The following is a 288,358-nucleotide window of genomic DNA, read 5'->3' as shown; positions in this document are numbered from 1 at the left end:
AGAAGGGGCATTTTGACCAAAGAAAGGCATATTGGATGGACAAAGCAGGGGTCCACTAGAGATAGCCTCACCAGCCCAATCTACACATAGTCACATTCCCTAACATCTAGTTGCTCCAGATTTCATATGAGTGTGGCTTCCTGTGCCAAGGGTTTGCCCCTGCCTACTCTCCCCTAAGAGGCTGTGGTAGGCAGAATGCACCCCCTCCACACTCTAATCCCCAGAGTCTGTGGATGGGGAACTTTGCAGATGTGATTAAGGTAACAGACTGTAAAATACAGAGATTAGCCTGAATTATCCAGGTGGGTCTAATGTCATCAAATGAATCAGAGAGATGCGGCAGAAGAAGTTGGAGAAATTCTAAGCATAATTGGGACTTGATCCCCTGTGGTTGGAAGGGGGACCACATGGAAGATATGAGAAAGAATTCAAGCAGCCTCTAGCAAGGATCTCTTGTAAAGATCGGCCTCTGGCTGACAGCCAACAAGGACACAGGGACCTCAGTCCTACAACCACAGGGAACTTAATTTACCAACAACCTGGATGAGCCTAGAAGTGTGTTCATACCCAGAGCTTCCAAAGGAGCTTGCTGATCCCATGTTTCATCATTATGAAGCCCTAAGCAGAGGACCTAGTCGAGCCACACTGTACCCACATTTCTGACCTATAGAACTGTGTGATAATAAATTTGTGTTTTAAGCCACTAAATTTCTGGTGATTTATTCTGGCAGCAATAGAAAAACAACACAGAGGTCCTGCAGATGTCTCACCTAGCAGAGCTTTCGTACCCGCATCTCATGATTTTCTTGCTGACTATCTGGGGGTTTAGGCTCTCTGGGTTTATCAACATGCATCTTCTTCTTCTGCATCTTTGACAATAACAATAACAAAAACAAACAAGCAATGAAAAAAGTATTTATTGAGTACCTCTCATGTGTTAGGTATCGATAGTTTATAGCCATTACAGCACTTAAAACTCACCCCAAAAATATTTTTTTACAGATTAAAAGGCTCTGCATATCACTGTATCCTGGAACATGGGGAGAGTAAAGATGCCTATTTCACCAGACTTTTCTAAGGATTGAGTAAGATACACATTCACACAAACAGTAAGAGATAGAGCTGGGATTAGAGCCCTATTCTGTCTTTCTATCGCACCTGCACAGCACCACTATTAATGCACTCAAGACAACAGGTAGCTAAACTGACAGCCAGCATCACTTCACGGCCTCGAGATTCTTCAGTGTCTCAGATCCACGGGGCAGTGGGATGAGTGCTGGACCGGAAGTCACCTGGCCAAGTCTCCATCCTTCTACCGACAGATCTGTGTGGCGCTGAGAAACACATTGAAAGTCACAGTAAGGTGTCAATTCTCCTTGGTTTTCAGTGTTCCCTCTCCCGGGTCTCCCCCATGCATGCATTATTTCCCAGTCCAGGAACACGTGGAGAATTCTCTCAGCTTCTCTGTAGCACTCTTTCATTTCTAGGACTTTCCCCATTAAATTTCTGGCAGGGCCACCACTCACTCCAACCAAGAACAAAATCTTGGGCTAGCAAAATTGCAGGTTTTCCTCATTCGTTCCCAACAGAGTCCTCCACTTTTAGCCAGCAAAAACACAGGTTCACACACACACACACACACACACACACACACACACACACACACAACCCAAATGGACTCTGTCATTTCTGGAAGCAAAATTGTCCACTTCATGTGCCTTTAAAAGCACAGTTCTGGCCAGTCTAGCTGGTGGAAGGGCATGGAAGCAGCTCCAAGCCAGGAGACCAGACGCTCCTGCTGTGCTTCCCTGAAACTCCAGCAGTTTTTTAAGAATAAAAGCTTTTCAATTTGTCGTGTGCTTTTGGTCATTTTACAGTGCTTTGAAATGGTTGTTCTGGACAGTTTTTCTAGTTTTATGTTTGTTTCATGGAAAGGAACCACCGGCACCCATGCTGCCATCCCCAGAAGTCCCTCCTGACGGCTATTCTCACGATGCTGCCACGGAGACCCCAGGTGAGACCAGTAGTGAGGGCTCCACATCTACCGGTGCGTCCTTCTGCACCGACGCAGAGCAGCCCCACAGCTGCTCCAGAGAGGCAGAGGTGTCTGCCCTTCAGAACCACTTCCCAGGAACTCTTCCTCTCTCCACATTTCCCAGCTCTGCCCTGGGATAGGCAGGATTTTGCAGCTTGAATCTCTGTCATATGCATATTACCTAATCTCAGAAAATGTACAGGTCTGGCTGCCAAAGCTTCAGCTCTGACTGTCACTCTGTGTTTTTCACCACAGTTAATGAACCCTAACTGCCCCCAAATACTTTGGCGCTCAGACTATTGGGGCCAACATTCCCCATTGGGTATCAATTTACCATTGCATTTATATGAAAGAACAAGAAAGAGCTTTGTGTGTGTGTGTGTTTTCCTACTCAAGCCTCACTCCTTGTAGCTGAGAGCCTAGCCTTGGACCATTTTAGAGAGAGGACCAGAATGTTTTAGCCTGCTGCTCCTTTTTGTTTTTGTTACATTATCCCTATATTAGTTCCCTCCTTTTGGAGCTCAGAAAATAAAGGAAAACAGCTACAACCTGCCCAACCCCCCACCCACGACAATGGATGTGAAAGTCATCCAGGGAGGTTGTGGAGTTATTGCAGAGTGTTCATGACGCTAAATGCCATCCGATCATTATCTGGAGTTTGAATAAATAATGTAGATACAACTGCTTTTTGAATGCTTCTCCTTTGTAAAGTGCTGGTCTGTTTACAGTAGCTAGTATTATTGTACACTTTCTCTAACATTGGATATCTATATATAGTCTATATCATACTAGAAGTGGGGGGCTTCTATGAAATTTATTGATGTTAGAAAGTATTCCTTACTCTCAAAAAGATTGGGAATGACTGCTCCTTAAAAACTAAAAATAGGGAATTCCCTGGCGGTCCAGTGGTTAGGACTCCCCACTTCCACTGCTGAGGGCACGGGTTCAATCCCTGGTCAGGGAACTAAGATCCCACAAGCCGCGTGGTGTGGCAAAAAAAATAAAAATAGAGTTACTGTATGATCCAGTAATCCCAGTCTTGGGCATATATCCAAAAAAGATAAAACTCTAATTCGAAAAGATACATGCACCCTCAATGTTCATAGCAACACTATTTACAATAGCCAAGGCATGGAAGCAACCTAAATGTCCATCAACAGATGAATGGTAAAAGAAGATGTGGTACATATATACAATGGAATATTACTCAGCCATTAAAAAAGTGAAATAATTCCATCTGCAGCAACATGGATGGACCTAGAGATTATCATACTAAGTGAAGTAAGTCATAGAAAGACAAATATCATATGATATCACTTATATGTGGAATCTAAAATGTGATACAAATGGACTTATTTACAAAACAAAAATATACTTGCAGAAATAGGAAGCAAACTTATGATTACCAAAGGGGAAGGGTGGGAAGGGGAATAAATTAGGAATTTGGCATTAACAGATACACACTAGTATATATAAAATAGATAAACAACAAGCACCTACTGTATAGCACAGGGAACTATATTCAATATCTTGTAATAACCTATAATGGAAAAGCATCTGAAAAAGAATATATATATATATATATATATATATATATATATATATATATATATATGTATAACTGAATCACTTTGCTGTACACCTGAAACGTTGTAAATCAACTATGCTTCAATAAATCTTTTTTAAAAAAACTGGGAATCACTGCTCCAAGAAAACTGGATCTCTAGCAAAACAGCATCTCTTCCCTTTTTTGACCTAGGGAAGGCAATGTTCCTCTACCACCCCAGATGGTTCATGCTCATGACGTTGGCCTGCTGTTGAGTGTGGTGCCCTTGTGGAACAGGCAAGATACTGTCTGTGAGTCTGAAGATGCAACTTGTACTCTGAGATCTGCCATTGACTGGCTAAAATATCTTGCGTCTTTCACTTCATTTTCATGGGCCTCCATTTCTTCATCTATAATATGATCTCAAAAAATATGTCAAAAACCCCTGCCAGCTCAGCCATTCTTTGATTCAACACATTGTAATTCTAGGCACCTTGCACACATCTTCCTGCTCATAAACCCTAAAATGGCCACAGGACTTTTACAGATAATTGTATTTCCCAGCTAAGTGCCAACAGCCTCTTCACTTGGCTACTGATCATTTAAAAAAAAAAGAAAGAAAGCAAAAAGGTAAAGTGACTGAAAACATCAGGGCTCAGGTTCAGGAACACACATCACCTCACCTGTTCCAGAAACAGCCACCATCCCAGCACTTGCTGTACGTCAGGCACACTGAAAAGCACTTTCTGTGTATTAAATTATTTGATCCACAAGACAACCCTATGAGGTATCCTGTTACTTATCCCCTTTTACAGGTTAGGAAACACAAACCCTTCTCTGGTCCAATTCCGCATTGTCTTTGTATCCTTTAAAGCCTCCCTTGCAGAGAAAAAAGGAATGCATTTGTTCTTAGAATATAATTCATAAACACATAAGCCATCACTATGCGGGTCTCCATCATGAAACGCAGCAAGACACCGGGAAGAAAATAAAAGGCTCATTTAGCTGGTACCATTTAATATTTCCTTCTCTGAGACAAATGTTAAATGTCTGTGTAATTATCCTTAACTCTCACTGGGAGAAGGGAAGAATTCAATGATTCAAAGTTTGCCACTCCTAGTTAATCTTAAAGGGAGGACACATAAAACAGCGGGAAAGGCTTAAACTGGACCAAGTTCTTGGGCAGCTAGAGGCCTTCAAAGATGAAAGAAATCGTGATCTGCCCAAGTTAATCAGCCCCATCCGTAACCCTTTTGCTAACTGTCTCACCAGTATCCAAGCCAAAGAAAACTGGGATCGCCCCATACATCCTAAATTAGAGCAAATATAAGCAAACAACATTAACACACAAGGTTGGTGACATCGACATAAAAGGCCGTCCTCCGTATAGAATTCTTGTATATATAATACGTGTATGACTATAGATTGGTACAACTTTTGGAAAGCAACATGACAAAACTAAACAATTCTCAGCAAGACCACTCCTGAATGCCTATCCCTAGAAAATATATCAATAAAAACAGGAAGAGTCATACATGCAACTGTCCAATTGCAGCATTATCTACAATACAAAATGCTGGAGCCAACATAAATATACACGCACAAGAATAGTTTTTTCAATGTTTATTTAACACCTGTGTGTGCTGCTGGACCCCGAGGTGAATATGAGTCTACTCCAGGATTGTGCTGAATATGAGACTATCCTGTTTTGTTTTGTTTTTTGTCTATTTGGAACAAATAGCATACACCTCCTCCTGGTTCCCCTGTATATCACAGGGTTGGAAGGTTGGGATCGATGGCATTCAGGATCCTGAATATGATCTGCATTCTGCCAACGAGGTGTGTTTGCATGAGATTTGGAAGGCAGAAGGGAGGTGAGAGGGGACCAATTATTCTTCCTCCAGCACCGGTAGTGGACACATGGGCTTTGTCAGGTGTGAGTTTTTGCAGAAATCAGCGAAACTCTTACCAACTATCTACCTAAGTGTTGTGCAGCAGTTGGGACCAGCAACAGCCTTTTCTTGCACTTTTCTGACCTCTGCCCTAAGCAGTACCTCCTGATTCTCTGAAAGCCAGCAGTGGATCTGAAAGTCAGGAAAACTCCTCCCCCACACCCACACCCCTGCTGGTGATTTTCATTCCTCCAGTCTTAGTTTTGTAAGCCCCCAATTCCCTGTGTTAAATCCCTCTCTGATTCAAATACCTAGAGTCACATATATTTTCCTTGATCCTTAACTTATTGCAGAGAAACTACAATCTAGAACAGCTCTGCCCAGCAGGAAAATAATGTAAGTCACACACACGGGATACGTGTAATTTGAATTTTCCTAGTAGCCATATTAAAAAGTAAAAATAAGCAGGTGAAGCTAATTTAATAATATATTTTATTTAACCCAATATATCCAAAATGTTATCATCTCAACATGTAATCAATGTAAAAATATGAATCCGATCATTTACTTTTTGTACTAAGTCTTCAGGAGACAGTGTGTATTTTACACGTAAAGCACTTTTCAATTCAGACCAGCACATTTCAAGCACTTAATAGCTACACGTGACTCTCCTACTTCATAACATAGATCTAGATAAGATACTAGGGTAGACATGATAGTAGATTATTTGTGCTGCTATTTGCATGAACTTTGGGGCTTGGCAGGGGACTGTGTTTCTGCTACTAGGATTGGCTCATCTCCCCACCTGGTCCAGCAGGTGTCTGTCAGATGAGATTTGGTTCTCACCCGGATTGAATCCAAGGCAGCCTTTTGGATAGGGAAGAATAGGATCTCTGTAAGCGCCGCCAAAGCTTCATGGGAAATTTTATCAGACAAGAAGGAGCCAAGACCAGGGTACTAGGAGGGGTCTGCCTTGGTCTGGGGTGAACTCAGTGGCAGGGTAGGAATGGGGCAGTTCCTGAGCAGTGTGGCTCTGTGCTGAGACAGTGGATGCACTGGCATGAGCGCCTGCATCACACCCACTGGGAACGGGTTGTGTGACAAGAGAGAGTCAGCAAGACTCGTCTGGAGAGGTGCTGAGCTGACCACATCAGCCCAGAACAAGAGCCTTATTTATAGTCATGCGTGTCCAACAGCATGAGCAATAGAAACTCAGCTGTGGAGGCTTGTCTTGCCAGCAGTGAATCTGAATCAGGAAAAAAAAAAAGGATGTAAGGATGGATTCTGGAAAGAGCTGCAGTTACCAAAGTAAGGTCAAGCCAGGATGGGGGCATGTGCACTCCAAGAACATGAGAACTGAAATACTGCCTGCCACATGAGTAAACAAAGTGTGCTGCAGCCTTCCAGCCACCACATTACAGCCTCCCGGATGGTGAACCCTGAAGGAACTCAGGATGGAGATAAATGGGCTGCCCACTGCCAAGCCCATCTAGCAGTCAGCCACTACCGTCACCCACAGTGGTGCACCCTGAGGAAACTCAGGATGAGAAAACACAGGATGCTGGGCCCAGAGAGCCGAGGTGCGTATCAAAGGAATGATTTCAGTGAGCCCACACTCTTGCATCTTCCCATACATAGAAAAACGTTAATTCCTTAACTTGAGATATCTGGTTTTCCTTTATTAACAGTAACCTTTTGATGTTCCGACCACCTGGTTTTGTTGCAAAAACTCCTCTATATCCTGGCTCCCCCACCTCCCTCTTTGGAACAGTTTCTCAGCTTTACCTGAGATGCTGTGTCCCAGGTTTAAGTCCTCAGATTTGGCCACTGAATAAAACATCAATCTCAACTTTTAGGTTGTGCTTTTTTTTTTTCAGTCGACAAACAGATGGAGAGCAACTGATGATCCAGCTACCAGAAACAGGTTAGAAACCAGGGCGAGTATGGATGAAGCTGGGTATGTATGCCCGCCCTAAGGCTAGATTGGGCTATGGTGTGTGGCTGCAGGTATCTGTCTTTGTGTTGTTTCAGCCTAAAATTCCCTTGCACAGCTTCTGACACATCATAATAACAGCAAACACCTTATTTGTGAGTTCCTACTACGTGCCAGCCACCGCGCCAAGAACTTTGCACACATAATCCTGATTTATCTTCACTGAAATCCTGTGAGGAAAGTACAATTATTATTCCCATTTTAGAGGTAAGAAAACTGCGGGACTCAGAACCTTACTTGAGGGGATAGACTTAGTCAATGTCAAAGCTGCAGTTCAAGCTCAAAACCTTGAAGCTGGAGCCTTGAGCCTAATCACTAGGCCATGCTGTTTCAAAGTTTACTGACTTGACCTTAACTGGAAAAGGAAAGATGTAAAAGCAGGGAGGTAAACTGTCAGAGCCCCATTTTGCAAAATTCACACTTATTGTGTTCAGGTTGGACTTGGGCAGTGGACAGAGGGAAGCAACAGGAGTGACACTGTCAATCAGGACCATGGTATACCCCACCCCCAGCGTTCCAGAAATGACCGTCTGTAACCACAGCGACCTGGGCTGGGGGTGGGGATGGCAGGCCTTGCATGCCTCCTGAGAAAAAGGAATTCTTTACAGGTAGGAGAAGGTGCCGTTGCCATGGCAACCACAGAATCTTGGTCCAATCCTACAGCAGTAGCTGGAGTTTTCAGAAAAAATTAAATTAAATTAAAAAGAATGAGAGTCTCTCTCGGCCACAGAAGTCACCCACAAAGGGACAGTGTCTCTGTCAGGCTCGAAGTCTAAACAGATGAACCGCAGATGCCAGGAAGCCAATGAGGGGCCCCGCAGGGGTGAAGCGCCCTTTCATACCCGAGGGTCCCGCGGCGGGGCCTCAGCTTGGATTTGCCGGGGAGCAGCCAGGATAAACACAGCACATCTCTCCGACGAGGAGCACATTGCAGCCGTGGGCCTCCCGCAGCAGCCGGCAGTCGGCTTCTCACAATGCTGGCTTTTTCCCTGCCGGTCAACCCTCATTTCCCCAACCCAGCGAAGCCCTGGCAGCCCTGGCAGCCCTGGCAGCCCTGGGTGCTTCCCTCCTCAGCCTCCCTCAGTTCTTCCTTGCAGCTCAGAATCGTTCCTAAAAGCCTCCAGTTGAAACAGAAGCCAGTTGTAATTCCTCTCAAACGATGGTTCCCTCCTTAAGGCCCAACATGGGGAGTCCGGATGCCACTACCCTGTCCCCCAGTGGTACCTGTTCATCACCCCCACTCCCACTGTCAGGCACATACAGCACGGTATACACACGGGGAAGGGGACCCTCAAGTCCTACGATCAGGACACCCACTGCAGGAACTTGACCCACCGCTGCTACCATGCTACTCCAGGACATAGCAACCACCCAGAAATTGTATAAACCAGGTCCTGCTTTAACATCCTTTACCCCTGCAGTGCAAAAGTACTCAATGACTAGACTGCAAAAAAACAACAGCAACAAACGGAAACCTACCCAAATCCTAAAACTTCCTGTACTTCAGAAGGGGTCCAAAAGAGTGATGCCATCTACTTAGAACCTGTTGACAATAGATTACATCATCCTTTATTTTTATATTTCTATTTCAGCTCGTGCAGAAATTGTTGAAGCATTAAACAGAATTTTAAATAGGTGAAAGAAAACTGTGTATTCCATTTTTGGATCCCAATGGGGTAAATTATTTTCATTTGTCTCCACTCAACTGCTGTTGCCTTTTTATCTTTCCAGAGAACTTTGACTATTGTATCTCGTCTGAAGTTTAACTAAGCACATAAGAAGAGTAGAATCGGCATTATTACCCCCATTCCATAAAAGAAGCCCAAATGATATAACCAAGGTCAGGGGCTCAGCTGTTCTCTCAAGGTCAGGACCAGAGCACAATCTTAGTGAGTCTAGGGCTCTATCCAACTTTCCATAATATCCTTTGTATCAGCAAGGTTCACGTCCTGAGTTGAACCGAAGCCTGAGTGAATTAGGGAGATAGGTTTCCTTTCAAAACCGGTAACAAAGATTGCCTCGTGGAAGGGGAACTGGGTGGCTGGACCCTGGGGGGAAGGGTAGACTTTCTTTTCACTGCCTCTGAATTGCGTACCATATGCAGGAACCAACTCTTCAGAAAATAACTAATATTCAATTTTAAATGTTAGCTTAAATGTAATTTAAAGTTTAAATGTAATTTTAAAACTTCCTTTTATAAATCAATTTTATCCTGCCCGTAAAGTAATGGAGTTGAAACACACATTGTGAACATCGGGATGCTTAAGTCTGCTTAGAGCCTGCCTGGAAGGGCCCACAGCCAAGTTCAAAGGAAATAGACTGGGACTGGAGAGCCGGGACCCAGAGTGACCCCTCTGCATCCTAAAAGGTGCATAATTCAGTGGAAAAAGAATAGCCAGCTCTCGATTATCTGTGTCAGTGCAGGAAAGTCCTGGGGTAGGTAGTTTAAATGCAAATGCAGATTAAAAGTTATATTTAATTTATATTCAGCATTGGGATGTCTCTGTACGCGTTGGAATATGGATCTGTTTCATGCCATGAACTTACAACACTGCAAACTAAAAAAAAAGCAAAACACTGAAATATTGGGACACTGTCCATATTTTCCCTTTGAATTCATCAGAATGCTTTGGCTTCAAGAAACAAAAATCCTGACAGAAGCTGACTTAAACAATGAGGAAATTTACTGTCTCACAAAACAGAGAGACCACAGGTCAGAGTCTCAGTGTGCGGTACACGGGCCTCTCACTGTTGTGGCCTCTCCCGTTGCGGAGCACAGGCTCCGGACGCGCAGGCTCAGTGGCCATGGCTCACGGGCCCAGCCGCTCCGCGGCATGTGGGATCCTCCCGGACCGGGGCACGAACCCGTGTCCCCTGCATCGGCAGGCGGACTCTCAACCACTGCGCCACCAGGGACGCCCGAGGGTCTCAGGTTTTGTTGAAGTAGAAGCTCGGCGGGGTCATCAAGGTCCAACCTTTGCTCTGCTGTTCTCAGTGCCAGCTTCCTCCTCAAGCTCATAGCAACAAGGTGTCAGGACTTCCAGGTGTCTTCTCCAGACATGACAAGGTCAAGGGGAAAAAGTGGAAGCATTTTTCTGTAGAAAAAGGAAACCTCTCCCAGAATGTCCCCACCCCTACACCACCCCCAGACATCACTGCCGGCCTCGTTTCATCATGTACCATTCCAGAGCCGGTCACTAGCGGGGAATAGGGTCACTGTGATGGGCTTAGACTAATCAAAGGGAGAAGAACCGATGCTGGTTTGTCAAATACAACATCCACCGCATATACCATCGTTCCCCCAAGAAGCCCCTTCCTTTGTGAGAGACATCACAGGGGCAGAGGCTGAGGTTTTTGAGTAACACTGAGTATCAGTTCACATAGAGATGCCTCCCTCCTACTTCCTTCTGAGATAGGCTGGGACCTGGGAACTGGCACCTTTTGCTGCAGTGTTTGCATTTGGACAAACGTATCCTTGAGCAACAAAATACAAAGAAACTATAAGGGACTAAAAATGCACAGTTGGGGCAAATTATGGACAAAAAGATACAAAAAGACCAAAAGACACAACTGCCACTTCTGAAGAGCAGGGAGCAAAAGCAGGGTGCTGTGCGTGCCCCACGCGCACACCACCACCAAAGGGTGGGCAAAACACTTACGCCACCCCTCTCATGCGACCCCTGGACCTGCCCCTATCCTCACCCAATATAAGGGGCCAGCTTGCCACTCCCCGCCCCCCCCCCAAGTGAGCGAGGGAGCAGGGAACTTGTTACTTGTTCTCATTCCCTCCTGCTGCAGCAGGGGCCCCAATAAAGCCTTGCCTGAATTTCTTGTCTGGCCTCTGATCAATTTCTATTGATTAGGGAGGCCAAGAACTTCCTTAATTGGCAACACTTCCTTTTGGATTTACTCCTGCTGAGGAATGGTGAGAAGCTAACTGTATATTTTAGTTTCAAGTTCCTTCTACCTGTGTGCTCTATGTGATAGAAATCAGTACAAACAAGGATAATGCTCACATCACTAAAAGACAATTTAGACTGAGTAAGTGGGAATTCAGTAAGCCATTAAAAGCGAGATTCACCATGAGGGCACACAGAAAGCAGCTGGCCAGTGTTCAAGATGAATGTGTCTATTAAGATGGGTATCGTGTCCATTATTGTCATTTCCAGAAATCTACCTGAGCCAAAGGTATTTTTCAAGGCTAATGCAATATGTCAGATGAGTGTGCAGCATACAGGTGTCAGGGAAGAGTCTCATTGACTCGAAGGTTTATTGTACAGAGGTCTCACCCTTGGCCACCGCACCCTCCCCAGCAGCTCAGAAGTGGACACTTGGGGAGTGCTCTCATTAAAGGCAAATGATCCCATGGGAGAAGGGACGGCTTGATGGCACTAGCTTGCTGAGATAATAACCACCTCTGCTGCACAAAGCCCCAGTTGGAGGTTGAAGAGAATTGCCTACAAGCAATTTACAAGGAGCAGCTAAGAAATAAAACACAGTGTCAGATGGGCCTTTGAAAACCAGTGTGGGAATCTGTTCCTTTTTTTTTTTTTTTTTCTGGAAAGAAACAGAAGGTACAGCCACTGGCTACATTTATTTTTGGAGCAGGGAGAAGGGGAAAAAAGAGGATTATATAGAAAAAAGATGTAGACATACGGATTGATCTGATTCAACCCTGGAGAAACATATCCATCTCAGCGTGTCAGGGTTAAGAAGGGCCACATACTCGTGACTTTGCCATCAGAACTACATAGCTTGGTCTTGCTTTTTTTTTCTTTTTTTTTCTTGCGGTACGCGGGCCTCTCACTGTTGTGACCTCTCCCATTGCAGAGCACAGGCTCCGGACGCGCAGGCTCAGCGGCCATGGCTCACGGGCCCAGCCGCTCAGCGGCATGTGGGATCTTCCCAGACCGGGGCACGAACCCGTGTCCCCTGCATCGGCAGGTGGACTCTCAACCACTGCGCCACCAGGGAAGCCCGGTCTTGCTTTTTAATAGCAGAAAAGAGCAGGAATGCTGGGATGGGACAATTCTGGAATCAAAAACTGAAAAATACAAATGCCCGATTCACCTTACCTCTTACACAGCCGCACTGTGTACCGGAGCGGCACTTGTCAAGATTTAATGTTGCGTGAATCACCCGGGGACCTTGTTCACATGCAGATTCTGACTCAGAAGATGTGGGGTGAGACCCAGGATTCTGCATTTTTAACAAGTTCCCAGGTGATGCTGATGCTGCCAGTCCGGGACCACATTTTGGGTAGCCAGGTTCTAAGGTATCTATGATAGAGTGTAAGGTTTACTGAGTTAACAGTAGGTGTGGTTTTAATGTGGTTTTAAGATATATAAATGTTAAGACAGGAAGGAAGCTTTAAAGAAGGCAGATGAGATGGCTAAATATCCAGTCTATAAGTAACTCCTACAGCACAACAACAAAAGTAAACAATTTTAAAATGGGCGGGGGGGCTTCCCTGGTGGCGCAGTGGTTGAGAGTCCGCCTGCCGATGCAGGGGACACGGGTTCGTGCGCCGGTCCGGGAAGATCCCACATGCCGCTGAGCGGCTGGGCCCGTGAGCCATGGCCGCTGAGCCTGCGCGTCCGGAGCCTGTGCTCCGCAACGGGAGAGGCCGTAACAGTGAGAGGTCCACGTACCGCAAAAAAAAAAAAAAAAAAAAAAAGGGCGAAATTTGAACAGACATTTCTCCAAAAAAGATAGATGGCCAGTAAGCTCATGAAAACATGTTGAACATCACTAATCATTAGAAAAATGCAAATCAAAACCACAGTGAGACACCACTTCACAGGTGTTAGGATGGATGTTATCAAAAAAACAGAAAATACTGACAAGGATGTGGAGAAATTGGAACTCTTGGCACTTTGCTGTCAGGAATGTAAAATGGTGCAGCCTCTATGGAAAACATATGGCAATTCCTCAAAAAATTAAACACAAGGAGAGGATTCTGGGAAGATGGAGAGTTAAGATGTAGATAGATAGATGGCTATCTGAATCATTTTGCTGTACACTTGAAACTAACACAGCATTATAAATTAACTATACTTCGATAAAGATAAATAAAAAGCACCAGGAATTTGTCTCTTCAGCTAGACAGCAATTGCACTGGCAGAAGCTACCTGATGTAACTATTTTGGAAGTCTGGTGTCTATTGAAGGCTTGCAACTTCCAGGGGCAGACTTGGATGGTAAATTGCAGTTAATTTCAGTCAATTTCAGCCTTTAGCAGTAGTAGCAGCTACCTATCCTCCAACCCCACCCATGCGCAGTCAGCTGTGCATGTGTTCCTGAAGTAGCTTAAACACAGCTTTCTGGAGCCAGAGTGGGCAAAAAGGAACCTGTCCTCCAAATATCAGGGATCTGTGCTCTGATCAGGAATTGCTGCTTCTGATCACAGAGGTGCACGTAAGGAGACAGGCAGCCATTGTTGTTGTACCTCCCCTGCACCATTGTTGCAAGCCCCTCCCCCCCATTAAAGTGAACAGGGAATTCAAAAGGCAAGGCTCTTTCCCCCACCTTCTTCGTTTTTCTCTGTTTGGGAGCCAGCCATTAAAGACTAGGATGTTCAAAAACAACTGCATACGTGGGGAAAATTAGAAAGTAACTACACATGCCCAGGGAAAGGCTCTGAAAAGACCTAAGAAGGCCTTTAGTTTACACCTCAGGCTAATTCGCCCCACAGAGGCAACCTGCAATAATAAAAAGGAATTAAAAAAAAAAAAAAAAAAGAAACCCTGGAAAATGGGGAGAATCTGATTTGTAGAGTTACCACATTATTAGATTCAAACGTCCAGTTTTCAAAAGAAATCACAATGCATGCCATATATTTGTTTCTACACAAATATATGGCCCATTCAGAGGGGAAAAAAATCAACAAAAATTGTTTTTCAAACAGACCTGATGACAAATCTACTAAACAAAGATGTTAAAAGAATGTCTTAAAAATGCTCAAAGGGGGCTTCCCTGGTGGCGCAGTGGTTGAGAGTCCGCCAGCCGATGCAGCGGACATGGGTTTGTGCCCCGGTCTGGGAAGATCCCACATGCCGCAGAGTGGCTGTGCCCGTGAGCCATGGCCTCTGAGCCTGCGTGTACGGAGCCTGTTGCTCCGCAACGGGAGAAGCCACAACAGTGAAAGGCCCGTGTACCGCAAAAAAAAAACTCAAAGAACGAAAGGAGGATATTAAGAAAGTCAAGAAAATGATGTCCAAATAAAATGGAAATATCAAAAAATAAATAGAAAACCTAAAAAGAAACCAAAAGGAAATTCTGAAGCTGAATAATACGGTTACTGAAATGAAAATTTCACTAGAGGTATTCAAAGGCAGATTTAAGCAGGGAGAAGAAAGAATCAGCAAACTTAAGACAGGACATGAGGCTGAGAAGCATAAAGAAAAACGACTAAAGAAAAGTGAACAGAGCCTAAGGGACCTGTGGAACGTCAGCAAGCAGATCAATATACACGTTGTAGGAGCTCCAGAAGGAAGAAGAGAAAGAGGCAGAGAAAATACATCAAGAAATAATGACTGATAACTTCCCAAATTTGACGAAAGACAGATAAGCAAAATGTGGTACCTACTTACAGTGGAATATTGTTCAGCCTTAAAAAAGAAGGAAAGTCTGCAATATGTTACAACATGGATGAAGCTTGAGGACATTATGCTAAGTGAAATAAGCCAGTCCCAAAAAGACAAATACAGCATGATTCCAATTACATGAGGTACATAGAGTAGCCAAATGCATAGGGAGAGAAAGTAACATGGTAGTTGCCAGGGGCTAGAGGGGTGGGGGAATGGGGAGCTCATGTTTAATGGGTACAGAGTTTCAGTTGGGGAAGATGGAGAAGGTCTGCAGATGGATGATAATGATAGTTGCAAAACAGTGTGAATATACTTAACGCCACTGCAACTAAAAGTGGTTAAAATGGTAAGTTTTATGCTGTATATATTTTACCACAGGAAAAAAGAGTCAGCCACCTTAACTCCCTGGTTTCACATATGAAGAAGGTAAGACAAAAGATTATTGTAAATGACGAAGCAGAGAAGCGCAGGTGGCTGGCGATGGAACCAGATGGAACCCTGAGACCTAACTCCCAACTCCACGGTCTGACCTCAGAACTCTGACACTGTGCTGACCTGATATGATGCACAGATGCAAAATTGTGTAGTGAGGAGAGAAGAGGAAACCTAGATTCTAACCATAGTTCTCCCACTGTTGTCTGCGATGCTTTAGACAGATGAATCCTTGACTTTCCTGGGAAAGTCCTCTTCTCAGTAAAATGTAGAGACTGATGACATTCTCATCAGTAAAATGAAGAGAATGTCTCCCAAAATATTTTGCTTGGGATACTAGTTTCAAGAGATATCTGTAGGGGAAAAAAAATACGGTTTTGTAGTCAAATATTTGGGAAATTCTGCAGACTGAATCTCTCTCAGATAGTCACAAAGTATATTAGCATGTTAAAGGCTCTGGAAAGTTCTGTAGTAAAGAAATCTGTTCATTTTTTCTTGCCTTGAAGGATGCATTATTAAGCCAGCTACCACTGAGGGCAACTGGACCTCGGTCCCACTGGGGAAACTGAAGGAGTCAGTGTAGAGCATATGCCTCAGTTATCCCACCTGAGGGGCAAAATTGCTGGGGTGTTTATACACCAACTCTCTCCAGTTATAATTTAAGGATTGCTTGGGGTCAGTGTCAAGTTCTTGGTACCCCTGGCCGATTATGTAAGAACAGACCAGCCCTCCATGTAAGGACAGACCAGCCCTCCATGACTTCAGGAAGGGCCTTAGACAATGAGATACAAACAGAGGCTGCTGGAAGTCAGTCTCTTGTGCTGAAGCGGGGCACCAGCAGCTTCTACTGCATCCAGCATTTCCCAAATGTACTTGACCATAGAACGCTTCCTCCCTTATATTTCTGAGCACCTAAAATTATCCTGCAGAACTTTGGGAAACTAGATAACCTCTACGGTCCCATCTGGTTCTAATGTTCTAACACACTCTGATTTTAAGTTACTTAAAAATAATTATGGGACGTCCCTGGCCGTCCAATGGTTAGGACTCTGCTCTTCCACGGCAGGGGGCTGAGGTTCAGTCCCTGGTCAGGAAATTAAGATCCCGCAAGCCGTGCTGTGTGGCCAAAACAAAAACAAAAACACGATGCCTGTTCATCGCTGCAGTACCATCTAGTCCTAAGCCTTGACCCTCCTCTCACGTGCTAGGCAAGTTTGGCCCCCTGCAAGGGTGCGATGGACTCCATTCAGGCTTGGCAGGTGAGAAATCTCAGGACAGGCTCTGAGCTCCCATCCCTGGGATGCATGGGTGTCTGTTTCTCAGGCTTTCCTCCCAGAGGTAACTCAAGAAAGCAGGCGATCTCATTTTTCATCACACCCATCCTTTGAAATGGAGAGATTTCATCTAGGTTCCCAAGTTTGTATATTTGAATTTTTTTTTTTCCAGTAGCAAACCGACCACCTGAACTATTTGCTTGTGTTCACAAAGAGAACCTTATCTGAGCCTGTGGAAAATCTGACGTCAGAGATCAGTCATTGAAGACTAATAACATAACTGTTTGTGTCAAAGAAAAGAAAGAAGGGCAAATACTTAATGAAGAAATGTGACCGACCCCTCCAGACAAACAGACTGTCTCTGAAGAAGCACCCTGATGAACCATCGGCCCAACCAACACCGCTGTCAGTGTTCAGCCTCACAGCCAGGCAGCTTGAAGCCTTGCTTTGGGTGGAAAACAATTACGCTGGCCTCGGTTCAAGCCTCCTAACTCCCTTTAGCTGACAAGTCTTAAAAAGAAATCAAGAACCAGAAAGAGTTAGAGGTTTGCCGATTTTTTCTTCACATTCAGAGGCTTTCCTGCTCCTAGGATTCATCCTGAAGTTCTGTTTTCTCCCTGCACGAACATATCAATAATTGTCCAATGATCCACACACCTGAAATGTGTGTATACTCATTACAAAATGTGAGTATAAATTATCCGGCAAATCCTGTTAACACTGTGGATACATTTAAGGATGTTCGCATGAGACAATTAACAGGCATATTTCTAAATACCAAGTGCCAAGGTGCAATTAATTCAGTCGGTTCAGGCAAGAGCCTGGTGCTATGCTGAGGGGTTGAAGGGAGAGTAGATCAGATGCTTTGGAACTGCTGTGTCTGTAGCAAAATCGGGTCAGATATCGGCCATTTAATGTGTGTCAAATTCATACAAAAAATGAATGAGGAGTAACCAGGAAGATGTCCTAAGGAAGTAGAGTTTTTGCCTTTTGTAAAAAAAAAAAAAAAAAATCAAATATTACACAAATATTGAAGAAAGAAAAAGTCCTCCAGTCTTATCCTCCAAAGGTAATTCATGTTGCCAGTAGTTTAGGATCAATACATTCTAGACTTTGCCTATGCTCTTATCTCTCTTTTTATTCTCTAAGAAAATTTGTTTTTATAACTCATCTTGTTTTGCAACGTGTTTTTCTTTCACTTAACCATACATCTTAAACATGTTTCTGTTCTATATCTATCTCATTTTTTTTCAAACTGCGCGTAGTATTCCGTTGTGAGGAGGTGTCAATTTATTTCACTCTCCCCTACAAACGGCGATTTAGCTTGTTTCCCCTTCTTGACAGTTGCTGTGAACATCCTTGAACTTAGATCTTTGAATCCTAATATGTCTTTTTCTAGTTTAAAATCCTAAAAGTGGAATTGCTAGATCAAAAGATGCATTTTATGTCTAACAAACATTGTCAGATTCGAGGAAATCAATCTTAAGTGGACCTTGAGGAACTGGAGGAAAAGGGTAATGGGATTTTCAGACTGAGGTCAGCGCAGAGGAAAGAGGTATAGCTGTAAGCGGGAAGAGCAAGCTGACTCCTGTGACCTACAATTTAGGGCAGAGGCTGATACGGCCAAAAATGTAGTTTGGGGGCTGATTGTATATGGAAGGACTGGGCAGTGACAGCTCCTACTGCACTGCATTTCCATTCCCGCCTTGTTTCCTCAAACTCACACCCACCACCACAGCTCACACCCACTGAGCTGAGATCACACGGAGGACAGTGGACGTGGAGAGGTGTGATGGTTAATTTTATGTGCAAGCTTGCTGGCTAAGGGATGTCCAGAGGGCTGGTAAAAACATTACTTCTGGGTGTGTCTGTGTGGGTGTCTCCAGAAGGGATTTGCATTTGAATTGGTAGATGGATCACCATCCCCAGTGCAGGTGGGCATCGCGTCGTCCAATCTGCTGACGGCTTCAGTAGAACAAAAAAAAAACAACAACAATGGAGGAAGGGAGAATTTGCTCTCCATGCTTGAGCTGAGATATCCATCTTCTCCTGCCTTTGGATGTCAGACATTATTAGCTCTCCTGGTTCACTGGGTATTCAAACTCAGGCTGGAATTCTCAAGCTTGCGGACTCGAACTTAAACCATTGACTTTCTTGGTGCTCCAGCTTGCAGAAAGCAGACTGTAGGAATTCTCAGCCTTTATAATCCCATGAGCCAATTCCTATAATAAGTCTCCTCTTACCTCTACCTGTATCTCTAGCTCTACCTCTATCATATTGGTTGTGTTCCTCTGGAGAACCCTGACTAGCACAGGGGGTGTAGGCAATGGTGAAGGGTTAACAGAGATGGATGGAAGCTTACCTAGCCCCCTCCTTTTGCTTGGGGGCCATGTGAAGGGTCTTCCCTTAAACGTGAAGGTAGAGAAGGTATTGAGAGGAAAGGAAATGCCCTCAGATGCAGAGAATTTGAGAGACAAAGAGTAAGTGATGATACGGATTCTTTGGGGACACATGGTCTCTGAGCAGAGGGACATTGAAGAGAGGGTGTGTGCAGAGCAGCCATCTTTACTATGGAACCTGAGCCCTGGGTACACAAGGCTTCCAAAGGGCATGTGGGCACAGGCGGTTCAGAGGGAATTAAGTTCCATGTCTTCCATTTCCATGCAAACTCTTTCCTAGAACTAGTCTGCCTGAGGTTGTATCTGTGGCCAAATGTCCTGGAGGTTTTCCTTCCCCACCTCTCCTTTCCTAAGCGCCCATCTCCCATTTTTAGCTATTATTTTGTTGTTGTTAACCACTCCCTAAGTGCATGTATTTTCTACGTTGGGGCATGATTTTGCGCAGAGGGGAGTCTTGCAAGATTGCCATAGGGAGAACGAGAAAAGGATATGCTTTTAAATGTCAAGAAACCAGGAAGAGGTTTTCTGACATCCTGGGCGTGGTGAAAAATAAGCCAGATCAAGATTTTACTCCACTCCGTCTGATCAGTGTATCAGAAGGGATTCCAGCACACAATGGGCTGTATTCTGTGATCCACGGGAAGTTGTCAAAAATGATTTTTGAAAGGAATTGCTTAGGCTACCTTGTGCCCTGAGAAAAATGGCCCTGTATTCAGAAAAACCTCATTTTTTAAAGAGGCAATTTCAGTGCCTAACTATCTGAACGTAGTTAAATATTTATAGATTCACAACGTTAAATATTCACGTTCCCTCTGGTAAGCAAATGACTCCTATCCTCCGTCATAGCCTCACGGATTCATGTATCTCTCATTACCTGCTTCTTTAGCTATTCTCTTTAGCCCTTTCAAGTCATCTAATTGCTCCAGCAACCAGGACATTTTTCTCACTCCTGTTCATTAAAAGGCTTGACTTGGACTTCCCTGGTGGCGCAGTGGTTGAGAGTCCGCCTGCCGATGCAGGGGACACGGGTTTGTGCCCCGGTCCGGGGAGATCCCACATGCCGCTGAGCGGCTGGGCCCGTGAGCCATGGCCACTGAGCCTGCGCGTCCGGAGCCTGTGCTCCGCAGCGGGAGAGGTCACAGCAGTGAGAAGCCCGTGTACCGCAAAAACAAACAAAAAACAAAAACAAAAACAAAAGGCTTGGCTTCCAGTGCTCTGTGCTTAGAGCCAGAATCAAAGCTACAATGAGGTATCACCTCACACCAGTCAGAATGGCCATCATCAAAAAGTCTACAAACAATAAATGCTGGAGAGGGTGTGGAGAAAAGGGAACCCTCCTGCACTGTTGGTGGGAATGTAAATTGGTGCAGACACTATGGAAAACAGTATGGAGGTTTTTTAAAAAAAACTAAAAATAGAGTTACCATGTGATCCAGAAATCCCACTCCTGGGCATGTACCCAGAGAAAACCATAATTCAAAAAGGTACATGCACCCCCATGTTCATTGCAGCACTGTTTACAATAGCCAGGGCATGGAAGCAACCTAAACATCCATAGACAGAGGAATGGATAAAGAAAATGTGGTACATATATACACTGGAATATTACTCAGCCATAAAAAAGAATGAAATAATGCCATTTGCAGCAACATGGATGGACCTAGAGATTATAATACTCAGTGAAGTAAGTCGGACACAGAAAGATTAATATCATATGATACCACTCACATGTGGAATCTAATTTTAAACAATAATATAAATGAACTTATTTACAAAACAGAAACAGACTCACAGATTTTGAAAACAAGCTTATGTTTACCAAAGGCGAAAGGTGTGGAGGGGAGGGATAAATCAGGAGCTTGGGATTACCATACACACACTACTATATAGAAAATCAATAACTAACAAGGACCTACTGTATAGCACAGGGAACTCTACTCAATATTCTGTCATAACCTATATGGGAAAAGTATCTGAAAAACAATGAATATATGTGTATGTATAACTGAATCACTTTGCTGTACAGCTGAAACTAATACAACATTGTAAATCAACTATACTCCAATAAATTTAAAAAAAAAGCTTCCAATACTCCATGCCTAGGGCCAGAATTAATCCAGAACTAGAGCCTTCTCTTTAGCTTGGTCCTTTGTCCATGCTACTCCCTGATTTCACCATTGCCATCACCACCAGCCAGCTCTAGCTTCGTCTCCCACCTCAGCTCTCTGCTACCCGTTCCTTCTGAAGCTCCTACACGCCTCTCCATCTGAAACAGGAAGGGACAGGCTGCCCTGTGCGTTTGCTTCTGCCACAGAAGCCAGAGGACACAATTAGGGACTCTGAGGATTGTCCTATAAGTCTTGCACTTTGGGTCAAAAGTAATAGGATTGAGATTTGACATCCACTTAATCACCTTCGATGATCATGTATGACCCCAATGAGTCCCCTCCGCACTCCTTCATCCTTCTCGTTACTCATTCTCCCATCCTTTTTTTAAAGTTATCTCCCAGAGAGAACCAAGATGAGAGGCAACAAGGGTCTGCCCAACACACAGAGGTGTTGAGTCCAAGCCCTGAAGTCCCTGAAACTACTGTAGTTCCTTCAACTTCTTCCATTCTGCAAACCCATGTCCTTCCCATAGGTCCCTTTTTTTTGACTAAGCTGGGTTGAGCTGGATTTCTGTTCATACATGGCATGCTGTAATAATCAATGAACATGTGTGCAGTGTAGAAACTTCTATTCTTGGGAACTATATTCAATAAACCATAGTGGAAACCATAATGGAAAAGAATGTAAATATATGTATAACTGAATCACTTTGCTGTACGGCAAAAATTAACACAACATTGTAAATCAACTATACTTCAATAAAAAAAGAAATTTCTATTCCTTTATAATTGCACTGTAGAAGAGCTAAGGGGTCTCAGTTTTGTTTTCCCACAAAACAATAAGATGCCTCTGAGATGCACTACATGCCGGGAATGCACAGATGGATAAGATGCTCACACACCAGAATCTGCAGACATTTTTTTTTTTTTTTTTTTTTTTTGCGGTACGCGGGCCTCTCACTGTTGTGGCCTCTCCCGTTGCGGAGCACAGGCTCCGGACGCGCAGACTCAGCGGCCATGGTTCACGGGCCAAGCCGCTCCGCGGCATGCGGGATCCTCCCGGACCGGGGCACGAACCTGCGTCCCCTGCATCGGCAGGCGGACTCTCAACCACTGCGCCACCAGGGAAGCCCTGCAGACATTTTTTGAGGGCCTGGTGGAAGTCACTGCCCTCAGGAGTTTGCTCTCCAAAGAGGGCACTCACCGTAAATTATGACATGTGTAATAAAAGAGGAACAAAAGACTTGCCATGCTGATTCAAAATGGGAAAAATGACATCCCACTGTGGGGACAGGAAAGGCTTGGAGAAGGAGAAGCCAGTTTAGCCGGACCCTCAAGCATAGCTAGGAGGTTCCAGCAGGTGAAGACCGTGAGAAAAAGCATTCCAGCCGGAGGATTCGGAGAAGCAACTAAGTGTAGGGCAAGCTTCCGGAACAGCGAGTACCCAGTCTGGCTGAAATGTTGGGAGTGTGAATGTGAGCTGTGAAATATCAATAAAATGCAGGAAGGGGAAGATATGGTATGGGGGCCTGCCTCTCATCAGACCAAGAGTGTTCTCTTCATTTACAAGACAATTTAATAGATGTCACAAAATGTTTCTGAGCCAAGGAATAACGTGGTCGGAGCCACACTTTAATAAGATTAATCGGGCAGCATTATGGGGGATGATTTCAAAGGCAGAGAGAATGGGGGCAGGGAAACTAGTAAGAAAGCAGATGCAATCATCTCAGGCAGGAGATAATGAGGAACTGAGCTGGGGCGGTAGAGATGGGAAGGGAGGAATTGATGGATGGGAGAGGAACCGTAGAGGGAGAAAACTGACAGCATTTGACAACTCTGAGTAGGAAATCCTTCACAAATGTGTGCATCATTTTTATTTGGTGTTACTTAGGGTAGTCAAGATTTGCAGACCATCTGTCATTGATGCTAAGAAGAAAGTCAGATTTTTTTTTGCGGTACACGGGCCTCTCACTGCTGTGACCTCTCCCGTTGCGGAGCACAGGCTCCGGACGCGCAGGCTCAGCGGCCATGGCTCACGGGCCCAGCCGCTCCGCGGCATGTGGGATCTTCCGGGACCGGGGCACGAACCCGTGTCCCCTGCATCGGCAGGCAGACTCTCAACCACTGCGCCACGAGGGAAGCCCGAAAGTCGGATTTTATCCCCACTTAAAGCTAGTGTTGGAAATCAGGAGACCGCAAGCTCAAAGGATTGTGCAGAAGGAGAATGTGGCAGAGGACCAGTCGCCTACTTAGTGCAATGCCTGGACAACATCGGGCTCCTCTACCCACAATGCTCTCTAAATGGAACACCTCACTAGGTACCAGAGCCATCACAGCAGTCATGAGCTGTCCAGGGGTCCACTAGGGCTGCGTTGCACTCGGGCACAAACCAGCTTCAGAGCCCCACCTGGGAGCAGACCCAGGGCTCTGTACAGGGACAACGTATAAGCCCTAGGGGACAGGAAGCAGGGCTGCCTGTTTGTCACCCGCATCCCCCTCACCCAGCACAGAGCCTGGCACGTAGCAGATGCGTAGTCAACAGATAAAGGAATGATCCAGTAACTGAATGAATGAAGGACTTCTAGAGTGTCCAAACATCCTATGGAGGCCTTAGCAGCTGCCACCCCTCTCCCTCCACCAGCATGGTAGCAGCCCCCTGCTTCTCTCTGAAGCTCCCCAGAAAAGCTGAGCTCTCCGTGGCTTCAGCCACAGCCTGAGAGGTGGCAGAGCGTGACCCCCAGCTCCAGGGGACAGGAGAGGCAGGAGGCAGGTGAGTGGCCAGGAGACGAGGACCTGATAGGGACCCATCCAACACTCCACTAATTGGGAAGGTCATAACGCTGGTTCTCTCAAGAGTAGACAGAGGAAGAGAACACATTAAATCATCATTTTTTAATTTCAGTCGGTAAAGCATTGAGGAATAGCAACAGCGTGAACCACTCTCACAAGCAAATAATATCCGAGGCGCCTACCACGGTGACTGCCAGTGTCTCAACACTTGTTTCCTTCCTTGTCATCTCTCTGTTGCTTCAAGCCACGATCTGATGAATCTCTGTGCCAGGAAAAAACAAAATTTATTAAAATTATGCTGCCAAACTGTTGTAATTTTACTTGGTCTTGCTTTCATCTGTTTCAAAGAAAAATGTTCCCTCCCCAACCCGAGAGCTTTAAGCTTAGAAACAACACCTGCCCCGGGTCCTTCTGCTTCTTTCTTGCACAAACAGAAGGGCCTCCTATATATTGTCATCTACAAAGGTCCAGAGAGAGAAATCTCTTGTCATTCCCCCATCCTCTGACTACATGAGGGTTGTCATTACCATACGTATGAGGCATTTTGAGATTGAGAAATTCCAGTGATCAAAATTTTGCCGCATATATCCCAGGAGAGTGTGTGTGTGTGTGTGTGTGTGTGTGTGTGTATAAATATAAATATATAAATTTTTATGTGTGCATAGGCACAAGCAAAAAGCCAAAAAGCCTTGACCTCCATTGGGTTGTGGCCATATCAATGATCTTGGTCCTGCAGATGAGCTGAATGGAAGAAATGGTTGTTCCTGAATGGAAAAACCAAGGTGATCCCACTCGATCCTGGACAGTGGAAGGTATGGGGCCTGCCAGTCCCCTTCAGGTGAGAGGGGGCCATTATCAAGGGGTGATGGGTGTCCTCCTTGGGGATTATGTGGCCACTGGTGAGCCTCTGACTTCATGACCAATGAAACTAAAACTCCCGAAAGGTAGGATCAGCCTCAAGAATGAGCTGGTGTGGGGGGGGGGGGGTGGCTTCCCTGGTGGCACAGTGGTTAAGAATCCGCCTGCCAATGCAGGGGACACGGGTTCGAGCCCTGGTCCGGGAAGATCCCACATGACGCAGAGCAGCTAAGCCCGTGCGTCACAACTACTGAGCCTGCACTTTAGAGCCTGCAAGCCACAACTACTGAGCCCACGTGCCACAACTACTGAAGCCCACACACCTAGAGCCCGTGCTCCATAACAAGAGAAGCCGACGCAGTGAGAAGCCCGTGCACCGCAACGAAGAGTAGCCCCCCACCCCAGCCCGGCTCGCCTCAACAATAGAAAGCCCGCGTGCAGCAATGAAGAGCCAACGCAGCCATAAATAAATAAATAAATAAATCTATAGAACAGAATGAGCTGGTGAAAGCACCTCTGGAAAATCACGGCAGCTGATGCTGGGGGAAGAAGCAAAAAGTTTGGGGGTCTGGCAAAAGCAGCGCCAGCCAAGCTAGCTGGTGGCAGAACTTCAGTGGAGTTAAGAAATCCGCAGTCTGTGATCACATTCATCTCCTCAACCCATGTGTTTCTGTGTTGTTTGGCTGGGATGTGTTTCTCCATGCATTTCCTAATAAGATTCCTTTGGGGAAAGTCCAGCTTCACTTCAGTTGAATGAAGCGATGAGAGGAGGCAGACAGCTGGACCAAGTCACCAGTAGACATCAGGCTGCTCCCCAGCCACTCGGAGGAGCGGTGGCCCTGGCAGCAGCTCAGCTGGAAGCAGTGCGGTGGGTAGGAGAGAAAAGTGAACCACAGGAGCTGGAGGTTAGAGCCCTGTGCCCCTGGGGTACTCCCTCTCACCCCCTTAGCTCCTTGAGTCTCTAACCTTCGTTGTCTGCCCTGAAGAATGTGGGCTGGGGACTGAGGAGGGAGAATAGTGTTCTGAGCACAGCTGCGCATGCAGACAGATGGAGATCAAGGACTCAGCTCTGTCACACTAGGCTGAGTCACCTTGGAAATGATACTGAATATCTCCAAGCCTCAATTTTTTCATTTGCTAAAAAGGAATAACAGTAGTTATTTAATCATTGCTGGAATTAAATGAGATAAAAATATACATAAAAGTTGTTATTGCTCAGTCAGCCCATCACCTCCCACCTCCTCTGGGAAAAGCCCTCCTCCTTCCGGAACTACCCTTCCCCCACACCTCTACTTCAGCATCCACATGGCAGTCATTACCTTTTTACATGACCTTAACCACAGTGCCTGACCAAGAGGTAATTCCCCTTCTAAGTTATGCCAGGAACAGTAGACACCCCATAACTACAATCATCGGTCCAGGGATGGGCATGTATCTTAAGCAAGTCCCCGGGACTCTTCAAAAGGAAGAGAGGTGGCAGATGTTGAAGTCCCCGGCTCCAGTCACCCCACCCTTCAGTGGTCTGGCTACACGCTAATCTGAATTATGTTCGTGTCACATGCAACCAAAAGAATCCTGTATAGGCCAGGAGTGGAGTGTTCAAAGTGAAAAATCCTAAAATGTGAAGAGGTTGAGGTGAGGGCAGTACAGTTGTTTTAACACGTTTGCAAGTTCTTTTTTTTTTTAATTTAACATCTTTATTGGAATAGAATTGCTTTACAATGGTGTGTTAGTTTCTGCATTATAACAAAGTGAATCAGTTATACATATACATATATCCCCATATCTCTTCCCTCTTGCGTCTGCCTCCCTCCCACCCTCCCTATCCCACCCCTCTAGGTGGTCACAAAGCACCGAGCTGATCTCCCTGTGCTATGCAGCTGCTTCCCACTAGCTATCTATTTTACGTTTGGTAGTGTATATATGTCCATGCCACTCTCTCACTTTGTCACGGCTTACCCTTCCCCCTCCCCATATCCTCAAGTCCATTCTCCAGTAGGTCTGTGTCTTTATTCCTGTCTTACCCCTAGGTTCTTCATGACATTTTTTTTTCCTTAGATTCCATATATATGTGTTAGCATGGAGAACAGTATGGAGGTTCCTTAAAAAACTAAAAATAGAACTACCACACAACCCAGCAATCCCACTACTGGGCATACACCCTGAGAAAACCATAATTCCAAAAGAGTCATGTACCAAAATGTTCATTGCAGCTCTGTTTACAATAGCCAGGACATGGAAGCAACCTAAGTGTCCATCATCAGATGAATGGATAAGGAAGATGTGGCACATATATATACAATGGAATATTACTCAGCCATAAAAAAAAACGAAATTGAGCTATTTGTAGTGAGGTGGGTGGACCTAGAGCCTGTCATACAGAGTGAAGTAAGTCAGAAAAACAAATACCGTTTGCAAATTCTTGACACGCCTTCCATCAAGAGGAGAAATCTGTCCCCTCCCCCTGACACTGGGCAAGACTTAGTGACTGCCTCAATGAACAGAATGTGGTGGGAATGACAGTGTAGGATTTCTGAGCTTAGGAGGAAAAGAGCCACAGGGCTTCTGCCAGTTTCTCTTGGGACACTCGCCCTGGGAGCCTTCAGTTGCCATAGAAGAGATTTAGATCCCTGAGACCGCCGTACGGAGAGACCACGTGGAGGGAGAGTTGCGCAGGGAGCCCATTAGGGGATAAAGACGACTTTGCGAGGACCCCAGCCCCAGCCACTATCTGAGACCACGAGCCAGAACTGCCTCACTGAGCCCAGTCAACCCCCAGAATCATGAGCAAAAAAAAAAAAAAAAGGGATTGTTATTGTTTTAACCACTGTTTGGGGGTGGTTTGTTGCCCAGCAACAGGCAACCAGAGCAGCAAAGGGAAGGCGGTCAGGATCCCTTCATTCTCTCTTTGGTAAGAATCAGTTAAGCTGTTTGTTCATCTGTTACCTGCCATGTCTGGGGACTCAGCCCACGGGGACTAGAGCCTTGGGAACTTGGGTAAGTCGAGAAACATTAAATGTTCATGTTGCCTGTAAATTACAGGACCATAAGAAGCTATATCCGGAGCTGATGAAAAGGAATGGACATCACAAAAGATGTGGAATTGTGGAATTTGGAAATGACTTTCGAACATTTCTAAAGGCTGAGGAGGTAGGCCTGTTTGCGGTTTTGCACAAGATAATTGCATCTTTGGAAAGATCTCAGACGGGGAGAGAGAGAGAGAGAGTGTGTGTGTGTGTATGTGTACATGCACACGTGTACACACATACCCAGGTACTGAATAGCCAACGGTATGGACTGTAATGGATCTATTTTTCCCTTTACCCAGAACTCCTCCCTTCTTTTGAGAACAACCCTCTCTCCCTCTTCCATTAGAAGGACCATCCCTCCCCCTCCTCCTTCACTACAAGGTCTGAAGCCGCCATTGCCATCTTCTTACAATACCCACTATCACCATTGATCAGGAGGTAAAAACCTGACCCAAGCCAGCCATCCCAGTCCCTTCCCCAGCATTGTTCACACTTGAACTGGGATGGGAATAGTAGGGTTGGAGGGAGAGACCCCTCCTTTCTAAACTTGGATCTGTTGAGACGTAAGACCAAGTCTGATAGTCGACATGGTTCTAGCCTCGTGAAGAATCACATCAACCCAGAAAAAATACTTAATGAGAGACCAGGGAAGTCTGTACACTGCCTCAGTCCCTACCTTTTCCACCATTTATTGGTATCAGCTAAAAATTCTTGGCCAAATTGCTTGATTCTATCATCCTCAACCGAGAGAATCTTTAACGCAGTACTAGGTACCTAGAAAGGGGCCAATTAGCTGTTTCCTACTGCTGTGCTTCTAGCAAGAAGGAGAGAAGTCAAGTGCGCATGAGAAAATCGCCGAAAGCCACACTCCACTGGGGCTCAGTGAGCCACCAAGTTGGCTCACTTCATCACCCTACTGGGAACCCTTAAAATGTAGGAACGCCCAGATCCCACCCCAGGCCTCCACATGGGAATCTTGAGATGGGACCTGGGTGCTGAGATATTGTTAAAATTCCCTCGGTGGACTTCTGATGACATAAACACAGGTGTTTATCTCCACTTCCTCCTAAAGCCTGATAAAATGACAGCAAAAGAGTTAAAGAGGGACTTCCCTGGTGGTGCAGTGTTTAAGAATCTGCCTGCCAATGCAGGGAACACAGGTTCGATCCCTGATCTGGAAGATCCCACATGTCGCGGAGCAACTAAGCCCGTGCACCACAACTACTGAGTCTGCACCCTAGAGCCCGCGAGCCACAACTACCGAGCCCGCGTGCCTAGAGCCCGTGCTCCACAAGAGAAGCTTCTTCAGTGAGAAGCTGCGCACCTCAAAGAAGAGTAGCCCCGCTCGCCACAACTAGAGAAAGCCCGTGCGCAGCAACAAAGACCCAATGCAGTCAAAAATAAATAAATAAAATTACACTAAAAAAAAAAAAAGAATTAAACAGCTAAAAATATACCAAAAAAAAACCCAGCAGACGAGAAATGTCAATAACATTCTGTAACATGGAAACTACATGGAGAGTCAAAAAAGATAGCTGAGTCCTAAGTGCCTTCAGGGAAGGCAATCAGAGGCGAGCCTATTGTACCCCAGGACCGCAGAAAGACTCAGGAGTTGGTAATATTATGTACCCCTGAAGGCAGAGGTACAAAGCAGGGTTGCAAAGAAGAGGATGACTGATGGGAAGTCTATGTAAGAAGCAGTTCATGCCCCAGATACCTGCCCCATCCATGCAGCCAGGCAACAGTCCTTCCCCCGCCAGGCAGAAAACTAGGTTCATTCTGGGAGGATAACCAAGACAGCGGTGGGAGTCTGCACTTAGGCACAGGTGAGGGCAAGATGAGATGCATCTAAAAGAGGAAAAATTGAAGAAGATACTGCAAGCTGTATAGACAGAACCTCCTGCCTCTTCCCTTCTTGCTCCCCAAATGCTGGAACTAAATTGAAATTCTCAAGACAAGAGTATACAGAGGATTCCTCTCCAGGAAAACTGATGGGCCCAAGGGAAAGACTCCCTCCCAGATAAAAACATGTGGGTGTCCCCACCAAAAAGCCAAGTGTCCCCGTCCATCTTCCGCACCAGCCCATAGTCCTGCTCATGCACACGGAGCTCCCATTCAGCTTCTCAAGACCTCACACTTAAGTGGCAATGACAGCCAAGGATCCCAGACAAGTGAGGAAAACCACTGCAGGAAAAGAGAGTCCAAAACCAATACACAGGACAAAGAAACCAAGAGGAAATAAGGACGATGCAGGGAATAGAAGAAAAATTCCTTAAAAACTGTAATTCAAACATTCAAATAAATAATTTTTTAAAACTGTAATTCATATCCTCTTAGATATAAAGGAAGGTATTACATCAATGAAACTAGACTAAAATGCTACTTTTAAGCATCATTTGAGAAGAAGACATATGACAGCAGAATAAAAGAAGTGGAAGATAAAGATGTGAAAAATTCACAGAAATTAGAATTTTTTAATGGGAAATTTTTTAAAAATGATCATTCTAAAGATATTCAAAAATGTGAAGACATAGGGAAAGAAATTGACTTCCAAAAAGGACAAGAAAAATTGTTAGAACTAAAGGATACACATTTCCCTTTTATGATGCTGTAAGTGACAGAAAGTCCAATCTCAAAACCCAAAAAACACTGGGTGACTGTTCATCATATCTTTACACTGCTTACATTCACAGGGAATACATGGGAATAATAAAATAACAGCACTTACCCAGGGCTTGCTTTATGCCAGGTACTTGTTGTGTTTCCTATTCCCTGTATCTCATTTAATCTTCATGGCAATCCTATGAAGTAGGCACTGTTATCTTTCCCACTCGCAGATGAAAAAATTAAGACTCAAAGAAGTAACTTTGGGACCTGTGACTCAACCCAAGACGGTCTGTCCTACTAACTGTTACGTTCTTCTGCATCTTGTCTGTTAACAACTGTGTATGTGTGCGCGCGCGCGCACACACACACACACACACACACACACACACACACACATACACAGATCTTTTTTTCCCCAACTTTTAGTGGGTTTTATTATCGTGTTTAAAATCTCCATTTCCCCCAACTCCATGCCACTGTTCCCAGATTCTTTTTTTTTAATTGAAGTATAGTTAATTTGCAATGTTGTGTTAGTTTCAAGTGTACAGAAAAGTGATCCAGTTACACATATCTATCTATCTTTCTTTCTATCTATCTATTCTTTTTCAGATTCTTTTCCATTATAGGTTTTTACAAGACATTGAGTATAGTTCCCTGTGCCATATAGTAGGTCCCTGTTGTTTACCTATTTTATATACAGTAGTGTGTATCTGTTAATCCCAGCACACACACAGATCTTTACCTGTGCCACCCCTTGCTCTCACTACTTGGGTAGTTGCTAACAAGTCTTATTATTTGTTTTTATGGTGGTTATTTTATTTTTCAGAAAGACTTTTAGTCCTTTGTACTACTTCACATTCTCAAGTTTTAACTAAATTGGTCATTTTCTGCTTTTCATTTAGGAGAAAGGTGAAAAATCGATCAGTCCTTGGGTCTGTTACATCAGCTCATATGGCCTTTTAACCTCCCAGTCGGTCCTTGGAAGTCAAAATCCCCTAGAAAAGAAAAATCTTTTTTGTCCTGTTTGATGAAGTGGGGACCTGCTAAGGAAGGACTTTGCAGGGACGGAGAAAAGTACAAATGCTTGTCCCTCGCATTCTCTGTGAAATGCAAAGACCAGCTTGGAAGCCAGTATTGATAGATCTTGGGAGAGGAGCAAGACCGCCTTTCACCAAGGAACGTTTTATTTGAAATCGCAAAGATAATGTCAACTGTGTCTGTCTTTGGACTTTATTCTAAAGGAAGAGTATATCTTCAGCTGGGCCAAGCCAACCCTCTCCGGATAAAGGCAATGACAGAAACTTTCAAGATATGTCGGCTACTATGAACACTATTATACATCAGCACTGAAAAGCACGGAAAAAGCTCATGAAACCCCTCAAAGGCTACATTGTTACTGCACAGCAAGAAGAGGACTTTCTTCAAAAAGGCACATTTATGCAATTGCTTAAGTTCTGCCTGTCTTTCGAGGTGGTCTGAATGTGTCTGTTTCCATAGTGTCTCTAATATTCCCCTCCTGCTCCGTAAAGATTCTGCAGAAGCAGTGCCCAACGGCTAGCAGAGATCATCTCTTCCAACTCTCAAAGGGTGAAAAGAACAATGAGGACATTAGCGTTGGCTGCAGGCCAATATGCGCTAGCTGTGTATTGCTGAAGCAGACAATAGAGAGATAAGAAAACAGGGGTTATATCTACCAAAAGGAGAAAAGGCGGGTACAATGATGGGCCAGCTTGCAAGAGGAGGCTGTCCTGTGAAGTACTGGAAACAACTTTTTGGTCACATGAGAACATATTTTCTTAAGCCCCCAAGTTACAATTATGCTGTTGACTACTTAAGGGATTATTAGAATCTTGGAAATCACCTGTATATCAAAGGAAACAAATGGCAACATTCAACACGGAACAGCAATCATTCAATCACCCCCAAATGGACAACACTCAAGGCATTTCACTTGAATATTTTTAAATTAATTTTTCTAAATTGCTAAAAAAGTATTTTGCCATTTACCCAGGTTTTCACGTTATCTCATTTTGAACTTTAAGAAAACTTTATGGAGTGGACAGGACTGCTATTACTCTCCCCATTTTACAAAGAAGGAAACCAAGGCTCAGGAAAGTTAAGAGATTGGCTCAAGGTTCCACAATTAGTAAGAATAATGGCTAAATCAGTACAGTACTTTAGAAGACACAAAGCACTTTCAAGTACATCATATTCCATGGAACGCGCCTAACAGTCCTGTGAGAATAATGTTACTGATAGGTTCATTTCTCAGAGATAAACTGAGGCTCTGAGGGGTGAGAAGGTTTTCACAGTTGCTAACATTGGTCCATATAAGACCCACATCTCAAATTCCAAATCTCACCCTCTTTCCACTTGAGTTCAAACCCAGCTCTATCAAGTACAAATCCACTGCACTTTCTTCTAAGCCATCTGCCCTTGAAGAAGATGGAGAAATAAATCTGCTTCCTCTTTAACAGGCAGTTGTTGAGCCAGATGTTTTGAGAGGTTTAGCATCCTTGGGTTCTATGTTGACTGTTTCAGCTCAGCTCATGGGATATTGGAGCAATAGTCTACCCAGCAGTCAATTTAAACTGATTTACAAATGGAAGATGCCTGGGAAACTGTAGAAGTCTTAACATGCCCTTATAGAGCACAATATTTGGCATTTTAGATCCAGCTAAGAACATCCATGACTTAAGAACAGCTAAGTGTGTCTTGGAATGCCACCACTAAGACCTGAACCAAACCAACATACTCGAAATGAAGAGGACTACATAAGGTAGTTTCAAACAACACGATACTCAGGCAGCCATCTACAAAATGCCCAGCTGTCCTGTGTACCCAAGACACTCCTTCTTTAGAGTAATCTAAATTGGGGTCCAGTAATCTAAATTGGGAGACAGTGTATCTACAAACAAAGCCCAAAAGTTATTAGCCTTAACTTGGCATTCTGTCACTTTCCTTATTTTCTCATTCAAAGTTAACCTTATTTTGGCATTGATTTTGGTGTCTAATTTCATTTTTCAAGCAAAATTTAAAGACTGTCATTTCCACACACATGCACCCCATGAGAAACAGCTCTGGTGACAACTTTTTTAATTAAAGTTCCTCATGACCAAACAATAGAGTTTCATTCATCTGAACTGAAAGACCAGGTTGTCAGAAAATCTGTAAGCTGTTTCCACAAAGATCCCCAAGTGCTATGAATAGCGCCTCTGTCCAGCTCCCTTCATAGATCTGGCTGGCTTCAGCACAAAACTTGGCTCAGTGGGTTTCATAAAACCAGTCTTGAGCTGCCATACATACCCAGGGGGTTTTGTGTTGACTCTGAAAATACCGTGTACTTGCCGTGTATTTAATCCTTTCATGCAACATGCTCATTCGCTCAGTTTCCACATTCCTGAAATACTAGAAGTTTCTCGGGTGTTCAAGCTCCGCTTTGAGACATCAAATTAGCTGATTGCTTTTTAAGTTTTGTACAAAACATTAAGAACTACTCTCCTTTCCGCATTCTTACTTTCCTAAACAACGTGAAGGCTGGGTGAGAAGAGAAAAACTTAATATTGGGATGAAAAAGTCCCAAGTGTTTCTGTTTTCGTTTATGGAATTCTTGTGTAACTATGTAAAGAATCTTTGAATTCAATGCCGAATCTCAATGTCAAAGGAAATCTTGGTCCCAAGAGAATTGCTAGGGATTTAAAACAGAAAATAGCTCACAAGACATGTGTAGCTGGCATAAGTCTGAGAAGCCAGCTTATTAGGGAAGCTACTCTTTGAATTGCAGCATGAAAGGATGATCTCGTGGCTGCAGACAGTATCTTGACTCAGGGAAGATAGAGCAGGTGCCTATGGTGATTCTCAGGTTTTTGCATTTGATTTTTTTTTTTTTTTTTTTTTGCAATTAAATGAGAAGTTAGGAGCCTCTTGATTGCTCACGTTTGTTTTTGGTACAGCTGCTCCCAGGAGAAGCGGGATCTTCACCATCTGTGAATCGGCAGTGACTCCCAACTTTACGTCGTAGCATATGTTAGCAGCAGTTTTCTGTTGCTCATGCACTTGATATGCTCCTTGAAATCCCTACTTAAAACTCACTTCTCCTGTGCTTCCATGTCTGTAAGCCCACCAGCTTGCTCCTGGGTCACTATCGTGTGTCTCCATTTAATTTAGCACCTACTACACGCCTGTTCCTCTCTATGCTCTCAACAACCTTCAGGGATAGGTCGTTTTTTTAAATTTATGTTGTTGAAGTATAGTTATTTACAATGTTGTGTTAATTTCTGCTGCACAGCAAAGTGATTCAGTTTTACATATATATACATTCCTTTTCATATTCTCTTCCATTATGGTTTATCACAGGATTTTTTTTTCTTTCTTTTAAATTTATTTATTTATTTTTGGCTGCGTTGCTGCATGCGGGCTTTCTCTAGTTGTGGCGAGTGGGGGCTACTCTTTGTTGCACTGCGTGGTCTTCTTATTGCGGTGGCTTCTCCTGCTGCAGAGCATGGGCTCTAGGCACGCGGGCTTCAGTATTTGTGGCTCACAGGCTCTAGAGCGCAGGCTCAGTGGTTGCGGTGCACGGGTTTGGTTGCTCCGTGGCATGTGGGATCTTCCCAGACCAGGGCTCGAACCCATGTCCCCTGCATTGGCAGGCAGATTCTTAACCACTGCACCACCGGGGAAGCCCCTATCACAGGATATTGAACATAGTTCCCTGTGCTATCCAGTAGGACCTTGTTGTTTATACATCCTATATAGAACAGTTTGCATCTGCTAACCCCAAACTCCCAATGCATCCTTCCCCCACCTCTCCTCACCCTTGGCAACCACAAGTCTTTTCTCTGTGAGTCTGTTTCTGTTTCATAGATAGGTTCATTTGTGTCATATTTTAGATTCCACATATAAGTGATATCATATGGCATTTGTCTTTCTCTGTCTGATTTACTTCACTTAGCATGATAATCTCTAGGTCCAACCTTGTTGCTGCAAATGGCATTATTTCATTCCTTTCTATGGCTTAGTAGTATTCCATTGTATATATATATACCACATCTTCTTTATCTATTCATCTTTTGATGGATATTTACGTTGTTTCCATGTTTTAGTTATTGTGAATAGTGCTGCTGTGAACATAGGGGTGCATGTATCTTTTTTTTTTTTTTTTTTTTGCGGTACACGGGCCTCTCACTGTTGTGGCCTCTCCCGTTGCGGAGCACAGGCTCCGGACGCACAGGCTCAGCGGCCATGGCTCACGGGCCCAGCCGCTCCGCAGCATGTGGGATCTTCCCGGACCGGGGCACGAACCCGTGTCCCCTGCATCGGCAGGCGGACTCTCAACCACTGCGCCACCAGGGAAGCCCACACGTATCTTTTTGAGTTATAGTTTTGTCAGTGTATATGCCCAGGAGTGGGATCGCTGGATCGTATGGCAACTCTATTTTTAGTTTTTTGAGGAACCTCCGTATTGTTCTCCATAGTGACTGCACCAATTTACACTCCTTCGGGGATAAGTTTTGATGTCCCAGTTGTACAGATGAGCAAAGGGAGGTTCAGAGAGATCAAAGTAATTCAGACACAGTCACAAAGCTTGTCACTGGGAGAACTGGGATTTGCTCCCAGGGCTACCTGACCGCAGAGCCTGGCCTAGCCATTCCCAGTGTCCTGCTCGTTAGTGATGCACCATGTCTGCCTGGAGGAGGAGAAGGCCTATGAACAGCGAAGAGCCTTGGCCACATGTGTATAAACGTCACACGGATGATGGGTGAGGCTCGTAGATTCAGCGAGACTTCAGATCATCTAGTTCAAACTTCTACCCCAATCAACAGTCCCTCCACAGCAGTCCAGTTTCCCAGCCTGTACTTGAGTTGTTTTTAAATGAAAAAAAAAAAAAAGATGGTAAATGGCCATGGCTATGATCACATTTACGTGTAAATATTCTTCCAGTGTTTGCGTTTCTGCAGCAACGTTCTATTTGGGAACGATTGTGCAAACAACCACAATCAGGTTGGATCAGTGTATTCCCACCAGCAGAGCCAGGCCCACAGGAGAGACTCCGTAGTAAGGTATATTCAGGAATTGCAGCTCTTGTTGCTGTTTATATGCCTTCCTGGGACTGACAGTCTCGCAAGTGGTTCCCCAAAGGGCGGAACAGCATCCTTTTGAAACTGCACAAACAACATGAAAAACAGCACACAAATGCCAAAAGCAGAGGAATCTCTTACAATTCCACTGGCTGAATTACTCATCTGTTTTCATTCTCCCTGCTTCCTGCTAGTCCTTGCCACATGTAAACATGATTTTTAGGGTTGTAATGAGGTATACATGCAATTTGCTATTCCACTTTGTGTGCTTAACATTACAACATAAGCATTTTCTGTTGCTACACAGTCTGCCTGATTCTAAGTTTTAGTGACTGCATGATAACCCATCAAACTGACACAACGTAATTTACTTAACATCTCTTCGGTTGTTTCTAGTTGTTCATTATAAATTACTCCACAATGATCATCTTCATTTTTATTGACTTGTTATTGACTTTTATTGACTTTTCCTTCTTTTGGATTCGTTCCTTGGTGTCAAAAATCGGTATACTCTTTAAAAAATAAAGTTGATGTAAGTGGATTCTGTGTTGAATTTTTTGTTGTTGTTTTTTTTTTTTTTTTGGTACGTGGGCCTCTCACTGTTGTGGCCTCTCCCATTGCAGAGCGCAGGCTCAGCGGCCATGGCTCACGGGCTCAGCCGTTGCATGGCATGTGGGATCTTCCCGGACCGGGGCACGAACCCGTGTCCCCTGCATCGGCAGGCGGACTCTCAACCACTGCGCCACCAGGGAACTTTATGACATACAACAGATCCAAGTCCTTAGTAGAATTCACATCAGGTGTGGTTGTTCATCCACATATTACTTAGTATTTAGGTGTTTAATCACTTCGTGTCATAAATTAATAAAATTCTGCTCTCAATGAGCTTACTTTCCACAAGAAAGTAACAAGGCAGGTTTTTAAAAAAGAGTTAAGCAATTTTCAACTCTTCCCCCCAAAGAAAGTTTTTTTAATTTTTGTTATCTTTCCTTTTTTAAGTCAGCCACATCTACGTTTTATAGTCTTCAAGCACAGGTTTTTAAGCAGGAGGATGAGGTCACTGGATTTGTTATTCAGGCAGATCACTTTGTCCCCAACATGGGAGGTGGCCTGGACAGGGCAGAGGAGTAGCAGGGGTCCAGTTAGGAGACCCTAGCAATAGTCCCAGCAGGACAGGGTGAGGCTCTGAGGTATGTAGGGCAGATGTGATGGGGATGGTCAGAAGGGGCCAACGCAGGTGACAGAATGGCCAGAGCTTGGGCTTCCCTGGAGGCGCAGTGGTTAATAATCCGCCTGCCAGGGCAGGGGACATGGGTTTGAGCCCTGGTCCAGGATGATCCCACATGCCGCAGAGCAGCTAAGCCCATGCGCCACAACTACTGAGCCTGCACTCTAGAGCCCATGAGTCACAGCTACTGAGCCCACATGCTGCAACTACTAAAGCCCATGTGCCTAGAGCCCGTGCTCCACAACCAGAGATGCCACAGCAATGAGAAGCCCATGCACCACAACAAAGAGTAGCCCCCGCTCACTACAAATATAGAAAGCCTGCTCGCAACAACGAAGACCCTATGCAGCCAAAAATAAAAATAAATAAATAAATAAAATTATTAAAAAAAAAAAAGAATGGTCAGAGCTTGAAGGTCCATCGGATATGCAGGTTAGGCAAGTGAACTTGTTTGCCAGGTTTTGGGAGATTTTCAGAATGATCCTGCCTCAGGCTTAGATGTAGGAAAGAGAGACACCTGCTAATTCAGAGTCCTTCGAGGTACCCCAAATCTGAGCTCACCTGCCCAAAATGCAGCCATAGGAGGGTCATTCATTTAAGTTGACATCCTCTCCATCAGCCTCCAGTTATGAGGTGACCTGCTCTTGAATGAATGACACATTATGACATCATCCACAGTGTGGTACTGGGGAAGGGACACTGGGCTAGGGAGTCAGAGAACTGAGTCCTAGTCTTTGCTGCATGGCCACAGGGAGTCACTTGATCCTGCTAAGCCTCAGTTTATTTATCTTTAAAATGGGGATAATAATGACTGTGCTGCCTCTTTCACAAGTTGTGTTTGTATCATGTGAGCTCACATATGTGAACTGTCTGTAAACTCTGTTGTACAACACAGATGTTGGAAGGGTGAGAGAGCAGGAAGGGGAGGCAGGAAGCTGATCATGTCACCAGCTGTTGCTGAATGGCGGAGAACAGAGCCTTAAATGAGTGGGACACAGGACAGGGAAATGTTGATGAGTGTACCTGAAGGGTTGTCTTAATCTGTTCAAGCTGTCATAACAAAATACCACAGACTGGGTGGCTTAAACAACAGACACTTATTTCTCATACTTCTGGAGGCTGGGAAGTCCTAGATCAAGTTGTTGGCAGATTCTGTTCCTGGTTGAGGACCCTCTTACTGCCTTGCAGATGACTGCCCTCTCACTGTGTCCTCACAAGGTGGAGAGAGTGAGCTCTGATGTCTCCTCCTCTTCTTATAAAGGCACTAATCCCATCACAGGACCCCACCCTCATGACCTCATCCAAACCAAATTACCTCCCAAAGGCCCTGCTTCCACATACCATCCATGGGGGCCAGAGTTTCAACATATGAATGGCAGAGCACTGGAGAACAGAGCACTAAGAGAAATAGACCTAAATGGGAGGCTGATGGGACTCTGAGCACCCGGAATACGGGGATGCTTGAGGACGGTGAGTAAGATGTGAATCCTGGCTCTGTCACTTTCTAGAGCTGGACAACTTGGATGGGTTACTAACTTTGCCACACCTCAACCACCTCCTTTAAAATGAAGACTTAACTGTTCATCCACCAAATATTTTATTGAGTTGCTACTGTATGCCAGGAATGGTTGTAGGTGCTGAGGATAAAAAGGTACACAAGACAGGCCACGTCCCTGCCATTGTGAAGCATATATCCCCAAGGGATGGTAACAGTGTCCCACGGGGTTGCTCTGAAGAGTCCGTGGTATAAGCTGCATGGCACGGTGATTGTGCAGAACATGTGCTCTAGAATTGTTAGCTGCTATTATCATCTGTTTCACCATTTCTCGTCAGGTTGGTCCTGTTAAGATGCTGTACGAATAGAACAAATGAATAGAAATCAGGGGCATCAACCCAGAGGTCCATTCATACGTCGCATCTGTTTGTATTTGCTGCCGTGGATAGAACTTCCAGGGTCACCTCCACACTGCTCATTTCACTGAGTAGCCAATATCTGTGTCATTTAACCATTCTCTGGGCTCCCTTCTCCAATGAGTCCAGAAGGGCATTGCTTATTTAGGAAATGACATGTTCCGAGTTATTAATACATTCCAAATATTAAAATTTCAGTCGAAGCACTGGGAAAATCATGGCAGGCTCATAATTTAGGGAGGCCAGGTGGCTAATGAATGCTTGGTGCCCAGGAATATCTCGATTCCTCTAACCCTCTCTCCCAATTAACAAAATCGCTGATGATCTCAGGGCTGTTTCTGGCCAGCTGGGATAAATTAGCCCACTGGCAGCTGCCCAAATGATGTATTTTAAGGGCACAGGCCATGTGGCTCTCTATTGCAAAGCAATTGGGGTCACCGTGTTTGCATATGGATTAACTTGCTGTGCAGGGATCCTACCCACTTACTGCGCCCGCTGTGGGTTGACACGCAGTAGCTATTCAGCAAGGATGCAGAAGAGGCAGACCTAATGATCCTTCAGGAGGCCCCCATCTTCATTTCTCTCTATTCCCATGTTTATTACTTTCAGCAAAGAGAATTCAACTGGCTTTCCCTATCTATTTTCACAGTCCTTTTTCTTAGAAGGAATTTCCCACAATTGATGGAAAAACATATCTGGATGAGTATGGCTGGAGGACCATAAAGATTCATATGAATGGACTTGAAAGTTACCAGCTTGGCCCATTTTCCTTAGTGATTCCAAGGCAAGGTGTGTTGAAGTCATAGTCATGTTAAATAAACTGTTGGGCTTCCCTGGTGGCAAAGTGGTTAGGAGTCACGGGTTTGAGCCCTGGTCTGGGAAGATCCCACATGCCGCGGAGCAACTAAACCTGTGCACCACAACTACTGAGCCTGCGTGCTACAACTACTGAAGCCCGCACCTAGAGCCCGTGCTCCACAACTAGAGAAGCCACTGCAATGAGAGGACCACACACCTCAACGAAGAGTGACCCCCACTCGCTGCAACTGGAGAGGGCCCACCCACAGCAACGAGGACCCAATACAGCCAAAAATCAATCAATCAATCATCAATTTTTAAATAAATAAATAAACTGTTAATTGGATGAGCTGTTCTCTGAGGGAAACCCAGGGCAAATCACAGTGAACGGGCTCAGGTGGTAATTGCTCTGTTGTGAAGAGTGTCTAGATGTTCCTGAGTATTCTGTCTCCGTTCCCCTGAGCAATTATGTGCAACACAGAGGAGATGACTGACTTACTCCCTCTTCAACATCAACAAACATCTACCAACGACCTACCATGTTCGACACACACCACTAAACATTGGAAGGGTCCAAAGTTGTACAAGACAGTCCCCGGCAACACAAGGTCGTACAGTTTAGATGCCAATTGCTCTGCTATCCTTATGATCCGTGATCATAGGTCCTGGATTTACTAGGCTAGTTATATTTTTCTTGCCCCCCCCAAAACAGGCTAGTATTAATACTTCATTTTCTATGTCATTATCCTCATAACTCATTGAAGTACTCCAAGAATCAGCATGCAAACTGCATTTCTCAGACCACCTCTCCTATCTGGAAGGAAGGAAAAATCCTGTCAAACCATGAGTTCTGGTTTTTAGCTAAAAATGATGGTCACTGAACACACGAGTAGCTCCTACCATAAGGTGAGTGACCATTCCTAATTCTACAAAGGCAATTAACAAGGAACATGAGCCTTTCCAGCAACGTTTCCTAAACTATGAGTTGTTTTCGATGGCCCTTGCGCTGCTTCTCTTTTCATTAATTAATTAACTATGTATCTATCCAATGAATGACAGTGAATAAGACACAGTCCTGACCTCCCAGAAACTTACACCACAGTCTGGCGGGGAAAACAGACAAACCACTAGGCAAATGGGCAACTGGAGCAATGGCTGGAGCCTCGTATGTTCTTTGAAGGAAGATGGACTTGACTCTGGGCACTGAGAGCCACTGTGGGGTCTTAAGCAGAGGTGGGAGGGGATGGGAGTTGCACTTTAGAGAAGTGGATCTCACTACAGTGCAAAGGGGTTGAAGGGGGCAAGCCTGAAGGGAGGCAGGCAGACACAGAGGACGTTCTCATGATATCCCAGGGATTACTGCCACATAAACCTCCATCGAGGGGGATTTCAGTTCCTGAGAGTGGAAAGGTGAGATGGAGCCAATGAGCCGAGAAATAGCCGCCTAGAGGGGTGCAGTGGCCGGCTACGGCTCCCATTACGTATACAGGCTCTGCACCACTACGTTCTACACGCTTTCTATACACTCTGGCATTTAGATGAAGAGAAGGAGGCAGCTCAGGGATGAGTAGTGAAAAATCATCTGGAAATTAACCTATCTATGTGGACTGACAAAAATTTTAAAGGCTCCAAATTGGCTAAGCTAAGAGGAAGAAGTCCTGCTTTGATGACCCCAAAAGGCAGATAATAAACTAACCCCTGGTATGTAGCATTGGAATGTACCTTTTTTTTTTTTTTCTGGAGTGTATCTGCCATCAGTGAAATGACTTTTTATTTTGTCAGTATAAAAATGTTCCCTGCACTAACTCCAAACTGGCTGCACAGCAGGAAGTGGGAAAGGAAAAGCAAACAGAACCCATGAGCTAGCTCATGAGCACAGGGATACAGGCACTGGAACGATACACCGAGATTTAACTGCCTACGATGGCTGTACATCAACGCCCTCTCAGTCCCCCTAGTCGTGGACATCGATGTTGCCACGGGAAAGTCATAGAGCGGTGCCAGCTGCCTGAGTAGAGTAAGTGTGTGTTAGTGACACCATGGAATCCCTTTTTTCCCAGTTTTATTGAGAAATAATTTATACATATCAATGTGTAAGTTTAAGGCGAACAGAAAGGTGGTTCGATTTACATATATTGTGAAATGATTACCACAATAGGTTCAACCAACATCCATCTTCTGATATGGTTGCAATAAAAGGAAAAGAAAAGTAGGAAAAGAGTTTTCTCCTTGTGATGAGAATTCTTAGGCTACACTCTCTTAACAACTTTCCTATATATATACATATATATCACATAGCAGTGTTAACTATAGCCATCATATTGTAAATACATTACCTCCCTAGTATTTATTTGTCTTCTAACTGGACGTTTGTACTTTTTGACCACCTTCCTCCAATTGCCCGTCCTCCCACACCCCGCCTCTAGTAACCACAGATCTGATTTCTTTTTCTGTGAGTTTTCTGATTTCGTTTTGTTTTTCTTTTAGATTCCACATGTAAGTGAGATCATACAGTATTTGTCTTTCTCTCTTGTTTCACTTAGCATGATGCCTTCAAGATTTATTCACATTGCCAAAAATAGAATTTCCCCATTTTTATGGCTGAATAGTATTCCGTCCGTTGTATATACATATCTCATCTTCTTTATCAATTCACCCATTGATGGACACTTAGTATGTTTCCGTATCTTGGTTGTAAATAGTGCTAGAGTGAACATGGGAGTGCGGATATCTTTTTGAGTTAATGTTTTTGTTTTCTTTTGAAATCCCCTCTTTTAACCACTTGTCCACCATTTCCTCACCTAAATGCCAGTGTATACAGGAAGCGGTAGTGATAGAAAACCCGTATAAAAGCAGCTACAACAATAGTGCTAATATTGGAGCTCTATGCTGCTCCTCTATCCCTCTCCTGGAAAGGAGAGGTACTCCATGCATTCTCTGGAGACCAAAAGCTGTTTCTGGTTCTCCACAGTCCATTCCAGGACTGGGTCTCACCACCCTCTTGGAACAGAGTTCTTCTTCTGACGTTCATGCATCCATTCACGCCATCTTTTTCTTTTTTTCACACCATATTATTCACTCCCTCATCTCTGGCCAAGGAGTTCCATGCAGAACATTCTCCCTCTTTCCTTAACAATTTCTGCAACTCTCTTATAGTTTTTTTTTTCCGTCACATCCTTATAACCCCTACTTCAACTTCAAAATCACCCTGACCTCAATATCCTCGACTCCCAGAAGCATCATCTCCAATCCCCGCTGTCCCTAAGTCCACACTTTAGACCACATTTCTATGCAGAACCAAACCACCTCTAAGATCTCAAATTCTGTGTTCTCCCCCTCTGATTACAACCTACATAGCTTTTTCCTCTCCCACCCATCAGGCCACCACCATCACACCAATCCTTCTCCAAGTTCATCAGCACCTCCCAACTTCAAGGACCTCCCTTTGCAGCCCATACCCTAGAATCACTAGACCCTGACCTTCTGCCCTTCCCAAGACCATCTTCAATACCCAATTGTGATGGTTAATTTTTTCAGCTTTATTGAGGTATAATTGACATATAAAATTGTAAGATATTTAAAGTGTTACGTTGTGGTGATTTGATAACATATACATTGTGAAAGAATTCCTCCCCATCTAGTTTATTAACATGTTGTGATGGTTATGTGTCAATTTCACCGGACTAAAGGATGCTCAGATGGCTGGTAAAACATTTCTAGGTATCTATGAGGCATTTCCGGAAAAGACTGGCATTTGAATCAGTAGTCTCAGTAAAGAAAATCTGCCCTTACCAATACAGGTGGGCATCTTCCAGTCTGTTGAGGGTCTGAATAGAACAAAAGGGTGAATTCACTCTCTCTGCTTGAGCTGGGGCACCCATCTCCTGCCCTCAGACATCTGTATTCATTCTCTGGTCTTCAGGACTCTAACTGGGAATTAACAGCACCTGCTTTCCAGAGCCTCCAGTTTTTAGGTGGAAGATCATGGGACTTCCCAGACTCCATAATCGTGTGAACAAATCCCCTGTAATAAATACCTTTCTATTTACCTATATACACCCTATTGGTTCTGTGTCTCTGGAGAACCCTGACCAATATACCCATCACCCCCAACGTCATCCAGCGCCCTCTACCCTGCTCCTAGTTTGTTCTGAGCTGATGGGATCCTGGCACCTTTCTGTTCTCCAGCTCCAAATGGTCACAACTTCTATAAACTCCATATTGTGTTTCTCATACAACTGCTATCAACTTCTCCCACACTTCAGAAGCCCTGCTCGGTCTCCCAGCCTCTCTGTCTCAGCAGATGGCCCCCTCTGCCTCTTCCCTGACACTATCAAGTACAAGCTCTCCACCTGAATTTTTATAGTGCTTACATTTAATGTGTCCAAAATTCAGCCAGCGCTCCCTCCATCTATCCAGTTATTTGTGCTCCAAATGTAGGGGTCATCTTGACATCTGCCTCTGCCCCATACCTCACACTCAATCAACCTTCAGAGCTTGTTGATTCTTCCTCCAAAAGAAATCTCCAATCCATTCCTTCCTTCCCATATTCATCATTTGTGATTCTCCTGGTCCTAACCACCATCATCTCTCTCACTTGGACTGCTAAGGAACCTCCTAAAACATCTACCCCTTTCAATCTTGCCCCCTGCCAATTTAGTCAGTCTAGCCCACGGAGGTCAAAATGATGTTTCTATTATTTTATTTTATTTTATTTCATTTCATTTTTTGCAAGTAGTAATGTTTTATTTCTATGACTATCTGTAAGGAAAAACATAGACTTATAGAAGGTCACAAACTGAGATGCCTTTTAGACTTTTCTTTCATCTTAAAGATGAGAAAAAAGAGCACCAAAGAAGTGAAAAACCTTACCCAGGGTCACACAGTAAGTATATGACAAGTTTAGGAAAGAAAAGAGGGTTTTCAACTCCAAGTGTAGCACTGTTCTATAGTCTGGTAAAGTATTTCCTTATATATAGCCAAAGATCTAGGCTACCGGGAAAAGGTGTCTGAAAAAATATAAAATCATTATAATAGAAAATATTCGGGTAAAAAATTTATCATGAGTTTGTGTGGGTTGTAATAAAAATGATGTCTTTAAAATGCAAACCTGATTGTGCCATTCCACTGTTTCAAACCCCTTATGACCTCCCAATCCCGAGAGAAAAAAATTCAAAACTCTTAACATGGCTTTGTCTGATGAGATAACTGCCTCTCTCTGTAGCCTCATCTCCTTTCTCTCATTCTCTACAATCCAGCCTCTCTTTTTTTCAAATGCCAAATTCTTTACCACCTCAAGGCCTTTGAACCCACTGTCTCTCCACACTTCCCACGCCCCTATGCCCATCTCCACCTGGAAAATTCTTACTCTTCTTTCAGTCCTCAGCTTAAATGTCACTTCCTCAGGGGCTCCTTCCTCCCCTGCCCAATGTAGAGTAGATGTTATGTTATCTTGGGGTACCTGTACTTTTCCCTCTTATTGTTTATCACAAAGGCAAGGACACCATTATTTTGCAATTACCTGGCCAATGACTGTCTTTCCCACTCCACTATAGGCAACTCAAGAGCAGGGACCATGTCTCATTTGCTCATTGCTGTGTCCCCAGACCTGGCACAGTGCCTGGCACAAGGGCAGAGTCGGGTCCCGACCCCCAGGAAATGAGCCCATGGATTAGGTACAGCAGGGGGATGAGCAGAGGGGAGCAAGCCTGTGAAGTGGGGATCCCTTCATCCCCTTCACCCCGGACCTCCCGCCGTGCTCTTGCCTCTACTATCTTTTCATTACTCTTAACGATCATTGTATAAACGTATAACCTTAAAATTGTTGAAAATATACCACCTGGGGAGAATGTGCTCAGAGGATGTAAGTGGTCTCCCTGCCCAACCCTCACCGCCATCCCTCGAGCCCCAGTCAGCTACTTTCTGTGTCGTACCTGAAACAGGCATCATTGGCTGTATGAATGCGGCAGAGTCCTGCATCCCCAGCCCCACTCCTCACCCTCTTCTCAGCAACCATAACCCCAAAGCATCCCTATCGTCACTTACTCCCCCAGACCCTCTCTCCTTCTCAGAGTTAATCTTCTCGCTTGCTTTGGCTCCACCCCCTTCAGCCTTCAAACATCTTTCCAGCCTGGGTGGGTTGGGGAGAACTTCCTTGATCCTCCAACTCCCTTGATCTGTCCTCCTTACTTTCTTCTCCCCTGAAAGCCAAAGTTCTCGAAAGAATCGCCTCCATTTGCAGCATTCACTTCCTCCCCACCCACTGACTGCTATTTATTGTTTTTTTGTTTTGGGGGGTTTTTTTGCGGTACGCGGGCCTCTCACTGTTGCGGAGCACAGGCTCCGAACGCGCAGGCTCAGTGGCCATGGCTTACGGGCCCAGCCGCTCTGCGGCATGTGGGATCTTCCCGGACCGGGGCACAAACCCATGTCCCCTGCATCGGCAGGCGGATTCTCAACCACTGCGCCACCAGGGAAGCCCTATTTATTGTTTTATTCACTCATTTTTTGAATAGTTGATACATGTGCACAGAATTCAGAACGTTCCAAAAGGTACACAGAGAAGCACCTTCCTCCCATTGGTGTCCCCAAGCCCCACGGTTCTCCTCAGAGGCAAACCCTGCTGTCAACATGCTGTGTGTCTTTCCAGAGAGCATATGCATATACATATTCTTGTTTGTTTTTTTTTTTTTTTTTTTTTTTGGTCGCGCTGCACAGCATGTGGGATCTTAGTTCCCTGACCGGGGATCGAACCCTGGCCCTCGGCAGTGAAAGCGCAGAGTCCTAACCACTGGACCGCCAGGGAATTCCCTTGTTTGTATCTTTTATACAAATGGAGGCATCTATGAACATTTTCTACCCTTTCCTTTTTCCACTTAAAGTATCTTAGGTGATGTTCTTAGATCAGTATAGTCAAAGCTTCTTCATACTTTTAAATGCTTGCCAAGATCTCTCTGTGAGGCCGTACCATAAATTCTCTGCTGTGGACACTGAAAACGTTTCTAGTCCTTTGTTCTAACAAACATGCTACAAGGAGTATCTTTGCATGTAGAGGACTTTTCCAGCCTTGTGAGCGCATCTGTGGGATAAATCCACAGAAATGAAATTATGCTTTGCATTTTGGAATTAAATTTTCTCCATAAAAGTTGTACCAATTCACCCACCCACAGCAACAAGACCTCGTTTCCCCTCATACTCTCTAACAGATTGTTTTAACAAGGGTTTTTATTTTTGCCAGTCTGATAGGTGAAAAAGAATCCTTTTCATTTGCATGCCTTTTTATAAATGCAGTCAAGCATTTTTCTTTTGTTGAAGAGCCATTTGAATTTCCCCTTCTGTGGAGTCTCTGTTCCTATCCTTTTATCTCTTGGCGGTCTTTTTATGATTCCGAGGACTTCTCTATTTAAGAAAATGAGCTCCTTGTCTGTGGTATGAGTTGCAAATATCTTTAGTCACTCTATGATGCTTTGAGGCATGTCTTCTGCCCAATAAATAAGACAACTGGAACTGCTGTCTCTTTGGTTCCCGCGCCCTCCTAACTGGGAAATCCAATGGCCTTTCCGTGTATTCCTTCATGCTTCCGTGATTTCAGCATCCGACTCTGCGGACCCATCCTTCCCGAACTCTCCTTTTCTTCCTGCATCACTACTTTATCCTGGATCTTCTTCCAATTTTCTGACTGTGACTACTCTTAATGCTTCTGAAATTCCCATTACAAGTGCCCTTGGGAGAGGAGGTCTTGAACTCTGCAGCAGTGCCCTGGGGCTGAGCCTCTGCAGAGTGTAAGGGGGTTTTTCAGCCCCTTACAACTAGTGGGAGGTGCAGCCAGTGGTGCCTTGTCTGAATCCAAGGCAGGTTTGGGACGTTCCCGGGCTCTTCTTTTCCATTCCCCACAGCAAGCTCAACAAGTCTGAAATTAGTCTTACCATATCCGCTCTCTCCCAACTGCTCCTCGCCACCTCCTCATTTCCCTTGGGCTCCCACCACTCTCCCAGCCTCCCTCGGCCTGAAGCCTCAGTCTCCCCAGCCCAGCACCGGCAGAGACCTACAGACTCTTCTGTGCAAGTCTCTTCCATTCCTTTGCTCCTTCCCAGCTCCGCTGTCATCATACTTGTCACCACGTGCCCCCTCTCATCAGCATCCCCTCAAAATCCAACACTTTCTCCTACCAAAGTACTGTCCACCCAACCTCCCGCTGCTCAGGAAGCCGCAGGTCCTCCCCTGCACCGTCCCGTAGCCAGCTTACTCCCCAGCAAAGGACTCTGCACCAAGCTAGAACCCAATTAATGAAACCTGGATCCAAACGAGGTACCACGTAGTCCTAGTACTGGCAGATGGCATTTCCCAAAGTAAAAAAACTCTCTCCTGTTCTGCTTTAAAAATACATACTATATACTATAGCGATCTATCTCTCTGTATATATAGTATAAAATACATACTATATATGTACATATATACTTAGCTATTCCTTTGGACATATCGGTGTTTTTGGTGTATGCGTGTTGCCATTGTTGTTTTTGTCTCTGTTTAACTTAGTCAATGAACCAGAATGTACTCTTAGTCTGGTCTCGCCAGCTCTTTCCCTCCAGCCCCTTTGCTTGGCTTTCAGTTTTGCTGCAGCTGTACCCTCCCGCTAAGGCTCCTAGAGAAACCAGTGACAAGGGCCCATCTCTAAGACCCTGATCCACGCTTCCGTCCCAGGGCCATCCAGCAGTGCCAGGCCAGCATAAACCCTGGCAAACGTTGGCCAGTGTCCCCGGTTCCACCTTCACGGCCCTGCTCTCCTCTGCGTCCTGTTCCACCAGCACCACCGCCCAACACACACATCCAAGGACACTGCAGGAAATGGGCCTCCAGCCAGGCGTCACGGCAGAGCCCTCTGACATCCTAAGAGATCCTTGGATGGTGGAAGGAGTGCCGGCGATTTAGCATTTCTTGGGGTCAGCATCCCTAGTCTACTCACTCAGCACCACCCACCATGACACACTCAGGTTTACCAGGATGTTTGGGGCAGGGGGTGCGGGGATGGACTGGTGGGGGCAGTAGACGGGAGAGAGCGAGAAGAGGGGCATCTGGAAGGCAGGATGAGCTCACTGCTGCTCCAGGCGGGAGAAGGAAGGGAGGAGAAAGGTGAGGCGCCGGGAGGGGTGGGGAGCGCTGGGCTGGCCCAGGAGGGACGGGGCACGGTGCAAGCGCGCGCGCGTGCGCCGCGTTGAAGTGCCAGGCACGTCGGGGCAGCAGGACAGAGCCCAGGGCGCGCGCGGAGCCGTCCAGTGTCCCGTTCCTGTGACCGCAGCCATGACGGAGAACTCGGACAAAGTGCCCATCGCCCTGGTGGGACCCGACGAGGTTGAGTTTTGTAGCCCCCCGGTGAGTACCGCCTGGGAGCCCCAGACACGCGGGGCCCGTATCCCCTGTCCCGGGTCAGCGATTTGTGTCACCGAATTGGGGAGCTGGGAACAAATGTGGGCGCCCAAATGTGGGCTTGGGGTGGCGCCCCACGCGTGTGCGTGTGCAAGGGGCCTGGCATCCCTAGTCTGGTGTGAAGGGGAGGGTGGATAGGGAGGAAAGAGGGGGCGTTGGGTAGCAGGCGGAGAGAGACCCGCGGGGCAATGGCCCTGCACCGCGAAGTTTGTTCAGCGCACATCCACTCCCGAGCACCAGGGACCCATGGACGCAAGCGCGGCGAAAAGGGCCGCCCGGAGGAGCCCCGGGCGAGCTGTCCGACACCCCCAATGCGCCGGGTCGCCGCGCGCGGACATGACAGTCCCTCTCCCGCCGGCCCGCAGGCGTACGCCACGGTGACCGTGAAGCCCACCAGCCCCGCGCGGTTGCTCCAGGTCGGAGCCGTGGTCCTCATTTCGGGGGCGGCGCTGCTGCTCTTCGGGGCCATCGGGGCCTTCTACTTCTGGAAGGGGAGCGACAATCACGTAAGTCCGGAGGGCGGCTGCCGGCTTGCGGGCACGAGTCAGGGTGCGCGAGGCCGGGAGGGGCGCGGGGCCTGGGGGCGCGCGGGACAGCGGGGTCCTCTCTGTCACTCGCGTGTCCCCTCCTAGGTGGCGCCAGAGCGGCCCCTCGCCCCAGCTGATGCTTTCCCCTCGGGGCCTCCCGGGTACCTTCCCCCTTCTTCCAACCAACTCCACGATGCGGCTTCCCACTCACGGGCAACTTTGCAGAAAAGCCAGTCAGGGCTTTATGGGAAGATGTTAAAGACAGAGTAGCGGGGAAAAGCAGGGGACGGTTCCAAGAAAGTTCTTTTTGGCCCATCCCAGCCTGGCGTCTCCGCTAAGCAGTTGAGTGACCATGGGTAAGGCACATCCCCTCTGGCCTCGCTTTACTCATCCTTAGGAAAGAAGTGGAACTAAGCCCTCTCCCAGCTGAGAAAGGCTGTGAATTTGAGACAAAGACAGTGGAGGGACATTCAGACCCAATAAGGGGACGAATTTGACCTCTCAGTAGCGCTGTCTCTCTCCCTCCCTCCCTCCCTTCCTCCCTCTCCCTTCTGTCTTCTCTCTCTCTCTCTCTCTCTCTCTCTCTCTCTCTCTCTCTCTCTCCCTCTCTCTCCCTCCCTCTCTCTCTCCCCATCTTTTAATGCCCCCTTCTCTCATGCAGTAAGGGGAAAAAAAAAAAAAGATCTAACTTCCTTAAAGATGGCAAATGTCTTTAAAAATCACTTCTGGCTTGGTCACATGTGATTTAATGGTAAATGTTTTACTAACTGCTGTCCTACTTTCTTTGTATGCAACTATTTATTTTAGAGCTCAGTTGGCTCTCAAGGAATCTAAAAAGTGTTTCTGACCCAACTAAGCAAAATACCCGTGTTTTTGTTAAATACTCTGAATTTTGTTCACCTACGTAAAGGGAGGCATTTTATCTTGATGACCATTGCCAGGCTTGGTATAAGTATTTCAATTAATGGAAAAGAATTCCATCTCCAGGGTGCACACAAAGGGCTGTTTCTTAATCACTACCCTCAGAGGATCTGTGACTGCTGTTTCCCGTTTCTCTCCCACCATGAAATTCAAAGCATGAATGAATCCCAGTACTTAGAGAAAATGGTGCTGAAAGCAATTCAGCCATTTTACACATCACATCTTCTGCAGTCACGGCATAATTTGTATTTTTAACTCAAATGCCTAACGTAGATAAGCACGCCATTTAGCAGAGTCTGTTTTAGAGACTATATCAAATTTACAAGCATCGATTTGGAAGATCAGAATTGCACAGTATTTTGTGTATATTTGAAAAGTGCCGTAATCTATTTGTATATTTTAAATATAGAAGCTGGGCCAGATGCTCACATTTGAAAGCGGCATATCTGAACATGAGAACGATGTCAGTATCTCCACCTCCATTAACAGCAGGGTTTAGATTGTCATCCCTTGGGAAACTGTACCATCTTCGAATGTAAATGCTATCTTTTAGATGACAAAACTTCAATGGTATAGGTCCTTTGGGTACAAAAATAGCTTTGCTTTTTAGGAGGGAGCGGGTAAAGATTTTGGTCCTGGTATGTATGAAAATGAATACCATTTGGCATTTAATTATTCAAGGCAAACACAGCTAACTGACAAGCTTCTAGAAAGAGAGATTGAAAGATCGCCCTGAAAGAGCAGGGCCTCCTTTTATCATAACTTGTACTTTACTGCAAGATGGTTGGTTGTCTGGTTCAAGAGAGCAGTATTAAATTCTAAAAATACAGAGGAATAGTTTATCACATTTTATTGCCAACAATCAAAGTTATCCCTGTCTCTTATAGAGGCAGGAAAATGAAGAAAATCGTGGTAGGTTTGTTTTTTTTTTTAACTCCCAAAATATTCCATGCTGATCCATTACTTAAGTCTGAAAAACAAATCACAAAATACTAAATAGAGTAAATTTGGCACCGTCTATGCATAGCACAGGCACAGGTCTGCTTTCCCTGAATACAAATGTAAATGGCCCAAACAAAGCATAATCAAGTCTCTGTCAAACAGAAAGACATCCCCAACCAAATGAACTACCCACTCTTTGGGGATTATCTATGCCTCTGCTGCTCTATATTGGTTTATAGAGGAGAGCCAGCAGTAATTTACCTCCTATGCCTTTCATATGGGTAAATCCCCTTAGGACAGGTTTACTGGAAAGCAGCTAGAGAATTCTGAAGCATTGGAGTGCTAATAATCAGGGGACAAGCGACTGGGCTCAAATATTGAGGCCATGCTTCATCCACGTTATTGTAAATGGAACAAGGCATTGAAATATGGGAAACGCCCACCAATATGACATAACTGACAACCCTACCCCTTGGGATGAGGCGAAGACATCGTTGCTCGGGGACTTTATTCTCAGCCTGATTTTTCAAGACATTGTCCCAAACATGATGTAATTATCTTATGAACCCAGGCTTTATTAGAAACTCATTAGCAAACCTCCTTGGCTGTAAAAGGTACCATATTGAGCAGACTATTGGCACATAATAAACTTTCTTTGTGCTTGGACAGAAATAGCCTTAGGTGCTAACAGTTCCATCAGTTTGGAGCAGATAATGTGATTACTGCTCCACCAACCGAGCCACTTTCTGAGCTCAGGGCCCAGTACTTCGGAAATAACTTCCGACTTTTTACCACCCCCCAACCCAAGGCACTTCAGGAGGGCACAAACCTCCATTGCTGCCCCATGCAGACAGTGTACTGCTTATGAAAGCGGGGCTGCAGCTACATTACAAAGGACGCCTCGTTAGGGACCTTTTGCTGGCGGGGAGGTGGCGGAAGGGTGGTAGAGGAAAGTGAAATTAGGATAAAAGCCACAGTTCTAGTGTTGCGATCTTGTCTCCTTAAGACCCGCTCAGAATTTGCAAACAGTTACTTAAATTTAGGATTACTTGAGTAGTAAAAAGCTTATGTGCAATGCTTAAAAAAAAAAAAAAAAAAGAGCCTCTTGTCTCATGAGTGAAGGAAGGACACTCGTGCCAGCAGAAACTCACATGCGCGTTGTCTGCCATGTGCCCTTGGACAGCCAAAATTAGTTCAAGTGAATAGTGGCTGCTCAGAGAGCACAGGGGCAGAACAGAGCCTGCTTTCTGAGCTTTACCTGCAGAAAGCCCTGGCTCAGCCAAAGAAAACAGGTTTCCCCAAACTGGCCGATGGTGAGGACGCCTGAGGTGCAAAGTGAAAACAGATTGCTGGGCTCTGCTCCCGCTTCCCCTAAAGCAGAACCCCTAGAAGTGGTTCTTTTTTAATTTTTTTTTGCGGTACGCGGACCTCTCACTGTTGTGGCCTCTCCTGTTGCGGAGCACAGGCTCCAGACACGCAGGCTCAGCGGCCATGGCTCACGGGCCCAGCCGCTCCGTGGCATGTGGGATCTTCCCGGACCGGGACACGAACCCGTAATCCCTGCATCGGCAGGCGGACCCTCAACCACTGCGCCACCAGGGAAGCCCCTAGACGTGGTTCTTATGATCGGGTGAGCTGTGAAGACAGTGTCCTGCAGGAATCGGAGTTCATCAGAACGAGGGAAGGAGGGTCACTGAGAATGAGGCTGAACTGCACGCCGGCATTTTCTCTTCAACTGACAGAGGGCTGTTACCTAAAAGGGTACATGCTAGCAAAGCCGTTTCTACGTCTCTGCTGATAAACTAAAATAGCACCCTGTGGGTCTTGCAATAATGAGTTTTCTACAAGTAATGATCCAATAACAACAGATACTTTTCCCAGGGTTTGTCCATGCTGCGGTCAGCCATTCGTCATAATGAGGGAGAAAATCAGACTTGAATTGAATCTGAGGTCTTTGCAGTTCTGACCTACTGACCTGACACTAAGTAGCAAGTGTCTTTCATCAGTTCCCATCCCTTCCCCTTTAAAGATTTTATAGCTTATATATCACATAAGAGATATATTATATATCATATATAAGATATAGATATATACATATATATACCTTGAAGAAAAAGGAAGAAAAGATAAGAAAAGGAACCCACCTACTACCCCATGACACAGAGAATGTTCTAGAGCAGCGGCATACTGAACAGGAGCAGTGTGTGAATTACTTTTTAAACTATTGTCCTTACCAGATGTCTAAACTAAGAGAGCCCTTTGGATCATCTAATTTAGTGGTACACTGTAAAAAAAATTTCTAATGGTGGAATTTTAAACAAGATATTACTCAGAAATCCAACACATAAAAGAGATCAGAAGCAGAGCTGCTCTGGTTAAACTGCACGGGGCTGGGGCTGGGGTGGATAAAGGAACCTCACAGTCCCACCTGCTCTGCTCCCCTCACCTCTGGACCACCTCCATGAAGCCCCAGGACTCTAAGGACATAAATGAAAATCACCTCTGAGGGGGCTTACCTGGTGGTGCAGTGGATGAGAGTCTGCCTGCTAATGCAGGGGACGCGGGTTCGAGCCCTGGTCTGGGAGGATCCCACATGCCACGGAGCAACCAGGCCCGTGAGCCACAACTACTGAGCCTGCGCGTCTGGAGTCTGCGCTCCGCAACAAGAGAGGCCGCGATAGTGAGAGGCCCATGCACTGCGATGAAGAGTGGCCCCCACTTGCCACAACTAGAGAAAGCCCTCGCACAGAAACGAAGACCCAACACAGCAAAAATAAATAAATGAAGTAATAAACTCCTACCCCCAACATAAAAAAAAAAAAATCACTTCTGAGGTCCCACTTCATTGTTTTACACTCAAGGCAACTCCCAAGACCCAGGGATAAGGGGTGTGGCCACCTGTTTTTCTGATTCCTGGGCCAGTGCTCTTGGACAATGCCAAGGCTCCCTCCCTTCTCCCCACAAGTCTCATAACATAATGCCTTATGACGCCATGTCTGTCCCATAGAGTCATTAAAATGAGAACCTCTTATTTTGAGCTGAAACAGATGTGCACATTGATCTTGCTCTCTGTAAACGCTACTCTATCTCAGGCATATCCTAGTCCTGCCTGCAGTTCTTACTGTATACCACACTCCACGCCAAATCTTGACTGAAGGACTTAAAAAAAATACCTTCAAAGTGACGTGCTACTGCATATTTGTTCAGATAACAGCCCAGTTAACCCTCTGCCTCCTCAATTTCCATTTATCCATCAACAGGTCTTAACTCTGGCTGCATAGTAGAATTGACCTTCAGAAAAAGAAAGATCTGTGCTCACACCCCATCCCCACAGGCTCTGATTTGATCAGTCCAGTGGGGGGAACCTAAGCATGGTAGCTGGAGATTCCACTAAGATGCTTCTACATGTAGCCAGGATTGCAAATCACTGAGCTATTTGATTTAGTATCAGAGACTATCAAAAGCTTTACTTTTAAGATATTTTTTAAGAAATCATGTATTAAGTGATTGGTCTATGAATAAAGTCCTCACAGATAACTAAGATAATCATCCTTACTATTAAGAATGATTCAGTGTATCTCTGAGAAATAGGAAGGCTACTTTATATACTGCAGATCTAAAGATAAGCCCTGAATTACTCTAAAAGGGAGGCATCACTAACTCTGATGTTCTCTTCCAGATTTACAATGTCCATTATACCATGAGTATCAATGGGAAATTACAAGATGGGTCAATGGAAATAGATGCTGGGAACAACTTGGAGACCTTTAAAATGGGAAGTGGAGCTGAAGAAGCGATTGAAGTTAATGATTTCCAGAATGTAAGTATATTTCATGCATTTAGGAGTTTAACCAGGGAAGCCTGGGAGACTTCTCATTCAGGGAGAAGGAGCGCCCCTCACACACATCCAAATGGGAAGGAACTGTTCTTTTTGGCAGCCATGGTACCACTAACCCACCTGCACCGTGCAGCGTATCCTCTCTGAGAGAGGACCACTCTGTGTCCTTTACATTTTCAAAATGAAAAAGCAACACCTTAGCATTGAAAAAAAACAAGTTCTTAGAACTATACAAAGTCTCGGCAGAGGGACTTCCCTGGTGGCGCAGTGGTTAAGAATCCACCTGCCAATGCAGGGGACACGGGTTCGAGCCCTGGTCTGGGAAGATCCCACATGCCACGGAGCAACTAAGCCTGTGCGCCACAACTACTGAGCCTGCGCTCTAGAGCCCGCGAGCCATAGCTACTGAGCCTGCACACCTAGAGCCCATGCTCCGCAACAAGAGAAGCCACCGCAATGAGAAGCCCACGCACCACAACAAAAAGTAGCCCCTGCTCGCCGCAACTAGAGAAAGCCCACGAGCAGCAGCGAAGTCCCAACACGGCCAAAAATTAATTAATTAATTAATTTTTTAAAAAACTTAAAAAAAAAGTTTTGGCAGAAAGACTTGCGAGAGCTATTTCTTTCCAAGCAGCTTTCTTAACACAGTGAATAAAATGCTCAAGCTCCTCTAGAACATTGCAAGGTCTGAAAGTGGCACTTGTCAAGAGGAGGGAAACTTTAATGACCTAATAATCTCATCAACAACAGGTGGGATCTATTTATACATGTTTCTCAATTCTTCAGATTTCCCGTTTAATCCAGGAAGTGAGCGTGGAGAAATTCCCCTGGTGTATCATCTGTTTTCTGACTATGGCCTATTACAGATGAAACCTTCGAGTCTCCTTTGAAAAGGGCACACATGTTTGCTTTCAAAAATTCAATTTACAGGCAGTTGGAGACATTAAGCCACGCATTGATGCTTCAGTGGACATGTGTGAACCGAAGTGTCACTGCAGGCCTCCTCTCTGGATGGCCACCATAAATATCTTCCTCTCTTTCATGTTCTGAGATGAGAAAGAGGCATCACTGTTTGTGCTCTCCTGTTAAATCTGTAGATGGAGTCGGTGAGACTTCATGAAAAAAGGCTCTTGAAAATAATGTCTCTCCTGATAGTTTATTGGCCTGCAAACATCTCATCGACCTGTCTTCCTCTGACTGATGAGAAAAACTAGAGATGCTTTTCATTCGAATGAAAGAACTCCCCTTGTTGAGACCCAAACACACTTCACAAGCCCTTTTGAATAACAAACAGATGCTAACCTCAGAGCCCGGCTGATGTTACACATTATTTGATGATGACAAGGGCTGGCTGTGTTCAGCGTGGGCTCTGCCCCGGGACCAAGCTCTGCAGCCCCATGTGTGCGTGGCTGCATTTCGCTTAGTCATAGTTTTGCAGATGGTTCTGGTCAAGGCACAGGGATAATTTCTCTGGACCTATTAAAGGCTTTTACTGCAAGACCGAGGACAAGGTAAAAGGCATGTTTTTCTTTGCACTGCTCAATATAAAATTATAAAATGTGACTCCCACACATGCTTTATTCATCCAACCCAGAACAAAATTGAATACCCAGGATGTGCCACAATATCAAGATATGCAAAGGTGGCTATGCAGTTAAATAAGAAAAGATCCATCTCTCTCAAGATGTGATGTATCAGGAATATCCTTTTAAAATAGTTAATCCTGGGCTTTCCTGGTGACGCAGTGGTTAAGAATCTGCCTGCCAATGCAGGGGACATGGGTTCGAGCCCTGGTCTGAGAAGATCCCACATGCCACGGAGCGGCTAAGCCTGAGAGCCACAACTACTGAGCCCACGTGCCACAACTACTGAAGCCCGCACACATGGAGCCCATGCTCCGCATCAAGTCGCCGCAATGAGAAGCCTGCGCACCGCAACGAAGAGTAGCCCCTGATTGCCGCAACTAGAGAAAGCCCACGCGCAGGGAGGAAGACACAATGCAGCCAAAAATAAATTTACTAAAAAAAAAATTTAATCCCAAACCTATATTTCTGTTTTATAATCCTTTGGTTCTAATAATGGTATTGATTGTGTTTTGTTCTCAGAGGCCAATGGGGCCACACATATTTTATAAACTGATCAATCCTCTTTGAAAGCTTCCACATTTCTCTAAGTCAGAACTGGTGAGTAGAACATTTTTTTGATGGATAGAACATGTTATGGGTTTAAATAAACCCGGACTTTTGAAAACCCATGAATCAGCCACTATGGTACCTGCAGTATTACTTTCTCCTGTATTCCAAACTGTCAGTCAAATTCAGGAAGTGCTATTGGAGCCCACTGTGTGCAAGGCATGGTGTGAAGCATGGAGGATGCAAAGATGACTGACACTTGTTCCCTCCCTCAAGGACCTTACAGTCCGTGTCCAGGAGGCGGACATCCACACAGAAGTGGCTTCAGGTCAGGCCGGGAAACACGCTGCCATGGAGCTATGAACAGAAACGTGGAGCCATCGAGAGGAGGAGGCCATCGCTGTCAGTTGGGGGAGGGAGCAGGTTTTACAGAGGTGGCGAGGAAGCTGAATCCAGTCTCTGAAAATCCCAACCCTGAATTAATTTTTGGAGACAGAGTTTTGGGTGAAGTAGAAAAGAATAGCTTTATTGCTTTGCCAGGCAAAGGGAGCCACAGCGGGCTAATGCCCTCACAACTGTGTGTCCCGACCTGGAGGGGGGAGTGAGGAGTTTACAGTAATGGTTCAAAAAGGGTGTGATCAGCTCGTGGACATTCTTCTGATGGGTTGGTGGTGAGGAGTCAGCATCATCAACCTTCCTTTTCCAACTGGTCTGAGGCTTGTGGGCAGCACACAGTTAACTTCTCCCACCTGGAGGGGGTTTCAGTATCTGCAAAACAGATCAAAGATATTGTTGTTTTGTATCCCTTGATGGGGAACCAGGACCCTGCCCCAAGGCTGCGCTATTGTTTCTTGACTGTGCCTCCCTGGTCTCTGCATCCCTTCCCTTCCTTAATTAGCAACTGTTTGAACCTGCCCGTTGGAGCTCAGGGAAGATCCTGAAGGCTGAATGATGCCTATTTCCTGTAACCAAAGAAACAGGGGACACAGAAAGGCTTTTGTGCCCAGGAGCCCCACAGAGACCTGCTCATTATCAGCAACAGTTGAATCAGGTCTGGAAGAATGGAAGAAGAATTTTGACCGGCAGAGAAGCTGGGGCAGGGCTTTCCACGCCCAGGGAAGACTATGCAATACCCGTGCTCAGGTCTGCTCCCAAGTTCTAAGTAGCCCAGGAGGTGGCAAAGATGAGAAAATGGAGTTGCAGGTGGGGCCAGAGTAGGAAAGTTTCTGAATTGTAAGTGAACAGCCTTCCCCGCTAACCCCACCAAGACTGTAGTAGAGCCAATGGATAAAAAAAGCCCCCTGAGAGGGAATTAGCACTGAACAAAGGGCTCCAGGCTCTACACTGTTAGAGAAAAGGTTGTTCAGGACACTTGTTAAAGAAGGTGAGGCGGACTTCATTCAAGGCAGGCTACTACCGTGGGGTTTTGTAGTAGGAGAGAGAGAGTGGGCTCAGCCCCGAATACAATAAGGAAAAGTGGGGATTTATAGCCAAAGAACAGGGTGGAGGTGTTGGTGGATGGAAAATTACTAAGAGGTTCTTTGCTAAACTGACCTAACAGGATTTTTGCTGCAGGCAGGTCAAGGAGATCAAATATCCAGGTTGATCAGACCAAGGCTGACTCAGCAGGATGCTTGCTAAAACTGGAATAAACGGGCCAAGACAGAGCCCAAGGTTGGGGCCTAGTAAACAGAGGACCCAGAGGAGCCTGACTAGAGTTAGGTCAGGAGAGTCTTTGTCAATACCCTGTGGAACACAGAAGCTAAGTTTGTTGATAATATATGAGTTACTTTCTAGAAAGTTACACCCTCAATAGCATGAGTGATGTTGGTCTAAGCCAACCCTCTCAGACCTAATGACCCATTTATATAACAAAAATCCTGGTTAGAAATTAAGATAGAATAAACTGATATATACAGATTTTCACTATACAATGCTTTTGACTTTGTGTATATTTGAAATTTTTAATTTAAAAAGCTGGGAAAAGGGAAAAGGGAAAAAGGGAAAAAAGGAAAAAAAGTGGGGGGGTGGGAAAGGATAGCACAACCAACCTTGTAGGTAAGTAGGTTATTGGTTTCAAGAATCAGTATGGCCCCCAACTATAACATAAAGAAAAAATAAATTGAAAGTAATTTATAATAAAATTTGGACTTGAGCCTGATGTACTAGAAAACATCATAAAAGTCATATGCTTGGGTCACTGTCTGTGCCACAGCCTAAAATGCAGATTGACCTAAGTGTGTGTTGACAAATTAAATACCAGGTAATTTTCTCAAACAGTAAACGAAAGTACCATTTTTTCTCCATTTGCACAGTAATTCCAGTCCTAGGAAACTGGTTGTACATTAAGACTATACCAAACATCACTCTTTTATATGTAAAACGGTGTTATGTTCTAGGCACAGATGCTTACCATCAGGTTTTTCACCCAGGGCTCTAGGTGGTTGGTTCTTCAGGGCCCCCCTGAGCTGGTTGGGATCTGACACCCCTGGGCCCCACCCAACAAAAGCCCAGAGAGACCCCAGTTTTTGTGACAATAAAAAACTCCCTCAAAAGTTTCTAAATGGCCCCCTGGGGAAAGGACCCCTTGCCCTCCTTGGAAACTTCTGGTTTAAGCCACAGAAATAAATGAGATCCCCTAGAAAGAAAAAAATTGTGCAGCTAACATGAGATTAGCCGACTCGATAAAAGGATGTTAGATCACTGGGATCCTCACTCATTACCTTTTTAGCAAATTTCTTCATTATCACCAGCTTCTAAGGTTTTGTTTGTTTGCAAAAACAGGATATTTTCTTGACTTTCCCTTCCCTCTGTTTAATCTCTTAACATGTCTGGCTGTTTGATATGGATTTGTAGCTAGACAGGGTGGTTAATAAGTGTGAACTCCTTCCCACAGGGCCCATCCCTATGGGGTTTCGGTTTTCTATGCAGCCTGTAGACTGTCAGAACTAACTCAATACATACTACACTCACATTCAGGGCTGTGAATCCTTCCAGAGCGTCAGTTCTCTCCCTGGGGATATGGTAATAGCTCTATGGTGTTTCCTCCCTGACATCTCAGATTCAGAGGCTATGAGAGTTTGAAGTTAAAAGAACATATCACATAGAGGGGCAGTAATCCCCCTCCCCTGCCTTCTGTTTTTCAAACTATGCGCCCTAGATTTACAAGTAGAATAAGAACAGCAGACCTTCCAGAGATAGCATGGTAGAGGGCAGTGGTTCACCAAGTGTGTTCATTAGGCCACCAGCAGCAGCAGCACCTGAGTGCTTGTTAGAAGTATACAGTTTAGCCCCCACTCCAGACCTCCTGAATCAGAAACTCTCGGGGAGGGGACCAACACAGTATTTTATTTAACAAGTCCTCCAGGTGATTGGAATACAAGGGAAAGTTTGTGAGCCACTAGTACAGAAGAAACTTGGGTCCAGAGGCTGTGTCTTAGTCCCTTGAGGCTGCTATAACAAATTGCCATAGACTGAGTGACTCTTAAACAACAGAAATTTGTTTCTCATAGTTCTGGAGGCTGGAAAGTCCAAGCTTAAGGTGCCAGCAGGTTGTGTGTCTAGTGAGGGTCTTGCTTTCTGGCTCACAGACAGCTGTCTTCTCACTGTGTCCTCACATGGCAGAAGGGGGAAGGAGCTCTCTGGGAAAAGGGCACTAATCCCATTCATGAGGGCTCCACCCTCATGACCTCATCACTTCCCAAAGGCCCACTTCTGGGTACCATCACATGGGGGGTTAGGTTTCAACGTAGGAATGTGGGGGGACACAGACATTCAGTGCATAGCAGGCTGTTTCAGTTCTTTTAAAACTTTGTTACCCTGAACAAGTTTCTTTCTCCCTAAACTGGTGGTCCTCAGCTCCAGCTGTACGTTATAAACACATGGGGAGCTTTTAAGCATGCCAGTGTCTGGGCACGGCCCCAGGCCAATTAAATGGGAATCTCTGAGGAGAGGCCCAGGCCTCTGTGTTTTTAAAATCTTTCCAGGTGATTTTGGTGCAGAGTCGAGACCCTCTGCAATAAGCCTGGAGTCCATCCTCTGTAAAGGGGGGTCGGGGGGGGGTCATGCCGCCACCTCTCTCTGGGTGAGAGGTGACACTGGGAGGAATAAGTGAAACGTGTTACATGTGTATGTGGCCAATCAGGCTGCAAGGCGGATAACGAGAAGCTTCAGGAAGAAGGAGCCTTTCCTTCTCCTCTCCAGTCTGTCACCCAACCGTTTTGCAGGGCTCCTGGCTCTGAGATTCCATATGGTGTAACCGTCCATGAATATCCTCAAGCAGGAATGACGTTTGACTTCGTTCTTCATTTAAGAGGGCTGACTCCTGAGCCAGGCCCCTAGGTTGATAAAGGCTTTTCTTCTTCCCGCTCCTTGGTGTTGACGTTAGAACAAGTTCTGTATCTTCCTGACATTTGTCTAATTTCAACAGAAGATTGATCAGTTGAGATGTTCAGATTTGTGTTGGTATCTACATTATGATGGCATAAAATTTGTAGGTCTTTAAATCGCTTTTGGCCACTCACTAGTCATGAAATTAACCAGCAGAGGGAAAGTAAACACTCTTGGATCAGAACATACCGTTATGCCTGATGCGCTCCGCAGGCAGAGTCAGTGCCCAGCTGTCAGCCAAGACTGGAGCCTTGCGGCTGAGGTTTCCCTTGAGGCTGTTCCCTAGGCAGAGGAGGAGACACTGTTTATATCTCACAGGGGACGAAAACAAAACGTCCAAGTCCTTGGATAAGGTCTAGGAGCAAAATTCAGTTCCCAGTGTTATAGAAAGCTACTATTTACTCTGGGCTCAGCGACTTAGGAAAAATCCGAACTGATGGAATTAATAAATTGGACCAACATCTTTTGAGAACCTTTGTGGGAGCACCAAACAAACAAAAACAAAAAAGAAAACATTCAGATCGATCTCAAGCTTAGAGCTGAGTAGGGAGGTGACATTCACAAGGAGCAAGGGCCCTGAGACCTCAGTGCCAAATGAGAGATGAAGATGGGAGGGCTTTCAGGGAGTTAGAGAGCGGGAAGCCCACTTAGCCTGGGATGGCCAGAGAAAGCTGCACAGGAAAGATGGCATTTCATCTGAGCTTGGCGGGATGGATGGAGCAATGAACAGCTCTGTCAGCTTGGAGGCAGCCCCTGGCAGGGGCCTCCCCATCACACGGTCTAAAGCACCATCCCCTGTCACTCCTATCTCTGCACTCTGCTTTATTTTTCTCCATAGCACTTAACGCCACCTGACTTTATCTCTGTTGTTTTATTTTTGGTAAATAACACTAAAAGATAAGCTCCATGGGGGCAGAGACTCCATCTGTTTTGTTCATCCCTGTACCCAGGACCTGGAATGGTGCCTAGCTCACAGTAGACACTCAATACACTGAATAAATGAATGGATGGACAGACGGATGGATAAACTTTTGTTTCCTAGGGCATCACAGGAATCCGTTTTGCTGGAGGGGAGAAGTGCTACATCAAAGCACAGGTGAAGGCTCGAGTTCCTGAGGTGGGCACCGTGACCAAGCAGAGCATCTCCTCTGAACTGGTGGGTACCAGCCTGCACCACACAGCAAGGGCTTTGGGCAGACATTGAAGGTACAACCCTTTCTGTCTCTAGTTCCTGGATAGGTTCATGACCAGAACATAAGTTCTCTTTCTTCTCTGCCAAAGGAACTTAATTATTTTGGTCCTACTCATTGGTTCCAAGTGATCATTCTTACATGATGTAGTATAATTGGAGGTTTTGGAAAACCAGATTTTAAAGTACATAAAGGGGATTGGTCATGACATGGCCCTTATTTGCCTGATGTTAGGGAACTATCTGATCAGTGATTACGACAACCTAAAGGGGACTTCCCTGGTGGTGCGGTGGTTTAGAATCTGCCTTCCAATGCAGAGGACGCAGGTTTGATCCCTGGTCAGGGAACTAGATCACGCATGCCGCAACTAAGAGTTGGCATGCCACAACTAAGCAGCCCACCTGCTGCAACTAAGACCCAGTGCAACCAAAAGAATTTTTTAAAAAAATGACAACTTAAAGGACTTCATGGGCTTCCCCGGTGGTTCAGTGGTTGGGAATCCGACTGCCAATGCAGGGGACACAGGTTCGAGCCCGGGTCAGGGAGGATCCCACATGCCGCGGAGCAACTAAGTCCGTGAGCCACAGCTGCTGAGCCTGCGCTCTGGAGCCCGCGAGCCACAACTACCGAGCCCGCGTGCTGCAACTGCTGAGGCCCTCGCGCCAAGAGCCCGTGCTCCCCAACAAGAGAAGCCACTGCAATGAGAAGCCCCCACACTGCAACAAAGAGTAGCCCCCGCTTGCCACAACTAGAGAAAGCCCATGCGCAGCAACGAAAACCCAACGCAGGCAAAAATAAATACATTTAAAAATAATAATAATAAAGGACTTCACGTGTTAGGATCTTTTCATTAAAGGGGCCTCAGGAGCCTCAAGCCTCACTCCAGCCTCAGCGCCGCTCAGCAGGGGGATTTCCTCCTGAAAATTCACCATAGCTGATCCCTTAGCCTCCGCTGGAAAGCAGCAACAGGGCGCTCCTTCCCTGTGCATCAGGCACCTTCATGGGAGGTAGTTCTAATTGTTTTGCCCTACGTTGAGCTGAGTGACTCCCTCTGCAATTTCTTCCCACTGGTTCAAGTTCAGCCCAAGGAGGCTACTCAACATATATCGAATTCCTTTCCTACGTGTCAGGCTTGTGAGGTGCTTTAAACGTTGTTCATCCATTTATTATTAATAGCTTGCCTTTGAGCTTGGCTTTATAAAAATTTATGTTAAGAATTGCACACAGAGTTATAAAGGCACATGTAACAATAATACCTTACACTTATTTGGTGCTTTAGGGCTTACAGAGTAGCCGCATTCGTTCTCATCTTCCACCTGAGCTGCGGCAGGGTAGGGTGGGAAAAAAATGGACTTTGGAAAAAGTGGGTTCAAATCCCAGCTCTGACCCTTGCTATGATGTGACTTCAACTCTTTGAGCCTCAGATTTGCCACCTACAAACTACAGTGTGCGCCCTGTCCCCACGGCCCTGAACTCGATAGATAATGAATAGACGGCTGCTGCTTTCATTCTTAATTTTATTATGATCACTTTGATCTTTCCAGTATCCCCGAGAGGGAGATATATCAGGCATCAGCTCCCTCAGGGCAGCTGAGGAAAAACAAGAATAAGCAAAAGTGCCTGGAAACTGTCCAATTGTTTGCTCTCCTAGGAGCAGCCCCAGGTGTCTCAAAACAAGAGCTAAAACCAACCCGTGAGTTTTAAAAGTTGGCTCTCATGTCCTCAATATCTCCTCTACTCCCAGTTTCCCCACCATTCATCCTGTGAGATGGGTTCCAGCCCTTCATCCCTCTCGTGATTCTCCTCTGATCATGATCTGGTTTGTTCCCCATGAGCTGCGCCCTTCAGAACACAAGTGTGGACCCACTGGTACAGAGTCTAAAAATGAGACGGAGACCGCCTGTGTTCTGACCTTGAACATCCCTTATTGCATTACCTTTTTTTTTTAATGGTCCTATCACTCAGTTTCTGTTATGAAGCCTTTAGTGAACTAATAACTCTTGACATTTCCCCCATGAGTGGATATAAAGAACCAACTCCTCAACCATAGCCGACCGAGATCTTATCATAAGTTTGCAGTTCATTTTCTGATTTTTTTAAAAACAAGGTGGGGGTTTTTTTCTGATTTTTTTTTTTTTTTTTTTTGGCTGCGTTGGGTCTTCGTTGCTGCGTGCGGGCTTTCTCTACTTGCGGCGAGCAGGGGCTACTCTTCGTTGCGGTGCACGGGCTTCCCATTGCGGTGGCTTCTCTTGTTGCGGAGCATGGGTTGTAGGAGTGCAGGCTTCAGCAGTTGTGCTCATGTGCTCGGTAGTTGTGGCGCACGGGCTTAGTTGCTCCATGGCACGTGGGATCTTTCCAGACCAGGGACCGAACCCTTGTCCCCTGCATTGGCAGGCAGATTCTTAACCATTTTGCCACCAGGGAAGTCCCTTTTCCTGATTTTTAAAAACAATACTTTGTCATTGTAGAAATTTGGGGAATACATAAAAGAATAGAGAAGAAAATCACCCACAATTGCATAATCCACAGATAGCTAATGTTAATGTTTTGGTGGATTTTCTCCATGTGCAAATGTATGTGATATTCTTTTCATAATTGAAGTTATACTGGTGTACATTCTTATTATTTTCACTTAACTTTAGGTCTTCTAAAATGTAGATTATAATGGATATATTGTATGTCATCATATGATTATAATTTCAAAAGTCTTTTGTTCTTGAATACAGGTATCTTCAATTTTCCATTTTTCAAATAATAATAATAATTCAAAATAATTTTTTGAATACAGATATAATTCACTGTGGTGAATAGTTTTGTATTTAAATCTTTGCCTCTGAGTCTTTTCTTAGGCCATAGAGGTGAATGCTTTTGCTCGTGTTTTGGTTGTTTATAGGGTGTGTGGTGGCTTCTCTGGTGGACAAAACCAAATTCAGGCAACGTGTTTGTGGGAATCAGGAATGTGTTTGGCTGTCAGTAGCAGCACATTACACTTAGAGTGACTTAGACAAATAAGGATTTTTCTCCACAGTAAGTAATGTGGAGGTAGGCAGCCCCAGACACTGGCACCGTGGCCAGCATCTCTGATTTTTTCGTCCTTTCCTTCCAGCTCTAAACATCAACCACACAGTCAAGTAAGGAAGGCAGGAAGACGCTGAGTAGTGTCAACCGTGGTTTCTCTTAACTCGGGAAAAGCTGGATGCCTTCTCAGCCCCGCAACACACTTTAGCGTGGATCACATTGTCTAGAGCTGGTCACACGGGCACCCCTAGCTGCCGGGGAGTCTGAGAATGCAGGTGTCTCCCCTGGGGCCAGCAGATTGCTGCCACCAACAAAAGCAGGATTGTGTTGCAAGGAAAGGGAGGGAGGGAGGAAGGAGATGGGTCGGCAGCTGAAAGTATGTGCCGTACGCTTTTTATTTAACATCATACACTTTTTTGTGTGTGTGTGTGTGGTACGCGGGCCTCTCACTGTTGCGGCCTCTCCCGCTATGGAGCACAGGCTCTGGACGCGCAGGCTCAGCGGCCATGGCTCACGGGCCCAGCCACTCCGCGGCATGTGGGATCCTCCCGGACCGGGGCACGAACCCGTGTCCCCTGCATCGGCAGGCGGACTCCCAACCACTGCGCCACCAGGGAAGCCCAACATCATACCCTTTTTATTTAACACCCCTAGCTTGTAGGTTGCGCACACGTGCATTCTTCCTATCGCCCCATTCTGTGCCCACACACTTTAGGTTGTGATGGGGTGGATTTATGCACCACTAGCTCTCATACATTTTTCATCAGTTTTGTATAACTTTTATTTTATTTATTTTAAAAAAAAATTATTTTAGGCTACGTTTATTTGGGTCTTCATTGCTGCGCTCGGGCTTTCTCTAGTTGCGGCGAGCAGGGGCTACTATTCATGGCGGTGCACGGGCTTCTCATTGCGGTGGCTTCTCTTGTTGCGGAGAACAGGCTCTAGGCGCGTGGGCTCAGGAGCTGTGGCTCACGGGCTGTAGAGAGCAGGCTCAGTAGTTGTGGCACACGGGCTTAGCTGCTCTGCGGCATGTGGGATCTTCCCAGACCAGGGCTCGAACCCGCGTCCCCTGCAGTGGCAGGCGGATTCTTAACGACTGCGCCACCAGGGAAGCCCAGGTTTGCGTAACTTTTAAAAGCTCCTATACCCAAAGAACATTCATTTCCTGGATGGAGCCATTTAACTTAAGGTAAATAACTGGATTACCTGAGTGTTAGCTACCTCCAATAACTTTAACTTGTTTTAAGGCAGCCAGAAGCCTGAGAGAGAAAGCATAAATGAAGTGCTGCTTTTAGCTAAAAAATAAGAAAACATTTTAATTTCTCCAACCTACAACCTATTGCAAACTAATAAATGCATGAAAGGAGCAACCTGGCAAAATAAATTTGTCTCCTAGGTTATCACACTATTCTCAGCATCTCGCTGTAGGAGAAAACTCAGCATTTAGCTTTGAAATCTCAGTGGTGTGCTTGATGCAGAGAACATCTGAAATACGTTTTGTTATAGCTGGGAAATGTAGAAATGGTTTATGTTAAATACGACTTTGAACTGAAGACATTAAAGAACCAATTGCCGGCTTTTTCCATCGTGGTTTGGCAGTGGCAGAACAAGCCCCCAAAGGACTTTCACTTCACACGAAGGGCTCCTCTATCCTTTATCAGATTCCAGAGTCCGTTCAGTTGCTTTTCCTCTAAAACATCTTTGATCAAAAACATCAGGTTAACCTAAATCTCAAAGTTGACATCAAGTAATTTTCACTTCCCCTCAGGACGCTCATGTTCACACATTCGAGTTATCCAAAGGCAGGATGGCATGAGGGGTGTGGAATGTTGTGAGAAAAGCTACAGAGAGAAGAGATTAGAACTTCAGAGTGTGTGTGTGTGTGGGTGCGTGCGCACGTGTGCGAACGTGAACGCGCACACATATACACAGAGAATTCTCATTACGTTTTCTTTTAAATTTTATTGAAGTATAGTTGATTTACAATGTTTTGTTAACTTCTGCTTACAGCAAAGTGACTTAGTTGAACAGATATATATTCTTTTTCATATTCTTTTCCATTCTGGTTTATCACAGTGTATTGAATATAGTTCCCTGTGCTATACAGTAGGACCCTGTTGTTTATCCATCCTGTGTATACTAGTTTGCACCTGCTAATCCCAAACTCATTAAGTTTTTATAGGGCGAGATAATCTTTTACCAACACATGAATCTTAATAGGTAGCATGTTCCATGCCCACTTTGTTCAGTGCATTTCATTTTCACTTACTTACAGGAAGGCAAGATCATGCCTGTTAAATATGAAGAAAATTCTCTCATCTGGGTGGCTGTAGACCAGCCCGTGAAGGACGACAGCTTCTTGAGTTCTAAAATCTTAGAACTCTGTGGCGACCTTCCTATTTTCTGGCTTAAACCAACCTACCCCAAAGGTAACATTTTTAATTCTTAAGACGCTGCTTGGAATTCTCCCTGCCCTGGTGAGGTTCCTGTGAGCCCCTGCACAGGCCCAAGCATGTGACAAGGAAGATGAATCTGGGTGCACATCACAGTGTCACAGTAATTGGCATGAGACATCAAAGGGAAGGGAAAGGACAGCCGTGGATGTCGCAGGGCAGGGCCAGAGCAGCGGGGTGACAGGAAGCAGGTGGGCCCGGAACACCTCTGCCTTACCTGCGGATTTTATTTATGACACTCCCACTGCTTCCGCTCTGCCCCTAATCTCTGTTGTTTGCACTTTGCAATTTTACATTTTTTTGTTCCTAAAGCAGAGAATCAGGGGTCTAAGAAGCTGTTACACCGCCGAATCCTTATTATGGTCAAACCTTGAATTCTGGGGCAGCCAAAAGCAGCTGTGGGCGTAGGCTGAGATTCCTTAAGTTCAAGGTCCACTTCCAAGTCCGGGGAAAATAAGTGAAGGGCCCCTGGGGTTCAGAGCTAGGTTGGAGCACCCTGTGGGCTGTTTCCGGGTGGAGAAGGGCAGCTGATGAGCTCTGCAGGCCAGGCTCTTTTCCTGGATTTTGTCTGTCTCCAGGGCTGCTCTCTTGGTTCCCATCCCAGTCACCCCACTGGCCTCCCAAAGTCCTACTTTGTAGCTCTGGCTCAAGCGGGGGGAAAAGGCCCCTCTCCTAGCACAGCCTAGATAGGCTATGTTCTCAGAAAGATTATGTTGAACTCAGAGAGAGAGCAGCATGGAAATAAAGAAAACACAGGAATTAAAACCACCAGACTTAGGAGAGGGGAACGAGCAGTTACTATTTAACAGGTGCAGGTTTCAGTTTTGTAAGATGAAAACTGTTCGGGAGATAGATGGTGATGACGTTTGCAGAGCCATATGCCTGTACTTAATGCCACTTAACTGTACACCTAAAAATGGTTAGAATGGTAAGTTTTATATATATTTTACCACAATTGGAATAAACAAGGACTTCCCTAGCCGTCCAGTGTTTAAGACTCTGCGTTTCCAATTCAGGGAGCATGGGTTTGATCCCTGGTCGGGGAACTGAGATCCCACATGCCACGCACGGTGCGGCCAAAAATTTAAAACACACACACACACACACACACACACACACACACACACACACACTCTCCAGGCTTCTGATTCTGCCATGGCTAACTTATTCCTACAGTTCACAAGTCTTATTCAGTTCCAAAGCTTGGATAAGACGGTTACTTTTTAGCCCAGGCAAAGCAAATAGGATGCAATTTATAAGCTGCTGGAAGTGGCTGACTGGAGGAGTGGGCTGAGAATTCCAAAGCTACACGCATGCTCAGTGAGAAGGAATGCTCTGAGCGGTGTCTGCCACAACTCTAGGGGCTGCCAAATGGACCATCGCTTTTGCCATCCTAGGTCTTGCCCCAGCGGGTGGTCGCAACTCAATTCTCTGGCCATTTACAAGTTCTGGCTTTCAGTTCCCCACTTGCCTCCACGTGGAATGGGCCTTCTTGCCTTCCACTACCCAGGAACTCCTTCTCCAATACCTTGTCACCTTTTCCAGTCAAGGACAAAGGTTTCCAACTCTGCTACATGTAGCCCTCTCTCTGATCACTTTCTGTTTGAGGACATGCTTCTTACCCAGAGAGTTCACTCATGGATTCATTCATTCATTCAACAAACATTTATTGACACGTTTATTATGTGCCATTTATTTGTTCTAGGCACCTGGAGTGCCCTGATGAACAGAAGAGACAAGAATCCATGCCCCCCAGGAGTTTTACGTTGTAGCTAAAGGGAGACAGTACATAAACACTAAACTAAAACAAGGAAATCGTATGGGATGATCCAAGGTTCTATGGAAAAAGAGCAGGGCAAGGGGTCTGGGGGTGGGGTTGGGAAGGCAGCGCTCTTGGCAGTGCTGGGATGACTGATAAAATGAGAACCGTCACCCTCTGGGAAAGAGCTTGTTTCCTACATCCAAGATGTGACTTGGCCCCTCACAGCTAACAGCATGACCGAATCTTTTTTTTTTGTGCAGCATGCGGGATCTTAGTTCTCCAACCAGGGATCGAACCTGTGCCCCCTGCATTGGGAGCACAGACTCTTAACTACTTGGACTGCCAGGGAAATCCCATGAGCACATCTTAAGTATTCAATTATGTATCATTAAGTATTAATTACACATCGTAAGTATTCAGTCATCACACCATCCATCCAAGAATTACACGCATTACATACAACACCAGAAAAGTAGAAGCCACCTAAATGGCCCCAGATTTGAAAAGGATTAAATACGTGTTGGTGTCGTCATAGGATGGAATATCATAGACATTAAAAGTGAGGGAATTTTTTTCCAGTCTCATAAATGCAGTCATATTTTACAATAAAGTCAACAAAATGAACCCTCCCTGAGGATGCCTGGTTCCCCACCACCTAATTCTAATAAAAGCCTCCCAGCTCCAGGGTCCAGCAACCCCTGCCCTTGGATCTTTATGCTGGCAGGTTATCAGTGTCATGTAGCCATATCATCAGAGACCCTGGGAATGACGCTGTACAAGGTCAGAGGAAAGCAGGGAGGGGGGTGGGAGCTGAAGTCTGCTGAGCTCGGGCTGTGTACCAGGCACCGTACTGTGCTAGCGCTTTACATCTTGTCCTCATTTAATCTTTGCCAACAACTGTCCAGCTAACTAGTAATATTCCCACTTTATAGATGAATAAACTAAGGTTCAGAGATTGAATCACTCTCCTGAGGTCATTGTTAGTTAAAACAAGTGGAGTTGCTAAAAAAAAAAAAAAAAAAAAAAAAGGAGTGAAGTTGAGGTTTGAATCCAGGTTTCCCTGATGCCTCTCCAGCCCTGCCACAGAAACCAAGAAGCTATCTGGGGAAGCTATGCACGGCTGGACGCACATGCATGCCCTTACAGATAACATAGCATCATATCATCATCATCACCTGATGTTTGAGGGCTTATGATATGCCAAACACTATGCTAGAACCCTTAGAAACAAATTCTCCTGAACTCTATTACTATCCTCTGAATTAGATACTATTATTATCCCCGTTTTACTGAAGAAGAAACTGAGACTCAGATGCCAAAGCCACCCTGTGTGGTCCTCTCTCCATTCTTGTTACTCGGCAGCCATCAGTCCTGCTGCAGGACCCATGAGGCATTGTGGAGGATGAGGGCAGTGGGCTGGAAGCCAGAGAAGTTCATGTTCGACCCTCTTCTCTGCCACCTTCTGTGATCTCGGCCAAGTCACTTGGTCTTTCCGAGCCTTGTTGCCCTTTTGTATAAAAGTATCTGCTTATTCTATCCCAAATGATTTTTAAAAGAATCAACCAAGATAATAGTAAATCCTCTGAAAACTGTAAAGCTTTATACCTATATAGTAAACTCATGAGGAATGTGTAGGGCGGCAAGTAACAGAATAGCAGACCAACAGTGGTTTCAACAAATACAGGTTGACTTTTTTCATACAGCCAGAAGTCTGGAGGTAGGTTTTTTGCACTATCGTCAACTCTCTTTCTAGCTCACCATCTGCTATCTGTGGCATGCTGGCTTGTCATCCTTGTGCCTATCACTTCTGGTCACATAACCCAGATGTCACATCTGCATTCGAGGAAGACGGACGAGATGGAGGAAGCTGTATCTGTCCCCTTTTAGAAAGCAAAAGCTTTCCCAGAAACTGCACTAGCATAGTCTGCTTACGTGTCATCTGGCCATTCCTAATTGCAAGGGAGTCTAGCGAAATAAGTGCTGTTTTACTTTCTCAGCCCCTAAGTAGAGGCAGGCAAAGAAAAAGGGAACTGAGAATGGATTCTGTCAGTTATCTTACAACACCTGCCTCAGTTAGTATGATAAACCAAATTCTGATTATCTGATGTTTAACTACTAACCCAAGACTGTGAAACATGCTTTATTCTTATGAAAATCATTAATACAAATTTAAATAGGATCTGGTCGTATGTGTTTTAATATCCTTTTCTTATGTTTTTCACCCTGATAAACACAGAATTTCCTTAATTATTCAAATAAAGGAATTAACTTACAGCAAGTTTTGGGTTTTTTTGGGCAGAAATCCAGAGAGAAAGAAGAGAATTGGTAAGAAAAGTTGTTACAACAATGACCACAAGAAGATTACGCAGTGGCCCATGGGGCAACCCAGGGCCTGGAAGACCAAATAACGAAACCAGACCCAGTGTTCAAGAGGATTCAGAGCCCTTCAATCCAGACAACCCTTACCACGTGTGTACTGGTGTTTGTATGACAGGTTCAGATGACTGCACTAAACCCAGCACCGAAGCAGTGATGTTTCTGCTTGAGATTTCAAATAAGCATCTAGTATTCAACTGAGACTTTTACCCAATTATTTAAAAAAATACATCTTTCGTTTGTTGCAGGGTTTATAAATGAGGGTAACAACTCCAGCATTGCTTCTGTAGTGTAAAATCCTGATTGGTTGTACTCCTTGTTCAAAGTTGTTTTCTGTGCTCTCCTTTTTTGAGTCACAGGCGAATTTATACAGACAAATTCATATCAGGAATTTGATGATTTAAAAATATTTCCGAGAGTGTGCCCTGCAGGCAACACACAGGATGAAAGTATTCTCTTTCCTCCTTTATATCCACTTTATTCGCCCATTCAACAGACATTCGTTGAGAACCTGCTCTTTTCCAGGCCCTGTGCACACAGACAGGAGTAACTTCTGCCCTTGAGATCACTCAGTCCATTCGGGAGACAGACTCACATATGGGGATCAAACACTTTAGACAGAAACCTCGAGAACTGGTGTTTGTAAGGATGACACCAACATGCCAAAAACTTCTCAAATCTTCAATGAAATGTAGTTTTACCATTACTATACTTTGCAGGGAGTGAAAATAGAAAAATAAGTACTTATGTGTAACTAGTGTTTTAATTGAAAAAATAATACATGCATGTATTTTTTTAAAACAGTATAAAAATGTATACAATGAAAAGTGAGTTTCCCTTCTACCACAGACACCCTCCCCTGAGCAACCTGTTAACAATGGCTATTTGCCCAGTTCCTTTGTATAAGTGTACACACACACACACACATTTTTAACACAAAAAGCATACACAACTTCCACTTTGCTGGCTTTTCAGTTCCAACACAGTATTTTGGAAGCTTTTTTGTATCTCTTATATGGATCCACCTCATTCATTTTAATGGCACCATTATATTCCATTGTGTGGATAAATGTACAGAAATTGAACGAGTTCTGCTTTGGTGGACATGTATTTTCCTCGAATACCGTTTTTGTTTTAAACTTTTAATTTTATTTATTTATTTATTTCTCTGCGTTGGGTCTTCATTGCTGCATGGGGGCTTTCTCTAGTTGTGGTGAGCGGTGGCGACTCTTTGTTGGGGTGCACGGGCTTCTCACTGCGGTGGCTTCTCTTGTTGCGGAGCATGGGCTCTAGGTGTGCAGGCTTCAGTAGCTGTGGCACGCAGGCTCAGTAGTTGTGGCGCACGGGCTTAGCGGCTCCGTGGCATGTGGGATCTTCCCGCACCAGGGCTCGAACCCATGTCCCCTGCATTGGCAGGCGGATTCTTAACCAATGCGCCACCAGAGGAGTCCCTCCTCAAATAGTGTTAATAAGATACACCTTGTACATGCTTCATAGGGTATGGGAAGGAGTAAATGAGGTAATGCAGGTGAAGCTCTTAGCACAGTGCTGGGCGCATAGGAAGCACTACCTTACGCCATGCTAGCTATTAGTCTATACCTCTTGTACACTGTAGGAGTATATCTTTAGCACTAATACTGAAACATGGGTCTGCTGGGTCAAAGAATTTTACATTTTAATGGAGGACACTAAATTGTCTTCCGGGGAATTACAGCAGCTACATGTCTTCAAATGGTAATGAAAGGCCTAATTTATTATCAAACTTTTAAAAAGTCTTGGGTGTAAAACTGTATCTCCTGGTTATCTTTATCTTGCCAGTCTTTAGTTATGTGTAAGATTGAGCATCTTTTCATACACAGAGAAGTCACTTGTACATTTTCTTTCCTCTTGTTTCATGTGTTGCAAATATATTTTCTAGTTTACCATTTTAGACTAATATATTTTAGAAAGATTTAGAGCAAAAAAGTATTTGTTTTTAAGTAACCCAAGGCTTACCAGAAAACTCAGGACACCACAGTACTTCATTCCCTAAAGCTCAAAGAATAATAAAGAAATAAAATCTGGGACTTCCCTGGTGGCGCAGTGGTTAAGAATCCCGCTGCCAATGCAGGGGGCACGGGTAATCCATCCCTGGTCCAGGAAAATCCCACATGCCGTGCAGCAATTAAGCCTGTGCGCCACAATTACTGAGCCTGCACTCTAGAGCCCTCAAGCCACAACTACTGAGGCCATGTGCTGCAACTACTGAGGCCCGTGTGCCTAGAGCCCGTGCTCCGCAACAAGAGAAACCACTGCAATGAGAAGCCCGCGCACCGCAACGAAGAGGGGCCCCCGCCCACCCCAACTAGAGAAAGCCCGTGTGCAACAACAGAGACCCAACGCAGACAAAAAACAAAAACAAAAACTGAATAGGCAAACAGAAAATTTAATATAGTTTATTCTCTAGGTAGCTGGCCTAGCTGCATCTGGTTCTAGGGATGAGGGCATCAGCCCCTCCACAGAAGGGCAGGATGTGACTGCCCTGCTTTCAGGCTTAAGTGATCCATATTCTTGAAAAAATTTCACTGATAACAGTTTTTTCCTTTATTACATGTTGAGCTTTAAGCAGGAACACCTTCCCCGTGATCTCCGTCCTTCACATATCCCTTTAAGGAAGTATCTCAGGGCAAGAACCTGAGATTTCTGCCAACTTTTTAATCCTAACAAACTTTTGTTGAACCCTCAGGTGAGGAAATGCCTCAACCAACAGGCTTTTTGACTACTGCCCTGGAAGAGTCAGCGACAATTAATGAATGAGGCAGTTTTTAATTTTGCTGTCCCAGATGAACCTATTTCAAGAGATAAGGGGGAAAAAATGTCTAAAGGGGAGAGTCTAAAGAATTTTTTAAAAAATGGTGTTAAGAGAGTAAGACAAATACTTTGATGACAAAATCTGAACATAGGCTGTGTCAGATGGTGTTAATGAATTGTTAGTTTTGTGAGGTGTGATAATGGCAGTGTGGTGCAGGAAAATGCTATCTTATTTTGGCAAGACATTCTAATGTATTTATGGGTGAAATGTCACAAGGCCCTCAAGTCTCTTTAAATTTACTTCAGAATTTAAAATACTTTTTAAAAAATCAAATTTGACAAAAGGTTGGCAATTGTCAAATCTAGATGTTTGGCACACAATTTTCTCCACTTTCCAATACGTTGGAAATTTCTCATAATAGAAAGCACCCCCTCACACACACACAGCAAAAAAAGTTGAATAAAGACTTTTTAAAAAGTATACCAGAAAGGTGATAGGGTTGCTTAAGTTCACTTAGCTCAAGCCTAACCTATGTTGGTGCTGCATCTCCCCGAGTTATTCTTCCAGGAAAGAGGCTTAAATTGAACAAAGAATTTACATGAATGATAAGGGCTTTTTGCCAGTGTAATTCAATGCCATATTAAAGAGGATATAGACTCTTTACCCCTAGAAATCCATGAAAAGGAAAACCAGATATTACATAACTTGGCAGGGGCACGTTTCTTCCAGTTCTGTGATCTCTCCGGCAGTGAAAATAGGGTTCTGTAGGTGACTTTTACTTCGATACGAGTTTGTATTTATGTAACTATAATGATGGCACATAGAAACTAGAAGATAAAGTTTAAGGTCTTGAAGTTTTACACAGTATGGTGTCTTCTTCTGAGTGTTACAGACCCTTATGTTGACACGAAGGCAGAAGCTAAGTGACCTGGCAGTGTTCTCAGCCAGTTCAAGTGGAATAGCAATCTGCTGTTAGCCTGGATCAATGAGTTTTAAAATGTGCTCCCCAGAGCCCTGGAAGCCATTACTACAAGAAGGCACCAGGGTGCCGCAGCAGTGGCAGAAACGCCACTTTTGAATCACGCTCCCTGTTTTCCTATTTAAAACAAATTGAGTCACTAGTGAGTGGTAACCATGGCTCATTTAAGGCATGGAGAAACTTCACCATAACATTCAAAAAACAAAAAAAAACAAACCTTCCTGCCAGTGACAGATTTAGCTAGGATGGAAGTTCCCTGATGTTAGAAGGATTTCTGAATTATAAGGTTTAAAGATTGAAAACTCCTTACAGAAAATAATGCCGATTTCTGGTAGCAGTGAGACATTCAGGACCTTATTTTAAAATAACGTGGATGCTATAAACTTCTCATTATGAAGGAGACACAAATAATTCTCTTTTATTTCACAGCAGCAGGAAGGAGAAGGCATGACATTCGACCCTAGATTGGATCATGAAGGAATCTGCTGTATAGAATGCAGGCGGAGCTACACCCACTGCCAGAAGATCTGTGAACCACTGGGGGGCTATTATCCATGGCCTTATAATTACCAGGGTTGCCGTTCAGTCTGTAGAGTTGTCATGCCATGTAGCTGGTGGGTGGCCCGCATCTTGGGCATTGTGTGAAATCACTTCATATACCAGGTGCTGTAAAGAATTAACTCCAGAAACAACCAAAGTTTGAGGCATCTTGATGCTGAAGGGACCACAAAGTATTTTATATTCCATCTGAGCAATGTTATTCGAGACACTTAACAGAATATTTTTGAACTGCTTTACAGAACTTTATCCAGAATTGCAAATGTACCGAAAGGGTAGTTTAAGTCTAAAATATCATCATAATCCTTTTATTACTTGCTCTTTTTTGCTTTTCTTTGCCAGTAAGGCCTGCTTTTAAGACTTCCTTACCAAGCTATTTTGAAATAATCATGAAAAATTATTTACAATTTGTCAAAGATCTCAACTGTACACTTGAGTTCCTTTTAAATCGTCACTAGAACAATTGTCTTCTGTTGTTATTTGTACATAATTCCTCAGTTGTTCTTAACCTTTATTGTTCTTTCCCAGTCTTGCAAATGTGCCCCCAGAGTTCCTAGATGAAAACACAGACAGAAAAGGGAAAACAAGACATATAATGGCATCTGAGATTGAACATAGCATGAAGCAGCATAATGATTTCTACCTTTGCAGTACAGATCAGGCTGCTGATGTAGTCCAGTTACCAATAAGTTACTCTCCTACTAACAGGGCTGGCAGCGTGGCTTGACAGACACGGCTGAGGAGGAATGGCTTATGTATCTATAATGACATAAAGAATCTCAGGAACAAGGACTGTCTTTAAAAACTGAAATATTAGATCAGGAAGATGAGCAGGTATTTCATGTTTTTGACATTTTAGTTTTGACTCTCATAGTTTAAGAGATTAAGAACTTTCTTAAGGAAAATAAAAGTTTTCCAAAACAACACAAAGATTCAGAGATGAAAGGTCTTGATACCATGACAGTCCCATAGTCTATATACACCATACTACTGTATATCTAGTGTTGCCAATTTACATCTGTAAAGTCATACGGAATTTTTAAAACTTGGTTATGAGATGAACGCTCATATACCTGCATTTAATGGAGTGTACAGCAAGCTAGTCTTTGGAGAAAAAAGGGATGAAGGAAAGATACACATTGAATTATATGTAATGATCACACTGTTCAGGCAGCAGCAACTTCCTACAGCTACAAATTTTACACGTTGAGTTTTCAAAATGGTTGTCACTCTACTAACTAAGCAAATAAGTGCCAATGGTTCTGCACACCATCTCCCACCTCACCACCCAGCAAACTGTATGTACTTGGTTCTGGAAATAAAAGGAAAAAAAAAAAGATTGAGCCAGTGATCCCACCCCACAAGAGCCTGTGGTCTAATGAGAGAACAGATGATTGGGATTCGGTACACCAAAGGCCTTGATGAAGATGGGATCATTGGGCTTCTTGGAGAAAGAATGCCTTCAATGGGTACTCAAGGATGAGCAGGAGAGCGCCGGGTGGTGAAAGGAAGGGCATTCCAGGCAGAGGGAATAGGTCAGGTAGAGGTGAGGTTGTATGGTTCGAGCAGGGAAACAGAGCATTCAGGCTGAGGTAGGCAATATCAAGATGGAAATGTAGGACTTCCCTGGTGGTCCAGTGGCTAAGAATCCTCGCTTCCACTGCAGGGGGCATAGGTTCGATTCCTGGTTGGAAAGATCCCACATGCCACAAGGTGTGGCCCAAAAAAAAAAAAAAAAAAGGAAATGTAGGCAGGAGCTGTATCTTACTCATATTGCATGTTAATTGAACTTATTTGGGGATAAGGAATAGGAAACCAATGAAAGGTTTCCAGCAAGGAGGAGGCTGGTTTCCATTTTAGCTGGATCCCCTTGGTAGCTTTCCATGTGAGACTGAAGAGATGCCAGACTTAGCGAGGAGGAGAGCATGTCATAGGGAAGGAAGGCTGCCTCTTGAAAAGGTGTTTCCTTTTCAAAGCACCACAATTAAATGAAATACAGGAGGTGTATTTACTTAATTTACTTAACAGAGAATGGAATTATGCTGTGTTATGAAAAGTCACTCAATACCCAAGGAAGTCAACTTAACATGAAAGGAAATGGATTTTTAAGGGCAGAGGGGAAACTCAAGGTTGGATTAATCATAGGAATGACAAAAGAGACTCAAATTGTGTTCAATGAAGAAAACTGAAGGTCTACTTTGAAAGAGAAGAATCAAGTGTACAAAGGAAGAAATGTACTTTACGGAAGAGAGGACACTGCTGAATACAAACTTTTTGCAAACTGGTGCCAATCCCTAAATAACCTCTAACCAGGCCAGTCCAAAAGCTGCAAATGCTGCCCAGTTTGCTGTGCTGAATCTTGACTTGTCGTTTAATTAATTCTCAGTGGTGACATAAACCAATCCTAATGGACATCACAGGTTCGTTTTCAAGGTCCTAAGGTCCTAGTTTGACTCAGTAGTCTTGAATGTGACAGATGTTGCTGTGTCAGCACAGAGAGAAAATGAAGAAATGGTACTGCTGGGCTTCAGTAAGTGTTCTATGTTACATGAACATATCCCATGGAACAAACTTCCACTGCAATGTTAAAAACTTGTTTAACTTCATCCTCATACCTCCTTCCCACCACCACCTCAAATAACTGTTGACACTAAAAAAGTAAATATATTCAGAATAATCACTTAACCCACTCAACAGTTGTTCTTACACCAGATTTTATTACACTCCAAAATACAAGCTACATTTTTACAAAGTAGAAATTCCTTGTGTGAGTGGAATAATTTGTATTTCTGTATAAGCTGAATATGCTAATTTGCTTTATGAACATTTATTCTATAGAAGTGTCACATTTTTTTTAAGTTAACGGATTTACTGAGGGGAAAGGAGGGAGCTGACAAAAATCTACATGCACAGGATAGTCCTAGTAGCGTATGCAGACAGAAAGGTGCAAATTTGAGAGTCAGTGATGCAAACTTTAGCAAAAACAGTTTACAGGCAGAGTGAGTTTTGGTGTTTATAAAAGAAAGCTGAATTCCTTTTAAGGGCTTTGGTACATATATGCATGATCATATTTTATATGCATATACAGGTTTTACTTTGAAAAGCCCAGTATGTTAGAATCAAATTTACAAGACTAAGTTAGTGTTGACTGACCTTTAACAATAAAGGGACTCAACCACAGGTTTTATTTAAACTGCCTACACTCAAAAGTAATCAATTTACATACAATTTTTGGGTACTTACTGTGTAAAAGGTAAGTACATCTATATATACATTTATGCGTGTATAACCTGACCTAGCAAATACTTGCTAAGGTGTTTGGTTTACTGAACCTTTACCATGTCTTAATATTTTTTAAATCAAATACACAGGCGTCAGTCTTTATTAGGGTCTATGTTATCACCATAGAGTGATAAAGATAAGTAATGGTACTGGAAACAGTATACCTACAAAGCTATAAATAAATCACTAGGTTAAAACACCAAATTATTAAAAACCATTTTAAGTTCCTTTAAACAAATGAGCTTACTAATAACTTTACAGATATGTCATATTCCTGTTCTCTTTGTGCCTCTTCCTTTACAAATATTCTCTTCATATCAAATTTCTGTAATTGAATCAATCTTTTTCTCATCTGTAACATGGCTACAAAAATTTTAATAGCAATGAGATAGTTTGGAAGAAATAACCTCTATACACTTTTTCTTAAAACTAGCATTGTATTTGCAAATTTACTTGCAATACATTTTTTTTCAAAACATGATTTCTTTAGCTTCCTGTTCTTCAGCCTTTCAAAGGTGTGGATTACTTAATTACTAAAAATTTTCAACTACCTATATTCCATTAACCTAGACTATTATCCGTCTTTCTATAATGAATTTACTTCATACTGACATAGTCAAAGACCTGGAATAAACTTACCAAGCATAAATCTTCTCTTAGCAGGACACTAGCTGTCTATTTTACATTTGGTAGTGTTTATATGTCCACGCCACTCTCCCATTTCATCCCAGCTTACCCTTCCCCCTCCCCACGTCCTCAAGTCCATTTTCTATGTCTGCATCTTTATTCCTGTCCTGCCCCCTAGGTTTTTCAGAACCTTTTGTTTTTTTAGATTCCATATATATGTGTTAGCATACAGTATTTTTCTCTTTCTGACTTACTTCACTCTGTAAGACAGACTCTCGGTCCATCCACCTCACTACAAATAACTCAATTTCGTTTCTTTTTATGGCTGGGTAATATTCCATTGTATATATGTGCCACATCTTCTTTATCCATTCATCTAGGACATTATGCTTTTAAAGGCAAGTGGTTTCTTTTCAACTAAAACCATATTCCTGCCTATTAGTTACTAAGGTAACTATACAACTACATAGTGAAAAAGATCTCCACTCCAGAAAGATCTCCCTAACATATTCTACTCGACTTAATCCACCAGCACCACCATAATTTTTAATTCACTTAGCACCTAGGTGTAATCAGGCAACATCTGAGAATATTCCAGTCACTAAAGAAATAGTGCCTTATCATCAATCAGTACTATCATATTCCATATATACTCCATGAATATTAACTCTTCTAATATTCTCTGCTCAGTTTTAGTAATATCTCAGCAATGATAAACTAGCATCTTGTCCAAATAGTCTCAATTTGTTTCACTTTCATTGAAAAAGATTTCCCTTCATCATGTGGTGTACCATTGTGGTTATATGGATTCAGTGACTTGTATCATAATGACCCTAAGGTTCTGATGACAGAGGAACAAAAATAATCATTAAGCATCTCTCCTCTGCCTTTACCTCTATGTGAGAGGGAAACAAATTCTTCAAAAGAACAAGATCTCAAGTAGCTTTTTACTTTTTTCTAAAATTTTTCAGAAATAAGACATCAGAGATGATTAGTGCTAATAACCTCACTTTTTCTCTCACCTTTACTCTGCGAAATCATTTTTTTAAGGGCAAGGTCCCAGGTCACATACTTCAAAGTCACCAGGTCATGATAAACACAGATTTACTGGGCCCTATCACAAACCTACTGATTCAAAATCTCAGGAAGGAAACAGAGAAAGCCTACATTTTAAAAAAAACAAGCTTCCCAGGTGAGGGTCACTCACCCTCAAGCTTGAGAACCACTATCTTATACAGAATATCTTCCCAATGCTGCAACTTTTAGTTGCCTGATATTTGAGACAACTGTCAGAAGATCAGTACAAGACTGGGGTAAATAAGTTTTATCCAAGTTAAATTCTGATTCTATCACCAACTAACTATTTGTGTGAGTTGAAGAACTCTTATGAAGAAAAAAGTGTATGAGAATGCTCTGGAAAAAAATGCATCTGTAAAACCAGACAGTACTTAAGATTCATTCCAGCTCTAAAATTCTGATTTTATTTTTCTTTGTTTTGTCTCACGTTGACAAGGAATGGAATGCAAACACATGTTTAAGGGAGTACAGGTACCAAAGCGACTTCTAGCCTTGGCAGACGGCCCATAAAAACATGCCTGCTGATCTGATTTTGACAATTCTATTAAACATAAAATCCTATGCCACACTCATTAAGTCCCTGTCCACAACCAATCATTCTAATTAATCCAATTTTGTCTCAGCATCTAGTATGCTATAACCATACTTATATTCCAGAACAGGAAACAGCTTTGCTAAACACAGATTACACTAAAATGTGACATTATCTGTAATTTAATGTGTTAAAAGAACAGAAATAAATATTTCAATGAAGTACTGAACCTGAGGCCTTCGCCTATACCCACTAATCATATACCACGACTCAAATTCATTCACATCGATACCATCAGGTGTTCAGAGCAAAACTCCACTGCAATCCCTGCTAGATCTATAAACTAAATTTGATTCGACCGTATATACACTTGATAAAAATCAGAACATTTTTAAAAAGGACGATAACCAGTAAAATTTTGACAGCACTGAGGACAACAGGACTCCACATTAAGCTGGGGCGAGCCCTGGCACTGGCTACCACCACGTCATCTCTACCACCTGCAAGGCCCCACGTGACTGAGGCCCCCACTGCCTCCACTCACTCAATCCCGACCCTCACCAAGTCGGCCCCAGCCCCACGGCCTTCCTAGCGCCCACGCACACCGAGGCCTGCACGTCTGCTGCTCCTCCTGCTGGCGGTGCTCGGTCTCAGGAATCTCCACCGCTCCCTCTGCTTCCTTCGAGTCTGTACTGAGTTCCAGTCGGCTCCCTGAGTTCTCAATTGGTCTCCTATCTCAAATTTCAACCACCTACGGGCCTCTTCGCACGTGCAGTTTCCTCCCTTAGCACTTAACATCATCTAACATACATTCTGCTCATCTCCCCCGTAAGTTAGGCTTCATAAACGCAGGGCATCTGTTCACCAGTGTATCCCTAGTGTCCAGAGCAGTGTCTGGCACATACCTTGCACTCAACGCTGATGAATGAATGAATGGGTATCATACCATGAACATGTATTTGTCACTTATCTATATTATTCTATATATTATTCTATTACCAATATTAAAGTGAAAACCCAATCCAAAAAAAAAAGTATATGGCTTTTGAAAGACGGCAAAGGTATTGTTAAAAAAATAAAGTACGTAACCCTCACCGAAGAGGTTCGTGTAGTATTCAGTAGCTCAAAATCTCTCTGGGGGTTTTCCAGAAAAAAAAATATGTACTAGTAAGCAGTCCAAATTTTTGCCTCCAGAAGTTGGTATGCTTATAAATGAAACTGCTCGACTCACTCTTAGTTTCCAGGCCTGTGCATATGCCCAAACCAATTCCGGGGTTTGTAAAACTCTGGCCTCCTTTACCCAAGTTCCTTGGGCTCAAAATTTCTTCTCAAAGGATGACTAACCTAATTAGAAAGTAAATTTCAGTCCTTTCTTTAAGGAAACACATATATTTTGGTTTTAAAACAATCAGCAGGGAATAAAAGCAATCTGAAAATTAAATGGCAACACAAAAAAATATGTTTTACATGGCTTTTGATTAGTTATATAATTGCTATTCCCTCTAGTGATGTAGATAACTGAATAACAAATTAGATTTAGCTCTCATGACCAGGGTTAAATATCTATTTTTAAATTACTATTCTATCTATATTGATGAATAAATAATTTCAAGGGCACATATTATAAACGAAGTACAGTTTTTAAAACTAATTCTTTAGTGTGCAACAAGAGTTTCAATACTTGAATGTCTACCATGTGAAAGGCACTGTGCTCGGCATCAAAGATCCAAAAATAAGTAAATAACAATGTAATGAAGTAGGACACACAGGGTAAAACAGACACCATGCAACTAACCCTAAAATTGGTTGAAACTCTGAGCGGTGCCTTAACAGATGCATCAACAAGGCACCTCCACCACAACACAGCTGGAGTGGCAGTGAATTCCTGCGGAGGGGATGGAAGGGGGGATTTAACAAGAGTATTCTAACTGAGGACACTTAAAAGAATGAAGAGAAGAAAATAAGGGCATTCCTCTGTGCAGCGTTAAGACCACCTACCAAATTCTGAAAGCTTCTCTATGCACCAGGTACTGCAGGTACAAAGTTCAAAGCCAGCCCCCTCGACCCTCCCCAAAGCAGCTCAGTCACGGGGGAAGAAATGAGTCAACTGCAGTGACTTGATAATGAACAAACTCTCAAACACGCTCACAGGACACTGTGGTTTTGGTTTGATTCTATCAAAGGATCTAATGGGTGCCTCAACCATAAGCAAATAACCCAATCCAACTGCTACAAAGCCAGTCATTGACAGAGTAGCACAAGATTAAACAGCTTTCCTGGAGGTGGCATATGAACTTAGTTTTGACACATCAATAGGAAACTGAAGCTTTCCAGGTCGGATGGAAGAAGGAATAAAAATACATGGGATGTTCAGACAGAGCAGAGGCCTGCAAACTAAAAAGAAGAACATGCGATAGAGTCTTTACGTGCCACACAAAGCCTAAAATATTCACTATATGGCCCTTTCCATGGAAAGTATGCAAACCCCTAAACAGACTATTCCTGTGTGCCTGGAGCTTAGGTAACAGTGAAACAGTGACAGATACAGCTAAAAACACGGCTGAGGCTGCCCTTGAAGAGCAGCTAAGTCAGATTTGTTACCTTCCTTTTAGGAATTCTACTACTCAACAGCACTGAGAAAAAAAATCAAGGACTTATACTAAGTGACAATTATTGGTCACATACTTTTGAGTCAGGACTTAGTTAAGTCCTCACAGTCCTGACAGGTAATTATCATCTAGTGTTAGAGATGAGAAAAATAATTCAGAAGGGTTAAGTCACTTGTCCTCAAAACACACCATTATTAACATATCAAAACTGGGATTTTAAGATTCCAAATTCACGTGTTAGTGTCCTTTCTGCTATGAGACCATTACCTCTGTGGTAGTCGAAATAAATGGATCATTTTGCAACTAATAAGTAGCAAAATAGTAGTAATTCCAAGGAAATACTCAATTTCTTAGCATATTTCACAGGCACTAAGTTAAGCTAGCTAACTTAGGAAAGTGTTCATTTGTAGTCAATTAGGTCACAGAAAAGGTCAATGTTCGAGTACAAATGAGTGACAAAAAGCGGTAGTTGGGAGAGAAGACCCCCAAACTTGAATGTATAGTACTAGTGTCTATATACAAAGGACTGCACATATTTTTTGCTCCCCACTGATTGTTTGAGGGGCAGGAAGCAGGGTAGAGAGGGAATAGACTGATGAACTCTTGTAAATAAACAACTATCAGTTTCTCTACACTGATGGAAGTAACAGGACAGAATCTGTGGTTTACAAGTAGCATGATTTTGCGACTTGTTTTTATAAGCCCTAATAGTTTTACTGTCTTGAATTTAAGTTAAAATGGAATTAAAATCAAAGAACTTCTGAAAGGAAGTCCCTTAACATTCTACATATAGTTTGTGTGTTCTGGCACCACTATACTTTATGATTCCTTTTTTAAAAATTAATTAACTTATTTTATGCCTGCGTTAGGCCTTTGTTGCTGCTTGCGGGCTTTTTCTAGCTGCAGCGAGTGGGGGCTACTCTTCGATGCTGTGCACGGGCTTCAGTAGTTGTGGCACACAGGCTCTAGAGCACAGGCTCGGTAGTTGTGGCGCACGGGCTCAGTTGCTCCGTGGCATGTGGGATCTTCCCAGACCAGGGCTCGAACCCGTGTCCCCTGCATGGGCAGGTGGATTCTCAACCACAGTGCCACCACGGAAGTTCCTACTTTATGATTCTTTTTAAAGTACTGCTGACAATACTTGCATATTTAAGCTCTGCTTAGGTAAATTAAAATACTCATTCAAAATAAAAGCTTTTCTGCGAACTTTTATGCTCTCACTATAATTTTTTAAATTATACTAATGATTTTTAAGCAGCTGATATACTTTCCTCAGACAGAATCCTGAATCTTGAAGGACTGAACTTCGAACAAAAAGGCTTTCTACAGTATTTAAAACTCGCAGCCTAAATGCATATACATTAAGCACTGCTCTCGGCACTTTACATATACAGGTACATGTAACTCTATTCAAAAACTTTGGAGCCAGATGTGTTTCTGAATTCAGGATTTTGAATTTTAGAATTTAGTATAGATATACTATTGATTTTTTAATAACCTCAGCAGGATCTGTGGTAGCACTGTTATTAAACAAATTAATACTTCTGCAGGAAAATATGACTATTCAAACTGCAAGTTTAGGACAGGTTTTTGTTTTTTTTAACCACTGAGTCACACACACACAAATCTAGTTTTTAGAGCCCTCTGGATGAGGATAAATAATTGTAGAACTGTATTAACACATTCAACTCACATACGTCCATGAGGTGGGTATATTAGCCCAATTTAGATAGGAAAACTGAGGCACAGAGACATTAACTACCTGCCCACTGTCACACAGCTAGTAAGCGGTGTAGCCAGGATTGATCTCAAGCAGGCTGTCTTCTGAGTCCAGCATTTAACTACTATGCAATATTGCCTTTTAATGCACTTAACAGAGCATCAAGCACACAGTATGTATAACAGTTTACTATTACTTAGAGCTTTTGCAGTTGCACTGTAGAGCATGGTTTTTAAAAGCCCATACACAAGCACTGAAGATTATCTTCCTTACTCCTTTTTGATATGTAAAAATTGCTTTTGGGCCAAGAGTACTGTTTTTGAAACATCTTTTGTATAACTGAATCCTGTAAGAGAAAATAAAGTCAACGAGCTATGTATGAGAAGTCTCAATGCAAAAATAAGAATTAAAAAATCAAATTTGAAGGCACAGCAAAGGTAACATTTAGAAGACTCCAGACAAGGCAAAATTCAGAATATATATAAAATGTTCACATGATTGGAACAAAGGGACTAAACCTGAATCGTTCCAATTTTATTGAAGAAATCAGTGATACACTGATCCTAATACATGTATCTAGATAGGAAAAAAAAAAACAACCTTGAAACAATTTTAGTATTTGAACAAGGAAAACTAGTGTGAGAGCTCCCAAGTTTAAAGAACAAGAATTTGACCAGGATGATGTGCCAGTCTTCTTTCACCTGTAACAGTTCTAAGCGTATCTTGTTTCTCTGTAATTATCTGCATTTGAGAAAAACAAAACCTTCAATGCAAGTCAAGACTACTTGCTTGTATTACCTTTACAAGAGGCCAGAGATCTGGACTCCTAATAAGCTTTCCTACTTATGAAACTGATGATAACATTCTGATCTTTAAGAAATGTACTTCCCAGCTCATGTACAAGAATTAAAAAATTCAACTTGCACATCCTCTGCTTCATTGTGAGACAGCTGATTAATTAATAAAAATCACTCGTCCACCCAATTCATTCAGTTGTTAAAAGCATGGGAACTGAATTCTGACAGGCCTCGGTTCAAATCCCAGGTCCATCACTTATCAGTGGACTGAACTAGGCAAAGAACTTAACTTGGGCCTCATTTTTTATCTGAAATGACAGGATGCTATCATCACCTCACAAGGCTGTTATAAACGAGGTAGTACATATAAAGCACACCTGGCCCATAAAAAGCACTAGTACAGAATAGCTATCACTGTTATTGCCTGCATGGGCTAGCAATGTGTATGATTTTAGCTGATTTGGGGGATAAGTTTACTGAGGTAGGAAGAGAGGCTAAGAGTTAAATTAATTTCAGAAGTAAATCACAAATGTGGCACCAAATAGTAACACTTTTGAGTAAAGCAGTATCTCCAACTTACCCACCAGTACCCAATGTTTCCAAAATAAAATCTCTTGATACGTGTAAAATGGTCTTACAAGAGAATATGCGTAGTTGGAGACAAAATAAACCAGATCAGTGTTGAAGATCCCCCTTATTTAAAACTATACATGACTCTTCCTGGCACAGAAACCATTACTTTGTCCTTTTAGCTTTTATTATTTCCTCTCCCTGGTTCCTCCAAGGCAGAGATAACAGATATCCATATGCTGTTATGGATGCTAAAATATGGGGCTAAAATAGCAGGTAAGAGTGTCAAGGTAAACTTCTTTACAGCTAGCTGGTTACAAAAAAAAAAAAAAAAGTGGCTCTAGTAACAAACACCACGTAACACCCAGAAAAGTTCTACCTATTTTTGGAAATATCAGTAATAGCTACAAGTCAGAGACATGCACACTAACCTGGACAAGGAAGATCCCAATAAAATTAAAGTGCACTAAGCAGATCAGATGGTCAATTAATAGGCAATACTGCTCTGGGTCAGTGATGTATTTCTCAGATCAACGACCTAATCTGATATGTAGATAATTGGGGAAGGAGAAAAGGTAAAATGGGAAAGGATAGCCAAAACACATTTCAGTAGTGAACTAAATTAAAATGTCTATCTAAACTATTCATAATAGCATAGTGACATAGCTTCATTTTATTTTTATTTATTTATTTATTTTATTTATTTATTTATGGCTGTGCTGGGTCTTTGTTGCTGCGTGCAGGCTTTCTCTATTTGTGGTGAGCAGGGGCTACTCTTCATTGGAGTGCGCAGGCTTCTCATTGTGGTGGCTTCTCTTGTTGCAGAGCATGGGCTCTAGGTGTGCGCGCCTCAGCAGTTGTGGCTCGCGGGCTCTAGAGCACAGGCTCAGTAGTTGTGGTGCAAGGGCTTAGTTGCTCTGCGGCATGTGGGATATTCCCGGACCAGGGCTCGAACCCGTGTCCGCTGCAATGGCAGGTGGATTCTTAACCACTGTGCCACGAGGGAAGCCCATAGCTTCATTTTAAATATTTGAAATTTATCTAAAAAATTTATCTAGGACAGGTCAATTATTTTCTCCCTGTCCTATATAGTTAGCCTGCTAAGAAAATAAAAGTTTTTCCAGACTCAAGGAGACAATAACAATTCAATGTTCTGCAGTTAGTGAATATCTCAAATCAAAGGAATGGAAATTTTGGGGCTGGGGACGGAGTGCGGGAGAACTGTAGTTATTAGTGCAAACCATCCTTTTCTTCCATTCCATATAAAGATAGAAAAAAATGTATTCCAAGACTGAACCTCAAAAAGGAAAATAAATACTAAGAGAAAAATGTACATTCTAAAGAAACAAAAGGGTAACTAGAGCACAAAGAGAACCAAGATTTGAGAACTGAAAATGGGAATCTAGGGAGTTCCCTGGTAGCCTAGTGGTTAGGATTCTGGGCTTTCACTGCCATGACCCGGGTTCAATCCCTGGTGGGGGAACTGAGATCCTGAAAGCCATGTGGGAGAAGGGGGGAAGGGGGGAGGGAAGGAGGGAGGAAGGAAATGGGAGTCTAGAAAGAAAGTGGAACCAATTAATATAGCCAAGCTGAGATAGCAGAGAATAAAGATAAAGGCTCAAAATGAAGTTTTTTAACTTTCTGGACTCACAATTTTTCATTGTCTAGAATGGTGAAAGAGAAGCAGTACTTTAGAGTGGTGCTTTAGGGCAAGCAGTCTAACCTACTTCTCAAAATTCCCTTCTTTACCCATAAACCTATTGTATTTAGACAAGGTAACATTGTAATATAACATAGTCATGTATATTAGGAACTCCATTTGGCTCAGCAAAATCCTGAATCAGACATCCTTAAGCAAATCTAGACAACAGATAAACACACTTTAGACAGTTCCCTAAATAAAAGCAAAACTAGTACTAGACCTTTTAAAAAAACCCAACTTCTATTATAATAGTGTCATTCCTAAGAAAGAAAAAAGTTGCTTTTAAGAGGCAGAAATGCTTCCTTATTTAGAATCATCGACTTTTAATTAAACTTTAAGACCCTATGGATTTGCAGATAAAGGAACTAATAAAACATAGGAAGGCTGTAAACCTGTTAAAGATTTTAAAGCTAGTGGGTGGCAGAGACTTGCTAGAGCCAGGAGTCTCATCTCTGGGGTATGCCCCTGACTTACCATCTCTGTAGAAGAGCCTCCCTACCCCTGGGGACTAACGGTACTGAGAAAACTTAACATAATCACTATCTTGTTTCCTAAGGAGAAAATTTTAGAAATTCATACATGCAAGAACTTAATTTTGCCTTTTCCTTCAGTGTTCAAGATCAAAAAAAGTAGCCTGTAACTCTAAGTGGGCAGAAGGACAAGTGAAAACCCCTACATGCATAAACAAGCAGTAACAGCAGGTCTGGGCATGACCTGGTATCACCCCACCACTTTTTCCTTATGAACTCCCCTACACATGTCAAATGACTAGAAGGAAGAGGCTGAATTCCCAGTCTTTTTGGAGATGGCGGCTAATTTGCTCCCCATTTACCCTATCCTCAGCTATGAGGGTATAGAGTACTTCCTTGCCACAAAATGTTAGTGAGACCTAATAGACACCACCCTCTATGGTTCCGAAATTACAATAAGGAATCACACCTACAGGTCATCCATGACCTTTGCTTTATAACAGCTTAGACTGTCAATAGTTTTAATCACAGAACATTTAATCACAGATAGATATTTTTTCTATCTAAAAACTGTATTTGTAGTAAGTTCACCATTCAACCATTCATAAGTCCTTCCTGAATGTTAATTTTCTCTCTCTGCTAGATTATAAAGTCTTTGAAGCCAACGATCATGTCTTTTAGTTTTTGTATTCCCATGGTTATCTATTTACTCTATAAACAGAATAGATACTAAATGTATACATATTACTCTCTCAGTAGCTGCCCTAAACCACCAAAAGCATGGGGCTATAAGAAGAGAGATTTTCTAATAAAGAAAAAAAGAAGAAGAAAAAAAAACAAACCAAACCACCAGTCTTGTAATTTCAGGAATCCTGCTGTGGCAAAAGCAGCAAGAAGTGGAGTTGGGCTCTCCTAAATTACTGTTGGACCCCGCTTCACAGATTAGCCTTCAGTACAGTTAAATTTGCAGCATGATAAACACAGGTGTCAATGTTTTATACAGGAATTTGAAGGGTAAGGACCAAAATTCTCAGTGCAATTACAAATACTTCCCATAAAAATAATCAAATGGGAATCCCCTGTGATAAATAATTTCTCAAAGTTTTCATTAAAAACTTAAGAAAAAGGTAAATAAACCAAACTTCTTCATAGAAAAATTGTATTTACAACTCCATTCAAAAGCAGTTTTTAAAAGCAAACAATTTAACACTGAAATTCAGAAATCTATGCTCACCCAAAGTTGCCACGTCTAATAAATTATTAACAGAATACTGCATCAAAAATAAGGCAATAACCCAAGATATCCCATTAACAATTTCTCCACTCCCACAACTAGGAAGAATTAATCTATCTAGTAGCAAATGATATTTCATTCCGTTTCAGCATATCTGAAGTCCTTAAGGGCAAAAGTGATAAAACATGATCTTCATTCTTCATTAGACTCTTAAAACACTTGAAGGAAAATAATTTCTAAAGCACAAAGAGGTAAAGAGGTATAATCCTTTAAAAAGATGTACTCAGTGTTCAAAATTCAAGAATGCAGTATTAATACACAATGGGCGTTAGCTGAACATACGCAATACAGTGACAGCAAATTAATTTATTTAGTACTTTTTCCATTCCATATCATCAGGAGGATTGATTTCAACTTTCCTTTTACCTACATCAGACCAGTTGGTACTCAAAACTGTACCACCAGACTCCATCTGCAATAAAAAATAAAAATAGATTAATTATTGGTCCATGTAATCAAAACAGAATATTTTTCTAAAAACATTCCAAGCACAGAGTCCCCAATATAAGCTATGTTTGGCTCAATATACACAAGACAATATTCTGTTTTAACCTCAGGCTTTCCAGATAAGTTACCGTATCGTGTGAAAACCTGAAAAGGAAACTCTAGTTAGGTAGGAGGACCATGTCCACACACACTGCCATATAAAGCACATGTCTCCCTGCTCATCAGCACAGAGGTGTATGTGAAAAACCACCTTCAGATGAAAATATTGGGTTGGCCAAAAAGTCCCTTCAGCTTTAAAGTAAAAATAAAAGACACATTTTTCATTTTCACCAAGAACTTTATTGAACAATGTATTCACCATTTTGTTCCCCTACCTTCTGCCATTTTTCAGGCAACATCTTCCCAAAACTTATCTTTTTGAGCAAAGAATTGTTCCAGGTGCCTTTTGCAGTCTTCCAGGGAATTGAAATTTTTCCATTAAGAGAATTTTGTAAAGACCGAAATACATGGAAATCCAAGGGTACAATAATCTGGTGAATACAGTGGATGAATGGGAACTTCTCAGCCAAGCTGTAACAGTTTTTGCCTGGTCATCAAAGAAACAGGTGGTCTCGTGTTATCCTGATGGAAGATTATGCATTTTCTGTTGACTAATTCTGAACGCTTTTCATTAAGTGCTGCTTTCAGATCATCTAACTGGGAGCAGTACTTGTTGGAATCAATTGTTTGCTTTTCCAAAAGTAGCTCATAATAGAGGACTCCCTTCCAATCTCACCATATACACAACATCACCTTCTCTGGATGAAGACTGGCCTTTGGTGTGCTTGGTGGTGGTTCATTTTGCTTGCCCCACAAGCGAAATATTGTTCCACAATATTGTACAGCATCCACTTTTCATTGCCCATCACAATTTGTTTTAAAAATGGAACGTTTTCATTACGTTTAAGTAGAGAATCACATGCGGAAATACAGTCAAGGTTTTTTTCACTTAACTTATGTGGAACCCAAACATCAAAGCGATTAACATAACCAAGCTGGTGCAAATGATTTTCAACGCTTGATTTAGATATTTTGAGTATGTCAGCTATCTCCCGCATGGTATAACATTGATTGTTCTCAATTAATGTCTCGATTTGACCGCTATCAACTTCAACTGATCTACCCAACCATGGAGCATCATCCAGTGAGAAATCTCCAGTACGAAACTTCACAAACCACTTTTGATCAGTCACAGCACCTTCTCCATACACTGCACAAATCTGTTTTTGTGTTTCAGTTGCGTTTTTACCTTTCTTGAAATAATAAAGCATAATATGCAGAAAATGTTGCTTTTTTCCTTCCATCTTCAATATTAAAATAGCTACACAAAAATTCACTAATTTTGATAAGTTTTAAAAAAATGCACCCTGATATGACAGCTGTCACAATACAATCTAACAAAATTGTTTCGAATGAAGCTAAAGACAACTAAGCACTACTAGAGCCATCTTACTGGGGAAACCTAACGGACTTTTTGGCCAACCCAATGAAATTGGCTCCCAAAGAAAACGATAATGTCATCTCTTTTGCTGAGCACAGTGAAGACTTTGCGAAGTAAACTCTTTCTAGTTGGAGAGAACTTTAAGAGACCCTTCTTAATGTTCTCTCTCTGTCAAATGTACACAAGTGTATGCTGGAATTATTTTTAAATCAAGGTACATACATACACAGACACATAAAGTTAGTGTCTCAGTAAAGCACTGGTCATCTATTTACTACCCACTGAATATAACACCTACTAACAAACCTAGCATATTCATAAATATATTTTAAAAATAAAGCTGTAACTGTTAATGCAATAAAAATTCATTGATTTGGATCACAGCAAAGAACAGAAAATTGTTAAAATCTAAACATTTGAAAATAATCAGCTATGTTACTGGTGAATGTATAAAGTTACATATGCTACCATTACACTGGAGCCTCAAAATAATCCCAATGCCCCACACTCTCTACCAAGCTCCTTTCCATGGGTTCCTTTGCACGGGATGCTCTCCTCTGTCCTGGTTCTTTTTATGTCTTTAGTTATCCTCCAAACATGACATGTCACCATCTCTCTGTGGCCTTCCTTGACCCTAGTCAGGACTCTAGCTACTCCTGTAGGACTTGTCTATGACACTGCACTAATAAAATTTTACGAATCTGCCTTCTCATACCTGCTTCCCACCCGTGGCTCCAAACTAAAGCTGAGAGTTTCTAAAAGGAAAGAAACATATTTTACCAATACTTATATCCTAGATCTAAGTGCAGTAGCCTGGCACACAGTAGGCTGCAAATAAAATACTGAATAAAATGGGACAAGTTTATATAATAACTACTCCTAAGAGAACTAAATGAAGCAGATTTAATTTATAATCTGATCATATTTGCTGATGACATTTATTTTCCCCTTTCTTCTTATGGACTGCAGTGCAACTGAGCACTTCCATGATTATTCTGTATATGTTGATCTTTTTGCCCAATTAGACAGAGAGTTCAGAGATAAGATAGAGTCTGTTTCTTTGTACAGGCAGACCTCGTTTTATTGTGCTTCACTTTACTGCACTTTGCAGATACTGCATTTTTTACAAACTGAAGATTTGTGGCAACCCTGCATAAAGTGAATCTATTGACATCATTCTTCCAACAGCATGTGCTCACTTCATGTCTGTCACATTTTGATAACTCTCTTATATTTCAAACTTTTTCACTGTTATTATCTTTGTTATGGGGATGTGTGATCAGTGATCTTTGATGTTACTACTGCAAAAAACTATGACTTGCTGAAGACTGAGATGATAAAGCTAGCATATTTTAGCAATAAAGAATTTTTAAATTAAGGTACATGCATTATTTTTTAGACATAATGTTATTACACACTCAGTAGACTACAGCATAGTGTAAACATAACTTTCATAGGTACTGAGAAACCAAAAAAGTGTGACTCACTTTATTGCAAAATTTGCTTTATGATGGTGGTCTAGAACTGAACCCACAGTTCTCCAAGGTATGCCTGTATTCCCCCACAAAGACAGAAGCAAGCCCTTGGTATGTTCCAGGTCAATGCTGCCAAACAGATGGCTTACTTTATGCATACGTATGGTTCAGTTACACTTAGCAAAGTTTCTGTATGAAAATGGGCACAGATTCTCTAATATAACTTTGAAATCTCACACACTATTTTGTCCAGAAGTTCTTAAAAGTCAACACTGAAACTATTTCAGGGAATTCCCTGGCGGTCCAGTGCTTAGGACTCCACGTATCCACTGCAGGGGGCACACATTCAATCCCTGGTGGGGGAACTAAGAGCCTGCAAGCTGCACAGCGTGGCAAAACAAACTAACAAAACCCTGATTTCTCCTTTTGGAGGCATTAAGTGAGTGTACTTTTTCCTAGTCTTCCCACTAAGTACAACTAAAAACCTTGTATGTTATATAAATAACAAATATAAGACAACTCTAAAAGGTGAAAAGAAGACAAATCAGCTAGGGACCTTGGGACCCAAGGAACAACACGGTGGTGAGTTCTTTGGGTTTTCTTTTTGCCTTATGTTTTCCAAGAGCTGGAACTGAAGAGGCTGGAAATGCCAAAGGGTGCAAACAAAAAAAGCCCCAACAAAAGCCTTATTTCTCTAGCCAATGGACAAAGACAAACAGAAAGAGAGAAAACTTTTAGACAATAATCACTCTAGCTAAACACCACAGTAAAAAACTGGTCCCATCCCCACCCAGGCCAGTGAAGGCTGAATGAAGAGCCTAAACTTCCACCCATGCTATGCTATCACAAACCGGCCTCCTCTGTTGCCTGTGGTGTCAGTGGAAACCTCGTGGGGAGCTAGAATTCCTACCTATTCCCAGCAGTAACAAGGAGATGTCCTGGGGTGTCAACGGAGGTAGAGTGGGGTACCTGGATTTCTACCTCCACCTGGCAATAGTGAGGTAGTGACTTCCCTTCCTTTGCCAGAGGGGTTGTCAGAGAAAGCCATCTAAGACAGATGGTTTAAATAAGATCCAGAGTCTTGTAACATGAAAATGTCCAGACTTCAACTGAATATCACTTGGCACTGGTGAAAAACACCAAGAACCAGGAAGATTTCAGATTATATGTTTAAAAAGAGAAGACAATCAATAGATGCTAACACAGAGATGAAAGAGATGTTAAAATTATCTGACACATTTTTAAAGCAGTCAGGGTAAAAATGCTTCAACAAGAATTATGAACTAGCTTGAAACAAATGAAAAAAAATAGAAAACCTCAGTAAAGAAACAGAAGACGTAAAGAAGAACCAAATGAAAGTTTTATAATTGAAAAATACACTTGAAATAAAAACGTCAGTGAATGGGCTCAAGAGCAGAATAGAGAGAATAGAGCAAAGAATTAGTGAACTGGAAAACAGAACAATATAAATCACCCAATCTGAATGACAGAGACAAAACAGAGATAAAATGAATGGTTCTCAGGAATGTATAGTACTGTAACAAAATATCCAATACCTGTGTCATTGGGTTCCAGGAAGAAGAAAACAAAGAAGGAAGGTCTGAAAAAGTACTCAATGGTATAATGAATGAAAAGATCCCAAATTTGGCAAAAGACATAAACCTATAGATACAAGAAACTGAGTAAATCCCAACCAGTATAAACCCAAAGAAATCCTTGTCAATAGAAAGAATCTGTTATGGACAGATCTACTCTGAAAGAATGCCCAAAGGAAGTTCTCCAAACAGAAGGAGGGACTTCCCTGGTGGTCCAGTGGTTAAGAATCGCCTTCCAGCGCGGGGAACACGGGTTCAATCCCTGGTCAGGGAACTAAGCCTGTGTGCGGCCAACTACTGAGCATGTGGGGCACAACTAGAGAGCCAGCGTGCCTCAACTACAGAGCCCACGTGCCACAACTACTGAGCCTGAGCACCACAACTAGAGAGAAGCCCACATGCCGCAATGAGGAGCTCAGAAGCCACAGTGGAGGATCCTGCATGCTGCAACTAAGACCTGATGCAGCCAAAAATAAAATGAATAAATAAATATTTTTTTAAAAAATGAGAGGAGACAATGTGTTCAGGAGTTTAAAAAGAAAAAAAAAGAAACAAACAATGGAAACCTGAAAGTCAGAAAGGAAGAAAGAAAAAGGTCACAATATAGATAAATGCAATAGAGTTTGCTTTTCCTCTATGTTTTCTAAATTATTACACTGTATGATGTGGTTTCTAAACATATATAGAAGAATTATTTAAGAAAATTATAAATGAGAAAAAGTAAAAGGACAAGGACATAAAGGGAGGTAAGGTTTCTATACGTCATTCAGTGTCAAAAAAAATAACACCAGTAGACTATGATAAACTAAGTATAATATAGCTAATATAAAATTTAGAGCAACCAAAGATACACTACAAAACACTATAGATAAATCAAGATGAAATTCTAAAAACTGTTCAAGTACCCATAGGAAGGCAGGAAAAACAAATACAGAACAAACAGAAAACTTACATGGTAGACATAAGTAAGTCCTAACGTACCAATAATTACATTAAAAGTTAAGTGGTCCAAATGCATCAATTAAAAGAGACTGGCAGAATAAATTAAAAAAAACATGACCCAACATGCTGTCTAAAAGAAATTCACTTTAAATATGACTTAGAAATCTGAAAAAGAATGAATATATATAAGTGAATCACTTTGCTGTACACCTGAAACTAACACAACACTGTAAATCAACTATACTCCAATAAAATTGTTAAAATAAAATTAAAAATGTTTAAAAAACGACTTAGGCAGGTTGAAAGTAAAAGGACGGAACAAGATATATCATGCAAAAATTAACCAAAAGACATAAGAATCAGCTATATTAACATCAAAGCAAAGAAAATTACCAGAGCTAGAGAATGACATTATATAATGATAAAAAGGTCAATCCACCATGAAAATACAGCAATCCTAAATGCGTATGAACCAAACAACAGAGCTGCAAAATATGTGAAGCAAAAATTGACAGAACTTAAAGGTGAAATCAATAAATCCACAATTATAGCTGAAGACCCTCTCTCAATCAGTAGAACAGTAAGACAGAAAATCAACAAGAGTATCAATCAACAGGATCTAAGTGACATTTATGGAACACTCCATTCAACAAGAGCAGAATATACATGCTTTTCAAGTGGAATATATACTTAGGATAAGAAGTCTCAAGTGAAATCAAAATATATACTGAACTGAATAAAAATGAAAAAGTAACATCAAAATTTGTGGAAGACAGCTGAATTCTTCTGAGAGGGAAATTTATAGCATAAACACATACAACAGAAAAAAGAAAAAGGGTCAAATCAATAATCTAAGTTCATATCCACAGAACCTATTAAAAAAGAATAACAAAATAAACCCAAAGTAAGCATAAGGAAGAAAATAATTAAAAGCAGAAATAAATGAAATTTAGAACAAAAAAAATAGGAGGAAAAATTTAAGATCAACAAAAAGCTGATTCTTTGGGGGAAAAAAAGTAAATAAAATTGACAAACCCTAGCAAGACAAAGGAAAAAAAAAAAGACACAAATTACCATTATAGGAATGAAATGGGTTATCACTACAGACCCTGCAGTCATCAAAAGACCCTGCAGTTCCCTTCAAAGTTGAAGGGAACCCTACCAACACTAACAACTTAAACGGACCAATTCCTCAAAAACAAACTACCACAAGTCACTCAATATGAAATAGACAACCTGAAGAGTCCTATAAGCTACTGGGATAATGAAATTCATAATTTAAAATCTCCCAAAAAAAGAAGTATCAAGGCCTAGATGGCTTCATTGGTTTAAATAATCTTTAAAGACAACACTAATTCTACAAATACCCTCCCCCCAAAAAAGAAGAGGATGGAGCACTTCCCAATCCATTCTATGACATATTACCCTGATACCAAAACCAGAAAAAGCACCAAAAAAGAATACTGTAGACCAACATGCCTCATAAATATAGACACAAAAATGCTTAAAGTATTTAAAAATAGAATTGAGTAATATATAAAAAGAATTATACACTATGACCAACTGGGGTTTATCCCAGGGATGCAAAGCTGGTTCAACAGTAGAACAGCAGAAATCAATCATATTAATCACATAAAATCACCACTTTGACAAATTAAAGAAAAAAAATCACCTAATCATATTGACCACATGCAGAAATATTGCAGAAAAAGTATTTGACAAGTCAACAGCCATTCATGATAAAAATCTCAGAAAAAAAGAAATAGAGCAAAACTTTCTTAATTTGATAAGCATCTACAAAAACCTACAGCTAACATTATACTTAATGGTGAAAGACTGAATAGTTTTTCTCTTAAGATGGAGAACAAGGCATCGGTGTCTACTCTCACCAATCTTATTCAACATAGTGCTGGAAGTTCTAGCCAATAAAAGGAAATAAAGGGCACACATATTGGAAAGGAAGAAATTAAACTGTCCCTATCTGAAATACCTCCTTAGGTAGGTTTATTCCTAGGTATTTTATTCTTTTTGTTGCAATGGTGAATGGAATTGTTTCTGTAATTTCTCTTTCTGATCTTTTGTTGTTAGTGTATAGGAATTGCAAGAGATTAAACTGTCCCTATTTGAAGATACGATTGTCTACATAGAAAATCACAAGGAATCACAAAGAATCTACCAAAAAAAATCTCCTAGAACCAGTAAGTGAGTTCAACAAGGTAAATACAAGATAAACATTAAAAACAAAACAAAAAAACCCCTGTATTTCTAGATACTAACAACAAACACATGGATGCCAAAATTAAACATATAATACCATTTATAATCACTCAAAAAAAAGAACCCAATACTTAGGTATATCTAGTAAAACACACAACTACTGAAGCCCACGCACCTAGAGCCCATGCTCCACAACAAGAGAAGCCACTGCAATGAGAAGCCTGCGCACCTCAACGAAGAGAAACCCCCGCTAGCCGCAACTAGAGAAAACCCACGCGCAGCAACGAAGAGCCAATGCAGCCAAAATAAATAAATAAACAAATAAATAGAAATGTTCTCTATCTTAACTGTCAATATCATGGTTGTAATATTATAATTCTGCAAGACGTTTCTACTGGGGAAAACTGTAAAGGATATAAGGGATCTCTATTACTTCTTCCAACTGCATGTGAGTCTACAATTATCTCCAAATAAAAAGTTTAATTAAAAACAATTTTTTAAGGCAATAGTGAAAAGCATAATCATGATCAGTTACCACTTGGTAACTTACATGGAATATCTGAGCCACAAACACACTTATTACCTATATGTTAATTTTAATTATTAAATATTAACTTTAACTTTCTACTGTAAATATCAACACCTTAAAAGAAGACAGTGACATTTCCAGAGCTACGGGTAAAAGTCAAATGATTACAGCTTCAAGCAAAATCTACATGGTTCTATAGTGATGACTAGTCATTAAAATCTCAGAATTTGATGCCTAATTCAGGTGGTATTCATGCCCTGGCAAAAAGCCCGAATTTTCTTAATCAATACAGAAATTATTAACAAACCAATGAATAATTAATGTGCACCTTCTACTTGGCAAACACTGTTCTGGAAGTTTCCCTTCTATATTCTTCATCTGACACTGAGATTATACATGATACCAGAAGGTAAACACCAGAAGCTCACTCAGCTATTGTGATAAATCCAACTGGAATAACTCTATATCATCCACTCACTATAACCTTGGTATTTCTTAAGACTTCCAAGTTCTAACTCCCTGATGAAAAAATTTATTTGGAATATACCATTTGTTTCTCACCTCCTCCACAAGTTCCCAACTTCCTCAGTAATTACTCTAAGTTTAGAGCAAGAACAAATGTTCAGACAAAGTCCATTCAAAATGGTCTCCCAACTACAGTACATGCAATCTGATCTCAAATTACATACTTATTTTTTTTTAATTTGTGAAATTTATTACTACAATAGATTTTCTTAAAGTTTATATTCTTACAAATGATTTGTTCATGGCACGTTTCACTTCATCAGAACCATCTGAATAGATCTGCTGAAATAATTTGTTTAAAGCTGCATCTCCCTCCAACTTCTCATTCTTTTCTTCTTCTTTGATCTCACCAACTAATTTATCCCAATTTCTTGTATAATGAGATGATGATGGATACAGGTTCTTTATATCTATGGAGTAAAAAAAGACAAAAGTGATTAATCAACATGTGATTATGTCAAGCATATGTAACTTTCTGACCATGATGTATACAACATCTTAGCAAATAGTTTTAAGTCACTGAATTTCATGTTTGTAATAAATGTCTTTCTGATATATAAATCAATAATTAACATTTACACTTCTAAAAACTGAATCAGTTAGCATAATGTAAAATCTGGGAATTTCTTTTGAGCAAAATAACTCAAAGTGTAAACTTTTGGTACATTATGCAAAATTAGATTAAAAAACAGATCCTTCATGTTAATAATACGAGAAACTGGGTGAGAAGCATACAGGAACTTTTATGTTTACAAAACAGGTGCAAAGATAGTACAAACAATTCTAAAAATAGTAATTTTTTAAAAAGATGCTTCATTAACAAATTTCTCTAAACAGTTTTAATAAATGTTAAAAATGTGGCTTTTCCTGAGGTACTTATATCTTTCAGAGTAGAAATAAGCTGAAAGTACTGAACTGCCAGGCCATCTGCCAGTGAGTTAAGACTCGATCCTCTCCCCACATTAAAAATATTAGATTACTTCAGCAGGAGAAAACAATAAAGAATTCCTGAATGTTGAAAAATACTACACGTGATGATCTAGAGTTCAGTCCCACATCATGCACACATAGAAAATGACAATATTTGTAGGGCACATTGGGATAAACAGAGGCTGCTTGCAGCCTGAGAGGCAACGAACCCAGGGACTCAGGCACTGCCAACACTGCCCCAAAGACCAAGGGAATCAAGATCTTCACACACAAATAATTAAAAAGTAACTAAACAGTTACCTAAGAGCTGTAAGAGCAGTTCTGTCCACTATTCAATGGAAATATAATGTAAGCCACAAATGCGACTCACATACATAATTTAAAAATTTCTAGTAGCCACATTACTAAAAAGAGTCAGGTGAAATGTATCCTAATTATATGTTTTATTTAGCCTAATACATGCAAAATAATATCAGGTCAACATGAAATCAATATAAAAATATTAAGATATTTTATATTCTTTTTTTCATACTAAGTCTTCAAAATCTGGTAGGTATTTTACATTTAGAGCACATCTCAATCCAGACTAGTCATATTCCAAGTAGTCAACAGGTACAGTAGCCACAGCTACTACCCTGGACAGTACAGCTATAGAGCTTTAAAACAAGACGGATTCAAAACTTCCCTATGAGTATATTAGGACACATGAATGCTAGTCTAAACGTCCCTCTTGCACTGCTGCCTAGATCTCTATATATGCCCTTTCTCAAAATAGTTGAGAAACTACTAATTGTTCATTCTGCTTTTCCATCCTTTCTCTTCACCTGTAAACCAACTCCCTCCCTGCTCATCTCACCCCCACCCCACAACAAAACAAAACCACAGCACACCACAGTTTTATTCAGGGCAAGCATACTGTTTTCCAAATTTTATCTATCCTTCCTCTACAAGTAATCTCCTCTATCTTCTGTACATTTTCACTACTAGCCAGGAAAACAAAAACATGCGTGCCATGGTAAATTAAGAACCTAGGAAACATGGGTTTAATTAATCCTAACGCTGATTCGCCAGATGGGAGCACAGTTCTAATCTCCATTTCACAGATAAGAAAGCTGACCCAGATAGGTTAATCAACTTGCCTTTATCTGCAGTCTCCAGCTTGTCAAAACTCTGACAAGCATATTAACTCCTTACAAAAATATAACAGGTCAGGAGGAATAGCATCTTGAATCTCCAAGGCACTGAGTTTAGAGAGTTTGTAACTATAACACCAAAAAATCTTTACTCTCAGAAAAACGTTAACACCTGTAGAGATGGTAGATGAACTACTGAGAGACAGGTAACCTAACTTCCTTGCTTATTCACTATAATATTGATATCAAATAACTGCAAAGATACTCATGTCAGCAGAGACTTCCCATTGTTAAAAATGCAGCAACAAGCAGTATTACACATGGGGTAGAAGAACCAGGGCCAGACTCTAAATGGCTGGATTTAGTCCCAGACAATGAAAACTGCTAGGTAATCTTAGGCAAGTTGCTTAACCTTTCTGAGCCTGTAAAATAGGAAGAACAATACTAGGCTACCTAATATCAGGGCTGCTGTTAGACTTAGGTGAGATACTATATTAAAAGTGTTGATATTTCTTTTAAAAAATGCTTTAAGCTATATATAAACCTCAATCCAAAAGTATCTGGGAGTCAGCTCCAAGAAGAGTGCATAATATCTTTACTATACCTTTCACATAAAGTGGGAAGCAGAAGCTTAATAAACAGCTTATATACCAACTTGAAGTATTTCAATTCTTAAAAATTATCTATTGGTGTCAATTCCCTGGCTTTGTTAATCATGCTATAGGTTAGTTACGATATTATCATGCAGGAAAACTGGGTGAAGGGTACATGGGAACTCTATTATTTCTGCAACTTCTATTAGAATCTAAAATCATTTCAAAATAAAATTTAAAAATGATCTGTTGGCTAACTTAGTGTTTTCTACAAAGTGCCACAAGGAAATTATATTTTCTGTTATAGAAGAAAGCAGTGAAAAATCTAAAAGTAGCTGAAACTTAGAGTTACCTCTTTTCAGTCATCAAATCAGAACATTATCTCTAATCAAAGGAAATTTCTCTCCATTCATTAATGAGGCCATTGCTATAAAATAGTCTTAGACTGTAGTTCTAAGTGTGTCCTACAGATTAATCATTCCATTAGAAAAATACCTATGTGCCTATTGCCTATGCTCAGAACTGACCACAACATAGTCTGTCCCTTAAAGGGTTAAGCAATCAACCTTATTCTACCCCTAAGCCTGCCTTAGGCCTTCATTAGCTGTTTGCCTCCACCTCTTAGAAATATACTGAGGGACTTCCCTGGTGGTGCAATGGTTAAGAATCTGCCTGCCAATGCAGGGGACACGGGTTCGATCTCCAGTCTGGGAAGATCCCAAATGCTGCGGAGCAACTAAGCCCGTGAGCCACAACTACTGAGCCTGCGCTCTAGAGCCCATGAGCCACAACTACTGAAGCCTGTGCTCCACAACAAGAGAAGACCCCCCCAACGAGAAGCCCGTGCACCACAATGAAGAGTGCCCCTGCTCGCCACAACTGGAGAAAGTCTGCGTGTAGCAATGAAGACCCAACGCAGCCAAAAATAAATAAATAAATTTATTAAAAAAAAAGAAAAAAGAGAAATATACTGAAATGGGGAACTTCTTTGACGGTCCAGCAGTTAAGATTCGGCGCTCCCAATGCTGGGGGCCTGTTTGATCCCTGGTCGGGGAACCAAGATCCCACGTGGCACAACTAAGTCTGTGTGCTAAAACTACTGAACCACACAACTAGAGAAGCCCGCACACCACAACGAAGACCCAGCACAGCCAAAACATGAGAGAGAGACAGACAGAGAGACACAGACATACAGACATAGACAGAGAGAGAGAGGGAGAAATGGGCTAGATACTTTTCACTGTGAAGCCTTGAAATTCCAGGAAATTAGAGTTGACATAATTAGAAGAAACAGAAAGGAATAAATAAGAGGGGAGAAGGGAAGAGGAGGAAATACATCAGCAGAGTAAACTACTAATTCACGTAAAACACAGAAAGAAAAAATAGGAAAGGCCAACACACAAAAGCAAACAACCCCCAACTGACATCACAAACTGACCTGATAAACAATAAATCCCAATTCCCTCTGGGCTTTTGCTGCCATTTATCTGTATTCTTATGGAGTTTAAGAAGTTAGAACCATCATAAGAAATACTCTGTTTTCATTACAGAGCAACCTCCTTATATTCAATGTATCTTATCTTGGGAACATAAATAATGAAAATAGAATACTCGTTAGTATTTAATTTCAACTATATAACACAATATGAATTTAAAGCTCATCAAGGCCAGAAAACAAACCTGTTATGAACCGTCTGGGGTTAGGCACCTCTCCTTGCCCCTCTAGCTTTTCCCATCTCACAGCCTCTGGCTTTTTCATTTTAATTTCAATCTAGAGGAAACACCAAATAAAATCTATTATTCAATGTAAAATACACAGAACAGTGAAAAAAATGCAATTTCTTTAACTTATCAATGTTTTATAAGAACAGTGTCCTCAAAACAGTTTCCTTAAACTATACCAAGTTAAATTCGAAAAACTTGAAACATTTATTTTGTTTCTACTTAAAAGCCACCCTTCAAAAACAATATACATACACACTATAAACTACAATTAAGAGTCTTGAAATCCACATGCTTTTCTTCTAAAGCAGTGTTGTCAACCAGGGGTAATTTTGTCCCCCGGGGAAATCTGGCAATGTCTGGATACACTGTTGGGTCATCACAACTGAGGTGGGAGTGAGGAGTGACTAGGGGTACTACTAAACATCCTACAACATGCAGGGCAATTCCCATGACAAAGAATTATCCAGCCCCAAATGTTAACAGTGCCCACCACTGAGAAACCATGTTCTAAAGGAATTACTATATTTCCATGTACATTAACCTGTTTTAGAGTAGAGAAATTCATTCCATTGTATAAAAATGATACAAGTGAAACTGAGGGCAGTCACCAGGTGGATCCCTTAAACTGTAACTTGCTTGATAAATAACATCCTGTAACCTGCCTTCACTGATTAAGCTCACTTTAATTGTTCTTGCAAACTGCATACCCTCCAAGTTTCATGTAACCTGAACAACATATCACAAGACTCCTTTAACTATCCCCTATATAAAACACCTCTGATATATGGGGCATTATAGTAATGGTAACTGTTTTCCAGGAACATGGAGCTACTCTTGCCCAGTTCAAACCAGTCAAGACCACTGACCACTCAACTGGGCCGTCTCGAGTATCTCATGGATGACCTTTTGACATCAGAGGGCAAAAATCTTCACCCCCCAAATCATGCTAATGCCATTTTCTGAACATGCATCCCATGAAGAAGCATGTAACTCAGATATGCCTACACAGAACACCAATGACCTCACTTCATCATCGTTTCCCACACCTCAGACCACCTTGCTTCTTTATCCCATAAATATCCCAAGCCCCTCACCTCTGGTGAGGCAGATACAAGATTTGTTCTCCCATCTCCTCATTCGGCTGCCTCACGAACAAACCCTTTCCCTTTTGCAAACCCCGGTGTCCCAGTGTTTGGCTTGCTGTGCACTGGGTAAATGGACCTGGTTTGGTAACACAAGTTACGCTAACAGTTTTACATATTTTTTACAGACCATGAGGAGCTTCGGAAGGCTTAAACTAAGGCCATTTACTACAATGAAATGTTAAAAGCATCTTTAACTCTCTAATCAAGGCTGCTCCCTTAGAATCTACCCTTAACCGTAACATACACTGGTATAGCACTTACCTTATGCTTTCCTTATTCAAATAATGCTCTCGCCCTCATTTTTAGCCTAGCAAAAATAAGCATTTACAGTGATGGTAAACACAGTTATAATTATTATGCAAATGGTTACGAATCAAATTAGAATTTTATATTCTAATGCTTTTTCTAAGAAAAGAATTACTACTTTTGTAAGTAGAAAAACACCCAGAAGACAGACTTTACAAAAAGAAAAGCCTACTGTGTCACACTTTGGTTCTTTGACCCCTTTGGGGAAGATGAATCATTTAAATTAACAATTACTGGTAATCTTTCTACCAACAGCATTTAGGGGGAGAATCCTTAAAATGTGCATTTTAAAATACTTTAACAAAACACTAAAAGAAATCTGCCAATATTTTCAGTCAGATATGAAGTGACGGAATGGAAGGGTATCTTCTTAAGGCGCATAGAAATGTAACAAAAAATGTTTTCATGAGAAAAGCAGGAAACAAATCTCACTAGAAAAGGGGCAAAACAATTAGCATTTTTAATGTAATTTACATGTTTAAATTCTACATAAATAAAATCAAACATTTAAAAGGATCTCCAGAATTCCCTAAAATGAACTATGATTAACTTTTATAAAGTAAAATACTATCAATATTTTCTCACACACAGTGTTAAGTGAAAGTACTCTGATTATTTTAAGCTGTCACTGCTGGGATTTTATCAAAAAGGGTCAGAAATCCAACAGCTGCAATGACACAGAAATAGTTACTGAAAAGGACTATTAATATTATACTAAAATTTAAAACTGCATCTTGCTCCTTTAATTTTCAACTCATCCAGAAATGAAGACCTCACAAACAGTGTGTACATCAAAACTATCCTTAACTAACCTCAGCCACGGGGCACCCTATATTCACACGTGTTCCTGAGCTAAGCACCATCTATAAAAAGTCCCTTGTTTCACATGAAGAGCACTCACATCTCTGAAAGCCTCTATAACCTAAATAATTGTGCACTATGAACAAAGAGGCCTTTATAAAGCCAAAGCCCTAAGTCACAACCTGTTTCAACTGAGACATGCTGACCTGAACTTGAAATTATACTTAATCCATTCATTAAAAGAGGTGCACATAATAAACCATTTAAAACAGCTTTTTTAAAAGGTAAAAGGGGGGAGAGACTAATATTCTATGAATTCCTTTTTACACCTACTTCAATGCTTATATATGCTTTTATATGCTTTTATATGCTTTTATATGCTTTTAAATGCTTATATATGCTTTTAATGCTTATATATGCTTTTAAATGCTTATATATGCTTTTAAAAATGCTTATATATGCTTTTAAAAATGATTCTGACAGATACTTCTCAAATCACCACCAGTACAATTTCAGATATTTTTATTGGGACCATTAATCAGCCATTCTATTTTTATTTAAGTCAAAAATAATTTAAAAGTTAACTTAAAACTTTGGTAGTTTATAACCTACTGTATAGCACAGAGAACTCTACTCAGTGCTCTGTGGTGACCTAAATGGGAAGGAAATCCAAAAACGAAGGGATATATGAATATGTATAGCTGATTCACTTTGCTGTACAGTAGAAACGAACACAGCTTTGTAAAGCAACTGTACTCCAATTAAAAACCAAACAAACAAACAAACCTTTGGTAGTTTGCTTGAATGTTGCTCTCATATGCACAGGGAAGGCTTTCAATGTGCCGTGATATCCCAAAGCAGCATTCACAAACTACTAATAAGAATCCCTCCTCTGTTGGGTTGTCAGTTTTCAATATTATGTGTACTACCACCCACTTCTAAGGTCTCCTTTGCACAGCAGAGAGTTTAATTTTTTCCAATGAATGGAACTTCAGGTTTAAAGAAAAGTCATACTTCTAAAGGGTCAAGGCTCTTCCAGACACTACCTTCTTAAAAAGGGGTAAGTGACCTCCCACTTACTACTACAAATTGATGGTGAAGGAATCTTTCCCAGAGACTAGAGGGCTGTGCAGTTTACTGGTAAACATTTTTTTCTGGCAAACTTTTGAGAACCATCTGTTTCAAGTCTGCAGTCAATAAATGTTTCCTGATCTCTAGAATGCAGCTTTTCCAGTATTCTCTCAGTCAGCTCTTTGCACATTTAATTGCTGTACCAAAACCCTCTGTCCAATATTAGAATAGCTCGGTCTTCCCTGAGGCCAGACTGCACATCTACTGTCTTTATTTTTACACTCAAATCATTTTATAATTGTTTTTTTTTTTTTTTTTTGGTGGTACGCGGGCCTCTCACTGCTGTGGCCTCTCCCGTTGCGGAGCACAGGCTCCAGACGCGCAGGCTCAGTGGCCATGGCTCACGGGTCCAGCCGCTCCGCGGCATGTGGGATCCTCCCAGACCGGGGCACGAACCCGTGTCCCCTGCATCGGCAGGCAGACTCTCAACCACTGCGCCACCAGGGAAGCCCTATAATTGTTTTTAATGCAAAAGATGGTAATGAATGAAGAGGAACTGAATAAACTTCTCCGAAGTTCTAGAAGCTCAGTTCAAGTATTTATTGAGTACCTACTGTGAGCCAGGCACTATGCTGGTGCATAAGACCACCACCTCTATTTTTTTGAAGAAATCAATCAGAAGACACATTCCCATAAACAAAAAATTCCAGCATCCATCATCTGTAGTGACAGACCTAAGTTTTGGGAAATATCTAATTATCTGGAAGGAAGTATGCCAAAATGTCATCAGTAATGAGACTGATTACATTCTCAGCTCACTTATATTTTTCCAAATTTTCTATGATATGCATTTATTGCTTTTACAACCTGAATAAAAACCTGAATAAAAACTAAATCATCAGTATTAAATAATAATAGCAGTAATATTTATTGAGCACTTATTACATACCCCATGTACTAAGTGCTTCATATATATCATCTCACTTAACAGAAAGTGAGAAGAGAAAACCACCTATATTTTAGAGATGAGAGAGCCAATAAATAGAGTAACCTGCTGGAAGTGTCTTTTTCTGCTAGAAGTTTTACTTATTTTATTTCCTCAGAAATAAGCAGAGGTTGAGGACAAGTCAAAAACAGTCAGTTGTGTAATTCCAAAAGAGTCACAAATAGGTGCCACTTGCTGGATGTATGACTAATCACACTGAGCCTCAGTTTCGCTTGTAAAATGGGATTAATAGGGTCTACCTCACTTAGGATTCTTTTGAGGCTTAAATAAAACCACGTATAAAAACAATATAGCATTGTGTCTGGCAAGTAACAACTGAATGCTATTATGAATATCTTCATCATTGTTACAATTAGCTGAAAATCTGGGCAAATTATTTTACATCTCTAGGTTCAGTTTCCATACCTGTAAAAAGGTAATAACAATACCTACACCATTCAGTAACTGTGAGGATTACATGGGATAATACACAGCAATAAAAACAGTTACCTACTGTAATTCTCCAAAGGTCAAACAACATGGCATTGGCTAAATAAGCTACAGTAAATACCTATCATGAAACACTTTGCTGTAAAACATCTAAGGGCATAAAAAAAATACCCATAATGAATAAGTTTAACAAGACAGCTACAGACAGTATGGACAGTAAAATCCTTTTCTTTTGAAAATAAATGTATACACATTAATAGAAAAGGCAGCTCTACAATTTGTGGATATCAGCAACTAAAGTTATTTAAAAAAACAAACAACCACAACAACAAAAAACCCTATTACCATGACCATATCAAAAAGGCATAACAAAACAATAATCCAAAACCCCACACACATCTGTGTGTTTCAAAAAGCAGTAGTACCCTGCCGGGACACCTCCAACCCCATTATATCATAATTAAGATTCTTCTATGAATATCAAGTAAAGGAATTTTAAAACTTCTCAAATGTCAGTGGGTTAAGAAGGCAGAAGGGGGCTCTTTGTCTCTAAGACACACATTTTTATTTCCCACAATTTCAGTTAAAAGCCTTCATATTTTATATTGATATAATACAAAAAATTACTTTGACTAAAAATAGGAACACAAGAACATTTCCACAAGGGCAAATTTACTCCAAAGGATTCTGAGAATTCTAATTTTTTCTTACAGGGAGTGAATATTAATCTTTAAAATGAATATTTCACAGCATAGCTGTTACTGAAGTTATAATCCTGTGATTGTGATAAGAGAATATTGTCACGATATTAACAAAATGAAATAAAAGAACCATTACAGCTTCTTAATAAAAAAATGGATTAATAGGCAGATATGTAAGCTGGTATTCAGTAGAATGTAAAAATAACTACCAAAGGTACTAAAAAATATGAATTCTAAGAAAAACATATTACATATTACACTGTAAAACATTTAATTGAGCGAATTCCCCAGCAGTCCAGTGGTTAGGACTCAGCACTTTCACTGCCAGGGCCCAGGTTCAATCCCTGTCAGGGAATTAAGATCCTGCAAGCTGAGCAGTGCGGCACCACCCCCCACCCCGAAAAAAGAAAAAATTTAGTTAAGAAATGCTATTTCAGTATTTTAAGGATACTACCTCTTCCTCTTTTCATTGCAAATTAGATTTAGTTTGAATTAATAACACTTAACCAATGGTTATACATAAATATACAACATGCATTTTTTTTTTTCTTTTTTTTTGCTGTACGCAGGTCTCTCACTGTTGTGGCCTCTCCCGTTGCGGAGCAAGGCTCCGGACGTGCAGGCCCAGCAGCCATGGCTCACGGGCCCAGCCACTCAGCGGCATGTGGGATCCTCCCGGACCGGGGCACGAACCTGCGTCCCCTGCATCGGCAGGCGGACTCTCAACCACTGCACCACCAGGGAAGCCCGCAACATGAATATTTGAAGGTGAGAAAGAAAACAGGATTCTCAAAAGGCAAAGAAATAGCCCTTTTAAACCACAGATTTTACAGAATCTCTAATTTCAGGAATATTTTCCCAAGCAAAATGCACCCTTTTATCCAACCACATAAATGATTCAAGACGCCTGCAAACATATGAAAAGCAAATTACTATTTTTCCCTTTTAGTGTCATCACTAAACAAGACTCAGTAACCCAGAGAAAGATTTTCAGTATTTTAACATTGTCTCCCTCTGCTGTATAAAAAAGATTCCAAAATTTCATCATTTACATTAAGATATAATTAAATACAATTCTTTCCATTTGTTTCCCATAAAACACAGCTTAAAAACTGGAAGTTTAACAAAGTAATATATATTACTTCGGGTTAGGACAATAAAAATAATCATCCTCCCGAATATATCCTACAAATATAAATTCTTTAGTCCAGACAGAAAAACCTATGAAAAGAAGCAACTGCTTTACAGAAGGATAAGTATTTTTCCTGGGCCACACTGAACAATTTAGTAACTTGTGAACTTGGGGAAGGCATTTTAAGTCCATGAACCTCAATTTCTTTTCACCTGTAAAACTAAGAAGGAAAATACTTACTACACCCTGCCAACTTCATAAGGCCAACATCAGAATCCAATATAAATTCATTCTCTGAACAATTACTGACCACTCACTCACTACACACAGTGCATACGGCTAAGGATGCCAAATTTAGCAAATGAAACATACTTATATTTAAAAATTATTCACTGTTTGCCAGCCCGCCAAGCTGAGATGTCAGATCAGCCATTTCTCAATAGTCACTGATGTGAAGTGCCAGGTGTGAGGCCTGTGCATGAAGCACCCTGTGAACAAGTGAAACTAGAGGAAGCACAAAGGAAAAGGAAAAAAAAAGGCAAGAACTGTGTCTTGCAAGAACACCATAATCACAACTAACTGCTGAACAATCATCGACAGGAAGACACTGGAACTAACCAAAAAAGATAGCCCACATCCAAGGACAAAGGAGAAGCCACAATGAGATGGTAGCAGGGGCACAATCATAATAAAATCAAATCCCATAACCACTGGGTGGGTGACTCACAAACTGGAGAACACTTATACCACAGAAGTCCACCCACTGGAGTGAAGGTTCTGAGCCCCATGTCAGGCTTCCCAACCTGGAGGTCCAGCAACAGGAGGAGGAATTCCTAGAGAATCAGACTTTGAAGGTTAGTGGGAATTGATTGCAGGACTTTGACAGGACTGGGGGAAACACAGACTCCACTCTTGGAGGGCACACACAAAGTAGTGTGCCCACCAAGACCCAGGTGGAAGGAGCAGTGACCCCATAGGAGACTGAACCAGACATACCTGCTAGTATTGCAGGGACTCCGGCAGAAGCAGGGGGCAGACGTGGCTACCACAGGGACAAGGACACTCGCAGCAGAAGTTCTGGGAAGTACTCCTTGGTGAACCCTCCTGGAGTCTGCCATTAGCCCCACCAAAGAGCCAGGTATGCTCCAGTGCTGGGTCACCTCAGGTCAAACAACCAACAGGGAGGAACCCAGCTCCACCCATCAGCAGACAAGTGGATTAAAGTTTTACTGAGCTCTGCCCACCAAAGTAACACCCAGCTCTACCCACCACCAGTCCCTCCCATCAGGAAGCTTGCACAAGCCTCTTAGATAGCCTCATCCACCACAGGGCAGACAGCAGAAGCAAAAAGAACTACAATCCTGCAGCCTGTGGAATGAAAACCATAATCACAGAAAGACAGACAAAATAAAAAGGCAGAGGACTATGTACCAAATGAAGGAACAAAATAAAACCCCAGAAAAACAAATGAAGTGGAGATAGGCAACCTTCCAGAAAAAGAATTCAGAATAATGATAGTGAAGATGATCCAGGACCTCAGAAAAAGAATGGAGCCAAAAATTGAGAAGATGCAAGAAATGTTTAACGAAGACCCCAAAGAGTTAAAGAACAAACACCTAGAAGAATTAAAGAACACACAAACAGAGACGAACAATACAATAACTGAAATGAAAAATACACTAGAAGGAACCAATAGCAGAATAACTGAGGCAGAAGAACGGATAAGTGACCTGGAAGACAGAATGGTGGAATTCATTGCCACTGAACAGAATAAAGAAAAAAGAATGAAAAGAAATGAAGACAGCCTAAGAGACCTCTGGGACAACATTAAATGCACCAACATTGACATTATAGGGGTCTCAGAAGGAGAAGAGAGAGAGAAAGGACCCAAGAAAATATTTGAAGAGATTATAGTTGAAAACTTCCCTAACATAGGAAAGGAAATAGCCACCCAAGTCCAGGAAGCTCAGAGAGTCCCAGGCAGGATAAACCCAAGGAGAAACAGGCTGAGACATATAGTAGTCAAAATGACAAAAATTAAAGACAAAGAAAAATTATTAAAAGCAACAAGGGAAAAACGACCAATACAAGGGAGCTCCCATAACGTTAACACCTGATTTCTCAGCAGAAAATCTACAAGCCAGAAGGAAGTGGAACAATATATTTAAAGTGATGAAAGGGAAGAACCTACAACCAAGATTACTCTACCCAGAAAGGATCTCATTCAGATTTGACAGAGAAATCAAAAGCTTTACAGACAAGAAGCTAAGAGAATCCAGCACCACCAAACCAGCTCTACAACAAATGCTAAAGGAACTTCTCAAAAACAAACTGAAAACAATTAAAAACATGGTAACAGGAACATACATATCAATAATTACCTTCAACATGAATGGATTAAATTCTCCAACCAAAAGACACAGGCTTGCTGAAAGGATACAAACACAAGACCCACATACATGCCGTCTAAAAGAGATCCACTTCAGACCTAGGGACACATACAGACTGAAAGTGAAAGGATGGAAATAGATATTCCATGCAAATGGAAATCAAAAGAAAGCTGGAGCAGCAATACTCATATCAGATAAAATAGACTTTAAAATAATGTTACAAGAGACAAGAAAGGACACTACCTAATGATTAAGGGATTAATCCAAAAAGAAGATATAACAATTACAAATATATATGTACCCAACAAAGGAGCAACTCAATACATAAGACAAATGCTAACAGTTATAAAACAGAAAATTGACAGTAAGACAATAATAGTGGGGGAACTTAACACCTCACTTACACCAATGGACAGATAATCCACACAGAAAATTAATAAGGAAACAAAAGCTTTAAGTGACACAACAGACCAGACAGATTTAAATGATGTTTATAGGACACTGTATCCGAGAACAGAAGATTACACTTTCTTCTCAAGTGTGCATGGAACATTCTCCAGGATAGACCACATCCTGGGTCACAAATCAAGCCTCAGTAAATTTAAGAAAACTGAAATCATATCAAGCATCTTTTCTGACCACAATGCTATGAGATTAGAAATCAATTACAGGGAAAAAAAGGTAAAAAACACAAACACATGGGATGTGGCAAAAGCAATTCTAAGAGGGACGTTTATAGCAGTACAATCCTACCTCCAGAAACAAGAAAAATCTCAAATAAACAATCTAAACTTACACCTAAAGGAACTAGAGAAAGAAGAACAAACAAAACCCAAAGTTAGTAGAAGCAAAAAATCATAAAGATCAGAGCAGAAATAAATGAAATAGAAACAAAGAAAACAACAGTAAAGATCAATAATACTAAAAGCTGGTTCTTTGAGGAGATAAACAAAATTGAGAAACCTTTAGCCAGACTCATCAAGAAAAAGAGGAAGAGGACTCAAATCAATAAAAATTAGAATTGAAAAAGAAGTTACAATGGACACCACAGAAATACAAAGCATCATAAGAGACTACTACAAGCAACTCTATGTCAATAAAGTAGACAACTTGGAAGAAATGGACAAATTCTTAGAAAGGTATAACTTTCCAAGACTGAACCAGGAAGAAATAGAAAATATGAACAGACCAATCACAAGTAATGAAATTGAAACTGTGATTAAAAATCTTCCAATAAACAGAAGTCCAGGACCAAATGGCTTCACAGGTGAATTCCATCAAACATTTAGAGAAGAGCTAACACCCATCCTCACATTCTTCCAAAAAGTTGCAGAGGAAGGAACACTCCCAAACTCATTCTTTGAGGCCACCATCACCCTGATACCAAAACCAGACAGAGATACTACAAAACAAGAAAATTTCAGACCAGTACCAGTGATAAATATAGATGCAAAAATCCTCAACAAAATACTAGCAAACAGAATCTAACAACACATTCAAAGGATCATAGACCATGATCAAGTGGGACTTATCCCACGGATGCAAGGGTTCTTCAGTATAGGCAAATTAATACACCATACTAACAAACTGAAGAATGAAAACCACACGATCATCTCAATAAAAAGGAACGAAATTGGGTCATTTGTAGAGATGTGGATGGACCTAGAAACTGTCATACAGAGTGAAGTCAGAAAGAGAAAAACAAATATTGTATATTAACGCATATGTGTGGAATCTAGAAAAATGGTACAGATGAACTGGTTTGCAAGGCAGAAATTGAGACAGATGTAGAGAGCAAACGTATAGACACCAAGGGGGGAAAGCGGACACCAAGGGGGGAAAGCGGACACCAAGGGGGGAAGCGGGGGTGGAGTGGTGGTGGGATGAACTGGGAGATTGGGATTGACACATACACAGTGATGTGTATAAAACAGATAATAAGAACCTGCTGTATAAATAATAAATAAATAAAATAAAATTCAGAAAAATAAAAACAGAAAGTTAACTGGGCATCCTATACTGTATCTGGTAACCCTACATGAAGCACATACATAGACACAAATATGACACCTTCTTATCTTCAGAAGACTTACTAAGAGTAAGGGAAATAGGGCTTCCCTGGTGGCGCAGTGGTTGAGAGTCCGCCTGCCAATGCAGGGGACACGGGTTCGTGCCCCGGTCCGGGAAGATCCCACATGCCACGCAACGGCTGGGCCCGTGAGCCATGGCCGCTGAGCCTGCGCTCCGCAACAGGAGGGGCCACAACAGTGGGGGGCTCACGTATCGCAAAAAAAAAAAGAATAAGGGAAATAAATGTATACATATAAACAAACTAGTACACAGGAAAGGAAAGTAGTTATGTAGCATTTAAAGAAAGGAGCAAGGGGCAAAAAAAGTAAACTGGGAACACAGTAAGAGGGGCTGGGGAATGGTTAGAATCAATAAGTATTCTTTTTCAAAAAGAAGATTCAAAGGAAAATAAAGAATAAGACAGGACACTGCTTAGTTAAATCCTCAATTGTAGCCACACATACTTGTGTATTCACCAACCACACTATTCCATTATACAAGGTGGCTCAGTAACACAGGTTTTTAAGTTATTTGCCATCTATGGCACAAATCAATTTACATTTAAATTACTTCAAAAAAACATGCATTAACAACCTCTCAATAGAAAGATGTACAAAAATGCCAAACTCCTAATTTTCTGACCTATCTCCCTCTCAAATCTAGTTATAGTTTTGTGCTTATTGTACCCAACATATCTTATTAAATTCTACCCAATGTGGATGGGGCCAGTAAGATGAAAATCTTCACAGTATGTCACCCTTTTTCTCACTTTCTATTGTCCAAGCAACTGTTTCCTATCTCTGCCTCTTAAGTAAACAGCTTTGTACTTTGTACATTTCAAATAGATAAGTGAGCAGATCATTTTTAACTAGATGCAAAAACTACTGCTTCTTTACTTCTTTACTTCCTGCTCCAACCCTCTTCAGGTGTCCCCTTCTTCCTGCAGGCCCAGTTACCATTCTTCATGACACAGGCCAACCCTGATTCTATTCTATGATAGGAAAATTCACACAACTAAACTCAAAAGTTAAATAACACACTGTGTTGCAGGACATATGCATAAAAAAGGTGTAGTAATGGAATTTGTATCATTCTTACTCATTAACTCATCATATACCTTCATACAATCTTGCAGATGAAAGGATTTCAGAGTTCACAGTCCATATCCCTCTCATTTTTATAGATGCTGAAAATCTTGTCCTATGTGTGACTACTCTAAATTAACAGGGCAAGCAAAGAACCAGTCAGATGTTTTGATTTTCAGCTTAGTATTAGTATTTTTCCTGCTAAATTATACTTCTACGTACTCGTACTACATCTTTTGACTGGTAGCTGATATATACCATGAATTTTAATTCTACTGCATATTTTTACTTCTTTTTGAAAATATAAAGGAATCTAAAAATTATGGTTACTCAAACAGCAATTTAAATTATTCATTAATCCTTCATAACAAAGTAACCTAAAAGTCAGCTTAACTAAAAAACAAGAAAGCAGATTCATCTTTATAGTAGGCTGTATTTTTAACTGCATAAGAAAGTGTGAGAGAAGTATTTGTATATCACAACAGACCAAAACGACAAGTTCAAGACATGAGACACTGTCAGTATCAAATCTTAAAAAAATGCTGATCACTGTATCTTTTATGAAAACCTCTTTACTGAGAAGTATTCTACCTATCTTAATAAGCATATAAACACTTTTGAGGTTAGATTTTTACAATCCATTTTCCTAGAATTTGGAAAGGTGGAAAAACTATTCAAAAATTATTGTTTGTATTTAATTTAAAGATATGTGGCTGGAAGGATCTATAAGCTCACAATCACAGATTACCACTGACAACCCTTTTCAATTATCTTACCTTTGTTGAAAGTACTTTAAATGTGCTCTGTTCTGGTATTATAGGATGAAGAAGTCTCAGCTTCAAATTATAATCCTCTCCAGAAGGAAGTTTCACCAATGCGGACAACTAATGATCACAAAATTAGTAGCACATTTTATAAATTTATTTAAAGAAGGGTAAAGTACTTAAACTGACTACAATTACAGAACTTCAGTACTGCTGCAGATTATTTTCAAAACTTTCTATGGAATATCAGACTTAAGAATCTCAAAATAATCTTTTAAAAATCTGGTATCCTTCGCATGAATTCTCATATACATAATTAAGTAGCAGAACAGAGTATGTTTCATAACACATACTGAACATTTAAATCTCAAGGAAACTCAATCTACAAGAACAAAATAATACAGTACGTAACAAAGAAATATTCATGTGCAAAACATCTAGTTCTACCATGAACTCTCTTAAATATCTATCACAAGGTTTTCTACTAAATGCTAAGAAACCAAGTTATTGAAAGTTATACTCATTTAATATGGTTAGTAAATTCTAAGATATATAAGTCACAAAAATTAAGTGGATCTTTTTCATGAAGTATCCACACATATGTGTAACCAAAGCACGTATCTTACTAATGTCTTTTATATTTGTCAACCAAATTCTGCTTTGAATTCCAAATCTAAAGAAAGAGAAAACAATGCACACCTAGCTATAACCTACAGTATACATACTCATCTCAAAACTTAAAATGATTCAAATGGAAAAGCAATGCTTCAGATTTTCATCAGCATTTTCCACATTATCTCAGGAAAAAATGATATATATCTAATAGACTACTATAGATTACTCTGCAATATATATTTATATTTACAAATAAACGTATTTAACCTCAACCAAAGATAATTCAAAAACTATAATAACCTCTTTTTCTGAAAATTCCACATTTACATCATTCTTCTGAACATTCTTGATCATAAGTGTAATGATTACTTGAGATTCTGTTTGATACCAGTCATACCTATAAAAAAGAAAAAGGAAACTTAAAACAGAACTTAAATTTTCTTAAAGTTGTTGCTTGTTTTGTCAAGATAAAAACTGTATATAATCTGATGAACAACAAGAGCTCCACCTTGAGGAACAAAATAGCAAAGCAGCTGTTGATTCACAGAAACAATTTTATGTAACTAATTTCATATGACCTGTACTAAGGGAAGAGAAAAGTAAGGTTGATGATGTCCAAAACCCCTCCAGTGGATTTAATAAATACTTACATAATTTTCTAGGTTCTAACATATCTCTAATACTGTTGTGCTTAAGCTAATTGCTTTTTTTTGGCCACACCACACAGCATGAGGCCACATGCACAGCTAGTTTTAAAGATAAAATTTATTCTAACAGGTAACAATTCTAATACACCAACAGTTTTATCCTCTCATTTCAACCTAATACTAAGAAGTAAACACTTCCATCCCTATTTTACAAATGAAAAAAAAAGTAAGCTCAGAAGGGTGAGGCAACTGGCACATCAGTAGCAGGTGTTACACTGGACCCATGTCAACCTGACCCCGCACTCCAGGATCTCTTTACTGAAGCTGAGGGCAAACAGCCCTGAGCACAGGGAACAGAAGCAAATGAGCTAAAATTAAAATAATTTAACTCATTCTGCCAGGCACAATATTAAACATAGTACCTTCCTTCAATCTCAAAGTATGTGGAAAGATTAGTGTGCCTAGAGATTCTAATTATGTGTATCTTTCCCACTGAAAGCTCTAAAAATATATCATCACTTTCAAATTAGAGTGGATTATAAACTCCATGAGAGCAGAGCTATTTATCTATCCTGCCACTATCACATTCCCAGGACTAAGCACAGTACCCTGATACATGGTATATTTATTACATCAATGTGGGATTATTTTATACTCCAAACGCTCCAATTATTAAGTTTATGTACCCTACCCCTGCTCCTGTCACTAAAGTTCCTTGTTTACTAGGTACTTGGAGAGTCATCCTGTATCTCCCCAGAAAGAACACGAGTAAATTGTTTTAAGATTTTCAAGCCACTTTACGTCAAAAGCACTGGATCTTTAAAAGACTCACAGTTTTCCTTTGAAATTCAGTTAGGATGCAAAGCTCGAGATTAATGCCTTGTGTTTCTTTCTGTTACACTAAGAATACAAGCTGTACACACAGCTAATGACCAACTAAAAATAACTCAAATCCTTGCTAAATACTTATTCATGATTGTAACTGCTGCCCTCAGCAAGTGACTTTCAACTCATGCAGAATTATTCTATGAAAAATTTACTCCACATATAAAAGGCAGGTAGAGTTACAATTCTATCAAGTCTACTAACTTATTTACCTAGGTAACAGCAATAACTTAAATGGAAGAGACTCTCTTTAATACATGGAAAGGTGACATAATGTGGAATCAGGTGAAGTAAGTTTTAATTGGCAATTGATCTGATTTTAACCTTAATATAAACACTAATTCAAATCAGTTAACAGTTTTACAATTAGTTTTTCAAGGCTTTAATATGATTTCTTTTATAAACTAAGAAATACTTAAATCACAGGTAAGGACTTGCTTACTATTAAACAACAGGGTTTTTTCCCTTTAGGCATATTTATCACGCATTATGAAAAACAAACACTTACTTGATTTTTGACTGATAAGTCCTCTGGGATGCAGACTGATTTTGACAAGTTCAAAGAGAAAGATTTTTACAAGTTAGTTTAGTAACTGCATATTAAAAATGTATGTATTATTAATTTACCCAGTGTTATAGTTTGATATGGAATACTTTGATATGGAATAACTACATGAAAACTTCTTACAGAGCATGGTATCCATAACTGTTAAATAATACTCATCTTCACAGGAATTAGAATACTCAGTTGTTGTTTTTTAATTTTATTTTTTTTAACATCTTTATTGGAGTATAATTGGTTTACAATGATGTTAGCTTCTGCTTTATAACAAAGTGAATCAGTTATACATATGTCCTCATATCTCTTCCCTCTTGCGTCTCCCTCCCTCCCACCCTCCCTATCCCACCACTCTAGGTGGTCACAAAGCACCGAGCTGATCTCCCTGTTACTCAGCATTTTTAAAATTTTACGAGTTTCAATTTCAAAAAACCGTTTTTCTTCTAAATTAAAAGAAGGATAAAAAACAGAAAAATTTCTGAAGATATGTTTGGAAAAGGTTACATATAAAATGTCCAATTTCAAGATTCAGTAACTCTCTAAGCTGAAAATAACAATAACATTTAAAAAAACATTTTTAAGACTATAGTATAACCTTCAGGCTTAACAATGGCATCAAACTGCTCTGGAAAAACATGTGAAGCACTATTTCCATGGTGCCTTCCTGATATTGTCTTACACCATTTATGGCTGGCCTCTCTGCAACAAACATCACTGACCACTGAGAAACAAAGTGACTCTTAACCAATCCAAACTTTTCTAAACTACGTGTGCCAGTTCAGACTGTAAATCTAAAGAACTTGTCCTGGGTCAATGGTGGCCTCCAAGTTGTCCCTAAGTAAGAAGGGAAGGGACAGCGTTTGGAGGAAGAAAATTAGTAAAACTGCCCTAGAGAGATATGTAACTGACAGAAAGCTTATTCCGAGTCCAGCCTCAAATATACTTAGTAATAATATAATTAAGTAAAAACACAAAGGATAGGGGCTTCCCTGGTGGCGCAGTGGTTGAGAGTCCGCCTGCAAATGCAGGGGACACGGGTTCGTGCCCCGGTCCAGGAAGATCCCACATGCCGTGGAGCGGCTGGGCCCGTGAGCCACAACTACTCAGCCTGCGCGTCTGAAGCCTGTGCTCCACAATGGGAGAGGCCGCGACAGTGAGAGGCCTGTGCACCGCGATGAAGTGGCCCCCGCTCGCCGCAACTGGAGAAAGCCCTCGCACAGAAACGAAGACCCAACACAGCCAAAAATTAAAAAAAAATTTAAAACACACACACACACACACACACACACACAAAGGATAAAACCTTTGGACTTACCACCTCAGGCTGTGATCCTATTAAAAACATAAAAAGGAAACATTTTCAGGTAACAGTACGTGTATAGGCAAAATTACATACATGATTTCTATGGCACAAACATAGTGATTAAGCAAATCAATTCTCCATGCATACCTAATAAGGGAAAGGGGTTTAACTGCATCCTGGAGTCACTTGAGACTCCTCAGTAGTTTCTTACCAGTAATACCACTGCAAAACAAATCCATCCAAATTTCCCTTTCAACATATCGAATGAGGTAAAAAATCAAAATACCTTGGGAAAGCCCAACCTAAGAGAACAGCCACTACTTAAATTATAAGTTATAAAGTTCAAAACAAACAAACGTCAAACATTTACTTCTTTTTAAACGGAAAGACCACGGGAAACCTGCATACTTACCATTCTGAGCTTCTTGACACCTTTTAATCCAGACAATGAAATCAGCATCTGTACCTAGAAAGAACAAACTGACTGTAACATCACTCATCCGCACAACCTCACATATTCATTCAACAAATAATTACTGAATACCTATGTTCCAAACACTATTCTAGGCACTGTGGATGCAACAGTGAATTAGACAAAAATATCTGTCCTAACAGAGTTTATAGCTATCGTAATATTAAACCTGTTAGTTACTTGTTCATCCTGAAGAATTCTGATGTTTAAAAAATCAATTTTATCTGCCTGCCAATGCAGGGGACACGGGTTCGATCCCTGGTCCAGGAAGATCCCACATGCCACGGAGCAACTAAGCCCATGCACCACAACTACTGAGCCTGTGCTCTAGAGCCCGCGAGCCACAACTACTGAAGCATGCTCCATGTCCCCTATGGGGCAAAACCATTCCCAGTTAGGAGCTACTGCTTTGGAGAATTGTGATAACACTCTATCATAAGATGAAGATAAAATGATAGTACACAATTAGGATTATGTACTGTAACTATGAGATTACTTACAACCTTTTTGTACTCTGCAGAGTTTTTGATACTTGGCTTTTACAATTTCTATATATTATGCACAGATATCTATACTGCTGTGATAATTTTCATCTATTTCTCTCAAAAAGGTGATATCAGAAACTCACAATACTCTCAAACCTCCATGTTTCTTCAATACCCTATCATACTTTACCCCAAACTTAACACTTCATTTCTCAATAAAAATTTTCATTTTAAGATTTCATTATCTCAGCCATCTGGATAATCACTTAAATAGACTTCTGAATGTGAGAGCAAATTATACTTTCACTTATCCATTAGAAAAAAAATAAAGCCAGACTAAGTACTTGGGAGCACACTAAGTGTTTATGTAGTTTTCTGCTTCTGATGATAGTTTATCTGTGATTTAAGTGCTAAAGAAAGGCCAGTTTAATCAATTTTTAAGTAAATTCAAATTCGGCAATCAACACGAAATGTCATCAAGAAGAGAAAAAAGCTGGGTTTCTATAATTAACTTGAGATTACACTAACAAAATTCAGCTATGGTATTTAAGACACATAGGTATAATGGATTAGTGTACTAACATATAATTCTAATACTTACTATCTAATTTCTGTCCTTCTGTAAAAGCTTCTAGAGCAGCAGCATAGTTTTTTTCATGGTATTCACATATCCTGCATGAGAATATTAAAAACAAATACACACACATGAGATCATGAAAAACAGCCTTCTTTCTAAATAATAAAAAAAAGAAACTATTTTCCCTACTATTAAAAGAAAGAATTTAAGTATATGTTAATAAGCCAGCCAAGAGATTTCCTAAAATACTCTACTATAATATCTAGTATAATTCCCATTAGAATCCAATTTTGGAACTCATTTCAGAAGGAATTTCTTGATTTTAATTGTATATACTTGCTTATTCCAAAATATAGTTATATTAAGGAATTAAAGACGTTTCTGATTCTTAAAGAATAAAGTCACACTTATCAACAGAAACAAACTGGGATATAAAGTACACAGATAACAGAGTCTTCATTAAATGTAGCCTGTCCAGCTTGGGTGAGGAACAGATGTTCTCTAGTCAATTAAATACAGTAAATTCCAAATGATGAAGCAAAAAAGGGATGTGAAATCCAAGAGTTTCATCTAGACTTTGCCTTCAACCATCACTATTTTAAACTATATATATATATACTAACTATACTACAATAAAAGTATAAAATATACCTAAAATTGAATCCTATCTCAGCTATAAAATGTATAAATACAGAATTTACTATTTATATAAAGTTTACAATTAATTCATTCAAGAAACTATAGTCCAGACCCAGCAAGAAGAGTAGTTACTGCATACCCCTTTCTCAGCAGAGCAATGGAACTATTTGGATTAAGTTCAAGAGATTTCTTTGCATCAGCAACAGCGTCTGCATATGAAAAAAAATGGGTTTTTTAGTCAGTTACTTATGGATCCTAACAAATACTACACACAAAATTTGAATTAGCCTCTGATTTTTAAGTTTTCAAGCTGGTGGAATGGACAAATGATTTTAAATTAGGAAAAGTTAATCCAAAATAAAATTACCCTCATACCTTCCTAATGACCTAATATTGAACTTCCTTCTTAAAGCGCTTCAGGCAATGAATAAAGCTCTGTATCACAAAGTTCATCTAATTTTCTCATTAACATCATTTATGTAATCTGACTCAAGGTATTTAATTTCTCCCTACTCAGATTATCTATCCAGATAATTAAAATTACAGAATATAGAAATACATTCTTTTTATAAAAAATAAAACAAGGGAATTCATTTAAATACTTTGTAAAATAGTAAATTTGATGTTATTCTTTGTTAGCATATCCAGTAACCATGAATGAAATCTGTACAAATTCTACACCCACTGAAGAAAGAACGGACAACCATAAAATTTAAATGGGTGATGCTTAACATGTTTGTCACATTTCGGCTACTTTACCTTGTATGAAAGACCAAGTTAAAAATCCTGGAAGATAACCTTTATTTTATTTGATTCATTGTATCTTGGGCAAAATTTGTAAGTAACTTATAGAGTCAATATACTTTGTAAGAAAAGTTACCACGGTAATTCCCAAGAAGAATGTGACAATAAGCTCTTTGACAGTAATACTGTGCATCATCTGGTTTCTGCTCCAGAGCCTTAGTCAGCTCCTACAAATACAAACACGTTGAGTGTCAGTAAATGTTTTTTAAAAGCCATCGAATTCTAATTAAACATGATTTTTAATCAAATAACCTATTATCATAAAGTATTTGGAGAAAAGATAACAGGGAAACAAGTTTGGAGCTTTTCTTTCCAAGAGGATCAATATCCCCCTTTCTCCTCCCTTCTCCCCTCAAAAGACCACAACTGAATGTAACATCTACCTAAAGCACTTAGCAGTTCCTGGCCTACAGCAGAACTCAATAAATGGTCATTATTTTCACCTCATTTATTCTGGAGAGTTTAGTTCATATACATTGACCACCACTGATTTTCTCCTTCTAATTTGGAGAAGATTCAAAGATCATGTAGAGTTTGAGATGCCTAGAAAATGTGAAGCTGTCCAATAAAAACAAAAAAAATAAAAATTTAAAAAATGGAAGTTAAACCTAGAGCTCAGAGAGGTTAATGGAACCAATAAATACATAATCAAGTTTACGTGGTCCTCTCCTATCCTCTTATCAATGGCCTAAGAAATTACAGCATTCTGTCAAAAGCCCAGATACAATATCTCATAGATAGCTACTATCAGTTGATCAAGAATTAACAGAGCGATTAAAACTCTGCCAGTCTGGGCAGTCACAGTTCATAAGTGGTAGCTGGAACAATACTGATGCAAGAAGAGAGAGCACGATCAGTGAAGCCAAGGACAAATGCAGGCAAACAGGAAGGCTTTGATTCTCTACCCATTGCCCACACACCCTAGGGACTTGGTAGTTTTCTTAACAGGCAAAATTACTTCAATAGCCACACATGTGGCTTTGCTTGAACCTCGCAGTGTGATTCTCACAAAGCAATGTATACTATACTTGGTAATCGTAAACCTAAAACCCAACATACCTAAGATCTAAACCACTTTTTACTATCTTAACCCCTATCACCCTGATCCAAGCAGTAATGAAAATCAGATCTTGTTACTATGTCTCTGCTCAAAACTTTCCAACATCTTTCCAGCTGACTCATAGCAAAAGCCCAAGTCCTTCCGATGATCTGCAAGGCCCTCCTCGATATAACCTTCTGCTCTCCCTCTCATCTCACCTCTTAAAACTCTTCTCCTTGCGCCACCATTCTAGCCACAATGGCCTCCTTGCTGTTCTTCGAACATCTCAGGACCCTGCACCTGCTGCTCCCTCTCACTAGAATGCTCTTCCCCCAGATGTGCGCAGAAAATCCATTCCCTCACTTCCTAGTCAGTGACTGCGCCAGAGATAGGATTCAAATCCAGGTCTGTCTGACTCCAAATCAAATTTTAACCACTAAACATTGCCTCATGGTAAAATTTTACTCCAAGTTTCTTTCACACACCATCTAACATTTGTACTAATACAAGATTTTCTAATACTTTGAAATTCTTAAGCTAAAAACACCATCTTCCACTAAGCTTTCAAACAATTTTGAAAACAGCTGATGGCTTCCTACATATCTACTCAAATATATCATAAAACCACATTTCCAGCCTCTCCTCACCCAGAAAATGTATATTATAGGTCAAAAAGGCTGTTACAGATTATAATAATATCTGGATCATCAATTCAAAAAGTATTTTTATTTTTTTCAGTAGTCAGGTTTTTCTGTTTGTTTTTCAAAAAGTATTTTTAAACACATATTATGGAATAAACATAGGCCAGACACTGGAGGTTCAAAGATGAATAAAATATTCCTTTTCTTTAGGAGTCAGGTATAAACTTCTGAATTTTGAACCAACTTGCAAGTGACCTTTAAAAACACAAACCAATTGTTGGTTAAGGAGAACCAGTTATGGTCATTCAGTTAAATAAACTAAGCAACTGACTTATTAAGCTATCAATAAAAAAAGTTACCAAAAAACCACTCAACACAAACTGAACATTATAACACACCAACTTGTAAGTCATGAATAAAACACAACAATAAATTTATTTTGAATAAGGAATATACCAGAAAAAGTGACGTTAAAATAATTACTTGTGGTTGTCTTAACTACATCTGACTTGTGGCAGTGTTTTCAGTGTTCTACTGTTTCTGTGACAACAGCTGCTGGCTGCTAGAATACAAAGGGACTAAAGAGAGGTATCTCAAAAGGCAAGAACTTCAGGGCCAACATTTGAATCACAGCAGCAAAGGGCTATTTAATCAGACTTACACAAAACGTATCCAAAGATATAGTACTTCTCACAGAAAATGGGTTGTGTTATAGTTCACAAAAGTAAAGAAACCCATGAAGTGTAAAATATAATTACACTGAAATCTTTAACAAGATAATGATAAAGGAAGTACCCTGATAACACAGAACGAGAGGGGGAAAATTCCTTTTTAAGGCATTAAAATTGTTTAAGACTTGGATCTTAGAAAATTAATTTCCAAATCTTTGGCTCTCTTAAAATGCTATCCAAAAAGGTTACTTGTTAAGATTAAAAGCAAAAGCAGACTGCTCAGACTGACCTAACATTTAAAGGCCTTTAGCTCTGAATATCTCAGCCTGACTCCACTTGCCATTTTCTTCTAGTCACAGCTAAACCCCAATCATGGATAAACAAGAGTATCAAGCCTTCTCCATTCCTAAACTAGCAAGCACCCCTAGAGAAAAATCACATAACCATGTAGAACTGGTATACTTTATGCTAACCAGCTATGCCCTCAACAAAGCTATCTGTGGTCAACTACTTCAAAGTCAGCTCCCAAACAATTATATCATACACCCCAATCCTACCCACTCCTCCAGAAGATGACCCTGATGCCTTGAACCTGCGACTTGTCACTTCTAAACTCGATAACCTTGAGCAAGTTAATCTCTTTAGCCTCAGCGTCCTTGTAAATGCACCTCACAGTTGTTCCAAGAATTGTGGTAGGAGTCATTTAACACACCTGAGGGCCTACTACATCCCGGGCACTACGCTGAGAACACAGTGGTAAACAGATACACAAAACCCCTGCACTCTTGAAGCTTACATTGGGGCCCAATTCAGATAAGGTCGTCAGAGAAAACAGCTTCCTTGAGAAGGTGACATTTCAGAGAAATCTAGAGTGATGAGCATTTCCAAGCAAAACAAGAGGTAGTCAATAGAGAGTACGTTCTAGGCAAAAGAACTGCCAAGTCCAAAGGCCCTGCACCAGGACTGAGCTCGACACATTTGAGTAGCAGAAAGCAAGCCAGCGTGGCTAGAACCTAGAGAAGAATCTGTAAGATGTCTACCTCAAGGGCCTCACCCTTGTACCTTACATTACTTATCCTCATAATCACCCTTTCGAGTGGTCCTAGTTAATCCCATTTTACAGACAGGAAACCTGATCCAGAAAAGTGATAGCAGGAACTTTCTTGAAACCAGGCTATGGACCCAAGCAGTCTGATTCCAGAGCCCATGCTCTTAAGCACTACTCACACTGGGCCTCAAAAGATTCTCATAATCCACATATATGTTTCCTCCCTCTACTGAATTAAGACTTCCTCTGCAAAGTTTTTTTTACTTCCCCAGTTAGCCTCTGCTACGCTCTTTACTGTACCTGATACACCACTCCACTGGAGTACTTATATTTTAATGATCTGTTGACTTGCCTGTCTCTCTCCACTAGACTACAAACTCCCTCACTACAGTAGTTTCATCTTTAGCTCTCTGGCTCCCAGTACAGCATTTGCCACTAACGTTGTTTGTTTAATGAATGAAAAATGTAATCAGCTTGATACACTTTCTCTTTATTCTTAATTGATGGTCTTATATAAAAATGTGACATTTTAACTGATGTAATATCAAGCGACCTTAATTTTAAAATAGCTACTGTTAAACCAACCCTTGGGAAAATCTAGAGGGAAACAGACTCTCACTTCTCATCAAGGTTCTGGCCCTACTCATTATTACCAATTACTTAGTAATTAACATTTGCCTGTTTATCTCTGTGAGAAGGTCATCTTAAGTTTTAAGAAGAACATTTCCTCTTAACACAAGCTGGTTCTTATCATGATCATTCTCTCCACTCCCAGTTTTTGATTCAGGTGGTAGGTCCTGTGGTAGGTCCTGAGAATCTGCATTTCTAACAAATTCCCAGGTGATTCTTCTGCAGAAGGTCTGGGGATCATGCTTTTGAAAGCCGCTATTCTACAGCACTAGACTAAGAATCAGGAAACATGTGTCCTGAGGCCCCTATTCTGCCTCTAACTGGCCACATACATCTCTATGACAGATCACTTGGATTTCTTTGGGTCTGTTTTCTTCTGTAAAATGGACGGGTAAGGAGTACTGGCCTACCAGATTCATAAGTACTTTCAGAAAATCTGGGGTGGAGAATTCCCTGGCAGTCCATGCTTCCACTGCAGGGGACACGGGTTTGATCCCTGTTTGGGGAACTAAGATCCCACATGCCTGCAGCGCAGCCAAAAAAAATAAAAAACAAAATCTGGGGTGGGGTCCAAGAATTTGCATTTCTCTGAGTTCCTAAGTGATGCTGATGCTACTGGTCCAAGAGCCACACTTTACGGACAAATGTACTAAAGCTAATCACACACCCACACTATCCAATTTCACTCCTAGAAACAAAAAAACAAATGCACTCCCAAAAGAAAGGACTGCATGTGTTCACCAAAATACATGTACAAGAAAATTCACAGTGGTTTTATTCATACTAGCTAACAACTGGAAATACCCCAAATGTTCACTGTTAGAATAAACTGTGCTATATTAATACAGTGGAATACTACACAGCAGTGAAAAGCAAATAACTTATGGATGTATCTCCCATAATGTTTAAAGCAAGACAGAGTATCTACACTCAACTGAATACCTAGTGTATGATACTTTTTATATGAAGTCCAAGAAAGACTAACTGATGGTGACAGAGTACAGAACAGGTGGGTAAGAGGAATTATTGGCTGGGGAAAAACATGAGAAAGCCTTGAGAATGGAAGTATTCTATATCTTGATCTGGGTGGTATACATACATGTAAAACTTCAAGTTCATTAGTACAGACTTAAGATTTGTGTTAGATATCCCACTTCAATAAATAATTTTAAAAGTAACTGAGATGTAACGTGACAAAGAATTCATTACATTAATATGCTTTAATAGCAACTATTATATAAACTAGATTTCCAAAGGAGGCATGGGGCCTAAGAGGACCATAACAAAGGTAGATTCTGAAAATTAACAGCTATTTAGCTGACATAAGGAATTATGGAGAAAAACTCTCAGTGCCTCTGGTAACATTACTCTAATAGTCATCCCAAAAGCATCACTAGGAAACATCACAACACTACCGAGTAATCAACCACTTTATTTGAAGGTGTTCGTATCCCAGCCCCAAAAGCATAATCCAACCTAAAAGGCCCCAAAGGACCCACGCCCTGGTTTCCTCCCCACCTCATTTCTTACTCCACTTTCATCCCACTCTAACCAAATGGGCCTTCTTGCTGCTCCTTGCACAGCTGACTTCATTCCTACCTCAGCATCCTGACACTGACTCCTCTTCCTGCCTGAAATAATCTTTCCCCAGAGCTTCCAAGCTCACTCCCTCATGCCTCTTCTCAAATGTCACCTCCTCCACTAACCACGGAACAAATTTCTTTTAGAAGTCATAGCTAGGAAAAAGGTTCTCTTGCCTCAAACTCCTAACCTTACATATGTTAAGCCATAAGAGCAAAACAAAGTTTCCTCTTTTTTATGCTTCAAAGCAAGAAACCCCTGGCTAAATTTTGTGACCCACTACATCATGTATTCTTAGTCTGGGCTCTCTTTATTACTTCAAATTATTATTTAACTCTTGCTCTTTTGCTTTCCTTCACAGCGTTATAGTTTTTCACTTAACACAAACACAAAGTGCCTTCCAAGTCAGTTAAATACATAAATAAGACTTTAATCCAGAGCAGACAGTGCCTTCCACAGTTGCCCCCAAGAAATTGTTTTGAGAAATAAACAAATGAGTGGGTAATGAACAGTGACTGGACATCTGGAAATTTTCGGGCACACACGGGAAAAGGTTTCTGTTCCAATAGTGTGAGTTCATACACGCACTCAGCACAAACCTGGTACACAGAAATGGCAAGGATGATTGTCAAACGAAAAACCGAATGAATAAACATCAAGCCTTAGATTTCACTTTTTGCTCTCAGTCACAAATGCCATTTAAAAAACAAACAAGCCCTTTCAGACCAACTATGAATGTTACCTCTACCCCCAAAATGGAGAGCAGGTTTTACTAAGCAGCTCCAAGGATACAGGAACGGACTAGGGATGGGAAGCGTAACCGGGCCGCTGCGGGACACAGAAGGGAGAGGCGGAGTCTGTCAACATCGGGGCTGAGACAGGAAAAGCAGCAGCCCCGACCCCAGGAAGACAGTGCTGGGAAGAGGCGGGGTGGGCCGGAACCCAACGCGGCTGCGTTCCCCAGAGCACAGTGAACCGGCTCTCTCACCTCCAACGCCGCCTGGGGGTCCTCGTCGATCAGAGCATCAGAGAAGCTTCGGAAAAACCTGCCAGGAAAACAACGACTTCAGCAGGGCTAACTAAAGAAAGACGAAGGGGGATACAAATAATAGCAAAGAGAAGGAAAAACACGCACCTCTGGGCTGCTGCAGGTGCCGCAGCAGCCGCCGCCATCTCTAACAGTTACTGTTACCGCTGCTGGTGCTGCTCCTACCGAGGTTACCAGCTCCGCCGCCGCCCAAGGGGGAACTTCTGGAGAAACACCAACCGAGCTTCCGTCCTACGTAGCCAATGAGCAGCCACGTAGCGTGCCGCGAGGGGAGGGGAGGTGAAGCGCGGGCGCGTGTTGGGCTGGGACCTTGGAGGACCGACTCTCCTGGCCCACCCCCGCCCCCACCCCCGGCCGGCGAGCAGCCTGTCAGGCCCCGCCCCCTGCAGCCATGGTTACGCAGGGCGCGGCGTAAACCAGTCCCTGCGCGCACCCACACAGCCGCAGAGCCTCAGTGGGTGGTAGGTCGAAAGGACTTTTGTGTCGTACTGTTATCGCTCAGGAACGTGTGGCGTTTGGGGTCGTTTGTATGTCTGTTAATAATAATAACACAAGGCACATCGAGCTCCCTTTTCTCTGCAGCTCTCATCATGGCTCCCGGAGGCAGCCAAGCTTTTCGTGACCCGTGACGTTCTCGGCTACGTGTTCTTTTCCGGGAGCGAGTTCCGGATGGCGCGTCGATGCCGGGATCTTGGCGCTGGGAACCCTAAAGGCCTCGGACTCGCCGGAAGTCGCTCCGCCCTTGCAGAGGCTGGACTGGAGGAAACCTTTTGGTTCCGGTGCGGGTGAACTGTTCCTTTCCCCAGAACGACACAGGCCCAGGCTTTCTTCCTACTTGGCTTCCCAGACAGAAGAAAAACGTGTACCATCCGAAGGCACTGAAGGGAGAAAGGTGGCCTGAATTTGTCTCAGTGCTGCTTTACTTTCCACCTCTTTGGTCAGGCCTTCCGTCACCGCCCTTTGACCCGTGCAATTCAGATAGAAGAAGCTTCCAGCAAGTTCCACGGGACGGGGATGGGGGCGGGGGGGGGAGCAGGAAGGAGTGGGAGTGAGCGGCTCTCAGTAGAGGTAAACAAGTAACTGAACTGGAGTGTCTGCCACATCCAGAATCTAAACTGAGTCCTGGGATTCAATGATGTTAACGCCTTCCAGAAACTTAAGCCAGTTTTGTTCAAAGTGCTAAAACCAAAGAAGGGCAATAGTCAGTGATGTGATAGCAACAAGGGACGCAGCCGAATATAAGGTATACGGATGGAATCCTCAAATATGTTGTACCGGAACCTCAGTCTGGAAAGATGAATTCGAATTAGTGAAGGAAATGGAAAAGGCAATTCAGGCAGAATAGGCCGAATGTTAGAAAGTGATAATGTGAACTCTGAAATTGGTAGAGCCAAAATTCAAGCTAGAAGCAGACTGACTGGGTGGTGGAGAGGCAGGTAACTGCCAGATCATAAAGGGCTAGTTGTAATCTGCTGAGAAGTTTGGATGTAATTCTCTTAAAGATGTTAACCCGTTATAGGATTTTTACTCAAAAAAAGGCAGTAACAGTTAAATTTGCATTTTTATGTTATTCTGTCTGTACTATGGAAGAATGATTAAAGGGAAAAGAACAGTTGTTGGGAGACAACTGCTGTATTACAGGCCAAGTGACTCTTAAATAGGTTAGTGATTGTAGGGGATCGTAAGAATTACAGAAATAATTGAGGTAAAACTGTCTGGGTTTGCTGATCTCTCCTTTTGTGATCAATGCTTTTTGTATCATATGTAAGGCCTTGTCTGCTCCAAAGCCATGAGGATAGTCACCTGTGTTTTCTTCTTGTTGCTTGAGTATTTTACCTTTCACAGACAGGTTTATTCATTTTTATGAAAGGTAGGAGGTTGGGATCAAGTTTCCTTTTCCCCCCTTATGGATAGCCGATTGACCCAGCCCTACTTGCTGAAAAGGCTGTCATTTGCCATTTCCCCCACTAAATGATTATGGCACCTTTGCTGTAAAGTAGATGACCACATATATGAGGGTCTGTTTCCAGGTTCTTATTACGTTGGTCTGTCTAACCTTGTCCCACACTATCTTAATGTAGCTTTATAAGTCTTGAAGCCCTATAACTTTCTCTTAAAGATTGCCTTGGCTAGTCAAAGGCCTCTGTATTTACATTTTATACATTTTTTAGAACTTATTTCCATTTATTTATAAATTTTAGAACGAACCTGTTAATTTCAAAAAAAAAAAAAAAGAAAACCCCCCCCCGGCCCCAAGACAAAAAATCCTGCTAGGATTTTAACTGGGCTTGCATTGAATCTATAGATCAATCTGTTTGGGGAAAACTGATCCTAATTTTTTTTTAATTGAAGTACAGTTAATTTACAACGTTGTGTTACTTTTTGGTGTACACAGACTGATTCAGATACAGATAGATGGATATTCTTTTTCATTTCCATTGTAGTTTATTACAAGATATTGAATATAGTTCCCTATCCTATGCAGTAGTTTATCTGTTTTATATATACTAGCTTGTATCTGCTAACCCCAACTCCTAATTTTTCCCTCCCCGCATCTTCCCCCTTTGGTAACCATAAGTTTGTTTTCTATGTCTGTGAGTCAGTTTCTGTTTTGTAAATAAGTTCATTTGTATCATATTTTAGATTCCACATATTAAGTGATATCATATGATATTTGCCTTTGTCTGACTTACCTCAGTATGGTAATCTCTGTACCAATCCATGTTGCTCCAAATGGCATTATTTCATTCTTTTTTATGGCTGAGTAGTATTCCATCGTATATCTGTATACCACATCTTTTTTTTTTTTTTTTTGTATACCACATCTTTATCCATTCATCTGTTGATGGACATTTAGGTTGCCTCCATTTCTTTTTTTTCTGACATCTTTATGTTGATTCCTCCAATCCATGAATATAATACACCCTTCCATTTATTTAAGTGGTCTTTAATTTTTCTCAGCAGTGTTTTGTAGGTTACAGTGTAGAAGTCTTACATATCTTTCATTAAATTTATTCTTGGGTATTTGAAGGTTTTTATGCTTTTTAAATGGCATTCTAAATTTTTAATATTTGTTGCTAGTGTATAGAAACACTGCTGGTTTTTACATATTGACCTTATATTCAACCATCTTGCTAAGTTCCCTTACTATTTCTAATACTTTGTAGACTCTTAGAATTTTAGTCATCACAGTGTCTTGTGATCTGTGATAGATGGTTTGACATCTTCCTGTGCAATCATTATACCTTTTATTTTTCTTGCTGGTTGTCACTGGCTAGGATGTCTACTATAGTGTTGAGTAAAAGTAGTGATGATGGACTTCCTATCTTGATTGTAACATTAGGGAGAAAGCATTCAATATGAAATGCTTTTTCTGCCTTTATTGAAATGTCCATGTTTATTTTTTCTTTAATAAGTTAATGTTAATTACTTTGGTTGATTTTCAGATGTTCTCTAAATGGCCAATATGCATATGAAAAGAAGTTCTACATCAATAGCTATATCAGGGACAGTAAAATCATAATTTGGTACTAAACACTCCCACCAAAATGGCTAAAATTAAAAAGAATTCCAGTGCCAAGTATTGACAAGGATATGGAACACCTGTAACTTTCACGTATTGCTAGGGAGAGTATAAATTGGTATAGCTACTTTAGAAAACTTTGACACTATCTACTAAAGCTAGTCATACATGAACCCTATTGCCCAGAAATTCTACCACTAGGCATATGCCCAAGAGAAAAGAATACTTAAGTTTGTGTATAAGAATATTGATTGCAACATTAGTCACAGTAGCAAAAACTGGAAATAACCTAAATGTCCTTTCACAGAAGAAAAATACTAGAGATCAAAGACTAAGAATGAACTACCAGTACACACAACAATATGGATGAACCTCACATACATCATGTTGAGCTAAAGAAGCCAGACAGAGTACATCCTGGTTGATTCCATTTATATGAAAATAAAAAACATTGTGAGGGACGTCAGAGAGTGATCTCCTGGCTGGGAAGGGCCATGAGGAAGACTTCCTGATGTGGGAAATGTTATATATCTTGACTAGGTGACAATTACAGTAATGTAGTCACATATCAAATTTTTTCAACTTATACACTTAAGATTTGTGCACTTTATGCTTCAGTAGGGGGAAAGATTAAAACAGTCAGCAATGAAAAACAATCTGAAATTTTTTTAAATGATATTTACAATAGCAGTAAATATTAAATACTGAAAATTAAATCTGACGAAAGATGTGCAAAACATATACATTGAGAATTACAAAATATTGCTGAGAGAAATTAAAGACACTTAAACAAATGGAGATACTCTATGCTCATGATTCAGACTTAAGATGTCAGTTCTTCCCAAACTGATCTATTGATTCAACCCAATCCCAATCAAAGTCCCAAAGACTTTTTCCATTTTATAAGTTGACAAACTGATTCTGAAATTTAAATAGAAATGCAAAAGACTCAGAATAGCCAAATCAACTTTGAAAAATAACAGAGTTGGAGAACTAACACTACCTGATTTCAACACATCAATCTTGTGTATTGGTACAAAGATAGACAAATCAATAGCACAGAAAAGAGAGTCCAGAGATTCGTATGTGTATGAACAACTGATTTTAAGCAAAGGTCCAAAGGTAATTCAGGGCAGAAAGGACAGTTGAAAAAGATAGTCCTTTCAGACTTTTCAATTGAAAAGGATAGTCTTTTCAACAAATTGGATATACAAAAGCAAAAAAGTGAACTTCAATATATACCTTGCACCATCTACAAAATCTAGCTCAAAATGGATCATGGACCTAAATGTTAAAACTATAAAACTTCTAGAAAAAAGATCGTTGTGTCCTTGGGTTAGACAAAGATTTCTTAGATATGACACCAAAAGCATGATCCATAAAAGAAGTTGATAAACTTTATGAAAATTTAGAAGTTTCTGCACTTTGAAATTATTTGTGAATCATATATCTGATGAAGAGCTAGTATTCAGAATATATAGAGTTCTCAAAACTCAGTAATAAGAAAACAAGGGAATTTTTAAAAAATTCTGAACAATCACTTCATCAAAGAAGATACATGGATGTCAAGTAAGCTCATGAAAATTGCTCAAAATCATTAGTCGTTAGGGAAATTAAAACCACAATGCGATACTACTACACACCCATTAAAATGGCAAAAATATTGAATATAAAAGAGCATGTTGAAGAGGATGTAGAGCAACTGAAAGCCTCATACACTGCTGGTGGGAACGTAAGATGGTACAACCATCGTATGACCTAGCCAGACCACTCCTAGGTATTTGTTCAACAGATATGAAAATACATGTCCAATATAAAGATTTGTACAGGAATATTCCTAACAGCTTTAATGATAATAGCTGAAGACTAGAAACAACCCAAATGTCCATTAACAGGTGGATGGATAAACTAGTATATCCATGTAATAGAATATTATAAGAAAACAAGGGAATTTTTTCAGTAATAAAAGGAAAAATATGCTGATACAGACTACAACATGGATGAATCTCAAAAAAGTTAACGCTACGTGCAAGGAGCCAGACCAAAAAAAATAGTGCATGTTATATGACTCCATTTACATAAAATACTAGAAAATGCAAACTAATATAATCTATGTAGACAGAAAGCAGATCAGCAGGAAGGGAGTGGTTACAAAGGGGCACAAGGAAACTTTTAGGCTAATGTTCACCAAACATGAGTAGGTTCACTACTTGATTATGGCGATGATTTCATTTTATACTCTATTTAAATATGTGCCACTTATTGTATGTCAAGTATAGCTCTATAAAGCTATCTGTAAAACAAGCTTGGAGCTGTAGGTAAGAATTGATAGTCATTGGCACACAGATGGTGGTTAGCAACATGAGAACACGAACATAAAAACAGGTAAGGAGAACATGTATGTAGCTTAGTCACATATTTAATAACTATGGAGTACTGTACCTACTATGTGGAGATATTACAGTAGGGACTGAGGGTACTAAAATGACTACAGTCTTGGCTCTTTATAATGTAGTGTTGGAATCACACATACCAGCAGTCAATTATTATAGTGTCATCTGTGCCCAAATGAGAAACTAAAAGGCTCTATGACAGTAGTGGGGAACTTTTAAGAACTCAGAGAAAGCTCTCAGAGGAAGTAATGTCTAAGCTGAGGCCTGAAGGTAGAAGATAGAATTTAGCCAAATAGAATGAGAGCAACTGTGCCAAGCAGAGTGACAGCAAGTGCAGAGGTCTGGAAAGTAAAGGGAGCTCAAAGAGTTGGCAAGTACAGCGTTTAGGGCTGTTCATTTGCATAAGCCCCTTCAAACCCTCTAAGTTGGTATTCTACTTTTCTGTTTTTCCTAAGTAAGTTCCCCTCACCCATCCAACCACCAAACTGTGTACCCCATAAAAATCTAGATTTGCCCCGATAGAGGACATCGGTCATTCTTTTGGGCAGCCAGTCACATAAATTGGTAGCTAGTTAACGTAAGGAGTCAAGGAAGGACCTTGGTTATTCTCTCTAGATGCAAATTCTATTCTCTCAAATTTCGGAAGCAGTAGAGACAGTGGTACAAAGCTCGGTGTTTAGGTGCTTGGCAACAGTGGCTCCAAGTGGACCAGTTGTGCAATATGGTTTTGCGATTTGTTTAACTGTGTGACACAGACTGACTCTGATTCTCTAGTCTTTTTGTCTGTTCTGTAAACTGCATGATATTCTTCGAATAAAATTTCTTTTATGCTGAAAACCAGAATCCATCTCTGTTGCTAACGACCAAGAACCCAAACTGACAGTTTGGTATTTGGAAGTGGAATGCTACAAAACAGACTCTAGTATGTATCACCCGCCAGATGGAAAAGAAAGGATGCAAGGCACTGAAGACAACTACTCCAGACTGGGAAAATGGTGACCCTGAGACAGGACATCAAACTGACACCATCAAGAAATGTATTCTAAAGCTGAGAAGCCTTGGAAAGAGATTTATTCCCAGTGCTCATGCTGGTGTGGCAGTGGAGGACAAGAAAGCAGGGGCCACAGGTGATCTGAAACAGAGGACTGCGAATCACCTTGAAGACCCTAGTCATGAAACTGGATCAAGTAGCTGGATGACACTTCAGCTGATCTCTCTTTAGGAGAGAAATCATGCTTTCTGTAGGTGTGAGCATTTTTGGAAGTATATGTGTGGGAAGAAGGCTGTGTATAGATGACAGTAGACTACATCATTCCTCCCTTCTTCCTTGCTATGGAGTCCAATTTTGTTTGACTGTCCATCTCCCCAACACATGACTAAGTCATCTACGGTAATCCTGCTTCCTTGGCCAGCACTTGGTTTAGGAAGGGGTATATATGACCAGTCTAGCCAATGAGCTCTGAAGAGATGGCTGCTCAGGGTGCTCTGGGAAAGGTCTCCTTACTGATAAACAGAAACATAGAAGAACTGCTGCAGCTATCTTGCACCACAGCAGAAGCCATCCTGGAAACTAAACCAAAATACTGAGAAAAGCAGAAAGATGGAAGAAATCCGGTTGCTCAACATCACTACTGTGCTCCTGAATTAACAAACCTGGAAACCTCCGAACTTTAGACTTCTAATTTTGTACTATTGAATAATTTTGAATAGGGTTTTTTGGTTCCTTGCAATTGAAAGCATCCAAATCCTATCTGACGGTATGATTTGGAGAGTAAAATTTGAAGATAAGGCTGGTGGGATCAAGGAGTTTTGTGAAACCATGCAGGGCCTCAAATCCAGCTGAGGATAGTAAGAAACCACTGAATGGCTTGGTACAATTAAGTGCACCCCTGTTGCACTGGGCAAGAACACATTGAAGGGGGACAAGGTGAAGACAACAGAGAACAGTGATCTTTAGATAAAACTTGGGAGAACTCTAACCTTTGAAAAAGTCTCTGGAGCAACCCAAGAGGAACATTAAGAAATTATTATAAAGGCAGGAAGAGGACGGAGAGAGTTGGGCACAAAAGTAAAGGCAATAGAGAGTTTAAAAGAACAGTGAGTTATAAAAGGTTATCAAATATTGGAGAGGTCAAGAAAGAGAAGAAGGGGGGAATCTGGCAATATGGAAATTGATTCCTTTTTAGTGACTTTTGCAACAGTAATTTCAGGGTAATAGGGCAAATGTACTACTACAGTGGGTTAAAGAACCACTGACAGATGAATGGATAAAGAAGATGTGGTACATATATACAATGGAATATTACTCAGCCATCAAAAAGAATGAGATAATGTCATTTGCAGCAACATGGATGGACCTATAGATTATCATACTAAGCAAAGTAAATCAGAAAGAGAAATACCATATGATATCACTTATATGTGGCATCTAAAATATGGTACAAATCAACATATCTATGAAATAAAAACAGACTCAGATACAGAGAACAGACTTGTGGTTGCCAAGGAGCGGGGTGGGTGGGGGGGCTAGGGGAGGGAAGCAATGGGAGTTTGGGATTAGCAGAGGCAAACTATTACATATAGCATGTTTAAACAACAAGGTCATACTGTATAGCACAGGGAACTATTTTCAATACTCTGCGGCACACCACAGTGGAAAAGAATATGAAAAAGATATAGGGACTTCCTTGGTGGTCCAGTGGTTAAGACTCCACACTTCCACTGCAGGGGGCGCGGGTCTGGCTCCTGGTCAGGGAACCATGATCCCACATGCCGAGTGGCCAAAAAAAGAAGGAATATATAAATGTATAACTGAGTCACTTTGCGGTATAAAAGAAATTAACACTGTAAATCAACTATACTTCAATGAAATTTTTAAGAAAAAGAATGAATGGAAAGTGAGGAAAGCAGCAGGTTTATAAGTTAAGGACAGTGACAGTAACATTGCAGGTACTTCCTTAATACATGTTGAATCAATGACTTGATGTAGAAAGGCCACGTACTGAGTAAGAGTTATGTCCCTATTCAGGAGTTCAGTACTGGGAGATTATATTAGGGGATGCATGGCTAGAGTTCTAAGGGAGGAAAACTCTTCCTTGATCCTCTTAGGGTCCCTGCCTGGGCCTAAAGCTCAAACTGACAAAGACATTAAAGAAGAAAAGCATATTAAGTTTTCTGTAACGTGGGAGCTTCCATAAGGAAATGAAGACTCAAAGAAATGGTTAAGCCTGAACATTTTTATACTAGGTTTGATGAAGAATGGAAAGTCATAGAAAAACAATGGAACAGAAGGGTATAAGCTAAGGGTAGTAAACTGGAGAAAACTAGCAAGGTCTGTTCCTTCAGATTCTTCTCTGTTTCCCTCCATCTTCAGAGATAAGAATGCTCCTTTAAAAATCATATTTGGGGGGCTTCCCTGGTGGCGCAGTGGTTGAGAGTCCGCCTGCCGATGCAGGGGACGCGGGTTCGTGCCCCCGTCCGGGAAGATCCCACATGCCGCGGAGCGGCTGGGCCCGTGAGCCATGGCCGCTGAGCCTACATGTCTGGAGCCCGTGCTCCGCAACAGGAGAGGCCACAATGGTAAGAGGCCCGCGTATTGCAAAAAAAAAAAAAAAAATCATATTTGGGAAGAATATTAACTGACATGAGGAAATGAATAAGTGGAAGTTACTACTGGGTATAGGCGTATTGGATTGAGATTTTAATTTTGTTACATTTTTCTGTTTCTGTGTTTTCCAAGTTTAACAATTAACTGATCTAATTTCTAATTAGAAAACTTGTTTTTTAGAGTGTGTTTAATATTATCGCTGGGAACATTTTATTTTCTAATTTTTGGAGCTTTGTAATCCATTGTGTCGTGTCCGGAAACTGCCATTTGGCATGGTAGAAAGGAAAACTGAGAGGATGACATTCTGCAATTCTAATCTGACTAATGGAGGCTGTTATATAAACGTTTAATAACACTGTAATACTAGCAACATTGTCTGTATACTTGTTCTTAAGGAAAATTTTCTTGAAAACAAAAACACAGGATTTTTACATGATTTATTTAATAATAAACCAATTAAAGATACAAAAACGTTTAGAGGATTCCAAAATTTAAATTTTTGTTTAAATACAAATTCACTCTGTAACATGAAAACATATAACATTAGACCTCTAAACATAATGATTCTTTCAACTACAAAAATTTCTTTTTGCTATACTAGAAAATTTGCAGAAAACAATTTTTCTTGTGAAATTAAATGTACATTATTTACAGTTGAAAAAGTAATCTAAAAACTATTGCATTTCAGAAACTGGGATATATAATGTATATCTTTGTATGCAATTCCCCCTCCCCCCACTCTCAATAAAAAAAATGATCCAAAATATAAAGCAATTATGCTTTTATAGCAACTGACTACTCAGCCAGATTAGCCCAAGGCTTGGCTGCTTTCTGGGGCCTTAAAGAGCCCTGACTCTTTCAGAAAAGCAGTATATCATTTAGCACTCAGCAACATAAGTTTTTTACTAGTGGACCACAATGCACAGTGGCCTAAAGAGTTAATGAACAAAGTATTTAGGAGGAATTCAGGTTCAGAGCAAATCTTAACAGGTAACAGCAAAATGAATTTTGTAGGGTCATTAATTTTTCTGCAGTATTTTAGCTATATTTACAGTAGGAGATAAGCTTAAAACATAGGGCTTAGAATCATAAAATTTAGAACTAGATAGGAAATTGGACTTCATCTAATCTAATCCAATACATCCCTCCTCTTATGATGCCCAGAAAGGTCAAGTGGCTTGCCCAAGGTTATACAACTAGTTAGTAGGAGAGCCACTCTTAGGCTGATACTTTTATATTATCCTGCTTCTGAAACAGGTTCAGCCATATCATGGGCACATTTCGATTTTTAATGTTATAATTTACATAGTCATAGTTCAATATACAGTGCAACAAACTAAAGTCGATGTAAGTGAAATCATAATTTTAACAAGGCATAAAATAGGTGTCTTGCATTTGAAAGAGTCAAGACTTAACCTATACAAGTGGAATGAAAATAGCTCCTATATAAATTTCCTGATGTCATATTTAAGTACTGTATTTACAGAAGAATCAGAAAAGCTAATACAATGTAAAATTTAAAAAGAAACTTTAAAAATGCTTATGATATAGCCACTGGAAAAAATCTCAAAAGAATGTCTTCATAGTATAAAACGCCTGTTCCTTCACAATTGAATTCTGAAACATTTGAAGAACAAAAGGAAACACTTGGGTTTTCCTCCCCTCATCTAACAAAGTCAAAATTAACTCTAAGTTATTATTTTTAACAAGTAACTATAAAATTAGGAACATTTGGAGAATTTACCTTAGAATCAATCAATAGTTTGCATACAACTGAAAATGTTCAATTAAAAAACCACCATCTGTAATTCCTTTGGTATATTACTTAGAAAGAGTTGGGTTCCAGCAGTTCGTTTTTTATAGCTACCTGAGAGGTAAATCCATTGGATACCACCATCACATAAGGCTGTGACTGCTGCTCAGTTTCCCCAGTGCCTTCTTTCAAGTTATCTTCAACCTCCTTTTTCTCTACTTCCTGTATATGAGTTTTTGTTTCTTGAGCTTTGATAACTGAAGTGATTACAGTGCCAGGTGGGTGAGTAACCAGTTGTGAATTGCGAGGAGAAAAGGTCACCACAGGTGTGGTAGCACTGAAGGACGGAGATGAAGCCACGCTGACGGTTCCATTGCAAATGGACTGAACATTGCTGGTAAGAACCTGCTGTACGTGGGCAGGACTCAGGACAATGGAAGGAGGAGAGCCCGGCTTCTGCGACTGGAGCACAACATTTTCTTTCAGTACTGTCATGGGCTGTGATGATGGAATGGCTTGTAAGATAAATTTCTGAGATCCAGCACCTGATGATGGATCTGTGCTGGCTATAACTGTTGTGATTGGCACTGTCTGAAGTGTTACTGTGTGCAAATGCTGATTCCCAGGAGATACGACCACAGGAACTTGGGCTGGAGCCTGTATAGTCCTATTGAGATTATGAAATAAAAGTGAGGAAATTAGCATATTCTACATTGTTTAAAACTTAACATTTGACAACTCACTTTGACAAAACATGAGTTATTCATTTCAAATGCTCCTTCCCATATTTTCAACACAACATAAACATTGCGCCAGACCCTGCATTAAACACTCTACATAAAGAAATGCCCAACACAAAACTCTCAGTCCATTAACTACGATACCATCTGGTGGGGAAAAAAGAAAGTCTATACTAAGTGCTATATTAACACAAATGGGGAAGCAATTTTGTTGGGGGAGGAGGATATCAAAATGTTTCCCAAGGAAGTTATGTATAAGCTGCCTGAAAGAAAATTAGGGACTTTTAAATAAACATATTGGACTCACTATCATTTTAATATTTGAGGGGTAATGTCATCAATATACCCAACCAAATTACCAAACTTCACATGATTATAATTGTTTTCAACCTGTTTTTCTATATATAGAGAAAACGCTCAATTAACTAAAATAAAAAACAATCTTAAATGTATGAGACAGAATTATTAGAAGAATTTTAATAGTTCACGGTTCATATTACATAAAACAAGTCATGAATATAATTAACTCATGAGGGTTCTTTAGGCTGGCAGATAGAACAAAAAATAAGGCCAACCCTTGGCAAAAATAGAGGCGTGTTTTAGCAGTTTTCTCAGCTCAAGTAATTTTCACATATTTTAGTCATAAAGATACAATTTTAACATAAAATCTTTTAACGTGGGCTTCCCTGGTGCCGCAGTGGTTGAGAGTCTGCCTGCCGATGCAGGGGACGCAGGTTCGTGCCCCGGTCCGGGAAGATCCCACATGCCGCGGGGCGGCTGGGCCTGTGAGCCACGGCCGCTGGGCCTGCGCGTCCGGAGCCTGTGCTCCGCAACGGGAGAGGCCGCAACAGTGAGAGGCCCGCGTACCGCAAAAAAAATTTTAAAAATTTAAAAAATCCTTTAACGTAAAATCCAGTTTATGTAAGGTTTTAATTCCATTTATTGAAGAAAAGTGGTACATAAATGATATTATAAGTCAATCTAATTTTAAAAGTTCACAGCTGTGAAGTTTACAGTTATGGCCATTGTTAATATAAAACAAATGCTGTTGAAAAAACTCAGCATCTGGATCTCAACTGTGTTTCCTCTGAATTCTATAAAGCTATTTTACAAAAGAGAGATGATTGCTACTCCAAATGACTAGGAACTGGATTAGTCCCCGTAAACCAAATGTTAATTATTGCCAGGAGACTATCACAGGTAAATTTTAGCAAGTTACAATTATGTGGCCTGTCACATGTGAGAAATGAAATTCTGGAGGAGAAGACAAATGGGCTAGATGGAAAGATGACTCAGCACAACTCAGAAGAAGTTCAAAGGAAGCAGAAAGACACACGATAACTGCAGCCCACCCATACATGTAGGATACTGATTCCCAAGTTCAGTTTGCCACCATAGTCACCACTGTGAGGAGTAGTCTACAGCAGGAGATCGGCAGCTCTCTTGAAGGACACTGCTAGAAGAGAATATGAGTCAGGTAATGAAGATTTAATAGGCTGGCAGGGTATGGCCAGATGTACTAATACTATTGGGCAGGAAGGGATGAGTAGGAAGGATACAGAATAACTTCGGGAACTAGGGCACTTTTCCAAAATACACTGTACCTCCCTTCTTCCCTGCCCGCCTGAATCAGGATATCTTGGGTGGAATCTAAGCCTGCAAATGGTAGCTGACAGATACCATTTTTTAAATAAAAAAGACCCAAGGGCTTCCCATGCCAAGAGTTCATGTACATGTATGTATAGATAAAATAGAACTTGGCATATAGGAAGCACACAGATTGTATCTATAAATATGTATAGCCTTGCCACCCTGTAAGTATTATCCCAATTTTCCATATGAAAAAGTTAATGCACAAAGTAGCTGAACAGCTTGCATAAGGTGAGCAGTTAGATAAGAAAAGGGGTCATTCAACTGCAGAGCCTATGTGCTTAACCATTACAACATACTGTCACTTCTTAAGTCCTGAATAACTTCAGCCAAAGATGAATACTTTCTATTAGATCTTTACACTGTGGGGAGTTAACAACCTTTAATACATACCCCTCCCCCTTCCCCTTTCCTTCTCTCAGATGTGGCATGAGCAATAATGTACTTGGAAAATTTCCCTATTGCTCATCAGGGCTACCACTAGACTTTCAATGCTTTTATTCAAGTCAGAAAAAGATGTCCCTTTCCTGAACACCTGCCTGCCATCTGCCAGAAAATATATATACTGAGACATATATATATATATATATATCTCTGCAATGTAAATATATTAGCTTATTTGAACAAATTCTAAAACAATAAATTTTCACTAATAAAAAATTCAGAGATTAAAGGATTAAATACTACACAGCCTTTTCCTAAACACAGGAATTTTAAATTATTTTTTTCTTAGTTAATGATTAAACTGTCAGTTGTGTCTCATTATATTATATAACAAAGGTTATATTACAGTTAACTACTTTTAAAAAACGTAAGCTGCTTGTAACCAACTGGTACAATATTGGTAATTTAAAATTCCTCAAACTTTCTGAAGCTAAGAAACATATACAATATAATATTTGGCTTTTGTTGAATATCAGATGTCAGAAAGTGTCATTTAATTGTTACAACCACCTGTAAGCTTAAATAATATCATCTTCATTTTATAGAGGAGGAAACAGACTCAGAATAGTTAGTTAATGTGATCCAGCATCACATCTAATAATTGACAAGGCTGGAGGGTGAGAAGGTTATGCCCACATTCTTCCTATTCCATTACACTGCTTTAAAATATATAATGTATACATTATACATTTTTAGAGGCTAATTATTTAAAAGACCCTAAGACAAACTATTAGTACTTGGATAAACATAGAGAAATAAGTTATACTGGGTTGGTATATGGACTTGCAGATTTACCAAGGAACAATTTTAGGAAAATATTTTACCAGAGGTTTATTTTTGTGAAGCCAAAGTTAAAATTTGTAAAACTGAGCATATATACCCTAAATCAATTAAGGAAATTTAATCAATTTCAATATAGATACAGCTGGCCTTCCATATCCACGGTCTCCACATCCACAGATTCTGCCAACCTCTCTGGTGGAAAATATCCACGCCCCCCCAAAAAAAATTTCCAGAAAGTTCCAAACCACAAAACTTGAATTTGCCACATGCTGGCAACTATTTACATAGCACTTACACTGTTTTAGGTATTATAAGTAATCTAGAGATGATTTAAAGTATATGGGAGGGTGTATGGAGCTTATACGCATATACTATGCCATTTTACATAAGGGGCTTGAGCATCCTCAGGTTTTGGACTCCAAAGGGGGTTCTGGAACCAATCCCCTGAGGATACTGAGGGATAACTCTATGTGCAATTATGTGAGATACAAAGAAAAGAGTAAAGGAAAAACTTGAGAAAAAATATGTTGCTACTTCATTGTAGGTAAGTGATAATTCATGTGATTGTGTGAATTAACTGACAGTATGGCAACTCATTAAGTTCACTGCTTTAGACTAAACTACTTGCATTAAAACACTATCTCCACCACTTACTAAAGGTGACCAGGCTCCGTGGCCTCTCCTTGACTGTTTCCTCAACTGTAAAACAGGAATATTACCTACACCTCACTGAGCAATAAGGATTTTCTATACATTAATATATGTAAAGTGTATGAATATAGAGTTCTTTGAAAGTATCATCTCTTGCTGTATATTAATTTAATAATCTAAATTTAAGTCATAATCATTTGACCTTCCCTCAACTATAGAAAAAATATTTCAAAGGTCTTTGATTTTATTAAAAAGTAGTCAAGAAAGATACAGCCAAATTTCTGTTACTTTTCTTAGGAGTGATAATATGATTATTTAGGATGTCTCTACTCTTAAAGAGTGTACACTGAAGTATTTAGGGGTGAAATGTCATGGTGATGTCAACTGACTTGACAAATAGCCAAACAGGAAAAAAAGGGTATAAATAAATATAGAGAGGAAACAAATAAGGCAAAATGCTATCAACTGTGAATCCAGGTGGATGGTATAGTTGTTCAGTGTACTATTTCAGCCTTCCCATATTTTGAAATTTCTCATAGTTAAAAGTTGGGATACTTACAGTGAAAATAAGTAGGATTTGGGGGAGGAAAATAAAATATAACCAAATGAGAAAATAATTTTTTTTAAAGTCAAATGAATGATTAAGAATGTATGTGGGGCTTCCACAATGGCATAGTGGTTAGGAATCCTCCTGTCAATGCAGGGGACACAGGTTTCGAGCCCTGGTCCGGGAGGATCCCACATGCTGTGGAGCAACTGGGCCTGTGCGCCACAGCTACTGAGCCTGCATTCACTCTAGAGCCTGCGAGCCACAACTACTGAGGCCCGTGCACCTGGAGCCCGTGCTCTGCAATGGGGGGTGCCACTGCGACAAGAGGCCCATGCACCACAAGGAAGAGTAGCCCCCGCTTGCTGCAACTGGAGAAGGCCCATGTGCAACAGCGAAGACCCAACGCAGCCAAAAATAAATAAATAAAATAAATTTATATTAAAAAAAAGAATGTATGTGGATACATACATACATTCATATAAATACATAATAATTTCTACAAGAAGAAATTGTGGGCTTCCCTGGTGGCGCAATGGTTGAGAGTCCGCCTGCCGATGCAGGGGACGCGGGTTCGTGCCCCGGTCCGGGAGGATCCCACGTGCCGCGGAGCGGCTGGGCCCGTGAGCCATGGCCGCTGAGCCTGCGCGTCCGGAGCCTGTGCTCCGCAGAGGGAGAGGCCACAACAGTGAGAGGCCCGCGGACCGCAAAAAAAAAAAAAAAAGAAGAAATTGTGTTTTGGGAATTCCCCACCGGTCCAGTGGTTAGTTCTCAGCGCTTTCACTGCCATGGGCCCGGGTTCAATCCCTGGTCAGGGAACTAAGATCCCTCCCACAAGCCGCACAGCATGGTCAAAAAAAGAAAAGAAAAGAAAAGAAAAAAACTGTCTTTAAGTTTGAAAAGTTAAATTTTATATTTCTTCATTTTATAAGTAGTCCACTTAGAGAACTCATTATTCTAAAAGGAGATAAAGAATGGTCATATACACTACTTCAAAATAAATTCTATAAATATGAAGGGGTGTTATATGTCAGACTATGTTAGGTGTTAGGAAAAGGACAATGAATAGAATCTAGCTCCTACAGATTTAAATGTATAGCAGGAGACAGGCATTAAAGTCACCTGAAACACCTGGTTTATGTACCAGAATGTGGTACAGGCAAGAAGTAAGCTTTAGCTGGAGAGCAAGGAAGGAATTATGAGTAGAGTGAGAGCTGGCAGTGGAGGCTACAGAAATTGGACTGCACTCTGTGTGCAAATTAGATGTAACAAAAGCTGCAAGAAGGCACTATCACGAATGCTGACTCTTGAGCCATTAAACAAAGAATGGCTCTGGTCAGAAACATCACATAATGATATGCATCGGTAACATGTAGGTTGCCAGAGAAAAAAATAGGAGAAACAGGAAGCAGGCAGAGAGTCCACAGAACTCTGAGACTGTGGAAATGAAGATTCTGAAAGGTACACCAAAGACAGTTTGAAAATCAGAGGTAGGGAGTGTAATTACAATGTTTTAATATCTGGCAGTGAGTCTTACTCAGAAATTGACATTCAGAGTAATAAACTATCCAATATAATACACAATTTACTATCTTTCAGAGCTAAAGGTATGTGTTTTTGTTGCTCTTGTTGTTTTTCTTCTGGTTTGTTTTTATTCTCTAGGTCTAAAAAGGAAACTTTGATTAGAGATGCTAAAAAACAACTGAATCAGTCCAAGAAGGGAGTCCCAGTGATCAGCTGTGGCCATTGTATGTTTCATATCAACACAAATACATACAATGATAAGATGACAAAGAGCATAGAAATCAACGCGAGGAACCACATAATTTCCATCAGATATTCAGTCATCGTAAGTAACCAACAGAACTTAGAGGAAAATAAAACATTAAAGGGAAAATACAGAGTTAAATAAGTACTTCTTTAATTAAGATGGAAAAAATGTGATCTTTATACTCCTTACAAGTCAACGATTTAAGAGAATTCAATTCTCTTAAATCAAACTTGTCGAAAGTTTAAATGGACCATACAAGGAAGACTGAATCGTCTATAAGTCTGTTTTGATTCTAGGTAATGTATACTTCAAGATCAATTGAACAAAAACCCAGCATTTATATTCTAGAATATACAACTGTAAGATTGAAGTCAGCTAATGAAAATAGTCAAAGAATCATTTTTACTGGATTTGGAGGGGCTCCTATATTTTATTATAATTCATGTTCTGGAAATTCATGGCAGTAGAAATGGAAAAACAGAACCTGAAAATGTCCATCTAATTTTCTGCCTTCCTCCCTTTTCCCCATTCTAAATCAGTCAAGACCAGTCCCAAGTGTCTGCAATAGAGCAGTCTAATCTGTTGTTTCATGTCTTTTCTGGGGTTATGAGGCAGATTTGATTAAACCACAAAACTATTCTTCCAACTCTGCCACTTAAAAGCCCAAAAAAGAGGACCTTCGATTCTTGGCCTCCAACCTGTTTGAACTTTAGAACTATTCTGGATACTATCTGAGAAGATAGTATCTTCCCAAAGACTAATGTGGATTTCTTAGAACTCAATGCATTCCAAATGTGGATTTCTTAGAACTCAATGCATTCCATGATATGTAAATTTATGTTAAATTTTTACAGCTTCTAACTTTGTTTGAAAAAAGATCTGAAACTATTCTCTGGATTTTCTTATATGTGGATCCCTTCTTATATGGATTAATTCAGTTACACAAAGCTATAGAGAACTGATTCAAATTGATTGAATAACATCAAGTAATGTCACAGCTTAAAAGTAAGGTATAGGGTCTTCCCTGGTGATGCAGTGGTTAAGAATCCGCCTGCCAATGCAGGGAACATGGGTTCGAACCCTGGTCCGGGAAGATCCCACATGCCACAGAGCAACTAAGCCCATGCGCCACAACTACTGAGGCCACACACCCAGAGCCCATGCTCGGCAACAAGAGAAGCCACCGCAGTGAGAAGCCCGCGCACCACAACGAGGAGTAGCCCCCGCTCACCGCAACTAGAGAAAGCCCACGCACAGCAACGAAGACCCAACGCGGCCAAAGAGAAATAAAGTAAATAAATTTATAAAAAAAAAAAAGAGTGCTTTAAAAAAATAATAAATAAATAAAAATAAGGAATCATTGATACAATCACAGGACTGATGCAACGCTGCTGAAACAATCTGTTGACCAAGAGTTCTAGCTTGACATGTATATAAGTTTTATTTTCACTTCTGAATCCTGACACGTTTAACGACGACTCTGGTCAGAAACATCGTACAATGATCTGCACCAGTAAGTTTAATTTTCTCACCTAATACTCTGAACGGAAGAATTTAATGTTTCGTCCTGCATGCTACTGGTTGCTTCTCCTTCGGGAACAGCTTGTACTGGCTGTACTACATGAATAGTCCGGAAGAGCTGGGTAGGATATGGAGTCTGTGTGGACTGCATTGTCCTAAGAACCTCTGATGGCTGTGCAGGTTCCACAGGATCTTTGGGTTTTGCAGCTTTAGAATTCCCTGGTTTTAGAACTGTAGTGGCTCCTCCTTTTATCCCTGGACCTGAAGATACTCTCGATCGACTTGCCTGGTTCCTACTCGAAGTGGTTGTTGAAGACAGTGATGGATCTGAAGACTCTATGCTGGAACTTGGATCCTCATCATCTATATAAATAAGGTCTTTCGGCATATCCTTAAACTGATACACCAAGCGCTGACCTTCTACTTTTGCCAGAATACCCCTTTGGTAATAGTACCTATTCAAAGCAGACAATTCCATCAATATTGTATTCAGTTATACATAAACTAAAATAATCTTCAACACAATAAAAATTTCCTAATCATAAACAAAAGTTTAAAGCTAGAAACAAACAGGTGAGAAAAGACTTTCTAAATGAAGGGTAGTTATTTTATTTCTCTTCCATAGCTTACTATAATTATAATGTCCCTAACCTGTTTAAATTTGCTTCAGTTAATCTGAAACAATTTTCTGTATAAAACTTAATGATGTACAAATAGAAGTGATTCAAATTCTGTCATTTATTTTAATTAAATCAAGAACTTAAAAAGTGTGAGTTAAAAAATAAAATGCCAACTGTAACTAAATAGTTCTGGTTTCAAAAGTTTACCGAGTTCTCAGATCACTGATATTTCTAATAAATCTTTCTCAAATATACCCAGATCCTGAAGACTAAATGACATGATCACAAGAAAAACAAACTAAAAGTGGGTTTAAGTGATACTTTTGTTCAACATTTTCACAATGGCTAATATTATGATCGAAGCATTAATTTATTCCAACACAATATATTACACATCATACCTGAGATTCATGTTTAAAAATGCACCCTCTTATTCATTGCCTGCATTACCACTAGTTGTTACTTTGTGCTGAACTTAAGTTTAATGACTCAAAACGTGAGCCTTGTGGTCAATTTACAATTTCTGATGACAGCTTAACATTTTCTGATCCCTTCATAAATAAAATATCTCGTTTGCATGAAGATTTAGGGGGAGGAAGGAGAACGTTTTCCCAGACTGAAATAAGATTTCAACTTAAATAACACTCATTTCTACAAGCAGTGAGGTTTTAGCCCTTCAACAATAAAATTCACCATTTCTTTAACCAACGCACTTTTTTGAAGTCACCTACTTTTCAGTATTTAGGAACCGCTACTGGTCACACAGTGAACTACAGAAGCCTCACGTACCTGAGGGCTCTTCCCATGGTCTCATAATTCATGTCAGGCTTGTTTTTGTGCTTCCCCCACAACCGGGACACTGCTTTAGAATCTACCAATTTAAAAATGCCTTTTTCTCGCTGGGTCCACTTGATATATTTAGGACAAGTAGCTTTGTCCTGGAGCAGTGCCAGTAAAAACTCCCAAAGATAAATTGTGTTTCCTGAAACAAAAGCAATTTCTTTTTAACTGCCCAAAATTTCATTTGAAAGAACGCAATAAAACACAACTAAAGGTCTTCTTAAGTTCTATCTATAATTATACAAACATACTACACAGTTCAGTTAGTACTGGTGATATAATGGTCATAAATTTTAGGGTCTAACATAGATCTTTTTATTAGTCCCGTATAAGATGTCTGAACAGAGCAATCCTGCCAATTAGATGTGTAATGACTTAGGGAGAAAGCACTTTGAGACAAATTTTTTTTTCAGCCTCTTTAAGAACCATTATTACGCCTAAGAAACTGAGAAAGAGTTGTACAAAACCTTTCAATAGTTGTTCTTTTTATATAAAGAGCCAGCAGATTAGCCTTAATAATTTTCTTCAAATTTAGGCAGCAGTTACGAAAATACTAAAACTCCAAGACAATATAATAAAGTGTCTATGAACTGAAAACCTAACGTGGCTGAATTCTTCCAAGAGGCTCTTTATTAAATGAAACGATGGGCTTCCCTGGTGGTGCAGTGGTTGAGAGTCCGCCTGCCGATGCAGGGGACGTGGGTTCGTGCCCCCGTCCGGGAAGATCCCACATGCCGCGGAGCGGCTGGGCCCGTGAGCCATGGCCGCTGAGCCTGCGTGTCTGGAGCCTGTGCTCCGCAACGGGAGAGGCCACAACAGTGAGAGGCCCGCGTACCGAAAAAAAAAAAAAAAAAATGAAAGGATGGATTATTTTGACAGGTAAGTGAAAATCTCCTAGATGGATTTCTTGGACTACATTATTACCAGTCTTTTACAGAAGGTGGTAACCATACCTTATAAGCATGTGGCAGCAATAAGATCCATTTCAATAAAAGCTGGTGGTTTCTACTTAAAATATGCAGATATTTTAAAGCAATCTGAATGTTACTTGACCCATAAGTATTATAGGGAAGTTACAGTAGTAGTACTTACCCTTCCCATCTTTGTTTTTCTTCCTCACAGATATGTTTGGTGTAGTGGCTGGGGAATCTGGTCGTGGTGGTTTAGTTTTTCTGCCTGAAATCACAATGGCTCTACATAAATATTTGCCCTCAAAAGAGAGAGGGAATGGACAATTTAGCTGTTTATAAATGCTGTTTTGTCATTTATCCTAAATTTCAAGTGCCAAGTATTTTATACATGGAACACATATATTGGTCTCCTAAGTGCTATTTATTAAAAGGAAAATAACTTTAGTAAAAATTTGACATTAACTTAGGTTAGATCACAAACACTTTTATGTAGAAAACGATACTTTGGCTCATTTGTAAAAATGAGGTTAAGTTTAAACTTTACATTTTGTCTTTGAGGTGACAATACTGACAGTGCTTTCTTAAAATCTGGGGGAATATTCTTGATGCTGATAAAACTTGGGCTCAGAAAATAAGCCACACAGTTTGTCTGCCTCTTGGTTAGTTCTCAAATACTGGCAACTACCCAAAACTTCTAGAGATATAAAAAATAAGTGAGGCTAAATTTTTGTGAACCACATAGTCCATTTTTATTGTGTATTTTTAAACATATCATTCTTCTATATTTCTTTCAATTTACAGCAAACAAATTTACTTTATGATTATCCATCATCCAGTCCTAAACAAGTCCAATGCAACAGAGTTAAACTATATTTTGTGCAGCCTTAGTCTGGGTCAACCAACTATTCTAAAACTGCGTTTGTGATCTGTTTTTGCCACTTATCTAGAACCACAACTCGGCAGCAATGCTGCCTATGATTTAGGCTAAGCTGATGATGCTGTCTGAACAGACTACCACCCTGTATATGAGAGACAATGAAGATTAAGCATAAATAGATACTTTAGTTAGTACCATTTACCCCTACATTCTTGAAGCTGACTCTCTGATCTTAGATCATAAGGGTGAATGCTGGGGTAATATAATATAGGCAGTAATTTAGAAAAGTAGAATCCTAGCTAAAGTCACAAGGTTAGTGACAACACATCCCAAGACAAACTGAATAGGAAAACGGTTTTTTTTTTTTTTTTTTTTTTTTTTTTGCCCATGCCGCGTGGCTTGCGGGATTGTAGTTCCCCAACCAGGGGTTGAACCCAGGCCCTGGGCAGTGAAAGCATGGAGTCCTAACCACTGGACTGCTGGGGAATTCCCAGGAAAACATTTCTGAAGTTAAGGTAAGAGTCAAGGAAAAGAGGGTCAAAAAAGTCACTCTTAAGGCCAGGTTCCTCTTGAGACTACCAGATGTACAAACGTAGACTGTAGGAGCCTGGTGTCTCAACTTCCATCACTGCAGACATCTGCAGAGAACCTCTGCATGACATAGAGACTTCTAGCTAACTGTGTTCATGACAGTAAGGACTGAGAGAAGCCAGACTTCAGTTAGCTCCTATCATTCCTCCCATCTTACTTTATGCTATTTATTGACTTGCTCTGATAATATTTTCTTTATTCCCCAGTTTTCCTCCACTCGTTTTAGTCATGGCAGATACTGTCAGTAGCCTACCCAATATCCATCCTCTCCATCATCTTCCTTACTGTTCACGGTGGCAATGTACACAGCTCCACATGAATTACAGATTAGTTGGGTATAGAAATTCTGGTAACAGTTATTTCTTCTCAGTGCTTTGAACATATCCAGCCCTTCCAGCCTTTACTGGGAGCTTGTAAGCTGTCAATCCAATAATCAATCCTCTTCAGGTAATGCAGATCCTCCCTGGTTGGTTTGCTTCTTCTTCCTTTTTTTTTTTTTTCTTTTCTTTTTTTTGACGGGGTGCGGAGGGGAGTCTTTGATGTTCCACATTTTTACCATAATATATTTAGGCTTGGATCTATTTTAGTTATGCTACTCAGGATCCACCATGCTGGGATTAACATCATTCTTGAAAATTCCTCAGTCATTATCTTTGAATACTGCCTCTTCCTCACTCTACACATGCTCTCCTCCTAGAGCTTTGATTAAACATGTAGACCTTTTCACGCAATCCTCACATCTCTAACTTTCATATTTTTTATTCTACATCAGATCTGTACTGGAGCTCACTAAATTCTCCCTTAAGCAGTGACTCATTTGCTGTTTAACCCATATATTATGTGTTCTATTTGGTTCCTTATCATATCAGCCTTTCACCATTAAATAGCATGTTAGTCTTTCACTTTCTAAAAACAGCTTTATTGAGGTATAACTGATATACAATAAACTGCTTATGTTTAAATTTACAATTTGATAAGTTTTGACATATGTATACACCTGTGAAACCATCACTACACTCAAAGATAATAAACATATTCTTCGCCCCCAAAAGTGCTTTGTGCCCTTTTGTAATCCTCACATCTCACCTTTCCCCACCCTGCCCAATCCACTCATATATTTTCTGTCATTATAGATTAATTTACAGTTTGTACAATTTTATATAAACAGAACCATACTCTTCTTGTTTTTGGCAGAGGGGGAGGGAGTCTGCCTTCTTTCCCTTAGCATAATTATGTTGAAATTCATCCGTTTTTGTTTTATGTATCAATGGTACATTTCATTTCATTGCCGAGTGGTCTTTCATTGTATGGATATACCACAAATTTGTTTATCCAATCAGCAGGTGATGGACGTTTGGGTCGTTTCCAGTTTGGGGCTACTGCAAATATAGCTGCGAAGAACCTTCATTCACGCATAAGTTTTTCTGTTAAATGTATGGCTTCATGTCTTTTGGGTAAATACTGAGTAGTAGAATGGCTGGGTCACATGTTAAGTATACATTAAGTTCTTTAAGGAATTTTCAAACTGTTTTCCAAAAATATTTCCTCCATGCAGGAAGGTGGGGTAATCATAGGGCTCACCTCATTGGTTTCCTGTTTCCCAGGAATCACTCACTTTTGTTGACAGATGTCCACCACTTTCTTTAGTACCATTGCTTCATATATTTTATCTGTGGTTTTAGCTGTTTCAAACAGGAGGGTAAATCCAGGTTCTGTTTTTGTTGGGTTTTTTTTTCCAGCTTTATTGATATATAATTGACATATTGTGTAAGTTTAAAGGGTACAACATGATGATTTGATATATTTATATATTGCAAAATGATTACCACAGTAGGGTTAGTTAACATACCCATCATTTCACATAATAATCACTTCCTTTCTGAGAACACTTAAGATCTATTCTCTTAGAAATTTCCATAGTCACCATGCTTGTACATTAGTCCCCAGAACTTACTCATCATATAAATGGAAGTTTGTACCCTTTGACTGACATCTCCCCATTTCCTCCACCCCGCAACAAACATCATTCTTCTCTCTGTTTCCATGAGTGCGGCTCTTTCAGACTCCACATAAAATGATAGCATAGGGCTTCCCTCGTGGCACAGTGGTTGAGAGTCCACCTGCCGATGCAGGGAACACGGGTTCGTGCCCCGGTCCAGGAAGATCCCACATGCCGCGGAATGGCTGGGCCCGTGAGCCATGGCCGCTGGGCCTGCGCGTCTGGAGCCTGTGCTCCACAATGGGAAAGGCCACAACAGTGAGAGGCCCTAGTACCGCAAAAAAAAAAAAAAAAAAAAAAAAAAAAGATAGCATACAGTATTTGTCTTTCTGACTTATTTCACTTAGCAGAAAGTCCTCAAGGTCTGTCCATGCTGTCACAAATGGCAGGATTTCCCTCTTTCTCAGAGCTGAATTATATTCCATTCTGTGTATTTATATATCACATCTTCTTTATCCATTCATCTGTGGATGAAGACTTAGTTGTTTCCAAATCTTGGCTACTGTGAATAATGCCGCAGAGAATATGGGAGTGCAAGTATCTCTTTAACATCCTGTTTTCACTTCCTTTGGATATACACCTAAGAAGTGGGATTGCTGAATCATACGGTATTTCTAGTTTTAACTCTTTGTGGAACCTCCATACCGTTTTCTACAGTGGCTGTACCAATTTAAATTTCTACCAACAGTGCAGAAAGATTCCCTTTTCTCCATATCTTTACCAACACTCTATCTCTTGTCTTTTCTATCACTTTTTCTAGCCATTCTATAGGTGTGAGGTGGTATCTTACTGTGGTTTTGATTACACTGCCCTGATGATTAGTGATACTGAGCATCTTTTCATGTACCTGCTAGCTGTTTGTATGTCTCCTTTAGAAAAACGTCTATTCAGGTCCTCTGCACATTCTTTAATTGGATTTTTTTTCGCTATTGAGTTATACGAATTGTTTATGTATTTTGGATATTAACCCCTCATCCGATATATGATTTACAAATATTTTCTCCCATTCTGTAAGTTGCATTTTCATGTTGTTGATTGTTTCTTTTGCTGTGCAGAGTCTTTTCGTTTATTGTAGTCCCACTTATTAATTTTTGCTTCTGTTGCTTGTGCTTTTGGTGACATATCCAATAAATTGTTGCCAAGTCAGGTTCTGTTACTCCATCTGGACTAGAAGAGGAAGTTTCACCTGGTATTTTTTAATAGTCTCATTCTTTGACAATGCTTTTTATTCCCTTGCATTAATAATTACAATCATATTCATTGAAAGTTTCTATTTGATAATCCTATTATCTGAGGTTCTTAGCAAACTAACCTTAGGGTTTTCTATGTCTGCTGCTTCTCATTCAGGAAGTATCTTTCTTATGCATTCTGTGATACTGAAATGTGAGTTCACCTTCAACAGGGTTTTATTTGAAGAAATACTGTGCAGCCTGGATTAAACATACGACGTGCCAAAGCAATTTTACAAGAGCTTCGCCTGGTGCCCAAAGTTACTGCCAGCCTGGGGCCATTGTTATGTTAATTACTTGGCTGGAAATTCCTAACGTCAGTAACAGTTTAAAATCTAATCATAAACCTAAGTTAAGACAAACCTAGGATTATGAATTCTCAAAGGAAAAATTTTTTCCACCCAGCTAAGAAATACAAGCTTCTTAACATCTGTCTGTGCCAAAGGGTGGACTGTTTTTCCCCTTAGGGTACAGCTAAGGGATCCCAATTATATGCTGAGGTCTCTGTCTAATAGCCCATCTTGCACTGGACCAAGACTTAAGCATCTGCCTCTATGTGGGCAATAAAACCAAGCCCCTTGGACATCCAGACTGACATGTCCTTCTCAGCCCTCAGAGCTGTTGCAGTGTCAGGTCACTCTTATTTTCCTCTGCATTTTTGGCTCTTGGAATTTCCCTTACTTTCATGTGAAGTTAGGTTATGTGGTGGCTGGTGATGCCATCAACCAAGATATTAAACTCAAAATATCAAACAAGCTGGGGTAGAATCAAAAGGCAATGAAGTGGGAAGAGTGTCAGTGTTAGAATGTAAGTATGGTCCTAATTTGTGAAAACTTTAAAATTCCCTCTAACACATTCTAACATTTCCCTCTTCAATTACTTACCTGCTGATTCCCAACTTGTATTCTTCCCACTGGAATCTTATACTGGAATCTATGCTGGTGGTTTTCAAACTATGTTCTGCGGAAGGAAACTGACCTCAGCCCTTACCCCTGAGCTCTTTCTGAGCTTGGATAAAAGAGTTTAGATAAAAGATTGAGGCTTTAGAAAGTTGGAAAATCCCTTCTCTGTGAGGTAGACCAAGTATTTTAAATGTATAAAAAAGTATAAAATAATTCTTTAAATTCATCTAATACGAAGAAATAACTCTGTTTTGTACATTCAATTTTTTCTCACGTAAGTTTTAATTCAGGTAGAAATATCCTTGAATAAAAGTTATATTTAGATTCCACATCAAGAGTTGACTGTTTTCCCTTAACAAATTAACCACCCACCTTTCTTTCTCTTAGGTTGTTCTGGTGATGAGCGTCCTGGTGAGTGTGCATATGTCTCTTGAACGTGCTGAGTTTCCATCACTTCAGGAATCCCATCTAATGTGACGGATACATGGGTGATTGGGGCAACAACAATGTCATCTTCAGATGAACTAAATATATTATTATCTAATGGAAATAAAATCAACTAATTGTAATCAACTTTGTATTATAAATCAAAATAATTTCATAAAATATTTCCTGTTTCTTTGAAGATTAAAATAGAAGTAAGATTTTGAAATCTAGTCCCTGCTTTTTATTTCCTCTGCCCTAAGTCAAGTACCCTGAGGCAGTCCAGGCTTGATGGGACTATTCAACGCCTCCCTTACCTGACTTCCTATCCCCAGTCTATCTTGTCTGTCTTCTCCATTCTTCACATTGCCGCTAAAGTTTTTCTTTAAAACCTAAGTCTGGCCTGACCATATTATTCTTCTCTATAAAAACTTTACACCCTGAAGATTAGAAAGAAAAATAAAATTAACATATCTTCCCATAGTTTACAGGGGAAAAAAGATAGGAACAACTCAAACTCCATAGCATGCCATTCTGAGCTTCCACAATCTACAAACCATTATGAAGCTTATACTTCAGCTATACCAAAGCATTTTGAATCTCAAACATTTTATTGTTTTTTTTTACAGGTCTGTGTCTGCCTCTGCCTATGTTGAATGCCCCTTCCTGTCTCCTCCACCCATGAAAAGCTTATTTGTTACTAATCGCCCAGGTCAAAACACTGCCTCCATAAAGCCTGTCTCAGGTGTTTTCAGCTAGAGAAATCTCTCCTTCCAGAACACTCTGCTATCCCTCTCATGGCCTTTATTTTTGGCTTTTACAGTTATTTACATAAACAACTATCTTCAAAAGAAAACTGTCAGCTTGAGGAAAGAAACAAGATCTGTTCATTTCCATAACATGTTATTGCCTGATACATTGCTGTGCATATAGAAAATATTCAATAAACATCTTAAATTGATTTAATAATAATTAAGTTTATGAGTTTGACTACATCCAAAGGAGAACATGGATTTAAAAGCAGATCAATAAATGTGGCAGTGAATTTTATGCCATCAAGTCTAAGAAAACATTGCAATGGATTTTTGCCTATTCACTGATGAATACTGACTAAAGATCAATTTTTATTGATCAATACAGATCAATATTGACTAAAGATAACTACATTATAATAGTTTGGGCCCTAAATACTTCACCAATGAGGTTAAGAAGAAATTCTGCATAATCTGCTATTTGACAACTAAATTACTTTTTTATCTTTAATGTCCTCACTCCCCAAATTAAAAAAAAAAATCTTGTTTAACTGAACACTTTAGCAAAGGTGCCTCAACTAGTACTGTACCTTAAGATGCACTTGGGACCAAAAAAAGATAAAACATGGTCTCTGGTCTCTTGATATTTATCATCTGAGAGAGAGATGGAAGAAGAGCTTTTCAAAGCATATAAACATGGTCCTACTATAGCACAGGGAGCTATATTCAATATCTTATGATAAACCATAATGGAAAAGAATACAAAAAAGAATGTATACATATGTATTACGGAATCACTTTGCTGTACAGCAGAAATTAACACAATATTGTAAATCAACTATACTTCAAAAAAAAAGCATATAAACATGAACAGTCATAACACAACACTCACTGATGCGCTTTTCATCCAGCATAGGGCCAGGAGAATCCATATTGAGGAGTGCTTCAGCTGCCTCGATAGTTTCAATTGTTTCATCCCCATTATGACAGGAAGCTTCAACTACAATACATTTAAAGAGAAAACAGAATTAGCTACAAGACATTTGTTCTTCTAAAAAGCACAGATTCGGGAATTCCCTGGTGGTCCAGTGGCTGGGACTCAGCACTTTCACCGCCAGGGGCCCAGGTTCAATATCTGGCCGGGGACCTAAGATCCCATAAGCCGTGTGGCATGGCCTAAGTAAATAAATAAATACATAAATAAATTAATGAATTAAAAAGCATAGATTCTCATCTCTTGAACCAGGATACATCACTTAGTACTCTGGTTGATAACAATAGTTTGTCTCAACATATAAAATCTATACTGAAAATCACCATTATTTCTCATTTAAAACTTTGCAAGATGCAGGGGTTTTATTAAAAATAACAACAACAACAACCAAAAACCTCTGCAAGACACTGGGAGATAAAAAAGTAAGCAAAATAGAACTCATACTCCAGGAGGAAAACACCAGTCATTCCTGATAATTCTTGTATTTACATGAATAGTAAACTAAGATGTCACTGGGCAGGTCGTGCTGTTTCTGTTGACTCCATACTTTAAAATGACTGGGTTGATAGTTTTAGGTCCCTTTCAGCTCTAAAACTGATTGCAATACTATTAATTCACTCACAGGAATGAATATGAGTCTCTGTTAATTTCTGAATCTTCTTCCATTCTTCTATAATTAGTGAATTGCCATCATCACCAAAAGTTTTAGTCGTAGTCACATGATCTAAACACTCTTTGATAATTATAGTATTCTGGTACCTTTCTTCTCTAATGTGTAATATAGAACACTAATTTCCCTACTGTGAACTGTGCCTAGTGCAAGTTTTTTTTTTATGCTCTTTAAAAATATTAAAATACAAATGAAAATTAATTCAAATACATGCTAGACACTAGACACTTCTCTGCATCCCAGAGAGGTGTCCGAAATAGCTGCACAGCAAATTCCTTGAATGGCTTTTAGCCCCTCAGTTCTAGGATCAGCACCAAGAAACTAAATAGAGCTACCAATGCTCTCTTTGCATGGATAAACTCAAGTTTCCTGAATGTGGTATTTATCATCCATAATCCCTTGTACTTACTTGCTATATTTTCCCCTCAATACTGACAAAATTATACGTTATTTTTTAAAGTTTGAAAAAATATATATATAAATAAAATCATGATTTTCAGATTCAGGGTTGGACTGATAGTTTATAACTCAATGAATATAAGCCATTTAATTTTACAAAACATTAGAAAGTAAATATAAACGTAGTACTTAAAGCAAAAGTTCTTTTTCTCAATCAAATGAATGAAAGTGATCATTTATACACTGTACTCTCCCTATTCCTATTCAATCCAGAGAAGCAACAAAATCATTTTCCTCTTCATTATTAAGATTATAACCAGATTTCCAAGAAATCTGTAGTTCTTTGAAATTTACCTTAACTTTCCATTAGAATATTATAACATTTATTATATTTCCTAAACAATTCACACTCTGTTTTAGACTGAAGATTTCCAAGAATCTACAAAATTCTTCGTTGATTCCAAATCCCCAGCTGGCAAAAATACTGAATGACTATCACTCTTAAGTAACTGTACAAGGAAATGTGGAAGATACAATAGTATAGGACATGACCTTTTTCCTTATCTATTGGTAACAGCTACTTAGATACTGTCTAAGAAAATAACAAAGTGATCAGTTTTACAGTATAGAGCAGACTGACTACAGGCACTGTATATCATTATAAGTTAGGAAGACTTCCTGAAGAGATGGGTTTAGGCTGAGTCATTTAAGATAGCTAGGATTTAAATACTTTGAGAGGAAGAGAGAGAAATTAAAGCAAGAATAATAGTAGAAGCAAGGGCATGAGAAGAAGTGTTATGCATTTAAAGAAAATGAGATAATTAGTCTATACCATTAGAAAGCAAAATGTGTAACAGCTAAAGATTATTATAATAACAGCATATTAAGTAATTTGCTTTACAAATTGACTAATGTGGCTGACTGCCTCCCCAAGGGAGGAATCCCACAATAGGAACGGAAGGCATGGTCTGCTGAAGCAGCAGAGACCAGAGACAATTCCTGAATGATGCTTTCAAAGAAGTTCTGGATCTTGGATTATATACTAGTCAGCTCCTCTCAATTAGGAAAAACTCCCAACAAAGCACATTTTCTCTCATAAAATACTGGCTAACACTGGGAGTCCCCACAACCTGCCAAGCCAGAAGAGAACCTCCTTCTTCCAGATATGAAAGATGTATCTGCAGAATTCCAACCTTCTGGGCTCCATTCCCTCAGCTAATATCTTTGAACCCAAATATCTATAGGTCACAGGGAGGACAAGGAACAAGAAGACAGCCAACATAAAAAGAGGCAAGGATTTTAATCTAGCCTGGATTTCCCCAACAGCAATTTAACCCTTATAGAGTCTTCCTCTTTTAAAGGCTTTAAGCTTTTCCTCTTAAGGCCAGTGCTCACGTTTCTGAGTTACTACAAAAAGCACTCTAGAGCACCTGAATATATTTTTGACTAGTTTTTTAATTCTAAAAGTAGGTGTCCTTTTCACTTTCATACCAAGATACACAAAACTTCATTAGGAGATTCACAGTCTTTGTTACGAAACTACTTCCCCTAATTATAATGAAAAATAAATAAATTTTAATTATATATTCTATCAAAAACAAGTGCTTAACTGACAAAGGATTAATCTCCAAAATTTACAAGCAGCTCATGCAGCTCAATATCAAAAAAACAAACAGGGCTTCCCTGGTGGCGCAGTGGTTGAGAGTCCGCCTGCCGATGCGTGGGACACGAGTTCGTGCCCCCGTCCGGGAAGATCCCACATGCTGCAGAGTGGCTGGGCCCGTGAGCCATGGCCGCTGAGCCTGCGCATCCGGAGCCTGTGCTCCGCAACGGGAGAGGCCTCAACAGTGAGAGGCCCGCGTACTGCAAAATAAAAAACCAAAAACAAAAAAACATCCCAATCCAAAAATGGGCAGAAGACCTAAATAGACATTTCTCCAAAGAAGATATACAGATTGCCAACAAACACATGAAAGAATGCTCAACATCATTAATCATTAGAGAAATGCAAATCAAAACTACAATGCGATATCATCTCACACTGGTCAGAATGGCCATTATCAAAAAAATCTACAAACAGGGCTTCCCTGGTGGTGCAGTGGTTGAGAGTCTGCCTGCCGATGCAGGGGACAGGGGTTCGTGCCCCTGTCCGGGAAGATCCCACATGCCGCGGAGCGGCTGGGCCCGTGAGCCATGGCCGCTGAGCCTGCGCGTCTGGAGCCCGTGCTCCGCAACGGGTGAGGCCACACAGTGACAGGCCCGCTTACCGCAAAAAAAAAAAAAAAAAAATCTACCACAATGGAGAACAGTATGGAGGTTCCTTAAAAAACTAAAAATAGTACTGCCATACGACCCAGCAATCCCGCAACTGGGCATATACCCTGAGAAAACCATAATTCAAAAAGAGTCATGGCGAACGGATAAAGATGTGGTACATATATTCAATGGAATATTAGCCATAAAAAAGAACAAAATTGGGTCATTTGTAGAGACGTGGATGGATCTGGAGACTGTCATACAGAGTAAAGTAAGTCAGAAAGAGAAAAACAAATATCGTATATTAACGCATATATGTGGAACCTAGAAAAATGGTACAGATGAACCGGTTTGCAGGGCAGATATTGAGACACAGATGTAGAGAACAAACTATGGACACCAAGCGGGGAAAGCAGCCGGGGGGGTGGTGGTGGTGGTGTGATGAATTGGGGGATTGGGATTGACATGTAAACACTGATGTGTATAAAATGGATGACTAATAAGAACCTGCTGCATAAAAAAATAAATTTAATTTAATTTAAAAAATTAAAAAAAAAAGAGTCATGTACCACAATGTTCACTGCAGCTCTATTTACAATAGCCAGGACATGGAAGCAACCTAAGTGTCCATCGACAGATGAATGGATAAAGAAGATGTGGCACATATATACAATGGAATATTACTCAGCCATAAAAAGAAACGAACTTGAGTTATCTGTAGTGAGGTGGATGGACCTAGAGTCTGTCATACAGAGTGAAGTAAGTCAGAAAGAGAAAAACAAATACCGTATGCTAACACATATATATGGAATCTAAAAAAAAAAAAAAGGTCATTTAGAACCTAGGGGCAAGACGGGAATAAAGACACAGACCTACTAGAGAATGGACTTGAGGACACGGGGAGGAGGAAGGCTAAGCTGGGACAAAGTGAGAGAGTGGTAGTGTATATATAGACATATATACACTACCAAATGTAAAATAGCTAGTGGGAAGCAGTCGCAGAGCACAAGGAGATCAGCTCAGTGCTTTGTGACCACCTAGAAGGGTGGGAGGGAGGGAGACGCAAGAGCGAGATACAGGGATATATGTATATGTGTAACTGATTCACTTTTTTATAAAGCAGAAACTAACACACCATTGTAAAGCAATTATACTCCAAGAAAAACGTTAAAAGAATTTTAAAAAAAGTGCTTACAAGTCCAATTCCTCCATAATAGTTAAAATCAGAAAAGATAAATACTTCAAAAAGTCTAGCAAAATGATTAAAATAAGGCACTGTAACACTTACTCTTAAAAACTTAAGCCTCCTATTTAAAATCTTGTAGATTTAAGGCATAGTAGAAAAGCATATTGCGGGACTTCCCTGGTGGCGCAGTGGTTGAGAATCTGCCTGCCAATGCAGGACATACGGCTTTGAGCCCTGGTCCAGGAAGAGCCCACATGCCCCGGAGCAACTAAGCCTGTGCGCCACAACTACTGAGCCTGTGTTCTACAGCCCGCGAGCCACAACTACTGAGCCCGCGTACCACAACTACTGAAGCCTACGCGCCTAGAGCCCAAGCTCTGCCACAAGAGAAGCCAACGCAATGAGAAGTCCGCGCATGGCAATGAAGAGTAGCCCCCACTCACAGCAACTAGAGAAAGCCCGCGCACAGCAACGAAGACCCAACAACGAAGACCCAATGCAGCCAAAAATAAATAAATATATAAATTTATTTAAAAAAAAAAGAAGAAAAGCATATTGCTCCTCTGTCAAGGCTTTGAAATTCTATGAATCGAAGAAAATATCCTCCTAAAACTAAATTTTTGAAAAAATCAGGCAAGTAAGGCACAGGTAGCTCCATAATTAATTACCATCTTCTAAACATTTAACTCTAAATGTTCATTTATATAAGTAAGTTTTATAAATATTTTAAAGTCTACTGGGTCAATAAAAATGATAAAATTAGTATGTATAACTATTCAGTTGCCTATCAATTAAGAAAATACAATGAGAATTTCAAATCACTTCTTTATCAAGCTTTTTATAATGAAAAATTTCAAACATATACAAACATATAGGAAATCATATTTATAATGAACTGAATGTATCAAGGGCCCAGCTTCAATACTTAACAGTCAATCTTCCTTAATCTATACTCCCTGGCCCAACACAGACATGGGATTATTTCAAAGTGAACCCCAGAGAGCCTATCATTCAATCGTAAATATTACAGTATATAGACAATACCATGTTCACATCTTTTAAAAATCACTCTTTAAATCAGATATCCACTTAATATTGAAATTTGTCTCAGATTTTTTTTAATCTGAAAAAATTGGTTTGTTAACCAGATTTCAAACAAAGTTCACGCATTACATTTGGTGGCACGTACCTTCCTTAGTATTTGGCTTTTTTCCATTTTTGTTGTTTATCTTAGGAGAAACAGGATCATCTGTTTGTAGCTTCCCACATTCTAAATTTTGCTGATTATATATCTGTGGTGTCACTTACCATATCCCTCCCCCCGTGTATTTCCTGTAAACTGGTAGTTACATCTAGAAGATTGATTTGATTCGCATTCAATTCTTTGGCAAGAATACTTCAAAGGTGATGCTGTGTGATTCAATGGGCCTTTTGAAGGTAGGTAGGTCTTCCTGCAGTACTTCGAGGATTGAGAAGCAGGTTCAGGTGTTGCCAACCTGATCTATCCAGCATAAAATTCTCCATCAGCCTTTTACCTAATGGCTTTAGAAGTTACTGATGATAGTTACCTAGATGCACTATTTCATTAGGGATTTCAAAATGGTGATAATTCTAATCTTATCATTCCTTTAGCATTTATTAGCTAGAATTCTCTATAAGGAAGAACTTTGTCATAAACTATCTGGTTACCCTGAGCTATGGTTCATACAATAAAGGCAAATTAAACGCTTGGTTCTTTTTCCGTTATTTACTGATTTTCAGAATAATAAATGGGATCTTTCAAAAGTGACCACTGGGACTTCCCTGGTAGCCCAGTGGTTAAAACTCTATGCTCCCAATGCAGGGGGCCGAGGTTTGACCCCTGCCCTGGTCGGGAAACTAGATCCCGCATGCCCCAACTAAGAGCCCGCATGCCACAACTAAAGATCCCGCATGCTACAACTAAAAGATCCCTCGTACCACAACTAAGACCCGGCGCAACCAAATAAATAAATAAGTAAATAAGTATTTAAGAAAAAAAAAGTGACCACTACGTTTAAAATATTTTTATTAGCTTTTGGTTTTATCTTTCTATTTTAAAATTTATTTATTTTATTTATTTTTGGCTGTGTTGGGTCTTTATTGCTGGGCGCAGGCTTTCTCTAGTTGTGGAGAGCAGGGGCTACTCTTTGCTGCGGTGTGCGGGCTTCTCATTGCTGTGGCTTCTCTTGCTGTGGAGCACGGGCTCTAGGCATGTGGGTTTCAGTAGTTGCAGCACATGGGCTCAGTAGTTGTGGCTCACAGGCTCTAGAGCACAGGCTCAGTAGTTGTGGCACATGGGCTTAGTTGCTCCGCAGCATGTGGGATCTTCCCGGACCAGCGCTCGAACCCGTGTCCCCTGCATTGGCAGGTGGATTCTTAACCACTGCGCCATCAGGAAAGCCCATATCTTTCTATTTTTAAATGTAAGCAAACACATACATATCATTTATATTCTTTCCCCTATCCTAAATAATAGGTAACCATTCGTGCTGTACTGACCCTTGCTTTTTAAACTTCATATACACTAGAAATCATTCCACAACTATATATAGAAATCATTCCACAACTATCTATAGAAACCATACTACCTTCTGAATTTCAAAAACGTAAGGCAAGTTTAATGTGGTTAACATCAGTAATCTAATTTGTAAAACTTTGTTTATTCCACTTCGCTTCAGTGCTTAGGTCAGGAAATACAAAATAAATTGGTGGCTGCTACATGAAACAGGAATGAAAACCAAAAAAAAAGTACAACTAAGCTTTTAAAAATATAGAGAAAATGTTTGCCCTTCATTAAATGATTACAAAAATTTCTTGTAAGCAACAATAAAACCCACAAGCCTTTTTTTTCCTTCCAATTTTATTGAGGTTATAATTGACATACAGCATTGTGTATGTTTAAGGTGTACAGCATGATCTGATTTACATACATCATGAAATGATTATCACAATAAGTTTAGTGAACACCCATCATCTCATACAAAGTTAAAGAAACACAAAAAAAATTTTCTTGTGATAAGAACTGAGGAATTACTCTTTTAACAACTTTTATATATAACATACAGCAGTGTTAATTATATTTATCAGATTGTACATTATATCCCTAGTACTTTTTTATCTTCTAACTGGATGTTTGTACCTTTTGACCACCTTGGTCCAATTCCCATTCCTCCCACCCCTGCCTCTGGTAACCACAAATCTGATCTCATTTTCTATGAGTTTGTTTGTTTGTTTTCGAAGTACACCTGACCTACAACACTGTTAGTTCCTCAACATAGTGATGTGCTATTGCTGTACATATCAAAATGATCACAATATGTCTAGTTAAGACACATCATCATACAAAGATATTATCTAGTTATTTACTGTATTCTCCACACTGTATATAGCAATATACCTATTAAGTTGTTGATCACTTAATTTCAAATGCATTTTAACCCTGCATTTTTATTCCCCAACTCCACGTTTACTATTTCTGACATCATGTTTTACGTCTTTCTGTTTTGTGTATCCCTTAACTACTCATTGTGAATACAGATGGTTTTACGATGTTTGTCTTTTAACCTTCCTACTAGCTTTATACATGGCTGATTTACTACCTTTACTGTATATTTGCCTTTACCAATGAGATTTTTCCTTTCATAATTTTCATATTTCTTGTTGTGACCTTTTTTGGTTAGAGAAATCCCTTTAACATTTCTTGTAAAGCTGGTTTGTTAGTGCTCAACTCTTTTAACTTTTACTTGTCTGTAAAACTTGATCTCTCCATCAAACCTGAATGAAAGCCTTGCTGGGTAGAGTATTCTTGGTTGTAGGTTTTCCCCTTTCACCACTTTAAATATATTGAGCCACTCCCTTCTGGCCTGCAGGGTTTCTGCTAAAAAGTCAGCTCACAGCCTTATGCAAGTTCCTTTGTATGTAACTTGTTGCTTTTCCCTTGCTGCTTTTAAAATTCTCTCTTTAATTTTTGCCACTTTAATTACAATGTGTCTTGATGTGTTCCTCTTTGGGTTGATCCTGTTTGGGACTCTCTGTGCTTCCTGGACATGGATGTCTGTGTCCTTTCCCAGGTCAGGAAAGTTTTCAGCTATTATGTATTCAAACAAACATGTTCTCTGCCCCTTTCTCTCTCTCTTCTCCTCTGGAACCCCTATAATGCAAATACTAGTACGCTTGATGTTGTTGAGAGGTCTCTTAAACTGTCTCATTTCTTTCTATACTTCTTTCCTTTTCCTGTTCAACTTCAGTGATTTCCACGACTCTTGTCTCCCAGCTCACTGATCTGTTCCTCTGTGTCATTTAGTCTACTGTTAATTCCTTCCACTGTATTTTTCATTTCGGTTACTGTACTCTTCATCTGTTTGGCTCTTCTTTACATTTTCTAACTCTTTGTTAAAAACGTCTAACTTCTTGCTCTGTGCACCCATTCTTCTCCATAGTTCCTTGAACGTGTTTACGATCATCATCTTGAACTCTTTACAGGGAAGGCTGCCTATCTCCACTTCACTTAGTTCTTCTGGGGTTTTATCTTGTTCCTTCATTTGGAAGATATTCCTCTGTCGCTTCATTTTATCTAACTTGCTCTTTTTATTTCTATGTATTTGGTAGGTTGGTTACATTTCCCGACCTTGGAGAAGTGGCCTTCTGTAGGTGCCGTCCTATGCATCCCAGCAGTGGTCTCCCCTCTGGTCACCAGAGCTATGTGTTCTGGGGTGCTCCCCAGTGGACTGCGTGGGTCCTTCTCTTGTGATAGGCTAACTATTGTGGATGGTCTGGTAGGTGTGGCTGGCCTGTGCTCCAGTTGTTTGCCAGGTCCTGCCTTGCGTGGAGGCTGCCAGGGACCCCAGGTGGTCCCAGGGCTAGTGTTGGCTGACAAGTGGGCACAGCCAGGTTCTAGAGTGGGTAGTTGTGGGGCTCGGGATCCCAAGATCTAGTGTCAGCCTGCTGGTGGGCAGGGCCAGTTCCTTATACGGCTGGCCGTGGGGTCAAGGGTGTCCAAAAGCTGCTGTTGGCCCACCTGTGAGTGGGGCTGGATCCCAGATAGCTGGCTGAGGAGTCCAAAGGGGTCCATCTCCTTTAATAATTTCAATTTTAGACTCAAGACTGGTAATGGAAGGATCTCCACATAGATAAAGCTCATAGTCAAATGCTTTTCATAAATTTTTTATAGCACAGCCTTATTTCAAAGGAAATGTTATATAAAACCCCAACATATAAACAGATAAAAGTAGTATTTTATCATTATACATTTTAAAGGTTAAAATTTATATCAAACTTGATATGAGATAAATAAATGATAAAAATGAAAGTGTTTGGGTGGTGGCGCAGTGGTTGAGAGTCCACCTGCCGATGCAGGGGACACGGGTTTGTGCCCCAGTCCGGGAGGATCCCATATGCCGCGGAGTGGCTGGGCCCGTGAGCCATGGCCACTGGGCCTGCACGTCCGGAGCCTGTGCTCCGCAACGGGAGAGGCCACAACAGTGAGAGGCCCGCGTACCAAACAAACAAACAAAAAGTGTTCTGATGAACATGAAAATTTGAAATCAGGGGTTATCAATGACAGCTGCCATCTAATATAACCCTCAAGTCCATAAAAATAGTTTGACCTTTTTATTGAAAATTTCAAAACAGAATCAAAATTATGGGACATAGTATAATGAATTCTCACATATCCATTCTCAGCATCAATCATTATCAGAACATAGTCGATCTTTCATCCAACTCCACTTACTGCTCAAGGTCCCCTCACACACACCCTGACCCCCAGGATTACTCTGAAGGAATCCATGACACTGTATTTTATCTCTAAGTATTTGAGCATATGTATCTAAAAGATGAAGAATCTAACACAATGCTATTATCATGCCTAAAAATGTTAACAATATTCCTTATCATCTGAAGTGCTACCTAGGTCTCATAATTAGTTTATAAACTGTACTATCCCCATCATCATCTTCCCTGTAGCTTCTCAAAAGCGCAGTACTCTCCCCTCTCCCACTCTGGACTAAGGAGGTCTATAAGATCCTTTCATTTCTTATGACATGACTCGAACAAGTGCAGAAGAGTTAAACAAAGGCTTGGGCTGGAAGTTAAGAAAGGCAAGAGAGAAGAAACATGCAAATAGCAAATCTGATTTTCAAGATGTGGCTTATTTTCTGGATCCATTCCATACCAGTTCTGTTTTCCAGGAAGGAAGGAGCTTGTCTGCATCTCGTCATCAGCTATCTTCAAGTCTAAGCCCAAGAGAGTGAACAACTGGAAGGAAGAAATAATTCCTTCCCCTAAAGATCCAAGATCTGCTTTCCTAGTCTCCACTTCTTCTTTGAGGGCCAGTATCTTCCTTAGTGACTAAAACCAGGAATAAACACCCCTTCAGGGGAGACCCTGGTTCCCGATCCACAAAGAGTGTAGCCTTACCCTAAGGCATCAAGAAAGTAGGTCAGAACACACTGTGGAGAAAACCCCATTAGCTACACAACACATACATGCATAGTGGTGGTCATTCTGTTATACAAAACACGAAGTACACAGTCAGTGATGAGTTGAAACCTCTAATATGATTAATCCAACTGTCTTATTGATAAGCGAGAAACAAATATAGATTTATCAAAAACTTTCACTGGGTTGCTCTGAACAAAAATGTGAATATATGAGAACATGCTTTGTTAAAAATAAGAGGACAGTACAAAAACTAAGTGTTGTTCATCAACGTTATCAATGACTCAGTCACTGGGTGCATGACATAAGCAAGTCATTTAACTTCTCTAATTTCAGTTTTCTTTTTCTGCTGTGAGAATTAAATCTGTACTTTTTAAAAAATCTACTATGTTAATATGATACAATGATAAGAAGACAATGCCATTTGGGAGGTATTTTTGCCCAAAATGGATTATCTCATTCCAATCATGAGAAAATATAACAGAAATAAAACTGAGGAGCATTGTACAGTGTCTGACCAGTACTCCTCAAAAGCATCAAGGTTATGAGAGACAAGGAAAGACAGAGGAACTGTCATAGACTGAAAGTGACTAGAAACAATTACCAACTAATTGCAATGTGAGATTCAAGATAGGATCCTGGAATAGAAAAAGGATGTTAGTGTGAAATGCGTGGAATAAAGTCCAGGTTTAGTTGATAATACTGTGACTAATGTTAATTTCTGGTTTTTAATTTCAGAATAAATATTCAGAGCTTCCCTGGTGGCGCAGTGGTTAAGAATCTGCCTGCCAATGCAGGGGACACGGGTTCGAGCCCTGGTCTGGGAAGATCCCACATGAGGTGTAGCAACTAAGCCCGTATGCCACAACTACTGAGGCTGCGTGCCACAACTACTGAAGCCTGCGCACCTAGAGCCTGTGCTCTGCAACAAGAGAAGCCCATGCACCACAACGAAGAGTAGCCCGTACTCGCGAGAAAGCCTGCATGCAGCAACAAAGACCCAATGCAGCCATAAATAAATAAATAAATAAAACTTAAAAAAAAAAAAAGAATATTCAAATAATCTTTGCTTCTAAGTAATTAACTTTCTCAAACACCTCCAACATCTCTGGCCAAGATATATGAATGTAAATGTATAAAATTACAAATGCATGCACCAGTTTCTAAAACTGATGGAACAAAGCACCACCTCAACACTTATATTCAGTGTGAAATATCCTACTAGTTCTGACTGAACAAATCTTTAAACCTCGGCACCTTATCCTACATTTGGGTCACGGCCTCCTATTTTGCTTCCTGCAGCAGCAGTAACAAAAGAATATTCCTATCTTTTGCCCTGCAAACAACCTTTCACTGTTATCAGGAGTACAGAGCTAGGCACACAAACAGTGCTCAGTGAAAACTTGGTGAACCGAGCTGGTTTGGTTCCTCTTACACACCTTCTATTTCATCACGTTCATCTGTCTATTTAGGAAAGAAGGAGGAGGAGATAAGTGAGCACCATGAAGCACAGGCAGATGAGAAAGAAAACGTCATTTCCTTCTTCCCACAGGGCTCTAGCTTCCGCCGGTAACGGAGTTACTCAAAACCGAGTCAAGAACTTTTTATATCCCCCAAATCACAGGGCTAACCCACTGACTAAAACTATGCTGAAGGAAGGTGCTGTCAGAGGCACACACACCTGTAAGGGTGATGTCGTCGTCATCCTCATCGATGATTTCCTCTTCGGCGACATCCAAGGAGCTCTCAGTGATCATGTCATTGGGCTCCTCCACACAGGCTAGACCCGCATAGCTATTGAGAATATCAGCACCAGGAACGTGTTCCACAATGACGGCAGGAAAAATAGCTGGATCTCCAAGCTGGGAGGGGTGAAGGAAAAAAAGGATTAACAAAGTTTTGCTTTTGTTAAATACAACCCAAATTATTTTACACAATTCAGTTTTCACATCATCAGCTACTTGTATATTGACAAGCTTTCTATGATACAGAGAATATATACCTACTAAGACCAAATAAAACTTTCATTACCAATTTTGGGTCTTAACAGCCAAGTTTTCATTGGGAAGTCCCATAAAAGTATGTTTTTAAAGCTCACTAAATTAAAAAAACTAGCATCATTAATGCATAAGAAGTGTCATTCAAATGAAATGTACAACTAAAATCTCAGCAAAAGTTTCTTTGACAGAAAAAAATCTATGAGCTTAATAAATATTACACTGTCACTTGGCACACAGGCCGTGTTTAACAACTAACTGCTTTTGGTTCAAATGGGAAAATTAACTTTCACTTTCTATCTGGTTATAAGATCAGGGAAGTCGAGAACTGGAAGAACTCTAGTCTAGCCATCTCATTTTACAGATGAGGAAACTGAGGCAGAGAGGATTTTTAACAGCCTACTCAAAAATCAGTTAATTAGTCATGAAAAAATTCAATGTTAAAAGTGAAAGCCAAATAAAAAAATGTTTTGAATGTACCTAAGTATACATGAGTCATAATACTATATAATAAGGGCTATCTATAAAAGAATTACTTTTTAAATATAGTAAAAATGCTGACATTTATTAACTTGTTTTATATTGCTCTACTCGTCATATGGTAAGGGTTCTGTTCATTTGTTACACTTTCATAGTAACATTTCTCTGCAAATCATCATCCCCTAAACCACTAATATACGCTAAACCGTCTATTGATGAAAAAAACGATTAAGATGTCATTACATTTCTCTTTTACTTTAAAAATGAAAAAACTTCAGACTTTAAAAAGTTGTAAAAGTAGTACCAAGAATTCTCCTACAACCTTCATCCACATTCCCCAAATGTTAACACTTAATCATGTCTATCATCCTCTTTCTATATTATCATTTCTATATCTATAGTTTTTCTGACTTATTTGAAAGTGGTAGACATACTGCTCCTTTAACCCTAAATACTTAAGTATACATTTTCTAAATATATGACCATTATCTTATACAAAGATAGCACAATTATCAAAACCAGGAAAGTAACACTGATACAGTACTATTATTTAATCTATAGACCTTATTCAAATTTCTCCATCTCATTAATGTCTTTTTTTCAAAAAATGGGAAAAAAAATTGAGATCAGGATCCTAAGTTTCATTTAGTAAATATCATGTTTCTTCACGACAACTCCTTTAATCTAGAACAATTTCTTCTCCTTTAATCTGGAGCAGTTCTTCAGTTTTTCTTTGTCTTTCATGATCTTGACACTTTGGAAGAATACAGGCCATTTGTTTCATAAAATGTCCCCCAATTTGGGTTTTTGTGGTATTAACTCATCATTAGATTCAGTCTGCATTTTTGGCTAGAATAAAAAAAAGTAATCTTGTGTCCTTTCAAATACATCTTATCAGGAGGTCAAAAAATAGCTTTTTGTCCCATTACCAGTGATATTAACTTTGATCATTCAGTTAGGGTGGGGTCTACCAGGCTTCTCTACCATAAAGTTACTATTTTTCCTTTCATAATTAATAAGTATCTTATGGGAAGATAGCTCATGTAAATATCCTGTTTCTTAAAATACATATATATTGAAAATATTTATGATTTCATTATAACTAAGCAGCCTCAATCTTTTAAAATTAATGTTTGTAGCAGTGCATAGAAGTTAAATATTACTTCTTATATAAGAATTTAATTACCTAAATTAAATATATGGTATCATAGGTACTAAACAGATACTATCTGTGCCTTCAAGAATGTTATGTTCTGAAATTTATAGATAACATTAATACTAAAACATATTTGGATTGCTTTCTTTTAAAATGTTTCTTCCTATTTCAGAAAAGAGGAAAGTTAGTCAGAAGGAACTGGCTCTCCAAATCATAAGTTTTAAAACAGAAAGAGGCTCAAACATTACAATGTAAAACACACACAGGGAGGCACTAGAGAGAGCATCATATAGAGTAGCCCAAGTATAGTCATTGCCTTGCCCTTCTCTTTTTTGAGAGTGAATGCTGCACATGCAACCCAACTTAGCATGAGCACATGCTTGTTGACAGCACTTCTCCTCTTCTCTCCTAAGAGTTAAACTTAAGCTCCTCGACTTCTGACAAGGCTGAGCCCAGAGTTGAGTTAATTCTCATGATTTCATTTTAAGCCGCAACAACTCCATGTACCAGGTAAGGACAGGGCTTATCATTTCTATCCACTGGCAGATAAAGAATTAGGTTAAAAAATTTACCCAAGATCACCACTAAGTCAGAGACAGAGGCAGGTCGATGCAATTCACAGAAGCCCTCAAATGAAAGCGAAGTATTTCTCCCTACCCACGTCTATTTGGCTCCTTAAGTTTGGGTAGTGAGTGTTTAGAGTGTGGCTATTACGAGGGATATCTCCAAAATTTTTTCTGAACCTATAAAGTTCCCAAGTTTCAAAGGACTACAGATACGTGTTACTACTTTCTGCCTTGTCCTATTCTCTTACTCTGTAACTGGATTGGAGCTGATGACTCTAGTCTCCAGAGGTACAGGTGTTAGAACACCCTGTCATATACCACTATAATCAATGCTACATCTACTTCAGTGCCCCTCTCCAGAAGCAACCACTCTTGCCAATTTCTTTGCTCCCTAACAGAGGCAGTCTGTGGATAATCAAGCATATTCTAATTTGCGTTAAACAATCATTTTTAATTTCAGTTCAAATTTTAAAATAATTTTAAAACTGTTTAAGACAAATTTCAAACACACAAAAAGTAGAGAGAAAAAATTAGTTTCCACAGAAGTAAAAGGTTACTTAAGAATGAAAAGGGACATATGGCTGTGTGATTTAGAGAGTGGCAACCTGTAGTAAAGAAGAAAGACTGTGAACCAGGAGACCCAAGGCCTTCTCCAATCCTACTATCATGATCTTATCTTCCTCACTTTAAATGAAAGAAAAGCACTAGTTGATCCCAAGGGCACTTCCGGCTTTTAAGATGTATTTTAAAGGTATGGATTTGAAAACTGCCTGTTGATAACATTACAGTAGAAGAGATTACTCATTCTTATGGACTAAACTGGGGGAGGGAGTCGCATGCACAAGTGGTCACAAACCTTCTGGCTTTGCTACTGCTGTTAGCTAATATTATTAGCACCAGGCGTTTTGCTCATTGCTTCACATGGATTACCACCTTATTTCATCATCACAAAATCCAATTAAGGAGACACATAAGATTATCTGTTTTATACATGGGAAAATGAAGTCTCAAGGAGAAAGGAAATAATTTACTGTAAGTGGAAGACTTTTTTTTAGTATTTATTTATTATTTATTTGGTTGCGTTGGGTCTTAGTTGCAGCAGGCAGGCTCCTTAGTTGTGGCATGTGGGCTCCTCAGTTGCAGCTTGCTGGCTCCTTAGTTGTGGCATGTGAACTCTTAGTTGCAGCAAGCGTGTGGGATCTAGTTCCTGGACCAGGGATCGAACTGAGGCCCCCTGCATTGGGAGCTCGGAGTCCTAACCACTGCACCACCAGGGAAGTCTCCAGAAGACTGTTAAATTGACTCCAGAGTCCATGTTCTTTACCTATTCCCTACTATAACCAGCCTTAAACATGGTGCCATTTTGTTTTGGGATTGGTTTTTGTTTTTGTTTTTTTGGCATATTTACTTAGCTCTGTTTAGAAAAACAGAATAGGCAAGGAGCTGTGTTTGCAGTATGACTTTCAATATTATCTTTTCTCAGGGCTTCTCCGATCCAAATCTATTATAAACTGTCTTGAAGGCACAGCCAGTCCCTCTTGGTCCCCAGGGACTTCCCAGGATCACTCACAATTTAGCCATACTGTCTTCTCCTTCTAGATACTTGCTCCTCTCACGAAAAACATAGGCCACTCTTTTCTAGTCCACTGAGATATATATTCAAAGTTGTTCATCTCTAATTTCTCCAGGGTGCTATTAATTCACATACAATAAACAGACCAACTCTGAATCTTAGGTAACAAGCCTGAATCTGTATATACAAAATAGATCTAGGAAACCCCTCTCAGGTGACTGGAAAGAATCTCTCCCTCTATTACCATGAACAGAAGGAAAACACACGCTCCAGAAACTCCAGCTGCCGATCTGGGCTCATGGTAAACTCCTGCCTTATAAACTGATTGACTAAACTGACTGACTAGTAACTGAATCATCAGGAACCTAAAAACTTCATAACCACACATTCTAACGTTCCATATAAAGAAATGGACCCTAGCCTCTTAAATGAAAAAATTGCCAAATTCCAAATGCTGAATTTTCCTAGATTTAAAATTTTTTAAATAAATAAAATATTGGGACTTGTATTAGTTTGCTAGAGCTGCTGTAACAAAGCACCATAGGCTAGGTGGCTAAAACAACAGACACGTATTGTCTGTCAATTCTAGAGGCTACATGTCTGAAATCAAGGTGTCAGCAGGGTTGGTTCCTTCTGAGGGCTTTGAGGGAAGGATCTGCTCCAGGCCTCTCTCCCTGGCTTGTAAATGGCCCTCATCATGTTCACATGGTGTTCTCCCTGTATATGCGTGTGTCCAAGTTTTCTCTTCTTATAAAGACACTAACCATACTGGATTAGCGGCCTACCCTATTCCAGTATAACCTCATGTTAACTAATTACATCCACAATGACCCTATTTCCAAACAAGGTCACACTCTGAGATATCAGGGATTAGGACTGCAACATATGTATTTGGGGGGGTGGAGGGCAATTCAGCCCATAACAGGACTCCATTTTATTTAGCTTAAATCTCTCATATGACAACCAGCTCCCTTTACCCTATGGCAGCTTATGGCAGTAAAGATAGATATATATATATATTCTTGTTACTATTCATAAATTAAGGTTAGACATTATTCTTCAAGTTTCTTTGCTTCTTTGCTGAAGACCATCAAACTTTATCCACCTAGTTTTTCTATATCATTTTGACGAGACTCCTTCCCAAGATTTATTTAAAAAGGGAGTTTCAGGAAGGTCAGAGCTAGTCATTAGGCCACATTTCTAATAGTTAGCAATAAGACCTGTTACCTCCTTTTAAGAAATGAGGGAATCAACACTTCATTGATGCCCGAACAAAAATATTACATTTCATTTGGTTGGCTACTCAAAAACATTTTTTTCTCCAAATCTTCTAAATCAGCTCTAAACCCTCTCCTCATTTAAATAATTAGATTAAATAAGCATCGCCTCTTCAGTACCTTTTATTTGAACCAGGGAATCTCAGTAAACTACCAGTGGTTATCAACCCTGACTATATACTGGGAAACATCTAAAAATATCAGTACCTGACCCTATACGGGATCAAACAAATCAGAATATCTAAGGATGTAACCAGAGCATGTTATTGAAGCTCCTCAGGTGATTCCAATGAGTATGTAGGGGTCAGAACCACTGCTCTAAAGAATTACAAGATTCTAAACTGCATTCCCTAAATTGAGTCAACTCTGATTGTTTATGCCAATGTCTGAGATACTAGTAATCCAAAGAGACAAACAGTTGTATTATTATGTTACGAGATCTTCTGCTATTTGGCACTTGCAGATTATTTTCCCATTTGCTTTTGGAATAGAACTAAAATAAATCACAAATGATGGGTGAGAAGAGAGAGGGAACGCTTTTTAGAATTAAAATCTGTTAAAGATCAGAGTTATTAAAGCCTCTACTTCCACAGCAAATTAAACTGTAGTGAAAAACTGACTTTTGACTGTTTTGTAACTTTAGTGAAGGTGTTAACAGGTCTGGACAGAAAAATACGTATACTGGTTTCCCTTTTTATTAATTTCAGGTAAATTTATGACATGTGATGAAAGCAAAATTAACAATTGTTTTTAGCAGCAGTAATAAAAATCAAACCAAGTGTTAGCAGGAAAGAGAAACAATTCCCCAAATTTCAACATTGTCCACTATGTAGTTGCCATTTGTGGCTGATGATATATGTGGAAACACCATCAAGTTAAAAGAGGAGGAAAGTGACCAATCTGTAAGCAGTACAATATGTTACTACCCTGAGTAGGCTTGCTTGTTTCCTCAGTATACCATGATCCAAAGCCCTAGGCAGATACTTAAGAAACTATGGATCATTATTCCAACTCTATTAAGTAAGTTTATTCAACAAGTTTTCAGATATAAAAAAGCAAAAGAACTTTCAAATAACTTGTTTGCCAAGCTTCTCCAATAGCAGAGCTCAATCTGGTCCGCGCTGTTGTGAAACGTCCTGCCGATAGCCTACGAAACTGCTTAAAATGAAGTATCTATCAAATGTTTTCCTAAACAAAAAGCTGGTTAAAAACAGTCTTTAAAAATTTCCCCAATGGAGGGACTTCCTTGGTGGTCCAGTGGTCAAGACTCCGTGCTTCCACTGCAGGGGGCCGGGTTCGATTCCGGGTCTCCTGGTTGGGTAACTAAAATCCCGCATGCCCTGCAGCAGGCACGGCTAAAAGGAAAAAGAAAAGAAAAATTCCCCAATGGAGATAATCCTCTTTAAAGATAAGATGCTAAATGAGCACCTTTCCAGTAGTTTATACCATCTCTCTGCCTCCGGTCAAGGCGATACCAGGAGTGGGGTATGGGAGATACCTTCAGTATCTCCCATTCCAAAAAACATGCAAACTAACTAAGCACAGCGCACTTGTAAAAACTTATCTTGTGTCCTCTCTTCCGATCAGAATGCTGTCCCGAAGCCTCATCCTATGAAGACACTGCTTTGAAATGACTTCCTCCACCTTTGATGTAAAAAACAAAAACCCCACCCCTTACTCTATCAGGACACAATCTGACAATATTTACCATGCAGCAAATGCACCAGAAATACACATGGTGAAAACAGGATATAACAGTAACTACTCAGGCCCTAGAGTCAGAATGACCCTATTTAAGGCCAGACTGCACACCATGCCCTGGGTGCTTGAACTCAGGCAAATGATTCAGTCTCTCTAGGATTTAGTTTTTGTGTCCATCTAAAATACGAATAATAGTATCTTCTAGAGTTGTTGTAAAAATTCAATAACATGTAAATACATCACTTATACTGCATGGCATATAGCAAGCACTCAATGAATTTTTTGATGATCAAAATCCTTCAATATTTGACTTAGATAAAAATAAACACTCTTAAAACTTGACTTACTATATATACATATATACAAACACACAAATCAAATCATCACATTGTACACACCTTAAACAATGTTATATGTAATAAAGCTGGGGGGGCAGGACTTGGCTTACTACAATCGTACATTGACAGGCATGTTTTTTTGTTTTGTGTTGTTTTTCAATTTGGCTTCACCACTTGGCATGTGGGATCTTACTTCCCTGACCAGGGATCAAACCCACGCCCTCCGTGTTGGAAGCACGGAGTTTTAACCACTGGACCGCAAGGGAAGTCCCTTTTGTTTTGTTTTTAGTAAGAAGAGTCCTTTTAGAAAACTGCTGCATGAAACATAAACCATCTACTCCCAGTAACAACCATTTAGCTCCAACTAAAAGCAAAAGCTGGATACATATGTGTTCACTTTGTGAAAATTTATCAAACTGTACACTTATGATTTGTGCATCTTTGTGTTTATGCTATACTTCAACAAAAAGCTTAAAAAGCAGAGGTCCATATGATGGGAGAAAAAGAACCTGAAAATACCTTCAACTCACTGTACTCTAGTGCTCTCAGCTCTGAGCACTATTCTCAGGCAGAAGTGAAAGCAGAGCAGTTAGGGAGAGGAGACTGGGACCAGATCAAACACTAGGATGGTCTTCCTTCATCCCCTCCTACGAACCATAATAATATTAAAGAAAATCTCTAGACACAGCACATCTATGTGGATATACACGCACAAAATTAGGGTGACTGGTGAACGAAATGAGTCAAAATTAAAATCCTTCATACAAGTTCCCGTGGTACATTTTTTAAAAATTATTTTGGGGAATAGATTTATATATGAACATATTTATATTCCAAGAGTGTAAAACATTACTGTCCCCCTTTCTATATAGTTCCCCATCCCCAATAGCTACCACTGTTACCAATTTCCAAAGTGCATTTTAAATGATTTCAGGAATTAATGTATTACATAAAACAAGCCAGGATTGTAGAGCTGGTCTCTGGGACTCAGCACTAAGTTCTTGTGAAGGATTCTTCACAGCCAGATTCCTGGCATACTTTGAAAATCTGTCATTAAAACAGCTTCATTATCTGCAAATGAGAATACTTCTGTTGACTGACTCAAGTTCTCTTTATAGGAGCTTATCCCTTCTAGTCTTATTTTAAAAGAAAATGAAAAGCAGTTTTAGCAATCAGGCAGAAAAGTCTTAAGGAGCTGCAGTGCACATTACCCAACACACTGGTCTAACTTATAAACAGTTTTCCTGACTGAAAGTGTAGTACATGAATCTAATTTAAAAATTTTTTAATATGTAAATGTATTAGGGAGAAAATAAAAATCCTATTGTATTTATCACAATTTTAATCCCTATAAAAGGCTATTTACTTAATATTCTTCCAGATTCTCTCTTTCATTCAAAGTTCCTTTTATCTCTTATATCTCTCCTAGCATAATGGTTAAGATTTTGGACTTTCTCAAGTCAAAGACTCAACTCCAATGCAGGCGCTGCCACTTTACAGTTGTGTTTCTGGGCAATACTCATTCCTTCATTCAAACCTCTCGAGATTCCTCTTTACAAAGACTTCCCTTATTCATAAAATGGGGAAAACAGTTGCCATACTGTACCAGGGTTTATTGTGAGGATCGACAGAATGCACATCACCTACAGGACTTGGTAAAGCTAAGAGACAATAAATATTACCTCATGTAGTTAAACAAAATATCCATCTTGAAATTAGCCTATTGTTCATGTGTGTATGCATATACTGTGCCAGTTTTTGGCATCAGTGTTATATTGGCTCTGTAAAAATGAATTAGGGAACTTCTCTCTCTGAACTGAAACTGTTTAAATGATTCACTAAAGTTTAAGATAACTCACCCACAGAAGTCTTTGGGCCTACCAGTCTTATGCTTATGGAGCTTGTTCCCTGGCAATTTCCCCAGGTTTTGTTGTTGTTGTTACTAGTACATTTTCATTTTAAACAAAACACCAAACATTGATGACTAACATTCCGAAAACTTAAAAATACTTCAATGCACTAGCTAAAGCAGTATATAAAATCCCTACACAGTTCTGCATCATCTCTTAATAGAAATATAAACAAATCAAGTTCTGTCAAAAAAATTAATGAGGAAATAAACAGATAATAAGACAAACCATCTACTAACTGATATTCTAAAAGAATGTTATTAAAATAGGACGGGACTTCCCTGGTGGCGCAGCGGTTAAGAACCTGCTTGCCAATGCAGGGGACATGGGTTCGAGCCCTGGTCCGGGAAGATCCCACATGCCGCGGAGCAACTAAGCCCGTGCGCCACAACTACTGAAGCCCGCACCCCTAGAGCTCATGCTCCACAAGAGAAGCCACCACAATGAGAAGCCCGTGCACCGCAACAAAGAGTAGCCCCCTCTCGCCGCAAACTAGAGAAAGCCCCCGCACAGAAACAAAGACCCAACGCAGCCAAAAATAAATAAATAAATAAATAATTTTTTTTTTTTTAAAAAAAGAATAGGAATCTAGATACCTTTAGTAAATAAGCCAGGTTATTTTGAACAATACTCTGGGTACCTTTGTAACCCTGCCCTAGGAATCTATTACAGGATTCTAATATAGTGCTTCTAGTTATCCAGTAATAAATTCAAGATAATAGTTTACTACAGGAAATAGAAAGAATACTGTATTGCAGGTTGATTTGTGAGAATCAAAGAGTACGTGGAGAAGACTCTGTAAACTATAAACGGCTCTACAAAATGTTAGGCAGTGTTATTTTTACACTTTACTCAACAATACAGCAGGTAATGTTTTCTTGGCACACAGGTAAACATCCAAAGCAGCATCAAGGCACAAAATTTTAATACATGCTTCTGTCAGTCCCCTCAGTTCTCCAATATCCTAGGTTTTCATGGGTTACGTACCTTTTATACCATGATGTAGATAAATATTATGTTACAGCCAGGGGCTTCGTATAAGGGAAAAATGATTCAAATTCCTGGTAATTAACATAGTCAAAGTCCTTCCTTAATCTGATTAAAAAGGAACTCATTACAATGTTGTATCCTCCAGTCTCTATTTTTGAGAGCTCCTCACTAAACAATAAAGTAAAAATAAAACGATATTCTTAATGTGGTGGCGATGGTGGTGGTGGTGATGATGAAAGCAGTTACTATGTTAAGCACTTCACATGGCTTATGCCAGTTAACCCACAACACTGTGCTGTTGTTTTGTTGCCACTGGTCAGCCAGAGGCAGAGCTGAAATCTGAACCCAGGCAATCTGACTCCAGAGTCCACAAGTACAGGATCCTACAGATAAATTATAGTCATAATAAAAGTTTCATCTCAGCTAAAGTGTGGGTTTAAAAATATATATATATATTTTGTTTGTTTGTTTTTGTTTTTTCTTAATGTACACTGTGTTAGAGCTACAGCTGAAAAATTTTGTTTCATTTCTGTTGACTCCAGTAGAGATGAGTGTTTCTGAAGAAGCCTTTTCTCTTGCACAGCACCATGAAAAACAGAAAGGTCTAAGTGAAATGGTCTTTTCTCCAGACTTCCCCAAGATAATGTCTGAAATTCCACTGTAAACCCCTGTGGAGTTGATTTAGCTAAGTCTAATCTCATTTTAGGTCTTTCATGACAATTGGCCTTCTTTAGTCTTTGCCCAGAGTTTTCTTTTTTCAGTCAGGATAAATTACAACTTGGCCATGCATCTCAAAAAAGTAAAATAATCACTGAAAACAATCTTAGTTTTTTTTACTAGAGTGCCCACTTTAAAAGCTTAATATATTGGGGGGTGTGTGTGTGTGTGTGTGTGTGTGTGTGTGTGTGTGTGTATCTGTGTGTGTGTGTGTGTGTGTGTGTGTGTGGCTAGCTAAGTATGAACAGAATCAATTACGAGGTTAAAAAAAGGTAAATTTTAGGAGGTGTAGTAAATTTTAACCAGGTTTAAATGTTTACTTGCAAACTAACTAGGCAACATCACAACAGTCAGTACCAGACTGATAAATGTTTTAAACATGCAGATTCTGAGAAACTAACACACCATTGTAAAGTAATTATACCCCAATAAAGATGTTAAAAAAAAAAAATGCAGATTCTGTACAACTCAAAGAATTTAAGTAAAATCATAATTAAAGAGGTAATTCCTATTTCTAAAAGATGAACTTTGACAAGAATCTTATATATGCACAACTCATAGAATAAAATGAGCCAGGGCATTCGTGAATATAGGCAGTTTAGCTACAACAAAGCCTTTTCCAGAATCAAAAGTCACACTAGATGATCACAGACAATGACAGAAATTAGAGTCACTGCAAAAAATTGAACTCCAGATCAAACTACATCAAAATAAACTTAACATGCTACAATGTTAAAGGAGAGTGCTCCCCTACAGAATGAATCTCCCAGATTTTAAAAATCCTGAATGAAAAGTTTATTGGCTTATTCTAGAAACAAGTCAGTCATTCTCAAGTATCAAAGAAAAAATAGGAAAACTTTAAGGAAAAAAAAGGGTGAATGTATTTGTCTATCTGGTATCCAAGTCATAAAAATTGCCTTCATTACCTCACTTATCCAAAACAACTGAGTGATGCAGAGTACACAGTGCAACACTACAAACCTTAATGCCTTTTCTTGATTTACCTCAGGTCATTAATACAGCAACTGCCACATTTATTGACTACTTCCTTTGCCCTACGCTCTTGCTAAATGTTTTACATAAACATTGACTGCTCATAACCTTGGGAAGTAACTTTCACTTTTGGTGGAGGAAATCAAAGCTCAGTGAAATTTAAAATCTTGTCTGAAATCATACAGCTAGTAAGCTGTGGAGCCTCATCCCCAGGCTGGTACACTTGATGCTACATCACAAAGACTCTTAATTGACAAGAGGTGGGAACAGATGAAACAGATAAGCTCACAAACGTATCACCAAGTCATTACAATTCTTCTTTCCAAGAAAAGAATTGCCTAATATTGAGAATTTTGGTTATAACCATGTTAAAAAAAAAATTCTGCCTGTATTCTAACTTATTTAATATTAGGCATATTAGATTTATGAACATTATTAAGGGTATCACTTTGTTAAATTCACACTTTAACAAACCATTAACAGTTTTTTTTCTTTTAATTTATCAGTTTTCTTTTTATTTCACTAAATCAAAGGACATTATCGTCATCAGTATTCTCTAAATAGTACTGAAGGTGACCATGGCTTTTAAAACAGGAAAGGCCAGTAACACAGTAACACCACCTGTACATATAGTGGCTTATCCTTTACGTGTTATGTGTTAGGTGAAACAGAATGGGGGCAAAAAAATGTCAAGATTACATAGCTAAACTGAGATACATCAAAGAGGTACTAATTTCCTTACTTAGCAAGGGTGCTCTAGGAGATGGAGTACTATCTGGGAGAACAGAGACTGCTAAGTCTATCCTCAAAAAAAACTGACCAACACAAACCTCACTGAAAAAATAGCTTCTCCAGAAAGGTATACAGAGTGGATAAATATAATGTGGTATTATCCATACAATGGAACATTATTCAATAACAAAAAGGAGGTACTTGTTCATGCTACAACCCTGAAAACCCTCTACTAAGTGAAAGAAGTCAGTCATAGGCGATAACATATTGTATGCCACTTATAAGAAATGTCCAGAATAGTCAAATCCATAGAGGCAAAAAGTAGATTAGTGGTTGCTAATGGCTAGGAGTGGGGGAAAGAATAGGGCACGACCGCTAAGGAGTAGAGGTTTCTTTTTGGGATAATTAAGATGTTTGAAAGCTGATTATGGTGATGGATGCCATTTATATACTAGACGTGTAATGAATTACACATTTTAAATAGGTGAATTATATGGCATATAAATTATATCTCAATAAAACTGTTATTTAGGAAATTCCCTGGCGGTCCAGTGGTTAGGACTTGGTGTTTTCACTGCTGAGAGCCCAGGTTCAATCCCTGGTCGGGGAACTAAGATTCCGAGTGCAGTGCGGCCAAAACAAATAAAAAATAAGAAGCAAAAACAAAACAAAACAAACTGCTGTTTTAAAAAAAGAAATACACAGGTTTATCAGGCACGAAGACTGTCAACCTGTAACTACACTAACAAATTAACTACAATGAATAACATTTTCTTTTTGCTAACATAACAAATGCAAGTATAATAATTCTTCCACATTTAAAACTACTTTTTTACCACTTACACGTATTAGTGGCTGGAATTATCCAAATATAGTTGTTTAAGGCACAAGCTGGTTGCAATTCCCAGCTTTAGCATTTACAGGCAAGTTGCTCCCCTTCTCGGAACCTCACTTTACTCTTCTGTAAATTGAGAATTAGAATACCTATTTCATCAGGTTGTTGTAAGAATTAACTAAGACAATCCCTGTAAAGCACAAAGTACGCAGAACAAAATGCTAAGTAAACGTCAGTTACTAAAATTCAGCACTGAATGTTTCTGGTGCCAGACCAGTCCATGTCCTACCCTATGCAATGATCTCATCCATATTCATTTTTAAGACGTTGTCATGGAGCCTCTGTGTGATGGCTGGGGGACACTTAGAGGAAGACTCTGCAAAAGAGAGTGATAGTAAGTTCCTGCTCCCCTCACCAACTCTTCTTTCTTAACAACCATCAGCTTCCTTGCTGCCGGTAGTCGGCAGGGAGATAAGCCAGGCCAAACTCTAGGCCACAGGCAGGGTTGGCCCTTCATATAACCTGAAGAGGGCCTTAGGCCTTATGCAAAGTCAGACTTTTCCCAAAGATAATAAGGCTTGTAATGGGGCTCTATAGCATAACTCCTTTGATGAAGGCTTTTCCAAATGTACAGAAAAGAAACAAGCAATCTCTGTATGTTAGTTTCACAGATGGTCAAACTTTTAATGGGTCTGATAAATCTGACCTGGCAAGATTAAGAATGAGGACAACAGGAACAGATAGACTGGTCAATATAATCTGGAACTGTATGTAAATAACAGAGGCTCTACCATGTCCACGCACAGGTTAGTAGCATCATTCCAACTTCCTGTCTCCACAACACTGGTGCCGTTACACACAGAATACTGTCAACACATTCCTTCTACTCTAAGGTACACTAACTCCCTGGCCTAACAGAATTTTACCATTTCAGCTAAAAAATGGCAGGTTGATGTGATCTATATTTTTCTCAGTCTACAAAATACAACCTCGTTCTCAAGATACAACCATGTCAAAAACTTCCTCTCTACAACTTGAACGAGTCTCCCAAGAAACATGAAAACTCTAAATGGATATTTACTTACTGATAATTTCAATAACAAATCTTAAGTTATTTGAGGCAGTTTTCACTAAACACATTTAACACAATAGTTCTAAATACATTTTCAAGAAAAAAACTCCATGAATATTTGTTTCTGGTCTTGGAATTGCGGTGACATGCCATACTGCCCATGCACTAAGTGAGAATGTGGACACACAGGTCCCAGAAAAAAAAAGTACTGTAGTCAAGAGAGTTGTGGGGCAGGATATCACCTCTCATTCAAAGGCCTTCTGATGGAATGGGAGAAAATATTGGCAAATGAAGCAACTGACAAAGGATTAATCTCCAAAATTTACAAGCAGCTCATGCAGCTCAATATCAAAAAAACCAAACAACCCAATCCAAAAATGGGCAGAAGACCTAAATAGACATTTCACCAAAGAAGATATACAGATTACCAACAAACACATGAAAGAATGCTCAACGTCATTAATCATTAGAGAAATGCAAATCAAAACTACAATGTGGTATCACCTCACACCAGTCAGAATGGGCATCATCAAAAAATCTACAAACAATAAATGCTGGAGAGCGTGTGGAGAAAAGGGAACCCTCTTACACTGTTGGTGGGAATGTAAATTGATACAGCCACTATGGAGAACAGTATGGAGGTTCCTTAAAAAACTAAAAATAGAACTACCATATGACCCAGCAATCCCACTACTGGGCATATACCCTGAGAAAACCATAATTCAAAAAGAGTCATGTACCACAATGTTCACTGCAGCTCTATTTACAACAGCCAAGACATGGAAGCAACCTAAGTGTCTGTTGACAGATGAATGGATAAAGAAGATGTGGCACATATATACAATGGAATACTACTCAGCCATAAAAGGGAACAAACTGAGTTATTTTTAGTGAGGTGGATGGACCTATATGGGGAAAAAAAAAAAAAGTGGTCATGAAGAACCTAGGGGCAAGACGGGAATAAAGACGCAGACCTACTAGAGAATGGACTTGAGGACACGGGGAGGGGGAAGGGTAAACTGGGACAAAGTGAGAGAGTGGCATGTACATATACACAGTACCAAATGTAAAATCGATAGCTAGTGAGAAGCAGCCGCATAGCACAGGAGATCAGCTCAGTGCTTTGTGACCACCTGGAGGGGTGGGATAGGGAGTGTGGGAGGGAGGGAGACGCAAGAGGGAAGAGATATGGGGATATATGTATATGTATAGCTGTTCCACTTTGTTATAAAGCAGAAACTAACACACCTTTGTAAAGCAATTATACTCCAATAAAGATGTTAACAAAACAAAAGCAAAACAAACAAACCAAAAGAAAGGCCTTCTGATGTAATAAGTGCCATAACTGAACAGATATAGATCCCACACCATTTTACCAACAAGATTAAGAGAAGGAAGAAGAAACTTTAAGAGGATTCAACCCATAAATATATGATAAATTATGTTAAAGGCATGGGGAATATTAAGGGGGGGAGGCAACCCTTTCTTCAAGTAGTTCAGCATTTATCTGGGAAATTAATAATGTATATATAAAAATTTAACGGGCAAATGTATATAATGACATTAAGTCATGTAGGAATAACAGGATAAAGTTGTTAATTCCTGAAGGGATGATTTTAGGATAAGTTCCTGGAATAAGTAGGTTTTGTCCTAAAATCTTGAAAGATGATTAGAACTTAAACAGGTAACAGGTATGAATGTGGAAGATCAAACAGTGGGGAAGCAGAAAAGCATTTGGGAAAATCATACAGTAGGCTGGCAAAACTAATGTAGTACAAGAAAGAAAAGAGCATGAAACAGTCACACTATGAAAAGCTTCTAACCGTAAGTTAAGGTGTTTAGTTTGATTATACAGTCAGGAGAAATACATCAAAACTTCTGGTACAGTCCACTGTTCTGAAACACTTTCTCTTCTTCATCTGTCAGATAAACTGGATCTTCCTTCAAGGTCCAGTTCAAATGTAATTTCCATGGTGAAGCTTTCCCAAAGTTGCAGTGCCGTCAAAGGCTCCTTTCTCTGTATCCACAGCACTCTGTGCTGACCTCTGTTACACTGGGTAGTGATTGCCAAACACTGAATGAGAATTAACGGGCAGCTTGGTGAAAAGACAGCAGTTTACACTTTAGCTTCTAGGAATCAGCAGAGTGAGCCAATTTACACCCTAAGAACGAAAGTCATAAGACCACCTCCTTACATTGGGATGGGATTCTATAAAAATATTTTTTTTACTTTCCCTAGCATGTCACCAAGGTTCTCCCTAGTGAGCTGAGTCCGTTAAGCACAAATAACTATGATTTGCTAAGTTCTACTTTTAGAACCAACAACTGAAAAAACATATAATGTAATGATATACCAAAATTATAAAAAGCATTAAACTAACAGCTGTTTTTCACTCAATTAACTTCTGGAATATTTGAGCATATAGTCAAGTTTCCTTCTCTTTAGATACTTAGGTCCACAACCTTCAGCTTTCTTTTTATCTCATACATTCACCAGGCAAACATACCTGTTCAATAAGGTCAAACCAAGGCACTTTCAAATGAAAGTATACTGTAATTCAATACCGACAGTGTTGCTCTCCCACAGAAGTACCTCGCTCTCACCTACAAATAGGCCCAGTTTGGAATGGATAGCAAGAACAGACTTCTAAATGGCTTGTCAGAAATAACAATATTGATATTTCTTTTCCAACACCCCTTTCCTCATTCCTGCCTAAAGTTCTTCCAAGCAATTCTGAAAAGAGTACGAATTGATATAAGGGAAAATGATCAAGGTGGTGGAAACCACACATTAATGGTGTCAGTTTCTTTAGACGACTACATTAATAACCACAGACCATAACTAAAAACAGGAAATACATTCTAATCTGATACCTTCAAACAGTGATTTTATAAAGACCAACCAATTAAACCAATATAGGATCATAAAACAGAACAAATTATTTTAAAGATACAAATACTTCTTAACTTTGAAAAGTCAAAATCCCAACAGAGTTATGTAACTTAACAAGTCAGTTCTAAAATTCATTCAAAACTCTATCCCAATTTTGGAGGGGGGAAGAATACCTTTATCAGATATCAAATCTATGAAGTGATACTAATGAAAGCAATGTGAGATTGGCACAATACAAAACAGGTAAATGGAATAAAATACACTAGGGCAAGTTCAAAACTAAAGTCTATACATATGGTTATTTAGTATACAACAGAGGCAGCAGTCTAAGTGTGGAAATCATAAAACACTCAATAAATGGTGAAGGGCCAATATCCCCATTTGTGGGAGAGGAGAGTCGTCAGATCCCTATACCTCACATCCTACAAAAGTAGATTTCAGGGCTTCCCTGGTGGTGCAGTGGTTAAGAATCCACCTGCCAATGCAGGGGACACAGGTTCGAGCCCTGGTCCGGGAAGATCCTACATGCCGCGGAGCAACTAAGCCCATACTCTACAACTACTGAGCCTGCGCTCTAGAGCCCGCGCTCTAGAGGCCGTGAGCCACAACTACTGAAGCCCACTAGCCTAGAGCCTGTGCTCTGCAACAAGAAAAGCCACCACAGTGAGAAGCCCACACACCACAACCAAGAGGAGCTCCCGCTCGCCGCAACTAGAGAAAGCCCACACACAGCAACGAAGACCCAACACAACCAAAAATAAATAAAATAAATTAATTTTTTTTAAAAAAAAGTAGATTTCATATGGACTAAGGAGTTAAACCTATAAAATATACTAGAAGAAAATATAGGAGAATATTTAATAGTTTTAGGGGTAAGAAAAGCTTTCCTAAACGAAAATCACCAAAAAAACTGGTAAATTTTATGACATAAATATTTAAAATTTCTATAGGGCACAAGATATCATATTGTTAAAAGACAGTACCAGATTGGGACAAAATATCTGCATCACATGTCATAAAAAGAGAGTTAACCATTGACTGTACAGTGAATTAGAAGACAATGACACTGATGTAAATTTATAATATATAAAGAACTACCAGGCAAAAGGATATTATTAATTCAAAGAAAATTCAAATCAACAATAAATAAAGCTAATGGAACAATCGCACAACCTCAATACTAGTAGTCAAGAAAATGCAAATTAAATGGTAAAATTTAATTTTTTTAATGTAATTTTTTTCACCCAAAAGACTGAGCAAAAAAAGGATTTCTGTTAGTGACGGTTTGAGAAATATACTGTTAGTGGTAGTAGAAACTGATACAGTTTTTTGAATATACTTTTAGTAAACTCAGTAATTCTACTTTTAAAAATTTACTACAGAAATAGTCATACAAGTGTACAAAGATACACTACAAACTTCATGCACGTGCACATGAAGTAATAAAATGACAGTGCTCAGTAAATATTACTATGTGCCAGGCACAGTTCTAAGAACTTTATATACATCAACACATTTAATTGTCACAACCCTAACTACAATACCAAGTCTGTTATTATGATCCCTGTTTTGCAGGTAAGGAAACTAAGACACAGGGAGGTTAAGTAACTTGCCCAAGGTCACAGAGAAAATAAGTAGTGGAGCAAAGATTCAAATCCAGGTGCTCTGACTCCAGTATCTGAGCTCTTAACCATTATAGGTCTATTGCCTCCCAAACAAGGATATTCATTTATAATATATTAGCAAACTAGTGGGAATAGCCAATTGCTCATGATCAAATACTGGTAAAATAAATTATAATCCATCCACCATGTAGAAAAATAAATGATGCAGAGCCGGCATACAAACACACAAATATTTATAATACATTAAGTGAAAATAAGTCACAAAAAAGATATTACATTCTTTCATTTGTATCTTAAAAACAACCTGTGTATATAGGTTGGTATGTATGTATATTGTTCTTTTGTTTAGGCCTTGGTCCAAAAAATTACACATCAAATAGTCAATACTGGTATCTTCTGGGGAGAACAGGATTAGGGACAGTAACTGAAAAGAGACTCTCACGATTTACTTTCTTTTTCTATTAGATGACTTGTTTTATAATTGGCATGCTACGACTTTTATACCAAAAACAAATTTAAGGAAACAAAAAACAACAAAGTAGAGCTACATCTACTTAATAGATAAGATGCTAATAAATCTGACACTACTGGATCTACCCCTGCAAGCATCAAGTTAAGTTTGCTGTGCTCATGGCCACAGATGGAAAAACCCTAAACCTGGCCAACTGATTATAATATAGTACAATCAGCATACATCATGGCAAGAGTATTCAACATCATTAGTGAGAGTCAAACTGCTTGGGTTCAAGTTGTAGCTCCAATATTTACCAACTGTATGTATGACTTCGGGTAAGTCACTCAACCTATCTATTCTCTCAATTTCCTCATTGTAAAATAGGGATGATAGTATTTGCCCTATGTTTCACATTTGTTAAGTCCTTATAATAATATCTGAAAAAACTAATACATATTCATTTTGTTAGATAAAAGATAAACAACTTTTTATAAATAAATAGATAGATAAATAAATAAGAAAAAATATATACGTGCATTGTGATGTTAATGCATCTCCCTATCCAAAGTCATTAATAACCTCTCCAAGTTAAACTAAGTACATCACAGATGGTAAGGGTAGGTACTGTCTTGGAAAACTTATTCTAAGCCTATATAGATACATGTATGAATGCTGCACCATGATGTAAAACGTATTTCTTATGGTTAAAGAGTGTCAAAGCCAGTGCACTGGAAGCATATACCAGTGAGCGGCTTAGAGCTCTGTCCCCTGTGGCCACATCCCAAGAACAAACCTCACCACATCTTTCATCTTCGAGGGCTGCACAGTAAACACACAGTTTTCAAACCTTAACGTATACAGAAACATACTGTTTTAAAACAAATTCAAAACACTTTCTCCTTCTAAAATGTCTTTTCTATTGTCCCTAGATTAAATCCATAAACTATTTTTAATTGGGATGCAATCTTCTCCCTCACACTTTTTTCCTCCCTAGCCAAAGCTCACCTTGATTTTACAGCACCTTAATCGAAATTCTCACCGTTTGTAGGTTTATTTATAAATGTTTTATTCTGTCTCTTCACTCAACAGTACAATACAAAGAACTAAGAAATTACAATACCCTGCCAAAAGTAAGAATCACCTAGAATAAAAGCATGATACATTATAATTGGCCTATTAAAGTTAGATATTTAGGATTAGGCTTACTTCAATATTCAAATCAACTTTATTAGACATTATTTTAAGTCTACTAGCCCTCAAAATATTTTTCCCAGTACAATGAATCTTTCTAACACATGATTTCTCTCACATCACGTCTTACATTCCCAAATAACCTGTTCAAAATGAAGTAAATTATCAAGTCCCAAGAACCTCTAGTGGGGAGGGAGGAGACCAGAATTAACTCAGTCCTTTTCTCGTTATCTCTTGGATCTTTCTTACACTCTAGAAATAGTAATTTACACATCTTGTACAAATTCAATAAAAGAAAGCCAATTTAGAAATTCTTCAGTTCAATCCCTTCATTCAGCAGATGATGAAATCAGGATCTAGAGAAGTTTAAGTAACTTCCTCAGAGTCACATGCTTTGGACTGAAATGATGTCTGATAATGAGACTGCTAACATCTTTCCATCCCCTTGAAGGAATAGTCCAGGATTATAAATCTTAATTAACCACATATATTAAAACTGTGTAATTGCAAGCAACTATTACAATCACCAGTCCTAAGAAAAATTTACATGTCTTGTCAGTATGTCATCTAGAACTTTTCAAAGTACTCTGAAATAATTACTTAAGGTATTTCCTGTTAAGTCTCATTTTACAGAAAAACAAGCTAACCCCAATAGTATTATATCCTTGTTACCACATCAAAGCTAAGGATAAGATTCTTTCTTAATGAATTAACTAGTACTTAACACATAAAATCACATTACCTCCACATTTTTAATATCTGAATTTTTACATTAATAAAGTTTCTCCTACTGTCTTTTAAAGGAAATAATTTTGAGACAAATAGAAAAAGTAAAATAATAAATTTATTAAAATCTGATTTTCTCTAAGTCTCATTCATACCTGTTGTTCATCCTCCATGACGTTACTAGCAAATTCAAATACTAGGTCGTTCTGTTGGACAACAGCAGCCATAATAAAGCATTCCCCTTAGATCCACATGAGAAAAATTCCAAACAGGTTCAAGTACCAGGCAGCAGAGTCCAGTGACCAATTTGTGTAAATAACCCAAGCTAAGTCTGTGAAGTTACTGTATACCAGGTTTTCTTTAAGGAAGGTGCTTCAAATTTTCTTGGTTCACTGGGATTTTACTTAAATTGAGGCAATTTTTCTGAAATTTTTCTTCTCTAGAACTTCTTGACCTGAAAAACATAAGTTAGTTATGAGAAAGCAATCATACTATTTTGAATATAACAGTTAATACAGACAGCAATGTCTCCAAAGCATTTTTTTGTTAATGTTTTTAAACAAAACCAACATGACTAGTGAATACAGGGTTGTTGTTTTTTTTAAAAAAAACTAGACATATATTTTCTTTTAAGATTTCATTCCTGCTAAGATAAGATCACCTCTCATTACTGAAAATTGAAGCCATTCTCCTCCCACCCGAACCCCCATTAAACTACAAAGTACTATTTATTAAAAAAAAAAAAATCTACCCAGCCATAACTAGGTTTTTTTAATTGCAATAAAGCATATATAAACAATTTCCTTCTTTCTACTAACCTAGCAAACCACACACATAGGAATTCCTACTCCATGAATAATTTCATAACATATATTTTTGCCTTAATAGAAACATTCAGACAGTATCCTTGTTAGGCCTAATATATATAAGGATTTAAAATCTGTCTAATACATTTAAAGTTTAATAGTACTATTTTAAGAGCTTTTAAAAATAAGCAGAAATAAAGCTCACTCTTTCTGTTCTTTAAAAAGGTTTCTGATAAGTAGAATGCTTTACCATGCTTAAGCCTGTCTTCGGTGGCTTCTTTTTTAATGCACTGAAATGTATCCTTATCTCTAGCACAGGCTTGCAAGCAACAGGAAGGAAACAGCACTTGACCACGTCATGGCAAATTAGAACATGCAAAGAAGTGCACTTTACAATAGAAAAACAGAAACGCAACTTAAGAGTGAAAACAATTTCGCAGCAGAGGGAGAAAAACTTTAAAGAGTGCCTGCCAAAGATGTTTGCATATTTAACAATATATTTTTTTAAAGTTACCACTACTAACAAAAGTAAAGGGAAATTAAAAGTTTATCACAATTTTATTAAATATTGCTTCATACGGTTATGGCCATAAATATGACATGAAAAGACAAAGACATAAAAATAAGCACATTAAATAACATCTAGTTCTTTGAAACAGCATTTACAATTTTAATTTTAAAGAGACAAGTTCAGGAATGAAGCTGATCTCGTGAAATCAGTTTCCCTGAAAACTTAAATCCAGCCAGTATGTGCTAGCTAAATCACATACTCATTTTCCTAATTTCAGTAAAGCCAATTTCGTATATATTGCAGACTCTAGGGGGTCATCATGGATGACTGTGGTTTCCCTAACAGGAAATCCAAAAAAAAAGTTAAGAATTCAATTCAATTCAATATTTCTACTCACTAAATTCTAACCCAGCAGTTTCCCACACCCACTCCATCTCTTTTAATAAAGACTTCAACTCCAACACTGGGAAAGTATTTTTAGCACTGTAGTTTTTGAGTACTGTACCATGTCTGGTGCGGGGGAAAGTACTTTGACCAAAATTCATCAGACAGACATAGAAACATAAAACATACATACAATATTTTCCTTTAAACTCTCACCCAATTCTTCTGTACTAGGCTTTCCTTCTTAGGTCCTCCACACAAACTACATTCATTCTTACCTCCATTTTCAACTTCTACTATTCCCCATTCCTGGAATTCCCCTCCCACTTCTCAGTACCCATTCCCATCTTCTCTATCTTTCAATGCTCAAGTCCCATTTCTTTCACAGAGCCTCCCAACCTCTATGCCTTGACCTACATGGGCCTTCAAAAATACAGTACTTATTGCCCCTACCACCAAATTAGCACTAACTGTACACTGTCTCACACTTGAAAATTATGTCCCCCTAATTCAACTGAGTACGTGTTTCAGTATCTATTATTTGCAAAGCTATGTACCAGGCACCAAAATAATTAGAGCAAAACTTCTCTGGGTAAATAACCATTGTCTAAAGTTTCTTCTGTACCTACCAAACCTCTGCGGTTTGGTAATAATAATAAAAAGGATTATATTAATGATAAAAGGTATATTTTGGATTATAATAATAATAAAATAAATAATAATAAAATAATAATAAAAAGGATTATATTAATGATAAAAAATGATAAAATAATAAAAAGGATTATATTAATGATAATAATATAATACTAATAATAAAAAGGATAATATTGGATAATAATAAAAAGGATAATAAAAGGATAATATTGACAGATATTGTTTTGAAAATCTATCACAGATATTTACGCTCTATGTATGTTCTTTGAAAGAATTACTGTAGTACTTTTGATAAGACGGAAATCATTATTCTAAACTTAAAGAACCACAGTAAGAAAGTATAACCAGAATCAAGGGATGTTTCCTGATAGGAAACATCCTATCAGGAATCTAACCTAAAGGTTAGATTCCAAAAGACTATTCCAAAATCCATTTATTCATAAATACAAAGGTGACACTGTCCCAATGACCAGTGTGAACACATCTGTGTAAAGTTTCACTTTCTTTTCCATTGCAGTCACAAACCTTTTCTTACTAGCACTTCCACAGTGCTACTGTTCTTTAATAAATGTTTTTTTTAGTCTCAAAAATAAGGACAAGCAATCAACATACCTATATCTTACAGTACACACTAGGAACCAACAGTAATCAACCGAAACTGCAATGACAGCCCATCATCACTAAGCCTTTGTTAGGATAGGAAGAGATACCTTCACTCTGTTCATTTCTATATAGAAGTTCATAAACTGAAAATGTGTAAGTAAAGGAAAGCTCCTCCATTATTTTATTGGCTTCATTAGTCCTCTGACCCTCTGTCTTCTTTCACTCTATCCCACTGCTCTTCCTCTTCTCTGAGTAGTTATACAGCCTACGGCACCAAGGTGGTTCTTGGGAAGAATTTTTCTAATTCCTGATCCAGAGGTACCACCCATACATATTAGAGGTACTTAAGTAACACAGCCTCAGTGTATTAAAATTTTTTCAGCAAGAGATGAGACTAGACACCTAGATCAATGATTCAATTTTTCATGAGTAAACTGAGTTCTGTGTCCAGGGTCTCACAATCTGAAAGCATTAACAGAATTATAACTAGAATCTTCATCTCCTCAATCAGGACTCTGTCCATGACTACAATACACAGCCTCTAAATCTACCCAAATCCTTTATGCTGTAATAGTTCAGAACACAGGTTTCTTTTTCTTTTTAAGGTTTTTTTCTTATTATTTATTTATTTAGGCCGCACCGTGCAGCTTGCAGGATCTTAGTTCCCCGGCCAGGGATGGAAATCGTGTCCCCTGCAGTGGAAGCACGGAGTCTTAACCACTGAACTGCCATGCTAGGGAATTCCCTAGAACACAGGTTTCTAAGTAAATACATATATCAAATTAGAAAAAACAAACTTCCTTCTCTAGTTCAGCTCCCGATGTCCAAATCCACTCACTAAACTGTCTAGTGGATAAGTCCGTGTCAGTGCTCCTCACAGTCAACGTGTCTACAACATGTCCAAAACTAAACTTATCATTTTACTCCTCAAATCTGCTCTAGTGTGGAAAAAACATGGGTACTCAGTGTAAAGTAGAGGCCTTTTTTCTACTCTAACAAAATTATAAGGTCTTCAGGAAATTTAAAAATTGGTTGAATTACTAACCATTAGCTATATGTATTATATTCAGGAACACTTTGCTGTATTAATAGTTTCCAAACATATTTCATTTTCAAAGTGTCACTTAGTCTTTATAAAATAACAAGTAAAAAGTGAAAACTATTAATTCAACACAAAGACACAGACAGTTAACTTACTTCACAGTTTTGTGCAGTCATCCAGTTGGGAATCCATCAAATAATAAAAACTCCCCAAGCTGGCTGTCATATCTTTCAACTCGGTAAGGACCATATTCTTATTCTTCAAGGAGACATGCCAAAGGAATGTCTCATCAATGAGGTCCTCACCGCTTATTGCCAAACTAAGCTTCAAATTTAAGGTAAAGTAGTAGCTCAAGCAAAATGGTTAGAAGCACAGGCTCTGGAATCAGACCACTTGGGTTTGAATCTTCTGCACTGTGACTTTGGACAAGTTACTTACTTAGTGTCAGTCTCTTCTTTCTGCAAAATAGGTATAAGCCACAGTTTTCTCATTCTGTAAAATGGGCATAACACCACCAACATCTAGAGCTTCTGTGAAGATGAGATGCGAATGTATGTGCAGAATGCTTGGCATATAAATTTTACCCAATAAACATTAGCTTCATTATAATCTATGTACAGTGCAAGAGATATGTAACACATGCTTGCCAGATAACAAATTATTCCTTAAGTCTCATTTCCATACTCCCTAGGAGTCTCCTTTGCCACAGCTATTTGCTAGACTCCAACAAAGAACACTATAGCCCCATTATCAACAAAAGTATAATTCTACTCCAGTGCCTAAAAATTTGGCACCTGTTTGATAAATCCAGTTGCTTCAAGGTTAGGACCACACCCTGTCTGGCAAGGCTCCCTTAACACAGAGTTCCATTATGTCCCTAATCCAAACAAAATGAATTTACTGATTGTAAATACAAAACCCTTAGCCACATTACTGGCTACTACAGCCAACTCAATGGTTAATTGTTATATAACTTATTATAAAAGATTTCAGGTATTATAAACATATGATAGTCAAAATCAGTTTTTAATACTTTTCACACTTGCCTTCTAATCCCTAATTGAATGCAAATTTAAGTTCCCTTCAAAAGGGCTTTAAACACAAGGGTCTATAAACCCATTAATTCATAATGATACTTTTAAATAATCACTGCCAACCTTTGGAAGTTATTAGGCTACCAACTCATTACGCTCAATATGAAAACTGACAAAGGGAACCAATCAAATAAAAGAGGAACAAGTTTTTAGATTAGACAGTTCTGGCCCAAAGAAGGTAAAATACACCAACTTAGAGCAATTGGGTGGTTGAATGACTACCTTTAATTTGAATGACTATCTCTAATAAAGTATTCAGACTCTGTGTGTGTGTGTGTTTGTGTATTTATAAGGTGGGGAGTATCTAAAGAACTGGAACTATGTAGTAACCCCAGATGCCAAGTACCTGAACGGAAAGTATTTTTATATGAAGTGGTAACCTGATAAACCACCCTTTTCAGCATACAGATACACCCATCGTAAGAACAGGAAGTATATTGGAAAAACCATGAAACTAGAAGAAATACAATAAAAACTAAAGAAAATAGAGCAAGAAACGTGAGAGAAGAGAAGCTATTCAAGTTAGAAATGAGAAGCAAGCAATAAATCCATAAACTGTAATGAATGGAATTCTTCTGTAACAGACCATAGTTAGGCCTTTCCAGTTGTTTTCTAGTATGGTAGAATGCTTTATATTAGCTCCCAGCAGAAATGAAAATAATAAATCAGTGGTAACAAGATAAATTCTATACAATCTTCCAAGGGTCTGCCCATTCTCAATCTGAAAAGTGTGGAATCATACACTTTTAGAACTAAAAAAGATGTAAGGATTACCTAGGACAATGCATTTGTTGAACAGTTAGAGAATTTGGGCCTAGCCCAGTCTGACTTGTCCAAGGTCACACAGACAGTTAATGACAAAGAAAGCAACAATTCTCTATTTTTCCCCAATTCCCAGCCCAATTCTCTACATTAATAGAACTTCATTAGTATTTTTCATTAGTAGAATATCTGGACAAATAAGAAATCCCTTACACATATTTGCTACCTGGTAAATCATTTTCCACATTTTTATGTGGAATAACTGAAAAAGAGGAGTTTCTAGATTTTTCTATTATTGCTTTAAATCTTAAAATTTTACTATTGTTGTTCGTTTCCAAGTTCTATCATATCATACTATCTTGCTTTACCTTTCACTCAGCCTAAAAAGGTGAAAAGGAAACATCAGTAAGCCTTTTTGTAAAGCTACCACAATAACTCATTAAAATACTTTAAAATAAATTTTATTGACATTTTTCTTGCTAGTTCTTTGAATACACTATTGCTATCACACTAAAAACTTGTAGATAAGAAAAAAAAATAATAAACACATCAAAATGTAGTTACAGTTAAGTAACCAGACTTTAACCTCCCCCAACAAGGGTAGACCCTCAGTTTCTACTGAATAAGGAAACAAACAAACAAAAAAAGACACTAATTGTAAAATAAATCTCACTGCATAGCACTCTCTAAATCATGTACTCTGTACACAAAATAGAAGAGAAAAAAATACAAGTAAATGTCACAGAGGAGCAAATCATTCCCTACTGCATTCAGGGTTCTCTTAATTCAAAAAGAAAATGTTCTATACTACCACCTTTAACTCATTTCAAATATTCAAGGAATTCAAGAAAATGTAGAAAAAGTTTAAAAATATGTTCTTGGAATCATATAAGTACCATATATATAACCATCTGTATCTTTTAAGTAGCTCTGCTGCTTTAGGCATCTTTCATTGAAACTGAGGGGGAGGGCAGGGGAAGTGAAGTACTTAGATCTTTTTCAAAAGTATATTTTTATTTCCATGTGAATGAAACACAAATTGATGTTTTTTGTATTCTGGTGATATATGCAAAGCCAAAGCAGGCCTTGGAAACCTGAATAAGCTCACCTTAGCTTCAACCATGCTAAAGTGAAACAACAACAACAAAAACCCCACAAAGTCAATATGATCAAGGGAACAGGCTGACTTCTCTATGCTTGGCCTTTTTGCTGACACCCCAGAACAGTTCCAGTACTCAGAGAACAGGCTGCAATTACTCACTCCCCAGACCTGAAAGGCCGGTTCTTTCACATTGTTCTCCACTTCCCATCATTGGCCACTTGGGCCTACCTGGTGTCACATTACACTCAGGCAGCATTTGTAGCGCCTTGCAAAACCATATCACATACCTAGACCTGTTCTTACCTGTGGTCTCAAGATTAACCCTTTTTCTGAGCATGTTCTGAAAACAAGAGAATTTAAAACCAAAGAGAAATACCCAACAGTAATCAGATAGTCTTTTAACCTTGGTCATGAAAAAAAAAAATTTACTTTCCCCAAGTGGCTGAAAGTGATAATTGTCAAAAATGTCATTTATTGGTGTTTTTATTATGCAAATAAACTGACTGAAGGAACTTTCTTTCCTCCAGCACGCAAAATCTAAACTCCGACAAAACACACCTAGCTCGGGAACACAAATATGCTGAAATGTGCTTATCAGCAAGACCTGATCAGGCAGTTAACATTTTTCTTTCTGTAACAAACAAGAATCAGCTCACAAGAAAACTGTTTCATTTCTGTGGTTGTTTATTCCCCTGTTTAATATTATCATCAGAGAAAAGATACGCTCTAGTCCAATGGTTCCCTCACCTGAGAATATGGCAGATTCCCATCAATAACAGTGTTTCCTTCTGGCCCAAAGTGAAGGGGAAAAGCCAGGGATGTTGCTGTGAAGTCCCACAGGAGATTTTGCTACAGGACACAGCTCCTGCCATCTCTAACTCCCACACTACACAATACTCTTCTAGAAGAGACTGTTACTCTGTCATGAGAAGTTTCACTCTTAGGAAGAGACACACCATCAGGTGAAAACAAAATCAAAGGTTACATGAAAAGCTTAACGGCCACAGATTGTATTTTTAGGTGATAGGAGCTCTGTGTTCAATTGATGGGTCATTACTACCTTTACTCTAGCTCCCCTTGTGGTTCTTCACCCTGCAATAGGAGTAATTAACCAAAAACGAAAATATGATCAACTTACTTCTCTACTTAAAACTAATCAACGCAACACTGTAAATCAAGTATACTTCAATTTAAAAAAAAAAAAAAGGGACTTCCCTGGTGACGCAGTGGTTAAGAATCCGCCTGCTAATGCAGGGGACACGGGCTCAAGCCCTGGTCCGGGAAGATCCCACATGCTGCGGAGCAACTAAGCCCGTGTGCCACAACTATGGAGCCTGTGCTCTAGAGCCCGCAAGCCACAACTACTGAGCCCACGTGCCACAACTACTGAAGCCTGCGCGCCTAGAGCCCATGCTCCGCAACAAGAGAAGCCACCACAATAAGAAGCCCACGCACTGCAACGAAGAGTAGCCCCCATGTACCACAACTAGAGAAAGCCCGCGTGCAGCAACAAAGACACAACGCTGCCAAAAATAATTAATTAATTAATTTAAAAAAAAAAAAACTAAGCAGTGGCTTCCACTGCCTATAAGAAAAACTTCAAATTCATTAACAGGGCTGAAGTGGCTCTTCATGATGTCCCAAAAGGTATGAGAAAAATGCAGCCAGTCAGATTTGTAAAAACGGGGTATCTGATCACCTGCACCAGAAGACTGACTGGGAATGTTCACGGACCAAGTTTAAAAAGGACACCTCTGTCACAATTTTTTTACTTCTCTTCACTCCCATCTCAAAAATAGGTACACCAGCATTTCCGCATTTTATAGTCTCTCATGGCCCCCTTACCCCACCCCCGAATTAAAGAAGCCCAAGTCGGCCCTGCCCCAATTCCCCCCAGCACCCTGTATGTACTACCCTTTCCCAGGCTTCATCTGTGCTGAATGATAGGCTCAATCCAGATCTCTCCACATCTTCTTGGGTGATCATAACCTTTTATACCTGTGGCATTTTAGCGGCCTCTTCCAAGTCACAGTGGGACCAGACTTAAGGATATAAACTCTAGAGATGCAAAGCATTTTCACCTTTTCCCAAGTCACCAACAAGTTTGATGGACTCAAAGATCCTTGTGCACAAAACTTCCTGCTCACTATGTGCGAGAATATCCCCAATTTCATAGCATACCCCTTTTCTTCTCTAGATAATAGAAATCTAGTTTAAATAAGTTTGGATATAATCAAAAGATTCTGACGCTCCATGTCAAGATCCTTAAAATGGGATTCCTCCTACAATCATCCTCGTTAAGTACCTGGCTCTCACCTAAGATGCTAAACTCAATGACACCAAAAAAAACTAGAAGCAGTAAAACCACAAGATGAGAGATGAGAAAGTGGAGGGGCATGGGCTTAGTATAAATTACACATGTAACTTCGTATCTTCCTATTGTACATACCTTAAGTTGAAGCAAACTTTAAATATCATTCACAAGTAATATAAAGATTTATAATACAGGGAATTCCCTGGCAGTCCAGTGGTTAGGACTCCACGCTTTCACTGCCGAGGGCACGGGTTTGATCCCTGGTCGGGGAACTAAGATCCCACAGGCCGCATGGTGTGGCAAAAAAAAAAAAAAAAAAAAGATTTATAATACAGAACAGTTCAATTTTTAGGCCTTCCACAACATCCATTTTCAGAAGCAACCATGGTCTACTGATTGACTTGGTGGTAAAAAAAAAAATTGGTGAATATTTAGTGAACTTCCCCTTAGCTCAGCACTGTGGGAAAGACAAAGAGATACTGCATGGGCTTGTTCCTGTGAAGCTCACAATCTAGTTCAGGAAACAAGACCAAGAGAGAAAACAACTGAACACCAAAAGTTAGCATTTAATTAAACGCTAATAAAGCTGATCAATACTGTAGCATTTCAGAAAAGGGGACGGTCAAATGGATCAAGGGAACACTTTAGACAATAAAGGACTTAAACTCAACCTTAAAGTGACATAGGATGTGGAGAGACCACAGGGAAAGGGAAAGTGTGTGTATGTGCATGTTTGCTTATATGTGCATACATGTGTACATATGTGCATGCATATGTGTGTGTGTGTGTGTGTGTGTGTGTGAGAGAGAGAGACAGAGACAGAGACAGAGACAGAGACAGAGACAGAGAGAAGGCTGAGACACAGAAGAATAAAGAGAATCAAAACCTACCAAAGTACGTTTGGAGATAGTTAACAGCCTGACCAGAGCTAAGAGTTGACAATGGGAAATAGTAGAAAATGTGGTTAAATAAGCAAAGCAAAACCAATTATGGAGGGTCTTGAAAGTCAGGCAGTGGAATTTAGGCTTGATTTGGAAAGAAGAAGTGCAAAGTTCCTGGAGGTTTTCATATCCGGTTGCAACAACAGAGTGTGGTCCCAAGATTACAAAGCCCAGTGCAAGTGGGATCTGGTAACTACCATCTAAAAATGATGAGGACAGTTTAAACAAACATTCCATAGCTTGACTGCTACACTGATAACTTCTAGCCACTGATGTGTATACTGTCCTCCTTAAATTCTTCATTAATTACTTGTAATAGAGATTCTCAACAATGATTTTTAAACTACCCAGGGTGTGGGGAAGTTATTCAAAACAAACAAAAATCACTAGTTTACTTCAACTTTTTGTTCTCTGCCTAAGGATTGGAAGAAGGGAGAAATAGGAAAATAAAATTTTCAAAAAGATATGACTTATTACGATATAACCTTTCTTACAAGTTCTTCAATTGAACATCAAAATTGTCCTACATCCATTTGGATACCAGTGAAACTTTGAAATCTATGAACTCACTGCATCTACGGATGATTGTATATTGCCATTTAGTATTAAGTATTTTGAAAAGATGATGCTGATTCAGTTAGTGAAGAAGGATATGATACCCATGACAGATGAAAGTTTCTTAGTCACTTAATAGAGACTTCTATCACCAACTTTCAAGGAATCTACTTCCTTCCAGGGTGATGTTTAAAAGAGAGATACTCCTGTAAGGATGTCTAGCTGCATTAAACTTGCTCTTTGTTAGAAGTATTTTCTGCTTTATGGCTTTGCCTTACTCTTTGGAAGTTCAAGAATTCAAAGTTGCTTTAGTAGATATAACAGGCACTTATTAGATTTTTAAAAATACTTTAGCATGAAGACACATCCAGAAATTGTACAACAGCACAATAAGGTCCATTTACGTGATCATTTGTTGGTAATATCTTAGTGTCTAATAAGTGCTTTTACAATTTATAAAGCAAGACATATATACTACTTTACGTAATTCTTAAACATCTCTACAACCACTGATGTTTTTGCACAGATACGAAAAAACCATGATACTTATCCTCAAGGAATTTAAGAAAGAGATAACAAATTAGAAATAAATAAGAAGAAAATAATAGCTACTATTTACATGTGCCAGGCCTTATGCTACAGTATGTTGCTATATCTGTCATTTAATCTTCATATCAGTAATAACCATGCATTGACAAAGCCAACCAAATAAGGGCAAAAGGACTTTGTCATGGTCACCACCATACTCCCACAGCTTACACAGACGGCCCATGGTAACTATTTGTCAAAGGAATACTCAAGATGCTCAGAGAGAGTTTGAGCACGTCTGACTTCAGCTCCTGCTCATTCATCTATTCATACACTCCACTGAGTACCTACAACATGTTAGACTCTATTCTAGGTGGCAGGAATACAGCACAGAACAAAACAGACCAAAACTTCTGCCTTTGAAGGGCTTCTAATCTGGTGATCTTGATGTTCCCCCTCAAAATATTCTGCTTTAAAAATGTGAGACTATCACGCAATACAGTTATCTTACAACCCATGAACAGAAGAAACTCTGCCCCTCTCCTCCCATGTCTAACTTCCAGGTACCTCTTGATCCCTGGCAACTAGACACAGAAAATGTGACCTCTCCCACTCGAAGTGGACAGTAAGAGTTGTGGGAGAATTTCTTACCTTTCAGACCATCTGTAGGCACATAAGGAGAGGCGAAGGGAAAATTTGAGGTGAAAATAGATACAGCTAAATCCAATGGCTGACTTCTTCCAGGCAAACCTCAGGGCCTCTATTTCACTTTAATTTTTAATTTGACTTTGAGTTAATTGAAATTTAACAACAACCAAAAAAGTCTGTTGGAATTTTTTTAAAGCATTCCCTTCACAAATATAAACACTTCAAGGAAGAAGAGAAAATTCCCCCTGTATTATCTTTTCCTATATACTAGGTGGCCTTCAGAAATCACATCAGTACTATCTACATTCTTTTATTTATTTCACAAGTGCTCATTAGGGACCTATCTGCCAGACACCAGTGGGTAAGGGAGAAGGACAGGAAAGAAACACTATGACACTACGGGCAATCAGTCTATCAGCTAAGACAAAAGATGTAGCAGAAGTGGCTACAAAGCTTATTCTCCCATAATATTCAGTAATTATTTGCTGGGGGGACATTGCAGATAGAAGAAGCTAAGGAAAACCTAAAAGGTTAAATCACTGAATAATAGGTAAAATAGTAATTTAATGAAAACAAACCTTTTCCTAAAAGGACACAAGATTTAGCATCAGAAGACCTGCATCCAAATCCTAGTCCTGCCATTTACTAACTTTATTTTCTTGGATAGGTCAACCTCTGTGGCCTTCCTTTCATCATCTTAAAGTTGTACCTAGTAAGATTTTCCTTTGTAAACCATAAAGTGCTCTAAAAGTTTTAAAAAATACTGATAAACCAAAATACAAAAATAAATTAATGCTTGTCAAAATTTTGAGACCAACATACTAGCTTATCATTTCATATTGCATGTATACCATAGATACAAATTTGAATGCCAGTCTTTTATGACCTATAAAAATTTCACAAAAGTAAACACATTTTATATTTTCTATATCAAACATCTAATTGTCATCCATACAACCCATATAACACAAAACAAGACTACAACATGCCTAGAATCAACAAGTGACAAAAGTTTAATGAAACAAGCTTTATACCTAACTGGTCTCCCGAATGGGAAATTAGAGCAGCAATTGTACATCTGTGTCTCTGTTCCTCTCATCGTGGTTTAACTGACAGGAAGCAGAGAACAAGATATGGCATACAAACGTCAAGTATTTCCTGCCTTCTCTGCTACATCTTTATGTCTTGTTTTATAAATAGTCCAATAGTTTATGTGAAAAGGTATCAAAGCTTGGTGTCAGAAGTATAAGATAGAATTGGTAAAGAGTGTTTATGAAAACAGAACAATTAAAAAGGTATTCTGAGGTTGGGATCTAAGTTCATTACAAACATGAAGACTCGTTATTAATAGATTTCTTAAGAAGTATTCTTAGGAGTAAGTACCTTACAAATTAAGACTTGAAAACCACAATGAGTGAGTAAAAAAATCAAGTCTCTGAACAACAGGACAGCCCCCAAACTATTTTACCCAACTGGTTAGGTAAATAACATGTGACCACCTAGACAGAAGACGCTCTCCCCACCCTGCCTTTACCTCTCAAAAAAGATAACTACCACCAAAAACAAAACAAAAAACCACTTTGAACAACTGACTCAAAACAGCAGGACAGACACCTTGCCTCTTTGATCTCTGGTCATTTTTACCATGGCTTCTTGTGAGCACTTCTCCCTGATTACAATTTGTGTTCCCCCCCAATCAAACTACCTCCACTCCCTTGCTCTCTTCTCAGTATATCCAAAACATGGCTCACATTATCTATTCACATATGTTCTCCAACTATACGCAAAGCAAATAGAACTCCATTCCCAATAGGTGAATACTTATTACTGTTTTAAGTCATTTTAAGCAAGCTTGCAATTAATTACAGCTAAAACAGAGATGCTCACTTTTCATCATGCCTAGCTGCCTCCCCAACTAATAATTCCTAAGAATCACCTCAATTCATCACTCATATGCGTCATATTCCATAAAAACTTGGGCACAATACAGCCATCTTCTCCATTGGTCAATTCTTACCTAAGCTGTAAGTTACCACAACTACAATTTCACCAGGCTATAGTGCTATTTGTCTCTAGGTCAATGTCCACAATGACTCAATATTTTACTGCAAGTAAGCTCATCTTATGGTCTTTCTTTCCTAAAGAGAATTTAATATACATGTAATAATCAGCTTTAAACATGGCACCATGTTCCTAAAGCAAGTAACATTTCTTAAATGAGTATCTTGGAAAACAATTTCATTTTTATTCAGTATTTTTCAATGAAAATATCTAGTTCATTCTTTTCAACAGTGTTAAGAGCTACTAGTGCCTTCCTAGCATATCTTTGGTATATTTCTGCTCTTACTTGTAAATATATTACCCTCAACTGTCCCCAGTATCTAGGGAATAAATGCTCCCTGAACCCTAAGGGAATTGTCCATTTCCTTACACATTAGCTCCCTTCCCACAGCCTCTGGCTCTGATGCTTGGGTCGAACCACCCGAAAACGGTCAGAAAAGTCTCAGGACATCTGCAGAGAACCTGGCGTCTACCACTTCTCAACAATCAAATATGCGAACAATGGTGAGCAGCTGTTCTATTCTTCCAAGTGCAGACGAACAGTACACCTTCCTTTCAGTTTATTCGGAAGACTAACAGGTTATAAATGATCCTATAACAGCCCACATATTTGTCTCTGATCCAAAGACGAAAGGATCAAATATAACACCCAGCTTAACAGTTCATGCCATAAAACGTTCTGAATAAACAACATAAATTTCTGTTTCTAAATATGAACTGTCTCTCAAACTAAAACACATATAACGTTAATTCAGATTATTCTAATTTAAATCTAAAATCTTCACGTTCTTTTTCTTTATGCTTTAATATATGTGTGCTTTGTGTGGTATATATTTAACCTTATATAAATAGTATAATACTGTATATATTCTTCCAGCATACTTTAACAAGCTTCTTTAAGACATAAAATTCTAAATAAACACAAAGATTACCTGGAAAGGAATTTTAAACATTCGCTAGGACTCAGTGCTTAGAAAAATATTATTACCAAAGAAAGATAAATCATGATTATTAGGCTTCAATTATAACAAACAGAAATATCTAAGATGCAAAAAGCAGCCCATCTTCAGTGATGCCTCTCACAAAGTGTTCTGACCTTCTGCAGAACAAAGGCTATAGCCCACCTTAGGAATGCCATGTGTAGAGATCTTAACAAGAAGCTTGCGGGTCTAACCTTTTCTATCTTGCCTAAAAGGTACAGGCTACACACCACCACCAACACAGCACTGGGGGCTTCCCTGGCAGTCCAGTGGTTAAGACTCTGCACGTCAAACGCAGGGGCCACAGGTTCAATCCCTGATCCGGAAACCAAGATTCCACATGCCACACAGTGCGGCCAAGAACACAAAATACGGCATTGGTTCCATCAGCATGGATATGTTCTAAATTGCCATAAGAAAATCTCTGTCTGCTGTACTCTCCAGCATCAAGAATTCTCCCTAACAGACAATAAATAATTGTTGAATGAAATCAATGAATTATATAGGATGAAAAGGAACATAATAATAACAAATCCAGGAGCCTCCTGAATTGCATGACTTTTAAGAACCCTTCCAACTATAAAATCCTATGACTTCTACTTTCATTTGTTCCTCTTTGTCCCTGCCACTACTTATACGGACACTGTGAAAAAGAGCTCAAAAAAGAGAGCCAAGAGATGACTGCAAAAGCAAAACACTGGATTAAGATCTATGTTTCCCTTTTTATAACAACTCCCACATTTACATTATTAAATTTTGGAAATCTTATATAAAGATTCCATATCAAGTTTATAACAAAAAAAGTCACTAAAGATGCAAGAATTACTATCATTATAGTAAGAATTTTAAGGAAACAAGATGACACCCATATCAGGAAGCAAGATGAAACACTAATTATGGTAATAAATCTGGTTAGATGTAAAAGTCTGATTTGGGGTATTAGCTACTTAAAAGTTTATCAGTGTCAGTTAATACTATATCAATTATGTTTTATGAATCTTTGTTCTAAAATGTGTTTTTGAAAAATATTTGAATGTGTGATGATTCTAAAGACTAAATTATTTCTAGCAAACTATAGCTCCAATGGATCTCAACTGGAAATTATCATTTACTCATCAGAAGTATGCCTAGAGGACTTCCCTGGTGGCACAGTGGTTAAGAATCTGCCTGCCAATTCAGGGGACATGGGCTTGAGCCCTGGTCCGGGAAGATCCCACATGTGGCGGAGCAACTAAGCCTGTGCGCCACAACTACTGAGCCTGCGTGCCTAGAGCCCGTGCTCCACCACAAGATAAGCCACCGCAATGAGAAGTCTGCGCAGAGAAGAGTAGCCCCTGCTCGCCATAACTAGAAAAAGCCCGCGCGCAGCAATGAAGAGCCAACGCAGCCAAAAATAAAAATAAATAAAATAAATTTATTAAAAAAAGAAGTATGCCCAGAGCCATCTTGTTAGTTATGTGGGACAGATACACGGTCCTATTATAACTTAATTCTGAATCTACCTAATCTCCTTCACTGAAATGGTGATTTTTTTTAACTGATGTAGAGTTTATTCACTTTTTAAAAAAATCAACTTCTACTCCTCAATAAATTAAACATTATTTCTCAGTTATATGTAAATGTGGGGCAAAAATAAACTACCCCTTATATAGCACAATTTACTGTGAAATAGTTCAACCAAAGAAAGAATACATTGACATACCCATCACCCAGCTTCACATTACATTAACACTTTTCCATAATTTGTTTCAGATTCTTAAGAATAAAAAAGTCAAATATAGTTAGAGCCTTCTGTATATCCCTCACCAATCTCCTCCAACTATTCTAAAATTGATGTTGCCCCAACTGTCTATATTTTTATACCTTTACTTCATACATATCAATAATAATATTGTTTTTATGTATATAATAGGGATTATAATGGTCTATCAAAATTTGTTTTTTATTCAAAATTATGTTTGAACTAATTAAACTCTAGTTAATAAATGACAGGCATGCTAAACTGCTTAGTGTTTAGTGGTCAAATATACTAATGTTTGCAACTTACTCTAAAGGCATCAACTGCCCATTTGTTTAGGGTCCTGGAAGATTTTAGTCCCCAGGGCAAAACACCATAGTAAGATGCTGAATGGGTAGGAAGGCATCAATAGCAGGCATCTGTTCCTAGGAAAGATAATGAAAAACTCTGAAGTATCTTAAATATTCATTCTCTCCATACTCTTTGTAAACTCTTCACATATGCTTGCATGTATGCTCCAAGAATTATGTGCAAGAGTGTTCCCAAACTGGAAATAATCTACTGCCATCAACAAGAAGGAATAAATACATTCCGATACAGACAATGTAATACTACTCTGCAATTAAAATTAAGTAAGATAAAGCTAATAGAGTTAAATGAAAGAAGCAAGTCACTATAGAATATATATGGTGTGATCCATTTAAATAAAGTTCAAAGGGGTAAAACTATAAAGAAAAGCTTATCACAAAAATCAGGATAATAGTTATTTTTAAGGAGAAACAGACATGGGCAGAGTGGGGGATTTCTTTTTTTCTTTTTAAATATTTGTTTATTTATTTGGCTGTGCTGGGTCTTAGTTGTGGCACTTGGGATCTTCATTGCCGCATGCGGGATCTTTAGTTGAGGCCTGAGGGATCTAGTTCCCCGACCAGGGATCAAACCTGGGCCAGCTGCGTTGGGAGCAGGGAGTCTTAGCCACTGGACCACCAGGAAAGTCCCGCTGGGGGATTTCTATCTTAATAAACAGGCTCTATTTCTGTTGTGACATGGGTAAATACTATGTAATTACATTTAAACTGTATATGTTTTATACATTCCCCCACATGCACATTTCAGTTTTAAAGAAAAAAGGATAATGAATTGCTCCATTACAACACTCAGCTTCCATTTAGTATTTTGGTATAAAAAATAAGATGCATATAAACTAACAGTTATTAAATCAACACCTCATTTTTATAGTTTTAATTGTAAAATTTTCTAGTTTCACTGTTTACAGGACTGTTTTCTAAAACACAGAAAATAACCAATTTTCTTTAATTTAGATTTGTAAAACTGTACCATACAACTCTGCACAAATACAATGACCACTGTGTTACTGAGCATCTACCACATAGAAAATGAACTTTACGTGACTTTATATCATGTGAAGTCACACTGGTTCCTGCTACCTTGAAGAACTTCTATTCCATGGGGTAGAAGACTGGAAAAGGATAGATCCAAGAAAATTCAAGTTTGAAAAATCAAAAAACCAAAAACTTGTATAAGTGGTTGCCTTTAGGCAGCAGGACTGAGAGTGGGAAGGGGTAGAGAGGCTGCTTTTCACTAAAGGCTTTTTATTAGATTTTTAACAATGTGCATCATTTTGATAGCTTTTTAATATAAAAATTATTAAATCAATCTTCATAAAAACTCCAGAAGGCATTCATATTGTTTACTGTTGTGCTTTTTTTTTTGGTTTGTTTTGATGCTGGCAACCAATCTCAAGCTACAAAATATGGAGATAAAAAAGAGCTGATATCCTGCTACTCAGCATTAAAAGACAAATGAAAGAAGAGCTCTGAATTCCTACAGGGGTAAGGGAATGAAAGTGAAAAGAGAAGTTTACCTCTACCAACAAAGCAAACAGCCCAGGAGTTATTTTTTTCAAAAAGGGTGGGGTGCCTACACATTTGTAGTATAGCTCAATAGCCACTTTTACTCTAGTATACAGATCGTCTGACAAGACACAAAGATAGAGGTGACAAATAACTTGCTCTTTAGGAGTTCCTCTTCTACTAATGGGAGAAAGATTGCTCAGACAGTTGAAAACTGCCCTAATCATTTAGGTTGACTCAATGATATTACTAATTTAATTCCTACCATTTCTATGAGGCAGCTCCTAAGCAAAGGAGCAAAATATTCTGGCCAACTGATGGGAGCAAAATTATATTCAGACCATTCAACTGATGGGACTCTTCTTCCCATTTCTATGAGAGTCTGTGAACACCTATATCCCATTAGATGAGACGTAATGTAATGCAAAGCCTACAAATATGCAATCAACTATGCAGTTAAATGTCCAAAGAAACTCAAACGGTAAAAAAAAGTTACTCCCTGCCAGACTCAAACAATTACAAACACTAATAGTGTATTTCCCAGGAGAGAAGGGTTTTCAAAGACTATAATGCTACCCTAAATCAGGAAGGGGCTGTTTTGGCTCTAACCCAAGGAAAACAGAATGGAGAGATACCATGAAGCACCAAAGGGAACTAAAAAAAAAACTAACATTGGAGAGAGTGTGATGGCTCGCTGAGAGATAAAGAAGAGGCTAATTATACCTGAAAAACAAAAATAATTAGTTTAATTATATATTGTGGTCAAGCCGGTAGTGAATGGGGAGCCGGAGGAGAAAATGTAGAATTAGAGAAAAGGAAACAGGGAAAGCCACAAAGTTGAAAAATATACCACAGCAAAAAACTGGAACAGACAAAGGGATAACTAGGGTAGGGAGACGAGGCTAAATAAGTTCTAGTGACTTTTCTTACTTACTACAGGCCGTGGGCTTCAAAATACCACTGTTCCTTAAAAATTCAGATATTAAAATGTTAAGTAACTGATTAATCACTCTTCACAGCTCTTAAGCCTGCAAACTCTCCAAGAAAGTGTGCCAGCCTGTGCATCACAGTCATCTAGAGTACTTATTAAGATTGCAGATGGATAAGTCAAACCCCAGGGCCTAAGGAACCAAAATCTCTAAGTTGAAGCCAGGTGATTCTCTGTTACACCAAAGGTCAAAAATTACTACTTTAAAGGTAGTATACTACCAGGCAGGTGTTAATTACTTCTTTGGTTGCAATGTGCAGGCATCAGAGATTAAGTTGAAGGCCACATGCCCTTTAAAGATTTGCTACCACTAACTTTAACAGGACCTGCCCAACTGAGCAGCCAAGGGTTTAATGCAGCAAATAACACCGGCCTATACACTTGTGCTTGATACTCTGTCAAAGGTTGAAAAAGGTGAAGAAATAGAATAAAACATCTCTGCTCTCTAAGAGCTTATATTCTTATTCTTATTGAAGACACTCTCCTTAACCTACACAAATGCTATTCATTCTTCAATACTCATAATTCCTAAAGATTCATAGACTTTTCTGCCTATTTTAAGTCTCAGTCACCTTTCACCTCTAGGCAAACAGTCTGAACCGAAATTTAACAACTCAGTGGTTTAGTTCCATTCTTTACTTATTTCACCTATGTTTTCCCAGTAAGAATCTAAGTTTGTGAGACGAGAGCCCAGGTTTTCTAGCCTTCTGTGCCCTGTTCGTTGCTTAGAACAATGATGGCCACACTGTGGAGGATCTGACGCTGAATTAGGTTAGGGGACTTGGAAATTTAAAAGATTCAACAGTCATATGCAAAGCATTTAAAAAATCTAAAGAAAGGCAGATCTGAAGTAAATTTCAACCACCATAATAAAAACACATCAAAAAGTGAATAGACAAAGATTTTGTATTCCCCAGATTCTAAGACTCAAGTGCCCGGTATGTAAAGTAAACTTTCAAAGAAGAGGAGTAGGGTACAACAAATGGAATGAGATTATTAATTACGGGAAGGTTAAAGTCAAGATTGTACTTACGTTAGAGTTTAGAGACCTCTAGATTTTTGTAAACATATGCAAAGTTTAACACACACACTTTAATAGAACAAGGTATCATACTAAACAGTATATGCCCTCCCAAAACAATATGAGGTAAAATTAAAGTGGAAATAAACCTGTCTTTCTATCTGGAAGTTCAATGTAAATTCCCAAGTCCTTGTATTTCCATCTCCCTGAGGCCCATCTTGAACATGCAATGTCACAATGCTTCAACTATGAAAAAATTCTAATAGTAGTGAAAAAAAGCTGTTGTAGAAATTAAACAAATGGCTCATCCTCTCTCTGAGGAAAAAGGAAACTTAGTTTGAACACATTTTCAAAATCATTAGTTAATTCATTTGGTCATACCGTATCACCAAAATGATCACCAAGCAACTTAATTAAGGCTTTATTTACTCTTGAGGAAATACAGACCATTTCAAACAAAGCATCACTTGTTGGTGTGGGCTAGCAGAAGCAGCTCCAGGCTGGAAGCCCTGCCATCAAGCACTACATAACCCTGAGCAAGTCACAAGACCTCTTTGAGCCACTGTTTCTTCAACTATAAAAGTGAGGCAGTTGGATGATCTTCAGTCTTTTTTAACGCTAAGTTCTTCAAATTGGTAATTCTAAGTTTAATTCTGATGACTCACTTTAAACTCATATTCAACCTTATAAAAGGAAAGGGGTGGGATGGGAAGGGGACTGCCTAATAAGTCGTACTGGCCTTCCTTTGCTTCTATACTTTTTTTTTCCTCCCTTCTCCCTGAAGCCCCACCTCAGTCTTCTCCACATAATAAGAAACTGAAATATATGACTGGTATTTATTTTTATTTGAATTGCACCAATGTCTTCATTTTAAGAAACTAAATTCTTCTACTTCTCTTTAATAAATAAAATCTTAATTATTTGCTTCTTTGTGTGCCCCTTGATTTTTCTGTGGGTCGCTGGCCTTTAAAAACTCAAAAAAAAAAATAAAAGAAAGAAAGAAAAGGAAGGGAGGGAGGGAGGGAGGAAGGAAAGGAGGAAAAAAATAGAGAAAGAAAGGCAAAAAAGTTTCATTAGATTTTTCACACAGAGCACACTAGAAGTAAATACAACCTCTGCTTACTCAAAAGCTGACTAAACCAGCAATATGCAAACAAAGATGACAGCAAATGGCTCAGAGCTGAACTGGTAAAATGTCTGCTTGTGCCTGTCTTATAAGACCATAAACTGAGATCTGATAATATGAACAATCCTTTCAAAGAGTAAGAAATAGTAATTGACGGCCTAGAAATCTTCACTTTCATCTGACAGGCCTTCAAGCAGTCAGAAATTTATTAGCAGCGAATTCCCAAAGAACTAGCTAAATATCATTACATTCAATAATAAATGACTTGGCAAATTTTATTTCTAAAAACTGTATTTGGAATCACTGCATATTCTAATTTTACTTTCATTCAAATTTTAGTTTCACAAATAACTTTCGTAAGCAATATACTGCTGCATCCAGCTTCTCAGAGCACCTAGAACTTCAAGGCACACCAGAATCTCCTAATTTCAATAATGAGAAATATTTCAGGAAAAAACTAAGCAACCTTTTCTAGGTATTTTTTTTTTACTCCAAACAAGCAAATTTTAAGAATAGTTGTATAGACAGAAGGTTAATACTCTTTACTTTTTCTTTTTACACAAATCAAAATACTACGTTTCCTCAGAAACTAGCTATGCTTCTAAGGCTGTTACACAGAATAAGTTTCCAGTGTGAATTATAAAACTTTATTATTTTTTTCTAATAGTAAATGAATCATTCTAGCCTTTCTTCCTCTTTATTTAATAATCACTTCAACTTGTTATCTAAATGACCATTCATTTTACTCAAACTTATATAGTTTTCAAAATTAAGTGTTTAGTATAATTTCATTAACTTTAAAGAAAAAAGGATATTACAAAGGGCATTACAGTCAATGAGCAACACCTATGACTGAGGTGTCCCAAAGTTCCCCTTAACTAAAACGCCAAAACAAAATCTTCGCTCTTGAACTTCTTTCTTAACACCCAAATCACAGGTGAATAATATAGTTTACTTAATTGTAAATTACAGGGTACCCTCACAAATACAATTACATTTTTAAAAATTGGAATTTGACCTAGTTTGCTTTGTAGTATGAAAAAGAAAGTAAGAAAAATCTCCTTTATTCTCAAGTCATATGGGGGGAAAAAAATCACACAAAATATAAAAAATGCTTTACCAAGAAGATCTAAAACTTTCCAGAACTTGAAAGCTTTGTTTCCCCCTAGTAGTGAAGTTCAATCAGGCATGTGACTGACTACACACATTTTTTCCAGAGAGTTAAAGAACACATTCAGCCCTGTCCTTCGACAGGTAAGAACCACCCTCCGTTTATCAGGCTCAGGAAACAGCCAGAAGCAAACACGCAAAATCTTAACAAGTTACCTTCAAATATTCTCGTTCTCTTTAGATACTGTCCTTTGGGCTTGAAAGTAAAAAGCAATCCGGCAAGTTTTGTGCTGTTAAAATGGCTCCTGTAGATTGGGGAAGTGGTGTCTGTGCTTCAGCTTATGAGTCATATGTGAGACTGAGTGTTTCTAAGGGAGGCACGCCCATGTTGCCGTGGACCCAATTACTCTGCTAGGTCAGACATGCGAATCCACAGGTGAAAACGGGGAGAGGGGTAGAAAAAGGAGAGAGGCACAGCCAAGGAGCAAGGTCTACCTTGATTAAACCATTACTCAGCTCAGATTAATTACCATAATTTAAAATTAACAATGAGATAGAACCTGTAAGGAAGCAAAATGAAAAACCTCTATGTTGTTTTAAAAAATAAAAATCTCAATTTTTAGAAGTTATTTTCATATAGCAACTAAATAAAACTATGAAAGAAAAAAAAAGTAGGGAAGGGAATGGAAGAGAGACAGCAAACTTTCTGGCTTTTAATGTAACAATGGCCTGCTGAGTCTAACCTGGCAACTCATTAACTCTTATATAAAAGGGGTATATTGCTATGTAATCTGGAAAAGCTAGCACACTGTAATACCACATGCAGATTTATACATTCGCTAAACAGATAAAATCCACTAGAAAATTCAAAGTTCAATGGAAAAGTAAGTGTGAATTACTAATCTGGTTTTCAGAATAAAAAAGCAAATTTGGGATTAGAAAGGAACTAAAGTTCAATATAGCAAAATGATTTTAAATAGAATTGCAAGCTTCACAAAACTCTATTTGAAACAAATTATCAATGCAATCACTGTTCATAACTCTACTACTGCCAAGTGATAGCCACAGTTTTCTTTACCTTCCAAACAAAACTGTCCACACATAGAAGCCAACCGTGTGCAAAGCACCCTGTTACAGCTCTGGTGAGCCCCAGGGTGTCAACAAAACATATGGCCAGTGCAGTTTGCTCTCCAAGTCATCGTACATCTGACAATGTGCCCAAGCAGTGGAAACGGTAATTATTACAGCTACTTACCCTGTCCTCTGGGTGAGTATTTATTAATTTACTCTAAGAGCTTAAATTGATCAGAATGGCTTAAAAGCATTAAGTACTTCCAAAAGTACTTGAAATGAAGAAGCGCAACTCACTAGCTAGGCTTCATCCTATCTTTTACAAAAAGTAAATAAGATTTAGCAAGGTTTTCTTCCTTTAGTTAATTACTTGGAAGTAATTATTCTGCCTTACTAGAGGCACAGCTGAGAGGACAAGCTGTCACTGACAGGAACTTTACAAACTGCTACAAAACATAATGATTGTAAACTAACTTTCTGTCCATTAAGTGCCTGTTTATCCATGCCACTGAACGCTGCTTGACTAATATTTTTGCTAAAATAATCTCCACGATTTAACAAATTATTAATGAAAATTATGCTAAAAAGAAAAATACATCACATTTTCTACTGACAAATGTTATATTTAACTTGCTTTAGAGCTCATTTATCCAGAATGACTACTTGGAACCCAAACACCAAGGAAAAAGATCCTCTGAGCAGTCACGGGAAATTTTCACTGGAAAATCCCCCAAGTCGTTTCCCAGAGTTAAAATTTATCTTAGATAATATCCACAAATAAGCCTAACGATCTGATTATCTTTTACCTAATCAGAATTAGAAGTTATAAGTAGTGAAAGAGGGACTAGTGAAAGGATGATGTCGAACCAACAAGTGACAGAGTGGATAATGAAAGATTTTTAAAAAACATCTAAGACTATGACTATAACTTTAGAAGTACTGGGGTCCAAAGCCACTCTGAAAGGTCAGTAAGTTCTACATATTCCCGGAGGATATCACCAAATAGTAAGTGCCTAGAAGTCAGCATTATTATGATAAAGGTTTTTAAAAAACAAATGACTAACATCAAATGTGTGAAATTTTTTATTAAGTATAGATATATAAAAGGGTTTGCTTCTGCTATTGAGAAAATCCTTTTGTATCAAGTACCTTATTACTTGATAATGGCAGATATTCAGACTGTAATTTAAAAGTACTTTTGGCCACCGGTATGTAGAAGTGAAGTAAAAGATGTAAAGTAAAAATAATCACCCCTCTTCAACAGAAACAAACATCTGAGTTGTTCCCAAAGAGGCAATCCAGAGCTGCTACTGTAATATATTGCCCCTTTGCTCAGGGGTGTCTCTATAAGCGTTATCCTACCACCTACAGGAATTGGATCCTGGTTCTATTCACAGCTCCCAAAAATCAATCTCCACCCAAAAAAAAAAACAAACCAACAACAAAAAAAACCCTGGCAAACAGTTCAGCACAGGTTGAGTTCAAATCCTAGCTCTGTTACCTATTAGCTGTGTAATCCTGGGAAATTACTTCTAACAGTATCCACCTCCAACTCAAAGAATTATTGTGAGAATTAAAGTCAGTTCATATACTACTATTTGGAATATAGAAAGAACTTTCACAACTCAAAAATAAGAAAACAAGCCAATTTTTTAAATGGTCAAACTATTTGAACAGATACTTCACCGAAGAAGAGATACAGATGGTAAATAAGCAGAGAAAAGATCTCAGCATCATTACTCACTAGAGAAAAGCAAATTAAAGTCAGAATACCACTACACACCATTACAGTAGATTAAAAACAACAACAACAACACTAACAATACCAAGGGCTGGTGAGGATATGGAACAACTACAACTCTCACACACTGTTGGTGGGAATGCCTATTCGGAAAGCAGTTTAGCAATTCTTTATAAAGTTAAACATACACTTATCCTACAATCCAGCTGTCCTACTCCTAGATATTTACCTAAGAGAAATGAAAATATGTGTCTATTAAAAAAAAAACTACATAAATATTTATAGCCGTTTCATTCATTATCACCAAATACTGGAAACGCAAATGTCCACCAACTGGTGAACAGATGAACGCGCTGTGGTATATCCATACGATGGAATACTATCAGCAATAAAAAGGTAGTAACTTCTACACTTCTGACAGATGATACCACATGGATGAATCTAAAAGCATAAGGCTAAATGAAATAAGCCAAACTCAAAATACGTACTGTATGATTCCATTTATATGACATTCTAGAAAAGGCAAAACAAAAAAGACAGAAATTATATCAGTGGTTGTCAGGGGATGGGAATGAGGGGAACGGGTTGACTACAAAGGAGAACAAGGGAACTGTTTGGGGTGATGGAAATATCCTGTATGGTGACTGTGGTATTGGTTATAATACCTGTACATGTCAAAAATTGCAAAACTGTATAATTAAATAGGGCAAATTGTGCTGTATATAAACTATACCTCAACAAATGTGACTTGAAAAAGAAATCCAGTTCATGTACAATACAGTACTAGGCGCTTAATAAACGCTTCATAAACATTAGCTGTTATTATTATGCTTCATAGCAGAAGCAACCAGTATCAAATACTTCAGGATGACAAACTTTAGGTCTCTAAATTTGTAAATAAAATGTGGCATCTTAGACTTGTGATGGAAATATAATGCACCTGTATATACTGTGGGTATGTTTATTTCTAAAGTTAGATATATACCAAAGTCAGTATATATCTTAATATAGAGCTGTCACACCTGGGGGAATTGCCAACATTTATATTTGAACTATTAGCTGAGAAAGATGTCAACTGAATGAATTTATTAAATGCCAACTGAAGTTAAGACACTGTTCATTTCTTTGTTTAAAAATAGAACTTATGAAAAGAATTTACTGTGTAAGCAAGCACTCTCTTCTTCCCTTTTATTTTTACCTCTTCTCCTTGAACTCAAATTTGAGAACTTCTAGTACGTGAAAATACAGAACAGTCTAAGTTTCATATCTAGGAACCCTGGGCTAAGAAAAAGGCATGGTTTGAATCTTTCTGGATCTGCAGCTAACATGTTTCCATCCAGAGATGGCAGAAGAAAAGATCAAACCATTAAAATGATAAATGACCAAAATCACTCTTCCCTACTATTTAAATATAAAAATAAAAATTTAAAGACCAAGATTCAGTGTTATAAATCTTTCAGCAGGACAGCATTAATTTTGTTGATGTTAAAACCTCCAAAGCGTAATCCCAGGTTCTGAGCAACGTGCAGCATTTCCAAATGTGAGCTTAATTGTAATTCTCTATTATCTATCACTAGATTTGTTAAACCAAGACCCCCTTCCCCTTCCCCCTTCAGATTATAAGACTCATCCATAAGAACGTCCTCCTGGTCAAGTGTCTGTGTGTTTTCAGAGGCAAACCAAAGGCAAAAGGGGCCACAGCTTTGCCTGGCTTTGTTCATTACTGTATTCCTACCACTAAGACAGGGTCCAACACATAGCAGAAACTCAGACATGAATGAATAACTTTTCTCAAACAGTTCATTGAAGGGAAATTTTAGCATATCAGGATTTTACCTGTACACTGAAAATACTTTTAACAGACATGATTTCACCCATGATTTTTTTTCAAACTGAAGTTATAATTGACATAAAACTTTATATTAGTTTCAGGTGTACAATGTAATGATTCAATATTGTACACACTGCATAATGATCACAGTAAGTCTAGTTACCATCTGTCACCATAGAATTTTTTCCTTGTGATGAGAACTTTTAAGACTCTCTGAGCAACTTTTAAAAAGGCAATACAGTGTTAGTGATTATAGTTATCATGCTGTACATCACATCATCATGACTTAATTATTTTATAACTAGACCTCCTTCACTCATTTAATTTACCCTCTAACCCCCTTCCCCTCTGGCAACCACCAATTTGTTCTCTGTATCTATGAGTTTGGTTTGGTGTTGTTTGTTCATTTGTTTTGTTTTTTAGATTCCACATATAAGTGAAATCATATGGTATTTGTCTGTCTGACTAATTTCACTCAGCATAATACCCTCAAGGTCCATCCGTGTTGTCATGAACGGCAAGATTCCATTCTTTTTTATGGCTGAGTAGTATCCCATTGTATGTATGTGTGTGTATACATATATACACATCTACTTTATCCCTTCATACATCAATGGACACTTAGGTTGTTTGATTTGACCCATGATTTGATACAGCTGAATTCATGTAACTATGTTACAAGATTCTATTGTATGTGTTATTTTGGGTGTTAGACTTTCCTTTCTTGTCAAAAATAACCAAGACTTGACTGTACAATTATATTCTTTATAATGCTACCAGGTAATATGCTAAGTGCAATCTCAAGTTTTATATCACCATGAAATTATCTCTTGCAATTTAAAATTCAGTATTGAAGACAATATATTTTTTACTTCAGTGGATTGTAACCAGGGATGCACCTCCGAATTACCGAAAGAAACTTCTGAAGATACATGCCTACTCCTAGAAACAGATTCAGTGGTGTGGATAGAGCCCAGGCTTATGAGAACCACTGCTCTGCTGCTACAGAGCCCTAGAACCTAATGTAGTTAGTGCTCTTCACACAGCAGCTGCTCAGAAAGACTCTTGTCACCTTACGATTCAGCAACCTCCAAATGTTGTAGAGAGGAAATCTTCTGTTTTTATATTGAGATGAGAGTGAAACTTCAGCTCCTCCTTTGCTATTCTTCAGGTAAAAGCAACATATCAGAGAAAAATAATATCTCAACAACATCTTAACTGTCCCTTTCTCTACCACCAACTGCGTACTTTCAATTCATGTTTCACCACTCTCAGAGAAATCTTCCTAAAGAACAACTCTGTGAGTGATGTGATGATCACTCATGGCTGAAAAACAAACTTTGATTCCCTAGAGGCAAAAAGCTGGACTACTTATCATGGTGTTCAAAGTTTTCACAATCCGACCTCACTTTACCTGTTTCCAGTCCTATCTTCCCCACTCTCCACCTCTTCCCCACTGTCTATCTCGGGTCTGTTTTTCTCTCCCTCCCTCCCTCCCTCCCCACCCCTACACACACACACACACACACACACTCTCTCTCTCCCTCTCTCTCTCTCTCTCTCTCTCTCTCTCTCTCTCTCTCTCTCTGTCCAGCCTTACTGAAACCTGGATTGCTCCATTCCTATTTGTTTGCCTTCTCTGGGCTTGGAAAGCACTTACCTTATTTCCTACCCTTTCCCTTATCTCTGCCTACTCATCCATCCTTCATAATCTCAGTTCAAATGCCTTCACTACATGAAGGCTTCCCTCTGTTGCCCCACTTATAACTATTATTACAAGAACTGACCACAAGGCTGAAAGGAAACTTAGAGATCCTCTATTCAGTCCAGTGGTTTTTAAACTTTTCTGTTAAGTAACTGAATTCTTATAAAAACCTTCAAGGAAACTTGATACTACATTCATTTAAGTCTTCAGTGTTTTAAGAAAACCTAAAACACTGATACAATCTAGTCTCATTTAACAATAGGAAAAGGAGGTCTACAGAGAGGTGACCTGACCAATGTCAAGTTAGTAACAGATCTGAGGTACTCTTAGGCACTCATTCATTTAGCAAATATTCACTGAGCACCTACCATGTGCCAGGTACTCCTCTAGGCCCTTGTTATACAGCAGTGAAGAAGACGACACATTGTTGATAAACGACCCCTACTCACATGATGCTTACATTCTAGCCAGGAAGAGAGAAATGTTATGAACTAAATATATAGTATGTTTATTATAAATAAAAGACACAATAAAATGTGTAGTATGTTAGTGATAAGGACGAATAAGAAAAAATAAAACAGCAATGAGAAGAATATGACAATTTACACAAACTAGCTAGGGAAGACTTCCTTTTGCCAGGTCACTTTTGAGTAAAGACCTCTAGCCATGAAGACACATCTAAGGAAGAACATTTCAGGCAGAAAAAAGCCCATGCAAAGACTCTAACAGGGAGCTTGCCTGATATGTTCAAGGAAAGCAAGGAGGCCAGTGTGGTTCATGTAGAGAAAATAAGGAAGAGAGTAACAGAAGGAGGAAGAGCACTAGAAACTAAGGGAGAGCCTCACTGTTTAGAGACTTTAGCAGGGGAGTTTGGAGTAGCTGAGTCATAAGATTTGACTGCTGTGTTGCAAAAAAACCTGCAGTGGGCCAGGGATGGAAGAAAGGAGAAGCTTATGCAATAACTCAGAAAAGATGATAATGGCTTAGACAAAGGAGGCAGAAGAAGATATGAGTAAATTATGGGTATGTTTTTAAGGAATATCCAACGAGATTTCTGAATGGACAACAAGTGGGTTGTGGGGGAAATAAGGCTTCAAAACTCAGTTTCTGGCCACTGGAAGACGGCAGATGCCAAAACCGTGATAGATTTGGGGTAAGGGGATATCGGGAGTTACTGAACACATTAAGGTGAACATAGATGGTGATGGTTTGGGGTAGGGGGAGATCAGGAGTTACTGAACACACTAAGTTTGAGATGCTCATTAGCTATCCAAGTAAAGATGTCAAAATGGTATTGTCCTGGAGCTGAATACACAGTCTTGAAGCCCAGGGTAGAGGTCTGGGCTAGGTATATATAATTTGGGAGTCATTAACATCTATTTGATATTAAAGCTACAGATATAAAAGGTAACAATGACAGAAGCTTGGGGACACTCTACTATTTAGAGGTAGGGGAGATGAGGTAGAACTAGCAAAGAAGGCTGAAAAGGAGTACCCAGAAATGCAGCAGGAAAATAAGGCAAATGTGGCATTAACCTGAAATTTAAGTAGAAGTACTTCCAGGAGGAAGGAATGAGCAACTGTGCCAAATGCTGACAACAGATCAAATGAGATGAGGTCTGAGAGGAAAACGACAGTTGATTTAGCAGCACGGACATCACTGCTGATTTTGAAAGAAGAATTTTCATGGTGTGGTAAAGGTGAAAAAGAAACAAGCAAAACATCTGATCAGATAAGAGTTTAGGGGAGAATGAGGGGTGAGAAACTAAAGACAGAAAGTAATTTTGTTGTGAAGGGGTCAAGAAAAGATTTTTGGGGTGATGGAGAGACTGTTGTTTAAGAAAAGCAGTGCCTTTCTTATTGCCCAGAACATTCCATTTTGTATTGCAGTTAATTTTGTGCAACTCTGTGTCTACATTCATAAACCAGTTACCCACTTGAGGGGAGGAACTGTATCACGCAGCTTCTACAACCAACTGTGACTGTGAACAAGTTACTTCACACCACTATGGGATTTCAGTTTCATTTTTTTGTAAAATATTGAGAGAGTCTAGAGATCTGGTAATTCTGAAAATCCATTTTAGTTCTGACATTTTATTACTCCATAGCCTCTCTGAGGCCTCTGAATAGTGTTTGAGGAACTGAAAACAAAAATCACATTAAGGCTACATTTAAAAGAGAAGTCTCCTCCTCAAATTTTTATATAATTTATTGAAAGTAGTATGTAAAATTACCAGATATTCAGAACAACCTGGAAACTTTATAAAGTCCTCCAAAAATTCAATTACACTTATTACACTTTACTAATAAAAGGTTTTAAGAAAAAGAAAACCTATACTAATATTCTAGAAACATTTTTTTATCTTATGGCAGTAGGATATTTAAGCAAATAGACTTTTAACACAAGTCCCAAAAAGTTCATCTTAAAATACACCAAAACTCCATGCTCTTAAAAACAAAAGACAACTACCTTTTGCCATTAGTAAAATTTAAGACAATATGATAGAGGTCAAGCCTCTTATTTTACACTACCCTGATTTAGACTATGTCTATTTTTATTTGATATTTCTTATTTATCTATAAAACAAATTAAAGGCCCTACTTACAAGGAGACTAATAAAAAAGCTAAGTATTATGGCTTTCTTATAAATAAATGCACTCAATATAAATTCATCATTCCTTGTGGACCGATGACTTACTTGGCTTGAGTTTTTGCTGTAGGCCTGAATCACAGAAGGCTCAGCCCCGAAGATTAAAACCAAGCAACATGAAAAAAATTCACCTTGCTATTACTTTTGCTCTTTAATAAAAAGAACCAAATATAAACAGAAAAGTAGGGGAATTTTAGGATATGTTAAAGAAACAAGAACTTCAATTTCTCTTAATTACATTGCTGGTAAAAATAGAGAAATGAAGAAACTAACGTTAGCAACTAGCCCTGAAAATCCACAAAAAATTGACTTAAATTGCTTATTATAGTGCCAGGACACATAATGTGTTCTGAAGTACCTATCCAAAAAGGGGGAATAAACAAACATACTAATACTACATCCATACTCAGCAATAAAATGAAATTAACTATTGATAAATACAACTTGGATGACTCTTAAAAGCATTACGTTGAGTGAAAGAAGCAGCCAGCGTCAAAAGGTTACATACTATACGATTCCATTTACATGACATTCTCAAAGAGACAAAACCGTAATGATGAACAGATCAGTGGTTGTAGGGGATGGATTGGGGGGACGGTGGGACTGACTATAGGGACAGAGCATGAAGGTGATGGAATTGTTCTATATCCTGATTTTGCTGGTGGCTACACAAATTTAAACTTGTATTAAAGTTCATAGAATTGTACAGCAAATAAGGGAATCAATTCTACTTTATGATTAAGTTAAAAAATAAAACAAAAATTGTTTTTAACTCCAGTAGCCCAAAAACTCATTACTCCAGTCCATAATCATTAGAAAATATCAGACAAAATCAAATTGAGGCACATTCTACACAATACCTGACCAGTACTCTTCCAAGTGTCAAGGTCAAAAAGGACAAGGAACCACCACAGATTTGAATGGATATATGACAACTAAGTGCAATTTGTGTATCCTTGGTGGATCTTGGAACAGAAAAAGGGCATTAGTGGAAAAACTATAAAAATCCTACTACAGGGCTTCCCTGGTGGCGCAGTGGTTGAGAGTGTGCCTGTTGATGCAGGGGACACGGGTTCGTGCCCCGGTCCGGGAAGATCCCACATGCCGCAGAGCAGCTGGGCCCGTGAGCCATGGCCGCTGAGCCTGCGCGTCCGGAGCCTGTGCTCCGCAACGGGGGAGGCCACAACAGTGAGAGGCCCGCGTACCGCGAAAAAAAAAAAAATCCTACTACAGTTTAACTAATGGTATTACACCAATGTTAATTTCTTAGTTTTCATCATTGTACTGTGACTATATAAGATGTTAACATGAGTGGAAGATGAATGAAAAATATACAGGAACTCTCTGTACTATTAATGCAATTCTTCCATGAGCCTAAAATCATTTCAAAGTAAGTTAAATGCCAGAATCTTTAAGAAAAAGGTTCGCAATAATTTCATAAAGCAAAAATACATTTCTTTCTCTTTCAAGAACAAACCAATGCCATTCTGCATATTTTGATCACCCTGGTGTAGTTTGATTACCTAGTGTAGGTCTTACCTGCACTAAGATCATATATATTATCTGAAAGGGATAAAACAGATTCTACCATAAATTATATGACTTACTAACTGTGCTCACTTTCAGTGTATATGTTTATAACTTTAAAAATTCTATCAACATTTGATTTTCCAATTCAAGAGTGAAGTCTTTCCGGGAATTCCCTGGTGGTCCAGTGGTTAAGACTCAGCGCTCTTACTGCTGGGGCCCCAGGTTCAATCCCTGGTCAGGGTAACTAAGATCCCATAAGCCATGTAGCACGGCCAAAAAAAAAAAGAATTAAGTCCTCCTAAAGGAATTTCTCATAAATTCTACCTCCTAATATTCTTATTAAAAAAAAACAAAAAACTTCAATGGCCTACCAGCACCCACAGAGTAAATTCCAATACATTTTTGCATCTTGACTTTGGTCTACCATATTACAGCCTCACCTGTGACCATGCCACCTCCCAACATTCACCCTATAATCCAGCTTTGCTGAACTTATTAATTGAGAGCATGTCACGCTTTCTCACTCCACATTTGCTGGCCTTCCCCACCTGGGGAATCTCTCTTTCACCATTAGAGGGAAGAACTGGTCACTTCCTCCTTTGTGCTCCCACAGTATTTTGTAAGTGATCTAATAGATAAACGAATCACATTGTTTATCCATTCATACATACATATATACACTGCTAAAATATGCAAAGCACTCTAGCTTTCGGGGACCTAAAGGTGAACTGATTTCCTTTATAATTCCTCTTGCTTACTCTGCTGGAATATCTGGTGAAGACACTCTTTTTTGTTTTTTCATCATTTATTTACATGTCTCATTGGTCATTTATTTCAGCCGGATAGCATTCCTGACCCACAACAGTGTTTAATAAATATTTGCTGAATGAAAACATTTGGAGGTTCAACTAAATACTGTCTCAATCATAAATCTGCTTTTTTCTCTTCCACACAGTCCATGCCATTCCCAGGTCATTTCTGAAAGTCTAAATTACACAAAAAGCGAGGCCCCTTTCTCACTTTCCTGAACAGTCCAATTCCGATGAATAGGTTGGTTAGGCTGGGTCTGGCAGCCCTGTTTAATGGTCAAGCCCACAGCAGCAAAGCTCTGCATTTGTTAAAGGAGAACAGCTTCTGGATTAGTCCCAGTGCTTACACCTGAACATCGCATTATGTTAAGTCTACAAATAAAATTAGAGACAGAACAAAGAAGGAGACTCCCCAATAGATTAGGACCGATTATCCTAATCAGTGGCCCTTTCTTTCAACTTTCGTCTTCTGTCCTTTTCAGGCTTTTACTTATACGGCATCCTGTCAATAAACTTCTCAAATTAGAAACAAGTTGGTAAACGTTTCAGTAAAGAGGAATATTCAAATAAAATATTTAGACTACAGGCTTTATTTATTCATGTTTCACAACACCATTCAGATAATTAATGACTTTTTTTTTTTGGTGGTACGCGGGCCTCTCACTGTTGTGGCCTCTCCCGTTGCGGAGCACAGGCTCCGGACGCGCAGGCTCAGCGGCCATGGCTCACGGGCCAGCCGCTCCATGGCATGTGGGATCTTCCTGGACAGGGACCCGTGTCCCCTGCATCAGCAGGTGGACTCTCAACCACTGCGCCACCAGTGAAGCCCAATTAATGACTTTTTGAACTCATAATTTACTCTCATCACAAAGGACACATTTTAGCTACAGCCAAACTACTCTGCTGCTCTTCTCCCATACTTGAAACCATACCACTTATACAGATAAAACTTGAAATTTTTAAAGTAATTTAGATTTATTTATTTTATGAAATACTTCTTGGACATATATGATGCTCTAAGTATTTTAATGTTCTCAAATTTCTATCTCCAGGTCTTGCTCCTGTACCACAGACTCCTCTATCAAACTTGACAACTCCATTCCAATGTCTGATTGGCAAACTTAACATATCCAAACCTGAATTCCTGATGTTCCCTTCAAAAAGTACCCTACCACCCACAGTCTTCTCCAGTCATCTTGGTGGCTATTCAATACTTCTAGCTGCTCAGACCAGAAACCTTGGCTTTCTTGACTGTCATATACCTACATCCAATCTGTCAGGAAATCCTGTTGGTTCAATGTTCAAAATATATATAAAACCCTAACACTCAACTTCATTGTTACTGATATCTCTTACCTGCATCAATCACTGAGGCAGTCCAAGCAGCCTGACCTATCTTTTTAAATGGATTACTTCTGATTGCTGCTTCTCTCTCTACAGTCTACTCTCAAAGCAGCAATCAGAAGTAATCCATTTAAAAAGATATGTCAGATCATATCACTCTCCAGCTTCAAAACCCTCCCATAGTGCCTCTTTTCACACACACACAAAGTCTTCGTAACTGTTCAGGACTGCAAGATCGTACCCTGCCCCAGCCTCTGTGATTGTATCTCTTCCTACTTCCCGCTTGCTCCCCCTCTTCTAGTCACACTGATATCTCCCTGCTATCCCATGAACACATCAAGCATTCCTCCCCCCAGGTCTTGCACAGCCTGTTCTCACTGCCTTTTATGTTAGATATCCCGGTAGCTAAGGCCTTTACCTCCTGTGCTAAATTGCTGCAGTAATAGCTACTAATTTGTTTCAAATTCCCTATGTGAAACATGACTGACTTTGCCTCTTCTCCCATTAAGAGGCGGAGTCTACTTCTCCATCCCTTAAATGAAGAATTGGGCAAGTGATTTCCTTTGGCCAATGGATTAGTAATAAATAAAACACAAGCAGAGGCTTGAAAAGCTGAGGCACACAGAGGCTTACCCTCTCATGCTGCTAGGATCCCTTCTGCCACCACAGAGTATGAGAGCCACACAGAGAGGTCCCAGCTATGTAAGTGAAACCACCCTACATTATGCATCCAGCCCTAGCTGAGTCAGCTCTGAAGAAGCAGCCAGTCCACCCACAGAATCATGAAAAATAACAGCATAGGTGATGCATATAGTTGCTCAAAAATTATGACCTGCTCATTTAAAGCAGGGATTTAAAACCATTCTCACCCTAGAATCCTATGCCCTTTCTATAACATCCCAAACTGTTAAAACCTCATAAACATTTTGAACTTTAGAATTTAGTTTGAACCACCCTAGAGACATCTCCCAAATTTAAGGATACTAAAATAAGCATGTGTCATCTGTTACACAGATTAAGAATTCAGACAATTACAAATTAGAGAAACAAGTCCCCAGGATTTACTGATCTCTCTGCCTTGGCTCTTGCTGTTGCTTCCCCACCATCCTTTCACCCCATCCTTCAAGACTCTGCTAAAGTTCATCTGAAAGAAAATAAGAAAAGTGAGGAATTCTTTAAAAAAAAAAATGCAAACTATTATTATAGAATGGATAAGTAACAAGGTCCTACTGGATAGCATAGGGAACTATATTCAATATCCTGGGATAAACCATAATGGAAAATACTATAAAAAAGAATGTATGTGTATCACTGAGTCACTTCACTGTAGAGCAGAAGTTAACACAACACTGTAAATCAACTATACGTTAATAATTTTTTTTAAAAAGAGATCTGATACTACCAAAGAAAGAAATCTGATACTATACAAACTTAGGTTATAATAAAAACAGCATCAACAAAAACATTAAATCCTATTTTGTCTGGGGAAAAAAAACCCCCACAGAATGGAAGAGGGCTCATTAGACAGTATTAGCTAACTAACAATTTCAAACCACTGCTAATCATTAAAAAAAACAAAACCTATATCACATTATTCCAATTAGATTTAAATGTAAAAAAAAAAAAAAAAAAAGGACCAGCAGAAAATATAAGCATTTATATACTATTTGGTAAGAAATGTCTTTCCATGTATGACACAAACAGCAAAAAAAAAAAGATATGGAAAAGAATGACATTTGACTACATAAAAATCTAAAAGCACCATAACCAAAGGTAAGGCAAAGGATAAACTAGGGGGAACATATGACAAATTTAAAAAAAAAAAAAAGAAAAAAGAAACAAAACCTAGTCTTAGGTTTGGCTTACCCAGGCAAAAACATTTGTTGAAACTCAACAAATGCTTTACAAAAACTAAAGTTCTTGCTCCATTTAAAAAACCAACTAGAAATCTTAGCCAATAAGAAAGGCAATACATAAGAAAGGCAATATATAAGAGAGGCAATACAATATGGAAATGCAACAGTGAGCTCATTCTCAAAGAAAAAGCCTTGTCCTCTTCAAAGGTTGACCAATGAACATCCAATTGTTTTAAATTGAAATAAAATGTTTAAACTAAAAAGATTCATGGATTTAATTTTACAAAAATTGTACCTCAAAAGGAAAAAAGTAAACAGATATTGAAACTATAGTCAGTGATAAGCATGCTAAAGTATTTAGATGGAAATGTGCTAATGCCTGCAATTTACTTTTTTTTTTTTAATTAATTAATTAATTTTGGCTGCGCCCGGCCTTAGTTGCAGCCTGCAGACTCTCAGTTGCAGCATGCATACAGGATCTAGTTCCCCGACCAGGTATCGAACCCAGGCCCCCTGCACTGGGAGCACGGAGTCTTACCCACTGGACCACCAGGGACGTCCCTGCAATTTACTTTAGATAGAAGGATAAAAGTATGGTAAAGCAAATATTATAAAACGTTAATGATAAAATCTAGATAGTGGGTGTATGAGTGTTCATTATAAAACTTCAGCTTTGCTGCATGTTTAAAAACTTTCGTAATAAAATGTGGAGGAAAGAAAACACTATTATTAATTGAATCAAACACTCTTATTAAGCCTGTTTCTTATACTGAGACACAGGATTTATTAGACCCACTTTAGAGATTCTGTGAAAAGTTTTAATTTTAAATGGATTTTTAAATGTCCTCCCCCTTTTCTTCTTTTAAAATCAATATTTTCTGCCTTTTGTCTGTATTTTTTAAGTGTTAACCCACAAATTGAATATACCCTGTGCTTGGCAAATGAATATTAAATGATTTTTCCTGGGGGGAAAAAAAAAACACTCTTATTAGAAAAATGGGCATTGGGCATGAAGAGGCACTTCACAAAATGTGGCCAAATACAAGAGATGTTCATTCTCACAACCTCAGAGCAGAGAAACAATACCATTTTTCACCTATTAGCAAAAAGTAAAATGATTAGAGAGGGTATGGGGAAATAAATGGTCTCATACTCTATTTTTGAGAGTATAAGAATAGCATTCCAGAGGCAATTTCACAACCAAAAGGTCTTTTTTTTAATCCATTTAATTTATATTTTTTAAAGATTTATTTATTTATTGGCTGTGTCCAGTCTTAGTTGCGGCACGCGGAATCTTTTGTTACGGCGCGTGGGCTCTTCAATGCAGCACTCGGGCTTCTCTCTAGTTGTGGCACACAGGCTCCAGAGAGCACGGGCTTTGTAGTTGCAGCACTCAGGCTCACTAGCTAGGGCGTGAGGGCTTAGTTGCCCTGCGGCATGTGGGATCTTAGTTCCAATGACCAAGGCTCAAACCTTCATCCCATGCACTGGAAGGTGGATTCTTAACTACTGGACTACCAAGGAAGTCCCCAAAAGGTCTTTATGTACCTTTTCAGTCTCAGTAATTTATCTAACAAAACAAATAACATATACAAAGATACAGAGAGAAATTCAGTACCATCGTTCAAAACAGTAAAAAATTGAAAACAAACTGTTAAATAAATTAGGTGTTACAGAAACCATATCTCATTATATGGAGCGTACCATATTATTCAGCTGTTAAGAATGATTATCTATATAAAACAGTGTACCAAAAAAAAATCTCCACAATATATTTACATGAAATATGCAAGTCAGAAAACAGTATGTATCACTGCACAATTGACATTTATACATATATGGTCCACATTTCAGTATCTGAAGTAATGATCAACTGAAAGCTAACAGTACTTGTGCCGGTTAGTAAAATTTTTATGATTTGTATTATTCGTCTGTGATATTTGGTATTTAAGTAGCTTCTATGTGCCTGGCACTCTTCTGTAGACTCAGGATATAGTCAGTTTACCTGTGGACTCAAGTAAACAATTCGAACATAGTCCCTGCCCACATATGAAGGAAATCAACAAAGTGACAAAGGGTGACCAAGAAAACTTACTTTAGATAAGGGAAGGCCTCTCAGAAAACATGACAGCTGCTTTGAGACCTGAATGATAAGGTGGCAGTCATGTAAAAGGCTGGGGCAGAGTACTATCAGCAGAGGAAGTTGTAGGAGTGAACAAAGGCAAGGCAATAGGAGGAAGCACCATGGCCCTTAGAGAGCAGGGAGGAGGGAAGAAGTATGAAAAGTGGCTGAAGAAGTATGAAAAGTGGCTAAAGAAGGACTTACGGTGGGGGGGGGGGGTGCGGGGGGGACATGTGTATTACCCTTACAGTCAGGAAAAAAGATCAAGCTAGGTTCATGCTAAAAAACAAAAACACTACCACTACTCCAATCATACAGGCAGACAAAGTTATGAAAATCTTTCCTTGCTAAGTGCTTGACATACATAACTCATTTAATCCTCATGATAGAGCTATTAAAAAGCATTCAGGGACTTCCCTGGTGGTCCAGTGGGTAAGACTTCGCCTTCCCAATGCAGGGGACCCGGTTCGATCCCTGGTCAGGGAGCTAGATCCCACAGGCATGCCGCAACTAAGATCCTGCATGCCTCAACTAAGACCCGGTGCAGTCAAAATAAACAAACAAATAAATAAATGTTTTTTTTAAAAAAAAAAAGGATTCAGAAGACTTCAAAGTAAAACATTCTTGGGATGATTCTCCAAAGACAGTCCACAAAACAGATGCATAAGAATCATCTAAAGACACACACACACACACACACACACACACACACACACACACACTTCTGAGTCCTACACCAAAGACTCAAATTAGTTGGTCTTAAGTGAATCCAGGATTCTGCAATATTTACTGCCCAGATGACCAGAAATTAGTATAGTGACAAACAGACCTTTGTACCTCACCAGGCAGGTCTGATTGCACCTGTGTGTACACAGTCCCACAATACCATATCTAGATTAAGTCAATGGGTTCACAACTGTATTCAGTAGATCCTATTTAGGGAATCAGCAACGTGTGTAATACATTTTTCAAATATTTCACAGATCTAAAGAAGATTTTTATTTTAATTCAAGCTTTTCTTTAAAAAAAAAAAGCTTCCGTTATTTGACACCCCAACTGTCACATACACCTCAATCCCTTCTACCATCCTTTCTCACTCCCTTCACAGCCAACCTTCCTCAAAGATTTGTCTACACTCCATTTCTTCATTTCCCACACATCCTTTGACTCATTCTCGTCTATCAAATGTAATCCTGCCTGTACTATGCCACTAAATCTCTTCTAACTAAGGTCAATGACCACACTGGGCTAAACCCAATTAACACTTTCAGAGCTTGTTTTGTTAGACTCGTAAGTCTCATTCCTGGTTTTCCCCCAATGCTGCACTACTCTTCCTCAGCTTTCTCTGCCCCACTTCCTCTATCTCATGACTGAACACTGGATGTCCTAAAGGTTCCGTTGAAAAGCCTCTTTTCACTCCAGACTCTCCCTTTGGCAAACTCATCCATTTCTACGGTTTCAACTAACAAGTCAGAATATAAAGGTAAAAATCGCCTCTACTCAATTACCCTTGACAATTCCCTTAAATTCACCCTTTAAGCACATCTTACCACATTAACAGGCCACACTGGCAACCAATATATCATCTGAATAAACATAACTGAAACACTTTTTCTTCTGACATTCAAGCACCAGATTAAGGAGGTAATTTACATTTAAAGGGTACACTGTATAAAAAGACACATTTTTTTTCTTACTTCCACTCCATTTCACCTCCATACTCCCTGGCTTGAAACACAGCAATGTCTAACCACTCTGTTTAAGGTAAAACTCAAAATCCTTAACATGACCTACAATGCCTTATATGGTCTGATACTTGCCATCCTCATCTCCCATCACATGTCACATTAAGCCCTCAGCACCTTCTTCCATTTTCCAAAGCATAATACCCTTTCTTTCCTGCTCTGGAGCATTTCCATTATGCTACTCCCTCAGCCTCCCATCACTTTCCATCCCTCTCTTTCTCCTAGCCAGTGCTTACCCATCCTTCAAATCCAACTTCAATGTCACTTCCTTAGGGAAGCCTTTTCACTACAGCCGCCTTTCCACCTACTCATTAGTTGTCTCCCTGTTCTGCATGTAACACTCAAACACACTTTTTACTTGTTCAATCAATGTCTATCTTTCCCACTAAGAGGTAGGCTTCATGAGGATCTTGTCTGATTTTTTCGTTGTTACATCCCAAGCATCTAAATATTGACCAAATCAAGTAACTTCAATCTCCTTAGAGATGCTTTTTACTCTCTTACAATTTGCATATCCAAATACAAATTCAAATTTTCCTTTTTAAAAAATTATGGTAAAATTAACCATTGAAGTGTACAGTTTAGTAGTAACAAGTACATTCATATTGTTTTGCAACCAATCTCCATAATTCATTTTATCTTGCAAAACTGAAACTCTGTATCCATTAAATGACTCCCTATTCCTCCTCTCCCCAGCCCCTGACAATCAACATTCTACTGCTGTCTCTATGATTCTGACTACTCTAGTTACCACATGTAAGTGGAATCATGGCAGTATTTGTCTTTTTGTGACTGGTTTATTTCACTTAGCATAATGTTCTCCAAGTTCATTCATGTTGTAGCACGTGTCGGAATTTCCCTCCTCTTTAAGGCTGAAAAATATTCCCATGTAAGTGTATGCCACATTTTGTTTATCCATTTATCCACTTATGGACACTTAGGTTACTTCCACCTTTTCGCTACTGTAAATAATGCTACTAAGAACATGGGAGTACAGCATCTCTTTGAGACTGCTTTTAATTCTTTGGGGTATATAGCTAGAAACAGAATTGCTGGATCATTTGGTAATTCTATTTCTAATTTTCTGAAGAACCACCAAACTGTTTTCCGTAGTGGTTGTACCATTTTACATTCCTATGTACAGAACACAAGGGCTCTAATTTCCTCAAATCCTCACCAACTCTTGTTATTTGGTTTTTTGGGTTTTTTTGATAGTAGCTATCCTAATGAGTGTGAGGTGGCAGATTTACTTTTATATAAACTTTATGTGCTTTCTTTTTCCTACAAACTTGTAAAAAGCCCTCTTAAAGTATGTTCCATGAACTAGCAAAAGACAATTCTAGAAGGTATTGAAAATAGAAAAGAAGAAACAGTCTTTCAAAGCAAGATTTAAGGGACAATAAAATTGTGGTTCAGGGGACTTCCCTGGTAGTGCAGTGGTTAAGAATCCACCTGTCAATGCAGGGGACAAGGGTTCGATCCCTCGTCCGGGAAGATCCCACATGCCGTGGAGCAACTAAGCCTGTGCGCCACAACTACTGAGCCTGCGCTCTAGAGCCCGTGAGCCACAACTACTGAGCTCGCGTGCTGCAACTACTGAAGCCTGCATGCCTAGAGCCCGCACTCCGCAACAAGAGAAGCCACTGCAATGAGAAGCCCGTGCACCGCAACAAAGAGTAGCCCCCGCTCACCGCAACTAGAGAAAGCCCACGCACAGCAACGAAGACCTAACGCAGCCAAAAAAATAAATCAGTTAATTAAAAAACAATTGTGGTTCATGTGAAAGGGCAAAAAAAACAGGGAGAATAAATAATGCAAAGGCATTCCCTCTCATATCTGAAATTTCCTGATGCCAACTGCCTGCAAGAAGTTTTGAATTCCTTAAGCCTATGTTCGGCCTTCCATCAGGATGCTTCCCCTCCCCCTACCTGCCACCTGTTTTCTGGGACAGACCCTTCCCATCATACTCTTCCTTTCCACTTCAGCTCTGTGACTGGGTCAGCGCCTGCCCTACTCAGGGGATGACTCAGTGGCAGGGCCCCATCCTTCCCAGGTAATAGGGTCACTGGGTCCCTTGGCATAGGAAGGTATCAGTGATAAGCACAGATGGGGCAAAACAAATCCCATTACAACCTTGAAAACTTGAATTAAGTGTTTAATTAAATCTGGAAACAGATAAAAAGCTTCACACAAAGCAATATATCAACACATCCTAAATCAGAAATGTATCCTGATCTTGGGATTTTGAACCCAAAAGAAACTTTAAATTAAAAGATTAAACTACAATATTTAAGACTATCTAGAAGACCCTCTGGATCTAGAAGTCACTAGGCTAAGTACCTCCCTAGACATCTAAAATAAAGCAAAAAAAAAAGGTTCAAATCAAAGGTATTTATTTAATAGTGAATAGTCTGCATTCTAAAATAAAAGACCTATTAAGATTTGTAAACACACACCCAACAGACACACAAAACTCATGAGACAGTTGTTATTGTTATTATCAAAATTCAAGTCATCTATGCTGGAATTATTTTTCAAAGAACAAAATGTTTTATACTTAGTTATGAAAATGAACCCATGCTTGGAAAGTAAAAGGGAACACTAACTACCATTAATCCTAAAAGAATCACCATTCTAGCATTAAAAAGGCAGATACCACGTGATAACAAAGTTTAAGTGCAGGCTAAATATTAAACTAAAAATGTCTTTATATAAGTTCAATTCCATAGTTTTAAAAATGATATGATAATTAAACCATTAAAGAAGGTTAGAAAACAGAAATATACCTCTAATTTTACTGGCTCTTTGTCCCAATACTTAGGAAAGGAGCAAATAGACCATGAAGTATTTTGAAAGTTACTTTCCTTAAACAATACCTAAATAATACTGTTTTTTATATGGCAATGTACCTTGCAGACCTAGATAAGCATTTGCATTTTCACCATTAATAGTCTACTTCAAATCACACCATATACATCAACTGTGGAATATAAGATATAAATGTAGGAAAAAATAGTTCAGAAAAGTCACAATCTCATCTATTTACTTTGAAAAGGTTAAACAAAACCTAATATTGAAAGTCTATTATCATGTTTGTCATGCTACACTTTTGAGAAAAATAACTTAGAAATATTTGAATATTTTAAACCATTAACATTACATTTGAAAATCTCTCCATGACCAAAACATAAGGTCCCTAAAATGAAGGGGGTAGGGGTTCAGTAGATGCGCCATTCGTTCTCTTCCTCATCCTGGATATCACATTCAGAAAGGATGCATGACTGTGATCTCAGAATGGGGCTTCAGCCCACTTCTGCTTTACCGCTAACACAAACTTCCAGCGCTAAATGGCGACCCCACCCCTCCAGACTCCTCAGGGAAAACAAGCATGTAAGCCATTTACAACATTAGGCTGTAAGCAGCTCATCTGCTGGAAAGTTTTATTCTGCAGAGTTCTAGACAAAACCATTTCCTGAGTTGCAGAGAGCAAACAATTTTTTCACACCCACAATTTCATTTTGATTCAAGCTAGTTTACCAGTTTAATTTGTGAGCAGACTGCCCTTCTAAATAAATAACCTGTAATAAAAGCCAAGTTATTTACAAAAATACAATGAAGGCAATTCTTCAAAGTATGGCGAATTTCTAACAATAGAATCCTACTCTATAAAAATGGGAAGGGAAAGCCACTTTCACTTAAGAGGAAAAAAATGATGGGGTACACTTTCACATATTTTTCTCTTTTTTAAATATTTATTTTCTTCAAAACAAGTGTTTATTTTATTTTTTTATTTTTTTTGGCTGCGTTGCATCTTCGTTGCTGCGCGCAGGCTTTCTCTAGTTACGGTGAGTGGGAGCTACTCTTTGTTGCGGTGCATGGGCTTCTCATTGTGGTGGCTTCTCTTGTTGCGGAGCGCAGGCTCTAGGGCCGTGGGCTTCAGTAGTTGCGCCATGCGGGCTCAGCAGTTGTGGTTCGCGGGCTCTAGAGCACAGGCTCAGTAGTTGTGGTGCACGGGCTTAGTTGCTCCACAGCACGTGGGATCTTCCAGGACCAGGGATCGAACCCATGTCTCCTGCATTGGCTGGCGATTCTTAACCACTGTGCCACCAGGGAAGTCCTCATATATTTTTCAAGAAATATAACTCTCAAGGACATATGTATAAAATAGGATAAAATATACAAGAAAAAAGTACCACCTTACAACAGGCATACATGCCACCATGTTTTAAAAAACACACTCTTTGATATGAAATTTCTAGAGAAAGAAGTATGCCATCTAAAAGGCATTTCTGAATTTCTTTGCAACATTTTAAAGCTACTGATTTCATTTAAATTCCGTTTATTTAAAAGCCCCAGAAAAAGTTCAGAAAAAAACTAATTTCAACTTTCTATTTAATGAGCATAACCACATATACCAATATGAAAGAAACATAATCAGTTCTATAATAGTTAATTTCAAGTGGATCAAGTTTTATTATAATTTTTGAGGATTTCAGTTCTAAGTTATATTGTCCACAGGGTGGCAGTCTCACAGTCTTAATTTTGTCTCTGAATTCAAGGTACAATTTCAGTGATCAAAAAGACACACACACACACACACACACACACACACACACACACACTGGTGGGCAATAATAATTTACTGTCTGGCCAACAATCGCAAAAATTGTCTGTCCTTTCCAAAAAAAATCTATGCTTCCTAACTTCCCTATTTCTTTGAGGAGTATTTATACTCCTGACATCTTAAATTTTTCCTTCAATGCACCTCTTCTATTTAATCCTTTATATTCTTTTGCCACCACCCTATTTAGGGAGACACTAGAGGCAAGGAGAGTTGTTAGATTATTACTGTACTGCAGAAGACCCCCCAACCTTGGTCAGTGTGGACACCACAGACACAACCCTTCCATCCCCCAGTTCATCCTGCACACTACTGCCAAATTAATTTCATTAAAACACATATCATATTACCAGAAATTCCTTCTTTTAGCTAAGTAAACTCCTTACTCCAAAATTCAAGGACCTTCACAATCACAACCTTCCAAAATCTCCTAAGTGCTCTGCAAGAGTCAAGGGGATTTAGGAATTAAACTTCACTTTGAATATACCTTGCAACTTCCTGGTTTTCATTCATTCATTCATTCATTCAAATATTTTCTGAATGCTCAACAAGTGCCAAGCACTGCCCCAAGTGCTGGTGATACAGAACGGGGGGAAAAGTCAAAGTCCCTGCTCCAAAGATATTCTCCTGACAGGAAAGTCTCGGGTTGAGAGCTATTAGGGGAAGGGGGATAAACCCCCAGGTACTTCCAGCTCTCTGCCAGCAAGGGATACAACTCTTCCCAAGTATGAGCCATCAGAAGCACACTAGGGGTTGGGAGGGATGATAAAAAGACATCAGAGGAGATCTGCCAGCACTGACATTGTCTGCTACAGACCGTAGCCTATGCTTGCACTTTTACACTATACTACTATACTACTACTGGTCCATTCCTATACTATTTGTACTCTCAGCTCAGCCAAAATGTGCTAGCAACTGTTTAGGGACCTCTGTTCCTGCCTGCTTCCTTCTTATAGCCTTGTCTCCCGCTCAATCATCTCCACCCGCAAAGCATAAGCAGCCTTCCAAGCCAATCTCAAATGCTGCCTCCTAGAGGCCTTTCCCCATTCTCTTCACACAAACCCAGATGTGACATTTTAGAGACCTTCAAACCCCTGTAACCCTTGGCTTAGTCTCCTCTAAGCATTTATTACACTACGCACTGTATCGTAATTATCTGTATACTTCAACCTCCTTCGTCTGTTATTTACTGAGCTCTTGCTACATTCCTGGACTATCTAGGAGCTAGAGTTGCAGTGTTAAATCATTCCATTATTATTTTTAAATATTTAATATCCAAATGATAAACGTAAAATGTAGACAAAATATTCTATATTTTTGATTGCCTCAATCTTTTTTTAACAGTTTTGCTGAGATATAATTTACATACCATGAAGTTCACCCACACAAAGAGTAGAACTCAATGTTTTTTAGTATATTTACAGAGTTGTGCAACAATCATCATAATGTAATTTTAGGACACTGTAATCACCCTAAAAAGAAACCTTGGACCTACATTAGCAATCACTTCCCATCCCCCGTGTCATCCTCCCCCACCCCGGCCAATCCTAGGCAACCATAATCCATCCTCTTTCTCTACAGATTTGTCTATTCTGGGCATTTCATATAAATGGACTCATACAAAATGTGGTCTTTTGGACCTGGCTTCTTTTGTTTAGCATAATGTTCTTGAGATTGATCCATGCTGTGGTATATATCACTACTTCATCCCTTTTTATTGCCAAAAAATATTTGATTGTATGGGTACACTGCATTCTATTCATTCATTCCTCAGTTGACAGACATTAGGGTTATCTGTCACTTTCTGCTTATGAATGCTGCTATAAACAATTGTGTACAAGTTCTTGCATGGACATGTTTTAATCTGTCTTGGGTATACACCTAGGAGTGGAACTGCTGGGTCACATGGCAACTCTATGTTTAACATTTTGAGAGAACTGCCAAATAGTTTCCCAAAGTGGCTGCACCATTTTACATTTCCCCCAGCAACCTATGACGGTACCAACTTCTTCATTACTGTTTGACTCTTACAGAACAAGAGTGATCTCACTACACAGTATCCTTACTCTCATGGAACTTATAGTCTAGTAGAATAAGACAAGAAATAAACAGGAACAAACATGTTTATTTCAGATACGCAAAAGAAGAAAATAAAGCAGCATAAAGTAACCAGACAGTAACCAGAAAAGGGAGTCTCTAGTGAGGGTAAACAGAAAGGCCTCTCTGATAAGGTAACGCTGACAGGAGTGAGATGTGCAGAGCTGGAGGGGGAATACTGCAGGCAGTGGAAACAGCAAGACATAAGACTGAGAAAAGAACAAGTATGGCACATTCAAGGAACAAAAAGCAAGAAGCCAGTGCAGCTAAAGTACAATGAAAAGGGAGAGGAGGGAGGAGGTGGCGTTGAGGACCCAAGTAGAGGCTAGACAATGTTAGGCTCAGAGACCAGGGTAAAGTCTTTGGATTTTAAAATGCCATCGTCATTTTCCCAACCCTTATATTTCTTTACGTACAGGTGTTCATCTATGCAAACGTTTACTGAACTGTCGTACATCTTCTAGCTGCACCTAATAGTAACAAATAGTAAAGAGACTATTTGGGTAATCCACACCACTCATTTAGTATCACTTTATTTTGTGGCTCAAGAGAGAACATGTAAAACATGACTACCAATGGTGTTTTGGAAGCAAGGCACAAGCGTATGAATGAATCCTTACAAAGTTATCACCTAGTCCTGACCAATTTAAGGTGTATGCTTCACCGACAGTAACTAGCAGCTCTGTCTTAGACTATTTCCAGTAAGAATATAGTTGCAGATCATTCTCATAATCTAAACCTAGATTTCATTCTTTTAAATGTTAATTTTCTCCACTCCATTGGTTAAAAATTAATATCTAATTGCTAAACATAAAACCCATGGGCACAAAATATTCTACATGTTTCTATATTGTTTGACTCATAAAAAAAGAATTTTTCACATATTATGCTATATTTAGTTTCTTCAAAGAGACGCAAAATGTTTTAAAAAGTCTAGTGACATAAATGCCATAAAACAACTTGTTACCTAGTCAAAATTTATCCAGTTAAAATTCCCTTTTTACCATCCCAACTTGACCCCCATGGCTCTCCCTCCAGGCACTGTGTGCTCCTACCCAGCCAGGCTACTAGCCAGCCTCACACTTGTTGCCCCAACCTCCGCTTTCTGATACACATTCCCCACCAGGAGAAATCCAACCTGTTCTTCAAGGTCCAGGGCAAACACTCTCCCTTCCTTGTCTGGTCTCTAGTCCTCTTCCCTGAGTAGAAGTGACTTCTCACCTATGTGCTCTTGAAGGAATTCTGCAACTCAGATGCTGCCCTAGCCAACTGTGCCTGGTACACAACAATATATAAGTCTATGTCTCGGACAGATATATTGTCACCAAACTACTCCTCTCAGCATACCCTCAAATATATATAAAGCTATTTGCAATTATACCGGGTGCTCAGTTGAAAATCACATCCATTTTAGTACAATTTGATACCAAGTCGTCACAAAATGCGAGGTCAAGATTGAAGCTCTTCTGGAGGCAATTAAGGCAGAAGGATCTTTCCTTCCTTCCACGCTCAGGCCTAATTCTTTAGTAAATGGTTTCTGAACAATGACACAATCCTCTATTTAAATGAAACTTTTCCACTCTTATTACCGACACAAGAATTGCTCAACAATTCTCTTAACTCTCAAGTTTGTGAGTGGTATGTACCATCAAGAATTTATGGCTCTAAACCCAGAGCACAGAGAAGGTGAAAGATCTACCACAAGGTCATACAGCTAATCAAAAGGGCCAAAATATGACTCCATTCAGGATTCTCTCCAAAACCTCCTAACATGAAGAACCTGAACATCAGTTAACTTCCAAGACTATCTGATGATGCTTGGTGTAGAGAAAACGTTCAAATATTTGAACTAATGAAGATGATCTAAAACATTTTTAGTTGTGGAAGTTCATTTACAATGTGAAAGTAATTCATCCTTAATCATACTGTCCACATTAACAGATTATTTCAAAATTCACTGTGCAGTTAAAACTATCAAACACAGTTTGGGAAGGCACATACTAACAACTAATCCTTCTGCTCTGCGTAATGGCACTGACCAGAGACTCGTCCAAAAGAGCCACTTTTTCCTTCTTCATTTGTTCCCGGAGGCCCAATAGACTAAACATCAGAGCTCACCCCATTTTCTAATTTCAGCTTGCATTTAAGATAACGCTTTTGTTTCATTTACAGCTCACATGCTGCTGACACAGCTGCCCCTTCTTTGTAATAAACACAGGGCTTCTATATTTAAAAATACAGTGAAACTTTGTTATAACATCCCCTCCCCAGTCTCCGGCCAATTTTCTCTCTTCCAAGCCCCACCTCCACCCCAGGATTTTCTATCCGCGGCGCTCAAAACGTTAGACCCTTTTTGGAAAGTCACATTTCTTCTTTAAAGACATCTCATCCTAGTGGTATTTTTCTTCTCCACAGCGTGTGTGTGTTTTTTTTTTGGGGGGGGGGGCGGACGTGGGCGGAGAACGGGACGGACGCCCTTCCCCAGAGGCCTTCCCGAGCAGAAACACTCAAGTCTGTGGCTCCGGACTCTGGGGTACTTTCTGAGAACTACGGCCGGCGCCCCCGATGTCAAGTTGGGATGACCTCGCAGGCCGGCCTCGGGGCGGGGCTCGGGCGCCGCGGGAGCCCGGGGTGGACACCCGGCCAATCCGGCTGCCGCGGGCAGCTGCGCGGTCAGGAGAGCGCACCCGCGGGCACCGAGGATCTCCGGACAGCCCTCGGCGCCTCCCCGCGCCCCCCCCCCCCCCGCCAGGGGGCTGCTTTGTGTCGGGGGTGTTTCTAGTCAACACCCGGCCGAGACAACGGGGCTCCAAGCCGGGCGCGGGCTCCCGGGCGCCGAGGGCAGGGGGCAACACGCCCCGCTTCGCTTGGGACCGTCAGAAGGGGCCGGCCGAGGAGGAGGGTGTGGGCCCGAGGGGGGCACTGGGGACAGATAAGGAGAAGCCAGAGTTAATCATCACCTCCCGAGCGCTTGGAAAGGGACGGCCGGGGGCCGGAGGGGCGGGAGGGCGGCCCCGGGGAAAGTGAAACTCCTTCCCGGCAGCTCAGCCCCGCCAGCCTCCGGCAGGAGGAGAGGAACCCTGAGTACACTCGCTCCTCCAGCCCGCCCGGCGCGGCACTCGTGTCTCCCAAAGCCGCAGCCCAGTTCACGGCGTCATTAACAACTACTCGAACGCGCGTTTTCCACGAAATCACCTGGGGTAGGGGGCAGGAAAAAAGAGCCAGAGCCACTGGAAATAAAAATGAGTTAGTCCCCCCTGTCCACTTCTAAAAAGAGATACACCGTTCCCATACCGGGAGTCGAACCCGGGCCGCCTGGGTGAAAACCAGGAATCCTAACCGCTAGACCATATGGGAAGTGCTGCTGAGAAAGCTGCGGTGACTCACCTGACAAGCGCAAACGCCGCCGCTCCCCAGCTCCACCGCCCACCGCCACTCCAGCCGCCGCCGCCTCTGCGCCACCCGAGTCGCTACCGCCGCTGCCCACGCGCTCGCGAGCCAGGGAACGCGCCCGACCCGAGCGCGCGGGCGTCCGGGGGGCGGGGCTGGGTCGCTCCACCGCCTCAGGAAAGTTCTGAGGCAAGGCCGAGCCAAGCGACTCTCGGCTCCGAAACCAGCTGTTTCACCTCTTTTTTTTAAACTCCGCCAACGGCCCCCAGCCTACAGGTCCGGGCTGCTCTGCTGGTCAAAGTGCGTGCGGACTAGTTGGCAAAGTTGAGGGCGGCGACGTCTCTGGGAACAGCTGTTTGCGTTCGGGGCGGAGGCGTCGCGCGAGCTCCTCGGCCACGAGCCAGCGAGCCTAGAAGAAGGGTGGAGGTTCTGGATCTCAGGGAAAAAAAGAGAAGGCGGGATGACGCGGGGACGAGAGGCTTGAGCTTCCCGTCTCTCAGCTCAGGTCCCGTCGCGCTTTCGCCCCTTCTCCGTGACCTCAACCCGTTTATAGCAACCCCACCTCTCCGGAGCCGGGAGTACCGCCCCTGGAGGGGGAGGGGAAGGAGAGGAAATTTCGAACGCGGATTGAGTCGTCTGGGCACCCGTAGTTGGGAACCGTGGAACACTGGTCCGGGGGAAGAAGGGAGGTGTCCGGGCTCGGAGGCTGCGGTGGGCCTCGCGGTGAGCTGGGCTCCGACTCGTCCCGCGTGGGGAACGCGAGCCTCAGCCGGGCCCGGAGCGACCCGCGGAGCGGCTGGTCCTGTCATGTGAGTCGGGTCTCAGGCTCTAAACAACGAGGTCTTGTTTCTCCGGGCGGCCCTTTCCCCCTCCGGGTCTCTAGCTCCGCCACCACCCCTCTCCCCCCGCCCTCGGCCGGGGGGCGTGACGGACGCTCCTTTAACTCGCTCGGGGTCTGCAGCGGACAGGCGGGGCCTGTTTTCTGGGCGGGGTGGGGATGCTACCCCGCAGAGCGCCCTGGGGGCCTGGAGCACGGGCTCTGGGAGGGAGGTTGGCGGCCCCTGGAGGTTGGACGGCCGCCGCAAAGCGACGGAGCGCTCCCGCCACCTACACGGTTGGGGGCCGAGAGCATCCTTCTGGTTTCTGTAGCGCTTGAACCGTGGGGTATTGTGAAATTGTAGGGTTGGGCTGCGGCCACCGCTGCCTCCTCCGCCTACTAGAAGCGGCCAGCCTTGGTTAGCCTATGAATTTATTTTTTATTTTTTGGTCTTGCCGGCCGAGGGATCCTTTGGCTTTTCTAATTCTCTTTTGCCATGAGGCTCAAGAACAAACTGTATTAACTGATAGTCTCAGAGGAACCACGGCCTCCCACCAGAGGTGTCTTATGTTTTGTTCTTTGGGTAGAAATAACTTGATTTAAAGTGAACTTTATGAGTTTCTTCATGTTTCAATTAACAGTAATCTCCAAAAATGCCAGAAAGGAATGGAAAGAATAGATAATCTTCTCCAAGATGTTCCTTATTTCTTCACATTGATGACAGTAACAAATGAGGCATTTTTTAAAAAGCTATTTTGTTTAAGGGCGTTTTAAATCCGTTGCAGACTTTTTCCACTCTACTGGCAACAGAATTTCAGTTGACTGATTTCATTCAGCTAAATAATAAAGCAGGGTGCTGTGTGTAACAAGTCAAGATTCAGTAGCAGAGGCTTATATTTTGGCCTTTTTAAGAAGTTGTAAATCATGCAAAAATTTACCTTTTTAAATTGTAAATAAACTTAAACTTGTTTTTCCTTTTCCAGGGCAGACTACTGGAAGTCCCAACCAAAGAAATTCTGTGATTACTGCAAGTGCTGGATAGCGGACAATAGGCCTGTATGATAATTTCTCTATTAAAGATTCTCATAATATTGTATTCATGTGAAATGTTCCTTTTTGATCTAAACTCAGAGCTTACAAAACAGTTTCATATACATTGCTCTTGATTTTTCAAAACATCGAACAATTTTTGTTGTCTTTTCATTCCTTGTAGGAAAGCTGTGAGCCGCCTTCTTTTTCATCAGCCCAAATTTGATTATGTACTAAGCCAAATTATTTCTCTGTGGCCCTTCAGTCACATTAAGGAACTGGACATTGCGTGGGTCATCGCATTAATGTTTATGAAACACCTACGTTATGATGGTGCTGTTTGTAATGTTGTCGTATACAAAGAAAAGTAAAAGCAGAAAGCCCTTAATATGTAGAAAGAAGCGACATTGTACTTTTTCTTGTATGTTTTGTTTTTGAGATAGTTAAATATGTTTGATGCAGAGCTTTATATCTCTAAATGCTTAAATTTGAAAGAACATTGTTACCTTTGTCATGGAATGTGAAAATAGGAACCTTTAAGCACATTATTACTGTATGTCTTGGTCCAAATTCAGCTTTTAAGACATGAAACAAAAAGCACCATTGATTTTTGGTTTTTTCCCCATCTCATGCATGTCATACTCTATGTACATAGTACATAAACGGTAGGGTATCTTTTAAATGTATATTCATATCCTTATTATTTGGTAGAGTGGGAGGCACAGAAGAACAGTAGCCCCATCTTTAACAGTGTTATGTTTCTTTGATAGACATTTATTACTATTATCTGCAAAGAGTTTAAGGATTTTTTCTGTTCAGTTTTGTCTTGCTTTTTTTTTTGTCTTTTTGAATAGTTGCTAAAGTTCTTGACTATTTTGTTTGACTTAGCCATCCTAAAAAAAAAAAAAAATGCCACAAATTTTAAAAGCTACACAAATCACTGATAGTCTCTTCCCTGGAAGTATCCAAGCAATTCAGTGTTTTTGAGTGATCTAGAGCAGGGGTCCCCCACCCCCAGGCCTCTAGTGGTACTGGTCCACGGCCTGTTAGGAACCGGGCTGCACAGCAGGAGGTGAGTGGTGGGCGAGCAAGTGAAGCTTCATATGTATTTACAGCCGCTCCCCATCACTCACATTACCGCCTGAACCAACACCCCCCACCCCCCACCCCAGGGAAAAAATGTCTTCCACAGTCCCTGGTGCCAAAACGTTTGGGGACCACCAATCCAGAGTAAATAATTCCTTTTAGGATAGTCTTTCTTCATCTTCTTGAATTGCTAATATACATTGATTTAACCTTTAGAAACAAAATTAATTTGTTTTTGAACAGGCCTTAAATATTCTTTGTGTAATATAACCAACTTTAGGAAACGAACATATGAAAAATAGAGGATGAATATTTGCTTTATGAAGTCACACTTTAAAGAGGAATTCACAGCAGTACTTTAGAATAATCAGGAAATGTGTTAGATAAGAATTGACTCACAAAACTTATTTTGAAAAGTTACCAGAAATTTCTTACTGCATACAACAACACATTTGTAATTTAGGGAGCATTCTGGCTGTTAAATAGGTAATAGCATTCACTCACCGACTCTGTCCCCATCCATCCATTTACCATCGTTCCTTATAGGTTACCACTTTTTAAATTTTCCATTGTTTCTATAGGCATAGATACAGGTTCTGATTCCAGCACGCATAGAAGGTAGCATGCTGTTTACACTGCCGTGCATCACAGTTGTTTTTTTTTAAACTGGACACCATATGCTGGAGCTCTTTCATCATCAGTATATAAGGAGTTTCTTTGTTCTCTGTTACAGCAGCCTAATTTTGACAGATAGTGCCAAGTTGCCCTGCATAGAAGTTTTACATTTTGTACCATTACCACATAGTAATAGTATTTGTTTACAATTTAGGAGGAGTTTTTTAACATCTACTTTTCTCGCAGTTTGGAAGAATAAGGTTCTAAGAATCATTGCTTATTCTCTGTGTCTTTTACCTAATGTGGCAAGTAGAGCAGTACAAATTCTAGAGATTCGCCGGTTTTGACATTTTATGTTGAGAGGTGTTTCTTGAAGTTAAGATTTTTTTTTCCACTCCTCCTTTGGCTTCATGTCTTGTTTGAGTCCTCTTTACAATCATATTCACTAGATTAGTCATCAGGGGTACCTTGTCTATTTCTCTATTAATATGGTCATCATAGTTTATTTTAAGCACCAAAGGAAACGTAGTCAGAGGGCATAATAATAAATAATGTGGTTTAGTTCCTTAGCATCATTTGATAAAAAGGACCAATTTGCATTAGAATTATTTTTATCTTTTCTGCCAATTGTAATTCAATTTTGTTATGTTCCATATATTTACTGTTACTTTGCTGTGAACATTATGTGTAGTTTTCCTTTGTATCTTCTTTTTTTTTTTAATCTTCAAGAGCATTGAATTTCATGAAAGAGGAAAGAATCATAAGGAAAATGTGGCAAGGAGGATCAGTGAGGTAATCTAGTTTGTTTCTTTCTTTGCCAATTTCTCTATGTAAATATCAGCCCTTTATCTAGCTTTCACTTTTGTATGTGTCTTGCTCAGATTAAACAGAAAAGCCTGGATAAGGCAAAGGAAGAAGAAAAGGCATCAAAGGAGTTTGCTGCAATGGAGGCAGCTGCCCTGAAAGCATACCAAGAGGATTTGAAAAGGCTTGGCTTAGAGTCAGGTAAAAAAGGAGCCAGCATGTTTTAAAAGTAACATCAGAGGTCATGCTCAGTGAGCTCTTATTGTTTCCATAGAGAGGTTGTACACTCGGTATACTCTTAGTGCTTTGCCTGTACATCACAGCCCTATTGAGACTGTGGGACTTTTGCTTGTGCACTTTTGTTTTGCTTTTAAATCTTCATCTTTCAGTACCTCCATTCACAACAACTGTGTTACTCTTGGGGTTTCCTAGTCCTCGCTCTATCGTAGGTCAGCGGTTCATTTCCGAGACACTTGAGTTTTTATGTATTCTAATTATTTGGCTAAATGGATCTATTCATTTAAAAAATTGGCGTTGGCGCTTCCCTGGTGGCGCAGCGGTTGAGAGTCCGCCTGCCGATGCAGGGGACGCGGGTTCGTGCCCTGGTCCGGGAGGATCCCACATGCTGTGGAGCGGCTGGGCCTGTGAGCTATGGCCGCTGAGCCTGCGCGTCTGGAGCCTGTGCTCCGCAACGGGAGAGGCCACAACAGTGAGAGGCCCGCGTACCGCAAAAAAAAAAAAAAAAATTGGCGTTGCATTATAACCCCCATTCACTTTATCTATATGGTCAAAACTATGAATCATGTTTATTTATATAATTGAATTATAGTGAATTAACCTTGTGTGGACAAATCAAGTGACTTTACTACTAGAAGGTAGTTTTTTTTTTTACTTTTTAATTTTTTTATTGAATATATTGGATATGTATGTAACATGGTGTGTTACTTTGATACATTTATTGTAATGGGATTGCCATTATAGCAATATTTATCATATTACATAATTATAGTATGATATCATTGTCTATGTTCATTATATTGTTCATTAGACTTCTGGCTTACTTACTATTCATTGCAAGTTTGTACCCTTAAACAACATCAGTCTTATCCCTCCACTCCCCCATCCCCTATTTTGCTCTGTCTTTTACAAGTTTGACTTTTTTAGATTCCACATATAGGTGATACCATACAGTATTTGTCTTTCCGTATCTGGCTTATTTCACTTAGCATAATGTGCTCAGGGTTCATCCATGTTGTCGCAAATGGCACAGTATCCTCCCTTCTCATGGCTGAATTGTGTGTGTGTGTGTGTGTGTGTGTGTGTGTGTGTGCGCGCGCGCCACATCTTTTTTTATCCACTTATCTGTTGATGGGCATTTAGGCCATTTCCTATCTTAGCTATGAATAACTTAGCTGTGATAACGCTGCAATAAGTATATATCTCTTCATAATCCAGTCTCATTTCCTTTGGGCATATACCCAGATGTGAATTAGTGGATGGTATAGTAGACCTATTTTTTAATTTTCTGAAGAACCTCCATACTGTTTTCCTCTGTGGTTGAACCAGTTTACATTCTCACCAGCAGTGTATGAAGGCTCCCATTTTACCACATGCCCGCCAGCAAGAAGGTAGATAATTTGAGGGTGTGAGGATAACTCATTTCCAGATAAAAGGCATTATTTAAGTGGAGTATATCTATCTTGTCACTGAATTTAGACTTTAAATTGGTAATTTTCTATAAAGCATTTCTTCCATGACAAATCCATCATCCTGAAACCAGATCTCAGTTGTTGATCTTGCATAATGGTTGCAGTAGTCAACATGGAACGGTATTCTTTACTTTCTAACAAAAACTGCTTTTGATTAACTTTTTAAGCAGAGTAACAGTTAATTGGCGTTGCCCTCATCACATAAGAACAGTTGTGCCCAGACTTTTTTTTTTTGGATGCGTTGGGTCTTCGTTGCTGCACACAGGCTTTCTCTGGTTGTGGCGAGTGGGGGCTACTCTTCGTTACAATGCAAGGACTTCTTATTGTGGTGGCTTCTCTTGTTGCGGAGCATGGGCTTCAGTAGTTGCAGCACGCAGGGTCAGTAGTTGTGACACGTGGGCCCTAGAGCTCACGGGCTTCAGTAGTTGCGGCATGTGGGCTTAGTAGTTGTGGCTCATGGGCTGGAGAGCGTAGGCTCAGTAGCTGTGGCACACAGGCTTAGTTGCTCCATGGCATGTGGGATCTTCCCAGACAAGGGATCAAACCCCTCTCCCCTGCATTGGCAGGCGGATTCTTAACCACTGCACCACCGGGGAAGTCCGTGACCAGACTTTTAAAATATCCTTGACATTATTAGTTAAAAAGCGGGGGTAGTAGTATTTCTACAAGGTTAAAGCTTTATGTTCATTTTAAGGGGTAAAAGGATTGTAGGCATTCCTGCAGAATTAAAGACGTAGTTGAAAATTCATCTCATCAATTAGGTAGATCGGGAGATTCTATTATGCTGCCCTATGAGCAAATAAATCTTAGTGTTTTATATTTAATTGGGTTTTTCCTATCAAATGTTTTTAATAGCCTTGTTTTCTAAATAGAATATGTATTCCTTTAAAAGTGAAACAGTATAGGCAAAGAAAAGAGTTTTTAAAACTAGCTGCTTTTAAGATTTCTCCAGACATCTTTAGAATTTTTTTAATAAAGTTATACTGTACATTTTATGCTGTGGTCTGTTTGGGGGTGGTTTTATTTATTCCCTAAATGATATGTCAAATACGTCTTTTATTTTAAATAATTAAAGATACACATTATTTTTAGTGGCTACAGAGTGTTTAGAAACACAAGCTTTGGGGTCAACCAGAATAGCCTCTTGCTAGTGATACGACTTTCGATTTTTACTAAAATTAAGTAACATAATGGTATGAATTGCTCATTACTGTGACCACTTGTAACAAGTGTTCAATAAAGGGTATAAAATGCCATAATAGGATGCCATTAAAATGCCATAATTTATGTAACTAGTCTCTTCCTGATTAACATTTAGGTTCCTTGGAGTTTTTTACTGTTAGGAAGAATGTTTCGGTGAGCACCCTTATGTAGGCATGTTCTCACATTTATCTCTGTAGGCTCAATTTCTAGCAGTGAGATTGCAGATTTAAAGTGTAAATATATTTTGTATATTGACTAATGAAATCAAGCTGTCTCCACAAATGTTGGGCTGATTTATACTTTTTCTAGAAATAAAATTATTTTATTAACTAATGTTGGGAATAATTATTCCTTTGGAAAAAAACAAAGCCATAAAAACTACCCATTTTTTATACCCATGTAAATATCCAATAGATCATACTGACTAACTGTGGATTGGTCATTCTTTTCAGTATTATTGATCTAATGCAAAAAAAATTGTATGTATTTGCATTTCTTTGGATATTAGTGAAGTTAAGTGTTAAAGTACCTTTGTACTTTTTGGCCATTTTTGTGTTAGAATGTTAGATTTGTAAGGGATCTTTGTTAGGAACATTAATCCTCTGTCATATTCGTTGTAAAGATTTATCATTTGTCTGTCTTACGTTTTTCTTGTTGTTGTTATTTTTGCCATACCAAATATTTGAATTTCTATGCATTCAAATTTAACATTATTTTACTTTTTGGTTTTTTTGTAAATATCTTTGATCTGAAATTTATATTGATGTAAAAACATGGGAGGAGCAGGGAGTGGACAATAAATTTACTTTTTTCCAAATAATTAACCAGTCAGTCCAACATCGTTTGTTAAATTATTTTTTTTTCTCTAATAAGAAATACTAGAAATATGCAGTTGGAACTGTTTCTGTACTATTGTGTTTCAGTCATATGTTTGTCTACTCCTGGATCAGTTTTATACTATTGGTTTTTTAATCAGAGTTTCAGAATGTTTTAATATCTAGTAGGACTAGATTCCCTTCATCACTTCTTTTTTATAATTCTCCAGGATATTCTTATATTCTTGCATATTTAGCTTTCTAAATAGGCTTTGTAATAACGTGTCAAGTTCCCAAAAGAATCTTGTCAGGCTTTTAATTGGAATAAAATTATTAGTGTTTTATAACAGGAAAAAAATTTACATCAGCTACTTCACCCTTCTCTCATCTTTCTTCAGAAATTTCAGATCCAAGCGTGTCACCAGTAACCAGCACTATGCCACCCACCTCTGCATCAAATCAGCAGAAAGAAAAGAAGAAAAAGAAAAAAGACCCTTCAAAGGGCAGATGGGTAGAAGGCATAACCTCTGAGGGTTACCATTACTATTATGATCTTATCACAGGAGGTAAGTCATTTAGGCATAAAAATAGTAGAGAATGATAACTGACAGTTTGTTTTGTGTTAGGACTTTTAGTTAATATTGGAACGTTTAAACAATGAAAGACTAACTTTACGTTTTTGCCACTGGTAAGAAAATTATGTGCCCTTTAAAAAGGTACCCTTCTCATAGTGACTCAAGGTCATAATTAAAGACTTAATAGTGGGTTCCTTACAAATAAATTATAGCTTTATATTTTCTCAATAAAGCTTTGTAAATATTTTAACTTTTAGGAGTGTATGAGATCACAAGGAGAAAGAAGAGAACAAGAAGTAGAAAGGGTGGGTGGTACATATATTAAAGGAATGGGTAGAAGAAAAGGTAAGAATGGTCAGGAAGGTAGGAAATGAGATTAGAGAGTTAATCACGAAGAAAACCTTGGGCTACCAGTATTATGGGAATTATTAAGATCTCTAGAATCATAGTCAGTTTTTGACGACATAGAAATAGTAACAATCTCTGAGAGTTTGCACTGAGCCATAAGTGAAGTGCGTGTTGTTCAGCAGTGAACCATAAATAATTGTATGCTGGGGATTATAAGTCTTTCTCAAATTTACATAGAAATTATTTATTAATTACATTTTTTCTCCCCTTCTGGTGCCTATTCCTTGCTGCCTTTGTTCACCATCCTACTTTATATACTCTTGCTCTCAGCAATATTTGTTTTTAATTCCTGCATTCTTCATCTTATTCCTCTTTGGAGTCATTCATTCCATCTCTCACTCTCCCCTGCCCCAAGATGTCAAAATTTATCAAGCCTGAATTCCAAGAAATCTTTAAGAGAAGCCCTACCTAGCTCTAATAATTCTTGTGAAGTACCAGTAACTTCTTATCCTTCATTCTGGCCTTCCTTCTTGGTTACATAGCATTCACATGTATTCTTCACAGTACTACTGGGATGTATGTTGTTTCTTTTTATTTTTCAATTATGTTTTAAACTGTAGACACGTAGTGTTTCATTCATGTTGAATATCTTATAATTTTTTGCCAAATTAAATTTTTTGGGGAAGATTTTACAAATGCAGTATATTTTGTTTTAAGCATCTCAGTGGGAGAAACCTGAAGGATTTCAAGGAAACTTAAAAAAGGTAACTGAAGCACATTAATAGTCTTTTTTAAATTCTTTTAAGTGATTGGCTTCTGGGATTTTTGTAGGGTTGGTTAAGCAAATTTACTTCCAGATAAGCCTCCCTGTCCCCCCAACCCCCTTTGTTTCTTTCTTTCTATAATCCTTTTGTTAAAAGGGTGCATGGTGGTGGAAAAGTGATGTCTACCCTAAAAGTCCACGCAGGGCAAATATTATTAGTTGGTTTGCAGTCAGTTGCCATTTACATGTCCCTGTCAGTCTGCAAAGAACTGTTCCTGGCTTTCAGAGGCAAGGCATTCCCTCCCTCCCTGAAAGGTGCCTCATGATTAACACAAATCAAGCTTCCTGGCCATGATCAGTACCACCACCCCTAATTGCCAGGTGTCAAGAGGAAAGGAAAGGCTGGCCGAGTCTGCCTTAGTTATCTAATATATAACCACATCTTCAGTTTATGCTGGTTTTTTTCCTCCCATTAGACGGCAGTGAAGACCGTTTGGGTAGAAGGTTTAAGTGAAAATGGCTATACCTATTATTATAATACAGAAACAGGGGGTAAGTATTACCTTTGTTTATCTCTTAAGCTGTCTAAAATTGTACCTCACACTGCTTATTAGCCTGCTGAGGAATTGTCTGAACTTGAGAATTTTAGTATAGTGATAAACATATTTCTGTAGCAAGTATGTATTTTTTATAATTTAGAAACATTAATACAATGGAAAAGCAAAAAGATTTCTGTAATATACTGAGCCATGTGTTGTTCTTCTCAGGTGATACTGCATTCACAAATTTTTTTACTTTGAAAATCATTTTTACTTTCTCTACCATCATTGGTTTTTATCAGGATTATTTTAGAAATATAATCATTACCTTGGAAGATCACCTCATTCAACTTGCCTTCTCCTATTTTAAAAAGCAGAACTGAAGCTATTTTAGCAGTGGCTAATAAGACTGTCTAATTTTCACTTTTACTAATTTAATAATTTTCAGTTATATAAATATTTATAAAACATGCAGAATTATTGTTACCTAATTATTATCTGTTTTTCAAATTAAGATTTTATCTAATTTCATAAAACTAGTCTTGCCAGTAATTATAGTTGGTTTCTTCTGCAATTAAATATACCAAAATAGCTATAGTATTGGTGTAACTTTGAGCTTTGTTTGTTTGTTGTTTTTTTTTTTTTTGCGGTACGTGGGGCCTCTCACTGTTGTGGCCTCTCCCGTTGCGGAGCACAGGCTCCGGACGCACAGGCTCAGCGGCCATGACTCATGGGCCCAGCCGCTCCGTGGCATGTGGGATCTTCCTGGACCAGGGCACGAACCCGTGTCCCCTACATCGGCAGGCGGACTCTCAACCACTGCGCCACGAGGGAAGCCCTGTTTGTTTGTTTTTTAATTCCTGCTATCCAAAGACTGCTACATAGCATTAAGTCTTTTAGGAGGAAAAGGCCCTTTTGACCTCCAAGTAGATACCCAGCTTGCCCAATGATGACAATGCTTCTACCTCAGTAAACTTGATGTACTGAATCCTTATAAAGATAAAATAACATATAACTATAGAGTTAGATCTGAGTGAGCTCAACGCACAGCTTCCCTTACCAGCTCTATGATTGTGGGTAAGTCACTGAGCCTATATTTGCTCTTAAGTAGAGCTGATCCTGTACTCTGTGAGTTCATGATGGTCATGTGTCTCTAAAGTTCCCCAAACAGTGCCTGGTACATATTAGATGCTTAACCAATTATTTCTTGTAAGTTCTTTTATTACTTGTGTGAAATAAAGACAAGGAAAAAGTAGTTTTTTTCATTAGTGCTGGAAAGAACCCTGTAATTAATGAGGGACTATACATACTGATTTTCCCTCAACAATTTCAGTTTATATCTGGATCAATGTGATTATTAATAGAGCCCCCTTTACTCTTAAAACTTTCCCAGTTGAACAATAAATTTTCGAATCCCTGTCCCTTTTATTAAACTATAAATAGAGAGTAACTGCAGATAATTAGAACTGCTATCATTTTACTAAAAGCCCAACAAACCACTTGGTGGCAGTAGAGTTCAACTGAGTTTTTTTTTTCCCCTTATTATAAAATGACAAATTATATTCATTCAGATCTTTGCCATATTATTCCACTTTATGAAGATCCCAGGGAAATTTTGTGATAAATAAATTTCAGGAAATCTCATGTGTGCCCATTACAATGTTTTCTGAAACTGGTGTTGGTTAAATTTTGAGTCCTCAGAAAGTATTACCAGTTCTTAGGTCTCTTTCCATTGGGGCTGTAGTTTATACATCTAGTGAATCCAGATTGCTTGAATTTAATTTCTGAAAGATAATAGCAAGACCTTTGGGATCTCTTATTTATTATCTTCTTGATCAAGTGATGGTGTGAAACAGATGCAGTGTTGTCACTTAATATACTGTAAGTGACAGGAAACATTATATTGGGAATATTCTTCTAAATAGAATTGGTAACTAAATAACATGACTATTAAAATGTGTTGAATAGAATCCAGATGGGAAAAACCTGATGATTTCATTCCACACTCTGGCGATCTGCTTTCTAGTAAAGTCAATGAAAAGTCACTTGGCACCCTAGAAGAGTCCAAATCATCAGATTCACATAATGATTCTGATGGGGAACAAGAAGCAGAAAAGGGAGGAAAAAAAGGAGAGGTCTCTACAGAAACGCAAAAGCTAAAAATAAAGTTTAAGGTAAGTTCTAGATTTACTCTTTACAACAGTTTGTTAATTTATGAAAAGATCTACAGACTTTCTTCAGCTTTCTGGTAGAAGATAGAAATAAAACCAAGAGATGCATTTTGGCACCCGGATAAATGGTTGTATCATTTATTGATATCTATTTGATAACAATATAGTAAATTCATTTTTAGACCTCCTAAGTTTGAAATGCCTCTGTAACATTCAGAGAGCTGTCTGAACACGCAAGTATGAATGTCTAGTCTAGAAATGTTAATTTGAGTATCATCAACATACTGGTAGTAATTTAAGTCAGAGTGGGTGAAGTAACCTAGGAAAATGACCTTGGGGAATATTAAACATTTAAGTACAGGAGAGAAAGAGGAGCCCACAAGGCAGAATGAGGAAAGAATGATTAGGAAGGTATGCTGAGAAGCAGAAGAATTCAGTATCCCAGAAGCCAAAGGAGTAGAGAACATCAGGGATTAACTAGGTCTAGAAAAGGAAAAATGTCCATTGAATTTTGCAGTAAGGAAGTCCTTGATATCCTTCTAGCAGTTATACCAGAGTTTTAGGTGGGAAAACTCAGATTACAGGAGGATGAAAAGTGGTTCACAGTGTATATGTGGTTTGGAGATGTAATGAAAAGTAGAAATTAGATGATAAGATGGTGGCTACATACTGACTTTTAATTGTGAGAGATTTGTGGTGGTGATGTTTTCCTTAAGAGGGACTCCAAAGGAGGTAGAAACGGAATACCAACAAGGGTAAGTGGATAGGTTGGTCTTGAACAAGGAATAAACTCATTTTCTGTAAGAAGGTAAGGTTTTCATTTTCTGTAAGGTATGACTATGGATGATTTGCTGCCAGGAAAGAAGAGTCCTGCCTTTTAGCCTCAATTTACTCATGTATAAAGAAATCAAGATTGCTTGCTGAGAGTGAGAAGCTTTGGGGAGCTTGACAACATTAACAGACTAAAATAATCACTGAGCCAGGGTGGGAGAAGAAATGAAGTAAGTAAGAGGATTGACAGGTGGTGGTGCTAAGTGCCCAACCATGGTGGGAAAGTAGAACAGACATTTTAGTAGTGTTAATAGTATAGCTAGTATAGTATAGCTAGTATAGCTAGTCCTCCTGCTTTTGTGACCTTTCCAGGAACACTCAGGAGCCTGGGTGCCAAAGCAGACAAGATACACAGCATTGATCCATGGTTGAGTACTGGCCTGAGAGGTGAAGGAATATCCAGGATGCTGGAGAGAGGGCACTTCCAGCCTTACCTAGGGTCTTGTCATTGCCTGCAACTTCTCAACCTACCCCATAAATCTTGGTGGAACTTAGGGTGAGGAATGTATCCAGTTTATAGAAGAGCAGCAGGAAAGCTCTTGTGTAGTAGATATCTTACAATGTTTATAGTGAAATTCAGGTAACCCAGCATCCAACGTGGGACAGATATTATTAACTTCAAGCAAACAAAATATTACAAAACACAGATAAACAAAAAAGGACAAACTATAATCCTGCCGTTTCCCAGAGCAATCAGTATAATACCTTGATGTTTTTGGTCTATAATTTTCTATTCAGACTTGTACATTGCTTTAAACAAGGTATGGAGTCATACTATAATAAGGTTTTATTATCACTTTCCAATTTAATCTGTCACAAAGACATCGTTAAGTCTTCTTGTACTAAAATAATGGATGGATAGTATTCCATGATATGAATATAAAATTATTAATTCAGCCCTGTGGAGCTGAATATGTATTTTGAATAATCACTAAGGGGACCAGGAGAAGAAATAACTGGAGACACATTACTAAGCAGTGTTAAAGTCTCTGCTGAAATTGGATGTCATAAATTCTGAAATCTCATCAGTTTGTATGGTTGTGTGATTTTTTTTGTTAACACTTGACAAACTAATGGTTGGATAGATTTGTGTTGGAGATTTTTAGGTCCTACGCAATAGACAGGCATAGGGACAAAGATATTTTAAGGGTGCTAGCAAAAGAATGTTTATAACGTGATTCTCTGTGGGCTGGGGCCTGATAACGAAGAATGTAAAGTCTAGATGAGACTAACAAACTCAGAACACAGGAAATTAAGGTAGTAGAGATGGTAATGATGTTGGATAGGAGGTATTGTAGAAGTAAGCGAGCCAGAAAGCCAAAAGAATAACATTGTGGTCAGAGGGTGGGCTTTTGGAGTTTATGATTTCGTAAGTGGGGCATTTTTGAGTGATGACCTCATTCAAATTAAAAGGAACATAAGTGTGAGGATCTAATATTTGAATACTACCTATGCACCAGGTACTACATATGAGGAGAATATCTTATTAGGCGGCTGAAATATAGTGAAGGCCAAAGTCATTGGTTTTGTGGGTCACAAAACTGAGGGTAGGGAATTTTTAAGCTCTGGGATGACAAGAGTTTTGGTTTTTTGTTTTGTTTCGTTTTTATTAGAGTATAGTTGCTTTACAGTGTGGAGGACAAGAATTTGAACAGAGAGAACATACAGAGTTGCCAGAGTCATCACTTGATATGGAGAAATGGGGACTTCCCTGGCGGTCCAGTGGTTAAGACTCTGCGCTTCCAATGCAGGGGCGTGGGTTCAGTCCCTGGTTAGGGAACTAAAATCCCACATGCCACATGGCCAAAAAGTAAATAAATAAAGGAAAAAACATACATACAATTAAGTGTGAACATTAAAAAATATATATATGGAGTAGTGGCCAGAGGTCATTAGATCATGAGAGGAAGAATGGAAGAGAACTATATAGAAGGTGGTGTGAGCCTCAGAGGGGGAGGCATGTATTGCATGACCTCACTTTAAAAATGTCGTGGCCTGGAAGCAGTCAGGTTGGCTAAGAGAAAGCTGATGCTGTCTCCTACTTCTGTGATACCAGCAGCATAAGGGAATGAGTTAACATCCATTCAAAGAATTGCAAACGAAACAGTGTTCCAGGACTGCCACCCATGGTTGTGCAAGTTTACGAAGAGGCTGAAATCTAATGCATGGTCCACATGCTAAACCGGGCCACGGGGCTTTGTTATCCCAGATGATAAAAGCACCAGCCCTCTCCAGGGGCTCCTTGGGAGCTATTTCTACCTCAGGGGTGTGTCTTTTTCCAATTTCACATCATTACCAGTTGTACAGGCCAGTGAGGTTTTGGCAGTGTCCTCAACATGAAGATGGATTTCAGTTAACACTAATTTGTTGAGGGAGTTCTTTAAATAGATAATGGGTATAGAAGGGTCCAGCGACATGGCATTAAATTCAAAAGGGGCACAGTATAAAGGGAGGTCACTGTTGGACATGTAAGTAAGGAGAGAAGCAGTAAAGTGGAGAAGAGAGGATAAAAAGGCCAGTGTATGTCTCTGAGGGGGGGTAGAACATTAATAGGATCGTGTTATATTATTTTAAAAAACAGCCTTGGCCATGATGTGTTAGCATTTTAGACTTAATGAAAAACCTAATCAAGCATTAAAGGAGTTCTTTTATGTACGTTTGTTGTATTACATGCAAATTTGAACTGCTGAGTTAATGTATTATTTATAAATCAATACCAAGACTACGTTAAAGAAATTTTTGGTCCTGGCAGTTTTGCTTGAAGTTTGTTATTTCTTAACTTTGACATTTCAGGAAAAAAATAAAAATAGTGATAAAGGAACTGAACCAGAAACACAGAAAGAAAAAAATACCCAAGGGAAGAATTCATCAGGTCCAAGTGAAGAAAAACCCAAAGCTCATAAAAAATCAAACCCATATGGAGAATGGCAAGAAATTAAACAAGAGGTTGAGTCCCAGTAAGTACCTGAAACTTAATGCCACTGTTATTACAGGTATTTTACGTCCCATTACTTCCATAAATTGCAGTACCTCATTTCAGGAATAAGGTGCTCATTAAAAGTGTAGCTCATTTCCTTTACTTCTAGAATGGTTTTGTTTTTTCTAATTAAATATTTTAAAATGTAAGCTAAGGTTTATTTTTTTAAAGTAAACTAATGATTGTTTTAATTCTTACTTAGACATGACCTTTCTATTGACCACACATTCCCACACTAACATACCATACACACATGTGCATTCTCACACTCAACCATCGTTATTCTATCAGAGAAACAAATACCTGCATATTCAGTACATGCTTCATGGGATCTATCTAAAGGCAAGAAAAAAGCTCTTGTTTTGTTACTGTATTGAAAATGGCCTGTGACACTTAGCTAAGTTTTTAAGTTTTTATTCAAAAAATGGCAGTTTTATCAACTAAACAAGATCATGGTAAAGATGATACCTGGTTTACATTTACATACATATCAATAGCTGATATGTTTTCATATCAGCTATTGTCTTAGGATCATTTACACAATGAAAGGAAAATGTCACCCCCACCTTCACACATTGGTGTTTCTTAAATGCTTAAAAAATATCTTCAGGTGGGAAAAAAGTATTTATATGAATTAAGCAGTTTTTCTCCAAACATTAATGCTTTGAAATGGTAATGTAACATAACTGTTCCATGCATACTTCTAAAGTGAAATTATTCATTGTTAAAACTGTACTTTAGGGGACTTCCTTGGCGGTTCAGTGGTTAGGACTCTGCTTCCACTGCTGGGGGCCTGGGTTTGATCCCTGGTCGAGGAACTAAGATCCCGCGTACCGTGCGGGCAGCCAAAAAAAAACAAACCAAAAAACTGTACTTTAATGAAAAGGTCATGTTTTTTCAGAAGACGGAGTAATACAAGTTTTGGACAGCTTTATATACTGTTCTAATAAGAATTGATTCATTAGTGATATTGTACCATAATATAGCTTTGAACTATTAAAATGTTTTTATTAAATATTCAGCTCTTATTTTACTTAATGAAATATTAGGAAATGTGTATTTAATGCTACATAGTGCCAGGGACCGTAAGTATATTGACTGTATATGTTGAAGTTGCAGAAATAACAGACTGCATTGATTACTTCAGCCCCTAAGTGATTTCCTAAGTGACTTACAATAGGAGGATGGCCTTCCTATGCCAATATCTCCTGTACTTCAAAGTTGAGATTTCTTAAAATTTGAGTATTTTGTTTTCCATGTGATAAGTTTACCGTAAAGCCATTATTCTTAACAGCAGCCAATTTAATATGTGATGGATTGTGTCTGACTTCCTAAGTAGATTTACTGGTGAGGTTGAAACATTTTTTTCATATACCTGTATTTATCAGTGTTTTGTATTTACTCTTCTGTGAATTGTCTGTTCATAGTCTTTGCATATTTTTCTATTGAAGTATTAGTCTTTCCTTACTTGCATAAGATCCTTATGTAGTACAGACACTAACCATTTATTAGTAGTAGTTATGGTGGATTTTCCACATTTGTAGTTTGACTTTTAATTGTGCTTATAATGGTTTTAGATGTGTAGAACTTTCTAATGTTTAGTCTGATTTCTTTTCCTTTGTGATCTGTTTTATTGATACTACCCTTTTTCATCCAAAAGTCAAGTTTATACTTGTATCTCCTCCTGGTTTGTGTGATCTTACTTCTTTTTTATGTAATTATTATTATTTTTTTAATTAATTAATTTATTTTTGGCTGTGTCGGGTCTTCGTTGCTGCACACAGGCTTCTCATTGCTGTGGCTTCTCTTGCTGCGGAGCACAGGCTCTAGGCACACAGGCTTCAGTAGTTGTGGCGCTCGGGCTCAGTAGTTGTGGCTTGTAGGCTCTAGAGCACAGGCTCAGTAGTTGTGGCGCGCAGGCTTAGTTGCTCCATCCACAGCATGTGGGATCTTCCCTGACCAGGGATCGAACCCGTGTCCCCTGCATTGGCAGGCGGATTCTTAACCACTGTGTCACCAGGGAAGCCCACATTTTTATGTAATTATTTAATCCATCTTTTATGTAGTTATTTAATCCATCTTTAATAATTTTGATACATTGTATGAGATGAGATTTTTAAAATTTATTTATTTATTTATTTATTTTTAATTTTTTTGCGGTATGCAGGCCTCTCACTGTTGTGGCCTCTCCTGTTGCGGAGCACAGGCTCCGGATGCACAGGCTCAGTGGCCATGGCTCATGGGCCTAGCCGCTCCGCGGCATGTGGGATCTTCCCTGACCAGGGATCGAACCCGTGTCCCTTGCATTGGCAGGCAGATTCTTAACCACTGTGTCACCAGGGAAGCCCACATTTTTATGTAATTATTTAATCCATCTTTTATGGAGTTATTTAATCCATCTTTAATAATTTTGATACATTGTATGAGATGAGATTTTTTAAAAATATTTATTTATTCTTTGGCTGCATCGGGTCTCAGTTGTGGCTCGCGGGCTCTTCATTGCAGTGCGTGGGCTTTTCCCTAGTTGTGGCATGTGGGCTCAGTAGTCGTGGCACACAGGCTCAGCAGTTGCGGCAAGTGGGCTTAGTTGCACCTCAACATGTGGGACCTTAGTTCCCTGATTAGGGGTCGAACCGGTGTCCCGTGCATTGTAAGACGGATTCTCAACCACTGGACCACCAGGGAAGTCCCAAGATGAGATTGTAAAATAATTTTTTATCTTACCCGGCAAACCGATTTTGCCAGTACCATTCTTCCCCATTTTAAAGTGGCATTTTGTTTTAATCTTGTGTTTAATTCTTAAATTTATCAGTTTGTTTCTGGCTACCTATTCTGTTCCATTGGTCCATCTATCTTTGTGACAGTACCATAAAGCCTTAATTATTATGATTTAACTATATCCTTTTATATGGTATGTTCTGATATCTGGTGGTGTATCCCTGTATTTTTTTTTTCCAAATTTTCTTAAGTAGTCTCTTCCCATTTTTTCCATGTTAATTAAATCATTTGCAAGTGTTCAACAATATTTATATAAATATTACAAATAAATTATACTTGTTGAATTTGGCAAAAATTGATGTTTTCAATATTTCATAGTTTCATCAAAAAATGTTGTACATGCCTCTTTTTACTCAAGTCATTTTGTAGTGTAAGTCTCATGCTTGCATTTCTTGAATGTAAGCTAAGTAGCCACTTAGTCTACTTGATTCATTTCTGTAACCCCAGGACTAAAAACAGTGACTGGCACATAATAGGTGCTTAGTACATGTTTATTAAGTACCTGAATAAGCTTTTATATATTTTGCTATTTTTAATTGCAGATTTAGTCCATTTTTTCCATTATTTTGTAAACCAGTAATTGTGGTGTGAAAAAGCCTATGTGTCCAATTATGTTGCTGATTATTTTATTATTTTTAAGACTTACTCTTTTGAGTCTTGGGTTTTCCATGTAGAAACTTGTCTGCAAATATTTTTTATTTTTTTCTGTTGATACTACTTCCTATTTATTTCATGTCGTATTTATTTTAGTTACATTTTTAAGCCCAATGTTATATAATAATAAGGGGAGTGGGCATTTCTACACATCTGTTTTGTTGCTGATATCAATAGAAATGTCTCTAAAATTTATATTGAGGATTATATTGACTATTGGCTTAAGATAGATAATCTTTATTATGTTAAGGAAGTGTGCTTTATTTCTGGATTGTTCAAGGATTATTACCAGAAATATATTTTGGTGAATTTCAGTAGCCATAGCGCTGATGTGGAAAACTGATTGGGAAATGGTGGTCTATGGTTTAGTTTTGTTTTTGTTTGTTAAATGTATGATAATTTTATGAGATTTTTGTATCTGACTTATGCTAAATAAAATGGATTAGGTAGCTTTCCATTTCTTTAATGTTCTAAAATGGTTAATAGTTTCCCTGGGATTAGAAAGTTTTTTAAAAAAATCACTAGTAAAATCTTCTGGTCCTGGAGTTCTAGTGGGAGGTAAGTTTTGATAGCTTTTTTAGTCTCTTGGATACTATCTATGTGACATTAGGCAAGTTGCCTAATCTACATGAGCCTCAATTTCTTCATCTGTAAAATGGGATAATAATAGTTCCTGCCTAATTTCTAATTTATTGTGAGGAATAAATTAGAAAAAAACAAGTTAACACATTTATCACTGTGTTCATACTTGGTACCTAGAACACCTAAGCACTCAGTCACTGTTACATGCTGCAGCTGGTGTTAGGGGGGGCAGGGGTAGGAAATAGCTTCAGCTAGTCAGTTTCTGTAATTCATATTTTCCCCTAAAATCTTGTGTTTCATCAAGGGCTTAAAATTTAAAACATATGGTAATACATTAAACTTCCTGTATGTTAAAATTTTTCAATTTTTAAATCCTTTCACATTGTAAACTTTTTTATTCTTTTGGGATGATATTTGTTAAAGAATTTTTTTCCAGCTGTGTTAAGATACTATGATTTACATATAACGTGTAAGTTTAAAGTGTGCATAGGAATTCCCTGGTGGTCCAGTGGTTAGGACTCCACACCCTCATTGCCGAGGGCCTGGGTTCAATCCCTGGTTGGGGAACTAAAATCCCACAAGCCGCATGGTGCAGCCAAAATAAATAAATAAGTAAAGTGTGCAGTGTGTTGATTTGATTGACATGTTGCAAAATGACTACCACAATAGTGTTAGCTAACACCTCCATGTCACACTTAATTACCATGTTTCTGTTTGGTTGGTTGGTTGGTTTTTTTGTGGTGAGGACATTTAAGATCTAGTCTCTTAGCAGTTTTGAGGTATATAACACAGTATGATTACTATAATCACCATCCTATAAATTAGATTCCCCCAAATAGTCTTACAACTGGAAATTTGTACCTTTTGCTCAATCTCCCCATTTCCCCCATTCTTCAGACCTGGTAACCACTTCTGTAACTCTTGTTTCTGTAAGTTTGGATTTCTTCAATTTCACATATAAATGGTATCATATAGTATTTGTCTTTCTCTGTCTTATTTCACTTAGCACAGTGCTGTCAAGGTCCCTCCATGTTGTCACAGATGGTAGATTTCCTTATTTCTCATAGCTAAATAATATTCCACTGTATGTATCTACCACATCTTCTTTATCCATATCTTGGCTACTGTGAATAATGCTGTAGTGAACATGGGGGTGCAGGTATCTCTACAGGATCCTGTTTGTATATCCTTTGGATGTATATGCAGAGGTGGGAATCTTGGATCATATGGTAGTCCTGTTTTTAATATCAGGAACCTCCATACTGTTTTCCATAGTGTCTGTACCAATTTACATTTCTACCAACAGTGCTGAAGGTATCTCTTTTTCTCCACATCCTTACCAACACTTGTTATCTCTTGTCTTTTTAATACTAGCCATTCTAACAGGTATGAGGTGATATTGCAGTTTTCATTCACATTTCTCTGTCAATTAGTGATGTCAAGCATCTTTTCATGTACCTTTTGGCCATTTGTATGTCTTCTTCAGAAAATGTCTATTCATTTTCTCTGCCCATTTTTTAATTGGATTCTTTGGGGTTATTTTGTAATTGGGTTATGAGTTTTTCATATATTTTGAATGTTAACCCTTTAGCAAATATATGATTTGCAAATATTTTCTTCCATTCTGTACGTTTCCTTTTCATTTTGTTGATTATTTCTTCTGCTGCCCAGAGCTTTTAGTTTGATATAGTCCCACTTGTTGATTTTTGTTTTTGTTGACCATGCTTTTGGTGTCATATCCAAAAAATCATTGCCAAGACGAGTGTCAGGTAGAGCTTTTTTTAAATGTTTTCTTCTGGCAGTTTTACAGTTTCATTTCTTATGTTTAAGTGTTTAATAAACTTTGGGTTAATTTCTGTGAGTGATGTGATATGGGGTCCAATGTCATTCTTCTGCATGTGGTTACCCAATTTTTCCAACACCAGTCATTGAAGAGAATATATATTCCCTATTGAATAGTCTTGGCTCCTTTGTCAAATGTTAGTTGACCCTACATGTGAGCGTTTATTTCTGGGCTCTCAGTTCTTTTCCATTGGTCTATGTTTCTGTTTTTATGAGAGTATCATACTGTTTTGATTACTAAAGATTTGTAGTATAGTTTGAAATCAGGAAGTGTGATGCCTCCAGCTTTGGTCTTCTTTCTCAGGATTGCTTTGACTGTTTGGGGTCTTTTGTGGTTCCTATAAAAATTATAGGATTGTTTTTCTATTTCTGTGAAAAATACCATTGGAATTTTGATCAGGATTGCATTGAATCTACAGATGGCTTTGAGTAGTATGGACATTACAACAATATTAATTGATCTGATCCATAAACACAGGATATCTTTATTTGTCTGTGTCTTCAATTTCCTTCAGTGTCTTGTAGTTATCAGCATACAGACCTTTCACCACCTCAGTTAAATTTATCACTAAGTGTTTTATCATTTATGATGCATTGTGAATGGGATTGTTTTCTTTTTTCTTTTTCAAATGTTTTGTTGCTAGTGTATGCAAATGCAACTGCTTTCTGTATTTTGATTTTGGTTTTGTTTTTGGCCACTCTGTGCAGCTTGCAGGATCTTAATTCCCTGATCTGGGATCGAACCCGCGCCACCTGCAGTGGAAGCGCAGAGTCTTAACCACTGGACTTCCAGGGAATTTCCTGTATTTTGATTTTGTATCCTGCAAATTTACTGAATTTATTGAGTAGTTCCAACAGTTTGCTGGAGGGGGAGGGGGGCATGGGGAGTCTTTAGGGTTTTCTATATGTAAGATCATCTTATCTACAAAGAGAGATAATTTTACTTCTTTTCCAATTTGGATGCCTTTATTTTTTCTTGCCTGATTGATCTGGCTAGGACTTCTAGTACTATGTTGAATAGGAGTGGCAAGAATGGGCAGCCTTGTCCTGTTTGCGATCACAGAGAGAAAGCTTTCAGTCTTTCACCATTGAGTATGATATTGGCTGTAGGTTTGTCATATATGGTCTTTGTGATGTTATGTTCCTTCTATTCCCAAGTGGTTGAGTATTTTTATCATGAAATGATGTTGTATTTTGTCAAATGTGTTTTCTGCATCTGTTGAGATGACCATAAGATTTTTATCTTTCTTCAATCAATATCAATTGATTTGCAAATGTTGAACCATCTGTCCTTACATCTCAGGGATAAATCTCACTTGATCATGGTGTATGATCCTTTTAATGTGCTGTTCAATTCAGTTTGCTAATATTTTGTTGAGAATTTTTGCATCTATATTTATCGAGGATATTGGTCTATAGTTTTCTCTCCTTGTAGTGTCCTTATCTGGCTTGGGTATCAGGGTAATGCCAGCCTCCTGTAATGAGTTTGGGAATATTCTCTTCTGTTTTTTGGAAGAGTTTGAGGAGGATTGACGTTAATTATTCTTTAAATGTTTTATAGAATTCTCCAATGAAACCATCTGGTCCTGGCCTTTTTTGTGTTGGGAGGTTTTTAAGTATTGGTTCAGTATCCTTCCTTGTCACTGATCTGTTCAGATTTTCTGTTTATCACAATTCATTTGGTAGGTTGTATGTTTCTAGGAATGTATCCATTTCTTCTAGGTTATCCAATTTGTTGGTGTATAATTCTTCACAGTAGTCTCTTTCAATCCTTTTTATTTCTGTGGTATCAGTTTAATGTCTCCTCTTTCTTTTCTGATTTTGAGTCTTCTCTTTTTTTCTTAGTCTAGGTAAAAGTTTGTCAAATTTGTTTTTCTTTTCAATAAACCAGCTTTTAGGTTTCTTATCTTTCCTATTCTTCTGGTCTCTATTTCATTTATTTCTGCTCTGATCTTTGTTATTTCCCTCCTTCTGCTACTTTGGGCTTAGTTTGTTCTTTTTCTAGTTCCTTGAGGTGTAAAGTTAGGTTGTTTTTTTTAGATCTATCTCTTTCTTAATTAGGCATTTATCAAGTATAAACTTTCCTCTTCGAATTGCTTTTGCAGCATCCTATAGGATTTGGTATATTGTGTTTCCATTTTCATTTGTTTGAAGATATTTTTTGAGTTCCTTTGATTTCTTTTTTGTCCCATTAACTGTTCAGGAGTGTGTTAACTTCCATATATTTGTGAATTTTCCATCTTTCTTCCTGTTATTGATTTCTGGTTTTTTACCATTTGGGTCAGAAAAAAATACCTGGTATGATTTCAGTCTTCTTAAATTTGCCAAGATTTATTTTGTGACCTATTAGGTGATCTGACCTGGAGAATGTTCTGTGTGTGCTTGAAAAGAATGTGTATTCTGCTGCTGTTGGACGGAATGTTCTCTATATGTCTGTAAGGTCCATTTGGTTTAAAGTATTGTTCAAGTCCGATGTTTCCTTGTTGATTTTCTCTCTGGATGATCTATCCATTGTTGAAAGTGGTTTATTTAAGGCTTCTGCTGTTACTGTGTTGTTGTCTATTTCTCCCTTCATACCTGTTAGTTTTTGCTTAATATATTCCAGTGTTGGGCACATATATATTTAAGGTTGTTACATCTTCTTGATGAATTGACCCCCTTATCATTATATAATGACTTTCTTTGTCTCTTGTTACCATTTTAGGCTTAAAGTTTATTTTGTCTGATATAAATATAGTTACCCCTGCCCTCTTTTGGTTTCTGTTTGCATGGAATATCCTTTTCCATTCCTTAACTTTGAGCTTATGTGTGTCTTTAAATCTGAAGTGAGTCTCTAGTAGGCAGCATATAGTTGGTTCTTGTGTTTTTATCCATCCACCACTCTGTACCTTTTGATTGGAGAATTAAATCTGTTTACATTTAGATTAATATACATAAGGACTTAATTAATGTCCTCTTATTGGTTTGGGGCAGTTTTGTAGTCCCCTTTTTCCTTTTTTTCTCTCTCCTTTTTGAATTGATGAGTTTCCATAGTGGTGTGCTTTTATTTCCTTCTCTTTATCTTTTGTGAGTCTATTTTAGGTTTTTGCTTTGTAATTACCATGCTGCTTATATGAAAGATCATATATATATGACAGTCTGTTTTATGCTAATAACAACTTTGGTTGAATACAAAAAGTACCTTTTCACTTGCCCCCCATTAATGTTTTATTGAAGCATAGTTGATTTACAGTATTATTTTGATGTCACAATTTACATCTTTATATATTGTGTATACATTAACAAATTGTTTTAGCTATAGCTATTTTTAATACCTTTGTCTTCTAACCTTTATACTAGAGTTAAGTAGTTAACAGGACACCATATTATATTATTAAACTGGTTTGTATCTGACTCTGTGCTTACCTTTACCATTGTTTTGTGTGTTTTCATGTTGGTAATTAGCAACCTTTCAGCATTTCTCATAAGGCACTTTTAGTGATGATGAATACCCTCAGCGGGTTTTTTTATTTTTGGGAGGAAAGTCTTTATCTCACCTTCATTTATGAAGGACAGTTTAGTTTGGTAAAGTATTTTTGGTTAGCTTTTTTTTTTTTCTTTCTTTCAGCACTTTGAATATTTCATCCTGGTCTCCACTGAAATATCTGCTGTTAGCCTTATGAAATTCCCTTGTATGAGAGAAATTCTTTTTTCTTGCTGCTTTTAAAATTCTTTGATTTTAGACAGGTTTAATAAAATGTGTCTTGGAAAAGATCTTTTTGGATTGAAATTTTGAGGTGACCTACTAACTTCAACTTGGACCCATAAATCTCTCCCCACATTTTTCAAGTTTTCATCCATTGTCTTTTTTTTCTTTTTTGGCCACACCATGTGGCTTGCAGGATCTTAGTTCCCCGATCAGGTATTGAACCTGCGCCCTCAGTAGTGAAAGCAGAGTCCTAACCACTGATGCACCAGGGAATTCCCTCAGCCATTATTTCTTTAAATAATCTTTCTGCCCCTTTTTCCATCTCTTCGTCTTCTGAGACTCCAAGGATGCATACATTAGTTCTCTTGATTGTGTCCCAAAAGTCCCATAGGGTTTCTTCATCCTTTTCACTCTTTTTTTTCTCCTCTGACTACAGAATTTCAAATGATCTGTCTTCAAACTCACTGATTCTTCTGCTTGGTCGAGTCTGCTGTTGAAGCTCTCTATTGAATGCTACAGTTCAGTCATTGTACTATTCAGCTCCAAGATTTGTTTGGTTCTTTTTTATGTTTTTTTATCTCTCTTGAATTTCTCATTTTGTTCTTCTGTTGTTTTCCTGATATCATTAAATTGTTTGCCTGTATTCTCTTATAGTTCTCAGTGCATCTGTAGAACAGTTTTTTTGAATTCTTTGTTGGATGGTTCCTGGTCTCAATTTCTTTGGGCTAGTTACTGGAAGTTTACTGTATTCCTTTGGTAGAGGCATTTTTCCCTGATTCTTGGTGAACCTAGCAGCCTCGTGTAGGTGTCTACACATTTGAAAAAGGAATAACCTCTTGTAGACTTTATAGACTAATGTCACTATGGGAAAACTTCCACCTGCAGGTGGGGCACACTGGAGCAGGTCTGGTGGTACCGGCCACCAAGGAGGCATGTGGCAGCAGTGGGGCTGGGGGGTTGTCATCACTTTAGCTCAGGTCACTAGAATCCAACAACTGCGTGGTTCTTGGCAAACACTGCAAGGGTTCCACAGTGGCTGCAAGGGCTGTTGGGGTCCTCAGCAGCACTTCCAGGTCCAGCAGCTAGAGACCAGGACAGGCAGTGGTGGTGGCCGGCTCTGGTGGTGAAATGCACTCGGCTGCGGGGCCAGCTATAGATGCCTGTGTATGTAGTGGTCAGGGCCAGTTGCAGACACACAGTAGTAGGGGCCAGGCAGGCAGCAAAGGGCCAGAGTCAACTACACGTTCACTGACAGCTTCAGGGACCCTGGCTGTCGGGGTGCTTTCCCATGGCTGCACAATCTTCCCCTGAGGGTAAGCACTGCAGTAGAGGCTGGTGATGGGTGTCAGGGCAGCACCATGCAAGTGCAGAGTTGGTGGGGCTAGCCCCAAGCATGCAAATGGCAGTGGGGTCAGCCATGGGAGTCTAGGCTGCCATCTTGCACAGAGGCCTGAGCTGACTGCAGTGTGGTTCCTGGGCTCTGGCAGTGGCAAGGGCAAAGGGACTGAGGCAGCTGACATAAGTGAAAGCTAATAGCTGTGCAGCACAATACCTGGTGAAATCTGCAGGGCATCTGAAGCAGCTGTGATGTCTGTTGGTTCTTTCTTCAGTGGCAAAAGCTGCTTTGTTTGCCTGCAGAGCAGATCACTGTGAACTGCAATCACTCCCACTGCATGGCTGTTCTTGGTCGTCCCTGATTTTTTTCCTTGTTCCTAGCAGTCTCTATAGGTCTCACCTTCGCCATTGTGGCTGGAGTGAAACCTAAGCAGGACCTTCCTGCAGTGGCCCAAAAGGCTGCATCAGCTGGTCACCCACCCACTCTTCTTTTCATGTTGAGGGGTACTGTTTCCAACTGGGAGGTTTCCTCTTGTCTCTGAGTGGTGTCAGCTCGGGGGATGGGATGATGCAGGCAAAGTGAAGTTGTCTTTCTTATCTTTTTTTGCAATTATTCTCATTGTATTTTGTTCCACTGTGTTGCTTAAATTTCTTAAATGGACTCCAGAGCTCTCCTAGAGCTGTTTTTCTTCGTGGGTAGCTATCTAATTGTTGATCATTTTGTGGGAATGAAGACTGGGGTCTCCACTAAAGGCTTTTTAAATTTGTTTTTCCTTAATGAATCAGCTCTTACTTTTAACTGTGTATTTTATTACATATCCATTTATTAATGGATTTTCTGTTTCTTCATTTCTACTTTTGTAATTTTCTTCCCCTGACTTTTCTTAAGTTTCTTTGTGTTTGTTCTTTCTTCAGATGAACACTTAAGACTATTGACAGGAGGTAAGGAAGGGGTCTGTTCTTATTTCTTAATGAAAATAATCAAAGCTGTATTGTCTCTGAATATAATTCTGTCCATATATCACATAAACTTTGGGTGATGATTCCTTGATTTCATTGTTTTGGGAACAATTTAATATTGTGTTTTTGCTTACTCTTTTTTGACTTGGTGGTTTTCCAAAAGGACTTATTTTTAAATCTCTACATAGGTGGAAGTTTTGGGGTTTTTTCCCCACCTTTATTACATTGTGTTCAGGTATTATAACCTTTACAATTTTTACATTTTGAATTTGGAAATGACCGTGGTTTTGAGGAAGTGTTTGTGTAATTATTTTTTGTAACTGTTCTAAAGTTATTTGAAAAGAAGGTGTATTCTCTGTAAGATATTTTATTTGCAGACTCTTTTCTTTCAAATACAAACTTCTTTTCCTCTGATTATGTCACACAGGTGTATATCCTACTTCACTGCCACTTCTGTTAGCTTCCACTTAGGAATTCCCTAGGACCATGATTTCAAAAATGGACTCTTTTTCTATTTCATCTCTCCCGTAATCCCACTTAAGAAGTAATACTATGACTTGATCACTTTATCAAAATACAACACAAAACACCAAGATTGTGAAATTAAATGAGTCTCTCATAGATTTTGTTGGACAGAGATTCATTTGTCCAGCGACCAAACCCTACTGTTCTTCATTACTCAAAATCTTTCTCTGCTTGGCTAATGGAATTTCTTAGTTTCACCCAGAAGCAGAGTGGTCTAGGGGGAAGAATATAGGTTTTAGATCAACACAGGCCTGGGTTTTAATCCAAATAATATTACTACCGTAACAGTTGAGTTGACCAAGTTATTTAACTTCTCTCTAAGCCTCAGTTTCCACTCCTGTAAAAACATAAAAATACAAAGCCAAGAATGAATACCCCATCAACTTTAGGGGCTGCTGGCCTTCTTGGAAAGCACCATTGTTGGCAATCTAAGGGAAGATAGGGAAGTAGGAAAAGCAAACAAAAATGGCATTTAACATATATTTTTAATACAATAAAGTTTGGAAGGCGTCTCTATTCAAAACAAATCAAATTTAGGACCTGTTCCAGTGAGAATTCCTATTTCTTGCATCCCCTCATCAGATTTTGAGGAAATGTTGTATAACATCATGATCTACTAAGATAGCTTCTTCCTCAAGTTTTATATTATATATAATAGTTTTTGGTTTTGGTTTTTCTAGTTTTGAACTATCCATTACTGATTTGAAATTTTCCTTGTTCTTATATCCTTTGTACTTATGTTCTTTATTTTGTTTTTTGCAATCCTAGCAAATTCCTAACTATTGTTACATTTTTAAAAATTACTACAATGCTTAGAGACCTCTTTTAAACCTGTTTTTTAACCCATGTATATATAGGTTGGAACATAAAAAGATCTCTCAATTCTACCGCCACAGACCTTTCTACATGGTCTGTGTGAGAGGGAAGCAAATTTGTTATCATGTACTTTAAGATAATTGAACTGAATAGCATATATTAAATTCTAAGCAAACACCTAAAAATCATGTTATCTCTAAACTGCAGTTGTCAAGAGCCGTAGTTGATGAGAAATCACTGTGAATGTCTCTGACTTTTGTCTCTGCTTTCCTCTGACTTGACTGCCTTTCTCACAGGCTCTCCCCACTTGATAGCAAAGCTTTAGGCTTATATCATACTTACAGTTAGAGATCCCAGCAAAAAAGAGGTGCTGCTTTGCGACTTCCAAAAGTGATCCTGCTTAGCTTTCATCACATACCCAGTTCCTATTCCTGAGCTAACCACTGTGAATTCTGACTGGACCTGAACTAAATTAAGCTCAAAACTCAGAAGGGAGAAGAGGTGGTTCCCAAAAGGGAAAAAAAGTTAAAAGGTGTTCTAGTGCTAAAAAAGACACTAACTAGAAGACCCCAAATAAAGAGAGAATATTTCTATTCCAGGTGCCTAGTGCATTGTCTGGTTTATAGTAGACATTCACTATATAGCTGCTGTTATTAGAGTTAACTACTACTGTAGATCTACCATAACCTTTCACACTTCTCCTGGCCTCCAGGAAAGGTTTTTCTCCCTTTATTTCCAAGAATCAAGATGAATGACTACATTACCTGGGTTCTTCTGAGATTGAGGAGTGTAGATCTGTATAATCTTCACTCTTCTTAGATGGGGTTTCTCAACTGGGAAATATAATATCTGGGACTTCTAACATTTAAATCATACCTTTACTTTTTATTCCCTTTTCTCTATTGTCATCACTCTTCCTTTCATGCTGACCAGGTAATCTTTTGGTTCCAAGTGATAGAAACTTGAGTTACCTTAAATTGAAAAGAGGTTATTAGTTCAAAGATTCCCAGAAAGGTTCTACCGACAAGTCGTAGGAGGGGTAGGAATTGGGCCTCACGAATTATTGGAACCAGGCCTGAAACACTGGCAGGATTCTCCATCTCCCATCCTACTTTTCTTTGTATGCCAGCCTTACTCTCTATCTCTGCGGAACTCCTTTCTCTAAATAGGATATATGGTTCCCAACAGGTTTTACATTCTTAGCCACTAGAGTATTAAACATAATGGTCTTTCTGGTCCATGTTCAAAAAGCTCATGGGCGGGACTGATGGGTATGGTGTGACTTACTTACTCTTTCACAAACCAGTTGACTATGTAGACGGTAGGGTACTATGATAGGTTCATATTAATTAGGTACTGAGCTCTGTACTAGTCGTCTGATTATTCATACTAACCAAGTGGATAGTTGAAGGGCTAGTCCTAGAAAAGAGATGCTAGGCAAACAGTCTCACGGAGTCCGCTACACCAGAACATTGGGATTCCATGGTTTTCGTCTTGTGCTGTGTAAGCCTTCAGAGTCCTTGTCAGTCCACAGCAAAATCCGTTTCCAAGGATACTTCTCATTTATCCACCTGTGTAACTTATACTGCTAATCATAAGTACAAGCATTTCCGTCAGTGATACACCCAACAGGAACAAAAGAATAGATGGGACTTTTCCTCATGTGTCCACATAAACAGGTGCTCAGTATCTTAAATAATATTATAAAATCAGTGTTTTAAAATAGTTTCCTACTCCCAAACGACCAGCTTCTAACTTCTATTATTATCATTAGAAAGAAGACCTTGAGGCTTTGGTGGGCTCACACATTAGGTGAAAGTTTATCTTACTCTGTCAAATAATGGTTCTATTTTTACTTTCTGTTCTAGTGAGAAGGTAGATTTGGAACTTCCAAGCGCTGAGAATGAATATGTATCAACTTCAGAGGCTGATGTTGGTGGGGAACCCAAAGTGGTTTTTAAAGAAAAAACAGTGACTTCTCTTGGAGTCGTGGCAGATGGAGTGGCCCCAGTCTTCAAAAAGAGAAGAATTGAAAATGGAAAATCTAGAAATTTAAGGCAACGAGGTGATGATCAATAACTGTAAAAAAAGCTTTTTGTACGGGCTTTTTGGACAGAATGGAGACAATACATCTTAAAAGCTCCTCTCTATTTATTTTACAGTACTTAAATGCTAAAAATTTAGACTTATTCTAAAGGTAAAATAAATCTTTTTTCATGTGAAATTGATTTTTGTTCCTAAAATGGAAGCCTACCGCATTGCATTGTAATACAGTGTATTATGTTCAGTGTCTAAAAATTGCTAATTATGTCATAAGATGCTATGTATCTGTTATTTAAAACATGGAAAAGAAAGGCCTTTATTCCATTCTTACTCATATGAACATACTTGTACTGCACTGAAAATGCATTACTTTTGCATGCAGATATTATCCAAGAAATAAGAATTAGACCACATAAGAGAAGATTCACAGCCCGTGATGAGTCAGTCCTGAGGATCCTGTCAGAAGAACTGATGTGGAAAGTGTATGCATACCGGCTTGCTTTATTCAGTTTAACATCAAGGGCCAAGAACCAGGACTGAAGCTTAGGTCGTGCTTAATATGGAATGAAAATCGAACCAAAGGTAGAAGGGTGTATCTGCCTGGTTCAATGCAAAGCAACAACCATTGCTTAAGCATTTTTGCCTTGAGCCAGGCACTGTGCTAGGAACTGGAGATGTAAAGGTGAGCAAGACATATCTCTATTCTTCACGACTTCTCATTCTGACGGAGTCCTTTTTTCCCGTCATGTACTCTGTGTAGCGGCCTTATATGTACTGGATAATATTTTTTAGGGTTTATTTGAAACTGTGTAGATGAAGTCTTGAACAAAAATAGCAAGGTCTCTGACTTCAGTAAAAGGTTTCAGTGTTCCTTTAGACAAATTGGAAATTTTCCATTTCCTGGTGAAGTTTCTTAAAAAGTGGCATTTTCTTATTTAATCCATTTGAAGTAGGTACCTTCCCTTTATTATTCCAAATTCTTAAAATTATATTTTTTATAAATTGTACAGTAGTTAACATTTGGTAGTATTTGTCTTTTTAAGGTTACTAGTGTACATGTAAGAAAATTATAGCTTATTAAAAACTTTATGAAAGAGTAAATTAAATATATTTTTTTTTCTTCTAATACTGATCAGTGTCAACTTAGCATTGGTGAGACAGATAGTATTTGGAGACTTGTCTTTATATTTGTTCAGTATACTTACTTGGCTATTTCACGAATGTATAGTGTTACAGAGAAGTATTTTACATTCTCCAAGCCCATTTGTCATCTAGCTAATAAGCAGTGCACTTTGGTGCTTGACTCTCCTCAATTGGAAAAGATAATAAGATATAAATGGAGTACTGCTATATTTTACCCACATATTTAGCTCATACAAAATAAACAATCTGAGGACATTTTTAAAACCACACCTCATTATGTGAAGTGTTTCTCTTTGATGCATTCTTTAAATTATCTCCTTTACCTTTGTAACAAGACAGTATTCTCAGAAGTTTAAAGGCAGTTCACCTTAAACTGAAACTGGTTTTAAGGATTGCTCAGAAAAGACTTGACAAACACAAAAATTTTAGTAAATCAAATCATGAGAAATAATACTTTTCTATTTGCTTTGAAAGAATAAGTAGAGAATATACCAGCTTCAATTACTGGATTTTTGCAGAAGTTAAATATTTGATATCATGTCTACCATTACACCTTTCTATTATATTGTTTTGCCTATATTTTTGTATGGTTAGGAGATTATAAAGTCAATGTATTTTTATTATATATAAATATTCTAAACAATAGAGAAATAAGTGTTTAAAAAAAAGTCCCAGTAATCTGACCCCTCCCCCATGGCCACTGTGGGTTTTTGTTTTGTTTTGTTTTGTGGTTTTTTTTGCTAAGCATGTTAATATTGTGGGTATATGTGGATAACCCTTATGACACCTGGATCTATGAGGTCTGGTTTCTGGATGAAATCATATTCAAAGAAGCATAATCCAAACAGTCAAAAGCAGTTTTTGTTTTTTAATGCAATTTTTATAACTTCTGAAAACTGTACTGGAGAAAACAACCAGATTTTTAAGTATTGAAAAACTGTAATAATTAAAATAGTATGGTACTTGCTCACCCATCATACATAAACTAGAGTTTGTTTCTGGTTGTCTGTTATTGTACCAGCACCACACTGGTTTCATTATCGTGTTTTCATAGTATGTTTTAACATCTGGTGAAGCAGATACCCTCATAGTACCTTTCGGTTTAAAAATGTTCATATCTATTCATTATTTCAAGTTGCCACCTCTGCCTTCCCCCCAAAACTCTGTGATCCCATACCACACCTACTGAGTTGGTAATAGCTGGCATAATTGTTTTTCACATTGATTCTTCTCATCTATCAACATTGTCCTTTCAGTTAGTCAGTTTTCTTAGGTCTCTCTAAAGTTGTGTAGTTTTCTCTCTAATGGGCCCTATTCGTTTCTTAAAATGTAAGCTTTCTGAGGGCGCCCACATCGTAAGTACATGGCATACTGTAAGCAGTTAATATTTTTTAGTGAATGAATGAGAAAATAGAAGAAAAAGAGCAAAAAAAAGAAATACAGATGACTCAAAACTACAAGTGGATGTCATTTTTCACCAGATTACCAAACATCAATTTGTTAATGTTGGTGAAGTTGTGAGAAAATAGGTGATCTTGTACACTATTAAAGTATATGCATTAATCTTTTAAATTTTTCTGTATTTTATTATGTTTTTACATCTCAAAAAGTTTGCAGGCTGAGAGACTTCTTCTCCCAAGGTTAGCCCTTCTTAGAACAAAGGGCCTGCCCAGGAGCACATCTTTCACATACAAACCAGCCAATTCCAAGTCTGTGGCCCCAACCACCTCCTTATCTAATTCTCACACACCAATAAAATATTCCCTCTGCTCTAAAATCATCCCAGGGCCAGATACCAGGCAACTAGAGGCCACTTCTATAGCCCAGAGACCACTTGAATTGTTCAAACGAGCCAATCCTAAACTTTACTCTGCCCTACGTCGCCTCTTCCAAACAAACTCTGTTGAAGACATTGGCCTAGACTTTCCCCTTGCTCCCGTCTTCTGCCAAATCTGGTGTTTCCCCTGTAGCCCTGAGTGGCACATGATCACCTCCTCTCTGAGATCTGTGAGTATAATAAACTTCCTCCTCCCAAGCCTCATTCTCGTCTCTTGTGGCCACACCTACTTTTACCATTCCATATCCAACATGCACATTTGTAGAACAGTACACATGGATACAACTTCTAATAGAGAAAGTTTTCAAAATACCAAAATTTGGGCTTCCCTGGTGGCGCAGTGGTTGAGGGTCTGCCTGCCGATGCAGGGGACGTGGGTTCGTGCCCCGGTCCGGGAAGATCCCACAGGCCGCGGAGCGGCTGGGCCCGTGAACCATGGCCGATGAGCCTGCGCATCCGGAGCCTGTGCTCCGCAACGGGAGAGGCCACAACAGTGAGAGGCCCACGTACCGCAAATAACAAACGAAACAAAACAAAATACCAAAATTTAAAAGCACGTATCTATTAACTGGGTAATTCTGCTTCCAGAAATTTATTATAGGTATTCTCACACATGTTAGAAATGACAGGCCTAAGGCTAATCTTATTTCTAAATAAGCAATTTGAAAAAACCTTAGGGTCTATCAATATAAAACTGTTAAATCGGTTGCATTTCTTTATACTAACAGTGAAATTCAGAAAGGGAAAGTAAAAGAAAATCCCTTTTAAAATCACATCCAAAAAAAGGAAAATACTTAGGAATAAACCTGACCAAGGAGGTGAAAGACTTACAAGCTGAGAACTATAAAACATTAATAAAAGAAATTGAAGGTGATTTAAGAAATGGAAAAATATCCCATGCTCTTGAATGGGAAGAATTAATATTGTTAAAATGCTCATACTACCCAAAGCAATCTACAGATTTAATCTTATCCCTATCAAATTACCCATGACGTTTTTTACAGAACTAGAACAAATAATCCTAAAATTTATATGGAACCATAACAGACCCAGAATTGCCAAAGCAATCCTGAGGGAAAAAAACAAAGCAGGAGGCATAACCCTTCCAGACTTCAGACAATACCACGGTTATTGTACAATTACTACGAAGCTACAGTAATCAAAACAGTGTAGTATCGGCACAAAAACAGACGTGGACCAATGGAACAGAACAGAGGCCAGAAATAAACCCACACACCTTCAGTCAATTAATCTTTGACAAAGGAGGCAATAATATACAATAGGGAAAAGAGTCTCTTCAGCAACTGGTGTTGAGAAAGCCTGACAACTGCATGTAATCAATGAAGTTAGAACACACCCTCACACCATCCACAAAAATAAACTCAAAATGGCTTAAAGACTTAAATATAAAGCATGACACCATAAACCTCCTAGAAGAGAACATAGGCAAAACATTTTCTGATATAAGCCGTACCAGGGTTTTCTTAGGTCAGTCTCCCAAGGCAAGAGAAATAAAAGCAAAAAAAACCCAAATGGGACCTCATCAAACATAAGCTTTTGCCCAGCAAAGGAAACCATAAATAAGATGAAAAGGCAACCTATGGACTGGGAGAAAATATTTGCGAATGATGCAACCGACAAGGGCTTAATTTCCAAAATATACAAACAGCTCATACAACTTAATAACAACAACAAAAAAAACCCAAACATCCCAATCAAAAAATGGGCAGAAGACCTAAATAGACATTTCTCCAAAGAAGAAATACAGATGGCCAACAGACACATGAAAAGATGCTCAACATCACTTATTATTAGAGTAATGCAAATCAAAACTACAATGAGGTATCTCACCTCACACCAAGTCAGAATGGCCATCATTAAAAATAACAAATGCTGAAGAGGGTGTGGAGAAAAGGGAACCCACTGTTGGCAGAAATGTAAATTGGTGCAGCCACTGTGGAGAACAGTATGGAGGTTCCTCAAAAAACTAAAAATAGAATTTCCATATGATCCAGCAATCCCACTCCTGGGCATATAACCAGGAAAAATAAGATGCATGTACCCCTATGTTTATAGCAGCACTATTCACAATAGCCAAGACAGGGAAACAACCTAAATGTCCATCGACAGAGGAACGGATAAAGAAGATGTGTGTGTGTATGTGTGTGTGTGTGTGTATATATATATATATATATACACACATTACATATACAATGGAATATTACTCAGCAATAAAAGAGAATGAAGTAATGCCATTTGCAGGTACATGGATGGACCTGGAGATGATCATACTAAGTGAAGTAAGTCAGAGAAAGACAAACATCACATGATATCACTTATAGATGGAATCTGAAAATTGATATCAATGAACTAATTTACAAAAGAGAAACAGACTCACAGACTCAGAAAACAAATTCATGGTTACCAAAGGGGAAAGTTGGGGGGAAGGGATAAATTAGGAGGTTGGGATTAACATATACACTCTAATACATATAAAATAGATAACAAGGACCTACTGTATAGCACAGGGAACTCTACTCAACACTCTCTAATAACCTATATGGGAAGAGAATCCGAAGATGAATAGATATATGTATATGTGTAACTGAACAAGATGCTGTACACCTAGAAAAAACACAACATTGTAAATCAACTTTATTCTGATAAAAATTAAATTAAAAAAAAAAAGTAGTAACGAGACCCAAGGTTTTGGGTGTTTGTTCTGGCATATTCCACTCTAATTTCAACCCAGGAACACGACTTCCTCTAAGGCTCTGGTTGCCCAAGTGACTAGAGTTGGGTATGAAGAAATCCTGCCACCTTATAGCCGTTCCCATAACAGCAAGTTTAAAACCAGTGCTTTGAGGCACTTAATATTCACAAGGACTGCAGGGATGTAAATGACACCTTTTATATATACATATATACATATATATATATATATATATATATATATATATATATATATATATATAAAAAACTGGTTAGGGACTTCCCTGGTGGTCCAGTGGTTAAGACTCCACACTTCCACTGCCGGGGGGCACAGGTTCAATCCCTGGTTGGGGAACTAAGATCCCACATGCCACGCAGCGCAGTCAATAAAAAAACAAACAAACAAAAAAAACTGGTTAAATTGCAAAGGCCCTCCCTGTGCTTTTTGGATTGATCTGCAAGATACATTGTTAGGTAAAAGAAGCAGAAAGATTCAAAAAAGGAAGAAAAGTGCACTGGTTGAAGACAAAAGTTCTAGCGCCAGACTGACTCATTGCCGATTCCTATTCTGTACCTAATAGACCTTGGTTAAGACTTAGGCAAGTTATTTAATCTCTCTATGGCTCAATTTTCTTAGGTAAAAGGGAATTTTTAGAACAGTTTTAAGTTCACAGCAAAATTGAAAGGAAGGTACAGAGAGTTCCTATATACCCCTTGTCTGCACACATGCACAGCCTCCACCAATATCAATATCCTTCACCCAAGTGGTACACTGTTTACAACTGATGAACCTATACTGACACATCATAATCACCCTAAGTCCATAGCTTACATTAGCATTTACTCTTGGTGCGTACAGTTCTCAGATATTCTGTTCCAGTGTTGTGGCTGTGGTTGTTTTTTGTTTGTTTTCCTTTTATTTCTTTGCATTTCACTTTGGGAGGTTTCTATGGACATACCTTCAAGCTGGCTGCTAACTTGACCATGCCCAGACTACTGAAGAGCTCATCAAAGGCATTCTTCATTTTTACAGTGTTTTTTATTTCTAGCATTTCCTTTGGAATCTTTGAATTTCCATCTCCCTGTTCCCACATGTTGCCCACTTTCTCCATTAGAGCCATTAGCACATCAATCATAGTTATTTTAAATTCCTGTTCAGATAATTCCTCTAGAAATTCCTTCTTGAATAGGATCTGAGCCTTTGCAGTTCTTTCAGCTGAAATCCTTTGTTACGATACCGGAATCGTATCAATGTGGTGGTAAAGTTTAGCACAAGGGAAGCAGTCTATAATCTGATGATTAAGTCTCAGTCTTTTGGTGAGCCTGTTTCCCTGGGTTGAGACCTTCACAAATGCTTCTCAGCTTCCCCTCTCCCCCACGTAGGTGATACAGGAAGACTGGAGGGTCCTGGAGTTGAATATTTCCCTTCTTCCCTGCTCACATTAGCTATGGCTCTGGTAAAGCGGTTTCCCCTGATAGCAGGCCTTAATATGAAAAATGATACTCTTGGGGATATTTCAAAATGCTTCTTCCCCTGGGCATATTTCAAAAGGATTAATTTTCCCAGACCAAACAAGAGGGAACTCTTCTCAGGTCTTCACTAGGAGAACAGACAATGCTCCCGGAGAGTAAAATTAAAGACTGGGCTCCCAGGAGTTAACTCTAAACTAGTCCACACTCAGCCTCCAGCAATTCGTCAATTACCTTTTGAATATTTCTATCAGTCCTGGGTCCAGTGCTTCTACTTCAGGTAAGCTGACTTTTGTTCTCTGTATTTATCTGTCTCTCCAATTTGGGGGAATGGTGGATTGTCCTGTGACCTCAGTCCTCTGACTGATCTAAGAAAAGTTCTTGATTTTTAAGTTTGTTCAACTTATTTCTTCTTGTGAGGGCTGGAGTGATGACTATAAGCTCTTTACATGTTAAAGCTATGGCTCTACCAATTTTAAATGGCACTTGTTATGAATAGAATCGTGTTTTTCCAAAGTAATATGTTGAAGCCTTAACTCCCCAGTACCTCAGAATATGACTGAATTTGGAAATAGAACCTTTAAGTTAATTAAGTTAAAATGAGGCAATTAGCATGGGCCATAATCCAATATGATTATTGTTCTTGTAAAAAGAAGACATTAGGATATACAGAGAGAGACACCAGGTATGCACACCCACACAGAAAAGACCATGCCAGGACATACCAAGAAGGCGGCCATCTGCAAGCTGAGAGGTGCCTCAGGAGAAACCAACTCTGCTGGCACCTTGATCTCAGAATTCTAGCCTCCAGAGCTGTTAGGAAATAAATTCCTGCTATCAAAGCCACTCGGTGTGTGGTATTTAGTTATGGCAGCCCTAGCAAATTAATACAACACTGTAGATTTGAGACATTTGTGACAGAGTTTTTAAGGTCCTAATTTTTTTATTTAAAACTTCAAGATTTGTTCCAGATGGCAGAGTAGAAGGACATGCACTCACTCCCTCTTCCGAGAGCACCGGAATCACAACTAACTACGGAACAATCATCAACAGGACGACACTGGAACTCACCAAAAAAGATAGCCCACATCCAAAGACAAAGGAGAAGCCACAGTGAGATGGTAGGAGGGGTGCAATCACAATAAAATTAAATCCCATAATCACTAGGTGGGCGACTCACAAACTGGAAAACAATTATACCACAGAAGTCCACCCACTGGAGTGAAGGTTCTGAGTCCCACATCAGGCTTCCCAACCTGGGGGTCCGGCAACAGGAGGAAGAATTCCCAGAGAATCAGACTTTGAAGGCTACTGGGATTTGATTGCAGAACTTCAACAGGACTGGGGGAAACAGAGACTCCACTCTTGGAGGGCACACACAAAGTAGTGTGCACACCAGGACCCAGGGGGAAGGAGCAGTGACCCATAGGAGAATGAACCAGACCTACCTGCTACTACTGCAGCATCTCCGGCAGAGGCAGTGGGTGGCTGTGGCTCACCGTTGGGACAAGGACACTGGCAGCAGAAGTTCTGGGAAGTACTCCTAGGTGTGAGCCCTCCCAGGGTCCGCCATTAGCCCCACTAAAGAGCCCGGTAGGCTCCAGTGCTGGGTTGCCTCAGGCCAAACATCCAACAGGGAGGGAACCCAGCTCCACCCATCAGCACACAAGTGGTTTAAAGTTTTACTGAGCTCTGCCCACCAGAGCAATGCCCAGTTCTACCCACCATCAGTCCCTCACATCAGGAAGCTTGCACAAGCCTCTTAGACAGCCTGATCCACCAGAGGACAGACAGCAGAAGCAGGAAGAACTATAATCCTGCAGCCTGTGGAATGAAAACCACATTCACAGAAAGATAGACAACATGAAAAGGCAGAGGACTATGTACCAGATGAAGGAACAAAATAAAACCCCAGAAAAACAACTAAATGAAGTGGAGAT

At 39.6% G+C, this 288,358-nt stretch overlaps 4 protein-coding genes across 11 annotated transcripts; 2 read left to right on the top strand and 2 right to left on the bottom strand.

Moving 5' to 3' along the window:
- The first annotated feature begins 49,790 nt into the window (after positions 1-49,790).
- CNMD (chondromodulin) lies at positions 49,791-78,358 on the top strand. 2 transcript variants are annotated; one of them, XM_079903055.1, is made up of 7 exons: positions 49,791-49,934; positions 50,354-50,494; positions 56,058-56,198; positions 63,780-63,893; positions 69,221-69,374; positions 73,460-73,629; positions 77,736-78,358. In XM_079903055.1, exons 1-7 carry the CDS (start codon positions 49,863-49,865, stop codon positions 77,949-77,951), a joined length of 1,008 nt encoding a protein of 335 aa, XP_079759181.1. In that variant the 5' UTR covers positions 49,791-49,862; the 3' UTR covers positions 77,952-78,358. The 2 variants fall into 2 exon arrangements, with proteins under 2 accessions (XP_079759181.1, XP_079759180.1); XM_079903054.1 differs by having other exon boundaries at positions 49,808-49,934; positions 77,739-78,358.
- Positions 78,359-83,276: 4,918 nt separating this feature from the next.
- Positions 83,277-133,001, bottom strand: SUGT1 (SGT1 homolog, MIS12 kinetochore complex assembly cochaperone). Its single transcript, XM_079903381.1, has 13 exons — positions 132,767-133,001; positions 132,620-132,677; positions 126,098-126,188; positions 125,357-125,426; positions 124,603-124,673; positions 123,457-123,510; positions 123,057-123,073; positions 121,691-121,725; positions 119,951-120,047; positions 119,048-119,155; positions 106,091-106,181; positions 101,983-102,164; positions 83,277-92,956 (listed from the first exon to the last, which is right to left on the bottom strand). The coding sequence occupies exons 1-13, from the start codon at positions 132,802-132,804 to the stop codon at positions 92,855-92,857; spliced, it is 1,014 nt and encodes a 337-aa protein (XP_079759507.1). The 5' UTR covers positions 132,805-133,001; the 3' UTR covers positions 83,277-92,854.
- Positions 133,002-142,256: 9,255 nt separating this feature from the next.
- On the bottom strand, positions 142,257-248,501 carry ELF1 (E74 like ETS transcription factor 1). 7 transcript variants are annotated; one of them, XM_079903203.1, is made up of 9 exons: positions 247,749-248,501; positions 196,552-196,850; positions 174,852-175,032; positions 162,099-162,206; positions 160,404-160,571; positions 154,615-154,698; positions 153,472-153,664; positions 152,074-152,517; positions 142,257-144,622 (listed from the first exon to the last, which is right to left on the bottom strand). In XM_079903203.1, exons 2-9 carry the CDS (start codon positions 196,621-196,623, stop codon positions 144,028-144,030), a joined length of 1,845 nt encoding a protein of 614 aa, XP_079759329.1. In that variant the 5' UTR covers positions 196,624-196,850; positions 247,749-248,501; the 3' UTR covers positions 142,257-144,027. The 7 variants fall into 7 exon arrangements, with proteins under 7 accessions (XP_079759329.1, XP_079759335.1, XP_079759331.1 ...); XM_079903209.1 differs by having other exon boundaries at positions 160,404-160,499; XM_079903205.1 differs by lacking the exon at positions 247,749-248,501 and adding an exon at positions 219,455-219,552.
- Positions 248,429-279,797, top strand: WBP4 (WW domain binding protein 4). The gene is made up of 10 exons (XM_079903210.1): positions 248,429-248,560; positions 249,552-249,624; positions 252,028-252,090; positions 252,180-252,303; positions 256,228-256,395; positions 257,470-257,516; positions 257,992-258,067; positions 260,023-260,228; positions 263,850-264,013; positions 279,082-279,797. Coding segments are annotated over exons 1-10 (1,134 nt in total). The 5' UTR covers positions 248,429-248,558; the 3' UTR covers positions 279,293-279,797.
- Positions 279,798-288,358: the final 8,561 nt, after the last annotated feature.

The sequence above is a fragment of the Stenella coeruleoalba genome (genome assembly GCF_951394435.1).
Source record: "Stenella coeruleoalba genome assembly, chromosome: 18".
In the NCBI taxonomy this organism is placed as follows: domain Eukaryota; kingdom Metazoa; phylum Chordata; class Mammalia; order Artiodactyla; family Delphinidae; genus Stenella; species Stenella coeruleoalba.
The sequence above is the reverse complement of the archived record's forward strand: the minus strand, read 5'-3'. Positions and strand labels throughout refer to the sequence as shown.

Excerpts from the sequence above, each read along its gene's own strand:
- SUGT1 (XM_079903381.1), bottom strand. The coding sequence starts at position 132,804 with ATGGCGGCGGCTGCTGCGGCACCTGCAGCAGCCCAGAG. Across the intron at positions 120,048-121,690 it reads ACTTATCAGTCAAAAATCAA|GTATGACTGGTATCAAACAG; the intron begins GTAAGTGTTTGT and ends TCTTTTTTATAG. Across the intron at positions 106,182-119,047 it reads TTAAAGTACTTTCAACAAAG|ATTGAAATTAAAATGAAAAA; the intron begins GTAAGATAATTG and ends TGTTTCCTCTAG.
- WBP4 (XM_079903210.1), top strand. Across the intron at positions 256,396-257,469 it reads TTATGATCTTATCACAGGAG|CATCTCAGTGGGAGAAACCT; the intron begins GTAAGTCATTTA and ends TTTTGTTTTAAG. Across the intron at positions 258,068-260,022 it reads TTATAATACAGAAACAGGGG|AATCCAGATGGGAAAAACCT; the intron begins GTAAGTATTACC and ends TGTGTTGAATAG.
- CNMD (XM_079903055.1), top strand. The coding sequence starts at position 49,863 with ATGACGGAGAACTCGGACAAAGTGCCCATCGCCCTGGTGGGACCCGAC. Across the intron at positions 63,894-69,220 it reads AGAGCATCTCCTCTGAACTG|GAAGGCAAGATCATGCCTGT; the intron begins GTGGGTACCAGC and ends ACTTACTTACAG. Across the intron at positions 73,630-77,735 it reads ATCCAGACAACCCTTACCAC|CAGCAGGAAGGAGAAGGCAT; the intron begins GTGTGTACTGGT and ends TTTATTTCACAG.
- ELF1 (XM_079903203.1), bottom strand. The coding sequence starts at position 196,623 with ATGGCTGCTGTTGTCCAACAGAACGACCTAGTATTTGAATTTGCTAGT. Across the intron at positions 153,665-154,614 it reads GAAAAACAAAGATGGGAAGG|GAAACACAATTTATCTTTGG; the intron begins GTAAGTACTACT and ends CTTTTGTTTCAG. Across the intron at positions 152,518-153,471 it reads ACCATGGGAAGAGCCCTCAG|GTACTATTACCAAAGGGGTA; the intron begins GTACGTGAGGCT and ends TGCTTTGAATAG.